Source organism: Orbicella faveolata, unplaced genomic scaffold (assembly GCF_042242905.1).
Source record: "Orbicella faveolata isolate gen_17 unplaced genomic scaffold, um_ofav_v1 contig_34, whole genome shotgun sequence".
Taxonomy (NCBI): Eukaryota; Metazoa; Cnidaria; class Anthozoa; order Scleractinia; family Merulinidae; genus Orbicella; species Orbicella faveolata.
Genome location: NW_028301563.1, coordinates 22,782,593 through 23,070,950, shown reverse-complemented (window position 1 = coordinate 23,070,950; position 288,358 = coordinate 22,782,593). Strand labels below are relative to the sequence as shown.

The window sequence follows — 288,358 nt, the reverse complement described above, 5'->3', positions numbered from 1 at the left end:
TACCAAGCAAAGACAAGCCAAAAGAGTCATACCAGGCCAGCTTACCTTGTATGAACACCAACAAGCAAAGTCTACATTCCAATCATGAAGGTGAAGTTCAACATTTCCTACGGCATGAGCTAGATCCCAACCAACGACACAGCCCTTAATTACAAGGCAATACAGAAACAAAAAACAACAACAAAAACATGACCTTAAAACTAACCAATAACACAGCATCGAAAACAGCAAGGCGATACAGTAGTACATCTTTTTGAATTTAAATTGGTAATAACAAGGACATGAACAGATTGTTGCTAGATTTGATTTCAGAAAAAGGCTGCATGTGATAATTAGATCTTATTAACACTGGCTCATTGGATAGCACAATTCAGGAGTTTTCATTGCCTCAGCCATCATGGTATGTAAGCAATTATAATCCAAATATTTTCGCTTGCGCGTGATTGGTCTAAACGCGTCACTGCACGTGTTGCGAAAAATATTTGAAGGATAATAAACACAGTAGCCTCTATTTGGCGCGAAAATATGCTCGCATATTTGTCCTCGGACATTATCTGTTCCTCAAAGCTCACAGTTTTCTTGGAGCTACACGCTCAGAAAACAGTTTACTTCTCGGAACATATAATGTCCGTGGTCAAATATCTGCAAATTTTCGCGTCAATGGAGACTATTGTTTATTTACATCATGCTCTGCAAATATGACAAGCGTACGCACAATTTTACGGGCTTTTCTTAATATTATTTGAGTTTCTATATTTAATTATAATTATGATTTTTATTTTTTTGTTTGTGGTGTGGGGGGAGGGGAGCGTCTTTAAAAAAAAAATAATAATAATAAAAAAAGCAATTATTCCACTTGGATACGAAATGGTAATAGCCATCTCGGCGCTACGCACTTCGTTGGCAATCTTGCTTCTCAAACTCATTAATAATTCATCGCGTTAGAACAAATAAAATTACAACCTGTCTTAATTAGCGTAGAGTTTGATGATTTTACTTGCCCGTTTATTCCTTAGTTTTTGTTTCGATTAAGAAGATATATCAAACACTCGAGACAGTGTTTCATCGGCTATCCAAACACCTCGAATTTCGTCAAAAATACTCCGCTGCGCATCGTATTTTCAACTCTCTTCTCGGCGTGTGGATATCCTGATGAAACACTGTCTCTTGCGTTTGATATATTAAATCTCGCATCCAACGCATGCTCGTGGAATAATTCTGATACATGTTGTATTTATGCAGTCTTCAACCTGCTGAGCCATCAAACACGTTTGTACCAAAAACATAGCATACAAGCTTGTTAGCAAGGAGTTTGATAGAAATAAATGGTTAATGCTTACCTTTTTCTGTGCAAAAGCAGTAATCCTTTTCATGTCAAAAAACTGTCCAGTGTAGTACTGGACACCTGAAAAATAAGATCAATATGGCACAGATATGCATTGTACCTGGACAAAGTTCACGACGTCCCCACTTTTGATTGTCTACAACAAACTGAGTGGTAATCAAAACTATTTGTTCTGGCATCATAAGCTAAGGACGTCCAACGTTCTGTTCAAAATGGAAATATTGACATTTGTCATTGCCGGTGTTTCACGTTGTCCAGAGAACCGAGATGTGTTTGTTCAAACCTGGCCAACCCCCTCCCCCTGCCCCCCGCCCCCGTGAGGAGGTGTAGTCCCAGAAAAATTGGGTCGGGGTGTGCGGTCCACTTCCCAAAATCCTCACCCTATTTATGACCAAAATCTACGATTTTCCTTACCCTATTTACGACCTGATCAACCATTCGATACCCTGTTTATGACCTGACCCTTAAATCAATACCCTGTTTTCGCAAACCCCCCTTATAATTAGTTCCCTAATTTAGACCAATGTTATATTGCCGTAAACATAACTTGTGAAAGGCTTTTATTGATGATCTTATCCATGATGATGAAAAAGTAGCTTCTTCCAAAAAAACAAAACAAAAAACTACCCAATTTAGGAATAGAGTGCAAAAACCATACCCTATTCATGACCAAAAAAGGCTGAAAAAACCATACCCTTTGGAGCCGCAATACGAACAAGGTATAAGTAGGTGTTTACACACGCTAAATGTTTTTCCAGTAAAATCTAATACTTCCGTAAAACGCTCAAGTCTAAACACGGCATTAGATGTCTTAGATGTGTACTTGAATAACCTAACAATAACTTAACTGACTGGTGGGTTTATTGCGTAGCTACCGTTGCGTGATGTTACAATGTTAAAAGTTACGTCCAAAGTCTACATTATTCTATGTTCTACGTACAATGTAATCAATCCAAGCAAAGCGACCAGACCAACGCGTAAATCAAGAGTTCAAGACCGAAGAAAAAGCTATGATATCACCATTTGGGGTTCCGAATGTTATCTGCCTCTGCGTTTATCAGTGTTTTCTTTTGATTAGTTGTGGAGTAACATCGTGTTTGCAGCATGTAACACAGACATTGTTTAAGACAGTCTAGCTCTAGTTTCCCCTTCGCCGAGTGCCACGCTCAATGTTGGAGAAACCAATTCGAAATCAATCATGTAATAGAAAGTTGCAATCAGACCCTTGCAGTTTTGACGTGATTTCAAACACAGGCGGCCTAATACACCGTAGCCTGCGAACGGGCTGCCGGCTAGGACGGAAAAAAATTCGGCGAGCGCGAAACAGAAGAATTCGGACGCTAAATACACCGCCAAAGCACAAGCTTAAAACTCCCCCCCCCCCCCGGGGGGGAGAGGAGGAAATTCCCATTCAAGAAGGACAGGGGTGCTGGTGCAGGGGTGCTGGTGCAGGGGTGCTGATCGTACCTTTTAGGGCTTCAAAAAGCGCTTATGGTACCTCTTAGGGTGTTCAGCCTCAAAACGTCCACACCCGGGGTCCACAGCGGGAGCTTCAGCAGTACCTTTTTATATAGGAGTCCCCTCCGGGCTTTCAGCCGTATTAGCGCCCCCAGCGGGGGGGGGGAGGTGATAATCTACAAAGTTTTATACGGGCAGGCTCTGCCCCCAGGTCCACCCCCTTACCCTTTTCTATACCATTTTGACGGAACAGGTAGCCCTTTCATATACCCCATTTCTCATGCTTTCATAACCCGCCCGTATTTTCGCCAAAAAGGAAATCTTCTGGTCATTTTCATGTAGTGCTTAATAAACTAAATGACACAGCCATAAAGTGCATCTGTTCGAAAATTATAATTAAAGGCCCTTTTAAATAGCTAAATAACAGATGGCATGTCATGCATCCAGGAGGGATAAGAATTTAAATATTCCTGGTCACTTGATACTAAACAAAGGAAGATAAGCTCTGACAAGAAGGAATACTCGATCAAGTGTACTAAAGGCAGCCATCAATACCCTCAATTGATCCTCGATCAACACGCGATTGACACTTGATCAACCTCTCAATCAGCAATTGATTGATACTCGTTCAGCACCCGATCGACATCTCAGTCAACAGTGGAAAGTCGACTAATTTTGCACACATGCCATCAAGACGGTTAGTGTAGATTGATACATGTGAGTCAGTTGGGACTTGGCCAACTCTCAATCCACTGTCGATCAAGTGTGGATTGAGTGTCGGTCTAGTGTCAACCAAGTGCTGATTGAGATGTCAATTCAGTGTTGATCGAGATGTCGATCAAGATGTCGATCAAGATATCGATTGAGTGTCAATCAAGGGTATCGATTGACACTAGACCACGGACGCCTTTAGTACACATGATCCAGAGTACTTTGGCCTGATGGAGACTTACTGTTAAATATATTAAACCTTTCCTATTATTACCCTATCAAGAAGGCTTTCTCGAATGTGACACGCTAGTCCTTGAATTGCCATCATTAGAGAAGGACAGGTTTAGGTTAATGAGTTAATATTCATAAACTTATTTTAACGAAGATGAGTGTGCAGACTGATGTGTGGCATACAATCAATCGCTAAATATCACCTTGTCCCTTTTAGCAAAGAAGCATAAATTTAGACTTACCACTAAACATAACAAGTGCTATTGAGTCTCCCTGATCCTCGATAATGGAGAGAATGTCTTCTGTTCTTAGTAATTCCTCACCCTGAGTAACAGGCAAAGTAGCAATTAAAAGTTTAATAAGCTCATGCATAAAAATTGTGATTTTCTTTTCTTTTTACTTCTTCTATGAGTGAATACAATATTTTATTTTTATTCTTTTTGCTGAATGTCACAAGCAACAGAGTAAAAAGCTGTGGAAAAGAACTCAAGACAAGACAATCGACAATTTCTCACCCATGGGGAAAATTATGCACAAGGCTGTCCATGACCATCATTCAGCTTGTGTTAGTTTTTTCCCAACCAACAAATAATAGTTAATGGTTGGGCATGAATTAATTTCACAATAATTGGTCAGATGTGTTATCATAATATTATTAAAACTATGACTAACTTTAAATGTTTCATTGCTCACTGAAACCAAATATTTTAAGTGTATTAGAACTACAACAATGCCACTCACTGCCTGATTTCAAGCCGAAAAGGACTAGGTACGAGTCTGTAAATTATGGGATTAGCAACTATTGACCCACATAGTCAGAAAGAGCACACCAAGATTCACAAAATCTCCACGTTTAGTGTTAAACAGGCTAGTTTTGACTGAGATAGAGCCATTTAAAAATGCCAAAATTACACAGAAGTATTTGGTAATCCAAACACAGCGTCCGGATGGCCATACATTTTTTTGTAAATTTTGATCTTTTCAAATGGTTGTATCTTGCTTATTATTCAGCCTATTTGCAACAAACTTGGGGATTTTGTAAAGCTTGGTGTGCACTTTATAACTATGTGGATCAATAGCTGCTAATTCCATAATTTGTAGACTCGTACCTAGTCCTTTTCGGCTTGAAATCAGGCAATGGCCCAAACTACACAGTACTCTATCAAGTGACCTAATAACCAGCCAAGCAAAATGAGGGAGTTCATAACTGTGTATGATCATTGAAGCATTTGTCAGCTTAAGCTCTGTAACAGTGATTCAATCTGTTTGCTAAAAATGAGGTAATACCAGGTTCATGTACAGCTGACGGACAGGCTGCAATATTTTTATTGCAACTATCCTAAAGGGTGTAGCTAGGAGGGTCAGGGTTTTTTTTTAAAGCAAACAACCTACAACAGGTGGCAAAAACGGTGGAGGTCGACATGAGAATCTGGTGAGTACCCTCACTTTGACAGAGTGTGACCCCCCCCCCCCCCTTTGAAAAAATCCTGGCTATGCCCCTAACACTAGGTGCATGGTATAACAGAAAACTAAACAGGCTATGATGTACAGTACTCCTGAAAAGAACTTTAAATCCATTTGTACAAGGGTGAAAATATATATTTATTTAATGCACAAAAATTGGAAAGAGGAGTCTCAAGGGCATAGCTAGGGGGGCTCCTGGGGGGTCCTAGGGGGTCCGTGACCCCCCTTTTGTAAGCCTTTTTTTAAGCAAACAACCTCCAACAGGTGGCCAAAACAACATGACAATCTGGTGAGTACCCTCACTTTGACACAGTGTAACCCCCCTTTGAAAAATCCTGGCTATGCCCCTGACCCTAGGCACATGGTATAATAGAAATCTAAACAGGCTATAATGTACAGTACTCAGGCTTTTAGCCATAGGGGCATCCAGGCATCCTGTGGAAGGCCACTTACTAAGAAAAAAAATTTTTTTTTCATGCATTGCCCCATAAATTGTTCAATTGAGCAGGCCCTATAGCACTTTTTGGAGGGCCACTTTTCGAATGCGGCCCCATACCCCACTGGGGGCAATAAGGATTGATGATGATAACTTTTCAAATCCTGGCTAAATGCCTGACAGTACTCCTGAAAACAACTTTAAAACCATTTGTACAAGGGTGAAATTATATATACACAAAAACTGGGAAAGTGCAGGAGCTTGGACTAAAAAGAAAATGAGATCACGGCAAAAGAAAATTATAATTATATATATTAAGCTTTAGTAAAACTAGACTGTCTTCAATAGACACATCATTTTCAACTTGGAAAATATTTGTTATTTTCCAAGTTGTAGTGGTGGAACAATTTCACTCTATCATTCCTTCACTCCCTCACTCCCTCACTCCCTCACTCCCTCACTCCCTCACTCCCTCACTCCCTCACTCCCTCACTCCCTCACTCCCTCACTCCCTCACTCCCTCACTCCCTCACTCCCTCACTCCCTCACTCCCTCACTCCCTCACTCCTTCACTCCTTCACTCCTTCACTCCTTCACTCCTTCACTCCTTCACTCCTTCACTCCTTCACTCCTTCACTCCTTCACTCCTTCACTCCTTCACTACTTCACTACTTCACTTTCCATTAGACATTTGGAAACCTGGCGGGGACTCCCATATGAAAAGGCAAGGGATGCTGCTCGGAAAATTTGAATTTAACTCTAAGGGAGACTAATGTGGACATTGCTTGAGCTTTATTAGACCCCATAAAGATACCACTTAAAACAGAAGAGGTTCGATCACTAGCCACTGTTCAAGGAAGGATCCTGCATGCACTTATAGACCCGACTTGCGAACTCAAGAGATCAGCGGAAATCAAGCCTGAAAACAGATATAAATTAGAGCGTTTCTTTTATTATTATCTCCTCGAGTGCACCCTGAAGGATACTTTAACAGCTAAAAATGGTGACATTTCGTCATCAACACCCTAAGTGAGACCAGAATCCTTGATTTGTACCCAAGATGACGGAGTCCCCCCCCCCCCCCCCCCCGGGTTTCAAACATCAGCTATCTAAGGCCGTTTTACAGTCACTTGCAGCGTGACAAGTTAGTTATTTTCGAGACTCGGGTAGAAGGTATAGCGATTTTTTCATTGTAAGGAAAATACTCATGGTTCTTGCTTAAAGTAGTGATTCAATTCAGGGAAAGTCTTCATGGATTTTCCTTCACAAACTTATGCGATATTGTGAGTTCGAAAGCAATCGATATAAACGAATGATTAAAGGCCACACAAATTGATCTTACCATTTTTGACAACAGCACAAGGAGGACATGTACAGATACATGTAACTTAAAACCTGACCTAAGTGGCCCCTGAAGACCTGTTTAAGGGGCCAGTTTTGAAAGGGGTCATAAATTGAAAGCTACAGAAGGAAAAAATGCATCAGGGTACCAAGGAAAATAAAGCAGTTTATTACTAGGATCTATGATAACATTTAATAGCAAGACTTGTGCTTTTTGAAGTGTTTCTTCTCAATAAAGTTTCTTTTGATTCCGAAGATGGCATTTGTTGTTTTGTTCATGCCTGGCTGTTCCGATATGAGGGATCTGTGCATTACAAGAGAACAATTCATAGGCATACATGACGTAGTCAATGATCAAGGGTTTGCAATGCATTATAGGGTGACTTCAAACACGGTCAGCGATTTGGAAGCTTTCTGGTGTGAAAGACTCAATACAGCAAAGCAAAAGGATGGATTGACTTCTCTCCTTATGTTGAATGTTTTAGCAGCAAAGATCTTTCAATACGGTTTTCTAGAAGGACATACTGTGTGACAAAATACCGTTATTGATTGTCAACACAGAAAAGTAGTCGCCATTATGGTGACTAAACCAGAATTTTTGGTCGCCAAGGATGAAATGCTAGTTGCATTGGCGACCATACTGGTAGCAATTTCAAGCCTGGGATCATGCTTTTAAAATACTATGCCTGTGTGAAGCCTGCAGCCTTGTAAAAGGGGGTCTGCTAAATCTGCGAGCCAGCGAGCCATGCGAGCCATGGTGTGAGCCATGCGAGTCATGCGAGTGATGCAAGTCATGCGACTCATGCAACTCATGCGACTCATGCGAGCCATTTATGCGAGTATTTTTTTTTCTTCAACTGGTCTGGGAGGTCGTTGACTTTTCGCCAAGAAACATAGATCTCGCGCCTGACTATCACTAAACTATCACTATAAACCGCTTGCCCGCCATCTTGAAAGCGGAGATGACCCTGGGGATGAGTATAAACGGTACAACCTCGCTCCTAGGGTACTCTCTCTTTCCGGGCCTGGGAAATTAATTTTAAATAAAAATTTAGTTACAAAAGTGCCTACAATTGAAATATTCCCAAAAGAAAATCCTAATCTCGCTTCGGTTACCAGAACTATTGCTGGTGCGGCAAATATGAAAAATGCTCTAAACATCTGCACATCGTGCCAAGTCTTGCGTCATAGTAATGGCTACCCTGAGTGTGATGAATTTTTTTCTTTGTTTCATATTTTTGTTGTCTGGAGAAAATTTTGTGTATTCAAATCGCCCAGGATCCGCAAAAAATAAAAACGATGCGTCAAAAATTTATTAAGGTTCAGGACTAAAGTAAAGAAATTTTCTGAGAGAAACGTAAGGCTCCACCACCCCACCGCTACTCGAATGGGTAAGTGAATGGTATCCATTGGCACCTGTCTTTCATTGATATCCACGTTGAAAATCATTCAAGAAAAAAGAGAACAGTACTTCAGGGCAACTCCGTGTATTGGCGTCAAGAATGGTGAGTGAATCGCGTAATTTTAACAGGTTCGCTCTTTAGTGAATCAGAGTTACCAAAACTTTGTCAGTTGGCTGACTGCTACATGTGGTTGTCCCTTCCCTTAGAATTTAATATTGCAATAATTTAATATTGCGATCTTATTCATCTTGTTCCGTTGCTCTTGTTCTTGTTGTCATGTGAATGTAAATGTAACAAATAAAAAATCTTAACATTTTTACTAGGGCTCGCATGACTCGCATGACTCGCATGGCTCGCCCTTTGGCTCGCATGGCTCGCTGGCTCGCAGGTTTATAAAACTCTGTAAAAGGAAAGGGCCAAATTAGCCCGTTTTTCATTTTTCTGGGGGCCAATGATCTCTGATTGCAATGCAGGATTCCCACAATGGCGCAGTCTGGCAGAAACACTGTTAGATATATACATGAAGTTTAGAAATGTTCTGCAGATATACATATTGTAGCAGTAAACAAAGAAAAAACAAAGAAATATAGAAGTGGTTTCACACAATTGTAGATTCTAAAGTGTTCAATACAAATACATGTACATTAAAGCAGAGTGAAATACAAATTAAGATAGAACAATACATGTATATTGTTAGTAACTTCATGTAAATGATTAAATTATTTTGATTATAATAACTGTTGCTTCGTGTATTACATGTACATGTGGGTCAATTGGGTACAATTAATGCTTTTTTACCGATTCCCTTTAAGTTCAATTAAAATGATATCTTCTCTGTAACATTAACCCATTGACTCCTGAATGATTTGCACGCGACCCACCCCTAAATTCCCGGGTGATTTTTGGACATTTCAGAGCAAGCATGAGCACTAAAAATAAACCATATGCACAGTAACCACACAAACAAGATTAGGCTTAAAGACTTCATTTATTTTAAGTTGAATAAATGAAGAGCCAAAATATTAAAAAATATCAACAAAAAGATGTCAACTTGATGTTTAAAACTGATAAGAAAACAAGAAATTACATTAATAAAGTGTATTATCGTTTGTCAATCTACATCTCAAGTGACTACATCGTGAGACAAACAATAATACACTTTATTATTGCATCTACCACAATGAATAACAACCTTTTCCTCGACAAGAAATTACATTATTTCTTTAACACGTGACAAAATGCCCAACAGAAGCTGAGAAAATTGAATATGCGAAAATGAGTTATTGTTGACTTCGGAGAACAAATTGAAACCAAATGCAACAGAATTTCCATTCTTGTACTATAACGGCTAACATCTGAGAAAACAACGGAAATTAAACGCGAAAGGCACATGCAAAAACCAATTTGAAAGCAAGAAATCAAATAATTTCTTTGCTGCACGACGAAATATTACAGCGCTGCAAAAGAAAGAGTCAAAAGACGTCAAAAACAAGTTAATTATTTTGAGATCAATCATATTTCAGCTGTGATGGTTTATATGAAATAATTCATATATGAACTGCGGTTGTAGATGAAAGTGAAGAATGATCATCGCAGTTAATTTTCCAATTTAAGCAATTGGAAAGACAAAGCCTGAAAAAATCAGGGCTTCAAGGGGATTCGAACCTGTGACCTCCGCGATACGGATGCGATGCTCTACCAACTGAGCTATGAAGCCACACGTTGGGAGCGAGGTCAATAAATTGAGTTCATATCTTCCCGTAAGGAGAAGTTTCGTATTTCAACTGTGCTAAATTAGAAGCCACTTAATTCTTTACTCGACAGTTCTGTAATAGCCGAATAAGACTCGAAAAATTATATTTGAACGAAGCGTTCAAGCGTTCCTTTTTTGGGATGCAAATGGAATGCAAGACTTGTTTCATATCAAGCTATGCACTAAGAGCTGCTAAATAAGCTATAGTTTAGGGGTATACCTAATATAGTAGAAGATTGATACATTTTTGAAGTTTTTCGTATTCCTATTTTAAAGCAATTTCTCTCAAAATGTCTACCACCTAAATAGCTGCTGAAGTCAATTCTTAAATAAGCTGATTAGTGACTTTCAAATGGCATATTGTACACAGGCAGAGTGTCTTTATTTGCTGAGTTGGGAAAAACTGCGGTACGCCTTAGGGGGTAAAGGGTTAAGTCCAGGAAGCTGCTTTAAGTCCATGAGCTGTGTTCAAAACTCACTTGAAAGTGCACCGATCATCATATTTTCGCAGTGGTTGAAGGAAGGAAAATTCTTCACCAGAAAGGTTTGAGGACTCTGTACTCCTTGATCTTCCGTTCTGAGGCCACCTGAACATTAATTTGTATTTTTCTTTTCTTAATCTAAATCCCAAAGTAGTAATTTCTCCTTGTTAGGAAATGGGTAAAAACAAGACCACAGGACTTTAAGAAGAAAAACCGTCTTTCTAAGACCCCTTAAGTCTTTTAAAAATGTGCTCAGCAAGTCAATTCTGATTGTTTTTTTTGTCCTCAAGAACAATAGAACAATAAGAGAACCAAAAAGTCTTCAGGGAGGGTAGGAAAGGCTATTGTCCCCACGTGCTTTATTTCGGGTGATTATGGACAGCACAGGAAATTGGAGAGGTTTTTTGTATGGGCGGTTACGGGCAGCACGGGAGTCAATCGGAAACAAATTGTATATGATGAGCTCAATTCAAATTTGATATAATTTCTGTTGTGTATATTAGGTACATATATGTGCATGACATGTTTTGGACCACAATGTACATAGTCAGCAATGTTTTGTGACTTTGTTGAAGATTAATCTCAATAAAAGTCATGTACACAAATACTTAAGTCATGTACCTCTCTAGGAGTTGCTTCAATGATTGCCTCAGCTGGATTGTATCCATGGAAATGAATCTGTGACTGCACTGCATACTGTCCAGATTAAATGAATAAATCACAGTACTTAAATATTAAGTAACAGTAAAATTCCAGTTGAACTGTTCGCAGAGGTGATGGACAAAACACTGACCCCTAGTCCATGGACTACTCTAATGGACTACCCAAATGGACTACCCTAAAATGGACTACCCCTAAAAAATACTTTTTCAGATGACAGGTATGTTAAGAAGCTGCGATTATCTACTTACACTGCCTGGAGGATGCTTTTTTTTTCGTTCTGCATCGCCTTCAACTGCCATTTTGAATAACTATACTGAATAAAACAACCGCTGTACACAAAAAGCATAGACTCAAATCAAATCAAACATTCTGTGGACAACTCAATCTTGCTCCCATGTGATTCAGTAGCTCAGTCTTTCTCGAACAGACGAAATGATCTTCAGGATGTTACTCCTTATTTGTTTTGCTTGTTTTGTGCCGAACATTATGGCACAGAAGCAGCTAGTCTTCTTGTTTTTTCCTGAGTGTATCAAAATGAAATAGAAATGGGAATAAGGATAAAGCTATGAGACAGCAAGAAATTCCAACGACTACGCTACAAAAATTCAGAGTGGAGTGGAAGCAGTAGTATTCTTGGCTGGCCTGGACTATAATTATGTGGAAATTTTTGTGGTTTTGAGAGACTCAGTATAATTTATGGTAGTCTATCGAAGCTTTGTTACTGCAGTATAGACCAATTTTGAAACAGTACACTTGGACAAATCATCCGTGCAGTGTAAGTATATAATCACAGCTTCTTAAGTTACATACCACTCATCTGAAATAGTATTTTTTTAGGGGTAGTCCATTTTAGGGTAGTCCATTAGGGTAGTCCATGGACTAGGGGTCAGTGTTTTGTCCATCACCGTTCGCAGAAGAGTTAACTGATCACTCAGAAACTAATTATGATTTCATTTTTTTAATTGTGAATTCTTAATCAGTGAGATAAAATTTCTGGAGCACCTTGAAACAAAAAAGAAAGAAATTACAAGAAGTTCTTGGCATTGATTTTACACAAATAATGATGTTGAATAAACAACATTTATTTCACAACTTTCAGTACTTACATGGTCAGATGGAAATGCTTTGGCTTCTACTAGAATTTTGTGTCTCTGAGAAGTTGGCCTGTAGAATGGCACCATCATAAGATGGAGATTTACCGTAAGGGAATTCATGATTGCAACTTCTATATCCTTGGCACCTAAAAATACATACAGTGTTGTAGTGCAGGAAATCAAGACTACATGTACATTGTATCTCACAGCAGGTAACTGACTTATTTCTCAGTGCCCAATAATATGATACAGTGTTGTTGTACTAACGTATATATATAGTTATGAATGTGACATCTTGCATGGTAAAAATGGAGTTGCTTGCAACCAGAATATCAAAAACAATATTAAGAAGTAAAAACGTTCTCTGGTTGAAAATATTAAAAACATGAGCTTAAAAACAGTGAGATTAAAAACACATACGGTGTTAATGATTATTAGTTGCAGGTACATGTATAGTTGCCCACAAGCCAGCCGAGCAAAGACACTCAGCTGGCGAGGCGGCAGAGAATAGTGCCGCGCGAAGAATGCTGTATGCAGAAAAATTCTTGATCAAGTTCTGAAAGTGTAAGTGTAAGTGTAAGGTGTAAGGTTGTCCTTGGTTTTAGCCAATTGCAAGGACGAAACTATTCGAGCCAATGAAAAGACGTGTTAGATTTTAGTTTTTAGCCAATCAGGAGGCAGTACATCTAGACACTTTTGGGTGGTTTGTGTTTGATGGGGAAACGTCTGTCGTAGTAGAAGGTGAGTGTTTTCTTTACTGTTGTCTTTATTGAACTGTGAACAATTTCATAGTCTCAGAATATACAGTGGTAGAGAGACCAATAGAACTAGCGTGTTATACAGTGGTTGAGAGACCAATGGAACCAGTGTGCTCGCTACTGACTTGAACCAGTGTGTTCATCAATTGATAGAACCAGCAGCAGGTCTTTTTTGCAGGGTGCAGGGTGCAGGGTGCAGGGTGCAGGGTGCAGGTTGCAGGTTGAAATTTAATCATAACTGGAAAACTGCTGGCACTTAAAAGAAACGTACAGGTGGTAGACTTACCGTGACTGTTACATGACACATTTACAATCACTCAGAAAGGTGGCTTTCGCCCAAGTGCCAAACCCACCGAAGCGATGGGAGGAGAGTATATTCCTATGATTTTAAGCCTGCAATGAGTTATTGTTTCTGAAGAAACATCTGAAATATCATCTGAAATATCTGCTGAATTTGGTTTCTTCCCTGTGAGTACCAAAATGAAAGCACACTGAGCTTGTGCTAGTATATTCCGATGCTTAAAATCTTATATTATTTCATTTCTTTATTTATTTGCTTCATTTGTTATCATGGCAATCTTCTGTTGTTAAGGGAAGTGTAGCTTACAGTTCTTGTTGGTGCTACACCTAGAGATTTCAAACTCATGCTCTGTTGAAGAGACTCGAGGAGCCCTTTGAGTATTGAAAGATCGAGCGAGGTTCGACAAGAAAATTAAATAAAAATACATGTGAAGAAGAGCCGAGTGAGAAGAAAAATACAGGACAGAATATAAAGACTTACAACATGTTTCCTGACCGTAGCGATGACGGTGAAGCTACAATGGTGGACAAAATTCCTTGGGACATTTGCATCATTGCATGAATTATCTGTGTTTTTAAAACGGAGTTTGAAAAAGCACTGTTATCCTTTTCAAAATTCGTTTCAGCCCCTCCCCCCCCCCCCCCCACCCCATACAATGTTGAAACTCTTGAGAAATGTCCAACATTGTATGGGGAGGGGGGGAGGGGCTGAGCAAGTGTAGTTGAATTCATGCGTGACTGTTTGTTTGGCACGTGTGAAAAAGTGCCACAAATGCAAATTTGTCCCAAGACTTTTGTCCATGATTGTCTGAATTTGAGTTAGAAAATAAAATGTCACTTTTCAGTGTTTTTCTACAGTTTAGATGGTTTTTTCCTCGGCTTTGTTAATAGATCGTATTACAGTAACTATTTTTGAACTATTTTGGGGTTTGTTAACGGTTTTTTTTTTGGAAGGCTGGAAAAGCAACATTCGTAAACACATGGTGTACATCCAAACTCGTTCTGTTTACTCGCGCGTGCAGTATTTGAAAGGATAAACATGCTTAACGGTAAAGGGAATAAAGGGCAGTTAAGATCATGGTGTTTTCGAGAAAAATCTCAAGGAAAACACAAGATTTTCACTCCGGGAAATCACGCGGATATGTCACATCTCAAAGTCCTCTGTAGCGCAAATATGTCATTTATCCACGACGCAGACCTCGCTTAGGACCAACAGCTCATCCAGAAAAGTAGGTCGGCCGAGAAAAATAACCGAGAGAGATGGCCGTGCCCTTTGTCGTGCATTAGAAAGATTACGTGCGAGAGGCGCAAACATTACCATGAAAAATGTAGTGAAAGAAAGCGGGTCCTCTTTGCAAATGGCACATCGCCGAACGTTTTCTCGCTTTCTCAACGAAAGAGGATACAGCTATTTTGTAGCCAGAAGGAAAGGAATCGTTTCTGGAAAAGACCGAAAGCTACGCCTGAAATACGCTCGAAAAATGAAACGTGAACTAGCGAGAAATTCAGAGTTCTTCAAAGATGAAGTTGCGTTCTATTTAGATGGTGTCTCTTTCGTACATAAACAAAATCCCCTTCAGGCGGCAACTGGCACGAAAAGCAGAGTATGGAGGAAAAAAGGGGAGGGCCTAAAATTTACAGCGAAAGGCAGCAAAGACTTGGCTGGTGGACGTCGGTTACATTTAATAGTAGCTATCGCTTACGGTAAAGGTGTGATTCTTAAAGAGGCCTACGAAAAAATGAATGAACGGCTTTTTGCACAGTTTATTCGGGAATATTTCAACATCGCGTTTGCACGATCTGGGCCAAAAAGAAACGGGCAATGACTTTTCATCATGAACAATGATCCCAGTCAACGGAGCAAGGTCACAGAGAGGGCCCTTGAGGACATTGAGGCGGTGTTGCACGAGATACCTGCCCGTTCACCGGATATCAACATCATTGAATCTATTTTCCATCTCTTAAGGATGGACCTCGAGGACGAAGCAATTTGTGAAAACATTACATCAGAGACATTTGAACAATTTCGTGACCACGTCTTCAGGTCTCTAGAGAGACTTCCTGTAGATCTTATTGATCGCACTATTGAAAGCATGAACAATAGGATTGATGCCATAATTTATTCCAAAGGTTACCGAACCAAGTATTAGAAAATTGTGTCCAGGTATTGGAAGTCATTTCCTGTTCTTTATTCATGAAATCATGTTGCGTGACGCTTGTGACGCATAGTGCACTTGCTGTATTAGCATAACCTACGGTTCTCAGTGACAGTTCTCAGCTTAAAACTTTAAAATCTGTCTATGTAGTTGCTAAACCTCACATTAAAGACACGTTGAAGACAAATGTATTTGCCGTTCGATCTTTCTACACTATTACTGCGGGAAAAATCTTAACTTGAAGCTCTACAAGCACAGTTCTCACTTTGCATTCCTTAAGTAGTGTTTTATAGTTAACTCTTCCACCTTGAATCAACTGACAAATGTCGTATTCACTATCAGCGTGTCTTTCGCGGACCAATTTTGAAGAAATACGATACATTTCACATTGACAGAGGTATTTTAGTTACTAGTTATACTTTCTTAACATTGACAAAACAGTCTCTTTTTGTCACCGAGAACTGATGGGTGAAGCCAGAGAAATGTTGACGTCACTGGGTGTCACTGTTTACATTTGTCAAGATGAAACGAGCAAAGCAGTGTCCGCATGGAGAAAACTGACATTGTTGTTCCTGAGAGATTTTTTTCGAGAAATGAAAAAAATGCCGACGGACATCCATCATTTCTGTATTTGTTCAATCTACTGATCCCCCGCGAATTAACACCATAGGAGTGTCAGCCGTTGCGAAGAAAGGTGTGTCCACTGTAAACTCTAAATCTCTCTGACAAAACGTTTTAGGGGCTGGGAGGTGAACTACGTCTCCTTCAAGCACCTGCAAAAGATCGGCCCAGGCAATAAGTTTTGGGTCCCACCTAAAGTCATTTAAGAAAATTACTTTGTCTTGCTCTGCCCCTATCCAGGCGAAAGAGCCCGTGGCTGGATTCGAAAATGTGTTGAAAATAACTTTCAGTGGCAAGAGAATAAAGCTCTTGCCACAGTTTGAGCTTCCATGGACGTAAATATTGCGGAATTTTCCTCGTCCCTTGGAGAGAGCCTCGTACACGGCTCCGCAAAAAACCGATGGCATAATTTCTTGGTTTGCCAGACCCTGGAGAGCTGCCTCAAACCATTGTCCTGCACACCCCATAACACATTCGCCATCTTTGGCTTCTTCTAAGAGTTGCACTCTTGTTTTCTTAGAACGTACCATTAGCAATTGAGCAGTAGAAAATTCTTTCACTAAAGCTAGGGCTTCGTCCACAGCTTTATGGCCATGATTAGCAATGAACTGCACCAAACACAGCTTCCCTTCTCGTTCTTGAGCCGTCGCGAGGCAAACCAACTGAAGCCTGCTCGTGATCGATTTTGTTTCGATGATTTTAGAGACGTCGTAGACAGTCAATCGTTCTTCGTCTCGTTTCATCTTTATCCCAGCAGAAACTTATTTCCCCTTTCGCTTTTTTCCTGCCATAGCTGCCTGTGTTTTAGGTACTGTGGTCAAGTCAGGGTACACCGGAGAGTGTAGTGCCTCAGTATCTTCTTTGGTGACGTACTTATATGCGCTATAGTAACTGTTATGGTGATCACTGAAATGGACTTGAATGCCGAATTTTTCGTTCAAGTACTTCTTGACCTGCAGCCACCGACCTCTCTTTTCTAATTTCACAGCCATGTGGAAATGATAATAGTTAAGATCGTCACCACTTTCAGAGTGTAAATTAGCATGAGCCTCTATGCATACTACCCAGTGCAGTATATTAATGCCATAGAACTTCCACGCTTCTATGACGGCTTGACTAAAGCTCTCTCTCATTGGAAACTTTGATGTGTTAGCTCAACTGTACGTTATCATGTACACCATTCGCTGAGTTTGCAAATCAAGCGATGCCATAATCACTGAGATTACATACACTGTACTAGGCCTTTTATTTCTTCCGAAATCAACTCCTTTACCGGTGGAACCAGAAACATTCCAAAAAAAATTCCGAAAAGCCGCAAAACAGTTCTTAGAAATGTCATTTCAATCTGCCATGTTGATATAGTCGTGTTCCAATAACATCTAGGCCTGTAAAACACCCCAGTTGTGAATTTTCCCTCGAGATGCGCACATACGTGAAATTCAGACAATGGTGGACAAAATTCCTTGGGACATTTGCATCATTGCATGAATTATCTGTGTTTTTAAAACGGAGTTTGAAAAAGCACTGTTATCCTTTTCAAAATTCGTTTCAGCCCCTCCCCCCCCCCCCCCCCCACCCCATACAATGTTGAAACTCTTGAGAAATGTCCAACATTGTATGGGGAGGCAGGGGAGGGGCTGAGCAAGTGTAGTTGAATTCACATGTGACTGTTTGTTTGGCGTGTGTGAAAAAGCACCACAAGTCCAAATTTGTCCCAAGACTTTTGTCCATGATTGTAGGTACACTGTAGAGTATAGATTCCGCAACAATATTAACTTGAAGCTATAGAAAACGTTGAAAAGATTGGCGTGCTAGGAAATGGTAATGTTTAAATAGTCCTAATTTGCATACATAAATGGCAAGCTAAAATAAAAATTCACACGTGGGGTCCTATAGGAAGACCCGAGCTAAATCTGGAATCGATGGAAACATCTGTGGAGCATCCATTCAGATGGCTTTGAAGAGATTTCACTGGTCTCAGCGTGTCAATCGATAAGTACTTATAGCGGATCGATCGTGTTTTCACTATGTGAGTGAGGCGAACTACTTTATGTAAGAACCCCTGACGAGTATATAGGTTATTAATTATTTTTAGTGCCAGGGGTTTTCCGGTTATAATTAAATTTCAACCTGCAACCTGCACCTGCCATAGAACCAGCGCATTCATTAATATCGAACTAGCGTGTTCCCTCTCACTTTGTCCTTATCAAGCTGAAAGTTCAATCGGCCAGCATGCCTTTACAAAACTCTTCATCTAATTCCAATATTGAGGGAAACTGTTGGAACTAGAGCAAATCCAGTGTTTGAGACACGAAATCGAACCAGCGTGTTCACCACAGAATTACACGAGCATGTTCATCAATCGAACCAGTGTGTTCCTTCTCTGTGTATGTTTACCCATATTGAACTGAGAGTTCAATCGGGCAGCATTTCTTTAAGAACTGTTGATTTATAACAAATATTGAAGAAATCAAGGGACAATATTGAGGAAAACTGTTGGAATTACAGCAAATGTAGTATTCAAGAGGATAATTCAAATATTGAGGAAAACTGTTGGAACTAGAGCAAATCCAGTGTTTGAGACACAAAATCGAACCAGCGTGTTCGCCACAATTAAACGAGCACGTTCATCAATCGAACCAGTGTGTTCCTTCTCTGTATTAAAAAACCCCTTATTATACCACAAATTAATCTCTCGTTGCACTCTATCGATAGGTATACCTAGTTATAGAGAAAATATTTTATGACAAATAACAATCATTACTTGAGCAACAATAACTATAACCCTATTGATGCAGTTCCAACAATTGATAAGCAAACAAAAATTCTAATTACCGACTAGTTTTGCACTTTCTGATATGACAGTGTCTTCTATTTTCCACCAAGGTAAACTGCCATGAAAATGGCCATGAACACCCCTAAAAAAAAACATGCATAATTATATACTCATATGCAGATTGTACATAAAAACTGTAGGCATATGCATGCCAGCTCATCTGGAAAATTATGGGGGTGGTCAACCATGTCTTAGATAGGAGGGGGTCATTAATTTCAGTAGTAAATCTCACATCAAACTGTTACACAACTCAGTAAGTTCACCCTAATTCCCTCCCACCCTTACATGGTGCAGCAGATTTATTGTTTCCAGTCATACCTCGTATGGTCCTGTTTCTTGTGGACCGGTTCAATAAATAAAACGTTCTCTCTCCTAAACTTTGAATGCTACATGATTTGTTCATGTACAACCACAGTTCAAATATGAATTATATCATAATTATATACTTCACATCATTTCACTCCTCACAGGACGATATGAACTCAATTAATTGACCTCGCTCCCAATGTGTGGCTTCATAGCTCAGTTGGTAGAGCATCGCACCAGTATTCGCAGAGGACACAGGTTCGAATCTCATTGAAGCCCTGATTTTTTCAGGCCTCTTCTTTCTAATTTCTTAAATTGGAAAATTTACTGCAATGATCATTCTTCACTTTCAACTACTAGTCGTATTAGTTAACCATGCCTGTGACCATGTGTTGTAGGAAAACATAAAGTTTAGATTAGCTCTCAAAAGTTTTGTACATTCAACAGACATGAGAGTTTGTCCGAGAGAATTACCAAGATGAATGTTTGAAAAATATCCTTTACATTCACCAAAATTGTTCTGTAAAGATGGCTAAATATTGGTCTTTGTATGTGATCATCATGTACAGGGACAATGGGAGTCTCCCAGATACAAACCAAATCTCTTGGTCTCCCATACGGGTCACCAATTCTTCCTGCATCAGAGGAAAGCACTTATTTTAGCTGACTTTTGGCCTTTTTCAAAGGAAAATGTTGGAATATTTGATGCATTTTTGTGGCTGAATCACTGGAGCGGAAAAACTTAGCGACCTCCTGGATTTCAATTTTTTTAATTTTAGATTGGCATCTCTGCATGAAGCCCTAGACTTCCCAGAGTTGGCATTCCGTAATGGAACACACACAAGAAAAGAGAACTTGACCAATTTTCAGTCATCTTAAAACATTCTCTGAATTACATATTCTATATAATTATACCAGTATGTACATTTTAATACTATTATACATTGTACATACATACATTTGCTGCCATTTATCCAGTTCCTGGTTGACCAAGATGCCTGCCTGTTTAGGTTGCAGGCCAAGAGAATTGCCACAAAAGTATATGCAGTCCACTTCACTATCAACTAAAGAAGTGTCAACTACAGAAAGAAAAGCAGAATATATTTTATAAGCCTTTTGGAAACCTTTCATATATATACTATGAAAATTTAATATCATATAATTTCACAGTTTTCATTGCTGCTAGCACTGACAGCTTGAGACATTTAGCAACAAAGGTATAACTTACAAAAACTTGAAACTTTTCTTTTACAATCATATCCTGCCTTGCTAATATCCAGCTACATGTATTATGGACTGAATTCACCATTATAGACAGAAGCTAATTAAATCCACTGCTGAACTACAAAGAAATGTGTGGAAACAATTCCCGCTAATACAGACTACCGCTATTACAGAATTGCTATGTATATCCTCCATTGTCAAAGTTGAGACCTAACCATAATCAAACTAGTTACACTACTTAGAGTACTCCACTCAGTGTTTTGCTCAGAGCCTCATGGTTAGTGTGCTTGACTCTAGATTGAGCAGACCCAGTTCAAGCCCTGGCTGGGGACACTGTGCTGTGTTCTTGGGAAAGACACTAAATTCTCAAAGTGCCTCTCTCCACCGACCCATGTGTATACACTGCACATGAGTACCAGCAAATGTGATGCTAGGGATAACCCTGCAATGGACTATTTTAGCACTTAGTCCAGGGGCACCCAAAGGATCGTTTTGGTAAATTATCTGTTCGGAAGTCCTTTAATCCCCTCTGATTTTCTTAAGGTTACAGTATACCTTCGGGTCGGCAATTTTCTTCAAATTTGGATTTTTGGGTCAAAATAGTGGTCGAAGAATAATCTCTAATTTCTGAAAAAAAATTTTGAAAAAGGCTAAATATTGGTGGAGAAATGGCGGTTTTACGTTTTCACCAGAAGTAAAAGTTTACCTCTTGATTGACAGCCCTATGGCACGTGTGCAATCAATCGAGACGATTTTCGCGGGAATTACCTATATCGATGTCACGAATTGACTACTCAGTTGATCAGCATTGTTGTTCTGACTACCCAGCATTTTTGGTATTAGGCGTGTCTCTATTAAGTTAGTTTAATGACTACAGGAATTGCCTGGAATCTATTACCGCACGAAGCCAGTCATAAATAAACGAATCTCGGCATAGCAAGTTTCGGACTTCTAGTAACTAGCTAAAACTGTGTTATAAATAATGAACGAGATCGCTATATATCATCAAGGTACTCGCAAATTCCGGTCCCTTATGTAAACACTAATTGATTTCTGTTACATTTCAATTTCTTAAACTTAACTCGTTTCGGAATGAATCAATTTTAACTTACCTAAGGGGAGATCTTTCATTTTAGGATAATGAAATTCTTCACGGAGATTCTTCAGTTCATCTCGCTCGTCCAACAGTCGAGCGAATCCAGCATCTGTTACGTCCACTTCATTAGACTCTGCAAACTTCAGGAGGGTTTGAAAGGGTTCAAATTTTAACTGTTCCCTGCATTTTTTCTTAAGTTCGTCAACAGATGTCATTTCCAGGTGTTAAAATTTCAGCATGAGGCCGCAGATCAAGAGGAAGCAACTTTCTTTCATTTGCACAGTTCAGACCGTTTAGCACTGGGTACTACACAGGTGTGACATGTAACGCAAGGGAACTGAGCCCTCACGCCCTTAGCTTCCAGGGTCCTCTCTCTTTCTCCTTCAACAGACTCAACAAATCAAGAGCTGCTCGGTTACAAAACTTTCATGGGCTGCTGGAAGCGGGTTTCTTCTCTTTGGGTCAGACCAGAGTTTATCCTTGAAACCTCCCCCCCCCGGGGGGGGGGACAGGACTTTCACATAAAATAGACGGGAGTGCTCGTCAAGTCGTCGTACATTAAGGGGTTAAAAAAAAGTTTTGGTACCCAAGGCTTCTAAGGGTGCTCAGCCCAGTAAGGCTTTCGCGGTACCTTTTAATTTAGGGCCCGTATTGAGCCGAAAATATTCCGCGGGGTGGGTAGATCAAGAACGCCTTCAAAAAGGTGTGTTAAGTGTATGAAAGTAAAACGAAAGTCAATTGTGAAAATTTCATCACTTACTGTTTAACATATGTGAAATAATTATTCTGGAGAGTGAGAGCTGAAAGTGCTCGTTCAAGGGAGATATCTTTTTTTCATTTTCCTTGACTTATCATTTCCTGATTCCCATATATTTCCGAGGGATCGGGGCATTTGATTGCGTAGAATGACCCTAAAGTGGGTGGGGGGTTTGCACACCATCTTAATCTTTGGACCAGGGGATACAAGGAATATGCCAACTAAAAGTTGAAGATGCCTTTTGCCCGGGGGAGGGAGTCCGAGAGGGGGGAGCTGTTGAACTTTCAAATTGACTGATACATAACATTATACGAAGGGTTGGGAAATTGGGAAACTGAGACGTGAAGAGATAGTTTTTCTGTTTCCAAATGATCTGTGTACCTCCTGTTAACAACAAGTTGCACACAGGGATTTCAGGCCACATGTACACTTAATCTTTTGAAAGCACAAGCCCCTTTGCCTTGTGTTTGATTGTTTTAAATAACTGAAAATCCCATCCTGGTACCATTCAAATAAATTTACTTTCTGTTTTTTTTAATCTTTATTTTGACTTTTCTTAGAAAATAATACATACATATAGATTAAAGAGAGATAGTGCAATTTAATTTGCATAAGTATGCTCACAACAATTGCAGCTTAACTAATTATAATTAAAAACTAAATGCATTAGTAGCACATGTAATAAACATGAAATACATGTGCAAAATATTCACTAATTATGACAATACACAGCACACTAAATGACATCATATGGCAGTCCACATTCTCTCTAAAGCACAGTTATAAAATTATTTGCTATTATTTCAAACAAAATGGATGGCAGTAAAATATTCCAAAGCTGCCTAATTCTTTCCAGCTATGTATTTTAACCAAAACTGTTTCGTACTTAAAATTGTCTTTAAACAAACAAAACTTCGTTATTCAGCAAAGTGAATGTCAAATTATTTTGCTTCCCATTTTTCAACTACAACACCTTGCCATTATTCTCTTACATTATTTTTTCGTCTGTTCCTTTTTCCCTTTTTTTCGTTTTTGATTTCAAAACATTTTCTTTATTAATGACCACATAGAGATCACATAATTCACTGTTTGCTCTCACAGAGAGTAACCTTAACTTATACCTTGTGCTCTGACATTGCTCAACACACTGTTCTCACTCAGTTCAGGATGTCGTATTTATGTTACATGCACTTGCAGATTTACTATTAGCTATTACCAAGTCAAGAGTGGAAACAATGTGTCAAGTAATGCCAGAACTGGTATACACATTAGGGGGTTTACAAACATCTGCCGCTTTCTACCCAAGCAGGGGAAATTGACAAGATGTGGACATTTCAACAACACTAGCCACATGGAAAAAGCAAAAACACTGCTTCATCACATTCTTGATTCAGCTTCGAGAGAAATAAGCTAAATCACTTGGTATCCAACCAATGAAATAAGACCTATGCTTATCTGGAATACTAACTTAACTAAACCCTGAGTGCAATGCTATGTGACTAGTTCAGTTCTACTCACTGCACATGTGTAGCATAAACAAGACAAAAAGGTAAACTTATTTCAGGGCATAATATTACTTAAATTACTTAAAACGTGCCACAGAACCATAGAAACAAGTACCGAACCTACAATGTACAGAAAAGAGAGACACTCAGTTAGGATGGCACCAAACAAATACAAAACTTCCAAACTATATAATGTGGTGCCAAAAGGGAAAGAAATGCTGATTTGACTAACTCAATGGCTTGAATTCATTCACCCTTTTATACAAGTCATTGTTCAAGTACTGTAATGTATAGGGAAAGTATTAGAAGTACACAAGTTTCAATTATACAGTTCAGAACTCCAAGAGTTTAGTGTTTACCATGTCCATTTCCCATATCACATAAAATATTAGCTAATATGGTGACAGTAGCAGTGGGGTTATCACTAATTGCCTTTCGCATGGCTACTTCAGGTACAGACTCCCCAAATATGCCAATCAGTCTCTCCAGTTTCACATTCATGGCTTCTTGATCTCTTTCAGGATGATAGAACCTGCACTTCAACCCATAGGTGCACTTCTTTAGATACGGACAAATCCTTGGGTGAGTTGCTGAACCCTTCCGAAGAAAGTTATCAAGACTTGGCCCATGTTTGCCAAGTGGATCGTCAGGAACCATAAACTTGTCCCCAACAAAAGAGTACATGAGAAGTCTCTGTTCAATTGTCTCTCTCCACTTTGGATTCTCGTTAACTAAGTCTCTGTAGTTATCATTTGACAAAACGATACCATCTGTTTCCGCTGCTAGTTTTATGATAAATCGATCATCATAACAGACAATTCTTCTTCCATTCACTTTCCTTGAAGGAGTGAAAACTAAGATACCATCACGTTCCAAGTTGTACAGAATGTCCTGATCTGTAATTGGTTTGTCTGGACGGGATGCTTCCTTGCGCCAAGATGGCACAAACACAGTGATTTCTTTGTGCCCTTTTGCTCTGAACCAATCCACAGACAGTTGTATGCCTTTACAAGAGTAAACATCTTGCCGTCCATGGCTGTAAAGAAGGAAAAATTATTTTTGTAAGGAAACAAAATGAAAGTAAATCATGTTTTATGGAAAACTATGTGTTTTATGCAAGTTTATTAATAACCAAACTTAACAACAATCTCCACTATTTCTAGAAGCATCTGGTCGGGGGTGTTGCCAGTTAAGCATGCAAAATGGACAAAGAATGTTTTAACTATAAATAACAGCAGCATGCTGTTTGGTTAAGAACAGCAACAAAGACTGTGTGATGTTCATTGAAAACAGGAACACCTTTGTCCTAAATGATGTTTGAGCAAGATACAACTTTTTAATCTTAATTTTATAATCTCTTCACAACAAAGACAAATTTAAACCCTATTATAAATCAGACCCAACTAAATTTACACAGAAAAAAATTATAATGATAATTTCAAGACCATGAATGGGAGGTTCGAAAGCAATATGTTGAAGGATGTTGCTCAATTGATAAAGGAACTTACTCAACCACAGGAATTCTAATGACTTGCTTGACCCTGTTTTAGCTTTCACTCTACTGCACATGCTCAGAAGTATTCAAATAAACTTCCTGTTCAGATATCGCATTTCATCAAAACAAAACTATCTCATTTCAATAGATCAATTTTTTTTTCTCCTCATCCAAAATACAAAGTTTTTTGCAGAGAAATTTTGCCCCATTTTGCAGTCAGCCATACCCCTGAAAATTAAGTTAACGAGTTATGTTCCTGTATCGTTAAGACGTGAACACAACAGAAGTTACATGTAGCTTACCTCATTGCAACATTGCTTCCATCAATCACTACAGGCCTCAAGTTTGAGGATGAATTCCCTGCAACCTTTTTGGCACCAAGAATTTGTTGGTACATGAGTTTTTCTTCTTCATCTAGCCTATCACTAGCACTCATGCCACTGCTGCCAGCTTCTCTGTGGCCATCATACATTGTTGATGCTGGGTTGCTGTAAGGTTGCAGTTGCATAAGGGGCTGAACAGAAGAAGAGCCCCTTGCAATGATATCGCTAGGGCGCTCAAGAACTCTTTTAGTACCTCTGGGAACTGCTATTCCTCGTTCCAAAACATCACTAGGTAATTCGTAACTCGGTCTCGGCAACACAGCTGAAGCACCTCTTGCGATAGCGTCTCTATCCCAGTTGGGTTGAACACCATGAAGGGAAGCTCTGATCACCTTGTCTGTAGGGTTTTCATAGCCAGCCCTCAACATGTGTGCTGGGGGTGTGTTTGGGGCTCCCCTTGCAACAACTTCTCTTCTTGGAGGATACTGTGCTACTGCTGCTGGAGCAGGCTTTGGTTGAGGAGACGAAGCGGATATCTGATACGGCAACGATGCTGTTGTTTTGAGAAGTTCATTCAACAGTGTATTTTGAGTAACGTTTGTTCCTAGCTTTTGAACAGCTTGATCAATCACTTGATTAGAATAGCCTAGTTTTATGGCAAATTCTCTTAACTGCGGCTCAATACTCGGCGGATGAGGCAGAGTGGTGTTCGGCGGTGATCTTATTTTATCCTCAATCAAAGACTGTGCCAAAGTGACGGCCTCTGCGCTGCCTTGTAACGTGCAGTTGTTCCGTGAAGGAAACTTAACCACAGCACTGGTCGTTCTTTCAAGGTCGTCTCGTAACTTAAAAAGCACATTGTAAAACTGTTCACTGAACGGAACAGAAATGTCTAACTCTGGATTACAAAGCGACTTGATGTATTCCTGAAAAAAAGGGAGATAGAACTTCACTACAACGGAACACTTAAGACATGCTGAAAACCAATAATAAGTTTAAGCTTCTTGCATGTAGTTTTACCGAATGCAAAGACAAATTCGTTTTTCGCAATGAAAAGTTATTAGACTTTGTATTTTTATTGTTGAGCAATAAAAGCTTTGAATCATGATACTCTGTCGGGAACAATCAACTCGTGTCTATATTGCTGAAAGATATAGCAATTCACTGCTGAACGCCGAAGTATTTCCAGCACAGTATACCTTCATAAGCTCCAAGACCAATAAGTTTGAGTTTTATAACGAGAAGAAAGAACTGTGTTCAAAAAGCCAGTATCGCTTCGATCAGCAACACGGAAGTTTTTAAGGCCTTGCGACATGCTCTTTGAATTTCATGAGGATACATATGGAAATTTTAACTTTAAGCGCCATTAAACAATAGAACCTAAAGCTTAAATTTCTACAAACCTTCGCTTTGGCCACTGCCTCTTTCTCGCCTTTTAAAGCCAGCCACTGAATTCCACTTTTAACAGCACTCTCCTCTGGCGAGCTGAAGTGGACAAGCACATGAAATAACAGTCGTATTCGTTCGAACGCGCTGGCCACCAGCGTTCGCCGTCCATGCTCAACGGTCAGTTCCTCCACAATATCATTGTCCGCCATTTTTGTTTTGAGATCAACTTGGCAGTAAATAATCCTAACAGTGAAGACTTTTCTCCTTCTATTAACACCAGTGGAACGCCATATGCGAAGCACTCAATTCTGCGAAGAGGAAGTTAAGGGCGGTTTTGATCAGTGATATAAATACTGGTAAAACATCCTTTCTTGTGTTCTGGTCTCGTCCACTGAAATTCGACCATTCAGCTTACGTCATCCCTATTGACGTTTTCTTAAGACTTCCCTTGGGGAGGAGACAAATAATAGTTTTGCAATACCAAAAATTTCTCCGAAAGCGGCCTGAAAAATCCATTTCAAGGCAAAACATACCAAAGATACATTTTCAAAAAGCTTTCATAACTAGAGGTACCTTCGAAATCTACTGAAATAACAGCTTTACTGGTTGTAAAACAGCTGCCCGTTTTTACACACTCTCCCCTCCCTATAGGTTCAATTTAAACGATTTTCCAAGCGTCACCTCAGACGCACGCAATACATCATTCAGGGTAAATAGACTTCCTAGAAACTGCTGCAAAACATAAACCGAGCAAATTAAGTAATACATGAAATCTTTTGGTTTCAGTGCCTTGAGATCACGATAGCTTATTAAAATACGTTATGACAAGAAATGATTTGTTTCAACGAACTTACGAGGCTGTCACTCCAGTCACTGCGATGCAGCTGTTTTAAAGTTCTTATATTCCAAGCACGTATTTCTCTCTTCTCGGCCTTAGACGGTAAACTAGGGGTAACTATAAAGCACTGAGAAATTTCACAATGACGAATCGCCTTTACTGTAGACGAAAGTATTGATGTGCGCGTAAGCACATAATTCTGTTCCGCATCAGGAACGAACCCCTTGGTATGTTACGAACGCTGAAAAGGGGTCGACTCGCGACCGAAGTGCAGAATTCTGCGTCAGTTAAAAGATTCCTACTACAGCAAGTTATTTCTATCGATCTTAAAGACACGGCTAAGAAAAGAAGATTCCTTCTTTCGAGAAATGCTTCAGTTTTCTTCGGCCCGGAAAATGTATATGGAAAGTGGAGGCCAAAGAATAATTATAATAAGCATCATTTTACTCAGACAACTTCCGCTTATAAAATGAAACTGCCCACTACTTCGGTTTTAATAACTGACTATGCCTGTCCTTATAGGGAATACCGAATTCCTCAGTTTTCTTTTCGCCTCAATACGTTGAAATGACCACCAACACTGAATGTCATACTTGTTGCGTATTTCACGATCGAAATCAGCCCAGGGCAGCCGGAGTAATCGTAGTTTTTCCGCATTATTTTATAATAATTTCATATCGTCTAACTAGTACAATATTGCAAGATTTTTAACAGCCGACGACTGAAACTAAAGATCGGTGCGGAAAAGTCAAATCTTCAACAACTGCATCCTTTGGAAATAAGTCTTATTAATTGAAACGCAACAGATACGCATTTACACTGTCTCCTTACCGTTGCTTACGAGGAATCAAAAACCTACGAACCGACGCAGACGTAAATGTCTTCGAGGTTACTAGTCGAACCAAATCGAACGTTCGATTAATCGAAATTAATTGATGAACAGTTCGATTAGTAACGTCGAGAAATATTAATGTCGATGTGCCAAAGCTTGACTTAGTATTATAAAATGTTGCGAGCACTTTCCACAAACTTAAGAACAAACAAACAAAATATTATACAGTATGTCCTCTTTTCAAGGCGCTATGAGGCGCTTCAAGGCACATGGCACAATCCGTCTTTATGCTAAGAAATACGCCTTGGTCGATACAACTTCACGCTGAAACGGTGACTGAAGGACTTATAAGGCCATACAAAAAATAAAACTTACTAGTTTGTTTATGTTCTTCCCCTTGTGCGTCCTGCGCATCTAACTAAACAGCCGAACAAAGTATTCCTCGACAAGAACGCGGACAACACAGGAACAACATTCTTATCATGCATGTATCAGCGGACGTGTCATATTGATATGTGATTGGTCACCTGGCCGTGACGCATGGTCACTGTTTAATCCAGTCATGTTCAGCAAGCAGTGGCCAACACTCCGGCACTGTCGGGGCCTCTCTCGACGTTTCGACTCTTTTTGTTTGTTTGCTTTTTTTTTTTTTGTTTGGGTGATGATGATGATCAACATTTGATTTGATCAAGATAGCTATAAATGTTGCCTTATACTACAACGCTAACATGGCGTGCTTTACCCTATTGGCAAAATCCATCTACATGTAGTTGCTTTCACCTGAATGGCAAAGTGCACGAAACGAGGAATCCATTTTTCTTTCTTTCTTTTTTCGGAGACCGCTTTTTTTTTTAAGACCGCAACTCTCCTCAGAGTGAAGTATTTATCAGCTGTCAGGCAATACACTGTAAGTCATTTCCCTGGTGCTTTATTAGTTTGTAAGTTAACAGGCACCACCGTCCGCAGAGGGAGGGACTTGGGTGTGGAGTGGAGGCGGGGGCCTTGCGAACCCCCTTTTTCACTACTAAATAACGCAACAAAGGAACTACGTGAATCTTCTTCAGGAGTGAAATATTTTCTTTGGCAGGAAAAATTCAGTTCCGATATTGATCGACGGATTATTGGGTGCAAGCATTAACACTGACTTTTTCTTCGGGCTAAATTTAGAATCGTACAGAGGCTGCACTGTTTTCCCACACAGACTTTTTTTTTTTTTTTTCAGAATCCTATGATTATAGAGAACAAAAATATCAGCCGTTAGTTGCAATCTGTTTATTTATGTCCTGGAGAAGACGTGAAGCGATGTCAATTCTAAAGCATTCTCAATTTGACTTTTATAAAAACCTGGCTCATTGGCAAGCCAATCATTTGTCAAAGGGAAAGCGCACACCATGGAAAATTGAAATCGAGAATGGAGAACAATTATATCATATGGAAAGACTTGACCATTGCAGGCAAATTTATGCTGACTCAAGTGACTCGATAGCTGATGCTTTTGACTAATTAAATTTCTTTTATGACTCGTATACCGTTTATTAAGAGTAAGGTTGAATAAAGTATGTTCTATTCATGGCCTGGTACAAGCCTAAGACCAGCTGAAAATAGAAGCGGATAGCTAGATCACCCCGACTTACCTGTTGAGTGGGAGGGTGGGTCGCCAACCTCTTCGATTTCGCGGCCTCGCCGGTAGAGTGATGGGGTGGAACACGTGTAAATTATTTTATACTGCAATTGACATAAGCCCCAGGGTGTTAATTACCATAATAATGCCAAACCAACGATGACTTGAATTACTTTAAACGGCCCAAATTAATCAATAGAACAATGGTTCTACGTACATGTTTATTATGTACCTTTGTATGTTTTCTTAGAAGTCCTCTGCATATTGAAACAACAACGTGAAAATACCGTGTTATACTTATTTTCAGTGGAGAAAGAGAACATTTTCTCTTTAGAATTGTTGAACGCCTTGATAACATACTGAGCTACACAAATTATTATACCGACAGACATATACTGAATCGAATTCTGAAGTAAAATAGAACTCGTCGTCCTCTACGTCACCGTTGTTAGTGTGTAGGTTTCCCCATTATAAACAGTTTTATAATTCAACTTTCATACACTGTACGAATTCCGATTTTTTGATTGGCTGATTTGTACCACGTGATACTTTGTACTACGTTGCGACGAGACAACCACCTTGACGTCATTATCGTAGTGCAATAGCCGTGGTGTAAACTTAACACACTACTGTCATTACACCATGGTTTCGGCTGACTCAAATATAGTGGTTTCAATCCATTGTTTCTTTGTAAAGTGTATTCAATTTGAATAATAAAAATGTCAACGCACTCATTACTCGTGAATTATAGCTGGTCTTCACATGACGTCACCAAAATTCGAACTACAAAACTATTGATCTTCCTGAGATTTTACTTTAATGATGTATAAGAGCAGCTAAAAACTAATATTCACACAAATTTTCGCTCCGAATGGGTTCTTGGTTTTGTGATACACTACGCTTGAATTTCTAAGCTTTTGCGTGACGCGGCATTTACATGACGGCCTAGAGAGCTGTCATGATGGTTAAAAAAGTGACTTATTTCGGGGAACTTGGCTATCTGAACAGTTCATGTCTTAGAAAAAGTATTATTTTAGTGTTCTAGAGTTCCTCGAGGGATAAATTCACGCTTTTGTAGCAAAACTCAGTGACAAATGTTTCTGTTGATTTCCGGCCGCCATGTTGGTTCCCATACGGATGGGCACCAGCATGGCGTCTCCATACAAATCTCTATAAATTTGGGTAAAAAATGTCTCTACGTATCTCGCATAAGAAAAATTGCTGTGACCAGAATTTTGGCGAGAGTCTTTGCATATTTACCTTCTTTCATTTGCCAGATTCTGGACTTAATCTATTGACCGGTTTCCATTTTTATTTTGATCTATTTTGAATTGCGTGACACTGAAAACCAGCAATACTCGTTCACTAACAATGAACACGAAATTTTCAACACCGAGCGAGGCTTTGCCTCGTGCGGTTTTGAAATTTCTCGTTCATTATTAGTGAACTCGTGCAGGTAAATCCAGCTCGCTGAGTGCGTTAACCTGTAAATAGTACACATCCTCTTTAATTCGACTATTTCTGAAATGTTATTTAAAGGAAACTTCTGACTCAGGTTCGGCTAACATCTGAAGTACCTTCGGAACTTGGCTGAATTTCTGAGTGTTTGTACGTCCCGTAGAAAACCAGACAGTAAGTCCATGGCAGTTGATCACCGGACAAGGGTGCACATAAAGACCATATTCGCACGTACGTATCTCTCGGAAATCTAAATATATATATACTAGTTAGCAATGCTTTCGAGTGGTATACCACGATATACCAAGAGAAAACATTGCATAACTATTTTATGCCATGCCATAGAAAATACAGTGGCCATGGTCAACACAATCACTGCGACATACATGCAGCGCACGTTGGGAAGGTTGAGTGCAATACCATCCAGTACATAAGGGCTTTCCTATATTCTGATTGGCTGATTTTCTAGGGCACGATATAAATATATTTATATATTTATTGACGAAAAGCGTCTTTAATCAGTGAGCTGCTTTGATCTAGTTTCTTTCATTATGTTGCTGCGAATTTTCCCGTCTGAAGACGTTTCACCCTTTGCTACTAGCCAGCCTCCTTATTAAACCTGCTGTCAATCATCCCAAAGGTTGACGTATAAACAACTTAAGTCATTCTGATTACTCAACCTTTTCTTATGTTTTCGTTGTCCCGTGAAAAAGTGGGACATGACCCTCAGGGCCTTTAAAAATAACATTTATATGAGGGGAAGTGACTTCGGTGTTCGATTAACTTTCCTCTCGGTACGTGCGCGGAAAATGACGCGTTACGCCTCTGCAGTTCACTCGATCATGACAATTCAAAAGAGGGTACTTATGTTATTTACTTTACTCAGTTTGAAAAAATAGAAACAATTTGACATTTAAGGCTGCAGCTATGATGTCCATCTAGTCACGTTCACGATTCCACTGCAAAAAAATTAAAGCAGGCTATGAAAATACTGTAAACCAAATAACAGAAACAGCGACTCCTGTCAAATTATATTCTAAAAAGTGGTGACGTAGTCTACTTCCTTCCCTGCTGAAGGCATCATCATTGCCAAATCCTTAATTTGTACAAATTTTCAGTTTTCCTTTCTTTGGGACGCAAATTTCACTGTTTCTACCTCTTGTTGCGAGGAATCATCACGCACGTGCCTTTGATAGTATATTCAATCAGCAAACAGTCCTACTAAGTTTGTCCTGTGAAGGTTTTTTTGTCGTTGGAGTACGTGATGTGCCCAAAGTACATGTTTAGAACGCGTGGCTAAGAGCTACTTGTCCTGTCACCTCCCCCGCGTACACAACCTGAAGTGCGCCTTCCGGCCAGTTAACCTTCAGGCTTTTGATCTCAGTGCTGGTACCTGTTTCTAGATCTTACTGCCAGAAATTCACTGATGTTAGAAAACTAAGACATTCAACTCATCAGTTGCCTTGGTTTAAATGATAAAACGGCTGGAGCTGATCAATGATGGGCATTGTGAACCTCTATTACTCTTTTTTTCTTCTTCACCTTAACACCTCTGCATTTGGTCAAAATTAGTTTTCGCTTTCTTCAAATTTTCTTTATTTTTCAAAATTAGATCGTATCTACCAGTCACGGCAACCGACCTTTTCAAATGAAAATGGCAGTTAAACTCTACATATGGCTATTTTTGGATTATATTTACTCTCCTTACAATACGGCACAGCATTTACTTTACTTACAACAGGATATAATAATTACTCCTGCTTCCGAATCCCACGCGTCACTCAGCTTCGTGTGTGTCCCGGCAGAATAAAACCTTCAGTCTGAAAATTATCCTTGGAGAAGTTTGGGCATCAGTCACTTAGCTCTCTTAGCTCGCCCAAATTAGAGTCTGTATGTGATTGCCGCCTTTTTGACACACCAAAGCTTGCACATGCGCCGACCCGTGATGGGTCGGTGGTAATGCTTATTTTCTGTATACTACTTACAATTCATATTTAATTACCCAAGTCAACCTTACTACCATTATAAGTTATTTAATCTACATAGCATTATTCTCTTTGTGATCCTCGATTTATGTTGCCAAAGTTTTATTTCTTTTAGATTCAACTTCAAGGCTTTCAACCCTCAAGGAATCCTAATCAAACAGAAAATATAAGAGTAATTTAATCAGCAAAGTTATTAAACAAGGCATCTTCGGCGAAGGGTCTCTGGAGCAGCACATATGTATTTTTTCTCGGGTGGAAAGACCGCATTTTGAAAAGAAAACGCAAGTCAGCTTATCTGCTTGCTTATTCCCTATCCCACATGGCGAAGAAAAGCAACGGAATACTAAAGCTGTTTGTAAAGGAATATGTGTATTAATAATCCATCCACAGGTAGAGGAATCCAGTTAATTGGAATGATGTATATCTATTAAAGTGCAAAGATGGAATAATTAAGCAAAGCCGATACAACGTAGAACTTAACTTGATTTGATAAAATATTTTGGATGGCCTCTACCATTACCAGCCATTTTCAGGTATAGAGGAAAATTACAAAATATTTCATGCACGCTACAGCTATTCTTTAAAACATGTGTGTGGGTGTGAAATATTTGTAATTTTTCCCCATACCCAAATATGGCTGGTAGTAGCAGTCTGGATATGTAGGTAAAGCAAAACACTCAGCTATGAGTATTTTGACCAGTTATTATAGATCGTTTTCACTGTCACGCAATAAAAAAATAAATCGAAAACCATCCAGTGGAAAAAGCTATGAAATTATGATGTTATAGAAGATAACTAAATAAGCCACCTCTCCAAGTTTTAGGCCTGTGCGTTTCCCCAAACTTCAGATTTTCGTCGAAATGTTTCGCCGATATTTACAGAGCCCAGTATGAAAACGCCATGTTGGTGTACCTCCGTGGTACACCAATATGGCGGCCGGAAAATGGTGTTAACATCTGGAACTTACTTTGGCTATCTAGGCGACTGATTACCAGTACTAATCAAACAAGCATTTACATAAGCACTTTTCCTAATGCTTTAACTTCTAAAATGGCTCAAAATCGTGGGATAAGTATATATTTTTCGACAAACTCGATCATAGCCTTGTGTCACGCACCTCCATAACCCTGAAATTCAAAATGCTCTGGATTCCAAACAAAGCACGCTATTGAGCTGTAAAATTGTAAACAAATATAAATATACCGCCTCTTGTGCCTGATGCGGACGAAAACTTTGGTGGCTTTTTCGTTTTGGATTTTAGAAAGTGATGACGTCACGTGAAAACGATCTATTGGAGATGTGTGACACTGGGCATGCTCTGGGTACTCTGGTGGGTCTAGACGTGTAGCGGCTCGACTTCCCCAACAGGAAAATATAATGGTAATGTCCCCTTTGCAACTGTGGACCTGGCAAAGGGCATGTTGCACTTGGAAGATTCGGCTAGTCCGCAAACGTAACCAAACTCTGGCCTTTAGTATCCAACTGGTGCTAGAGAAAGCCGAAACTTACTAGCATATGCATGTTTATATTTTCCGTATTCTTCACAGAAAGAATAAGCTTCGCTGCCTGGAAAAATTAGCTCTCGAACTGCACTCTTTCGAAATTTACAATATTCTTACATTATTACTGCTGCCATTGATTTTGACCAAGCGGTCATATCCTTAGCCTGGGCTTCGTTTGGTAGTGGCCAGCCGAAATATTGTTCAAGTTAAATTATACATTGTGTCCGCTTTGTTTACATTACACATTGTGTCGGCTTTCTCACTATCTATTCAGTGATAGATAGTGAATAGCGTAGTAGTATGCCCTTGTTAACAAAATGACGACCGCTTCTTAAGCCTGGTTTTCACTAGCGACTCAAGCACAAGCGCAAGCACAACAATTCTTATTTCACCGCGTAATTATATAGCAGTCAGATAATCCAGTATTGTAAGCACAGCTATTATCTTTTAATTTCTGAAAACTGTCCAATTTGGGATTTAATTTGGACAGTTTTCAATAAGGACTTTGAGTAAAACGCAGAAACTGTCCAATTTGGGAAAAATAGGACAGTAAGCTATTAATCTTCCGAAGATTATCGAAGGTCACACAAAACCTTCCGAAGATTTCCAAAGATCACCCGAACACTCCCGAAGATTTCCGAAGATCCCCGAACACTTCCGAAGATTTCTGAAGATCACCTGAACAATTCCAAAGACTTCCGAAGATCACCCGAACACTTTCGAAGATCTCCCAATATCGCCCGAACATCTCCGAAAATTTCCAAAGATCACTTGAGTACTTCCGAAGATCACCCGGACACTTCCGAAGATTTCCGAAGATCACCCGAACACTTTCCAGGATTTCCGAAGACTTGTGACAATCTCCGGCGATCTCCGAAGATCACCGAATATTTTCGAAGCTTTCCCAAGTTTCGGAAGATCGAGGGCCCAGTCTTTTTCTTCAGAGACAGTTACTGTAGTTTTCCTTGCAAAGCTGTATTACCTCACGAGCTATATAATTCCTCTGACAGCCAAATTGGACTTGGCCTGCGGCTTCGTCCAATTTTGGCTGTCCTGGGAATTTTTTTCAAAAAGTCCAATTATTTCCAAATTGGACAGCATGTAGTCCTATTACATATACAAAACGGCCTTGACGTAGGCATAAGCACAAGCGCAAGCTCAAGGACAACTATCAAAATGTTTCCTTTTTCTTATGCTTGGGCTTATGCTTGCGTTTGCGCTGCAACAAGTAAAAGCGAAATATCACTCAGGCATAACACGAGCACAAGGATATTTACCACACGTGGTTATATTTGGATCATGAAAATACTGAATCCATATTAACTCGCGCCCAAACAGTTCGGAATGTTCGGATGATTTTGCTTGTGCTTGTGTTTGCGTCGAATATCGTTTTCACTTGGGTCATCCCTATTGCTTGCGCTTGTGCTTGCGCTTGTGCTTGCGCTTGTGCTTGCGCTTGAGCTTGCATCGCTAGTGAAAACCAGGGGCCCGTTTCTCGAAGGTCCCGAAAAGTTTTCGCACCCGGAAATTCGTAGCAAAATCTGCAGCCTATGATTACAGAGCTGTTTTATTCACATACAAGAAGTTTCATGCTTATACACCTTTCTGTTTTTATATATGTACAGATTAACTAAAAATGCTTTGCTGGCCTGAAAGTTTCCGGGGCCTTCGAGAAACAGGCCTCAGGCTTTAGTGTTTTCGCTCTCGATTTCTATGCGTGATATCACGCGATAGAAATCTCGAGCTCATAATCTCATTGTTTAATCGTTTAATGCAAAAATCGATTGGATTTAAAAGTTATATTTTCTTTTCATTTATTTGTTCACTTTATTTCTATTTTATTACTTCTCGGCTTCATTTCTTACTTCTCTGTTGTGCAGCTCCAGCTCAAGTGACGTCACAAGCTCGGCGAATGAAGGCCGCTCTGAGGGGTCTGGACGCCAGCATAACATCATGATCTCGTATCTGTCATGATAACACCAAAAATCCTGATCGTGAAAGTGACTGATCTGAGCAAAGAACTACTTAACAAAGTTTCAGAATAACTTTACACATGTAGTCTTGCAGTTGCTATGGTCAGATATTAAGATTGTCAGTTCGGTAGGTTCAGTGGCTTTTTTTTATTGGTTGAAAGCTGAACAAAGTGGTCGAATCACTGTCGGTTTCCCCTAGAAAGTAAAGAAGGAAGGACTCGAAAGTAAACGTATGGTATTACATACTGAAGCTTGACACACACTCAAAGAAGAAACAAAAGAAACGAGGATCGAAAAAATCGCTGTAAATTATAACTCTATTCGCTTGAAGTTAATAGTCCACTAGTACACCTGCAATGTAATTCAAGCCTAGTAAAAATATAAGTCATACATATGTTTATTGGAAAGGGGAAGAATGTTTTCTGTAGCTTTTCATCAATAAATTGGAAAGATAAATCTTGTGGTGAGCGTAGACACTGAAAATATTATCAGTCAATCATTCAAGCAAGCAAGCAAGCAAGTAAGCAAAAAAATCATTAATCAGTCGTTTATATTAATCCACGAAGCTCCTAGGAGCTGGAGAGATCCTAAAAGAACAGAACATCAATAAACAATCAAATACTAAGAAATTAAAACTAATATAAGAACGCAAAGTTAAATGAACGCAATTACTATACATAGGCCATTAAATACAACATGCTACTATAATGTGTCTGAATAAAACGTTATTAGATTCCCCGATCGTAATCAGTAGGCATACATTTAGAAGTTATTAATTGAAAAATATATATATATATCTTATTTACATTTCATCTGGGCATCTTTCCGGTTTTGTTAATCTTTTTCCTGACTTAATAAATTCCACAACCTCCATTCCTCCAAGACCGGAATACGGCATTTTACCTTAACAAGAACCAAACAGTAAAGTAATCAATAATAACTCGAATGTAAATATTAACTCAGGTACATTTTAATACATATTTTGCAATATTATTGAAAAATGAAACTTCGCGATCGTTTTCCATCTTAAATGAAACTAAAGAAGACACCATACGTAAGCAATAAGGTAAAGAAAGCCTCACCAAAATTTCGTTTATTTTAATTCAGTTTAATAACTTTAATTCTTTTGACACTAATTACTCAGTCTGAGAAGAGTTTACCTCCGGATTCTATCTCCCATAGTAGCACACCAAAGGACCACCTACAAAAGAAAGGTAACGCGCTTGTAAACTGAACAAGCCCCGTCTTACATCCATTGGCATTCATCCTGTAACAATTTTAGAAAACAGCCTTTTTGTGGCAAGAGAACTTTGGGTCTTTGAGGTCCTGAAATCCAAAAGAGATACTCGCACAACACGAGCTTATATTACCCTGCAGTATAGTATCTTTCGAAACGAATATAAATATTTATTATATGGCTAGCTCCGTGAGCGGGCAAGATTAATCAAATCCTGCGCTGTAATTGGCTACCCGAGCGGGCAAGATGGAGCTATCTTGCCCGCCCGGGACTACCCGCCATATCCCGAAAGAAAAATGTCCCCGAAAGCCATATAATAAATCCTTTATTGACCAAGCATATCCAGCCATCTTGACCGAAGAAGCTTGGTCATGTTTGTGCGCGGAGCTCAAGAGTGGCAAGGAAGCCGGATAAAGGGTCGCCAAATAAGATGGTAGCTTCGTTAATTTCTCTCACTGAAAGAAAGGTCCAAAAATACTAGAGTATAACATTGAAAACTGTTTAAGGTGGAAGGCGAAGTTGGCTCAGGTGAACAGCTGCATGGCAAGGGTGAACGGAGTTTCGTTGTCAACTCGTTACTTTCCGTTCACCTTCAAACACGTTGACAAAATATTTTGTTGACTTTCTCGTACTTTCCGCTTACATTTGTGATACTATACAAAACGAGTTTTGTTTTCTTCGATGTAAAGTTAAAGGTTACAAATTAAGTGGAAACTGTCCAGCTGACCCCTTGCTTTTGCACACGTAAGGTAGAGTATAATCAATAAAAACGTGCGAAAATTTATCAGTGGGTTATAACGAGAAATAACTGACTGGTCCTCTTTATTCAAAGTTTAGCTCAAAATCTGTCAAAACGTTGACTTTATTGACGACGTCGTGCTTCGGAACAATTTGTGTCTACTACGTAGCTGCTGTTCTTTCATCAATAATTAATGATGGGAATATTTTGCTTATCTGTGCTTGTGGAGCGCTCTCAAACAACATGCTCAACTTACACATCTGTCTTAGTGTTGTAAGTATAATCCTCCAGTGATTCAAGGGCCATCCAACGAACTGGTAACATTCCCTTGTTTGGAAATGAGATCAGAGAATTAAAAAACTTAACAGAATAAACTGAATTGACGCAGGCTATGGAGACTAGAATAAGTTAGACCTCACTCGGTGTTCATTTGCAATGACGTGAACAAATTATAACATCCTCCCATATAGTTGCGGTTGAGGATGCTATGTTTTTTTACTCCCAAAATTTTAGCGTTCCTGAAGGTGTTCGTGATAACAGTTTAAGTGACGAGTGAAGACAACTCTTAAAAAAAAAAAAGAAAGAAAATTACGATTGATTTGAACACTTTTGGCCATTATAAGTGAAATGTTTTATCAGTTCATCGAGCATGAATAGCCAATTTATATTAACTAAATCAAGTCAACAAACCTCGGTAAAACATTTGGAAACTGACAATTCATCAAAAAACCATTGATCAAAGGTCCAGCCTTGAGAAAGATATCACTTACTCTTACTTTCAATTAAATAAATCTTTGCGTGGATCATTTTTATACGCACCGATTTTAAAATATAGTTCAAGTAACTAAAACGACTTTTGTTTGTTGTTTCACAGCACTGTGTCAAAACTAATTTTCCGCTCTCTAGCACTTCACTTCATAAGATCGATTTTATCTGATCAAAGATAGAAAACATTGTTACAGTCAAACTTTAGATAACGCCGGATCACCTCCCATGAACAAACACATTTTTATAGAACCAGTTATGTGCAAAAAGTACATTTCTAATTGTCTGCAAGTGGACAAACACCTTTGTCCAGGTCCCGAGGGTGTCCGCGAAGGAGAAGTTTGACTGAAATCATAAAAATACATTTCCATACCCCAGATGTATTTTCGTATTCACCACTCTCATACACATCACGTGACAAGCCGAAATCAGAAACCATGGCAACATTATTCTTGCCAAGAAGCACATTTCTTGCTGCAAGATCACGATGAACACACTGCAAAGTAACAATAGAAAACAAGTAAACTTGACCTTCTCAGAATCCAATATTCAATCACACTCTAACGAACCCATGATTCTTAAACGATTTTTTTTTTTTGTTTTTAATGGGTTATAGCAGTGCCATGGTGGTATTTTGCATTAAGAATAAGTCCATGGCTTGCTTCCATTATTGCAGCATTGACTGAAGACGAGGGATTGGATTAACCCATCAAAGACCAAGTGCTGAAAATTGCTGGAAACTGTTATGAGCCACCTTAACTGCCATAAATTAGCACTCCGCTAGAGTACTCCTCCACCATCTCCTCCTATCAATTTTAATCTTAGTGTTTTAACTTTTGAATAACATATATTTACCTTTTTATTAAACAGGTGCAACATTCCACTGGCTACATCTCTTGCGATCCTGGTTTTGTCCATATCTGAGAGACACACCTGTTTTTCTTCAACGTTAATGTATGGATTTCCTCTGCTTTTCTTCAGTTGATGCAACAAGCAACCATTCTCAGCCAAGCGAACGACCACCAACATTGAGTCTAGATAAGATCAAAATATTGACATGTTTAGAGGTCACCATTAATACAACCAACATGCAGTAACATTAGTTATACAAAGCCCTCACGTGCTTTGCGGCTGCCTCAGCAATGAAAGCTGACATGCCAAAGGGTTGGCCTCTGCCGTTCAGGAAAAAGCCCTCATTTCGACAACTTTTCACCCAAATCAAGCTAGAAAGTTGCTGTGTTAGAACAATCATCGGCCACGTTAAGTTAATAAATGGAAGAAAAAGAATGCAAAAATTGTAAGACTAAGTTTGGGAATACGGTTTACTACTACTGCTACTGCTTTTTCCACTCAGGGACCGGTCATTATTCATCGTCTGGGGGAAGGAGGGTGGAGGATTTGGAGGCTTGGGGGAGTCATTTGATTTTTAGCATAACAGAATGGGCCGGCCAGGGGATCAGTCATAACTGAGAGCTCAAAAGGGGGGATCAGATGGCCGAATTACCGCTAAATGTCACATGCCCATACCGACTTGGTGGACAGTTGTTTGGCACTCTAACGACGTAACTTTGCAGTGTCCAAGCACTTGGGATGGTTAGATTGCTGTTGGGGCGGATCTGGGGGGTTAGGCGGGGGTTTCGGTCGAGCTCCCAGAATTAAAAGAAAAATGAGACATTCTAACACGCTGACTTGGCCTCAGAATGCCGGAAATCCTCTTTCGGAGGACCTCAAATTTAAAAGTCTTTCAGGGTACAATGCATCCGGACCCCCTACAGGGAGGGCTATCCGTATCTCAAACCCCCGTCTCTAAAATTCTGTATCCGCCCCAGTGATGGCATGTCAACTGACATCAGATACCGGGATCCAGACTAGCAAAAGACACGGTTGAACAGACTGCACCATGGCAGCTTCATTATACTGTAAGTACATCATAGAAACATTTTTTGCATGTGGACGTTAAAAGAACTAAATATACACGTCGAAAGATGAATATGTGTGCGAAGACGTTGGGGGATCACGAAATTTATTAATAGCTATGAGGGGGGATCACTTCATTGAAATAACATTGAAAGGGGGGATAAGCTAAATGTTACTGTCTTTAGCCGAACATCCTCCGACCCACCCAAATAAAGACCGATTCCTTATGACATCCAAGAGTTAAGTTGACCTTTATCATTTCAAGTAATCCTGGACGAAGCTAGGTAAATACTTTTTTTTAAGTTTCCTTATTTTCAGATCTATCCATGAGCTAGTGAACCGAGATCAGTATCTGTATCGGACGGGGTTAACGCGGAAACAACGAGAAGTCATTCGAGGCTTGGTTTAATGATTACGCAAGCCATATGCCCATATTCTTGTGATGAATTGAAATCGATCTCGGGGCAATAGCTTGACGAGCACGCAATGTTACATCACGAAAGCTATAAACAAGCGGGAAATGTTCATTCGTTCCCAGGGCCTGCTGCCTTGTCGGGAACAGTATTTCTTTCGGCTGACGTTTAACAATAAAACATTTAATCATTCTAAACTGTGCAGAGCTGACTTGACTATACGTACCACTCCTTGTACAAGCACCGAAAAGATTTATGACGTTAGGGTGGTCACCAACTGTCACCATGATTTGAAGCTCGTTTAGTAAGTCCCGCCTCTCCAGTTCTGTAGCATTCGCTGAAGTAAAAAAATGTTCAGTTTAAATTATTCAATCGTGTTTTGCAACATTAGGAAACTGTAAAGCAGGCTGTAAAACGTTCCTCTACCTGTTTCTACATGTGCAACCTTAGAGAAAGAAAAGAAAAAAGAAGAACTACGTGGTAAAGGATTTCTATTTCAATGGGCAATTCCTAATTGACCGTCTTCTATTCCTCTCTTAGTTCCTCTGTTTTTTCGTGTCTCATTTCTTCTGCTGTATCGTGATCAAATAGCGCGGCCTCATACAAAATGATAACAGCCGACCCCGCCTTGTATAAGGTGCTCGAAAGAATAATTTATGACCAATTTTACAATGATAACGATCTCTCAGCCAACTGTCAGGCTTTAGATCACTTCATAGCACACTAAAACGTCCTTGCTTGAAGCTTCCGTGAACAGTTGGTCTGTCAATATTGACAACGGTCTTATAAATGATGTTATATTCATAGATTTAAAAAAGGCTTTCGACACCACTGACTATGAGATTCTTTTACGAAAGCTAGCAAGCTATGGCATTGAACAAAGGGCCCTAAAAAGGTTTGACCCCTATCTAAGCGGTCTAAGCGATCGTAGACAAAAGTGTCTAGTTAATGGTGAGCTGTTTGGTGCGCGTGCTCTTACCTCTGGTGTCCCACAGGGAAGCCTTATTGGTTCCCTACTTTTCCTGTTTTACATTAACGATTTGCCGCCTGCCTGAGTAAAGCCTCAAGGCCACGAATGTACGCCGACGATACAAGTATCAGCATCGCCGCCAGTAGCTTACCAGAGCTTGAATCAGCACTAAACACTGAACTAGCTAACCTCCATGGGTGGCTTAATGTAAGCATTCGCTTATGTCACCAAATTGATAGAGTGCTCCACACCAAATCCTTAGGAGTCTACGTCGATCAAAATCTTTCGTGGTCCAAACATGTAAATCTAGACTGCCAAGATTACCTCCTCTGGTATAGGTGCACTTAAAAGGTTGAGGCCACTCATTTGCGAAGATACAGCTATATTGCTATATAGAGCTATTAACGGACCATATTTTGATTATTGCTGTCCTGTGTGGGGCGGTCTCAACAACGAGTTAGCCGACAAATTACAAAAACTACAAAATCGTGTTATTAGGGTTATCACCAAGTCTGATTACTATTCTAGCGCTACCGCCCTCCGCGGCAAGCTGGGATGGAATAATCTCTATATCTGAAGGAAAAAGAAAAAAATTGAAATTGATGTTTAAAACTTTGACTGATCAGTCTCCGGAGTACTTGAAAGGCCTATTTAAACCCTTAGGAACGGACTATGGACTCAACAATAGTGAAGACAAATTGGCTCTGCCTAAGCCCCGTACCGATTTTTTGAAACCTAGTTTCTGCTACAGTGGGGTAAATTTGTGGAATAGCCTTCCATCTAACGTCAGAGCCACTAGATTTTTAATTAACTTTAGATATAAGATAAATCGCCAACTGTCCTTCCCGTACTCCCACAAGGTAAACACGTAAATCATATTATTTACTTATTTATTTATTTATTTATTTATTTATTTATTTATATGTTTATTTTTAATATATCTCAATCTTGCAACTGATTTTTTGCTGTGTCTCATACCCACACAACTGTGTCAACCACCTCCCCCCCTTCCGACGGCCATTACATCTTGGAACAAATTTCAAATTTGGCCATTTACTTTGCTTGTGACAGCTCAAAATAATTTTGAAGTAATTATTGTAGCTTTGAAGAACAGGGACTTGGTGTCCCCAGTTCTGTCAAGAGGTAAACCTTCATTTATGTGACTGACATATAGACAGCTCAGAATCTTTACCTTTTAGCTTTTTCACTGCACATTCCCTCAATTTTCCATCCATCCGTACCAAACCTTTGTAAGCTTCCCCAAAAGCACCTTCCCCTAACTTCTCCTGAAGAGTAATATCTGATCTACGAATCTCAACCCAATCTCCCCGCATCCAAAGCTCCATCTAGAAATGAGAGGGGAATACCGTTTCTTTTCTTGACATATAATTTTTGTGAAAACGATTTGAACTGAAACGAAAAAAAAGCAACTGAGGAAACAGTCCTATTTTACAGTTACCGTGAAAGAAATATCAAGTGGCACACATTCGATTGTGACAGTTACTGAAGATAAGTATGTCGTGTACTGACCTCATCTTTTTCAGGACCCGATTTACAGGCTGGTCTGAACTTGAGGCAAACAACCACGATGAACAAAGCAGCTAATGTCAGAGGTAACACTATGATCAGGATTAAATTCCTGAAGAATCTGTCTGTGAATACGAACAGTAAATAAACGGTTACAATATTGTCGGTAATAAAATTGTTAATGTATGCATGAATGGTAAACCCTATCATTCAAAGGGCTCAAGTGTCAGTCATCTAGTTTGGGCAATACTGATACGTTTTCTTGGTCTTTTTATTGTTTGTTTGTTTGTTTACTTGTTTGTGTTGTTGTTGATGCTGTTGCTCACATGGTACTGTTTGGAAAGTTTTGGCTTCTTTTGATTTTTTCTTTTATTTTTGTGGCTGCTTTTGAGGGGGTGAAGCAAGCGTTTAATCACGCTCTTAATTGTCACAAAGGAATGGTAACTAGAAGTTGAACCTACTCTTCCTGAGTACAAAGGCAATCAAAGCTATAGGTGTAACTGGTTGCTTACAAGAGCGGTCGCAAGCGGAGCATCTAGTATAATACGTGAATATATCACTGTTTATTATCCAGTTAGATGATTTGACAGCGATAACACTTACCTGGCAGTGTTCCTTCGGTTAGCAAAACACCATCTGACCGTCCATATCTGTTGTTGCTTGATAATCGAATGGTGTACTCTGTGGAAGGTTCTAGATCCTTTAAAGTCATTCTTGTCTGATCGTATGGCAGTGTCTTCACTACTGTGAAGTTCTCGGAGACTGATGCTTTTCTTTCTATGGTATAGTTGTGTATCTGGTACACAAGCGCTTTACTACAAATGTACTACAACGTGAAGTAGCTCGTAACGATTCCATCTCTTTCTTTCGATGTATCGATGCTACTCCTAATACAGTCAAAATTAAAATGATGAGAACAAAACATTTCCAACAATTGATTAACAGTGGCACATGACGTTATATATTACCAAAACAACAATATTAACTGTCCCAACACCCTTATTCGGTGACTGGATATTTGCATCATAGATTACTGATAAGTGTGTCAAGAAATGTTATTGGATTATTGGAATCAGTAAACTATTATCTGAAAGAAGTCTAAAGGTTTTGTAGTTAAGTTGGTTGGTGGATGGTAAGACGGTGTTGGGGGGGACCATCACGCTATTGTACCATCTATTAGAACATACCTGAACCGCAAAATTTCCACGTCGTATATTCTTACAATTGAAGATTTATTGAAATGTTGCTTTATCTAAAAAGAAAGAAAAAATTCTTTGAGCAGTCTTGAGTTTGTAACAGAGTACGGCTTTCGAAGCTGTGAGTGCGGACTCAAGATTATGTGAAATATAAATGTTCGCCCTTGAAATTTGTACTCTACATGACGCCGCGAGGAACTCTGGACCAGCTTGAAAGTTCATAAATTTAACAGGTATGCACATGCATGTACATTGCGCAATATTTCAAACAAGAGGTTTCGAAAGTAATACGCATGTTTACAATTAAATGAAAGATAGTACCGAAGCCTTGATGTTTTCTTCCATTGCCACGAAGTTGCTGCTTCTACGGTTCAAAAGGTCACTGCTGAATTCTGCATCGATCATCAACTACAGATTTACATCAATACTTACTTCACCTGGAAATGAAACCAAAATTTAAAAGAATAAGAAAACAGGACACAATAATTTCACGAGAATGTGGAACAAATAGACTTAATGACAGCATGGCACTTACGAATGCTCCATATAGTTTAATTCATGGAGAGTGAACGTATATAAGGTTCAAAAATATAGTATGAAATCTACATAGATCAGAGCGATTATCTCCAGCTTACCATGTGACAAAGTTTTTATGACCCGAATCATGCTAGTTGGCCCATGTCCAATTTCGTTAAATCCATTTATTTCAATCTCATATTTCGTCTGTGCAACAAGATTGAGAACAACAATCTCTGTCACATTGCTTGTAGTATTTGCTTCTTCATACAGCAGAGAGCCAAGGCGTCTGTACCTCACTCGATAGCCCAGCAGTTGTTCTTTGTGGCGGGATGGATGCAAGCCATTCCAGGAAATGTGAATTGCAGTTGAATTGAGAGGATAACTCCTTAGGAATAGGCAACTCTTCAGGAACTAGTAACACAAAAGTAAAAGTTATTTTACTTGCCTGATGATTCCTATCGTCGGTCATTGAAGGTCTGAAGACAGTCATTAGGTGTCAGTACTGGGCAATACCCTTGGTCTGGGTTTTTGTCGACCAAATCGAGTGAACAAAACATCGATATCGTAGTCATTTATTCAAGGGCGTTAAAACGTTTAAAACTATTGAAATTATCATTATCACTGGATTGAGTCCAATATACCTCTTGGAGGACATTTAGGCACATTGCAATATTCCCATCGAACTTTAGGGTCAGTGGTATAACACCAAGGGCCATCCGGGGCACTGCTATCTGGATTACGACGCATGTTGAAGTCATAATGATTCTGTCTATCTGTGACATCTTGAGGAATACGCCAATGACGATGAGGACATTGTGAGTTCCACGCCTGACAGGTGCGACCAGATCGGGTGATGTTTACATTGCCACGGTACCCAACACCAATGCCATAGAAACAATCTGCAATGAATTGTACTTATGCGATCAGCTATAGAACTAAATTAATCGTGTGAATCTGGGAGCATCTGAATGGTGAAAAGCTTTTTGCTTCGCCAAACAGAAAAGTCAAAAGTTTCAGTTCTGATTCTCATCCTTTTTTTGAAAAACAGGATCAAGTTGGTTTCATCCAGATTTAACAGTTTGGAGGTTTCACCTACTCAGCTTAAAATGACTCGTAAAACTGTAACAAAATGCTACGGAGCTACCAGATCTCGTCTCTCGCTGATAAGGAGTAAATTACTATTGCTGTGAATATTGCATGCATTTTGTAGCTTTTGTATTTCTTATCAATGAATGTAATGTAGCTATTTACGGATTTGAATTGCATCCGTATGCTATATTGAGAAGAGTGTTCTTGGTGTCAACCTTACCACAGTGTGTGTGTGTGTGTTTTACTTTAAAAACTTGTAAGGTTTGATTCGTTTTTCAAAACTGAGGTAAAAGGTAGCTTGTGTGTAACGGATTGCGCACTATTGATATCAAACTTAATCAAGTTTACGAAAGATCGACAAGGTGAAATTCATCTAAAATGTAATATTTACAGGTTTTATTACTGCCAAATTAAAAGTCTAATTATTGAGGACAGACCTGTGCTTCTTGTATCATCACCTGTGGAAAATCGGGGAAAACAAGGTTATTTCTTCATTGCTGTGGAGCAATCTCTATTTGATATATCGAGTCACAGAAACACCAGTGGAAGTTTATAGCTTTTTCGAGTACACGAATTGTTTGAAGAATCTGATTTCCTCGTGTAGCGGATTCTGATGTGTTCAGGTTGCAGAGTAATTTAATTCAGTAATTGATTATTTCCTAGAGAAACTTAGAATTAGTTGGTTGTGAGAACCTTAATCAATCTGTACTGAATTTGGGCACAAATCCCAAAGCACAACATAAAAGCTTGTTGTCGGTATGCATAGCATTTATTTAGCTCTCAAGGAGTATCGAGGATGCTTCAAGGCAAACTTCTGGTGTGCTATGCTGCTTTTGTTTTACTTCAAATCGATTCATTCAGTAGTACTGAAATGGGTGATTCGTTATTTCGAAATAACGAAAATGAATCGTCTATGGCTTACACCGATATTTTTGTATCGTTTCTATAAAGCTTATATCCCTGAATTAAGGCTTCGACTTGCCAGCGGTGTTGACTGCGTTGAGACAAACCCAGCCCCCAGTTGTGACTGACTTTAATGTCAGTTAAACTATTTTTGCTCCTAACTCACAGGAAAGCACTGCGTAGCAAACTCTCTAATTTACATTGCTTATCAACACCATAGACTGATTTCCAGTGCTGCTGCTATGGCTAAGTTCTTACAAATAAGGGATTCTTTATACAGCTTGCCGTCAAAGTGCACTCGGCAAACTTTTTTGCTTCTGTGAAAATTGCCATATAGAAAGTGTCTGAAATTAACATTAGCTTGCACTTCAGTGAAAGTTTGGCAGGGAATGTCAAAGCTCATTTGATATAAAAGAATTGCTAATAAACTATAATGATTATAATTCATGCCCTCTTTTATTCTGCTTGTAGGACACTGAAATGGTTACAACTTATTGGCCTAGCCTACTTCACATTTTCAGCATAACAGACTTGTCAGTGCAAACAAGTATAATTTGGCAAGATAAGGTTTAACAAGACAGAAATCATTCCATATTTATACCATCTGAGCTGTCATCTGAGCAAGCTTCTTAACTTGTTCTTTAAAGACTCACTGTCTTTAAATAAATTCGTTTAGTAGTTGGTTTGATATTTATATATGCATAGTTCATGTTTCAAATAAAATGACGAAGGATCACTACAAAACTTATTACTGTTAAAAACGTAATATGCATATATTACATGTACGCACTGCGTACCTATTTTTGCTTATGCTTATGTAAACCTAGATATACTCACCCGATATTGGATAGTATTGATAACATTCAGGAGCATCTCCGCCATTAGCAACGTCATATAAGCTGCAGTTGATCATGTTTTGCCCAGCTGCTGACAAGGATCCAGGGGTCTCTGCTGCCTTTCTGATTAAAATCATTTCTTTCTCACACAACTCTTGATCCAGATACTCGCATGTTCTGCGACAAATTTTACGGGCACGAGGCTTGTCCATTGAAATATCGCACGGCGGGAAATGATAACGGCAATACAAATCTCTCATAAGCGGTCTGCACTCATCCGTTACTTCAAAGACATCTAAATAACCTCGAAATCTGGAGGTATCCATTTCACTTATCCTCAATGTATCACTATCACCAAACACGTACAAACTAGTAATTATATCCTCGCACAAACCTCCTTTAATGTTGTAGGTGTAATATATGCAGGAAGAATTCTTTGCAGAAGCGTTAACGGGAGGTATTGCCTGCACGCAGCTGAAATAAGAAAAATAAAACATCAGCAGTAAATAGTTAAGACATGACTCAATGTCAGTGGTCAACAATTCAAATATGGCTTAAGTTGAGACCTTTTTCTTAGAACATTGAAATGTGTCATACATTTGTCCGCGTTCACGCAACCCACCTTGAATGAGTGTCCGTTTGTGTAAAGTTATTCCCCGGTGAAAAATCAGAGACAGGAAAAAATTAGCTCGCTCTGGAAATGAATCATTGTGAAATTCGTGCCAGTTTTAAAGCAACATTATCCTGGGAATTGTGTTTCTGCAAGCGGGAACTGCTGTGTCGCTTAACAGTATAACTTAATAAAAGCTTGCTTAAGCCTAAGGCCTTTTGGACCTTAGCAGAGAAGAGAGGCCATAAGCTGGCCAGCATTTCTCTGCTTCCTGTAGCACAGGGATGCTATTGCATGGCATTCTGCCAAAGGTTCTCCGGCCAGCACCTTTCTAAGTTGTGTGGTTGATTAAACCGTTTGGTATTTCTTAGATGCTCAGTAAATATTCCAAAAACAAAACCATCTACCACAATGAGCCAAGTTAATGCACAAGACAAGAAGAATGCCAAGAACTTGAACTGCTCCCATGTGTCAATGGTTCGTCACACAAGCGAGTCAATCTGGCGAAAAAGAACACAAGACACCGATACTGCGATGCATAGTAAGGAAAATACTTTCAAGAAACTTTCTGCAAGAGGCTTATGAACGTCACTAAAACATTTTGTTTAATATACCTTGAAATAGACAACAACAACAACAACAACAACAACAACAACAACATCTTTATTTTCTCGATACAGATTTGGCCTTGATGAAGCTGTGCTAAATTTCAATTTGCTTCCTGTTTGCATTAAGTGCCAAAATGTCCACACGAATGGACACACACGAAAGCATATCAATAATCAGATGGAAGAAATTTGCCCAGAGTCGACAGAAATCAGTTTTGCCATATAATGTTGTAAAGCGGTTCAAATGTACTTATAAACTGGACCATCGTGACACAATAAGTCTATTTTACTGTCCATGTCGCATTTTTGACTTTATCTAACCCTTCGTTCAGTGATGTAAGTTCCATTCGTTCCCTTTTCTATTCAGTAATTTCGAAAGACTGTCAGCAACCACAAGGTCAATTAGAAGGAAAAACAATTAGCATACACCGCCTTTTATCGCGATGCTTTATCGCACACATATTGCTAAAAATTCTGCGCAAAGACAAAAATTTGGAAGCGCGCCAGAATTTGGTGATGGTTTTAAAATTCACTTCACTAATTAAATTATTTTCAGAAAACTACGGGCTTGCATTTAGTTTCCGTTAGTTTAAGATAATTTTGTTCCCGAATTGTAAAATTTCGGATTTTGGGTCCTTATCTGTATATTATGTTATTGTACTAGACTAGGTGCAAATGCTATGCTGAAAGATTCCTTTGGAGGTTTTATAATCTACTCATTCGTCTGACCCCAGCTTAGGAAGATTTTCATTGCAATCCTGATTGAGATTTGCTGTAGAAAAGACGATATAAAGAACACTTCTGTCAAGCAAAACTTAGAAACCAATGCATGCATCTACTCGACAAAAAGACGTACTTTAAAGAAATGAATTTGTACATTATTTCTTATATTTTATCCGTTTAAAACTGTGGAGACTAAAGGACTGGCGAGTTCAGTAACGTAAACACCGAAACAACTAATTACCTTTTCAGTTGAATCCTGTTTATCCCACAACGCTTTAGTTGTCAATGCAAGGTCCGTTGATCTACGAAATTTGGTGTGCTGTCAGCCAGGTTTCAGTAGGAGAGATGAAAACAAGTTGAGGTAGTCGCGCACATCGCACAAACAAATACTGTCTATAGTTATGTCAAGCGTGACGTCGACCTTTACAAATTGGGCCTGTGCGCAGAGGCGGAAATCAAGAAGTCAAAGAATTTGAATTGTTTTGGTCATTAAGAGAAATTTCGTCGATTCTGGTGAGAAGTGAAAAGAGTAGGGCCCTAAAATTTTTGCAAATAGCCACTGCATTTGGGTCTCATGCAAAATTGAGAAGTTCTTAGTTTCACAAAGTCGGGAATTTTATGAACGCTTGTGCATTGGAGGGAAGCCAACCATATAAACCTCTTTATTTCCAAGCTTTTTGTCGCTTGTAAAATTGCAAGGCTATAGTTTTGCAAAGTCGGAGATTTTATGAACGCTGGCATAATCGCGGGGGAAGGGGGAGTTGATTTGTGCAGCCAACAACACAAACGTCTCTAAATTTCATAGCTTTTGTCGCATGCAAAGTCGAAAAGTTGTAGTTTCGCAAAGTGGGGAATTTTATGAACGCTTGTATAATAGGTGGAAGCTTATTTGTACACCCAAGTGTACAAACATCTGGTGATGGTGATGGTGATGGTGATGGCCATGGCGATGGCCATGGCGATGGCGATGGCGATGGCGATGATGATAATGATGATGATGATGATGATGATGAGGATGAGGATGAGGAAGAGGACTATTGAGTATCATATAGAGCATATTTAATATATAGCTACATATAACTTCGGCCAAGGTAAGCTGTGGAGGGAGAGAGGCAGAAGACGGATTTTGCCACTAGGAATGAGGCTGTTGCCGCTGCGAGGGACAGAGCAGATTGGAGGAGACAAGTCAATGGCCTTATTCTCTCAGAGGAGAGCCAGGACTAATGATGATGATGACATGTAACTTCCCTAGATAACGTATCACTGATTCCATATTGAATTCCAAAATGCACAGGAATCACTGAAGAATGACAGGTACAAATTGTAAACTGACGTTCACAGGTTTATTGCTGCCTTATAGAAAAGTGGAGGGTCGTTCACGCTCTACCCCAAACACCCTCAAGGCCAGTAGCTTTTTCAAATATATAGAAAAATAATGTAAGAAAGTGCGCGCTAATTATTATATTACAAACTGGCCCGAGATGAAGAAGAATAGACCTCTTAAGCTTGGTTGGTTTGTTGCCCCATTTCAGACCATGAGAATTCTTGCTTTCAAATTTTCAATTAGTCGCATGTGTATGAATGAATAATTTTTTGGATGGATAAAAGAGCAGTTCTCTGGAGAATATCAAGTGGTCTGCAATGGAAAACCGCCCAAGCTAAAAAAAGTCTATCCTGACTGGTCACCTGAGTGGTCCGAATTTGGCAACACAGACGGCTAAGATGGACCTCTGACAAGTTAGTTTTAAAGTTTGCCAAAAAAAAAAAAAAAGAAGACAGTTTGTTGTGGAGTAGAAAAATTTCTTTCCCTTCATATTTGGAAGACAATTTGGGTTTATCTTTCACGAAAGCGACCTGAAAAACTTAGATAAATATTTAGCTTTTGCACGCGCATTTAATCCTTTATTTATACATTAATTCATTATGATTTTCCAGTGATTTAATTATCGGAAGGTAGACTGGAAAGATCATAGAGGGTGCACAACTACTACTTCCACCCAAGACAGTATTCATCAAGACATTTTATTGATCTTTTTGTTTGCCTCTCATACTAAGGGTTATATTAATATTATAATATAATATTAATATAACCCTTAATTAATATATATAATATTAATCTCTTGTTTCGTGAAAAATTTAACATTTTGCACATTTCTCCGCTTAGCAACCTCGCCTATCTTGTTAACGCCGTGAGTTCGCCCAGCCCAGTCCACCACTATGAAATTTGCGGTTGCTCTACCTCGAGATGACCTTTCATCAAAGCACTTCTTTGTTGCCTAAAAGAGAAACATAAGGCTAGTTAAGGCGGCTAATAGCGTCAGTTCTGTGGTCATGACAATCTTGCGACTCATGATTTACTCTAGATCCAGAGCTTATCAGGTCTCTTTAGCTGGGGGAACCAAGACACCACAAATGAAATATTCTTCCCATGATGCACCTAAGCCCCACTGGCTGCAGACTCGATCGATGTGTAAAGCGAAGAACCTTGAAATGCTTATAATATTTCTTATGCTAGAGTTTGAAGCGGAAAAGAAATTTCGTCAAATTTTCAACAAAAGGCTTTTCGACAACGAGGTGCACACCATTTGAAAAAATTAAGCTGTTCACGTAATTAATAATATGCCCAAACCCGCAGCGAGCAAGGTGATCTAAATCTGACGTTTTGATTGGTTGCCAAATGGGCAAGATAAGCCTTCGTGTCCGCTCAGAATTACCCTCTGATCCGCAAGAAATAGTGTTCTTTATGGCATCATAATAAATCCTTAACTGCAGTAAAGCTTATCATTCTAAGGTTGACTTTCGACTGCTTATAAAGCTGAGAAAATTTGTCAATCTCCCTAACTACAGCCAATTAGGCTAACGGAGTACCGTAATAGGCTTACTAGCAGGTTGCAACTCCAGGTTACTTATAGAGAATCCCCATTAGGCCTTAAAGTCATTCCACTGAAATAGAACCTGCACTGAGATTTTTGTCAAACTTTGCCTATTGATTGTTTATATTATAGGAACTTAAATTTTGAAATAAAAATGAGGGGTCCCCATGTTCGTTTTGGAGCAACAGCACCTTGTTTATACCCATATAAATCCTTATAATAGCACCATGACTGTAGTCACGATTGCTTGCTAAACTCACGTTTCCGGCGATTGCTTTTTGTTCTACACTGAGAATTGGTCCATATTTATTTTACACAGAGAAATTTATTACTCAAATCAAAACAGCAGAAAAAAATGATAGGTCACCATACTCGGTTGCGAGAAAATGACGATTTACCTCTATGGCAAGGTCCAACTGTAAAGAAAAAGCCGCCATTTTTTACTGCGCGCGCGCTAATCACACGTGAAATTATGCGCAGTAGGGATGCGCAATGCAATACTGGGGAATAACCTTAAGTGTCCTTAATTAGCACAAGTATAGCTAGATAGCAAGAGACTATGATGTCTTGTGGATAGTAAGCAGAACATAACTGACCTCATCAATATACTCATTGCACCAGTCCGCAAGATGTTTCACGCACAGCCTCCAAGTTAAAAACAAGTCCATTTCCATGAAATCAAAGTAATACGAGTCAGCACATCGCTTCTGGATAGCATCTACTAATTTGCTACACCCAGCAGACTCAATCAGGTTCATTGGTGTCCACGACAACGAAATTTCATAATTTGTGTAGTAAACCCAGCGATACTTGTAGTAGTTGTCACCAATAAGACGGTGGTCCATGAACAGAAATATTCGTTGATTAGTAGTAATCGCTTCACCTAATGTCGGCCACTTCCAGGATTGTCTGCGATAGTCATTTAGAGAGAGCTGTTTCAAACTTGTTTTCTCTTTTGTTGGCTCCCATAAGTTCTTCATCTGCGAAGATAGGCATAATTTTCAGGTGCGATATAGGAGATAAGCTAATTGACTTTGACAAAAAGGAGGGCATGATATTGTCTCTCTAGAACCGGCTCTCAATGGTCAGTTTGTATGCGATACTCTTTTCTTGGTAAAAAGAAAAGCTAAAAGTTAATTTGAAATTGTGTTTCTTTTTGGACGTTTACTGAAAGTGTCAATTATTCACTTCAAAGCAACATTGGTCAAAAAGGCAGAAAAAAATGATAGGTCACCATACTCGGTTGCGAGAAAATGACGATTTACCTCTATGGCAAGGTCCAACTGTAAAGAAAAAGCCGCCATTTTTTACTGCGCGCGCGCTAATCACACGTGAAATTATGCGCAGTAGGGATACGCAATGCAATACTGGGGAATAACCTTAAGTGTTCTTAATTAGCACAAGTATAGCTAGATAGCAAGAGACTATGATGTCTTGTGGATAGTAAGCAGAACATAACTGACCTCATCAATATACTCATTGCATAAGCTAATTGACTTTGACAAAAAGGAGGGCATGATATTGTCTCTCTAGAACCGGCTCTCAATGGTCAGTTTGTATGCGATACTCTTTTCTTGGTAAAAAGAAAAGCTAAAAGTTAATTTGAAATTGTGTTTCTTTTTGGACGTTTACTGAAAGTGTCAATTATTCACTTCAAAGCAACATTGGTCAAAACGAGTGTGACGAGTGATACAAAAGCAATAGGTTATCTCTGGCTTATTGAGCGTGTATAATTGCTGAGCTTGGGTTGATTTTCGAAAGGTTTTGGCTCGTCTGGTAGCCGTACACATAAAGGTGTATGAAATCGATTGATACAAGCTAAAAGGATAAAACGAGCCACAATCGACTAATTTTTCCAGTCTTTACCTGTTTAAGAATTTCGTTTCCGATCTTTTGGGCTTTCGACTTCACCGTGTCTCTACCAAACTTGATAATGACAACTTCAGTAGGATTTCTTCGCATCCATTCATCTATCTGGTGCAGCATTTTTCTAATCGGTCCACCGTAAGCTCCGCTGTGGCATGTCCAAGGACCATGCTCCCATCTTCCTGAGTCCACAAAACACGTGTCAATATCAAAGTACCGGATGCCATTATCAAGCTGTTTGGTGATACTTTGTCCCTGGCTTCTATACCAGCAGCTTCCCGCCGGAAAACTTAGTCCGATCTTTGTGTGATAGTAAAGGATCCCGTCAAAGCCTGCACCAGAATTGTGCGTTCCTGCAAAGGTAGCTTGGTTGATTCTTAAATCACAGAACTCAGCCATTCCGTTGCATATCAAACCCTGAGTTGGGCTTATAAAAATTGCAAATGCAATTACCAAGGAAAGTTGGATCACTCTAGCGCAGTCCATCGCTTTGGTACAACACGGTATAAATGATACTGAAGTCCGGAGTATATTTCCCTAAGACAGCGGACTATCAATCCTTCTGCTAACAATTCGTTTGCAAAGCTGTTATTCGAATTATTGTTTAACATTAGCCTAGAAAATCAACATGGAAAAGCTGGAATAATATTGCGTTAGTTTAAATGCAACAATATAGAATTGTTTATGACATGTACTCATCAATTGATCATAAAGAAAAAAAGAAAATAAAAAATTTATCACAACTTTGAGCTGAACATTACCTCTATTTTATTGAGAAAAAGGTTTAACAATATGGATGGAATACTTGAGAGGCTCATGTTGATATTCATGAGAAATAATTGAAAGCAATCAGGGCAAAATATCTCATCAAAGAAAAAGCTTTTAAGTCTTAAGGCGTTCACCATTTTTATAAAATATCCTTTATTTAATCGTATTTGTAAATACACAATGTTCTCTGTTATTCACTAATTTATTTACTCATTGAAGCCAGAACTTGACCCGACCATCGACCCAAAAGATACCGGAAAATTAGTGTATGATCCTAACGCATGCAATAAATTGCAAATTTCCTCTCGTTTCTCCTTTAATTTTCATTTCTTGTATATTTCCCTGGGGTTTCTTTTCTGCATCCAAGCAACACCTTGCGTTTCTTCCATTTATTATTTTATTCTTGGACATTTGTTCTTTTCAACAGAGTAACAAAAACATAAATATAAATTTCTTTGAGATCAACATCGGATTGACACCAATGTTTACGCAGATGAACTGGGACACAATTGTTACTGCAGTAATAGAATAAAATAAAGGCTTTTGAAGAATAGTAGGTTTCGTTGAAAAGTTGAAATCATGGCTGGAAATGCAGGTGTAATGTATGTGTCAATATTAACACTCGTCCAATGAATAGTAACACCTTCTAAGTCCCTTAGTTTCAAAGTTGTCCAGTTTCTTAATGCGTCATGTTCTTCATTTCATTTCAGCCATTTGCCACAAGGGCTGTATAAAATGATCTATCATGACTTATTTTTTGTCGTTACTGGAAGTAACCGTAATTTCATCGGTTCCGGATCTCGCGAAGCGAGGCCGCCAATACCGCAAGATTTGCTCAGGTTCTTTTGATCGATCTTCACCTTTAAAACGCGAGTTTTAATGAAAAATAACTACTTTAATTTTTAAAATTCGTTCCTTTTAATTTGATGTCTCTACTGAAGTGAAAAAATTGCGAATTTCCATAGGCGTACGGGCCGGGGGGGGGGGGGTCAAATGATATAAGGATAAAGTCACATATCGTTTAAATGTGTATCGTGGAAATCCACAATATGAATATTATTTTAGGGCTCTCCACAAGCTATGTTGCCCGCAATTTCTCAGAAAGTTGCTCAAAAGTTGCTCAAAAAAGGTCAAAGGTAGCTTTTTGTAACGAAAGTTGCTCAAAAGTTGCTCCAAAAAAACAAACAAACAAAAAATTTTGTTGCTCTTTTCCTTTATTTGGTCTGCTGCAAAAATATGCAAATTGTACGACAAAAGTAAGATATCTAAGCTTTTATTGTGCAATTTTGCGGCGTAACCAGCGTTGCTAAATAACTTTGTCCTTAATTTAAGACTACGCATCAATATTAATCTTGCAAAAATTCTTCACCTGAGACACTCGAGTCAGACGAGTGTGAATCTTCGTCCGTTGACCTAGCAGCCCGGCAGCATGCATCTTGCACCCATCATCTGCCCCAGAGGGGAGGGGAGATCTGGCTCCTTTTTCACAGGAAATTTATAATTGCATACAAAAACACGGTGAAATAAGGAAACAATTAAGGCCAACTTAAGAACTTAAAGCTGCTCCGATTTCTCAGAATTGATAGAAAACTAGAAATTGGACAGAAAATGCAAAAACATAGACATAATATATGATTGATCATTGCAGTTATACACACAACTTAAGCAGTTGAGAAATTAAAGCCTAAAAAAAAAATTCAGGCCTGAACGGGATTCGAACTCATGACCTCTGCGATACCGGTGCAGTGCTCTACCAACTGAGCTATCAAGCCATCATCAAGTAGATGATGACGAATGCAAATGAATATATGAAAGATCATAAAGTGTAAAATTTGATTTCCGTAAAACAGTGCAGTGAGTAGAGCGAAGAATGTAATGTGGGAGGAAAAACACAAATAAACTACAAGTTCGTCCCAACGAACTTGTAGTTTATTTGTGTTTTTCCTCCCATATTATATGAAAGATCATATATTTGAAAAAGTTGCTCGAAACAAAAGTTGTTCAAAACGAAAAAGAGTTGCTCGAAATACGAAAAGTTGCCAAAAAAGCTAAAAAAAATGTCGAACATCTTGTGGAAAGCCCTATATATATTATTTCCATCAACAAAACAATTGCAAAAGAATCAAAGCAAACAAAGACCAAGACTTTTGTTTTTGTGGTAGCTCTGAAAAGAGCCGTTTTAAAATTTTCTGAAAATTTTTGCACGAGGAAGAACTAACTGTTTCTTTTATAAGCTTTTGATTTTACTAATGACTACGATCAAGAGATTATCAAGGTAAGAGAGTGAATCCCCCATATAGGTCCTCTAACTAAGGTAATCCCTCTTAAGTTATTTTTAGAAATGGTACCCAGTTCTTCCGAGGATGCTAGCTAGCGCGATGCGTGGACAGCCGAATCAATTTTCTCGAAACTACGTGAGACGAAATGGCGAAACGTCATTTTATACGTTTTAATTTCGTTTCAGAGCAGAGCACTCTCAGCCCTCTTTTTGTTCGGTCGGGCTTTCCTAAAAGTGAACTGCTAACTATGAAAATCTTGAGTTGAATATACCATTTGGATCCATGAATTATACGCGATATGAACAGTCCACCTCAGGGGGGTGTGAATTTTTTAATAATTATTATTTTTATTTTGTATTTTATTTATATTTATTATTATTATCGTTATTATTATTTTAGTTCTATTTTGTTTTAATTTTTGTTTTTTTATTTTATTTTTTTTTTACACTCCACAATCCACACTCCGCACTCCTCGTTTTCGGAACAGCCAAAAGTGAACTGCTAACTATGAAAATCGTGAGTTGAATATACCATTTGGATCCATGAATTATACGCGATGTGAACAGTCCACCTCAGAGGGGTGTGAATTTTTTAATAATTATTATTTTTATTTCTTAAATTTCTATTTTGTATTTTATTTATATTTATTATTATTATTATTATTATTATTATTATTATTATTATTATTATTTTAGTTCTATTTTGTTTTAATTTTTGTTTTTTTATTATTATTATTATTATTTTACACTCCGCACTCCTCGTTTTCGGAACAGCCAAAAGTGAACTGCTAACTATGAAAATCGTGAGTTGAATATACCATTTGGACTTAATGAGATATACGCGATATGAACAGTCCACCTCAGGAGGTGTGAATTTTTTAATAATTATTATCTTTATTTCTTAAATTTCTATTTCTAGTTTATTTATGTACTTGATTATTCTTTTAATTCACTTTTATATTTTTTATTTCTATTTTTTTTGAAATTTCTTTTGAAATTTTTTTTTTAGACTCAGCACTCTGCACTCTGCACTCCGCACTCCGCACTCCGCACTCCGCACTCCGCACTCCGCACTCCGCACTCCGCACTCCGCACTCCGCACTCCGCACTCCGCACTCCGCACTCCGCACTCCGCACTCCGCACTCCGCACTCCGCACTCCGCACTCCGCACTCCGCACTCCGCACTCCGCACTCCGCACTCCGCACTCCGCACTCCGCACTCCGCACTCCGCACTCCGCACTCCGCACTCCGCACTCCGCACTCCGCACTCCGCACTCCGCACTCCGCACTCCGCACTCCGCGTTTTTGGAACAGCGTTTCATCTTTGGCGACACGACGGGACTAGCGAAAGTTTCCCGTGTCCGCTGCCGTTCCCGTCCTGGGGCCCGTTTCTCGAAAGCCCCGGAAACTTTTCGGGCCCGTAAAGCCATAGCAAAATCTCGAACCTGACGATTACAGAGCTGGACAAACTTCTCTTCATATTCAGAATAGCACGCTGAACAAAACTGTTCTGAATCGACGTTTTACAACAAAAAATTAAAACAAGCAAGGCGATGCAAATAATTTTTTGATTGTCTTAAACCTTATTAAATTCCACACATGGAAAATTATTTTCATGTAGACCACGCAAGGAAGGCTTGCGTTACAGCGTATCTAAATTTGCGGACTGAATCACAAAAGTACGGAAAATTGCGCGATTTCTAAGATAACAATTGGTAAGGTTTACATCGACATCGTAGTGTTAGACCTGTGCTGTTGTGCGAAGAACATCGTTGCGCGTTTGTGGATATTTTCATGAATTCGACGAGATGGCATGAGGAAGGAGCGATAATCCATTTAAACAGCACTATAGTCCTGTGATACATCAGCGGTTCAGAGAATTAAAGATTCACGTTGTGATGCTATTACTGAAGGGCCACAAAGCAAACCAAACGAAGTTATTTCAAGCTGTTATGCAAGAAAATCCGAGAAAATGGCAAGCTTCTGGTGGATGGGCCCAGAAACTGGTCCTTAAACTTTCCTAAAAGCACAAATAGCACTGCCTGATGTTCTTGGCTAACAACGCCTTAACACAGCTGTATTTTGTGCAATTGTGGCTTGTACGAAGCGCGATAAAAGACAGCCATCTTCAAAACAGGCGCAAGACCGATCTAGTGGCAAGAACAGTTTCAAGACTACAGAGTTCTAAGATCATATTGCATTTCACTGGGCAAATAAGTTGTAAGTCTTTCTCATGCTTTCTTGTCAAAATCGTGGCAAAAAAAATCCACCAACACGTGAAGAGTTTCTTTGCAAAACAACACTCCAAATATGACTCATTTTTCTCAGAAGTCACGTAATTTTGAATACTTTTGTGACTCAGTTACCAAATTTGGACAAGGTGTAACGCAAGCCTTCTTTGCGTGGTCCATATAAAAATAAGTTTCCATGTGTGGAATTTAGTAAAGTTTAAGACAATCACAAAATTATTTGTGTCACTATGTTTATTTTAATTTTTTGCTGTAAAACGTCGATCCAGAACAGTTTTGTCCAGCGTACTATTCTGAATACGAAGAGAGGTTCCCTTCAAACAAGAAATTTCAGGCGTATACACTTCTCCGTTTTTAGTTACAGATGGACTAAAAATGGCTTTACGGGCCCGAAAAGTTTCCAGGGTTTTCGAGAAACGGGCACCTGGCCTTCCCATCCTCGCATCGAGCATATGTGTCATGCATTTTACATTTCAAAACAAACATTTTGCAATAAAACTAAAACTCCGCAAGTCTTTTCTGTACCATTGTGGTTTTTCACTCTCCAGTAACCACATGTCCTCTCAGAGGGCTTTTGTTGGTAAAGTGATGAAATGTCGGTGTCCTTTACGTTGATAATTTTCAGTTTTAAATGGAAATGTAACTCTTACTGCTAAATAATAATGCTACAATTGAAAGTTATCCTGGGATGTGATAAAATTCCTGACTTTGCGAAACTAAAACTTTCCAAGTTTACATGCAACTCACAAATACAGTGTGCAAATTATTTTACTTCCTAATTTCCGCCTCTGCGCACCGGCCCAGTTTGTAAAGGTCAACGTCACGCTTGACATAACTATAGACATTTGTTTGTGCTATGTATGCGATTACTTCAACTTCTTTTCATCTCTCCCACCGAAACCTGGCTGCGAGAACAGCGAATTTTGTTTCATTAGTAACGGACCTTACATTTACAGCCAGAGCGTTGTGGGATAAACACCATTCAACTGAAAAGGTAATCAATGGAGTTTTTCTCGATGTTTCGGTGTTCACGTTACTGAACTCACCAGTCTATCTAGTTTAAAATGGATGCATACGATGATGTCGAGTAGATGCATGCGATGATCTCTCACTTTCATCAGGAAGAATTGCTCTTTATACTGTCTTTTTTACAACAAATCTTAATTAGGATTTCAATGAAAATCATCCAAAGCTAGGGTCAGACGAATGCGTAGTTTGTAAAAGATTTTCAAAGGAATCTTTCGGCAAAGCATTTGCATTTAGTCTAGGGTAATAACATAATATTAAGATAGGGACCCAAGATATGTCAAACAATGCTCTGAAACTGAACAATTCGGGAACAGAATCATCTTACACTTTCATACCTCTGATGGAAACTAAACACAAGCCCATAGTCTTCTTTAAGTCATCTAATTAATGACACGAATTTTAAACCCTCTATCAAGTCATAGTTAACTATGATCAAGTTCTGGCGCAGTTCCAAATCGTTGTGTTTGCTCAGCATAGTAGCATTATGCACGAATAACACGCTGATATTAAAGCGCTGCGCTATTGGGCAATGTGCGAAAATTCTTTTTTTCCCCTAATTCAATTTCAATTTGCCAACAGTCTTTCGTTATAAGCCTCTTGTAGAAATTTTCTTGAATATCTTTTCCCTACTATATATGGTGGTAATGCTCTTTGTTCCTTTTCGCCAGATTGACTCGCTTGTGTGACAAACATTGACACATGGAAGCAGTTCAAGTTCTTGGCATTCTTCTTGTCTTGTGCATTAATTTGGCTCATTGTGGTAGGTGATTTTGTTTTTGGAATATCTATTACGTATCTGTAAAACACAACATGCATTTCTATGGCTTCATTAAACAATATTAGACAATATATAGTTAGTAGGTTTTAAATAATATTGGGTGTCCCAATTAGTAGAAGCGTGCTTCCCCATGGGCTAAATATTTTGACACAGTAAAAAAGTTTATGTATGGGTGTATGTATGTATTATGTATGTATATATGTACACACAACTTAGAAAAAGGCTATCCGGAGAACCGGCGGTATAAATAACATCCCTGTGCTACAGGAAGCAGAGCAGTGCTGGCCAACTTCTGACCACTCTTCTCCGAAAAGGTAAAAAAGGCCTTAAGTAATGTTTTTAACTTTTTCGTTATACTGTTGGCACACAGCAGTCCTGCTTACAGAAACAAAATGCCCAGAATAATGTTTGTATAAACTGTCACGAATTTTACGATGATTCATTTCCAGATCAAAACTAACTCTCTCTGATTTATCGCCAGGGAATAACTTAACACAACTGGACACTAATTCAAGGTGAGTTACGTGAACGCGAACAAACGTATTACACAGTTAATTGTTCTAAGAAAAACTTAACTTTAGCCAAGTTTGAATTCGTTAGTACTAGCAACGGGATTAATACACCAGTTAATGTCTACTATTTGTTGTTGATGTCTGTTTTGTTCGTTTTTCAGCTGCGTGCAAGCACTACCTCCAGTAAACGCCTCTGCAAGGAATGCTTCCTGCATATATTACAGCTACAATAAAGGAAGTTTCTACAAGGATATAATTACTAGTTTATACGTGTTTGGGGATAGTGGTACTTTGAGTTACGGTGAATATTGGACCTCCACATTTGAAAGTTACTTAAGCATCCTTGAAATAACGGATGAGTGCAAACCACTTATGAGAGATTTGTATTGTCGTTATCATTACCCGCTGTGCGATATTTCAACGGACAAGCCTCGTGCTCGTAAGATTTGTCGCAGAACATACGATTATATGGATAAAGAGTCGTGTAAGAAAGAAATGATTTTAATCAGAGATGCAGCAAAGACCGCCCCAGTTTTCGACCAAGACATAATCAACGGTAGCTTTTATGACGTTGCTAATGGTGGAGATGCTCCTGAATGCTACCAATACTATCCAATATCAGGTGCTTATATCTAGGTTAAGCTAAGGGCATAGACATAGCAACATAGCAAGTGGAGTAAGATGTTGATAATTAGCACCTTTTGTTACGAAGGTTACCAAACAAAAGACGCTACCCAACAGCACTTTACTTAACTTTACTTTGCGGCTCTTTGGCGCGATTGTAGAGTTTTCATTAATTCACAGCTTTGAATAGCGTAAACGTTATTGTCAAGTTCTAAATCCTGCTATATTTCTCAGACTGTGTCCTCTGTGAAATAACGTGACGTGAATTGATTTAAATCCTCGTATTTACAGACTGTGAGCCACGACAGCGAATTTTCCATTTTCCCACATTTGAATGAAGCTACTTCTACATGTACTTCTTCAACCGATAGATACACTGAATACATCTAGTTAATTGAAGAGTCTATTTTAGTGTGCCTTCTGAGCTTAAGCCACCTTCACTATTTCAGAAAATAAAGTTTGGTTTGAAAGAATTAGCCGAATGCACGGGGAAATAAATGGATTCTTCATCATAAACGAATAGAAAACCCTCAACTGTGCTCTGTTCTGTTGTAAAGCACTTAGGAAGTGGTAGGGCACTCAAGAAGTAGGCAGAAACACTCGACTTCGTCTTGTGTTTCCCCCTACACTTCTTTCGTGCTATACCGCTTCCTGCGTGCTTTGCAACAGAACAGAGCACAGTCGAGGCTTCTTCATTTGTTAAATATTAAACACGGATTTTTTTCTATTTTTCAATAATTTATTTGCTTAACAGTGATAAAGGAATAACCTTGTTTTCCCCGATTTTCCACAGGTGATGATACAAGAAGCACAGGTCTGTCCTTTAAGTTTTAATTGGTATAATTTTACATTGGCATTAATAAAACCCGTAAATATTACACTTGAGATGAACTTCACTGACGTCATCGACCTTTCGTGAACACGCTCAAGTTTGAAATCATGTTCATATATTATGAGTTTCATAACACACAATTTGTCTCTTATCTCAGTTTTGAAAAACGAATGAAACATCAATTTTCAAGCAAAGAAACATTAATATGTTGTGGTAAGGTTCATACCAAGAAGTCCCTTCCTAAGATGGCCGTTTTTTCTTTTCATACAATTCAAATTGCGTGTAATAAATACGTTAAGTAACTACATAAAAACTCCTCATTTATAAGAAATACAAAATTCATGTTATATTCACCGCCGTATATTTTCCTCCTTCTTGACGATATGGTCGGTAGCTTTTTGTAACAGTTTAAAAACTGTTTAATCTCGATGGTGCCATTGTGATCCAGTTCTAAACTGAAGAAAGAGAAAACCTTTGACTTTTCTGTTTTGCAAAGTAAAAAGCTTTTCACCATTCAGAACTTAAATTCCCAGATTCACACGATTAATTTGGCTCTATAACTAATTGCACAAGTACAATTTATTGTAGATTGTTTCTATGGCATTGGTGTTGGGTACCGTGGCAATGTAAACATCACCCGATCTGGTTGCACCTGTCAGGCGTGGAACTCACAATGTCCTCATCGTCATTGGCGTATTCCTCAAGATGTCACAAATAAACATAATGACTTCAACATGCGTCGTAATCCAGATAGCAGTGCCCCAGATGGACCTTGGTGTTATACCACTGACCCTAAAGTTCGATGGGAATATTGCAACGTAACTAAATGTCCTCCAAGAGGTATATTGAACTCGATCCAGTGAGGTGGAGGAAAAAAGAAAAACAATTAGTCTGCGAGAATATTTTAATGTCCAAACAATTACTATTATGTATTTTTCCATGTATTTACGAATTCCTCACCAACTTCTTATGTCTTACATATACAGCCAATGAGGCATGAACCGGAACAAAAGCTACAGAGCAAGCATACTAATGCGAAAATTGTTGATGTTACTGGCAACCTTGTAATGTATTTTAATCCTCATTTAAAGCCAAGTTTCCTCAAAAAATGATTGTAAGATTGCGGGAACAAGGAAAATCAGTATAAGTATCACGAACTTGCCGAGGACGAAAAGAAGTAAAGCGAAGTGTAACGACACACAAAAGGTTTGAATCATCAAATGTTCTAGTACAATGTCTCTGTTGTTTCAAAGCCTTTGAATTGGATGACTAAGATGTTTTGTTCTCCAAATTATTGCGACAAAAGACACTTAATCCATCCAAACTTATACAACGCGGAGTTTTTTTTATTACCTTTTTTAATTCCGTAACGTTTAGTATCAACACGTTTTATCCCTTTTTATCACGTTTAACATTCTCTTGTTTAGATTAATAACCTATATAAACGTCGTTCGTTTTTATTATCGTTTATTTTCATCGTCAAATGCCTATCGAAGAAACGCCTTTCAGTGTGCAAGACAAGACACTGTCCAAAGGTATTTCCAAGTATTGACACCTGCCGACTGTGTTTAGACCTTAATTTACGATAAAAACGTGTTGGCAACTAAAAAAAAAGCACTTTTGGATACTTTTGTCTCAACAGTTCCTGAAGAGGCCCCTACGTTCATAACAGGTTATCCTCTTAATTCCACTGCAATTCACATTTCCTGGAATGGCTTGCCTCCATCCCGCCACAAAGAACAACTGCTGGGCTATCGAGTGAGATACAGACGCCTTGGCTCTCCGCTGTATGAAGAAGCAAATACTGCAAGCAACATGACAGAGATTGTTGTTCTCAATCTTGTTGCACAGACGAAATACGAGATTGAAATAAACGGATTTAACGAAATTGGACATGGGCCAACGAGCAAGATCGTTGTCATAAAAACTTTGTCATATGGTAAGTCGGAAATGATCGCTCTCTCTCTCTCTCCACTGTAGATTATCTGTGATTATGTTAAGTCTGAAACTTCCTATCTTCACGAGCCTTGCCGAGCCATTTTTTACAATACCATGACGTGTTCAAGTTCACCGGTTGATAATTTCGTGTAATAAATGTTTTTTGTTTCTTTATTATTAATTTTTGTCTCATTTTTTAGGTGAAGGAAGTATTGATGTAAATCTGCAGTTGGTAATCGATGCAGATTTCAGTAGTGATCTTTTGGATCGTAGCAGCAGCAACTTCGTGGCGATGGAAAAAAACATCAAGACTTCGGTACGATAAACTCCATTCCTAAGGAGTGGCTCATATGTGCATTAGTTTAAGGGAAGACCTGTTTAAACGAAATGTTGCGTAATGTACATAATGCGTATTAAGGTTGAATTCCCGTTCAGTAGCATCAAACTTCTCTAAGGTCCTTCAAATGTGCATGTTATTGACGAGTGCTTTAGATCTCTACACAGCCGTACATTTTTAGTAACTATATACAAACCGCTATTTCTACTGTTACAAACTCGTAACTGCTCAACGTTTTTCCCCTTTCCTTGTAGATAAAGCACCATTTTAATAAATCCACAGTCGTAAAGATATATGACGTGGAAATTCTGCGGTTCAGGTATGTTGACCATATCACTTTCATTGAATGACCAGCAGCGACAACACCATCTGACCATCTGCCACCCCACTTGCCTCCAAAAATCTCCCACAAGGAGTTTTTAATCAATCTTTCTGGGACACTTCGATCATAACTCGATAATGCAGATATTGAGTGAAGCGTCTACGAATGTCGTTACAGTTTACACGATGGAACAGTAAGACGTCATGTCATGAATAAGTTATCCTTTTTTCACCAAGTTACTTCAGTCCATCAAAGGACAGTAGTTAGGGAAATGCGTGCTTTTTCGTTTTAGTCATGGAAGCGTGAAAGCAGACGTCAGGGTCGTCGCCACCATGAATACAAACACGACCAAAAAAGGTGAAGCCATTGAGCAGTTAATCGATGGACTGGATTCTTCAATAGGGAAAAGACTTGATGTTACTGCCATCGTAGTTCTTGGTGAGCAAACGCAACTCAGCAGTGATGTCCTTCAAATGTTTTCTGCAGCAAGATACGTTTTCAGATACTGGTAGGCTACAAACAATACAGTAGAGTGGCATCCAAGGAGAGTATACTATACTGGATCCACTCATGTAACAGAAGACATAGTCAAGTGTATGTTTACCTTACTCTTTAAATGAAATATGACTTTTTTGGCCATAGTTTGGCGTTTCTGGAAATGAAACGTCTTCTACACTGTAATTACTTTGTTACCTGCAATAAACTAGAATAGCATTTAAAGAGAGTTAAAATATTACGTGGCCAGCACGTAAGCTTTACCTAAATCTTTGAAAGAAAGAAAATTTCTTTGGCCAAATTACATTGTTACACACCTGGCAGTAGAATGTACTCTCTGTACTAACTGCACACAATTTCAGTGACACTCTATTGACTTCATGCTTTGTTTGCTTATTTAAACATCAAGAAAAACCGCCGCCTCCTAAAGGCTTGACAGTGACCAATGTACAGACTCGGTACATCGTGCTTGCCTGGGATCAACCAAAGCATGGCAGCTTTTACCAGATACACAATTATACTATAGAAAGAAAAACATCAGCCTCCGAGAACTTCGCAATAGTGAAGACGCTGCCGTACGATCAGACAAGAATGACTTTAAAGGCTCTAGAACCTTCCACAGAGTACACCATTCGATTACCAAGCAACAACAGATATGGACGGTCAGATGGTATTTTGCTAACCAAAGGAACACTGCCAGGTAAGTGTTATCGCTGGTGTTAAATCGTCTAAGAAACATTAAAATGATTGAGAAAAGGTACTATTATTGTCTAGGCGCGGTGGCTGACACTTGAACTCTCTCAATGACAGGGCTCACCATTCACGTATACGGCCACATTTATCATTCAAAGCTAGGAATAGTCAAGTATTACCAACAAGACTGTGACGTAACCCTTTATTCAATTTTCCTGTTTACAGACAGATTCATCAGGAATTTAATCCTGATCATCGTGTTACCTCTGACATTAGCTGCTTTGTTTATCGTGGTTGTTTGCCTCAAGTTCAAACCAACCTGTAAAACGATTCCTGAGCAAGATGAGGTCAGTAGACGTGACATACTTATCTTCGGCAACTTGTCAATCAAATGTGTGCATCTTGATATTTATTAATGCAACTGCAAAGAAAACGCACTATTTCCTAAGTTGCTTGTTTCTTTTCCATTTAGTTTAAACTGTTGAAAATTAAAGAAACTTAAATGTCAATTAAAGAAACCTTATTTTTATAGACGGAGCTTTGGATGCGCGGAGATTGGGTTGAGATTCGTAGATCAGATATTACTCTTCAAGAGAAGTTAGGGGAAGGCGCTTTTGGAGAAGCTTACAAAGGTTTGGTACGGATGGATGGAAAATTGCGGGAATGTGCAGTGAAAAAGCTAAAAGGTAATAATTCTAAACTGTTTATATGTCGGCCACGTAAATATACCGGTCTTACTTCACAGAAATGAGGACTCCTCAAAGCAACTTTATTTAGGGGCCTCAGAATAAATACTTCAAGGTTATTTTAAGCTCTCTGCAAAGAGGAAAATACGATGCTAGGCGAAAATTTTGCTATATTAAATATATCCCAAGATGTTTATTGGGTTTTGTTTTGACACAGATGTTTGAGTAATATATAGCAGTCTTCACGGCGGGGTCATTTTACACGAGGCCACGCCATTTGATCACGAAACACCAGAAGAACTGAGGCAAGGAAAGAAATAAATATCAGAGGAATAACAAATGGACAGTTGGAAATTGCTCCTTGAAAAAGAAATCGTGATTCTTTTCATGTAGGTTTTCCTTTGTCTTTTCCTTCTCTAAGATCGCACATGTAGAAGTAGGTAGAAGGACTTTTTTACAGCTTGCTTTATAGTTTGCTGATGTTGCAAATTCAACTACGCGATTAAATCATTTAAACAATCTATTTTCGACCTCAGCGAATGCTACAGAACTGGAGAGGCGGGACTTAGTGAACGAGCTTCAAATCATGGTGACAGTTGGTGAACACCCTAACGTCATAAGTCTTATCGGAGCTTGTACAAGGAGTGGTAAATATTGTATAGTGATAATTCTGATTATTCTGCACAGTTCAGAATGATAACATGTTTTGTTGTTGAATGTCAGGAAGAGATACTGATCACATGTCTAAATCTCGGTTCACTCAGTCAAAGATCTGAAAATAGCGAAACTTAAAAAGTGATTCTCTAGGTTTGTCCAGGATTATACTTGAAAGTAATAAGGTAACGCAACTTGGATGGATGTCACAAGTGGGAGTAGTAGTAGCAGTAGCATCAGCAGTAGTAGTAAACTGTATTACTGACCCTTAGTCTTAAATTACAATTTTTGCATTCATTTTCTTCAATTTCATTTTCGATAAGCCTGATTTGGATGGAAAGTTTTTGAAATATCTTAGTACAGCAATAAATATTTAATGTTGAACTCGTGTAAGGATTGTGTGAGTAGGAGGGGCAGGGGGGGAGCTTTATCTTGAACAGCCCAGAGGTCAACCCTTTCGCATGTCGGCTCTCAGTATAACTGAGGCAGTCCTAAACCACGTGAGGGCTTTGTATGACTATTGTTACCGTGGTTTTGATGGCGGTATCTCTGTACATGTCAATGTTTTGATCATAACTAGAATCAATGTTGGTGGTCGTTCGCTTGGCTGAGAATGGTTGCTTGTTGCATTAGCTGAGGGAAAACAGAGAAAATCCATATATTGACGTTGAAGAAAAACAGGTGAATTTCTCTCACATCGACAAAACAAGGATCGCAAGAGATGTAGCCAGTGGAATGTTACACCTGTCTAGCAAGAAGGTATATATATGTTGTTCAAATGTCAAAACACACAAAAAAATTAATAGGAGGAGATGGTGGAGGAGTATTCTGGTGGAGTGCTAATTTATGTAAGTAAAGGTGGCTCACAACAGTTTCTAGCATTTTTAAACTCTTCGTCTGTGGGTTAATGCAATAATGGCGCCAAAAAAAAAACAATCATTCATCGGTAAACTTTATGGTCTTATTTGACGCAAAAGTTAACCATAGCAACAGTACATCCCGTTAAAAACAATACAATTTTAACTTAAAGGGCTTGTAACTCAAAAACGACGCCGGTGAGCTTCTCTGTTTATGTTGAATTGTGATTCATATTGGAATACAGCTTTTTACCAAGTTGAAGAAAATTGTTGGAGCGGATTCAGAGCCACTTTAAATTTTCGGTGGTTCTGAATCCGCTCCACATATTTATTAAACATAGAAAAACGTTGATGACATGCTGATTACATTTAGATGATAAAAACTGTACGCTCCTTAATACGAACTCTGCATTCAAAACCTTTTACTTTCCTAGTTCGTCGTAAGAGTGTGATTAAATAGATTCTAAGACGTTTTAGTCTGATAGTTTACTATTGTTACTTTCCAGTGTGTTCATCGTGATCTTGCGGCAAGGAATGTGCTTCTTGGCAAGAATAATGTCGCCATGGTTTCTGATTTCGGCTTGTCACGTGATGTGTATGAAAGTGGTGAATACGAGAATACATCCGGGGTATGGAAATTTACTTTTATGATTACAGTCAAACTTCTCGTTCGCGGAAAACCTTTGGATCAGAACAAAGGAAGTCGTTTAGGACGGCTGTCCGCTTATTAAGAAGATGGAAAACGTACTTACTTACTTACGTATCCGTCGTTGGCGGAAATTCGACTTCACCATTTTCTTTTTCTAGCTAACTTTAATTACATAAAATCGGTCATATGAAGTGACTCAGTGCTATTAAATAGAATACAAAAATCGTCCAGTTTAAGTCAAATGAAATAAAAATCCCTGAATTGAGAAAACAAAATGGTCAAGGCAATGATATCTTTACTTGAAAGTTACTCCAATAAGATCACGTGATGATGTCTTATTCAACTTTGGGGAAGTCTGCACTTTTGATCAGCGGCTTCTGTTTGGGAGCGTCATTGTCCAAACTTTTCAACCAGGTCTGTTCAATTATTAAGTTACTATAACATAACATAATATAATGTAACCTTCAGGAACGCTAAAGGTTTGAGAATTTGAAAAATTGGAACTTCAACTACAACTGTATGCAGCATTGTCTATATTTGTTCACGTCGTTGCAAATATCAGTACACAGCCTGCATTCATTCAGCTTGTTCTCTAGTTTAGATTCTCCGATCTTTTTTTTATTTTCAAACAAGGGAATGTTACCAGTTCGTTGGATGGCTCTTGAATCACTGGAGGATTATACTTACAACACTAAGACAGATGTGTAAGTTGAGCACTGCTTGAGCTCAGTGATGTATGATATGCCCTTATTGATGACAGAACAGCAGCCCAACCTATTGCAAACAGAAATTCCTAAGCATCACGTTATTACATACAACTTTTCCACAGATTTTGAGCTGAAACCTGAGTAACGAAGGCTTAACTAAAGCTCACTTCAATCAGATATCTTGGAGAGCCAGAATCAAGCGCCAATTTTCTTAAATAAAGAAAAGTATACAAAAAGGCAAACCAACTTTTTTTCCATTTTTTTTTTTTTTTGTGAAAGAACCTGTTCGCTACAATTGTCACGCATTGGTGTTGAATTGTTTTTTCCCAAAGTACCTTACGAATAAGTAAAATTAACTGCCGCTGGCAAATCCAGTTAGTTTTTACTTGTACATTTGTGAAGGTGGGCTACAGCACAACGTACTCAGTGCCATTCACCACCTTGCGGGACCTGGTGTGGATATGGGGACTATTTGTGACTGCTTAAGTATGTTGATTGGGTGAGGAGTTGAGTCTTCTAAAAATTTTAAACCCACTGAAAAATTCTGTATCTTGTTGTTTACAAGCACATTAACTTTTTTTTTGTAGGTGGTCTTTTGGTGTGCTACTATGGGAAATAGAATCTGAAGGTAAACATGTTCTAAGTAATTAGTGTCAAAAGAGTTATTGCTGTTATAGTCATTGCGAGTTATAAGCGAAATTTCCTGAGGATGTATTTATCTCTGCTGCTTCTATTTTGCCCGAAAGTTTAAATGAGCTGGTCTCATTAAGGAGCTATGAAGCGATCATATCACGAATTTACGTTGAATAATGTGCCAGTGATAAAGGGCAATTGTATAGTTGTATCTTAGATCAGCTGAGTTGTTAGGCTTGTTGCTAACTACGTTACTGTTTGTTTCTTGTTAAGGTAAAATGCCGTACTCTGGTCTTGGAGGAATGGAGATTGTGGAATTTATTAAGTCTGGAAAGAGATTAACAAAACCGGAACGATGCCCAGATGAAATGTAAATAAGCTGTTTTTTTTTTTAATAAATAGCTTCTACATGTATGCATAGATTATGACTAGGAAATCTAACAGCCTGGTTTATTCAGACACGCTGCTGTAGAATTTTGCATTTAATGGCCTTTGTAGTTGTTGGATTGATTTGACTCTTTAAAGGCTACAAAACTCACCTCAGCACTTAACAGGTGGAATTGGGGCGATGCGACAAATTAAAAATGTTATTCCTTCGACTAAGCCCACTCAATATTGAAATGCGCTTGATCATTTGTTAAATTTCGTTTATGTCCTTTAGCAAGTTATTTAAAGGAACTTTCCATTCCCTGAGCGCTTTGTGTACGAATATCGACTTATTGACTGATTGATTGGTTGATTGATTGATTGACTGACTGACTGACTGACTGACTGACTGACTGACTGATTGATTGATTCATTTATTGCTGGATTGATTGATGGTATATTTACTAGGCTTGTATTACATTGAAAGCCGCTAACAATTTCAAGTTGATAATGTTGAGTTTCACTAACTATATTACTATTTATTATATGGAGAAGAGTGTTTTACTGGGAACTAAACCACTCGTAGATTCCATACGCCACTTCATCCGGGACCCGAGTGGCGTATTTTCCGTATGTCACCTTTGTGAGTTTCGTATCGTTCAATGAAGTCCCGCCTTTTGCTTTTATTGAATTGGTTTCTCCATATAATAAAAAGAACATTACACGTTGGCTCGAAGATATGAATTTTATGTTCTCGTGGCAAGAACAATATCTCACTCGTTCGCTTCGCTCACTCGTGAGATATTGTTCTTGCCACGAGAACATAAAATTCATATCTTGTCGCCACCGTGTAATATCCTCTATATATGTACCTATATTTCGTTCTGAAATTTTCCTAACTTAGTTGTTCATTCCGATCAATTGCTTGAACGAATTGAATTTATCTGCTATCATGACAGTTACGATATCATGATGTTATGCTGGCGTCCAGAACCCTCAGAGCGGCCTTCATTCGCCGAGCTTGTGACATCAATTGAGCTGGAGCTGCACAACAAAGAAGTAAGAAATGAACAGTCTTTTAAACTTAAGCAGAGAAGAAATAAAATAGAAATAAAATAAGCCAATTAATATAAAAAGAATATATATCTTCACTCGATTGGTGGGTTATTGTACTGTGATTCTTGAATTTAATCTTCTCAAACTCATTAATAATTCATCAAGTTAAAACAAAGAAGATCACAACCGTGAAGGAGGTTTGGATGCCCGGTCTTAATTAGCATAGATTTTGAGATTTTACTTCTCCGTTAACTCCTTAGTTTTTGTTCCGATTGTGAAGATTTATCAATCACTTGAGACATCGTTTCATCGGCTATCCAAACACCGCAAATTTCGTCAAAAATACTCTGCTGTCCGTCGTATTTTCAACTCTCTTCTCGGTCTTTGGATATCCTGATAAAACACTTTCTCTCGTGTTTGATATATTACATCATCGCGTCATCTTTGTTACTTTCAGGGAGTAAAGAACGCTATATAAAGTTGGTAAGACTGAGTTCTTATTACGAAATAAGAGAAGGAAATTGGTCAAAACAGTTCTTAAAACACGAGACGTAATTCTTCATTCCAGTTTAAATTTATGTTGCTGCCACTGACGTGGGTGGGTTGTTCATGTCTATAACGTGCTGTCAGTGGTCGGCAGGAAAGCTAGTCAGATACTGGAAAGTTAAAATTATCATAAAATATTATAAAATTTTATTCTTCACTAAGCATTTTGAAAAGTCATCAGTTGATACTTTAAAGTGTTTGTAGCTCATGACGCACTGCTATGTTAGTCTACGGTAACAGTATCCCAGTGCAATGGCCGAGTTTTCAATTTAAATGTAAAGAAACGCTCGTTTCAATACCTTCCTATTGAAAATGACATTAAGTTTGCTATTGTACGTTCCTGTTATGGATGGTCGGTTTTGTTTTTAACATGGTGCAACATTGACTGATGACATTTCACAACACTTGTATCACGTTCACACCAACATGTTAAACATATTTAAAGGTGGTTTACCTTAACAAGGTTAAAAATTAGTTGCTTATGCCATACACACTCCACAACCTTACAAGGTAAAAACGTCTTTGATTGAGATATGTTCGCAAGTTGGTTTGAAATTTGTCTTTTCGAAATGACTGCAAAGCGTAATCGACAAATTGGGAAACCCTTAACCTGATTTAGTTGAATTAGCTTAGTTGATGTGAATGGGGCATTGGTTTTACTATTTTCGGAGAGGGGGTGGGGGTTTTCTCACTTCTTTCGGAGGGTTCGCTACTTTCGCGATTTATTAGCTGCCACAATTTTTTCACGTTACTCTCAGGGGTTCGTTACTTTCGGAAGTTTACGATAGCTGATTTTCATTACCCTTTTATTTTGTGTTTTATCAGGATTCCTTGAAGTTTAAAAGAAATGAAGTTGAATCTCAAGGCAATGTCAATTTGGCAACAGAATTCGATGGCCAGAAAGAGGAGAATACTGCTATGTAGATTAAATAACTAATAATGGTAGTAAAGTTGACACACTCGAAACACTTAACATATATTTGGACATCTTTTCAATTACTATAGAATGAAGGCTGTTCATATAATTTAGCATTTCAGAGCAAAACGATAAATACTCTTGTTAATATAACTATACCAAAAGCGTATCATTTTAAGGTTGGCTTGCTACTGCTAATGAGGTTCAGAAAATTTCAAAATTTCAATCTTGCTAACTACATGCCACTTTTCAGACAAACCGTAGAGCCAATTAGGCTAACGGAGTACCGTAATCAACTCACTAGCAGGTTGCAACTCCAGGTTACTAACCGGGCAACCCTCATAAGACAAATATAACTGGATTGTGAGCAAAAATGGGTGACCTCATTAATATACTCATTGCACCATTCCGAAAGATGTTTGACGCACAGCCCCCAAATTAAAAACAAGTCTACTTCCATGAAGTCACTAATTTACTACACCCAGCAGACTCAATCAAGTAATCGACAACGAAATTTCATATTTGTATAGTAAACCCTGCGTTACTTGTAGTAGTTGTCAGCAAAGAGACGGTTGTCCAAGAAAATATATATTCGTTGATTGATAGTGATCGCTACACCTAATGTCGGCCACTTCCAGTCCTTTAGAGAGAGCTGTTTTTAACTTCTTTTCTCTTTTTGACTTTAATAAACGGGAGGCCACTATTGTCTCTCTAGAACCGGCTCTCAATGATCACTTTGTATGTAATACTCGTTGCTTCATAGAAAGAAAAAAAAGGCAAAGTTTGTATATGAGCCAAGTGGTCCATAGGGCCGGAGCTTATCCCGGTTTCTGTAGCATGAAGCGACTCTGCCTCGCCCCGGATGGGATGCTAGTCCATCTCAGGGTTACCCCCTGCACTATAGGTCGTCGGTACCCATTTATACACCTGGGTGGAGAGACGGACAGTGAGAGTAAAGTGGCTGGCCTAAGAACACAACACAATGTCCCCGGTCAGGGCCGCTCGATCCGGAGTCGAGAGCACTAACCATGAGGTCACCGTGCTTCTTTTTGGACGTCTACTGAGAGTGTCAATTATTCATTTAAAAGCAACATTGATCAAAATGAGTGTGGCCCCCTTACAAAACCAGTAGGTTATCTGTTGGTTGTTACTCGAAAACCAGTTGCTCAGCTTGGATTGATTTTAGTAGTGGGTTAGGGTTAGACTCGGTGAATATTCACCAATATTCAATTCGTCTTTGGCGAATAATTGTTAATAGCGAACTTAAGCAGCGACGTTTCTGAGACGCGGACGGCAACCGAAAGAGGAATGGAGCTAATTCTGGTGCGTTTTTGAAGCCATGGGATCAACTGGAAAGTCGTCGTGTTTGTATTTTAAACCAAACTGTGCTGACCAAAAAGCCGCCTCGCGGATCTCTTACGCTTCTTTCGTGTTCTCCAAACTTCCCGCGTGCATAACTCGATATAGGCACGCTAAGCATGAACCAATTCTTAAATATACGCACGGCCGTGCGTATATAACAAGACGTGTGCATTTTCAATTTAGCTTCAAAATTTCAGTCGAGTTTAGTACAATTTCCTTTTGTTTAAGTTTCAGCAAGGGGAAGATTGTTCTGAACAATCCAAATTCTACTTCGAGCCTTTTACTTTTGCCGAGCTAACATGTTTACTTAAGGTGGCTCAAAAAATTCTTTTTTTTTTTTTTTTTTTTTTGAGACTTAGGTGCTAGGTGCGAACTAGGTGCGATTTTTCAGGTTTGGAACTGTACTGTTTTGAATGGCGGTGCTATTTTTTTAAGGTAACTCTCTACTGTGCCTTTCATTGTGTTTAAGTCATAAATTAAGGTTGCACTGTCCTGTTACATAGCAACAAACTTGACCCACTTTTTTTAGCATCAATTGCATCTATCTTAAAAACTAAGCCGGTGACCCCATATTGTTTTATAAAAATCTTTTTATTACACACAAAATATTGGTATTCTCGCGAAATACTATAATTGCCGGCGAGTTATCGCCGTTCGAAGAGTTGTACACATGCCAAACCTTAACTCGGATGTATGTCAACAGAACATGCCGCCAGCCAATAAAATCATGACACTCCTACGGTCACAGAGAGCGAAATGATTTTCGCGGGAATTCCAAGGCAGTAATAGTATAACAGTCACGTTCTCCTTATTGAACTTCAGCGTGCTTTTATAGAGATGTCTTCACCTCCAGTGCGAAATAGGAAAAAACCAAGAGAAATAAGCGTGGTAAGAGTACAGGTATGGGTATGCACAATCCCTTGCCGCTGTTGGTCAAAGTTTTCTTCTTGTCTTCGAGAAATTCCGCTTTTGTCTTCTTCTTAGGTCCGGTTTCGATTTTTTTACGCTGTCCAAGGACTTTTCTCTTCCTTTTTCTAGCACGTTTCATGACCTGAATTAAGAGTGACAGTTAGGATGGAAGAACGAATTAATTCGAGAATACAACTGCGAAACAGCGTGTAAACAAAAAAAAAATGCTATTGAGGCCCTTGTAACGAGTACTACCGGAGGAAGCCGTTTCGCGCAGAAAGTCGACGCGCTATGAGGACTATGATACGCAACTGTTTTACTAACTTTTATTTTAAAAAAATCGTTTTTTCCTTAAGGGCCCATTAACCGATCTTTTCGAGCCGTTGCTAGGGAAAAGTTATTCTCATATAACTTCGTCATTTTTAGTCACTTCAGAGTTATTTCATGTGTTTTAACTTTTTCATGATCAGCAACACTAGTGATGACGTCATCAGGCCACGCCCATGGTCATGTGACTAATACTGAAAAAACGCAAAGACTCCCAGGCAAATTACTTTATCGGAATTTTTTTCATTGATTTAATATTTTAATTTAAATCCTCATTACGCTATGCATCGATTGTGTTTCATTTCTAAAAGGTCAGATTTTGAGAGAATTTCAAAATATTAAAAAGTTCGTAATTTTCTGGAAAAAGCATGATTTTGAAAAAGGAATGCATAGCTATGTTTCCAACGTTGGTTTTAATCGAAATCCGTCAAAAAAGGCTGGATTTAAGGAAAAACCCCGTTTCCTTTAGTATTTAAAGAAACCGGAAGTGCGCCCGATATATATTGGAAGTTACCCTATCAGTGCGTGCGCAATTTACCCTTCCAGCTCACTTCGGTAAGATCAAACAAAGCCACACAGAGTTAGTTTTTCTCTTTCTATTGCTCTTGTTTTTCTGTCTTTCTCTTTTTTTGTCTTTGCTTGTACTTTTTTTACTTTGCAATTTGTGAAACACAAAGAAAAACATCTAAAATGTGAGCGAATTTGGAAGTTATTGAGTTATTTTTACGTAAGTAACCGGAAGTGAAATTTCACTTCCTTAGCAACGCGCGCGAGCGCGCGCATAAATCGGTTAATGGGCCCTTAATAACTCGCGCGCGTTTTAAGATTTTACTTTCATTTTCTGAAAAATGTCAGATTTTATAGTGAGCTTTTTGTTTTGCTTAAAAAGAAAAATTCGACAAAAGTGGAACTCTCAAGGTATTGTGTAACCTTAACTGAATTTTTTTTTAAACTGAAGAAACCTTACGGGCGTTTGAATAATCAGATGCTTCGCACTGAGACATATATTTCCTTCTTTAATACAAAAAAAAACAAAGTGATCATTTAGCAAATAGTCTATGACTGAAATAAAGTAGTATTAAACTGTAGAAAGCTTTCATTTTCCAACAGGGTAAAATTAACACACACAATCGTCACAAATAAAAAAATGCGAAACTGCGGAAGTGTCCAATGTCCGTGAGCAGTGAGTGCAACCTTGTAAGACAGTGCCTCACTCAGGTAACAGGAAAGAGTCTATTGTCCTTCTTAACCAGTATCCGTATTTAGCTGGCTGATGTTAGCGGAAATGTATGAGCTATTCTTCGGCACGAACAAAACGGCCTGTAATAAGCGGGTGTTAGTACAAGCGGATGTCAGTTGACCGGAAATATACAGTAGTGAAATGAACAATCTAGCTGGTTCGCGAAAGGAGAAATGTGGTTCTAAAAACGCTGGAAAATCTATAGATCTCTGTACGCTTGGGTGCACAAATAAGCTTCCGCCTAATATACAAGCGTTCATAAAATTCCCGGCTTTGCGAAACTATATATATCTTCGCGATTTTACATGCTGAGAAATTTATAGACGTTCATGCCTGGGTGCACAAACCAACTTCCCCCAACTGTCACTTCCCCCGTCTATGCGAAATTAACTTCAGCTTCGAAATTTTACCTGCAACAAAGAGCCGCTGGGTAAAGTTGAAGAGGTTTGTACGTATGGGCGCACAAATCAGCTTCCCTCAGCTCAATATATAGAGGATATTACACGGTGGCGAGAAGATAAAACTTGTCCGAAGGTCACACGAACGTTGCCGAAAATTTCCGAAAATTTCCGAAGATTGCCGAAGATTTCCGCAGATTGCCGAAGACTTTCGAGGAAGACCCGAGGATGTTTCAATGATACACCAACGAATTTAAGTATAATTTAAGAGACAAACTTGATATCAGTGAAATCATCGATATCTTCACTAGTGAGGATATGGAAAATACGCCACTCGAGTCCCGGATGTGGTTTCGTATGAATTTTACGAGTGGTATATTTTCCAGTAAAACACTCGTGTCTATACATGTATAACAAGTAATGGTAACAGGACTGAGTGGAGTCCAATTCTGTCTGTTATCATAAGAGTGATAACAAAATTGGACGACTGCGCAGCGGGAGTCCGATTTGTTTATCACGAGTATGATTACAGACCGAATTGGACGACACGTAGTCTTAATATATAGATTTAGGCCAGCCAAAAAGCGTAGCCCCTGGGCCGGATTGTTCAGAGCCCGATTAGGCAAACCCAGGAAAAGGTAGAATTTTGATTTCATGTAACTTTGCAGGGAGGTTTTCTGTATATTGTTTGGCCTTCTGTTTTGAGTTTTAATAATCACCATATACATAAAACAAAGCAGCAAAAAAACATTTGTATGGAACAGAAAGTTATAATTCGGTTAACTTTTAATCCTGGCTTAACGTCAACCGGCTTCCGAACAATCCCACCCTGTTTTCAACAAGTTAAGCTGGCATGAGCCCGCGATCCAATCGAAAAACCAGTACTTGGTCAGCGGTCAACTTCAAAAAACACGTGACCTCGATGAGCTGTAAACTTGAGCCCGCGATATGGTCTCGTGATACTGGTCAGCGGATACCTTGTTTTGACAGGTGTCAATTGATCATAACATGGTTGTCCAATATCAAAAAAGTACACGGCAAATCATGGCTGCATGTCTCTGTCCACCTATTCTTGGGTTTCACCCACGTGACCAATAGCTTAGCAACGGTTACTATCCGCCATCTTGGTGTCCCTCAAGCGTAAACAAACCGTATCCAAAGAAGAGTTCATGTGAGAAAGAAGGGATGGTTTTATGCGTTGTTGTTGGCTGTTCGAGCAAAGTTGGAAAGGATAAAGGCTTAGGGTTTTTTCTTATACCTAAGATTATTACAAATCACGGGGAAGAACAGGAGGAACTCACTACTAGGAGGAGAAACGAGTGGATTTCTGCGGTGAGTCGCGGCGACTCTACAAACCTGAGAGTGCTAGAGAGTGAACGAGTTTGTAGCAAACACTTCGCTCTGAAACTACTGGAACAGAGCGACTTTGGTCGATAAATTGGTAAGGAAAAGGATCGATTAAACCTAAAGCTACTGCTTTAATTTTGCACTGGATGAGTTTGACATAAAACTGACCCATTTCCTCTTTCGAAGGCGCCGATGAGCGCTGCATGTGCTGAGGCGCTGATGCGCCGGCCGACGCAGTCCCAGAACTAGAAGCTGCTGTATGGTTCGAGGCTTGCGGCTGTTGTAGATCCCCAATTTTCTGGTCGAGCTTTTCTTTGAGCTTGTTAGCCGATGAAAAATCGATGTCCTTAGCCCTCGCATACGGCACTTCATTGACATATGTCGGCAAAATCCACGAGCATTTTACCAGTGTGCAAGCGAGCTTGCCATGAATTCGTGTAGCTGCCTCTAAATAAAATAAAACACTCGCGATATGTGAGCATGACTCAGCCAGTCCAGCTTTGCGTCGGGCTGACAAAATAATCCCATCGTTTTCGGAAATGACCCAAATGTTCAATAAACGATCATTCATACGCTGTGAATGCCGCGCCGAACACTTGCTCTCACGACATACTTGTCGGCGATTACTTTGCCTACAACTGAGATTACAAATCCCGACACCATTTGATTAAACGCCTCCAGACTCTTGAACGCCTTGAACTGCTTGTTGGTGTAAAAGCTGGTCTCAAGAACGAGGTAACTCAGCAAGTCTGAGACTTCTACAGGAGGCAAGCATTCTGGACTGAACTGCTCGGCTGGTATGCTTGCGGGGTCAACCCTGATGACCGAGATCTTTTGCGAATATCTTTCCTTTACTCGACTCCCTCAGCTTTTGGCATAGTCTGAGAGTACTGGGATACCTGAAGATGAATGCCCGGCACTTTTAGCGCTTTTTTCGAAATAATAGAGCGATAATAGAGAAGCTTCACTGTACGTAGAAATGGCCTACATGGCCAATATGAGTATGGGGCTCCGCTTGGTTCGGGCCGCCGAAGCTCCGCTATTACCAATTAATCATAAAAATTACAATTCCGAGAAAAGAAGAATGGCCAAGTTATGAAATAAGGGGAAAATTTGTATTAAAATACCTACAAAGGAGATGTAAACATTCTAAGGCCACCGCGCCTCCTACCGGCGATTAGGCGCCGAAAACACAAAAGCAAGCGCGTGCACGCACGCACGTAACTACAACTTTGAATGTGATTGGTTGATTTAAACTACGACTTTGAATGTGATTGGCTTATTGAACTGTCCGATAACAGACTGTCCAATAGCAAACTGTCCGATAACAACTTGGCAAATGAATTAGTGGAAACTAGGAGTTTTTTCGAACCAATCCTAATCGAGGAAATTGTAATTTTTATGATTAAGGATGTTACTAAAACTTGGAACGAGTGTACAGCGGTAACCCGCCTGAGATTTCAAAATGGGGGACAAGGACAATTTGGGGAAATGTGAGGAAGTGAAATGTGAGTTTCTAACGGCTATGCCCCCAGATGACCAGTAAGTTCTTGTAAGAGCAGAGTCCGATTAGTACTGGATAAACAAAGCATGAAATGGCGCCTTGGGAGAAAATCGAATCGGTATTATAACATGCTACCCCAATCGGTCAGTACAAAATGCAGACTTCAGACAGCAGACCGGGTACAAAATGCAGACGAGGTACAAAATGCAGACTACAGACTGCAGACGTTCCCCGTTCCCCTATACCAGCGTTCATAAAACTCCCGACTATGTGAAACTAAAACTTTCCACGTTTACATGTGACTCAGAAATACAGTGGCAATTAAAGTACTCTTTTCCATAGTATCATCGAAAGTTCTCATAATGATCAATATTAAATATTGAAATTACGTTACTTCTTGATTTCCGCCTCTGCGCACAGGCCCAAGTTGTAAAGGTCGACGTCACGCTTGACTTAACTATAGACAGTATTTGTTTGTGCGGTGTGCGCGACTACTTCAGTTTGTTTTCATCTCTCCCACTGAAACCTGGCTGACAGCACAGCGAATTTCGTCCAGCAACGGGCCTTACATTTACAACCAGAATATTGTGGGATAAACAGCATTCAACTGAAAAGGTAATCAAAGCAGTTGTTTCGATGCTCACGTTACTCAACTCGCCAGTCTTTTAGTATGTCAAGTTCAAACGGATGGAATGTAAGTATTAATTCAAAAATTTATTTCCTTAAAGTGCGTCTTTTTGTCGAGTAGATGCATACAATTATCCGGCACTTTCACGTGGAAGAATTGCTCTTTATATTGTCTTTACTACAGCAAATCATAATAAGGATTTCAATGAAAATCTTCTAAAGCTGGGGTCAGAGTTTTTAAGAGATTTTCAAAGGAATCTTCCGGCAAAGCATTTGCATTTAGTCTAGGGTAAAAACATAATATTAAGATAGGGACCCAAGATATGTCAAACAATGCTCTGAAACTGAACAATTCGGGAACAGAATCATCTTACACTTTCATACCTCTGATGGGAATTAAACACAAGCCAGTTGTCTTCTGAAAATCATTTAATTAATGACAGGAATTTTAAACCCGCTAACAAGTTCTGGCGCACTCCCAAATTTTTGTATTTGTTAAGCATTATTAGCGTTATGCGTGGGTAGCTTGATGATGCTAAAAGGCCGCGATATTGGGCAATGTACAAGAAAATGTTTTTTCCTTCTAGTTTACTTTGTGCTAGCCGACAGTCTTTCGAAATTAAGAGAAAAGGGAACGAATAGATCTTACATCGGCTTTGCAAAGGTTAAAGTAAATGAATTCCGTGGTAATAGATTTCCAACGGTAGCAATTAAATAATGAAAGAATGAGAGATGCGAATACAGCCAAAACACTACTGGAAAAATGACCTGAAAAAATTTCAGGCTCTGAACGGGATACCTGAGCCGAGTATTACGTCCACTGAACATATAGGGCCGAACCTACACACGACCGCTCTCATGTGGCTTTGATAGCTCAGTTGGTGAGCATTGCACCGGTAACGCAAAGGTCGTGGGTTCGAATCCCGTTCGGAGCCTGAAATTTTTTCAGCTCATTTTTCCAGTAGTGTTATGGCTGCATTCGCATCTCTCATTCTTTCATTATTTAATTGCTACTGTTGGACATCTATTACAATGAAAGTCAATAAAGTAAACACGGATATTAATATTAAAAGAGATTTGTTGTGCCACGATGGCCGAGTTTATTATTGTCATTGTTGTTTGTAAGTTAAATTAGCCACCATTTTAGACTGGAACCGCTCTACAACGTTTATAGCGAAATGGATTTCTGTCTACTGTGGACACACTTACTTGCTCTAGGCCTTTCCACAAATATCCAGATATGTTTTGGGATACTTAGAATTTTTCCGAGATATTTGGAAAATATTAAGATATTTAGAACATTTAGGGAGATTTAGAAATATTCATAGCTACAGTATTTAAGGTTTCAACGTGACAAGACAAAGGGAGCCAGTAATTAGGAACTAATATGTCAACACATTTATCGGCAGTACAAGGAAGTGGTGTCTGTCGCAGTCACGCGCGTCAGAGCTCAATGGTAACGCTGATAGCCTAAGTTTAGGCATTACAAGTAGAGTGTATTTTGATAACAATGAATAAATAAAAGCGTCATTCTAACCCCAACTTTCCAGAGTAGTACTGCGATTAATAACGAATCATATTAGTGCTCGAAAAGCTCACTACAAACATGCCATTGAAAAAAAAGAATACCGAACGAAACACTGAGTTTCAGTACAAATTCCTGAAGACAGCTTCGAATTTCACATTAAGCGAGATGTTTAATACAAAACAATCTGTCGTATTTCACAGGAGTTGATCAATAAAACTATCGAGTCTGTGAATAGTCGTATCACTGCCACAATACGAAGTAATGACGGAAGACTGAAGTCAATAAAACTACCGTTCTCTATAGGCACTTGCACCATGTTAAAACGATGCTTACACGTTTAAGTGACGGTTTACGACATATTTCCTACGATTTAGGTTGGTTTTTGGACGGTTTAAAACGGTTTTTGACGATTTAAGCGATCAATAAAATAGAAACTAAGCTAAGAATATTATTTTACTGCCCTGCTACAAAACCGTGCTAAACCGTAAAAAATCGTCAACAAAAACTTGTAAATCGTTGAATTTGATTTCAACGTAGATAAAAATCGTGCAAGACTCTTTCTTATAAAGAAAACTATTCTACAGAAAGAAAATACTTCGATAGGAAAATATCCAATAACTGCCTGAAAAGTTAAGGCTTTCAGAAAAATAATGGAACGAAAGCGTGAGGGCTTACGTGGCGCACTAGAGTAGCGCGTAAATCGCGAGTCAAGGTGGAGTGTGAGAACTGTCCCACGTTCGAGACCGTTCTCCTCGTCTGCTGTTTTTCTTTCTTTCTTTCTTTTTTTTTTCTTTCTGCGGGTAAGTTGAAATCTATTATTTTTTTGTCGTAAAATCTGCTGGCAAACAGTGCCAATGCACTACTATCAGTTCACTCTGTCTCCCTCACATCAATGAACCCTCCCTCCACGTGCACCATTGCCATCCACATATTGCCACCACGTCAGAGGTGCAAAAAAAAAAAAAAAAAAATCAACTTGTGAAAGTATCGATAAGGTACTTTTAAAAGGATCGCAATTCAAAATTAAATTCTGAAAAACTAAGAAAGCGAGCTTAATCAGAGATGTGCAACGTTTAATATTTTTATTTCCCGCGCGCGCAGTACCAACAATAAAAATATATTCGGCTTGGCTAAAGAAATAACTTTGCTTTTGGCCAACGCTTCAACACGCACTTATGCATATTCAATTTTCATATTAATAAAGTACATGACACACCAAAAATAAACCATGTCGTGATTTTATTTCAATTCTGCTTCAATCGCTCACAGAGATCATCAGATTATATTTCGGCTAACGTTCTTTTCCCTTGGTTATCGAACGTGCGACAACAGATCAGATGTGATCTGCATAGCAAAGATAGCTTCTTGTAACGCCAGTGTGGTCCTCAGACAATCTTGGACAGAATAAAATGGAACAATTATCCCCCATCCCCCCCAAAGCAATGATGAAGGCGCGAAGGAGCAAAAGCGCGCCATTTTGGCATCATTGAAATGGGGGGAGGGGTGGTCCAGATGTTCCATTTATTTTGTCCAAGATTGTAGCTTTTTTTGCCTGGCCCTGTGTTTTTCTCACTACATATTACCTTGAAACAAGACTCAGTTTTATTCCAGAAACAATCCAGTTTAGCGATTTTCCACTTGAAAAAGAGCTGAAGGAGCAAATGTCAAAAATGGAGGATGCTATAAACATCGAAGAGCACGAATCTTCTTCCTCAACGCCCCCCACTGCAAGGAATTTTAAAAATTTCGGCCTAAGTAATTCAAAATCGGTGCATTTTTACGACAAAAATAAGAGTTATTTAAGGGGTTTTTGGAGATATTTAGAAAGTTTTGGATGATATTTAGGAAAGTTTTTGAGAATTTCTTGAAAGATATTTAAGCGATTTTGCGTAATATTTGTGGAAAGGTCCACCTTGTTCTCATTACATGATATACTTGCGTGTGTGTTCACCCGGGTGGAAAGTTTGGCACAGACGCGTCAATGCAAACAAAAAGCAAATCGGGATTTAGAAAAGCTTCACCAAGGCCAAATCTGTATTTAGAAAATAAAGAAGTTGATGTTATTATCTATTTTAACGTGTATTAAACAAAATGTTTGTAATAATGTCCATAAGCCTCCTGTAGAAATTTTCTTGAATATCGTTTTAAAAATGACTTCATCATAAGTAATGCTCTTTGTTTCTTTCCGCCAGATTGACTCGCCTGTGTGAGGACCTCTTGACACATTGAAGCAGGTCAAGTTCTTGGCTTTCTTCTTGTCTTGTGCATTAACTTGGCTCATTGCGGTAGGTGACTTTGTTTTTGGAATATTTAGTGAGCATCTAAGAAATACAACACGCATTTGTATAGTTTAATGAACCACACAACTTGGAAAAATGCCGGCAGGAAAACCTGCGGTAGAATGCCATGAATAACATCCCTGTGTTAGCGGAGAGCTGCCAGCCTGCTTATGGCCACTGCTTTCCAAAAAGGTCCAAAGGGCCTTACGTAATGTTTTCAACTTTTACGTTATCCTCTTAGGACACAATAGTGTCCAGATCCTGCTTACAGAAACAAAAGGCCCTGAATAATGTTAGACTTTCAAACTGGCACGAATTTAAAGATGATTCATTTCCACAGCGAACTAATTTTTTCCCGCCTCTGATTTATCACCAGGAAATAACTTTACACAACTGGATGCTAACTCAAGGTGGGTTGTGTGAACGTGTACAAATGTATGGCACATTTAAATGTTCTAAGTAAAAGGTTCTTAACTTTGGTCATTTTTGAAATGTTTACCACTTACAAAGGGTGGCACAAGAGTCGCGTCTTTTCTATTTACTCTTGATGTTTCAGTTTGTTCTTGTTTCAGCTGCGTGCAAGCAATACCCTCAGTAAACGCTTCTGCAAAGAATGCTTCCTGCATATATTACACCTACAACATTAAAGGAGGTTTCTGCGAGGATATAGTTACTAGTTTGTACGTGTTTGGTGATAGTGGTACCTTGAGGTACGGTGAATTCGAGACCAACACATTTCGAAGTTACTTTGATATCTTTGAAATAGCCAATGAGTGCAGACCACTAATGAGAGATTTGTATTGCCGTTATCATTTCCCGCCGTGCGATACTTCACTAGACAAGCCTCGTGCCCGTAAGATTTGTCGCAGAACATGCGAGTATCTGGATCAAGAGCTTTGTAAGAAAGAAATGATTTTAATTAGAGAGGCAGCAAAGAAGGCCCCAGTTTTCGACCGAGATATGATCAACTGCAGCTTATATGACGATGCTAATGGTGGAGATGCTCCTGAATGCTATCAATACTTTCCAATATCAGGTGAGTAGATCTATGTTAAGCATTATGACCGGTTTTCACAAATGCATAGGCATATAGCAACATACGCTGGCATAGAAAGATTTTGAGTTTGAGTCGACTCAAATAATTAACATGGAGTTTCGCATACATGATTCAGACGTCGAAAGTGTAAAGTTCAACAATGGGTTATTTCTTCACGTGCGTAATGAATCTTTCTACGTTTCTCAGAGTTCCACTGTAAAATAACGGGACGTGAACTGACCAAATTCCCCGTATTTAGCAGGTCATGATCGCCCACAGACAATTGGAGTTCAACACTCTCCTTCAGTTAGACATTTTTCATGGAGTTTATTTTTAAACCGATAGATGCACTGACTGCATCTAGATAATTGAAAGAACGTAGAATTGATTCTGAGGTCCTATTTATATGATCTCGTGTAACAGAAACAGCCCTTCCCTTGAGGCAAATTGATCAAGCGTTTATATGAAAAAACGTTGCCCCTGCTAGCCAAGTCAAAGTTGGCCATGCTTGATTATTTAAACTGAGCCCTTATTGGATATTCAAGTGGTTAACTTGAGCGTTTCCAAGTCCAATTTTCACATTTTAAGTAACTTACAAGCCAATAGGCGCTTTCCGTTCGACCAAAACTTCACGAACTTTCCATTCAGTCGACAATGACGACTAATAAATATGACACGAAATTCAAAATTTCCTGAAAATGATAGCACCCACAATAGAAGCTTTTCATGCTTCTCAATTGAAATTGGTCCTGTCCGCCGTCAAGCTCTAGTCGGGTTCTTGTCTTGAGCAAGCCCTTCAGGTTACCTTTTCACTTCTTAGAATAACAACGGCGGATTTGAGATCAGCAACCTTTTTGTGAAACAGACTTTCCCTTATAGAGACAAAAAAGGCTCGTCTTTAATCCCCTTCCACAAACACCGAGAAGAGAGACTTACACATTATGCTGATATTATTTTAAGCATCATAGTAAGGCAAGAGAGTCGAGTATTATGCCAGACAGTAACAGTGACAAAAACTTGCTTACAGGTGGGGTCTGGGCCTTGGACGGACCAATCTATCACTTCCTGGTGGTCTCAACATAAAAAAGACCTTCCAAACTGGGCTTCAGCGTGAGGGAGCTAATTCAACCCTCTTCCGCTTCATCAGAGCAAGTTTTTATCCCTAGAATACTCATTTCGTAATAAGCAAGCCAGAGTATTGGAGGATTACCGTGAGGTGTCACTTATACTTCAATATAACAAGTGTTAAGAGTAAATATTACCTTTTTATGAGGGAATAATGGAGCATAATAGTATCACCTTTCGAACATGTGAGTGAGATTTCTTGAGCATCAAAATTCATCATTATAGTGAAAAATTTGAGCATGTCGTGTGGCATCAAATTTTTATAGGTTCAGTAAAGTTTTGCGATTTTTACGGTTTTTCCACTTTACTCCACTGGCGAAATTATACATACAAACAGCACAAGTAGAATGTTGTTGCCGCCATTTATTAAAACGTCTCTTCCGTTCAGAAGCAAAAAGCTGAAATGAGAAACACAACTTTCAGAAATAAAAGAAGTTAACAAGAAAGAATCGTCTAAGGTACGTCATTGAGAAGAGCATCTACAATTCCACACAAGAGTACAATGTAACTATGATAGTGACACTGATTACTGAATTTCTGTGTCTCACTTCTCGGTTTAATTTTTAAAATGCGAAAATGTTGTCATTTCAACCTATGTTTCAACTAAATGCGAAAATCGCAAAAATTAGTACCCAGCAAGAAAAACAAGTCTTCTACAATCGCAAAAACTAGCTCCCGCAAAATACAAAATATCAGCGATTCGCTGCAAAAATAAACTCCCGCAAGAATTTATAGCCACACGGTAATGTGTTAAACCGTAAGTCTGTAACTTGAGCACATCAGAACCCGCCACGGAAAGAAATCAGATTCTTCGACAAAAATTCGCAGTGTTATATTGGGAGAACTCGAAAAAGCTGTGGAAACACTCGCCTGCGGCTTGTGTTCCCACGATATTTTTCTCTATTCCGAAACGTCCACTAGTGTTTCTATCTAAAATGCGATAGGTTAAAGACGGATTTTGTTTTTCTATTTGTTAAAGGGGCCTAGTCAGCCACACCTTTGTTTAGGTTTACATGCCACAGTTTTGGTTAGTTAAGTACAGTAGAGCGATAAGATATTTCGCTACACCATGCAATATCAATAATTTCGATGGCATCAAAAGTGGCGGAGGCTGACCACGGTCCTTTAATAACTGAATTGCTTCCTTCACAGCAATGAAATATTAACCTTGTTTTCCCCGATTTTCCACAGGTGATGATACAAAAAGCACAGATCTGTCCTTAAGTTTTAATTGTTATATAATTTTTAATTTGAAAGTAATAAAACCCGTAAATATAACATTTGAAATGGACTTCACCTAATCGTGCGTGCGTTAGTTTGAATCGAAATCTCTAGTACGCACTATCTCCATTAAATACAATTTGCTAACTACCTCAATTTTGAAAAAGGAATGCAAAGAACTCTATTCTCAAGACGGAATACTTTTCATACAATTCAAATAGCATGCAATGAATCCTAGCTACATTAGACTAGAACTTCTTAGGCTAGAACTTCTCATTCGATCAATCAATTATAGATCATTGACAATCAATCCATCATTTATTATCAATTAGTAACACAAATAAAAATACACGAATATTCAACGCAATATTCTCCTTATTGACGAAAGTAAATCTGTTCGTTCCGTGTCCCATCCATGGGCAGATCAGAGCTTAAGTTTCTAGATTCATGGTTTGTCGATTAATTTGATTCTATAGCTAATCGCACTAGTACAATTTATTGTAGATTGTTTCTATGGCATTGGTGTTGGGTACCGTGGCAATGTAAACATCACCCGATCTGGTCGTACCTGTCAGGCGTGGAACTCACAATGTCCTCATCGTCATTGGCGTATTCCTCAAGATGTCACAGATAGACATAATGACTTCAACATGTGTCGTAATCCAGATAGCAGTGCCCCAGATGGACCTTGGTGTTATACCACTGACCCTAAAGTTCGATGGGAATATTGCAACGTGTCGAAATGTCCTCCAAGAGGTATATTGACTTCGCTCCTGTCCAGTGATGAATACATTATGATGAGTAAGAACACGAGAGTAACGATGAGTCTACGAGAATATCATAATGAATTTTTTTATAATGGAAGCTATTTTTCATGTGTTGATACCTGTCTCGGCCTGTCGACTGTCGTTAGACCTTAAATAGCATTTGGTAATTTATTAATAAATAAAACTTATGGATACGCTTGTCTCACCAGTTCCTGAAGAGGCCCCTACATTCCTAAGAGGTTATCCTCTCAATTCAACTGCAATCCACATTTCCTGGAATGGCTTGCCTCCATCCCGCCACAAAGAACAACTGCTGGGCTATCGAGTGAGATACAGACGCCTTGGCTCTCCGCTGTATGAAGAAGCAAATACTGCAAGCAACATGACAGAGATTGTTGTTCTCAATCTTGTTGCACAGACGAAGTATGAGATTGAAATAAACGGATTTAACGAAATTGGACATGGGCGAACGAGCAAGATCCTGGTCATAAAAACTTTGTCATATGGTAAGTCGGAAATGATAGCTCTGTTTCACATACATGCAGAGTATCATATTATGTTTTTAAGCCTAACACCTCCTCTCCTCAAGAATTCAATCCCGCCGAGCTCTTTTTTCAGTACTATAACGTCTTCAAGTTCGCCTGTTGATGTTTTCGTACGTGTAATTGCTCTGTCTGTTTCTTTGTTTCATTTCCAGGTGAAATAAGTATTGATGTAAGTCTGCAGTTGGTGATGGATGCAGATTTCAGCAGTGATCTTTTGAACCGAACCAGCAGCAAGTTTGTGACAATGGAAGAGAACATCAAGACTTCGGTACGATAAGCTCGATTCCTAATAAGGAAAGGCTTGTTCGCACGTTTACATGTACATTATTTTTAGAAAAGACCTGTATAAACTGTTGTGCAATGTACATACCGTTTAGTAAGGTTAAATTCCCGTTCATTAACATCAACAACAACACAAGCTATATTACCCGAAAAACTATTGGTTACAACAAAAGATAATTAAAACAGAAAGTAGGAAACTGCTTCAAGGTCCTTGAAATGTGAATAATATCTAAATTTCATATTATAATTTTGAGTCCTCGTCGTACTTGCTTTAGCCCCATGCACAGCCGTTCTTTTTTTTATTTAAAGTAGCAGACTGCTAGATGCACTGAAACTCAAACAGTTTCCTCTTTCTTTGCAGATAAAGCACCACCTCAATAAATCCTCAGTTGTGAAGTTATATGACGTCGAAATTCTGCGGTTCAGGTATGTTCCATTAAATCACCATCAGCGCGGTAGAGTAACACGACACCGTCTCACCATCCGCCAGCCAACTTACTACCACAACCTCTAAACTCTCCAAATAATGATTCTAATCAATCTTTTTGTGTCATTTTTTATCATAAATCCATAATGCAAATATTGGGTGAAGCGTTTACGAATGTCGTTACAGTTTATGCGATAGAACAGTAGGGTGTATTATGCATACGTTCATCACTTGTTTACCAAGTAACTTCAATCTATCAAAGGACAGTGGTTGCAAACCACTATGCCGAGCTACTTCATGTGGCAGTAGCAAGGAAATGGCGTGTTATTTCGTTTTAGTAATGGAAGCGTGAAAGCAGACGTCAGAGTCCTCGCGATTATGAATACAAACACGACCAGCATAGATGAAGCTATTGACCAGTTAATCGACGGACTGGATTCCTCATTGGGGAAAGGACTTAATGTGACTACCTTAATAGTTCTCGGTAAGCAAAAATAATTCAGCAGTGATGCCCTTGAAATGTTTTTTGTAGCAAGACACGTTGCACCCCTAGTACCAAAAAATACTGAGTGACGAAATACTGGTAGATTAACAGGAATAAATTAGAATCACATCTAAGATGAGTAACTATACACTGGAGCCACTCGTGAATCACAAGCTGTCGTCAAGTAGCCAGTATGTTTGCCTTACTCTTTAAATGAAATATGACTTTTGCCATAGTTTGGCGTTTCTGTAAGTGAAAAAGTCTTCTCCATACTAATCTTCCACAATTTCATTGATATTATATTTACTTTATTCTGTGTTTGCTTATTTAAACATTAAGAAAAACCTCCGCCTCCTAAAGACTTGACAGTGATAAATGTACAGACTCGGTACATCGTGTTTGCCTGGGATCAACCAAAACACGGCAGCTTTTACCAGATACACAATTATACCATAGAAAGAAAAACATCAGCCTCCGAGAACTTCACAATAGTGAAGACACAGCCATACGATCAGACAAGAATGACTTTCAAGGATCTAGAACCTTCCACAGAGTACACCATTCGATTATCAAGCAACAACAGATATGGACGGTCGGATGGTATTTTGCTAACCGAAGGAACACTGCCAGGTAGGTGTTATCGCTGTGAAATCGTCTAGTATTACGATAGAAATTTTCCTACAAGACCGGCCTTGTAGGCGACCATCTCTACATATAGCTATGATTACCCTTGCGGTCAGAAGAAGAAGATTCAACTTTTAGTTACCATTCTTGCTCTATGCTACAATCAAGAGCGTGATTGAATGATTGCTTCACCCTCTGAAAAGTAGCCACAAAAAATCAAGGAATGAACCAAAAGTAGCCAAAATTTCGCAGGCAATTTAATGCGAAGAACAGCATCAGCACAATACAAACAAATAAATAAACAGTAAAATGGCCAAGGAAATGTGCTATTATTGTCCAGGCGCGGTGGCTGACACTTGAACTCTTTCAATGACAGGGCTTACCATTAAGGAAGTAAGTAAGTGACTTTATTTAACCAGGGTAGCCCATTCAGTAACGAGGCTGGTATCCATAGGGGCCCTGGGGCTCACGTATACAGTCACATTTACCATTCAAAGCTCAGAATAGTCAAGTATTACCAACAAGACTGTGACGGAACCCTTTATTCAATTTTTCTGTTCGCAGACAGATTCATCAGGAATTTAATCCTGATCATCGTGTTACCTCTGACATTAGCTGCGTTGTTTATCGTGGTTGTTTGCCTCAAGTTCAGACCAACCTGTAAATCGAGTTCTGAGCAAGCTGAGGTCAGTAAACATGGCATACTTATCTTCAGCAAATGTCACAATTAAATATGTACCTCTTGATATTTATTTGTGTTCGCTTAGTTGCTTGTTTATTTTCCATTCAGGTCAAATCGTCACAAAAATTAAATGTCAAGAAAACAAACCTTTTTTTTCTAGATGGAGCTTTGGATGCGCGGAGATTGGGTTGAGATTCGTAGATCAGATATTACACTTAAAGAGAAGTTAGGGGAAGGTGCATTTGGCGAAGCTTACAAAGGTTTGGTACGGATGGATGGAAAATTGAGGGAATGTGCAGTGAAAAAGCTAAAAGGTAAAGATTCTGAACTGTCTATATGTTAGTCACGTAAATGTGCTGGTTACCTCTTGGCAGAACTAAGGACATTAAGTCCCTGTTCTTAAAAACTACTTTACCTAGCGACCTGAGAATAATTACTTCAAAGTTATTTTAAGCTCTCGCAAGCAAAGTAAATGGGGTTTCTTGGCGAAATTTGTCCCAAGATGTAAATAGGGGTGGGGGGCGGGGCGGTTGACACAGGTGTTTGATTATAATACGGTTTGAATGCACAGAAGTCTTCACGGCGTGGTCGGCCGTAATCCTTTTTCACGAGGCCGCGCTATTTGATCACGATACAGCAGAAGAAATGAGACACGAAAAAACAGAGAAAATAAGAGAGGACTAACAGACGGACAATTAAGAATTGCCCCTTGAAGTAGAAATTCTTTACCACGTAGTTCTTCTTTTTTCTTTTCCTTCTCTAAGATTGCACATGTACACACGGTTTACAGCTCGCTTTATTCGACCCTGCAATTAAATAATTTAAACTGAACATTTTTTTTTTACTTCAGCGAATGCTACAGAACTGGAGAGGCGGGACTTACTGAACGAACTTCAAATCATGGTGACAGTTGGTGACCACCCTAACGTCATAAGTCTTATTGGAGCTTGTACAAAGAGTGGTTTGTATAATCAAGTCAGCTCTGCTTGTTAAACGTCAGGAAGAGATACTAATCACACGTCTAGATCTCGGTCCACCTGCTCATGAATAGATCTGAATATACGAAATAACTTAAAAATTATTTTTCGAGCTTCGTCCAGGATTACTTGAAATGATTAACGTAAACTTAGCTTTTGGATGCCATAAGTGCAAGTAGCGGTAGCAGTGGTACATGTAGTAGTAAACTGTACTCCCGAACTTAGTCTTACAATTTTTGCATTTGTTTTCTTCCACTTATTAACTTAACGTGACCAATAAGACAGTCTAACACAGCATCTTTCTGACTTGATTTGGCTGGAAAGTTGTTGTAATATCTTGGTACTTTAGTATACATTGATCATGAATATTGAACTTGGACCATTGCGTACTTGAGTAAGGATTGTGTGGGAGCTTTATCTTGAGCAGCAGAGGTCAACCCTTTCACATGTCGGCTCTCATTATAACTGAGGCAGCCCTAAACCACCTGAGGGTTTTATATAACTACTGTTACTGCATGCTGTTTGTTTTAATGGCGATCTCTAAACATGTTAATGTTTTGATCACAACTAGGGTCAATATTGGTAGTCGTTCGCTTAGCTGAGAATGGTTGCTTGCTGAATCAACTGAAGAAAAACAGAGAAAATCCATACATTAACGTTGAAGAAAAACATGTGAATTTCTCACACACCGACAAAACCAGGATCGCAAGAGATGTAGCCAGTGGAATGGTGCACCTGTCTAGCAAAAAGGTAAATATTTGTTATTCAAAAGTTAAAACACAAAATAAAATTAATAGGAAGAAATGTTGGAGGAGTACCCATGCGGAGTGTAAGTGTAGGTGGCTCATTAGTTATAACAGTTTCCAGTATTTTTCAGCACTTTGCCCTCGTCCTCGTTTTCAGTCGATGCTGCAGTAATAGTACCAAAAAAAGTTCCCAATCATTCAGTGGTAAACAATTTGTGTTGATGACGCAAAAGGGAACCATTACAGTAACAGAAGAAAACTTTAAAAGCAAAACAATTTTAGCTTTATGGGCTTACGATTCAAAACCGACTCTGGCGAGCCTCATTCTTTATGACTGATTTGTGATTCAAATTAGAATGCAATTTTTTGCAAGCTTAGTAAATTTGTGGGAGCGGATTCAGAGCCACCTTAAAGTTTTGGTGTTTCTGAATCCGCGCCAAAAAAAGATAAAAGTTCATGACATGTTGATTAGATTTCGATGACAAAAGCTGTACGCCTCTGAATTCTAACAAACTCCGCATCCAAAACCTTTTACTTTCCTAGTTCGTCGTAATAGAGTGATTAGATTAATTCTAAGACATTTTAGTCTGATAGTTTTCTGTTGTTACTTTGCAGTGTGTTCATCGTGATCTTGCAGCAAGGAATGTGCTTCTTGGCAAGAATAATGTTGCCATGGTTTCTGATTTCGGCTTGTCACGTGATGTGTACGAAAGTGGTGAATACGAGAATACATCCGGGGTATGGAAATATGCTTTTATGATTACAGCCAAACTTTTCGTTCGCGGACATTCTCGGGACCAGAATAAAAGTGTTCATTTTGAAAGGTTGTTTGCTTATAGGAGGTGGCAAACTTACTTAAGTTTCCATAGTTGGCGGAGATACGACTGCACCATTTTCTTTTTTCTAGCTAACTTTGATTCGATAAAATCGATCACATGACAGTGTTATTAAACAAGATAACAAAAATCGTTCAGATCAAATCGCTGAATTTAAAAAAAATGGTCGAGGCAAAGATATCTTTACTTGAAAGTTACTCCAATAAGATTACGTGATGACGTCTAGATTTTTCCCATCTTTGGGGAAGGCTGCACTTTTGATCAGCGGTTTTTGTTGGGAGCGTCATTTTCCAAACCTTTCCAAAGGTCTGTTAAATTATTAAGTTAAAATAACATGGTAATTCGTGCTCGACGAGCTAAAACATTTCATTTATAGCGGCCAAAAGTCTTTCGAATCTATTGTGATTTCTTTTATAAAAAGGTTGCTGTCACTTTTCACTAAAACTGCTGTCACTAAAACCTTCAGGAACGCTAAAGGTTTGAGAGCAAGAAAAATAGCAACTTCAACTACAACTGTATGCAAGGGTGCCTATATTTGTTCACCTCGTTGCAAATTCTAGCCTCAAAATACAACCTGCATTAATTCAGCTTATTCTGTTGAGTTGTTTTAATGCTCTGATCTTTTTTTTCAAACAAGGGAATGTTACCAGTTCGTTGGATGGCTCTTGAGTCACTGGAGGATTACACTTACAACACTACGACAGATGTGTAAGTTGAGCACTGCACGCGCTCAGTGGAGCATGATAGGCCCTTAAGTAATATATCAAATACGTGAGACGGTGTTTCATCGGGATATCCCAACACCGAGAAGAGAGTTGAAAATACAACGCGCAGAGAAGTATTTTTGACGAAGTTCGAGGTGTTTGGATAGCCGATGAAACACTGTCTCAAGTGATTGATATATCTTCTCAATCAAAACAAAATATAAGGGGTTAACGGAGAAGTAAAATCGCCAAAGTCATTGCTAATTAAGACCGGGTATCCAAACCTCCTTCACGGTTATGATTTTCTTTGTTTTAACTTGATGAATTATTAATGAGTTTGAGAATGATGAAGGCAAAGCAGCCCAGCCTATTGCAAACATAAATTCCTAAGCATTAGGAACACCTTTTATAGATAACTTTTATAGATAACTTTTACAGACAACTTTTTCACAGATTTTGAGCTAAAACCTGAGTAACGAACGCCTGACAGAGCCCACTTCAATCAGAGATCCTGGTGAGCCAGAATTAAGAGCCCAATTTGCTTAACAAAAAAGCAAAAAGACAAACCAAAGTTTTCCCATTGTATATAAACGAGCCTGTTGCATTGGCTACTTTTGTCACGCATTGGTGTTGAATTGTTTCTTTCCAAGGTAACTTACGAATAAGTAAAATCAACTACCGCTAGCAAATCCATTTAGTTTTCTCTAGTTACATTTGTGAAGGTGGCCTATTGTACATTATAGCATAGCCTTAACAAAGCGCGCTTTCTGATTGGCTAATGCCCGATTCATTTGCCCGTTGGTTGCACACTGACGTCAGTTTGTTTATTTGTATTTTATCTCGGCAATTTTTTCATCGAATTTACCCCTTTTTAAAACATAATTCCTATTTTTTTTCCTAAAATATGAAAAAATCTAATAATTCTCCCGGAGATGAGGAAGATAATTTCTGTGAGCTACCAAATTTCCAGCTCAAGTTTGTTGCCGGCCCTCCACGTAAGAAATTTGCTGAATTAAGCGAGCAGGAGTTGAATCAGCTGGTTGAACAGATACTCGAAGAAGACCAAGAAAACAGCAAACTGGTCTGTATCAACCTTTCGAGGTTAGTAATGCATAGCGGGAATTTCAGAGAGAATTTTTCAACACTCGAGCGCTACTGACCGCAAATGAGAAATGCGATATGGCGGCGGGTGGGTTGGCGGGCCACGACTTCTCAGTACGGTGACATTTGTACATTCGCCGTTCTCTTTTCGGTCTCTTGACCTTCCTTTGCTTCACACGTGTTTATGAAGAGCACTTTATGGTGAGTTATTCGGGCCCGGCCGTTTGATTAGAACTGTTTGCAAGTAAAGCATGTTGCTTCTTATCACGGATATCATATAATATAAAAGAAAACTCGGACGAAGATAAATATGTCAAACTTTGATATTTTTATCGTCATCCGATTTTTCATCAGCGACTGCCTTAGCTTTACTTCGAGAAAGAGCGCCGTGATTTTCCAGTCGATTCCCGTCGATCTCCTGAGTAGGTGTTCTGTAGCAAGCTTCGCCGAAGGAGTATCTCTAGTCGGCGATCTAGCGTTAGTTCTTTCTACAATCCCGAAGAAGTATTTCTCAACACATTTGCTGGCAACTGAAGACCGCAAGCCGGCGGTCATGTTACGGGCCCCCGTAGGCGATCTATGAGTGGACGGAAGGACTTTTTGTTAAGTTTGCCCACGGGCGTTCTTTCGCTTTCTCTCGCCGCACTTCTCCCCTATCATTTTTTCGCTCGGCGTTTTTCGCGCTGCGCCCCAACTAACTGAACGCCTGGAAGAGGCTAAATCTTCTGCAGTATGATTAAGCTAGAGTAATTTAATACCTTTTGTCAATGGTTGAACCGGGGCTACCGAGTAATTCCTTGCTACTTTTTCCCCTCGCACCCGAAATTATTTTCCTATATAGGTTGTTTTCTAAAATTGTAACCCCACTGAAAAATACTGTATGTTGTGATAAGTTAATAAAGATGGTGAATTTTTAAGCTCGGTAATGAAATGTTGATTAATTCACCTTCACATTTCATTACCGAGCTTAAAAATTCACCATCTTTATTAACTTACCACTACTCACGATGAATTCGATAGCGTTGATCCTAGCAGTATGCAGGACACCTATCATTTATGAACTCAGTTAAATGACCTTGCTCTCCATGAGTTCTCGTAGCTCAGTGGATAGAGCGCGCGCCCGGTGTTCGGGAGGTCATGGGTTCGATTCCTGTCGGGGACTCAGAATTTTTCTTTGTCCCACGCTCGTGCCATGTTGATTAATTCACCTTCACAATACTGTATGTTGTTGTTTATAAAGGCGTTTCCTTTCTTTTGCAGGTGGTCTTTTGGTGTGCTACTGTGGGAAATAGAATCTGAAGGTAAACATGTTCTAAGTAATTATTGTCAAAAGAGTTAATGTTATTATAATCATTGCTATTTATAAACCAAATTTCGTGATAATATCTTTATCTTTTTGGCTCTATTTTGCTCGGAAGTTTGAATAAGCTCGTTCCAATCGGGAGATAAGAAGCAAATATCACGAATTTACGTTGAATAACGCGCCAGTGATAAAGTGCAATTGTACATTTATATCTTAGATACTAGAAAAATATGTAGGGTAAAGAGACCCTCAACTGATTTGTTGCTGACTACGTTACTGTTTGTTTCTTGTTAAGGTAAAATGCCGTATTCCGGTCTTGGAGGGATGGAGGTTGTGGAATTTATTAAGTCAGAAAAACGATTATCAAAACCGGAACGATGCCCAGATGAAATGTAAATAAGATGTTTTTTTGAATAAATAGCTTCTACATGTATGCATAGATTACGACCAGGAAATCTAACAATCCGGTTTATTCAGACACGCTATAGTAGCATGTTGCATTTAATGGCCCTTGTAGTTATTGGATTGATTTGACTCTTTAACGTCTACAACACTCACCTCAACACTTAACAGGTGGAATTGGGGCGAGGCTGCGGACCTATAAGGGCCTGTGTCTCCCCTCTAGTTTGCAGACTAATATTTCTACTGGGCTTAAATTACATAGAAAGCGGCTATCAAATTCCAATTAACAAGGTTGATTTAAATACTTAAATGTCTGTTGTCACTGACTAAAGAAGGGTTGAAAGAAGGTTACAGTATTTCAACCGAAACGTCCAAATCAAGCCTTTTTTAGTCAGTGACAACAAACATTTTGGTATTTTTATCATGGCTGGCTACAACTGCAGTATTTTTAAAAGGCTGATTAACACTAACAATAAATGTGACTATATTTCACTCTGAAATGTTCTTAACTAAGTTCTTCATTCCGTTCAATTGCTTGAACGAATTGAATTTTTGCTGCTATCATGACAGTTACGACATCATGATGTCATGCTGGCGTCCAGACCCCTCAGAGCGGCCTTCATTCGCCGAGCTTGTGACGTCACTGGAGCTTCAGCTGCACAGCAAAGAAGTAAGAAATGAACAGTCTTTTAAACTTGTGCCGAGAAATGATAAAATAGACATAAAGTGAACATATTAATGTAAAGAGAATATATTTATCTTCACTCGATTGGTGGGTTATCACGTTGTAATTCTTGCATTTACCTATATGCAGTACAGTTTTATCGAGTGGCCATCTCGACATCTTTATCAGCCTAGCTGATTTTCATTGTATTACTCTTTTATTTTGTGTTTCATTAGGATTCCTTGGAGGTTAAAAGCAATGAAGTTGAATCTGAAGGAAATATCAATTTGGTAATAGAATTCGATGACCAGAAAGAGGAGAATACTGCTATGTAGATGAGATAACTAATAATGACGGTAAAATTGACACACACGACAGTGAACACAACGTTTTTGGTAACCTTTTTTGGTGACTATAGAGTAAAGGATCTTCACATAATGTAGCATTTCAGCCCAAAACGCTCATTATAAAACGTAGCTAAAGAATGGGCTTCTGAGCTATGGCGCATGCGTAAGGGCGTAGGGCGGGTGGTCTTTTGACGCCATAATTATCTACAGGGTGACTTCATCTCTCCTTCTGGAAGATGACATCATCGGGTGGAAGAGCGTTTGCATAGGGATGTTATGATGTTGATGACAACATTTTCACCGTAGTGTATAGTAAATTCTCCCTTCGGAAAATGACATAGTCGTGGAGAGAAGCTAAAACAGAGAGGACGACTTAGAATAGTTCATCATAAAATGGACCCGTGTCCAGTTTGGCCTATTACTGAGTAGAAAAGGTAGAAACACATTTTAATTAGCAGGGTAATTTCATAACAGAATAAAATATACTTTGCATTTTTCTGCTTGGGAAATACTAATTTTTTAGTCGAAATGGAACTTGTCGGGGTTTGGACCCTAAAGTTGAATTTAGACTTTGAGTAGTCGCTAAGCAAAATAGATATCAATTAATTAGACAATTTGACTAATCAATGTTACGGTTTTAGGATCTCTGTGTCCTCTTATGCCTAAGCCATTGTATAATCCGCTGTTCTCTAAATAGTCTGTACGATTTTCCATGATTTTCTTAACCAAATAATAAATTATTTGCCCAAACTAAAGTTTGTACTTAATGGAAAGAACTATCCTTCTTTAGTTAAAATCTGTTACCTTATGGAATTTCAATGTTCGTGAAAATGACAATGACAATTAATTACCATTATGTGCAAATAACACGTTCATGATAAGGGCGATGTAAGCAAGGTTCGTTTTTCCTCATTATTTTCCGTGTGGCTGCTGATTATCTTTTGAAATCAATGGAAAGGGATCGAATACTGTTGATCACGCTATGGGTTTTGCAAGGGCTAGATAAGTGTCATGGACAGTGAAAGAGACTTGTTGTGTCACGATGACCGAGTTTATAAGCTTAATCATTTAATGAGAACAACCCAAATTCCGGCTAAATCAGTGCAGCTTTGAAATTGAGTGAGCAAGTGGAATTCAGTGCAATTTCAAGGTCACCATGGTAAACGTTACCACTCGCTCTCCTCGACAATGGTCACAGTTAATTGTCACAGCTATTGACAAAAACGAATAAAATTCGTCTCATTTGTCGTATTTCCTTTGAGCCTTACTTCGTGTACTGTAAATTATTTTGTAAAAGGTTCTCCGAGGGTCATTTGAATTCCCCTTTACCGAGAGGTGATTAAATGCTGTAGATAAACAGGAACTAAGAAAAGAGAGGAGAGGAACTGAATGAGACTTCAAGAAAACGATCCGAAATATTGAGCGGGCATTGACCAAAGACGAGCAAATATTTTAACAGAAGCCGTAATGGGCTTGGTTTGGATCAACAGCTAAATATCGTTAGAGTCATTCATGATCATTGATAGCTAAGCATAAAGGGACAAAGAGCTCAATTCAACATGTTGTACAATGACTCGGAGGGAATTTCGGTAAACCGCAAACCACTCCTTCCAGCTTTGTATTTCTGACTTTAACCTTGAGTATGCGATGTTACTGCCCGCTAGCTTCAGACTCATAAATTTGCTGTTCTTGATGTACAGAATTGATTGTTGTACTAAATATCATTTTTCCTAAAGCATTCAGGGTTGCCGATCGAGACAGCAAACCTTCAACATGTTCCCTTTTTCGCGATTGATCGATCTGCCTTTTTTTGTGTGTGTCCATTCCTGTGGAAAGTCGGCACAGCCAATGCAACTACAAAGCAATTCAAGTCTAGAATACCTTCAAAAAAGCTACATTCATTTTAATGAATGAGCTTTGAACAAAGTTTGGAATAATATTCATAAGCGTCTTGCAGAAATTACAGTTGACATCTTTTCTTTACATCGTAGTTATGCTAAATAAGCAGCTTCATTCTCTTGTTGTCCTTTGGCAGATAGACTAGCTTGTAATGCACCCTTGACACATGGAAGCAGTTCATGGCATTCTTCAGCCATAAAGTTATAAGAAGCATTCCAAAAAGTAAAACAAACTAGGAGTATGCAAGAATGCTCATGATGAATAAAGATAAACAAGTGTCACAGCAATTATTATAGTGTAATTTCAATTTTTCTATCCTTTTACGAATTTCTGCATGATCAACTTCCTACTTATTAAGAATGTCGCCAGATTAGTCTTTTTAGTCAACAGAAGCTGCAGTGCAAGCGTACTGCGAAAGTTACCAATATCCCTCCCGTCTTTGTGACTATTCTTCAGATTGCACTTCTCAGTGAAAGTCAAGATGGAACAACTGAAATATGGTTAACATGTTTGTGCTACTAATTAAACTAGGAAATCGGTATAAGAATCATTCCTTGGGGAAGGGAGGGAACGTGTAAAGTGGAGTTTAAATCCACGTCAGCAGTTTCAATATAAAATATTTTGGCACATTATCACTAAATTTGGTCGACAAAATACGCACACACACTTTTTGCGCGTGTTTATGGCCAGAGACGGAGCTTCGTCAATAAATGATGATTATATGGAAAATCTTGCGGGAAACAGGGAGTAATCCCGAGAGGAAAAGTTAGCTCCATCTTGCCCGCTCGAGTAACCAATCACAGCACAAGATTCGCGGTTCGGTTCATCTTGCCCGGAGGTTACCTGCAATAAGCTACAATGGCATTTTAAAAAGATAATAACAATATTATGTGGCTAGCATGTAAACTTTACTTCAATTTTGAAAGAAAGATAACCTCGATCTGGGACAAATTAAAGCGTGACGTACCTAGAAGTAGAACGTACTCTCTATACTTACCGTACACTATTTCAGTGACACTCTATTGACTTCATGCGTTGTTTGCCTTTTCATAATTAAACATCAAGAAAAACCTCCGCCTCCTAAAGACTTGACAGTGACAAATATACAAACTCGGTACATCGTGTTAGCCTGGGATAAACCGCTACCCATATGTAAATGTTTTTTTTTTTTTTTTTTTTTTGTTCACATCAAATGTAAAAACGCTGGGTACGACCTGCAGGGGATTGAAATGGATCTACTTTACGCTATTTACCCGTGGTCTCTGCAAACTCTTTTAAAAAAGTTAACCGTTTAGAAAGCAAGAAGTACAGAAGATTGACGAGTTAGTAATCATCAATTTTGAGTGGAACTGTTTTCTTTCGTGCATTTTATAATGTAATATATGTACATGTAGTTAATGAGCCTTCATATATGAGTTTTAATAGCTTAGTGTTTAATCACTTTTTAGTGTTCGTACTTTTCCTTCACAATGTATTTTAACTTGGTTTCTAGCTCCTTCATGTACGGTCTACGTCTATAAATAAACTGTTAAATGATTCATTGAATGATTAATCGATCGATCATGTGATCGAACAGTTGATTAGTTGATTATATTGTCAGTGTCTACTTTAACCAAACGATCAATCTTTCCTACAAATCAGTCCTCAGCGACAGAAAATGTTGCTACGATGACAGTTCCGAGATCACAATGTCATGCTGGATTCCAGACCCCTCCGAGCGGCCTGCCTTCGCCAAACTTGTGACGTCACTTGAGGCCGAGCTGCACAACGAAAAAGTAAGAAACAAACGGTCTGTTATGTCTAAGGAAATAATAAAACAGAGATAAAAAACGAGCATATATTTAAAGCTTTTCTCTCTCGTAGCTAGGTTATTGAGCTGTGATTGATACTTGCAACTAAACTTTTAACAAAATTATCTTGTGATCAATGCATCATTTTCAAAAGCTGTAATGCGACAGTTATTTAATTGAATTTTTCCGAAGTGAAAGAACGCTTGATTGCAGTAATACTTGGGGAGGCCGAAAACAAACTCAATAATTTATATTGAAAATAACACCACTTTAAGCGATCGATATTTTACTTAAAAGTGAGGCATACAAATTTTCTTTTCTGTCCTTTCAGTTGTCTTATTCTCTTGTAAACTATTAGTTTTCCATTCATAGGTATAACATGCACTCCGAAGTACCCTTGTTGAAACAGATGCCGTTTATTAGCCTAGTTGATTTTAATTGATGGAACGCATTTATCATCAAACGTCTTTATGTTTTCTGTTTTATTAGGATTCTTTGAAGGATAAAAACCCTGATATTGAATCTGAGAGAGAAGTACAAATCGATGACAACAAAGTTCAAAATACAGCCATGTAGATTAACCACATAGGTTTCAATTGAGCATGGAAAGCAATCAGGCCATTACTTCGGTTTTCGTTTCAGTTTTACTACGGTTTGAGAGTGGCTGAGTAGTCTAATTGGTAAGAAACTGGTTTAAGGTTTTGGTTTTACGACACTCAACTGAAAACCGCTCTTTACTGGTGATAAAGTTGGTTTGGGTATTAAAGGGAAAATGAAGAGAAGTTGAAAGTAACATGCAATCAGTCAAAGAATGGGTATTTTGAGTGACCAGTTTAGTGATCTGTCTCTGTACGTGCAGCAGCTTTTGGCGTGCTCCATAAAATTGAATATTTTACTAAGCCCTGAGTAAAGGGGTTATCACAGACTTTAATTTGTGAAAGGAGAATGACTGAGCCGAAGGTTTTATTCTGCCGGGACACACACGCGAGTTATGTACTCGCGTCCGATTAGTTTCATTAACATAAGAATTGCGAGATGCATGGGCGTCGATAGCCGGAGTACAGAACGAATTCTTGTAGGATATGTCACCTGCACCGTAACGTCTTCGTGTCTGAACGTGTCTTTCCTATAAGCTGGTGGCTTATGGGAAATTTTCCATAAGCCATCAGCTTTCTCCATGATTGAAATAGATATTAAATCGACCTAGTTACCGTAACGATTCGATCCTCCCCATCCCCCCCCCCCCTTCCTTTCCTCCAACAAACGTCCGTCCAAGCTATTCCGATAACAACTCTTTGAAATACACTCTCGTCTTTCAATGTCAGTGCCCGGAGTTTAGTTTAATTTTGTGCTGGGAAATCGAACACAAGCTTATATTTCCCCCATTCGGTCCTATTTACATTATTACATATCTTAACACTATAATAAGAAAAACGGTGGGAGGGCTGGCCGCCTGAAATAGCTAGAGATAACGTAGCCGGCACGTAATCGAATTGGTTTGGTAATTTACTGATTTTCGTTGATCAGCTGATCGACACACACGAGTTTAATTCCCCGCTCGAAGCTAAGATGTCTGTCCGCACAAGTGTACTCCTCGTGAATAGGCCTAGGCTTTCTTCGCTGTTTTCTACAAGGAACTCTTTCCTATTCAATAGTCACGTTGAGCTACGTTGTCTTCCAAAATGTTTTCATGGGAAGTCTTTATTATGAACGTGATTCAAGTGCGATATTGCCTTTCCTAACTTTTGATCGCGTAGAAGGTGACAATGATCACCTACAAAACGGTAATATCAGTTCAAGAAAATGTTAACAAACCTTGCAGGTACACCTTTGCTATTTATCTTTCGTTCTTTGCTTTTCCACATGAACTCTGCAATCAACGCCAGTAATGCGACTATAACCCCAACACCCAGTACAGCGTACACTCCCAGCATGCTCATCAGATCAATACGCTTTGGATACAACACTGAAAAGTTAACAAAAGATCTGGTTAGGTTTCCTGACAATATCTTTCGAACAAACGTTTCAATACAAATTTCTGAATAGAGGAGAGGTAAAATGGTAATTGAAAATGTAGGTATGACACCACAATACTGTATTACAAGGCCTCGAAACTTTCTATGCCTTACGAACGACTAAGTATCCACGACCTGATCAACAGTTAAAGATTCGAGAGAATGCATAAACAAGAAACTAAATGTATTTTGACTTAAAACACTGAATATTATTGTGGTGTATTTGATTACCATAGGCAACGACTCATTCCTATAAAACTGTTTTCTTACTTGTCGCTTGCTCCTGGGGACACCCAGTTTTGGTTTTCCACCATTTCCTCTCCACGTTTTCAAGAAATCTATTCTCGTGTAGACGTAAAATAGCTAGTGTGAAGTCAGTGGTGTGTGGATCATTGTCTTGTAAAGCGAGTGCAAGTCCTTTAGCTGTGGTTAAACCTGAAACTGCAATATAGTAATAGAAAGTCGTCATATACATGAGTTTGGATAGCGGTTCTGAGCTCGAGCCTATCAGGCCGGCGTTTATCTCCAGTTTTTGTGGCATAAAGAAACTGGGAGTATTTCTACTCCCCCGTGGATGAGATTCTGGTCCATCTCAGGGCTACCACGGTACCTTGGTAGGTGGAGGCCATGTAACCGTAAAGTTGCCCAAGAACAAATCATAATGACCTGGCCAGAGCCCGATCCCGCGCCGCCAGCACCCGCTCCACCCAGAGTCCAGTACACTAACTATTGGGCCACGTGTCCTCCCTAAGTGTGGCTATGATGAGGCCGCTGCAGTCTTATATATCAGAGGAGCTAGATACCGATTTAATTTCTTGGCATGTGGAACCTCCAATCGGGAAATCAACAAAAAACAATTCAGTAAAAAATTGGAAAGTATGAATCTGTGAAAGGAACCAAACACAGGTTAAACTGGATATTCTCACTGACATACGTCTCATACGACAAAAAAGACCATGGATTCAGTATTTACCTACGGTGAGATCGCAGGGTGGCTGATTGGCCACATGTCTGAGAATTGGCCCGTCATCAATAAACACAAACTCATCTCTCTCTCGCACCCAACGACTGCCTTCAGATGTACTTTGAACTATGGTGTTTTCCGCTTCTATCCTTTGCCAAATCTTCCTGTGAGTTTCATATTGACTTGTCTTGAAAGCTTCATGGACACTTGACGAGTCGTACATTCCGACTTGATAAGAGGACTCGACAATATCCTCAAGGTTATTGATGGGACTCACGGTGTTCTTTACAGAGAAAAAAGCGGCCAGATTTGCAGTGTATGTTGAAACCCAGATTAGAATGCAGAACCAGTAGCAACCAGCGAGGATTCGACCTAAAATATATTAAGCTAATTAGAAAGGTATTAACAGAGCTGTTGGTTTGCTTCTAAGCAGCTGGTAACTGGTGGTTACATGTACATGTTATTCCAAGTTAAGTGCGTTATTTTGGTGTTACAAAAACTGTATGCTGTGCTTTTTGTGCGGTAACTTCAAAATACCACGACCCAAAAGTCGTCGGTGTAAAAAGATTCTTCCGTTTCCTTCCATATTTATAGTCAATCAAGGACTTAAAATCCCGCCTTGTTGTGCTGGGATTGATAGAGCGGATCACTCACGACCGAGTCAAGGACATTTATACCAATATAACACTATGTTTACCCACCACGGAATGTGTTCATACCTGGCAAATTTCTAGGCGTATTATTGGTTCCTTGTTGCAGTAGAGAAGCCAATGCAAACCACACGCCGTTGAAAAAACTAAATTCCTCCGATGTTGCTTTGTCGGTATCATCTTTGTATCGATAGGGGCTGAAGTAGTTTATCGTGAACAAGGTAATAGAAATGACCATTAAGCTGGTTAGAATAGCAAACCAAACGTAAGTTTCAAATGGAGTCAAAAACTGGAGATAATCAATTTTCGCTGTTGAAGATGTCTTCTTTAGTAACATCTCTTCAGTGTAGTACATGTAAGGGACGCTGAAGTCCACCACTTTATCTCGACGTTCAGTTATGGTGAGAGCCGCAACAGCGATGTCAGCACGCTTTTAATAAAAGTGAAAGTAAAACGTAAGTAAGTAAAGCATGCTCGGCTGTTTGATACGTAATTGAACTGCGCGTGGCGATAACGTAGGTGTCCTATAACTCAAATTGGACACCAGCGCGCCATTCGCACGTTCATTATGTCCACTTTAATTATATGTTGTTTCTTGAAGTTTTGTCTGCCTATGCAAATGTTTTTGATGGACGGTCCCATTCAGTAAATTAAGCTAAAGAAAGGTCCCTGCAGACTTACTTATCTCGGACTTTGTTTTTTTCCGGACAATTGATTTGACCTCGTCAGGAAATCCAGTGAGAAAAAGAATCACGTACGCACATGCAGTTTCAAATTGGGATCGGGCTGCTCACGCGGACAAATTTTAATTTACTAGCCCCTGAATTGTACTACTCGTGGTACAATAACTATTACAAATCTACTATGGCATGATAGTGTCCTATTTTAAAAACGGGAAATTGTAATCGATCACCTGTATTGTATTGGTACTGAGTGATGATACTGACGGATTTAATCATTACATACAAAGGTGTAGCCATATCGCTTGGCACTATCGAAGCAATGCTCGACCGAACTATCATAAACCGAGAGAAACACTTGTAAAATAAAAGTAGCTGTGAGGATATTTCAATAAATATGGGCGATCATCTAGAATGCTCCTAGGAAATTTTGTTTCTCATGTTCAATCAGAACGTTTGAAATGATGAAAAAAATGTGACCAAAGTTCGGAAAACCTTGACAGACAACATTATTAGCCGGTCAGCGGGCACCCAGGTTATAGTACTGAGAGAACTTGTTTGCAAACCTTGTTTACTAACTCGCCAATCATTCCATTCCAGGTTCCATTCTCCTTTTCAGCGCCGTACAACCCGTCCGGGGAGTGATAGATCTCATACGTAAACTTGAGATTTCTTGCCAGTTCATTCAGCAGATCGATACAGTATCCTTCATACCAAGCTGCACCGTCTTGCTCTTCCTTTTTTCTGATTACAAATGGTGCCGTCTGTTTTAGTGTCGTGAAAAAGAAGACAATAAGATTCTTCTGATACACACTTGCTTTTTTTGAATAAGCATAATAGCAACATGTGTTTTTTTTAATTAACGAAACCGATCGCTTTCGTATGACCTGCTGAAAACTAGGCCCTCTGTGCCTTTACATTAGAAATAGCTTCATGTTAGATCCAACTAGTTGAGGGACAAAAATTAAAGCCTAAATATGAATTAAACTTGTAAATAAGGATGAGTGCAAGGGTCTTACAGAGTCAACACATGTGTAGCTAACCATAATACCTCGGTAACGACAGCTCTGAGCTTTCGTCCCTCCAGGCTTCCTCCAATAAGTGTCTTGTCACTGTTACTTAGGATATTCCCAAACAGGACGGCACGTTTACTGGAACTCCATATACCCATCTACGTATACATGTATAAAAGCACAGTCCATGTCATAGTCTAGTCCATGAGCATATTGAAATCCATCAATAAGACCATTCTCAAGCGAGGATGAAAGCAATATCAGCTCAGAAAACCTCCGACAGAAACACTCTATTGTTCGTAAGAACAAGGAAAACTATTTTCTTAATTGTCAATGATTTGTCCTCAGTAAAGAGATTAAATTAATAAGCATTTGATCTCTGGTTCACGATTCAGCCGTCCGTTGTCTGTATCATAGAGGGTCCGTATAAAGAGGATTTTGTTCATACAAGGAAAGAATATCTTGGCATTTTGCCGAGTTGAAGTGAATTGTTTGTAACAGAGAGGTGTTTGTACGCAGAGGTTCGACTAATTCAAAATCATCTAGGTCACGCGCACATTATATTCTGGACTGATAAATGTAATCTATGGTAGCATAATTTTTGAAAAACTACCTCATGAACATAAGAATTTAAGAAATCATTACTTACTTTTTGAAAGGAATTGTTTCGGAGATTCAAAATATCCAGTTCAATTCCTTTTCGCTTGCCATACTCGTTAAAGTGAATAGGCCCTGTTGAACCATTAAGCTTGGCCTGTGAACAAATCAATGTTTTCATGTAATGCAATTTTTATGGCTGTTGTGAATGCAAATGAGCCCTCTGATTATATTTTGCACAATTTATCTTTAGTATTATTAATTGCTCGCATGTATGTGAACCTCTTATTGAGGTAGATTAAAACACTTAGGGTTTTTTAAACACTTGTATAAGAGTAGTTATAGATTTCTGTTCTGGCCAGTCTTTTTTCGTATTTAATTTTTCTGGAAATTCTGCTTTGGAATGGTAGTTATACATTGCCCGAAATTCTCCAAGGAATTCAACAATTAATCCCCTCCCTCTGGTCCCCTTCCAGTTATGTGCTTTCTCGTCTCGGACTTCGCGTTCCATGGACTCGTTCAGTCACTCGGATTTCTGCCCTCCCCCTCCTCCCCACTGCCCCCAATAAAGAGTTCCAAACAAGAGGCTGCCTGTGTGGTTACTGTCTTCAACCTTCTGGGACATGACAGTGCGTCATTATGAGACATTTGTGTTAATGATGCTTGCGACTTCCAACAACTTACCTGAAAGCAATAATACACTCAGGCCCAGACCATAGAAAAAAAGAATATCATGGTTATTTTTTCAACTGGTTTTATGCAAGCAGGGTTTACAAAATGCTTTTTTTGCTCCAAATGAGCAACAGAATTTGATTTGTTCTTTACTCCTCGAGGCCTGGGAATCGTGCCAAGTGAAGTAAAAAAGTTGATGAGTACAAAACCGAAGATAGGAGAGTGGAGGGTAAAAAGAGTCACATTCGCTACACTTTTTACATCCACTATTTATACTCTCGTTCTGGGGAACGAAAAAACGTGTACACCCAGGTGACATTTTATTCACACTGTTTTCATAAATAAAGAGATACAGTGTATAAATTCCATTGATGCAACTCAATAACACTTACACTGTAAGAGGTGTATTTACAGACCAAGGCCCTGAGTATTGAGTATCAATAGTACTTACCTTTCTCATACAGATTAACATTTTGACACCAGTATCCAATGTGGTCCTGTTCATTGATAAACAGGGTTCCATATTGACTGCATGGTTGATAACTTGGACCGAATCGTAGGCTAGTGGTAGGAGATCCTAAGGAAATTATCAACATGTTTGCTATCTGATCTATGGGCTGCTTTATATTTGACTAACACACTTCTGTTTGTTCGGTTATTTTTTTGTCATTTCTTCGTATCCACCCATAACTCGAACTCCCGATAACTCGGACTTGAAATCCCCTGACGGTTCGAGTTACCGGGAGTCAAACGTACTGTCACTGCACTGCAGTAGTATCTCTGTGTTGCTACAGTTTCATCGGGATCCGGAGGGGGAAGTTTATTCAAACCCCAAGCCATTTAAAAATAACTCCTTTAATAATATAAAATGATTCCAAACCCGGAACCCGGACGTGAGATGACAGAATTGTATGAACTCGCGCAGCTGTGATACCGCTCGGCGATCTCTGAGATTCCATGGGCTGTGAGCAAAAATAGTACAGTCTCCGTGCGATTTTCGCTGAAAAGTAAAGGTCAGTTTCTACGTACTTCATTGATTAAAAAAAACACAGTGAAGAATTCTGCTACTTGAGTTTTTAAGATTGGAGACTGGATAAGTTATCAAGACAACCCTGGTGTTATAAGCGATCAGTTATTCGAAGCTAAAGCTTCAATTAGCAATTTAATTGCTAATTTGATATTTAATAGGAAGGATCTGATATACACACAGTGAAATGTCGATTTGTTGAGTCCTCGATTTCTCGAAATTACGATGACTCAAACCAAATATATTTCATGTACCCTTGATCTTTAGTCTCACTCGGATGTAGACTGCTCACAGCCTCTCTTTTTCTCAGCTGGCGTCCATTTCTCGCGATTCCTCCGCATGCTCAACGATCGAAACAAAAAAAAAGAAAATAGAGGGCTGTGAACAGTCTAACTCGGATGTTCGAAAAATCCAGCGTCCACTGTGCTCATTAGTTGCAAGTTACACAATTCTAATACAATTTTTTTCATTCTTATTTCTTTTTAAATTCCAAAACGATAGTACAAGATGTATATCAATGGATAGAAGCCGCCTACCTTGTTGACATTCTTGGAATGGTTTACTGCCTTTTCTAGCCCAATGGAAGCTGAGCCCCGGATATATAGAATCGTGAGAGCTAAAACGATATTTTTCCGGTGGCATTTTATGTCTAATGGTACCTGCGACGAAAGAGTGGTAAAAATCTGAACCAAAACCATCAAAACAAAAACAAAATAAACGAGGCTTGTGTATCTATGGACCTCTTTACCTATGTTAGACAAAGGTAATGTCTGCATACGAGCCAACTGGCCCACCAGGCCGGCTCTTATCCCGGTCTCTGTAGCATAAAGCGGCAAGGGGTATTTCCACTCCCCCTGGATGGGATGCTAGTCCATAGCAGAGTTACCCCCAGCATTAAGTCTGCCGGTACCCATTTGTACACCTGGGTGGAGAGAGGCACTGTGAGAGTAAAGTGTCTTGCCCAAGAACACAAAGCAGAGTCCCCGGCCGGGGCCCGAACGCGGACCGCTCGATCCGGAGACAAGCGCACTAACCGTGAGGCCACCGCGCCTCCCACCTATGCTACGAAATATCAAAAAATCACCTCTATAGTTGAATTTATCATGCCGAATTTAGTAAATCCGCGAAGTTTCATGAGAACCCATTGCAAGCTCAAAAATACGGGACCCCAAATTTACAATTTAAAAATTGACAACTTAGGGGTGCCATATTTTTAGGATTTTGCAACGGATTCTAATGTAACTTCACATATTTAGAACGATAAATCGAGTAGTGCGGTTGATTTTTTGTTTGAATGAAAAAGCTGAAAAGCGTGACATCTGTAAAAAGGCCATTGACTTTGAGCGAATATTCGACGCTTGTAATTAAGTAAACTTGCTGCTAATATTGCTATGAGATCTCCTATTTTTTACACTTAGAACACATGGTCAGTGTCAGTATGATCTGGTCCTTGTGAATGAATAAAATTTAATGAGAAGTTTGTCATGTGATCATACCTGGGACTGGATTATCCATTTATAGACACGTTTGTGATGGCAGGATTTCTATTGTAAATGAAGGTTTAAAAAAAGTTAACAGAATAACTTGCTTGATCATATTGTCGCTTACTCTTCTTGTAGATTCGGATGAAAACGCAGAGATGTCGAAAGAGTAAATGCTAAACAACATGACATTACCTGTTGCAGCATAAGTTCAATGTTTTCTGTTTTTGTGTAAAGCAGAATAACTTCAGCTTCAATCTCATCTATTTCCTCCATTGTTTTCTTTGCTAGCAATACTGGATCGTCATTCGTGTCCAGCTCACTAAGCGGAACTAAGTTCAAGGTGTGCTTTGACGTTTGGGTTATGACCTTGAAATATACAACTTCATGCCAATTGCTCTCTAAAAGAAATCAAACACAAAACAGATGTTTAGGGTGTTTTTCATTGTCCTGCATCTGTATTCGAGTCCAGTCTAGAATATTCCGTAATACGCACTCTAAACAAGCAGAACTGAATGTCCGTATCATAGATGTAGAAATATATGAATTTTGGTTTCTCTGGAAGCAAGTAAACTGTTCATAATACAGGGCTACCCATTTCGTAAAGGTGCAATTTATATGAATTCTCCTTTTATCTGTGAACAAGTGAACTGTTCGTAATGTAGAGGTATTTCCATATCAAAGAGGTGTAAATTACACGAATTTTAGCTTCCCTTGTTGCAAGTGAGCTGTTCGTAATACAGAGATGTGGTATTATGGAGGTGTCCTCGTACGGCAGGGCTCGACTTTATGAGAAATATCCTTTATTCGATACACAAAGAAAGGTGGAAGATAGTACTCAAGTTCGCAGTGAACGCACACTGATAAAGTGCGAAATAACGCTCATAATCAGGGAATCAGCCTCAAATATCCTTAAGAGACTATAAAGAGTGAATTCCAAGTAAGAAACGTCTAAGTAATAACTGTTTTTTTTTTTACCATCAAATACAACTGCTATGTTTGTCCATTCAAACGTGTTGAGTATGTCAAGTGTAGCATGTGCGAAGTCTCTGAAGTCCGGTGACATGTGGATCGCTTTTTCACATTGGTCAGAGGGTCTATTGTCTCCATGGAAACGGATAAGAGGTATACCAGCTACAGAAGAAAGTGCGCATGCGGACGATTTCGTGTCGCTTCCCTCGATTAGTGCAACGACGTTATTATCACGGATGGCGGAGGCTGCAATAACAATTATTTGAAAGTTATTGGTTTATAAAAAATATAACGATAAGTCTAATAAATTAATATAATTACATTACATATGTTTGTTTCCACCATCCATCTGTAATCAAACAGCGAAGCCATAAGAAAAAGGAGCCCGAATTGAATTACCAGTAAAACGTGATTTCGGCACGAAAACAACCTAAGTTGAGTACATACATACATCCATCCATACATCCATAAATGACTTCATTTCATCTCAAATTCAGAGAGTATTGTATTTGGTTCCCTACCTTGTTTAAAGAGGTTCGAATTTTCCGATATGTTGAATCTTTTGAAAATTAATGAAACATTGCTCGAAGAAGAAGTATCGTTAGCAGAAAGTATTATAACATCATGTTCTGCCGAATTTCCATTTATAAGGCCTATAATATAAGAGATGGGATAAGAAGAAAATTTCAGCAGAAAAGCACAAAATGAAAAATAAGGAGAATCAGTGATTTGCAGTCGGCGACTTACCACAAGTAAATGCTGTCTTAGTCGTATATACCTTCTGCGCAAATAATACAGTAATTATGAACGCAATGTTCATGGTACTTCTTTGAGAGACGAACTCTGAAAGGAAAAATACATATATTCTAGACAGCTACAAGTACAGTAGATCAATCTATTTTGAGTTGAATTACACATCTAAATAATAATTATTGTAACAATATTATCATGTACTATGACAGCGATATAATAAGCATACAAACTTTACATTTAACAATTGTATTGCAAATTCAACTGGTAACAAATTGCTTGACTTGTCGGAATTTAACGACAACGGGCGCATTTTAGTGGGAGCGTTTTTTATAATTTTGAATTTCATATTTTGTTTAAAATTTGTAATTCTTACCACTAACTTTTACATTTTAAAATCTTTTCAGCCATTGTTTTCATTTAACTGTTGAGATAGCTTACACCACAAGCACTGTACTGCACAAACACTACACTGTTTGTCTGAGGGGTGACCCTCTTGTAAAGATTACCTTTAGGTTAGTAGATGTCGAAGTCTCTTCTGTAACAATGATAATAAAAATAGCACTAATCTTTACTGCCTCAGACTTAGATTAATTACAGGAGACGTATTATACGAAAAGTAATTGTTGATTGGAACGTATAGGCTAAAGGAGCCGAAAGGTTTTTTTAGTTAGTCCCTAATAACTATTTTCTGAGCAGATAAATTTGAAAATTATAATAAAATCTTTCATACCCAAGAAGACGAAAATGATGGCAGTATTTAGGACTACATGTGCGATCTAATCCTTCTCGTACAATGTTTTAATTCGTCAACGTAATCAGTTATTTATCTTAACATCAACCAGATAAAAATATAGCATGTTGTTTTGAATTATTGTATACGTACATGTACCACTTGCACTCCCAAGAATACATATGAATGTCATATCATTTTGTAATATGAAGTCTAGGCTCGGATAACCGAGTGCAAGTCTGCACATGTACGTACGGTGGACCTATTATTGCCAGGAACAGGATAATTACCATGCGGGCACTTCTGCTTTTTTCGAGACTTGCAAAGTTTTTTTTTTCATTAGTCCGCAGTGCAAACCAAAATTAATTGTTATTACCAGCTTGAAAGCTACGAAAAAATTAATTTCACTTGCGAATGTTGCTTACTGTTGTGGTTGGCATACCTGATTAGGTATAGCAGGATTTTGAGAAAGTGATAAAGGAAGACTGCACAGTAAAACAATGGTGACTCCCTTGGAGATCCAATTACTTTATGATCGTGTTTCAGTTCACCTTGGGCGACAAACGTGTGAATAAATCTTCCATGTCGAGAGCCTATTAAATTTTTTTGACGTTGAAAGGTATCCTGCATCGATTCATCCATTGAGATCAGAACTTAATTATAAATTATTTGAAGTTGCTTTTTTTCAGTTTTGACTGAGGATAGAAAAAAAGAAGTATATGTTGTTGTTTACAATAGGTAAAGTATTAAATGCAAATGAAAATTCTGGCATTTTTTCCTTTACTAGTTATATCAATTTTACGAAAACCCCATGATGCCATTAGCTCTTGCGTAATTATATCGATTTTGTTGACACATTCTTTTTTTGAGTAGAACGTATTTCGTAGAGCGCTCAACTCAATCGATTGAGGAGCATCAACTATAACTTCAGAGAAGTTCTGTGAAGTTATAAATGTTGTTGACACCATATTTCCTATTTACTTTGGTTAAACTGACATACTCCACAATGTTTGGCTGAAACAGATTTCTTCTTTGGCTCAACCTCTCGATATTTGAGCATATTTATTAGGAATTTTCTAAGCATTATTTATTGTACGTATGAATGCTTACTTAAAAATACATATATTATAATATTTACTGCTCAAGTAACTCGTTGTTATCAGAGTTTATATTTTTTTCTGTAGAGTTTAACCGTTATGTACGGTAGTTAAATTCTCTAAGAAGCCTGTAGTTTCATTTCAAGCATTAAATCACATATAGTAATACATGAAAAATAATCACGTGTAGAATCAATGGAGGGAATTATACACCGTATAACACGAAAAAGAGCCTTAAAGGAGGAACTGGACCGTACTTACTTGTTTCGTTTTCAATTCTGATCTCAGTTTCAAAACATTTGATACAACCGATATCGTATCGATGGTCTGACCATCAAGTCCTAGCTGTCATTGAATGACAATTTCGCATCTTTTCAAAAGAGATTACCCCCAGCTACTAGCCATCATTTCAAATCCAAGGTAAAATTAATATTTAGTATATACCACACAAGTGAATAGCGCTTTTCGCGCGCTCTGATTGGTTAACTCGGAGGTGATTAGCAAGTACTATTCACCTCCGAGCAGTCGGCGCGAGAGATTTTAAAATTTCCGACCGCTTCTCACACATAAAATAACGTTTTGGTCCGCTAATTATTCAGCTTGTGTGGTATATACTAAAACAATTATTCACCACTTGGGTGAATAATTGTTAATTACAATGATGCCATGATTTGTCACATACTCTGTAGAGTGAAGAGCCTGGAGAGTCTTTGCATGTGGTCTCTTGACTGGGGAGTTGGTGTACTCGTCCCGGTCAGCACTCATCCAGTTTTAAGGCGCGTCACGTGATATATTCTCGCCGAATAGAAAACTGCATTTTAGTTGAAGCTTTAACCGCGATGCTAATGAATGATATATAAAGAAACAGAAAACGACAAGTGACAAGTCTTCCTTCTGTTTTATTGACTACTTCAATGTTTCACTTTCGGTGTATTTTACATTTCAGTTTATAAGTTTTTAGTTAAGAATAATTGCTTACAGTACAGCTAACCAGTAGAACGGTTAGTGATATTTTGACAAGCAATAAGTTGCCTTTTATTTACAATCTGCTCTAAAGTTGATGTTCTCTTTTTATTATTGGCAAGTAGCACTGTCTGGGCCAAATTTGTCTCCACTCTTTGCATTACAACAATACATTCTTATTTCCATTTAAACAAAAATGTTTTCACATAAATGTGCATGAATGCATTTACTATGAATGATACTTATTATTGGCTGCGAGGATACAACAATTTACGACGAGATCTTTATCAATGAGTTGATCAATTGTGACTCATCTTTTCACATCTATGGAATGCGATAACGGGTTCAATTTTCGAGTTTCGGTATCGTGTTTCATGTAAATACATTCATTTTATCGATTACATGCCAAGCCTGAAACAACTTGGTGCTTACAAGATCGAGTTTTCAGTATATGCTTTCAGCGAGAATGATTCCAGATATCGGCGTTTGTGTTTGAACCTGACGCAACCCTTTCTAACAGTTTGACATCGATCAATAAGTGAACTTATCTCCCCAGGGCGACCTGTATCATCGAGACGTAAAGAAAATTGTGGTAAAGCACTTTGTCATCTAACGAGAACCAAATCCTCCGCGACTTGATTTAGAGTTTATTGAATGGAAACACTCTGTGACCTTGTTTAACCGTTTTGTTTGTCTGTTCTTTTTCCTAAGCTTTTAATACATGAAACTTTTGATATTAATTAATGACCAAAGAAAAAGGATATAATTAAATGACGAAGAGAAAACTTTCCAAAGTGACTATCGAATAGCCACCCCAGAGCTATTATCAATATTTAAGCGTTAAGGATCTTCCAAAGTAGTGAGCTAGAAAAAGGTTCCATGATCGCTGTAACAAAACAAAAACAAAACTTGTAACTTCTGCAATCATACTTCAACTGTCTTAAACATTATTATTGATAAACGCCTAATCTAAACAAATGATCTCAGCTGAGTTGAGTTGAGCTTCTCAGCTCAGTTTACAAATAGCTAAGCTACTGGGCTTAAACTTCGCCAAAGCCCTACGATTTTACTTCTCTGCAATTGCTTAAATCAAAAATGGAACTGCGACGATCATTTTGTCACTGTTTGTGACGGATGGACTTGAAGAGGACCAGGCTTTGGCCTACAGACAAAAAAAGTATCAATATGCGTTACATACAATGACAGGTATCGTTGGATCCGTTAATTGTATCAATCTGCAGAAACAGTGATGAAAATAAAAGTGAAATCGAGATGAATCCCACCTTGGTAGATCAGAGAACTGGGCAAGGATAACCACCCCAGAGCTATTACCAATATTTAGGCTTAAACGATCTTCCGAAGGTTCCATGTTCGCTGTAAGCGAAACAAAACTTGTAGCTTCTACAACCATACTTCAACTTTCTTAAACATTACTAGTTTCAATGAAGTTACTTATAGTGGCTCATAACGGTTTCCAGTGTTTATCAGCACTTCTTCTTTGATCAATTAACGCTATTTCTCGTTTTTAGACCACGCTAAGATTGTATCAAACAAATGCTCACTCATTACACTCATTAGAAAACATGTTATGGTCTTTTTCTTCCCCCAAAAAGAATACCATAGCAACAGCATAACCCGTTAAATACACTACCCGAAAGACATTTCTAACGTTTTACCTTCCTTAATGTTAAACAACTGTGGTAGAGGGTCTGGATAGGAGGTGTAAATGTCAGTTGTCAGTTAAAGTTTGGACCATTTGTCAGTTGTCAGTTAAGTGGCCGTAAATAATTAACTAAGGGCCTTAAATGGCTTAAACGTCTCCTAGTTGACACCTATTAAAGACAATACAGTCGAACCTCTCCACAACGGCTCGTCCTTGAGGACAGGCCGTTGCAGGCTGTTGTAGAGAAGTGGCCGTTATGGGGAGGTAGAGGTGTAAAATGACACCCTTTTTATTGGGGATGCAATTTTTTCTAAAGAGAAATGCTGATTTTAATCGATAAAATAGAAACCAAACAGAAACAGAAGGAGACCAAAGAAGGGCGGTGCGGATCAAGATTCGAGACTTTAACAATTGAAATAATGGGTTTTGTAAACATAGTTCGTCAGACATTGATAGTCTTGATCAATCCCAATTAAATACCAAACCCTAAATGATTTTGTCCTTTACCCACCCTCTTTCCCCTTTGCGTTTGCGCTAATTTAATCTCCCGCGGTTTTTTGTTTCGCTCTTTCGCTCAACCAACCTGCGAGAAAGTACAGTTGACCTACACTTCTCTCTATATATATATAGATTTAGCCAAGCCTAAAAGCGGAGTTACTGGGCCGGTTTGTTCAAAGCTCGATTAAGCTAACCCAGGATATACGATATACATTTTGGCCTTCTGTTTTCTGTTTGAATAATCTCAAACTACACAAAACATGAACAGTGGCAAACAATTCATACGAGAACAATTTGTACTTCGGTTAACTTTTAATCCTGGTTTAACAACCCGGCCCTGATTACAAGTTAACCTGGCTTGAGCCCGCGATCCGATCGAAAAACCAACAAATGGTCAGTTGTTAACTTAAATAAACACACATGATCTCGATGAGTTTTAAACTTGAGTCCGCGATATGGCCACGTGATACTGGTCAGCGGATACCCATTTTTGACCATAACATGGATGTCCAAGACCAAAGAAGTACGCTGTAAACCAAGGCTGCATGACTCGGTATTAGCTGGACGACGTCGTCGTTGTTCGTCGTCGTCATCGTCATCGTCGGGCGCACGCGCCCGAGATCCATGCCGCTAGCTATGTTGACCATGAAAAGAGAGTTACATGGTTGTCTATTTCTGTCCATGCATGTGGTTTTGTTCTTATAGTTATGTTCCGCTTTTCGGGCCGCCGGAGCTCCGCTATTTACATCTATTTTGATTCGTTTTGGTTGATCTGTGAAAGTAAACGAGTTGTGAACAAACAGACTATGAAAATGTAGTTGAGGGACATGTAACAGGTAGTATGAGGGTCAAATTGTAAATGATTAAAGACTGATGGTTTCGGTCTAAAAACTATCTAAACAAGATGAATATTAAACAACAAAGGTTAAAGTACCAATATCTCTACCGAAAAAGTTATTTTCAATGAATTTCAAACGAATGACAATGGCTAAAGCCTTTTTTCAGTTGTCAGTAAATCTGACTACAAATGTCAGTTGTCAGTCAAATTTTCGAGTTTTTGTCAGTTGTCAGTTATTTATTTATTTATTTTTTATTTATTTATTTATTTATTTATTTATTTATTTGTCAGTTGTCAGTTAATCCCATCCAGACCCTCAAGGAAAAGTTCTTAGTTTTATTTATCTAAATTTAAAAAATCAAAATGAAAGCATTTTATATTTTACTGGAAGGAAGTCTGAAAAGAGGGTTTTCCATGAGAATAATGGGGTGCACAACCCGTGAGGTGCTCATGTATGGCGTGCTAATCATAGTGCTGTCATCCTTTTTACCTAGTGACCAACCTTCTGGCTTTGATCAGCAACTTGTGCTTCTCTCTTCTTTTCCACAAGATCTCAGCAATCAACGTCAGAAACGCAACAACTATTCCAATACCCAGGACAACATACACTCCCAGCATGCTCATCAAGCCAATACGCTTTCGAGACAATGCTGTTCAAAAAGAAAGAGAAAAGGTCTACTCGTATTGAACCACCTTCTCTACATGGATGTGATAAGAGGTCTATGGAATGGACAATTTTCCGTATATTGTAACCCAGAACTTGGTTTAGGAAACCCAAATTTTTCTTGTTTCATATGGAGATGAATAATCTGTGGAAGCTTTAAAATCTTCTTAATTTTAATGATATTTTCCCAAGGACTCTGACAACCTCACTTGATGAAAAACGTGAAGCGATTTCTTCATAAGGATTTTGTATAATTATGCTCTGTTGGCTCTCTCAACTTGGCATTGATCTTATAGATACATTCATTACAGCCTTTGTACGACTAAGTTTGTCTTTATTTCATATCTATAAACTTTCTTTTAGGAAAACACACCTTGGACCGTCTACTCCTAGCAGGTTACCCCCCAGTTAACTATCACGCAGCCTGAGTTAACTATCACGCAGCCTGAGTTAACTATCACGCAGCTTGAGTTAATTATCACGCAGCCTGAGTTAACTATCACGCAGCCTGAGTTAACTATCACGCAGCTTGAGTTAACTATCACGCAGCCTGAGTTAACTATCACGCAGCCTGAGTTAACTATCACGCAGCCTGAATTAACTATCACGCAGCCTGAGTTAACTATCACGCAGCTTGAGTTAACTATCACGCAGCCTGAGTTAACTATCACGCAGCCTGAGTTAACTATCACGCAGCCTGAGTTAACTATCACGCAGCCTGAGTTAACTATCACGCAGCTTGAGTTAACTATCACGCAGCCTGAGTTAACTATCACGCAGCCTGAGTTAACTATCACGCAGCCTGAGTTAACTATCACGCAGCTTGAGTTAACTATCACGCAGCCTGAGTTAACTATCACGCAGCCTGAGTTAACTATCACGCAGCCTGAGTTAACTATCACGCAGCCTGAGTTAACTATCACGCAGCTTGAGTTAACTATCACGCAGCCTGAGTTAACTATCACGCAGCCTGAGTTAACTATCACGCAGCCTGAGTTAACTATCACGCAGCCCGAGTTAACTATCACGCAGCCCGAGTTAACTATCACGCAGCCTGAGTTAACTATCACGCAGCCTGAGTTAACTATCACGCAGCTTGAGTTAACTATCACGCAGCCCGAGTTAACTATCACGCAGCCCGAGTTAACTATCACGCAGCCTGAGTTAACTATCACGCAGCCTGAGTTAACTATCACGCAGCTTGAGTTAACTATCACGCAGCCTGAGTTAACTATCACGCAGCCCGAGTTAACTATCACGCAGCCCGAGTTAACTATCACGCAGCCTGAGTTAACTATCACGCAGCCCGAGTTAACTATCACTCAGCCTGAGTTAACTATCACGCAGCCCGAATTAACTATCACGCAGCCTGAGTTTACTATCACGCAGCCTGAGTTAACTATCACGCAGCCTGAGTTAACTATCACGCAGCCCGAGTTAACTATCACGCAGCCTGAGTTAACTATCACGCAGCCTGAGTTAACTATCACGCAGCCCGAGTTAACTATCACGCAGCCTGAGTTAACTATCACGCAGCCCGAGTTAACTATCACGCAGCCTGAGTTAACTATCACGCAGCCCGAGTTAACTATCACGCAGCCTGAGTTAACTATCACGCAGCCCGAGTTAACTATCACGCAGCCCGAGTTAACTATCACGCAGCCCGAGTTAACTATCACACAGCCTGAGTTAACTATCACGCAGCCTGAGTTAACCATCACGCAGCCTGAGTTAACTATCACGCAGCCTGAGTTAACTATCACGCATAAAAATCGGGAGCCAATAATCTAATTGTTTTATCAGAATTCGAATTGAAATTTACTTTAAATAACGGTTTCCAATTACCTCTCGACGTATTATTAAACTTTGAGCAATCGGAAGATCGGTCCGGGATTGAATTGTCATTTCAGATTGTGCTCGCGCGCGTCATTTTTTCAATAATTTCGAGTTTTCTAAAGCCAAGAAACCGCAAATGTCCTACTTTCAGTCTTGTCGTGAATGTAATAATCCAAAACGTTCATTCGAAACTTTGTAAAAGCGATAAAACCTCGCCGTTTCGAAGACGACCTCCAACCATTGCACGCTGATGGCTTTTATAATCCATCAAATATTTTCGCTTACGCGCGATTGGGTTAATCGCGTCACGTGACGTCACAGCCAAAACTGAGGAATATCCGAGTGATATTCCCCAGTGTTCAATATATATTTATATAACCCAAGTTATTCTCGCAGTTTGATTGGTTCTCGCCTATGATCTATTAGAGGACAGATGCACGATTGACGTCATCATTTCAAAGTTTTTCCCTCTGTGTTTTAAAATGGCAGAAAGTTTTGAGAATTTAGATAATAGTTTACATGACTGGGCAAAAGATAAGGTACAAGAAAGTCTTGTCCAGGCATTGAACAGGTACCAGAAGCATAGTCTAGCAGGAAGAAGAAAGGTAAAGCCGTTTCTGTTTAAGAAAATGACTCAGAAAAAATACTCGAGCAGTCTCAGTCGGCAGTCGAGCGAGACTAAACCAAACACAAAATTAGTCTTGGTAAGCCGAGAACCATTTTGTCTCGAATTTAACAAACCCAATAGACAAAATGTTTATGAGATTAATTTATTTAAAAAATTGAACTTTTCTCAGTCTCAAAATAATTGTTGACATAGTGATTGTCTGGGATGAAACATCAAACCACTTCTTAAAATCAGTTAAAATAAACACATAACCTTACTTTCCGATGCGAATGTTCCAGTCCGTTTCAGGGCACAGCAGCGAGCAAAGTATAGCTCACTACAGCTCACGGCCAAGTGTATCACAGCTAAAACGTGTCTCCGACACTATTTCAAACTGATTTGAGAATCACCAGCCACAAAGGACAAAAATTTCCACGATCACTAACGCTCCTTTCATTCAAAACTCGAATCGAATGGCCTCCAGGTTGACAGCAGCCGCAAGTTTTCCGAGCGTAGTTTTTCAACTCCTGCAATATTCGAGGCAGCATCCAAGCTTTTCGGCTCACAGGACTGCTCTGATGACAAAAACTGACTTGAATTATCCAGCATTTTCTTTAATATTTGTAGATTTCGCAGTTCAATTCTGCTTTCGCTGTAAGTTTTCATTCCACGAAAAGCGACGCTGGAGTCAAGTTTGACAGTGGCGTGATTTTCCCGGACCAATCACAATTCTTTGCTACGCATAGCAACCAATGAGATTGCTTCAATTTCTATAGACAATAGATTACGTCAAATGGCTTTTGTCGTGTTCGCCAAAGTGGGCAAAGGCCGGCTTCCGAGTTATGTTGAAAGATTTTGAAATAAAAAAAAGCTTTATCTGTAGTAGTTTGTTTCGTTATTATATAAAACAAATAGATTCCATGTTGCCGTGCGTCTGTTCAGTAATAGATCACAGAAGACGTCTAAATGTGGTAAGAACATCAGTGACACACTCGGCTATCGCCTCGTGTGCCACTTTTTTGTTCTTACCACATTTTGACGTCATCTTTGATCTATTACTGAACAGACGCACGGCAACATGGAATCTATTTGTTAGATAGATAGATAGATAGATAGATAGATAGATAGATAGATAGATATTATTAGATGTTATGGTGTGTAGTATCACTGTATATTTTTACGAGCTGTGCCGTATTTTGACCAGCCCGTAAGGCGAGTCAAAATACAAACAACGAGTAAAAATATAAAGTTATTTGGACGGTATTCGCTGCAGTTGGATAATAATTGAAGGATAATAAACACAATAGCCTCCATTTGGGGCGAAAATATGCTCAGATATTGGCCCTCGGACATTATCTGTTCCTCAAAGCTCACAGTTTTCCTCGAGCTACACTCTCGGAAAACTATTCGCTTCTCGGAACAGATAATACCCGCGGACAAATATCCGAGCATATTTCCGCGCCGAGTGAAGACTATTGCTTATATGTGCTATGATCACTCAGCCAATCAGGTTGCAGCATTTGCATCAGTGTTCAAGTGGAATTCTACTAATTAACAATTAGATTCAATGTCATTAAAGATTTGCACATTATTCATCGTGCTGTGAGATAGGATAGATGATTTGTCACTCGTACGCACGAAGGGTCAAGAAAGCTATCCGTATAAGACTTCATCCAAATAACATCAACAGAGGGGTGTCTGGGAAACCCGAATAGCGAATAGCGAATAGTCGCGAATAGCGAATAGCGAATAGTCCCGAATAGTGCAAATAGTCTCAAATAGTGCGAATAGTGGCGAACAGTCGCGAAAAGTGGCGAATAGTGACGAATAGTCGTCAATAGTCACCGCTTTAGATCTAATATCCTGCATTAATTAATTATCCAAATAAGCAACAGAATTTCAGTGAATTTATTACCTTTTCTTCTCCGGACTCAGGCTAGTAGGCTGTCCATCGCCGACATTACGAAAACAGAAAACACAAGGATAACCTAATGAAGAGGTATTTACGCTTTTGCAGCGGTTAAAACAGAATGAATTACGTTTAGAAACACCTTTTGTCCTGATAAGCGTCTGCGCTTTTTAGCCGGAAAATCCCATCCTAAGTTGCTACGAGGTTGACTGCGAGATACTGGGTACCCTATTTGTCACTATTTGCCAATATTTGCCACTATTCGCCACTATTCGAGACTGTTCGCCACTATTCGCACTATTCGTACTATTCGCCATTCGCTATTCGGGGCTATTCGCTGTTCGCTATTCGCGACTATTCGCTATTCGGGTTTTCCAGACACCCTCAACGGAAATAGTGTAATCGAAATTCCTGAAGCATGGATACCTACAATCAGAAAGCACAACAGCCGGTCAGTTAGAATGCGGAACTATTAGGGAACAGCGTTACAAAGTCGGAATAATAATGAGGATCGAAATGCAACAATAGCAGCGAACCGAGGTACTACAAATAGCGACACGTAAAAATTGACCTCATCGCCTGATGAAGCCTAGCAGTCGAAACGTCGCGATCCACATCTCAAAGTAACTCCATCGTGAGACAAACGAGTGAAAAATTCATCTATCCTAACAATTAGATTATTCGCGCAAAGAAATCAAGAGCGAATAATTTACTTGTTTTAGTATAAATCTACTGGTCGTTCAAAACCTTATCTAAATCCTCTTCGCAGACAACTCGAAAACTCAAAGAAACGGCCGTCATTTTATTCACAACCGCACAATGTTACGCTACTCACTCTCTATAACAGAATAAATAGTGAGTAGCGTAGCCAATGAGAGGACGGCATCCCGCGATAGGGGGATCTTTGAATATTTCGCTAAGCAATCATAATCCTGTTTTTAGGAGGACATTTCACCAGAGTAGAGCCGTTAGAGGTCATAGGTCTGCGTGGTTTCCGCTGTTATCCGCGTGTAATTTGTAGAGTTCGACATCTCTGTTTTTTGCCACGTGCTAGTTTTTATTGGCTCATTTGTATTGCAGGATATGTTTTAAGCTCTCTAAATATTAGCTCTGGAGGGACAAAGTTTGAAACATTCCGTGAACATGTTGGTTACTTGCATTTTTTATTATTACGCCGGGCCCGGCTGTTTGATTAACTGTTGCAAGTTATGCTGCTTCTTATCACGGGTGTCATATTTATCTTTGTCCGGCTTCGCCAGAGATAGCTGTAGCTTTCCTTGTTGAAAGTTACGAGTCTGTCTTAGAGAGACGTGCTTATGCTTCTTGCATCAATTTCATCGAACTTTTTGTCCTTCCAGTTTGTACGTTCTGGAACTGCAAATGTAGATGTTCACGCGCAAGTCTGTGGACTGTTTTGAGTGTTGCTTATGATATTGTGTGGTTTTGAACAGGCAAAAGCTCTGAATTTAGGAGTTCTTCCTATGATTGTTCATCCAGCACCACGTTGTGGTTGTCATTGCTTTTATTTGCTTTTATTTGCTTTTAAAGCGGCTATTACACGCGGATAGGAGTTGTGTAGCCTGTCACCCCATTGTTATCACTGTGGTTTCTTGACTTTAAAAACTTGAAATTATTGAAAAGACGGGTGCGCGCGCGTAAACAACAACAAATTTATCAAGGACAATTCAATGCGTGCGATTTTGTTAAAGCGTAAAGTTTAATAATGCGTGGAAAGAAAATTAGAAATCGTTATTTGCGTTTATTTCAGTTAGAATTCTGCTGAGACAATTAGACTATTGTGAGGAGAGAAAATTAGATAATTAAGTACGTTTTACATATTTGCTTTCGCTGTCAGAAAATATAGAAATCCAATATATTATATTAGTTTTAGCTCGTTTTGCATTTCCGAGTTTCAGGTTACTGTTCCAATTCATTAACCGTAACAGACACCTAGTTTGTTGTAGGATCATAACTGTAATAAGCGTTGAACTGTAATTGCTACCTGCGATAGACTTTTGTTAAACTGTTATCTACCTGTATTGTTTTGAAAGTTATTAATCTTGTGAACGTTGAATTCCGTTATAGCCAATCGAGCTTTGTGAAATGTATTAGATAATATTTAGTTAAGACCTTTTAATAGCTTTACGTAGTCTTTTAGAATTGTGCTTCCGGCTTAAATTGTCATGCCTTGTAAAATATTTTTTGGTTACATTCCAGCTGCATTCCGGTTACATTCTGGTTGCATTCCGGTTATGTTCCGGTTGCATTTTGGTTGTGTTCTTGGATTAAAACGATATCGTTGGACCTAAGTTCTGAGTGCTGTTGACGTCTCTGAAGATAATTCCCTGTAACAGATCCGGCACTGATCCCCGCAGCGAGAGAGTTCCCTAGGTTTTTACAGAAGTGCTTTCCCAGGCCAAAAACTTATTATCACACTATTCGCTCTCAATTTCTTTGAGGTGATAGTTCATGAGGCCGAAGGCCTCATCAACTATCACCTCATAGCAATCTCGAGCTCATAATCTAATTGTTAAACAGATAGTGAGTAGCGAGAGATTGTAAGAGCAATACGTTACACTCCAATAACATATTTAAGAGTGCCTGCCTGTAAAAATCAGACAAATTCTGAATTCGCGGCACGGGTCGAAAATTCGATTTCGCTCACATTCTTATGGTAGATAGGCTAGGGCATGACAAAAACTACTGGATAGTTTCTTTTTTGGCAAAATACCCTTTTATTTCAAAGAAATATGCAAATTACCAAATCCCGTTAAAATCGTCATTTGACGCACCATTTTATTAAACAAGTTTGAGAGCCTCGCATGCAAAACCACATCATTCTTCCGCCTTTAAAACACTCAAATATTATTGTGCAGTGTTTAAATGTGTACTGGGTTGATTTTTGGGAATGTTGCGTTGTCTTTTTGGGTGCAAAATAATTACATTTCGAAGACATGTATTTCATTCACTTAAAAGTACTTCGTGAATATTTTCACCATGTGCGAAACCTTCAAATGGATTAAGCTTCTGGTGGTTGAATCGCAGAATGATGGTCTAGAGATTCCTGTAAAAGTTTCTTTGGGCAAATGATAGTGAGCGACGCGAGAGCTTTTCAAAGTACGTCAAAAATGCAAATATTTGACCATCCCGTCGTCAAATTTCAATTTACGGATTAGAGGTATATTTTAGTATGCGTCACATGACTTGACCTATGTTAAGTTGAAATAGACACAGAGCTGATAATTTCGAAATGCTCGAAGCTTCTTTGCTGTAGAAGGCAGGTCCAAACGTCGATTTGACGTGTTTCTAGCCGATCTCTCACCATTCGTCGCACATAAAGCAGAAGTTTGCTTTTGTTTACACAACGTTAACGTCCGATGTACATCGCCTACCGTCAACCTATTATTGGTCGAATACCATGAATCTGTGACCATCTTTCGGCGCATATGATCACCACTGCATCTAAGTCAAAAACGGCTGAGCCATTTGTAGATTGTTGCTTGCTTTGCACTGTGCCAAAATACTACGTTTGATCGATTGCTGATCATTGCTGATAAGCGTATCGGCGCAGCACAATCTTAGAGCCGTTATTTGTTAGTCACGCAAGCTGTCACAACATATGCTGCACATTTTGATCTATTTTGTATAGAGCACTCTCAGGATAAGTGAGACAATTTATTCGTTGTTTATCTGTTCATATAATTTATATAATAATATATGTATATTTATATAATCGTATTCTATAGTGTACATGGCCTCAGTCCAAATCACGTTTGTTGTACGTTCTGATGATTCAGACAACAGCTGATAAAGCTAGTGCCTGTACTCACTACTATTTTAAAAAAATCGCCATAAACAAGTTGTAGATCAGTGAAGCAAGAACTAGCTGAAATAAAAATAGGAAATCACAACGTGTCTAATTCGTGAGAAAAGCAGACTAAATTTAATAAGGAATTACGTGAGTAAACAAACCCTGACCATGCCATTTTATTTGGCGTGTTTTATTTGTTTGCTTAGCCGGCGAGGCATTGGTCTCTTTGTAACAGAAAATAGAGGACTTTTGTCTATACAGTCCAAAAATATTGTCCATAAAATACTGTAAATAAAACCCCTATTGACCAGTTACCTCTATCAAGCGTTCGCGGCCACCATTTGGTCGTTCCGATAAGGGTCTCTCTATTGTTTTTACCCCTATTAAGCGGCCACCCAAAATTTAAAAACTTTCTTTTGGAAAGGGTGATGGCAGATAAGAGTCTGGAATTGAAGGTGACGAGTGATAATTCAAACACACGTCTATCATGATTTTCTTGAATTGATTCCATGTTCACCAAGAAAATGATAACCCTTAGTGAAAAATATCCAGGGTACACCAACCTCTATTAAGCGGCCAACCACCCATTTTCCCGAGGGTAGCCCACTGTATTAAATGTTGTATATGTAAACCAAAAATAATTGCACAGCGCGAAAGAACCTAGGTACGAGTTTAGCGTTACAGTATTACGCAGGGCATGTAGGTTGCTGTGGTCGAGTAAAAGATGACAACAGGGGCAATAGTGGACTATTCAGTCCAAACGGAAGACATTTTTATTTAGAAAAGCGTTTGAATAGCTCTTGATGTTTTCTATACATTTTTACTAGATCCCTTGTTTTTAATATTTTAATTTTTAGCTCGTTACCTTAGCCTAATGTACATAATTATTGCAAATAATTAGTTTTAAATTAATCACACTATTCATAGCATATCGTTTAATTTATATTACTCATATGGTTTTTTAGGCGCATTTTATCATATTCACATGTTAATTTGCGCCTTAGAAATATTAAATATTATTTTTTTATTATATTATTAATTTAGTCTCTTCCTACTCAACAAGACTGTGTGCTCCCAGTGGTTCCAAGCCTTACGGAGCCTTACGTATTAGGATAGAAATTGTCCTACCCCTACACCCTAAAATGGGATGACAGCATCGCGTGACGAAGAAACAAGAAACCGCTGCAAGCAAGGATTCAAGCAGCAATAGATCAAACCATGATGATCAGACGTAATATTTTGGTGTAGTGCAAAGCAAGCAACTTTTTACAAATGACTTAGCCGTTTTTGACTTAGATGCAGTGGTGATCGTATGGTGAGAGAAACACGTCGAATCGGCTTTTTTGAACCTGCCTTTTACAGCAAATAAGGTAAGAACATTTCGAAATTATCAGCTCTGTGTCTATTTCAACTTAATATAGGTCATGTCATGTGGCGCATACTAAAATATACGTCTAACCCGTAAATTGAAATTTGACGACGGGATGGTCAAATATTTGCATTTTTGACGTACTTTGAAAAGCTCTCGCGTCGCTCACAATCATTTGCCCAAAGAAACTTTTACAGGCATCTGTAGACCATCCTTCTGTGATTCAACCACCAGAAGCTTAATCCATTTGAAGGTTTCGCACATGGTGAAAATTAATTATATTCACGAAGTACTTTTAAGTGAGTGAAATACATGTCTTCGAAATTTAATTATTTTGCACCCAAAAAGACAACGCAACATTCCCGAAAATCAACCTAGTACATATTTAAATATTGCACAAAAACATTTGAGTGTTTTAAAGACGGAAGAATGATGTGGTTTTGCATGCGAGGCTCTCAAACTTGTTTAATAAAATGGTGCGTCAAATGACGATTTTAACGGGATTTGGTAATTTACATATTTCCTTGAAATAAAAGGATATCTTGCCAAAAAAACTATCCAGTAGTTTTTGTCGTGCCCTAGCCTATCTACCATAAAAATATGCGAGAAATCGAATTTTCGACCCTTGCCGAGTTATTTTCCATATTTATGGACAGGGACTCTTAAACTCTAATAGCTAATAAAGATGGTTCCTTACTTGTTTCCTTTTCTTGAAAACACTCATCAGCAGTTTCCCACCATTTCCGTTTCAAGTTGTCAAGGACATAATTCTCGTACAAATGTAAAATGGCCAGCGTGAAGTCATCAGTGTGTGGATCATTTGCTTGTAAAGCGAGTGCAAGTCCTTTTGACGTCGACAGACCTGGAACTATTTAAACAGAGATAAGCGATGAATGCTTGAAATATATTCCACTCACGCATTAAATCACAGTGTTCTACGAGCAAACTCGTGAACTTCGCAGTGAATAATGATTAGTGCTTCTGACAGTAAACTTTCACAACGATCTTTTCTGCCCACAGCAGAAAGGTTATTTAATAACTGTTAACCAACGCAGCAAAACCATGTTAGCTAAAGTTGACAGGTATAAGCCAACTTTTTCGTGACTTCAATTGAACTTTTCGCAGCATTCGAGATTAAAACTGTCACCGACCAAAAAAAGAATCAAAATTTTAACACAATCAATCTGGGTTAGCTGAACTAATTATTACAAGCTGGCATAAACATTTTCCCTAATCAACAAATTAACCAGAAATTTCAACAACCAGCTAATTTTAGTTCAATTTTAGCACTCGCAGTTGCGCAGTTGTCAAACCATTTATGCGCCTGCAAAAAGGCGGAATTGCGAAAACAGTTCATTGATGCTCGACCCTTAATTTGCATAATCTGAACCACCACCATAACCCGTAACTTCTTTACGCATTTCACGAGTTAAAAGTTATTGTTTTTGTTGAGTGTGAGTCGCAGCAATTTATTCTATTATTTACCTACTGTCAGATCACAAGGAGGCTGGTTGGCGGTATATCTGAGAGTGGGCCCATCATTGATAAATACAAACTCCTGCCCGTGTCGCACCCATTGAATTCCTTCATGTACACTTTCAACTACTGTGCCTCCTGTTTGAATTCTATGCCAGATCTTTTTGTATGTTTCATATTGACTCGTCTTGAATGTCTCGTACGTACTTGCTGACTCCAATACTCCTACTTGATAAGATGATTTCACGATGTCTTCGAGGTTGTTGATGGGAAGAGCTGCGTTTTTTACAGTGAAAAAAGCGGCGAGATTGGCCGTGTAGGTTGATACCGATATAAGAATAGAGAACCAGTAACATCCAGTGAGAATACGGCCTTAAATTTAAGAACCAGAGAATCAAAACCTAAACGAAACAATCTATTTAAAATTCTGGGACACTGTTTTAATGAAAACTAAAGCCAATTTGCCTCTACCTGACAAGCTTCTTGGTGAATTGTCCGCTCCTTGTTGCAGCATACAAGCTAAAGCAAACCACACACTGTTGAAGAAACTGAATTCCTGCGATGTTCCCCGGCCATTGTCATCTTTGTACCCATAAGGACTGAAGTAGTTTAGAACAAACAGAGCAATAGAGATGATAAATAGAGTCCCAAGAGTGGCAAACCAGACGTTGTTGTCAAAGGGATTCATAAACTGTAGTAAATCAACTGTGTCGCTTGAAGAGGTTTTCTTCAGCAACATCTCTTCAGTGTAGTACATGTAAGGAACACTGAAGTCCACCACTTTTTCGCGACGTTCAGTTATAGTGAGATCCGCCACAATCATATCAGCATGCTTTGGGAGAAAAAGAGAGAGTGTGAGAACAAGATGAACAATCTTGTCAATAACCAATGAGTGGCCATTTACTGGCCGTCCAAATCACGATTCGTGGTTTAGCAAAAAAAAAGTCTCAAATTATCTAATGTTCTTTTTAAGATGCACGGTCAGATCTCGCCTTGCGGACACGCTGCTATTACAGACGCATTGCCATTGCGGACAGAAGCTACATCCCTAGCAGAAATCACAAAGAAATGCATGGAAATCACTCCCACCATTCAGTGCAGATTCCCTATTACGAAATTGCAGACACATCATGTGGTCCCTGACTAAAATTTTTATTTTTCTACTGGCCTCAGGTAAGGGAATCCGGAATCCGGAAACCAACATATTTTTGCTTTTGGAATCCCGAATTCAGCGGGTGGAATCTGGAATACACTTCTCTTATATAATCCAAAATCTATTTTCAGAGTATCACAAAACCGAAAAAATTACTTGGTATCTTGGAACTGTCGTATACGTGAGCAGACCCATCCAGATGATCGGTTGCCACCGCCGCTGTCAAGCGGGTCTTTGATCCCCTTGATAGATAGCTTGCGTTGCAGGCGTAAAACTGAAGATAAGGAAGGGCGGGATAGAAGGAGGGGGCGTGGGAGGGAGAGAGGAGGAACACCTGCCATAAGAAACTTTTTTTCTTCATTTCTGCGTTCGCTGGCGAACGCAAAATTCTCATTAGCTACTCCCTCTTCTACTCTCGTTACAAGATCTTAGACATCTTAGACATGTTGAATGAAATAATTGTGCTGCCGTCTTGGAATGTTTACTAGTTTGCACACTATTTTGACCCATACAGTATGATTATGTGTCAAAGTAAACATGTACTGCAAATCAAAGAAACGGGAAGATCGCGCTACTACAGACACTAAATGGCGGTTCCGAGGGTGTCCGCTATAACGAGAAATGTGACTTCCCACACGAGCAGCGGCCAAAAATTTCAAAAATCAGTAAAAAAAAAAAAGACATCTCTATTCATAAGGAGGTTCACTTATCAAAAGCAACAAACACTCCAACAACAAACAAAGCAGACAATATGTTTAGGAACCTCGTTTAACAGCTCTCCAATCATTCCATTCCAGGTTCCATTTTCTGTTTCAGAGCCGTACTTCCCATCAGGGCTGACGTAGATCTCGTATGTGAACTTAAGGTATGTTGCTAGTTCATTCAGCAGGTCAATACAATATCCTTTGTATGAAATGATGCCACCTTCAAGCTTCGTACTCATCATGAAAGGTGCATTCTGTTAAAAGAAAGCGACTTGACCATTACATAGTTCATATTAAGGACTAGTTTTCTCTAGAAGGCCTGTTTGGGAGAATCCCGACCGAGGTCGTGAGTTCAGACCGAGCCCGGTTTGGATTCGAGATTAGGAAATGGCTGGAAATCGGCCAAAATTGGTGAGAACACTATGTGGATGCACTTAGACAACTTCAAAGGATTGATTACCTCTGCAACGACAACTCTAAACTTTCTTCCCTCCAGCCTTTTGGAATCCAGTGGACTGTCCATGTTCCGCGAGATATTATCAAATAGAATGACACCTTTGGTTGAATTCCACGTCCCTACCTAATTTCGAGGCAAACAAAAACCTATCAAAATCCTTCTCTCATATCAATTAGGAAGAATTCTCGTACATGAAGGCAATTGTTTGGATAGGATTGTTCTTTCAACATGACTAGTTCGTCGACTGCTTCAGGGGAAGAAGAAGCCCAAATTGAAACTCGACAATTTGAGGCGGCAACGGAATATGCTTGTTCTCTAATGGGTCACTTACGTTTTTAAAGGAATTGTTCCGGAGATTTAAAATTTCCAGTTCAATATCTCTTCTCGTGCCGTACTTGTCGAAATGGATGGGGCCTGTTAAGCCGTCCATGTTAACCTGTTACAGAGAAGTATTTACCAATGAAAACCGGAAAATAAGAATCGTATAGGATTGCTGAAAAGAAAGCACCCGCTGGCCAGTATCATACCTAGTAATTAACAAAAGTATGGAGGCTATTTATCAATTGAATAATACAGCAATAATAATTGCGGATTATTAATTTATTCGAAGTATTCATTCTTTGAAACAATAAAACTAGCTGCGATCGAAGTTAGCCACGTAGAAACTCAGGCTTGTTACTGGATAGTTTGTAGTTTCCAAACTATCAAAATCTATCTGATGACTATCCTGGTAACCGAATTAACATTTTCGGAGAATAATTCGTAGTGCATAACGCTTACCTTCTTCAGACATGTTAACATAGCTTCTTTATCATTTGAGCTAATAGAAGTTCCATTGATCGATAAACACGGCTCTGTGTTGATTGCCTGGTTGATAACTTGCACTGCATCGTGGGCAAGTGTCGCCATGTCCTAGGCAGATAATTTAAAACGTATTAAAATGGTTCTTGATTAAATTACTTATAAGATGTAAAGTAGAGCCCAACTAGGGTTTGCGATGATGGTCTTTTTGTTTTGCTGGAAAGAAAGCCTCGTGTAATCTTTAAGGTTTGCCTGACTCTCACCTGACCCCGAGTGTTTAAAGTTAAGATAACATTCTCCCGAGAAAATTAAGTAATAATAAAAACAACTGCAGTATTCACTAAAGAGTGTTTTATAATTATTCAGTAGAACAAAAACTGACATCGAATAGTTGCCGTTGATGTATGTTTTAAAACATTGGTGCAAGGCTTCAGTTTGTTTTGTATTTTGCCATCAGGAAAGTTCGCAACGTGTTATTTAACACATGCGAAATCTCGCCAAGATTCGGGACCCAATGGCGAAATTTAATCGCCTTCCCGCCACAATATCATGTTAGCGAACTTTCGATTTCATTTAAGAAATCGAAATATCACCGATATTACGTTTGAAACGCCGATATTGCGATAAGAAGCCGATATTTCAGACAAATGTCAATGTCATCCGAGTCGAAACTTCGACGAGGTATCGGGGACATTTCGGGCTCACAACACACGACATTTGGCGAACTCTGCTTGCGTTCAGTTAATTTTGCACAACACGGTAGTATTATCTATTCTCTAAATAATCGGATCTGATTATTGCATATAGTAACAAAAGTGCCTCATCGGTGTTGTTATTTGATTTTACCAGTCCATCGGGAGCTGAACCGTGACTGTATGGAAGCTTCACAGATAAAACAATACTGTCTCTGTGACAGCTTAAGTTCATTGGCATCTGCAGAGGGAAAAAGTCGAACACATGACATAGCAATAATTTCTTATCAATTTTTAGTTAAGCGTAGTTTCTCCTACTCAAGATTTACTAATGCATGGTGAAGAAGAAACGATATTTTGGAATATCTTCTTCCACATCGTTTTGAAAGATACCAATAGCAGTGAGAAAAATAATAAAATAAAGAAATTTTATAAAGTGAAAACAGTTACAAAGTCGATTTCAATAATCAAAGCCTGATCATGAGTAGTAGTGTCAGAATCAAACCTCTCTATGAAGTATCCATTTATACACATTTCTCATATTCTTATAGTCATCTCTTTGTTGACAAGGCTTCTGCAAACGATGAATGACAAACAAATTTTATTACTATTAAACTGTTTGTCTCATTCAAACACAAAAAAGATGCCAAACGAAATGAGAGGCAAGACACTGTGATTTTTTTGCCATAAAAACAGTACTTTAGTCGGGATTTGTGTCGTTTAGTCCGAAGTTTACTCCCGGTGCACGTTGCTGTTTCATAGAGACGTGTCAGGCATTAAGTTCAACTCTTTTAAAACAAATAAGGTTATTTCCCTTTGGACCAGTATGGCACACATGCTTACCTGCTGTAACATAAGCTCGACGCTTTCTTTGTCGGTATAAAGGAGAATGACTTGAGCTTTTAACTTCCTGATTTCCTCCATTGCTCTCAATACTGAAGCTGTTGGATCTTCATTTTCATTCGGCTTACAAAACTGAATTAAATCCACAGCAAGCTTTGATCTTTGAGATATAGCGTGAAAGTATGCAGCTTCGTACAAACTTTCCTCTGAAAGAAACACGTAAAGACATATTGGTTGCAGGCACATCAAAGCGTTATCTATAGTTTTTCTCGGCTCAGTAAAAGTCAAATAAAGTCAGACTTGTCAGTAGTTAGTGGTTGTAGTCGAATTTGCTGTCACACCAATGTCAAACTTAAAAGTACTGTGCATGTAGTTCATGACAGCCCTAATTTGGTGATTTGGTGACCAGAGAAGGCTATGTCCGGTTGTCACCCTGGTTTCGTATCTCTATTCAGAAAACCGTCCGTCTTAACTGTAGTTAGAGTGAATAGTGGAGAAGTCACACTAACAAAATAACTAACTTAAGCTGTGTCTGTCCTAAATTTAGTTTAGTTTAGCCTTGATATCACCATACCCAGTACGAAACCCGGATGTTACAAAGTTACCCCTATAAATGCATTAATGGAAGTAACATAGAATGTTAAGAAATCCCTTAAAACTGATCAACCCATCGTTATAAATTTGTAGATCTATGTAAATGCTAGTTACCGTTAAGTAAGGATTTTAGCGACTCATAGTGAAGGTAAAAGCAAGTATTTACCATCAAAAACAAGCGCAATATTTTTCAATTCAAATGTGTTCAGTATGTCAAGAATAGCCTGGGCGTAGTCTTTGTATCCCGCTGACATCTGAATCGCTTTTTCACATTGATCGAGAGACCTTCTCTCGCCATGGAGACGGATAAGAGGAATGCCAGTCACTGTTGAGAGTGCGCATGCGGACGTCTTCGTGTTGCTTCCTTCGATGAGCACAAGGATGTTTCGATCAAGAAACAGAGAAGCTGAAATGAATGTGATTAATAAACTTGTGAGCTAGTCTGTGATCGATAATGCAACGCAATACTAAGTTAAACTAAACGATATTGAGAACTTAAGTCGCAAGGAAATTGTTCTGATCTGTACTGTCTAACAAGTCTTCTTCGAGAAGAAATCTGAAAGATTTGATAAAGAATCTGAACGGTAACGGGCGCGTGGATTAAATCGGTCTTGACGTGCTTTTTGTTCTTTTTCCATTATATAGTTACATCTACAGACTACCATCACTCGTGTTTTAACCTCAAGCCTGTGAGAGCAAAGTTCTGAAAAGTATCTCACCTTGATGAAATAGTTTTGTACTTTCTGATGTGTTGTACTTGCTAAAGATTATCGAAACATTGTTCGAACTAGCAGTTTTGTTGATGACGGTATTGATAAGCGCTTCGTATTCCGATGAATATCCATCGATAAGACCTGTGTGATCAGAAATAAACTAACATTTTATTTTGAAAAATCGATGATTAAAGCTACATTTTTTTTGGTCATAGATTGATATTGATCGCCCTGTAAGTCAAGTGATTATGGTAAACCTCGATATGACCCATGCAACAACAAACTGTCTAGTTAAGTCGTAATAATGACTCACTGACTTACCAAAACTGAATATTCTGTTTGACGCGTACGTCTTGGATAGGAATGAAATGAATATCAGAGCAATGTAAAAGCGTCCTCTTTCCATTGTAGACCTGTTGGGGCGAAAGAAACAAAATAACAAACTTCGAATTCATCTTAAAATCAGCGGTTTACAACTACATGGACTACTGAGACTACTTAGATCTATTGTGTAAAATCGATGCAAGTAATTTCAGAAAAAAACAGCTTATGTCTTTCTTTACTTTCATTCGAACTGAAAAGTATACTATGATTACTTTAAAGCTTGCTAATTTTATATTTCTATTTAAGCTACTGACAATGAAGCGTGAAGAATTACGGGAGGAACAGAGAAAATTTCCACTCCATTTTATTTTCGTGACAACTAATTTCTTTTTTTACACTTTAGAAGATAATAATGTTTGTGTTTTCCTGTTCAAAAATGTAACTGTAGGAAAAAACGTCTGTAGGAGAAAACGTCTTGGCAAATAATGACCTATTTGCTGGCTATTTTACTATTGCATAGTCTTCATTCTGATGGCCAGAAATGGCAGCAAATAAAATATATTTAAATCTTTAACATGTTAAACGATCTTCTGGCTTAGCTTTTACAAATCCAGACAGATATATTTCTATTTATTTTTAATCTCACTATCTTCTATTTTTGAAAGGACCCAAATTAATATCAGCTTGTCTCAGTAATTTTAATTCTTAAAAGATCCCTAAACAGGAATGACCGATTCTCAAACAAAACAGCTTTTGCGTGATGGTGACTCTATTTCATCGTTTTTGATCTTTTTTTTATCACAGATCTCCCAATACTATAGTGTAAAATAACTGAAATAGACCGACGTGGAAATTTTGAAATATCCTGAATCAAAATCAGCAATAAATTTGAAACGATTAGAAAACGTTAAATAACATCAATTGAAATTTCTTACGAAAACCGCCAAAGAAGAATATTCAAGTGCAGTGGAAGGTGTCACTTATTCCGCTCATCCATGGTTTGTATTATAACTACAAGGTGCACCTTGAGAGTACGGAAGCCATCTTTGTCTTTGTGAAAGGTAAATTTGTTACTTGTGCTTTCACAATAGCCTCTGATGCATCCAGCTTGCTTGTCCTTTTTTACGCCAATCAACTAAGAACAATTATTTTTTACTTCTCGTGATACGCAATAAATTTCAACCTACTTGAGCTGATGTATGGCGACTGCACTGTACACATACTTAGCTCTACCCTTGGCGTGGAGTCGGGAAATATTATTTCAATCTTCTGTTAGGTTTGCAGCTCAAATTTAAATTTAAGTTTTCGAATGTTTACGACAAAACCTGATAGAGGCGCAAATGAGAACTGCGTCCCGGATGCCGGAGATTGGGCACCTATAGCGAACCCTTCAAAATGTTTTGTTCTTTCATATAACCATTTTAACTCCCTCAGTGTCGGTTGCTTTTTAACAACTAACAGGTTTTATTTATTCGGTTCTTTTTTTCGAATTTCTCTGGAAACCTGGTGAGCTTGAATATTTTACCTCACAAAAACACTAAAATGTTATTTTCCTAGCTTGAGCGTCACAAAGATCATCTGGTCTCCTACACGACAATTTATGATGCTTTCCTACCAAAGTGCTCAAAAACAGAATACGTAAAACGAGCAAAATTTTCATACCTTTCGTTTGTGATTACAGTAGAATGTTTAAGTGAAAACCCACCTTCCTCAAGGCATACGACACTTTGGTATTTTAATTTGCAGACAACTTGACATTCTGAAAATTAACGGCTACATTGAGCTAAACGGGAGAAATAAGCAAAAATTGATCGAATTATAAAAAAATTTTCCTCCTCGTTTTTTGCCATTTTGGAATCCGAAGTCGCGTGGTTGTGCAAGCGTCAGTAACACTATTGTCATCACAAAGTCACTTCCATTACTGAACAGACGCAAAATAACACGGAATTCCAATTAAGTTTGTTTTCATTCATGACGATCTCTTTTCACAAGTACAGGAAAGTACCTGCACGACATCATAAATGAAGAATGGTTACTTGTTAACATTGACGAATAACGCAAGAACTTTAACGTGTGGGATCTGCCGAGCTTTTTAAACTGATATGTCATAGTTCAGAGCGAAATAAAATACTCTGTAAAAAATGTATCAAATTTCGAAATATAAATAATTCCAAAACGACTCATATTACGGCTCTAAACTTACCAGAGGTCTGACATAACGTTGTAAAAATCTCTTGCATTTTCCGCAACTTAAAAACCTTTGGTCATGCACCTTCCAAATCAACGATCAGTTTGTATCTATACAGTTGAGGTGTGAAGAGTTTCATGCGTGAGTTACATAATCATATACCGGAATAAATTTTTTTTAGTAACATGATAATGATATCAAGATGACATCAAAACGTCGTTTTTTATCGTAAATATTTACATGAAGATTATTGTTTAAATATTATATCATACTCCTGGAAGGGAGGTGGGATTCAACTTATTGTATTTGATTGAAAGAATTCATACTTGTTTAGAATAGGATAAATTTGACAGCTGAAAATATAAGTGCTCATGTGCAGCTGGTCACAGAGCTCATTCAGTAGTTTACAACTTTTTCGGTTTCGAACTCCAACGATCCGTTGTACATGTTCATTTATGATATAGATATTGATAAAATACCGGGCTTTTTCTTGTTCCTCAAATATAATTTCTTTATCGCGCAGAGAAAAGATACTAACTTTATCAATCAGTATACTGATGTTGCCATGGTTGTATAATTTTTCTTTCAACATGATGAAAGTTGAATTTGACTTTTTTCACGCGGAAAATAAGATCTTCTTTAGAAGCATACGTACGTTATGTTTGCGTTTCGTTAAAATAATTGTCACATGGTTGCCATGTAAAAGCCTGTTATATGCCAGCTCTCTGTTAAGAAGTGGATGTGATTGGCCTGTGGACAGACACAGTTTCTGAAATTGATTATTTTAGCTCTAACTCAGCAAATGTCTTGTATTAGGCAATAGTTGTTAAAAAAACTCGAAAAAGCTGTGGAAATGCTCGCCTGTTGGTTCGTGTTCCCACAGCATTTCTCGTTCTCCCAAACTTCCACTCGTGTTTCTATTTTAATGTAGATATCTTAGTCTTCTCAGTTTTGTATTTTGCATTAGTCTGCGTCCCGTTATTAGTATGAGTTTCCTCCAGGCTACATGGTTTGACACTTAAATAAAGTTTTATTATTATATCATTATTAATTGTTTTAGCATAAATCTATTAATCGTTCAAAACTCTATCTAAATCCTCCTCACAGATACTTCGAAAAAACAAAGACTCGACCGTCATTTCGTGATAGAACGCCAGTAGATTTATACTAAAACTCGATAGAAACACAGTGAACATGTTCTCTATTTCTTTTAAAAAATTCCGCGACGAAAAAAAGAAAACAATCTGTTTACTTTGATCATCAAAATGTAAATTTTCTTTGCTCGCGCCATTATAACGTCAACAGCTCGTGCTAGTTCTATGTTTCTATCGAGTTTTAGTATAAATCTACCAGCGTTCTATCACAGATGTCGTTCTCTGATTGGCTACGCTACTCACTATCTATTCTGTGATAGATAGTGAGTAGCGTAGCAGTGTGCCCTTGTTAACAAACTGGCGGCCGTTTCTGTGCCTTTTCGAAGTATCTGGTAAAGGATTAAGACAAAGTTTTGATCGACTAGTAGGTTTACACCAAAACGATTAAATTATTCACTCTCGATTTTTATGCATGATAGTTGACTCGGGCTGCGCCCTTATCAACTATCACGCGATAGAAATCTCGAGCTAATAATCTAATTATTAAATAGAAACACGATTTTGAACCAATAAGCGCGTGTATTTTTTGGGGTCTTTTTTCTAATAGACTACAAGTATATATCTTCACTGAGGATGACTACGTTATGTTCAGTGACCTGGAATTATGAATTAATGCTTTACGATAGCATAGTCCATTTTTGCGTTTATGGTAAACTCTCTTTACGTTTATGGTCAAATAGGGTCATTAAATTTATAGCTGGGTTTTATACAATTTATGTTTGGTCACTTTTTTCTGGTTAAACCGACTTTTTAGATTTCTGGCATGTATTACATTTATAGCAGTTTGAGGGTGAATAATTGCAAGCATCTGTAGATTGTAGATATATTCCAATAAAGGGGTTAATACGAGAATTTCATTTGATTTGATATTTGCATTTGGTTATTGTTTGTATGTGGAATGCAACAAGTACAAAAGCGATTTCACCGACAATTTCTCATGAGATGGACTTCGTTTAGTGGTGTTTTTTGTTTACCTAGCGATGTGAACTCTATCTGTAAATAATTTTTTTTTTAGGTCTTTGTGATTAACTTCAACCCTTATTTATTCTCGTCATTTGTTCATATATTTCAATAATTTTAAAACTGTCTTTGACTATTACGTAACTATGCATGCAATCCGCGCAAAGTTATTGGTTGAGTGTTTTCATTTGTTTTGTTTTTTTTTTCGCTTGTTTCGTTGCACATATCTCAGCGTTTTGCTACATATTTTAGCATGTAAATTTTACTCCTGGGGTCAAACTTGAAATTGGTCGTTGAACGGATAATAGCGTCGTCTACTTTCAGCCCTATTTTATAATAACATCAGTTTCAAAGAACTTATTGAACTACACAAAATAGTCTAAAGTAAAGCGATAAACTCGGAGGATTTAAGATATATCCACGAAACATTAAATTAATAAACAATCACCACATAACAAGCTGCACCTAGTCCTGAATACAATGAAACAATGCAGTAGCCGAGACTTTGGGTAATTAGTTCGTTTTCATGCCAAGCGTCAAACATTCTTTAATTCAAATCAAAGAGAGCTCTAAGATATGTTACGTAAACATCAGTAAATAAGTTGTGGTCAGCACACCCAGTCCGAATACTGCTATGAGTTATTCAGTTTATTTATAAAATATGCGGCAATACAATGAAATGCAAATTTAACCTTCGCACACAAAGCATGTATATGTTTACAACGGTTATCAAATATTTTCTTACTCTTATCAATGTCAGATGTTTAGTTTTCACTGAGTGTTCACAATATTCAGATTCGATCGGCAATATTTGTCAATTAATGTTGGCGAGTTCACCTTTACAAATATTTATACCTTTACTTTGTATATGTGTCCTTTACATCATTAGGAATTCAAATATAAGACGAATAGGAAATTTCCCTCTATAAAGACTGTTTGAAAACAGCACAAAATTGATAACCATTTCGTCGAAGGTAATTTGTGAAATGCGTAAGATTCCAATATGATGAACGTTAGAGTATGTTCTCACACTGACTTGAAAGCTGTAGATGTGACGTAATTTACATCACCAACCCATACACTCACCTTTCAGTTCATTTGTAAAAAAGAGTCCTGCCTCAAGTCTGATCGTATAGGAGAAGCTACAAGGTTGTAGTATGGGCTATCATAGGGTACTCTAGGTAATATAACTTTACCCGTTGTCAACTCTTAGTTCTCATGGAATATGTTAGTTATTTTTTGAAAAACAATACCCCATGCTGCTGTTTAACCACTGCATTAATTCAATAGTAAAGACTTTACGAGAGTCACAGACCTCAAAGGGGAGTTTGCAAATCATTTTTCTCAATGTAGATTATATGACAATACGCTTGTACCCTAGTTGATAACGAAATTTGACTGCCATTAAACTAAGTTCACACACCAATGTCTGGTCGATGGGAGGTTTACAACCTTTAGCATGTAAATTTGAGGATCTCCTTCTATGTAACTTGGTAAAAATACCATTTGGTACTATAAACAAAACTGTCTGGAATATTTCAATATTGAAAATTAAATAAATTTCCCGCGTTTTCGCACAAAATTTTCTAGCGCCTAGGGTACTCCAACGAGAACACAGGAGACGATTCCACAGGAGACAATCTGAAATGATATCGATAGTGAGAACACAAAAATGTCCTAAATCAGTCACCATTACATTGCAAAAAGACTTTCAGAATATATTTTGTATGTTATCGTAAGTGACTTGCCAGGGCTTCGCCGTATTCTTATGGATATAACAACATCTTACTGAAAAAATCTAAAACTCTGCTAAAAAGTAATGCGCTATTACAAAAAATACTTGTTTTTCATTAGCTAATTCAAGTGAAATTATAGTCGTATCTGTTAAATCACATCCTAAACTACAACCTACCTATAATATATTATGTTATTGAAAAATATGCGTATTGAAGGTAGATCGACCGGTACCTCCAATACTACAATGCATTTCCTTTAGAATTGGCCAAGTGATTAAGTATCAGTAGGTGGTTTTCTTTTCTCAAACGACCCACATGCAACTTATCTTATGGTAACGAGGTCCTGGCAGCTGTCAGCTGCACTGTAAAATATTACTTGCACGAAAGGTGTTTAAACTACACACTCACGGAATATCCTTCATATTTCACGCCGTTCTCAGGCTTGTAAGTGTGAGTAAAATTTAATTAACTGTAATTTGATATGTACTTAGGTTTACTTTCTGGGATCTGTGCAGAAAATCTGTTGATGTTATTTTTAAACTCGTTACTGGAACTCTTTGTTAGATTAATCTTCATATTCCCTATCTACGATACTAAGAGACAACCTAATTCTAAAAAGCACCCGTGAACTCCGTAATTGCCAATGACGATTACTGAGAGCACAAAGGCATGCTTGGAAAACCTTACTGACTAAGGCTAGGTGTCCTTTCAACATCTACACGTTCCGTGGTTGGAAAGAGCTACTTTTACACAAAGGCCCAGCTTCTAAAAATAAACAAATAAAATATGCCAATTCCTAAAGAGTGAATAAGTTATCAAAATTATAAAGAAAAAAACTGCCTCTAGAATAGCTAAGCTAAAGAACCTTGATGAATTCATTACTTTATTAGTGATTTAATTGTATAAGCGCGCCTTTTTTGGAACAGAGTCCGGGCAAAATTGAAATACAGGAAATTCAAGGACACCCAACTGCCATTATTTCCTAGATATTATTAGATTTTCGCTCCTGCACAGTTTCGAAGAAAAAAATATTGTTAAATATTAACCTTTTGAAAGGCTTGCTTACCACTTTTATTCTCTTAACTGTTGTAGGCTGTCGTTGAATGTTAATAATGGATAGTCAACATAAAATAAGGGAAGCTGCAAAATTGTGAAAACTCCCCATTTCCATTCTCCTTTTGCATGCGGGTCATTTCAGGTTTAACACGACTGTGAATACAATCAGTCAAACCTGGTGGAGACGAAATGGAATCCAGAGATATCTCACGTGATAAGTTGTGAAAGGAAAGCCTTTTTACTGCTATTTCCACCGATATTAGGGAGGTTAATAATATTTTATTAATCAATTTTAGCATGACTCAAAGAACACTGAACTGTAGTTGGTCGCTATACTGGCCATCAAGCATAATCACTTTGAAAACCAAGAGTAATTAAATTTCGTTTCTTTAGACAAACAATGATTCAAGGAACTTTTCTTTCTTTTCCTATTATTTCTTATGCCAAATCATTCTAATTCCATCCCTTTCGTGCTTATATTAGCCCTGAAATATTTATAGCCTATAAAACAACGCCACCGTGTACTATTTACCTAAATTTGAAACAACAGGTCCTAACCTGGCTAAACCATTGTGCTAATTGTAATGTAAGTGTGCGGGAACAGGTGGCAAGTATAGATTTAAGGGGTGCCACTTGGTGTACTTGGAAATGGGGAAATTTTACTAACATACAAAATCAAATCAACACGGTCCAGGGTCTAAACTCTCCCTTTAGTACTTTATTAAACCGCGCGGAAGTAAAGTACTATGATGCAGAACAATTCAAAGAACGTCCTCACAGCATCGTTTGGCATACATAGCTCAACAACGTCCCAACAATGATGGATAAATGTTTCGGCAAATGCTCATTTTCACAAAACGTCCATGAAGCGTCTTGTAGTATGGTAGGCCGTAAGTTAAAACAAATAATGGGGATTATTAAACGGTTGTGTTCTTAAACGCTTATTTTTTGCAACGTTTTCTTATTCAGTTACTACCTGCGTGCCTGCGGAACGACCGACCTTCTTAGTCTTTCTGTCTGTAAAACAACTACAACAACAACTATCTGTCTGACAGTCTTCCTACATCTCAGTCTGTCTGCCTGATCGACCATTCATTTATTTCATTGTCTGTTCAATTTCTTTTAGAAGATAACATGGTACGAAGACCCGTGTGTACCGCGTTGATAACTATTATCTCACTCGTGCACAAGGTTTTCTCAAATAACGGGATATTTACTTGCGGTAGGTAACTGATTGATGTATTGGTTTCATGTTTCTATTTCCTTTATTATAATGATATTGTGCGATGATGTGTGACTGACTTGCCTTGTTTCAAAAGCAGAGCAGGAATGGCACAATGGTAAGAGCGCTCGCCTACCCCTGCCTGGGTTTGATTCTAGCCCAGTGTTGTCAAATGTGGGTTGAGTTTGTTGTTGGTTCATGCCTTACTCCGAGGGTTTTTCTCCGGGTTCTCAGGTTTTCCTTCATCCACAAAAACCAACACTCCAAATTCCAACTCGACCAGGATAGAGGGCCCACATGAAAACCAGCTATGGCTGATGTGGCTTCCTTTCTAAATATTGTAATTTATTCATTTCTTTCATGCATTTATTTATTTATTTATTTACTTATTTATTTGTTTATTTATTTTACTTCATACAGGTGTTGTTAATGAATACCCAGCAGAGTTTGATGCCATCAATTTCTTGGTCAATAATACACACAGTTTGAACAGTGTTTCAATAGTTTTGAAAAACTTCAACGTGTCAGACAAGAGAAACTTATATAAACAAGGTAACATATCTCATAATGCACAGACGTTTGTCTGCTTTCCACACATTAAAACGTTACGTTAATATCAACAACATCAGATAACGCCTCGGTGGGTTATTTGCTATCAAGAGATTTTTGTAATCGTAGTTAGTGTAGCGTCATACATGCACATTACAAAAGCAGAAAAGCAGGCATGGTATGGCTGCAGTTGTTATTCATTAATGGTTTAAACTTTGATACGGTTACCACGACAATTTAATATATTCTTTTAAGGTGTCTCCAAAAATTATCTTTCTTGCCATGTGCAATCGGCGTTTTAATTAGTTAATCTTTAAAACTTTTTGCCATTTTATATTTTAGGGAATGTACGGAGCCCAAATTGTCATATATAGTTCTTTTTCTGCCCCAAAATTCTTGTAATACCTTAAGAAAACGGCAAGTAAATGATAGCTGTTAATAGGTCAATTAGGAAATGTCGCTAATTTGCTGCATATTTTGCAACACAATGTTTTGCTATGCTGTAAGGAATATTTTTAGCTTTGCTCTAATCTGCATTTCAGCTTCATTGCTTCTTGATGAAAACGTCGTTGTTCTTATTGAGGGGAGCAACAAGAGGACGTGCGCATGCGCGCTCTCTGAAGTGACCGGCATTCCTCTTCTCCGTCTCCATGGAGACAGCAGGCCCTCTGACCAATGCGGTAGAGCGATTCAGATGTCAGCGGGATACAAAGACTACGCCCATGCTACACTTGCCATACTGAACACATTTCACTGGGAAAGCGTAGCACTTGTATATGATGGTAAACGTACTCAGCTTATATATTTTTTTTTCATTTAGTAATTTTCCCTTTAGTTCTTTTTAAACAACAGCTATGTAACATGTACGTAACATACACCTCTTCATCTTCATTGCTATTTGTGAGCGATACCAGGGAGGATTAAGACAGACCAGAATTTACAGGTCAGGTTTTACAGGTCGAGATTGACAATTGTTTTCACGGCTCTATTATTTTAATACCTTTAAAGAAGCAATTTCTTTAGTGTGGAATTTCTGAATGCTGATTGTGGTTTGCAGGCATGAACGCCAAAATTGACTAAGACATTTTCAAAACATTTTGAATAACATTTCTTTTAGAGTCTCGTTTGTACGAAGCTGGTTATTTTCACGCCATAACACAGAGATCAAGTCTGACGGTGAATTTGGTGCAGCTTTCTGAACAAGGCAATGAAAGTCCGACTTCTTCAATATTGAGAGCAATGGAAGAAATTGAAAACTTTGAGGCCGAAGTAATTTTACTTTACACAGGCACGGAAACTATTCACTTAATGCTACAAAAGGTACATCTAATGGCATTATCATGTTCTTCGTAATTTTGTGTCAGTGATTCCTTAATATATTTGTAATACACTTGTTCCTGTTGGTTTTCTGTTTGGTATTAGAGTACTAGGTATCTTATCCACGTGCCTATTCATTGAAAAATATTGTCGAGTAAAGAACATAAACTAATATATAGATTGGGGAGGAAACATAAAATACTGATCATTTACTCCAAACACTAACCCTTAAAGAAACTCACAAATGATTATTTCAATTAAGCAGAACTGATGAACATCACCATAAACACAATACGCAAATCACTACGTGCGAGTGCAAAATAGCAAATCCTGCTCGCCGTTAAAGCATAAATTCTCAACGAAAGATGACCAAATGAAAGAAATGTTTAAGAAACTTCGTGAAGATTGCTTATATACCACTTTAAAGTGGTACTATGACGAAAATCGCATCTTTCCTATCGCATTTATTTTAAAACATAAACAAGTAGCCTGTGTGAGAAGAAAAATGCTGTTTACTATATTCAAATATCTCTTTTCGTTCCAGAGATATTCAAGTTTATAATATATGCAACTTAGCCCAGTGATGACGTCATACACTCAACCAAATTTTGATCAAATATGATAAAAAAAGATATCTCAGCCAATTTGCATCAGAAATGTTTGATTCTTTGCAGTAAGATTCTACTAAATGTGCTCCACAATATGAGCTTAACAGTTTGGTTACCATGGCAACATACTGGGTTCCAGACCTCCCCAATGTTAAAGGCATTTCTGGCCACCTTTGGCATTCCATTTTGATATTTGCTAATGGTGCCTCATATGCTTGATCCAGCAAGCATATAAATATGTTGGCTCAAGTTTGTGGCCTCATTTAATGTTTTGCGAGCTGAAAATCACTAACATATTGAAATCAAGTGGGTGGGGACTGGAAAAGAGTGAGTTGCCATGGCAACAGAATTTTATATAACCGTAGGTGTGTTTCCTGTAGAACTATTAGCCTACCAAGTTTCAATGGTCTGCGCTGCAAATTACCCAAGATATCTCTATTTATATACTTGATATAAAATTGGGTTGAGTGTATGACATCATCAGTCATCTCATTTGCATATTTTACACATTTTTCAAACTTAAATATCTCCGGAACTGATGCAGATATTTGCAAACGGCAAACGGTAAACGGCGTTTTTATTCTTTCATGGAATTCTATGTGATACACCTAAAAAATCGAGGGGGGAAAATTTGATCATAGTACCACTTTAAAATAACGCCAAGAAATGCATTCAGAAGCACAAAAACGTCCACAATTTTTGACACTTGCATTCAGCGCGTTCCAATTGATTATTTGAACTTTGCGCAATTTCCTCTTAGATGCCCTTTAAACACTTTTTGGTGTTTTTTCTTTCCATGTTAAGACCAAAAGAAGTAATTGATAGTGTTTTGAACGAAAACAAGAACTTGAAAGCTTGTAAATTTCCATTTGTCGCGTAGCACGTACGCACGGACTGACGGATGTGGCGGATGTGACGGATGTGACGGATGTGGCGCCTTCGGGGCTCAGGATCTCCGCTAGTCAAATTATGATCGAATAGTTTTCTGGGAAGCAAGAAAGCTTATTATTACTGAACACGGCAAAAGTTATGATCTCAAAACTAAGAAATACCGAGCGACCGCTTTTGAGAACTGTACAGCCGCATGATTATCGAAACCAAGTAAGGAGTAATTTTCGAATGTTAATAGATCAGAATAAAATTGGGCCAAACAAGTTTTGACTGTAAGCTGTCGACAAATTTCCGACAAGAACTTTTTCACGTATGACAGCTTTTAAAGTGAAAAGCAACTCATAGGTGATTATTCGGTTATTCCCCTTCAAGTTGTCACCTCTTCAGGTTTAAAATTCCCTTAAAATCTTTTCTTGCAAACCAAGGCATTATGGTTCTCTGTCAGATGTTTTCCAATAGCAGATGAACTATGCTATTCGATGCGTTGATCTAAATGATGCTAGTGTAGCCGATATATGCTCTTAGTTACCTTTATATGATACCTTTTTAAATGTAGCAGTCTGGACAATTTGCTCCTGGTTTCAAACGTCATCGCTTCAGATGTCGATACATTATTGATTATATCTGCCATAGTGCTTTTAAAAGTTGTCTATGCGAGGGAAAGTAATCATATTGTTACGTTTTTGCAGAAACAGTGTCAACATAGGACTGGCTACAAATGGATAATTCAGGGAAAGGTTAGAACATCAGTTGACTAAAATTACGATTTTGCATAAGGAGAATGATAATTAATTGCTATTGATTTTTTTTCTTATTTTATTTTACACTAGATTAAAGTAAAACAACTTCATCCTCAGAGTATTAGAATGGCTCAATTAACCTTATTGCTCTTCAGACGGTGCTTTTCTTTCCTACGACCGAATAGTGACATGTCAAACCAAATTGTTACGAGACACGCCTTACATGAGGGTCTAAGGTTTGCCGGGGCTGCTTCTACTTCCACGAAAAGTTCTAAACTGTTAAAGTCAGCGCGGGGACATTCCCCTGTTAATGTGATAGTCATAAAAACGGAAAGCCGGACCTTATTAGCTGTACGCCTAAAACATAGCCAATCATTGGTATTCTAACATCCTAAAAAGTCTCAAAAGTCTAAGTTGTAAGCAAGTTATAAGTAGTTATAGAGTGAATGTGTACATCAACATGAAAATCAGTTCAATTTGATCTCAAATGTTTTATTTATAACAATCTTTTTTAATTCATCTTTTTCTACTTCAGGTACCATTTAACTTGAGCTGCAACTGGAACAACATTGTTTTAGCTTTCAAGCTTCCAGACATCCACAGCTCGGTTCCTGTTGCAATCCAAAATAAATCTAACGATAGCAGCAAAGTACGTTTATTACATCTGTTGAAGTGGTTGTAAAGTTAGTAAACTTGACTGTACAGTTAGTAAACTTCAGACAGTGACTAAAATTTAGCACGTATATTCTGCGTTAGGTTGACGAGATAAGTGGTTGAGGGGCGCATTAGGAGAGGACCATTAAAGGGCATGAGAGCAGTGGGAAAAGACGTCGGTTCCTTCCAGGGGAACAATCTCAATAAAATAAAGGCAGTTTTATATCTTGAGGTCTTTTCTGATTCTGTATACGAGGGTATGAAACAAAAGTTGCACTGAACTAAATTAATGCACACTATTACATCCTTAGGAGCTCATTTCAATTGTGTACGACGCATTGCAAGTTATCAATCACGCTATGAAGATGGAACCATGTTCATCAATGAATGGGTCTGCTATTACTTCGAAAGATACGAATGCAATGTTTACCTGCATGAGGAAGGTAAGTAGGCTGTTTGAAGGCATGGATTTGATACTGCTAAACCTTTACCATATTTGTACCCTAAGCAGACACTGAAATCAGTTTTAATAAGCAAAACTAGCTCAGATACTTATGTCTTATTAATGAGAACAATTCTGAAAGAACAATTTGAGGAATCACTGCAGAAAGCTTTCGTAAAATCTCAGTGTAGTTAATTAAGACAATTACAACTGTACTTTACTTTAACTGTACTTTAATTTAGTACTGAGCCACCAGTACTAAATGTTGACCGGCGCCTTGAGATAAAGCCGTCTTCTTCTTCTTCTTCTCTTTTTCTTAAAGTAAAGTAATACTTTATTTAAACAGGGTAGCCCGTTCAGCTCAAAGGCTGGTATCCATAGGGGCCCTGTATAAATAACATCAGGTTAAAAAAACAAATTTATGTACACAAATTAAAACTTTATAACTATACGTTAAAAAATAAAACTACGTTAAAAATCTAATTACAATACTAAAATACTAAAAGAAGCCACTAAGAACTATTACGATAATGAAAACCCTTTTGCACAGCGGCAGAAACTCTGTATGTCTTCGGCTTTCGTTATGTCGGTGGACAGCTCATTAACAATTTTCGCTCCGCTAAAATGAAACGTGTTTTTCCCAAAATTTGATTTCACCCTCTTCTGCTTCTGCTTCTGCTTCTGCTTCTGCTTCTGCTTCTGCTTCTGCTTCTGCTTCTGCTTCTACTTCTGCTTCTGCTTCTGCTTCTGCTTCTGCTTCTGCTTCTGCTTCTTCTTCTTCATCTTCATCTCCTTCTTCATCTTCATCTTCTTCTTCTTCATCTTCATCTCCTTCTTCTTCTTCTTCTTCCTCTTCTTCCTCTTCATCACCTTCTTCTTCATCTTTTTCTCCTTCTTCTTCTTCTTCTTCTGCTGCTGCTTATCTAATTACGTGCAGCAAGTTCTTCATGCTTATTTATTGAGTGACACGCACAAATCGGCATACAGCATACTGTTCTAAGGATTTCAGCTCGCTAACTTTCTTTTTTAGTTTCCTACGTTGTGGGTTTTTTTTTTTTTTTTTTGTCTAACGATCGTTTCCTTGCTAAAATAGGTTAATCTAGATAGCCCAACAGGCCCTATTCACTTCAACAAGCATGGAAAGCGAAAAGGAATTGAACTGGAGATTTTGAACCTTCGAAACAACTCCCTCGTAAAGGTATACGACAATGTACAGACAAGTCGTTTGTTTGAGGTTTAACTAATTTACTTTTGACGGATATTGTAGATTACTTCCCATTAAAGGTTAATTAAAGCTTTGCTGTGAACCCTGAAAGCACATTTTTTGGTTTGAACTAAAAGGTGATTGATGTTTGATTTTGGTAACTTTGGTTTAACTGGGTCTGGGTAGTTTCTTCTGTAGAGCTGTAGCAGTATATGTAGACAATACGTAATTATTTGATGTTAAACTCTGCTATCTCAAATTCATGCTTTAAGATCTTTTAATTAGGTTTATTCATTCCTCTGCTATTTACATCGTATTTTAGGTAGGTACATGGAATTCAACTAAAGGTGCCGTACTGTTTGAAAGTGTCTTACGCAACATGGACAATCCACTTTCCAAAGGAAGTCTCGAAGGAAGAAAGCTTAGGGCTGTTGTCGCAATGGTAAGATCTATAGTAGCATTTTGTTTTGTTATTGTTGTTTTACTTGATAAAACCTTCCACTAGTGTTCTAAAGGTTTGGTGAAAGCTCTATCTTGTTATTGTTTAAAGTCAATTGACTCAAAATAACAATTAGATCATGAACTCGAGATTCCTGTTGAGTCACACAACTGTAGTTGACGAGGGCGCAGCCCGAGTCCACTATCACGCATAGAAATTGTGAGAGAATAAGCTAATTGTTTTAGTATACTGCTATAGTCCTTCAAATCTTTATCTAAGTCCTCTTCAAGAACACTTCGAAAACGCAAAGAAGCAGCCGAAATTTTGTCAAAAATCGCACACTGCCAGGCTACTCACCGTCTACAGCAGAATACACAGAGAGTAGATGCTTGATGCTAACAATAATTAACAATCGATGTCTTCTTTATACAACACTTTCAAACAGGACGCACCATTCGTGATGGAGAAAAGGCACAAAGACGGCAGCATTACATATACCGGATATTGTATCCGTCTGCTGAATGAGCTAGCAAGAAATCTCAAGTTTACATATGAGATCTACCCCTCCCCGGACGGGTTGTACGGTGCTGAAACTGAAAACGGAACCTGGAATGGACTGATTGGCGAGTTAATGAACAAGGTAACTTGAACATTTACCGTTCTTCCTGCACTATACTCCACACAACAGCTTTTTGTGGTAAAAGTTGAACTATTCAGACAGAAAATTTCCCATTAATATTAGGTTTTGAGAAGTGTCAAAATACAAACGCTTCCTAATGCTTCTTTGTTCATCCGTGCCAGCTGTGAACCCACTGTTGTTTTTCATACAATGAAGGGGAAAATAACGAAATGAAAAATAAGGACAACTCGATCCCAATAACTGGAAAAATCCCTTACTCTATATTCGCGTAGATGGCACGACTAGCCATCTAGTAGCCGCATATTATCAAATTAGGATTCAATGGACTGCTAATCTTGCAAATCTTGGGGGCGGATCGGACTGTATGGGAGGAGACAATACTCTTAGTCGGTTACCATGGTAGCAATTTGAGGGAGCGTCAGAAGTTCGAAATTCATCGGATCTGTTAATGTTTGGGTTAAGGATGTAAATGGTCCTGAACTTATCCTGTCGAATTAATTTTTGTGATATAGCACAGTTAAAACAGCAAGTTCATGTAACACCATTTTGGTTTTCTGTAAGAAAGAAAACTTCAATCTACAATTCTAAAGACTGATCATAAGTTAATGAGAAAACTATTTGTTAGTCATGTGATAAAAATACATGTTTTGTCTCTTTTGTAAAGCGTGCCGACATCGCAGTTGCTGCGATTACAGTAACAGAACGTCGCGAGAAAGTGGTGGACTTTACTGTGCCGTACATGTACTACACAAGAGAGATACTTATCAAGAAAACAACTTCCGCTGGGACGGTTAATTTATTCCAGTTTATGCTTCCGTTTCACCACTATGTTTGGATCTGCACACTAGGCAGTCTGGTGATCATTGCCATAGCTGTGTTTGTAATAAACTATTACAGTCCTTATGGATACAAAGATGAAAATGGCAAAGGGACATCGGAAGAGTTTAGCTTTTTCAACAGTGTCTGGTTCTCATTGGCTTGTATGTTGCAACAGGGAGGTGATAACACACCAAGAAGTTTGTCAGGTAGAGGCAAATGGATTTCATTTGTTTTAACACTTTATTTTATTCACGCCTTATTGAGAAAGCAGGGTGACCGGGGCGAACCGTTGCTTGCTGAACAAGGGGGCTGAGGGGCAGAAATTCTATTCTTCGAACCTCACTAATTTACAGAGTCCAGTATGGAACCGCCATATTGGTGTACCTCCATGGTCCAACAATACCTCAACTTTTTTTGCTTTTTTTAGTATAGCGGCCGGAAAAAGGCGTAAATAAATGGTAATAACTTTCATTATCTGGGCCACTGGTTATCTGCACTTCACATACAAAAGGTTACATAGACACTTTTCTCGCTACTTTAATTTCTCAAATGGATTAAATATCACGGTATATTTTTTTGGATCGAGAAACCTGATCATAACTTGAGTTGAAAATATATAAACATAAATAGCTTTGGCACCCCTTCTGCCTGATGAGGGTTCAAACTTTGGTAACTCTTTAGTCTTGGGCTTTATAACTGTATGATTTCATGCTAGGACGATGTATTTTGCTCGCATTATCGTTGTTGTTGTTATTGGTTTTTCTATATAAGATCCGTCATACCAGATAAACGCTAACTTTTATTAACGAAAAATGTAGCATAGCTCGTCTGATTTTCTTCTCCTTTGTCCGGGTTTCTTTAGGTCGTATTCTCGCTGGATGCTACTGGTTCTGTACACTTATCTGGGTGTCAACTTACACTGCGAACCTGGCCGCTTTTTTCACCGTAACAAACACTGATCTTCCCATCAACAATCTTGAAGATATTGTGAAGTCCTCTTATCACGTAGCAGTCGTGGACTCGTCAAGCACGTACGAGGCACTCAAGACAAGTCAATACGAGCCACATGAAAAGATATGGAATAGAATCACAGAGGAAAACACCACAATTCAAGACACACCTGCAGGTATTCAACTGGTGCGAGATAGAGACGAGTTTGCTTTCATTGGAGACGGGCCAATTCTCAAACTTGCCGCCATTAAGCCACCTTGCGACCTAACAACAGGTAAAATTCACACACATTCACTCACAAAACTACCATGAGTATCACAACTTGTGCGACTCTATTAAACAATTAGATTATTCGCTCTCGATTTCTATCGCGTGATAGTTTACTAGGGCCCAGCCCGAGTCAACTATCACGCATAGAAATCGAGAGCGACTAATCTAATTGTTTTAGTATAAATCTACTAGCCGTTCAAAACGTTATCTCAATCCTCTTCACAGACACTTCGAAAACGCCAAGAAGCGGCCGTCATTTTGTTAATAAGGACACACTGCTACGCTACTCACTATCTATCACAGAATAGATAGTGAGTAGCGTAGCCAATCAGAGAACGTCCTTCGTGATAGAACTCTAGTGGATTTATACTAATGTGTATTAGTATAAATCTACCAACGTTCTATCACGAACGCCGTTCTCTTATTGCATTGGCTACGCTACTCACTATTTATTCTGTGATAGATAGTGAGTAGCGTAGTAGTGTGTCCTTATTAACAAAATGACGGCCGCTTCTTGGCGTTAACAACAACAACAACAACATCTTCTTTATTACCCTTTTTCGAAATGTCTATGAAGAGGATTTACATAACGTTTCGAACGACTAGTAGATTTATACTAAAACAATTAGATTATTCGTTAAATCTCGAGCTCATAATCTAATTGCTTAATATATCAGTGCTCGATTTTCCAGACCAACTGTTGAATATTTAACTTTTGTCATTATTAATATCGTGTTTCTTTGGTAGGCCTTGCGAGCAACGCACGAAACGATTAAAAATATTCCAAGATATTGTATCGTTATTTTGCTGAATCTAGTCGTGAAAACTCCTGCGCGCTTTTCAATGACATGGTGCTATATCTGATGGGTGGTCCTTTTAAAAGCATTTTTGAATACACGTATTATTTGTGCATACGTGAAAATAAAACGAAAAGACGATTCAGGTGCTAGCGCCAAAGATTCTACAAGTGCTGCAACTCACATGTAGATGTTGTGTGATTAAGCGACTTTTTTTGATTTTGTAACATTTCTCAGTTCCAGGTTTAAGTACGGCCCTTGCGTATTCGTTTGCTTTACAAGCAAACGACACAGCCCTTAAGGACTTCACATTGGCCATTCTACGCCTCAGTGAGAATGATTTCCTTGATCAGCTGAAAAGAGAATGGTGGGAATTAACAAATGAGTGTCCTCAAGAACAAGGAACAAGTGAGAAAACGTTTCTATAACTGCAGTTATTTATATTCGTGTTTTCTTATCATCGGGCAATAAATTTGCCTGTTGAGTGATTTACTTCTTAATAATACAAGAACAAAACTCTTTGCCCTACATGAGGGAGGAAAGAACTAGATTAATCAAAACAAAACCACAGATGTGTTGAGAACTTAAATATGATTTCATCGTCAGAGTGAGTTTTGTAAATCTTTTAAGTTTTGAAGCATTTTTCGTCTCCAAATCCCAAGAAAGTAACTCGAAACTATTAAAAGATCTGCATAATTTCAGCTCCGTAAATTCACATTTGATACACTCCATCTTATGACTGTTCGTTTAGCAACATTGTCATCGTCATCATCATTGTTATCATCATCATCATCACCATGCTCAATGGCGTATCATAAATGCTGCCTAAAATATTATTATTATCGTCCTCACGTAATGTTTGCTTAGAGTCCTTAGGGCCGAGACCAAACCATGGTCCTGGGGCACTAGGGGATAGCCAGTTTTTAGCTTGATAGCACCCTCCTCAAAATGTGTGCTGTACCTAGCAAGGTTATCTTTTGTAGTTCACTGATGCTTAATTGGCCGGGAATTCTTCCAAGATAAGTTTCTAGTCCCTTTTTGATAGCTCCAAGTGCTCCAATGATAACTGGTATCGTTTCCGTTCTCATGCCCCACATTCGGCTTGTTTCGATTTCCAAGTCCTTATATTTGGATAGTTTTTCACTGACTTTCACGGATTATTATTATTATTATTATTATTATTATTATTATTATTATCATCATCCTCACGTAATGTTTGCTTAGAGTCCTTAGGGCCGAGACCAGACCATGGTCCTGGGGCACTAGGGGATAGCCAGTTTTTAGCTTGATAGCACCCTCCTCAGAATGTGTGCTGTACCTAACAAGGTCATCTTTTGTAGTTCACTGATGCTTATTTGGTCGGGAATTCTTCCAAGATAAGTTTCTAGTCCCTTTTTGATAGCTCCAAGTGCTCCAATGATAACTGGTATTGTTTCCGTTCTCATGCCCCACATTCGGCTTGTTTATTATTATTATTGATATTAAATTATTATTATTATTAGTAGTAGTAGTAGTAGTAGTAGTAGTAGTAGTATTGTTATTATAGAGAGAGCCAACGAATTATTTTGTTTATTATTATTATTGTAAAGTTTTAGAGTAATTTTCCATTGTTTTTTTTTATTATTATTGTTATTAATATTATTAATATTATTATTATTGCTATTAGTATTACTATTGTCTGCTTAGATGGAAAGTGGTGTATTAAAATCACTTGATGATGTTGCAACACATAAGTGAAGTAACTCTTTGCTACTTGTTTTTATCAAATTGATAAGCTGAGAAGCACCACTCTTTGGCATGGCCGAGTAATACATTAAACAAAAAAACCGGACATTTTGCCGAGAGAGCCAACGAATTCGTCTATTTAGATATTTTGATAGACAGGTTCCTCTCAAAATGCTGAGAAGTAAACTTTATTTCTCCTTTTCAGCCTTGTCCCGAAAGCGTATCGATGTGAGAGTAATGCTGGGAGTGTATGTTGTGATGGGTGTTGGAATAATTCTTGCATTCATGACACTGATCGCAGAGATCTTGTGGATCAACAAAAGGTTTGAGCTGCTGGATTAGATTTTTACTTCAAAGTTTGGTAATATTCTTTCCTTGGGGATCAATGATATTTAAATAAGCTATTATTTTTAAATTCCTTGAACTAACCTTGTTACCATCGTGACAAAGATGCACATAGGCACATCAAGGCTCTTCACCATCCTGTTTTGTTTTCAGGTTTTTCTTGTTTACTGAGATCATATACCCTCCTTTCCCAATAAAACAACGTAATGTAATAACGTGGAGTTGTCTTATAGTAACATCAAATACTATTTTCTGACAAATAAAAAATGTATAAAAATATCAGGGAAGTTGATCTTGCAAATATTCCTCCTCATACAATTTTATTTGCATCGATAGGCCAAAGAGTGCAACGGTGCAAGTGCAGCCAAGGATCGAACTCTCCGATTGATCGGTTATAACAAGTCAATAACTGGTATATGACCTATCTGAGGGATACATGTATGTGCACTATTCTGGAGACATACCGTATCACACTCCTCCCTCTGAAAGATCGATATTTCAGCATTTCTCATGTTAAATCACAGGTCAACAACCGATGGTCAGCACTCTACCAAGCATAGACATAAGGAAATAAGGGAATCCATTCCATTTTGGCTCTGAGTAATGACTTTTTCAGTCAGTGAGACTTCTCGCTGTATACTGTTTGAATGGTCAGTTGGTGGGATATTTTTTTCCTTATTTTTTTTTTTTGAGAAAAAAAGATTTTGTGCAATTCGATATTTATTCAAGTCAATATTTAATCGCTTAATATATTTTAACACCATTGAAGGGTATACGAAATAAAAAGGAAATAAAACTCGTAATATTCTTAATATTGAACTAAACCAGGTGGCCATGCTTTTTCTAACCAAATTTAAGGAACGCCAGAAAGCTTGTCGCCAGTTTTTCAGTTTTACCGTTCATTTGTTTGCAAAACTCAGTCAAAGTTAGAGGTAGGCTCAGCCACTGTAACCATAACAAACATTTCAAGCGTTCTAAAGAATTAATAATGGGAATCATGATGATGTGATACTCACGGGAAGATTGGGAACTAAAACACCTGTTGTAAACACAAAATGGCCGTGGCATTTATCAATCCTTCCTTGGATCCCAGGATCACCGTTTACTGTTCATACATGTATGTGTGTCGAGAGTTGTCCAAAAGAGTGCTTCTACAAACCTTTCAAGAGGACTCTACATGATTAAACCGGCTTCGAGGAAAACAATGGTCAGCAATACAAAGAACATCGAAGTATGTTACGGTCACGCTCGACACAGATGAGGAAAGTATAAATGTACAAACCTACCGCTACCTAGGTTTCAAGGATCACTACAAAGGACCAAAACTTTAATCTTGAAGTCAGGTAAGAGATTTACGTGAATTTATCGGAGCACTTTACGAAGGCGACTATGTTAGTTACTCACTGGAAAATTTTCAAAATTTCCTGAAGTTTAAGCGGTCGTTAGTTTTGAAAACCTAGTAGGCAGACAAATTTTATTATTGCTTTAAATTAAGGGCCATTTATACTTTCTATTCATGTAGTTCAGCAGTTTCAAACAGGTGCCACATTTTTAAAACGTGCCTTCAAAGTAGAGCTATTTTCGTGTTCGGTTCAAACTCGATTTAACGGGCAGAAAATCTTCTTTTAACCGTTGAAGGAACAACATTGAATTATAATTGCAACATGGCTAAACAAACCGCTATGATATATCTATAGTTGTAAGAAAGAATTGGGGCTTTTGAGCGAATATTAATTTTTTTAGAGCGCCGGCAATATGTGCTATTTTTCCAGTTTCGGCAGGCATGCAACTTGTGTCGAGCGGACCGAACTTCAATCAATCCTAGAAAAGTTCAATTAGAATTTTTAATCAAATCAAACTCAATTTAGCGATTGATTAGGGAAGGGCTTCGAAATCCCAGCTTATGAGAAAAATCGAATTTTCGAAGTAAAATCAGTGGTCGGTTTTTACAGAGACAGCCTCTTAAGTCACTTGTAACATAAAAGCAGGAGTAGAATTGTGAAAACTCCATCTAAACTGTATACAAATATATGATGTGATTTCAAATCAAATGAAAACCTGTAACAAAAACCAAAGGTCTGGAAAAATGGCGGTTAAATCTTGAAACCAAGCACATCATAAACATTTGAATCTGAAATTCAATTTCCTGTACTCGCAGTCGCATTTTGGCAGGAGTCCATTAAAATCTACACAGAACTAATTATTAAAAGTGCTTGTTAGAAATAACTGAAAGGCTTAAGTTATCTCATTAGTTCATAATAAATTTCGCACTAGAGTATTTATTTTTAACATGACGCGTAGGGCATGTACTAAAACCCGAAACAACGAAATGAAACCACCGAAACGAAACGACCGAAACGAGTAAAATAATAAGTAAATAAATGAAAAAGTTAAAAAAAAAAAAGAAAAAAACCAGCCTTGATCTCTGGCACGTTACTATGGTAGCCTGATCTCGTACCCAGATCCACATGTGTGACATCGTTACATCTCAAACCTGAAAGATGGATGATCGCAAGGGTGTCGACGACGATCACGAAGACATCGAGAAAAAGGTGAGTATTTTTCACATTTTGAATGGCATTCTAGCTAAAACAAGAAACGTAATTTCAAAGAAAGGTTTCCTGGTCGTATCGTGGATTCTTAGGCGGTGGCGAATCGACAACGCCGAGCCCAGGATGTACGGAAACGCAATCTCAAGAGTATCCGTGAAGAGCTGAGCGCCTAATAAGAAATTACTTTGAGAACTGCAGGAGTCACGAAGGCCTGACGTTAATATGATTAAAGCATGTCAAGTCGCCCTCGTTTTTCTTTAGAGATATATATTAAAAAGTCCTGGTTCGCACGAAGAATGCTGCAAAGTCATCCTCGAAAAGGCCGTTCGATTCGCCACCGTCTAAGAATCCACGATACGACCAGAAAACCTTTCTTTGAAATTAGATTTCTTGTTTTAGCTAGAATACCATTCAGAATGTGAAAATACCCACCTTTTTCTCGATGTCTTCCTGCTCGACACGCTTGCGCTCATCCACCTTTCAGGTTTGTAATATCACGATGTCACACATGTGGGTAAAGAGCAGGATCTGGGTACGAGATCCGGCTGCCATAGTAAAGTGCTAGAGATCAAGGCTTCTTTTAAACTTTTTTATTTATTTACTTACTATTTTACTCGTTTCGGTCGTTTCGCTTGTTTCGGTGGTTTCGTTTCGGTGGTTTCGGTGGTTTCGGTGGTTTCGGTGGTTTCGTTTCGTTGTTTCGTGTTTAAGTACATGCCGACGCCTAGAGCATCCTGAGGAAACCATGGCGCTTTAACTTTTAAAAAAAGTCTGCATACGAGCCAAATGGCCCACCTGGCCGGAGTTTATCCCGGTTTCTGTAGCATGAAGCGACTAGCAGTATTTCTACTCCCCCCTGGACGGGATGCTAGTCCATCGCAGGGTTAACCCCCATTTATACACCTTAGTAGAGAGGCGCTTTGCGAGTAAAGTGTCTTGCCCAACAACACAACACATGCCCGTACAATGACCCGGGCCAGGGTCCGAACGCAGACCGCTCAATCCGGAGACGAGCACACTAACATCGAGGCCACTGCGCCTCCCGCGACTTTAATAACGCTAATATTAATGAGCTACACTGACGGTTGTTTGATCATCAGTTTTAAATTAGCTTGAACTTTTAATATTTTGTCTCGGTTTATTCTGTTGTTCGCTTTTCAATAGAAAAGATGATTTAAAAACACTTGAGATTTTGTTTTTATCACATTTCCAAACATTTTCAAATTTTGCGAAATGCCCTGTTGTCTTTATTTGGAAATGTGATGCATGTTTATAAAGTACGTTTTTAGCACATTTTTCCAAGAGTATAAGGACAATTTTTTAGCCTGGAGAAAGTTGTTTAACAGGTCTAGTAAATGCTAAGAGTGTGGTGGATAAACTACCCAATAGATCAATTTTGATGTGATTCGTCGATCATTACAAATCGATCGTTGATCCAGCTTTTGGTTAAAGGTCCAATTCTTAATTAAAATCAGTCTCAAGTTGTATGTTTGTGGACCAATGTGAAAGCACGATCTTTGAAGGTTTTTAACCCTATTTAGACAGAGAAAGGGGGCAAAATTACCCGTGCTGACTTCAACAGTGTACAGCCGGCTTTTCATGTAAGTTAAAGCGGCCAAACTTTCCATGGTCAGACAAGACTCCTCTCCTCCTTGCGCGAAACACAGAAAGGAACAATTCCAAGCGCCATTTTAAGATTCCATTATGAATAAGGCCTTTGCAACCAAAAGTCACATGGTACAAAATTAACTTAACTTTTCTTTGATTTGGATGTCCCAATGTGTGGTTTGCTCTCCGTGAACAAGGCAGATTTTGTATCGGGTAAACAGGAGATTACCGCTAAATAGGGATTTAGCATGAGGCTTAGTAGAAACATCAATTTATTTTTAATAATTACAAACATGCTTTAAGGAAACACGGAATCACGTGAAGACAGTCATAAACATGTGTTTCAAAGTTTTTATCAGTGGTCACTTTCAATTCGGATTCTTATCTGTCATAGCCATTTCCGAAACAAATCTAAACTAAGTGTATTAAATTTTGAGTGGCGGCTTAACAGGGGTAAGGACAATAGAAAACCTTCATCGGGACGACCAAAAGGTGGCCGCGGCCGCTTAATAGAGGTAGCCGGTTAATAGGGTTTCATTCTAAGTAATTTGCCGACCACAATTTGGAGACTGTGATAACTGGCCGCTTATAGAGGTTCGATTGCAAGCCATATATTCAAGCCCTGACTAACATTTATACCTAAACGTACCTTTTTGTTATCGTATGTCTTTTTACTGTGTTTTTACTGTACTATCCATGGCGAGACCAAACGAGTTTTGGCTTCCGCAAATAATTGATCTGCGTGCCACTGATTAGCAGTCACGATACTGATTTTGCTCAACCTCGTCCAATAATTGTTAATTAATTTTCTTGTTGGTTCTACTTGCCGAAAGTGTTTGACAGAACTGAATGTATGAAGGGCGGATGAAAAGTCTATTACCTGAAAGCAGGCCGACGCAGGTATTTAAGCAACTTAGGCAGTTAATTGCGAAAAGAAAGCTTAGAGAAATTCAGACTTAAATGTCATTCAAAGCCAATGCTGAACTTACAATCTAACTGCGCGCTCCCAGTTTGTAGAAGCAGAATTAAGGCTTTATTCGATACCGTCCGACGGATGCTGAACATTGGATTAAGTAAATAATCAAATATTCCTTTGCTTATGGGCGATGGTTTAAATGACTTGAAAGTTGACGTTATTTAAACTTTTTCGGTCAAACTCACCTTTCAATTCTGTAGCCTTCTGTACTTTCCTTTTTCGTCTTTTGTATCCTATAAATCACCTAAAATAGACATCATATTGTAGACGACTTTGCAGTAAAATTCAAACAGCTAAAAAAACATACGGTATAAGTATATCAAAACAGCGCAATTATGTACCACCACTGATCAGCAAAAACTGCTATCTGATTTTGGTATACTTTTCCTTTCTAATATGGCCGATGGCAGAATAATGTTCTTACCATGAGGTCGTTCTTTTTTAATACGAAACTGTGCACATTTTATTACCTGAAAGCTGCAGTTATCCTGTGATGGGTGACCGGCGATCAGTCAGTGTTACAAGGGCAGAAGATAGCTTGCAGCAGAGCAGATGTCGTCTTGAATAAACTATCAAGTTGGCAGTTTTAATATCAACGTGGCCACTTAATGTCTTTATCCGATGCAATTGTTGACTTATTATAAGACTACAAATTGCTGGCTCTTACGAACAAGGCAATTCGAGGAAATTGGAAGGTTGGGTACACATTCAATGTAAATTAACAATTATTGTACGATGTTCATCAAAATTTGTGTAAGCAGTTGTTTACAAGTCAGGAGGTGGGCAAGAAAATGGAAGAAAAAAAATGCATCGGTTGATAACAAGATTTGTTTGTGGACTCCACAAATTGACAAGTAATAATATCAGTGATTTCCAGAGATCACCAGCAATCGATCTTAAACGTTTATTTTACTCAATGACAAATATTGATAATTGAAGAGTATTAAAAATTTTTGTTAACTGGCAAATTTTTCTCACGCCGTGGAATGATATATTTAAAACTGATTATTGCCGAATTATGTTAGATTTCCGTTTATTGAAGTCTAAATTAAAGAACACAATTTAAATTAGACGGTTTATTAATCAATTATTCGGGAAAAATAAAACAGGAGCGATCCGATGTTTCATTGCTTGAATATCAGTTCATTTACGAAATCGGGAGAATACATCAAAGGCTGTATTGTTTGTCACAATCGCTTTATTAATAATTGTTTGCGTTAAAAATAGTCATTTCTTTCACCGCCTCTCCCTTACACTGTAAGTTCTCTTTTTCCAAAAGTAGAGCTATCAGTTTTTTTAGCGACATGTATATCATAGTAGACTGCTTCGAGAAAGCTAAACGTCCTCGCCTGGTTTTATAAAATGTAGGTATTCTATGGAAATTCATTGTTTCTTTGCTTGTTTATTTGTATGTTTGGTTAGTTGGTTTGAGGTCCAAGATTTTATTCTCACTCATTTTTTGCATCTCGAATTGGTTCTAATAGGTTAAGTCAATTCCCTAGAAACAAATTTCAATTCTTACCATACAATTTAATTGCGGCTCTCGTAACAAGGTGAGAAGATTTCCAATGTTTTCCAATGTAGCTGTGTGAAATTAATTATGAACTTCTCTGAACAGGCAGCCCAACAATGCTACTCACTCACTCATGCCCCTTACGTCTAGGTGGCATGTAGGGCAGTAACATGCTCCCTCCACATCTGTCGGTCCCTTGCCATAAGCTTGATGCCTCCCCATGCTAACTCTCATTTAAATGCTTATTCACCAACTTTTCAAAGATTTTCTTTTTTGTGGTAAACTGATGCTGTTTACACGTGGCGCATTATTGCTGTTTTGGTTGAGATTTTAAAATGCTATGTCAAAAAGTGGACACAAAAATAGTTATTAAACAATGTGTGCTTGATTACATAACTTATTCGACACAAAGATTCTAATATGAGCTATTTATGAATAAACACGCAATACATTACCGCCCATATTTGTTATTTATGTGGTCATTGGCGTGGGCACAAAGCGATGCTTCCTTTCGTTCTGGTCTCACTTTTCTCTCCTATATCGCGTGCAACCCACCGTGTGACTCCCAGTAGCTATAGCACATGACGAAAATGAAAAAATGCAAAGTTTGAACTGCGGGGAGAAATAAAGAATGTAGATAATCCTCGCACTTTGATGTTATGAGTAATTGGAAATTACGTAAACCTGTACGACATTCCAAGCTGTGGCTTCCGTGATACCGGTCCAATGCTCTACCAACTGAGCTATCAAGCCACACAAAAACACTTTAGCAGTTTTCCTCACTAATTGGGAACGCCCATTGTGTGACTTGATTGCTTGATCATGTGAGCGTTGCAGCGGTATCGCGCCTCATGTCATGAGTTCCGATCCCGTTTCTACCCTGTTATTCATTCCAGTTGTTCAAATTGCGAAATTAACCGAAGCATAGAATGTAAAATATATGAAGATTTTGATCTGAAGGAGGGTTAATTTTCTCCGTTTTAAGCCGTTAATACTAAACAACTTATCACGGTAACGGACGGCAATTCCGATATGTTTTGGTATTGTTAAACAACTAATAATATCCTCGGTCACTTTTTGGAAAAAAAAATCGGCACACGCTTTCAGGTAATCTGCAATATGAAGCCAGATATTGCTTATAAACAGACTTAGTTATGGAATTAGAGAAAGGAAGTCTCAAGCTTGCACTACATTCAAAGTCTAGCCTGTACGAGATCTCGGGTTTGGGTCGAGGAGATGACGGACATCTCTCGCTAGCTCAAATCAGAATCATTGGATGGGTATTTGCTATAGCTCAGAATTGGTCCAAATTTTTAACTGTAAACCGAGAAATGACGCGCTTTCAACTGATCGTTGAGATGAGATGTGCAACATTTACTGATATCTAAAAACCGTCCGGAATCCTAACGGATACCTGAGGAACCGTGCCAAAAAACTAACTGATAACTGATCATCTAACAAAACAATCAAACTCAGTCCCCGGATCTGGCTCCGGCAACAAGCTCTCCGTCATAGTCCATTATCTAAGGCAGAGCTCAGATAATATCCTGCTGTTTGTTATCCAAACCAACAACAGTCCGTCGATAGCCCGTTAGAAGGCTTAGTTGCAACTGGCACGTTAGAGGAAATAAACTTCTTCTAGGGGAAGTATAAATCCTGTTAAAAAACGAGAATTCGCGCATGAAGCTTTGTCGAGCCCAATAAAGCAAACATTTCTAATATGTTAGTTTCACTTTCGGAAATTACCCTCAAAATGACGGCTTTTTGTCTACCAATATTGCATTGTATATTGAAGGGTTAAATAGAATCTAACGGCTAATTTCTAATTATTCGAATAACAATACCTTGGATCCTTTCAGTATATGTTATTTATTGTTTGTGGGGTGATTGTGGAATACCTAGCCTCAAAGAGTCAATGAGTCTGTTAGGGTACGAACATTTATAGCGGAGCTCCGGCGGCGAGAAGGGCCACCAAGCGGAGCCCCATTCTCATATAGGAAAGAAAAGGAAACCCAGGTTTACAGCTCATCGAGGTCGCGCGTTTTTTGAAAGTTGACCGCTGACCAAGTGCTGGTTTTCGTTTGGAGCGCGGGCTCATCTCCCGTTAACTTGTTGAAAACAGGACAGGATTGTTCGGAAGCCGGTTAACGCTAGCCCAGGATTAAAACTTAACCGAATTATAACTTTTTCTTCTATGCAAATGTTTTTTTGCTGCTTTGTTTTGTGTATATAGTGATTATTAAAACTCAAAACAGAAGGTCAAACAATATGCAGAAAACCTCAACGCAAAGTCACAAAACTCAAATCAAAATTCTACCTTTTCCTGGGTAAGCTTAATTCGGTTCTGAACAACCCGGCCCAGGAGCTACGCTTTTAGGCTGGCCTAAATCTATATATTATGTTGCATATTAAGTGTAGCTATCTGTGTGATAAAGCCGTGAGTAAAGTCCATGAGGGAATATAAGGAAATTACAGGCTGTGCAGAACTACGCATGTCGAATCGTTAGTGGCGCGGGAAAGTACGATCATGTAACTCCCCACTTAAAAAGTTTGTCTTGGTTACCCGTTAAGGACCAACTATACTACCGCCAAGCTACCATGGCTTTTAAGTGCATTTCCGGACACGCCCCCAAATATCTGACGTCACAATTCATTACCCGCGAGCAAGTTACCAAGCGTACAACTAGGAGTGGCCAAAAGCTTGATATACCTTTTTTTAAAACAGCCTCAGGACAAAGAACATTTTATTACAGAACTATTGGACTTTGGAACAATTTAGACCCCTTTTTAAAATCAAGCCGTTCAGTTCAAGTTTTTAAACGTATCTTAAAGAATAAGCTTTTAGACAATTTTGTAAATACTCCCTAAACTTCATTTATTTTTAGTACTTTTCGCGACTACAAAGTTTAGATAATGTTGTAAATGTTTTTTAAATTTGACTAATTTTGATTGTGTAGTTATTAGTAACTTAGTAATTTAAGTAATTGTTCCTGAAAAGCCCCATTGGGGAGGTAACAATAAAGTATGTATGTATGTAAGCGAAAAGGTATCATTTCCCAAGGAATAATACGATGTGTTTTCCCGGATTGTACAATCCGATCAAATTTCTCTTTATGAATATCTTAGCACAGGGAGCAAGCAATCTTATTGAGTAGGAAGAGGGTAAATAAGGGAATGAAGAGAATGAATAGTCTACCTATGTCTCCTGTTGTCATCTCTTACGCGACCGTACATGGAAAACCGCTACCTACAAGTCCTGCGTAGCATTGTAGCGCTGAACTTGTACCTAGGTCTTTTCGGGCTGTGCAAAAAAAATTTTTTCTGCAATTTTTTTTTGCACAGTGCTAAAAAGCCTAGGTTTAGCGCTACAGTGTTACGCACGGTATGCAGGTAGCAGTTTCGCGTAAGAGATGACAACAGGAGACATTCCTTTATTTACTCTCTTCTTACTCAACAAGATTGCATGCTCCCTGTGGTTTTAGACTAATATATTTGCACGTTTTATTTCCGCTGACGACACATCTAACGAGAGCACTCACGTTCCAGTTTTCTGAATGAAATGGCGACTTCGGCGAGACTTTTTTCCATCTCTGAAGAAACCAGAAACAAAACTGAATACAGTTTGAGTAACAAATCAAGACTTGGAGCTGTTCAGGGCTTCAACTAGAAGAATAGCAAGTACAAGAACTGAATGCGTGTTTACAGAAGTTTTTTACCCTGTTTGTGAGAAATAAGGTACTTGTTGTGAGCCATCGTCTCCACTTGCCGCAGGCATCAAAAGATATCTTAAGAAGACAAACCACGGATATTCTACCTCACGGTCAGTTGGAAATATTTTACATGTGATTTTGCTGTACGTGGTGCTGCTGCAGTGTTTATTCTGACACTTATGACAAAGATGTGTAAAATTATATATACTAGAAAGCGAAGGGAGCACGTTCCGGTGATATTTGAACTTCCTTTCTTTTAATCTTCTTCCCTTCTCTCCGTTCGTTCTGTCGTTTTTTTCTTCCAATTTAGACTTCAGCCCTTTCGCAAATTTGACTTTGGGCCTGAATTAAAATGTTAAACCAAGAATACTTAAATGGAAATTGTGTAGTGTTCAGATAAATAGAAAATGCGGAGTAGTTTTCATTGTATTTCCACACGCGCGATAACCAAGTGTGTGGTAAACACATGTGGCGATCTACTACTGAGTTTGTTTCTCAGTTCCTGGGCGGATTTTAAAGGCACGAAGCTTTACCCTGTGGAAATGTAAAAAAACAAAAACAAAAATGTGAGGGCATGAAGACGCAAACTTATCAGTTCCACGTAAGTCATTGTATACTCAGAGCGACAATTCCAAATTAGCAATATATATATATATAGATGATAATTCAAATTAGCAACAGCAATGATAGGAATTTTCAAGAATATATGATGCCAGTTCTAAGGTCTAGATAACATCCACTGTGGTTGTGCAGCAAGAAGTCGCACAAGTCCCTTCCTAAATCTTCCTAAATCATATAGCAAGCTCCGAATAGCGCAAGATACCATAGAGGGGTAAAACGGTTACAAACCTTTGCTTTCGAACTTTGTCAAACAAGATTTGTCTCGCCCTTCTTTTCCAGAAGATCTCTGCAATCAGCGTCACGAAAGCAATGAGCATCCCCACAACCAGCACTATGTACACTCCCAACATGCTCATTATTCCGATACGCTTTCGAGACAGCGCTGAAAAAAACAAGTAAGAAGCAGACAGTTGGAAAACTCTCTCCTTCCATCTCTACTGCAAATTGTGGGATAAATGAGGGCAATTCTTCCGAGAACTGAAGTAGATTTGGAGGGCAATTACTTAAAACTGAACAGAGGTGTAACAGAACAGAGGTGAGTGTAAGTTGGTGACAGACCATTACAAAAGTGTTGGGCGAGCAAAAACAATCATTCCAATTGAAAGGGGAAGAGAAAAAAAAAACAGCGGAAGTTAAAGAATACTTTACGAAAAGTGGACCCTCGGCTGAAATCAGAAGTCCATTTAGTTAAACAAATACTTAGTATATGTTGCTCTCTTCTACCTGAATATAGCGCTGAATCTAATTTTCTTAACGACTCAATTCATCTTTCATATCTAAGAAATGCTCATGCTTCAGGCTACCCTTTTGGTAAAGAAGGCTACACAGTATCCTGTGAGACGTTAAGGACCTAAATATTTTAACTCTCTGGATGATGATAGCATGAATTCATGATCACTCTCTTGCCTATTTTGAAAAAAAAAACATCTATATATATGTAGCAACTAACTTATTTTAGAAAATCCTATAATTTTTGTCTCCAGAAGTCTAACTTTAGCAACAGTTTTAAAGTCTCCACTAACGTTAAATCATTACTATTAAAAACTGGATCACTGGATATCTAAACGCGTCACGTGACTGAATATTCCCGAGCTAAAACTGGGGAATACCCCACTGACATCCCACTCAAAATAGCACGTATTGGGAAAAATATTTGAAGGATAATAAACACCATAGCCTCCATTTGGACATTATCTGTTCCTGAAAGCTCACTGTTCGCTTCTCGGAACAGATAATCTCCGCGGACAAACATCGGAGCATATTTCCGCGCCAAATGGAGGCTTTGGCTTATTTATACCATCCTCAACAAATATGGTAAGAGTACGCGTAATCTTTGGGGGGAGTTTTAAGTGTTATGTTATTTTAGTTTTCTATAATTTGAAGGCGTTTTTAATAAAACAGTTATTCCACTCGCGCTTGTTGGATATGAGATTGTAATAGCCAATGAGGCGCGTAGCGCCGAGTTGGCTATCTACCATCTCATATCCAAAGCGCGCTCGTGGACTAATTGTTCATTATCAATTTTGGTTATGACGTCACCAAGGCAGCATTGCGCGATGTGTTTTTTAGCTTTGAGCTTTTAACATTCCTATTCAAGCCAATAAAATCTTAAATATGGCTGACGTGGCTCCGCGGGAATCGATAATGTCACTGGTTACTGGAAAGTCCGAACAGAGAAGAGTTCTGAGAAGGGCAAGTATTTCTGTTCAACCGGTAATGGGAGATTATAGTTGCAGTGGAAACGTAGGGACTGTTGAGAGCACAACACAAGGTAAAAGGAATACTGTTTGGAGTTCACAACTTGGTAACAACGCAGAAAAACATGCTGGACGACAAAGTGATGAGAGTAATGAAGAAAAACTGAATCTAAAGCGTCGGAACAACTCATTGGAAGAGAGTCTTATTGACGGGGAAGGATCGCTAAAGAAAATGAAAATCACTGCTGAACTGTAAGATGGAAGAGTCACAGCTTGATTACGTACAAGATGGGTATTTGTTGAAAGATATCTTTATTTTTTCAGGTCTGTTCATAGCTAGCAATCCATCTATAGTGATCATTTTATCGCAGAAGAAATACCTTGTGCTGAAACATACAAACCATACCGCGTGACCTTTCCCACCCTCCTTGATGCCGCATGTAAGGAATCGAGGGCAGTTCAATTACTGGATCAGTCCACTCGGCCCGATCAGAAACTCACACGTGGACTTATCGGTATAATCGTGACTAACGGGATTATACTATTCGTGCATTTCATATCTTCTAAGTTCCTATCTTTTGGTTAAAAAAGGAACCGAAACTTCAATCTTACGCGGAAACGATATTACACGTTTAAGTAGCTCATCCTTTCTCAAGTAAACTAGAGGATATAATACATACTGAAATAATATAACAACTTACTTGTTTCTTCTTCTTCGGGACATTTATTTGCATCTTGCCACCATTTTCGTTCCAAGCTGGAGAGGAAGTTGTTCTCATGAAGCCTTAAAATGGCTAATTTGAATTCGTTAGTGTGCGGATCATTTGTTTGGAAAGCGAATGAGAGTCCTTTAGCTGTGCTCAAGCCTGGCACTAAAATAAAATATTTAAGAAATGAGTGCGAGTTAGAAAGACAAGTGAAGTTAACAGCATTGTCAAATAAAGGTGGTTGAGTTTTCACATAATCATTGTTTTATTCATTAGTATTTTGTTTGTTTGTTTGTATGTGTTGTTGTTGTCCAATGGGACTTAATGAGGTTTCCATTTGCAAATAGCTTACACCAATTAGTTTTTTTTCCTGCTAACGTTAGTCTAGAGCAGACAAAATCTTAAATTTCAAGAATCTGAATGAGATGGATTTTTATAGAGTTGATTTTCTGAAGAGAACGTCAAGGGTTCTTTTAAAACACTGTTTTCTTGCGTGACACAACGTGTAATCCCGAGTGGGTTGCTCAGGTAGCCAATCACAATCTTGCCTGCTTGCGGAGCTAGCCTTATATTAAAACGATTGAGTTAATAATTAGAAGGCGAGCTCGAGATTTCTATCAAAGCCAACAGAAACCTAGAGCGAGCTGGGCAGTCTAATTGTTTTTACCTAGCATGACGCACTGACCGACCTAATTAAAAAAAAAAACTTTTGTGACAGAAACCTGAAAAGTTGATGACATATCCATAGATAGACCAGCTGACGGTGCTGGCCTTTTGTAGCAAATCAGATTGCGCGTTTACCTGACAGTCGGTCAGTGAGTTGTGTTAAGCAACCAAGCTTTGAACAGTAAGGCACCATCCATCGCTTTAAGCAATAAAATGGTACAAACTTGCTGATTTGTACTTTTAGTGCTAAAGACGTCAAGTTGAGAAAATGCGTTCCTCGAATTAACCTCCATTCTTTCATTATTTATTTCAAAACGCTGGTGTGCTAGGAACATTTTGTGTACAAGCAAAGGTAGTAGGTTATAATTTTAGCCGGATGTTTTGACTTAAACTGCAGTAAAATCACCGTGATAGTGTCTCTGTAATTCTACTATCTCACAACTTCTGGACCGGATATATAATCGCTGTTTGCATTATTTACCTACTGAGACATCACAAGGTGGCTGGTTAGCCAACAGTCTGAGAAATGGCCCATCCGCGATAAACACGTGCTCCTCTTTTTCTCGTACCCACTTCACACCTTCCTCAACATTTTTAGCGAGGGTGTTCCCCGACTCAATTCTGTGCCAGATCTTTTTGTATGTCTCGTACTGACTTGTCTCAAAGAACTCGGACGTGCTTGAGGAATCAAGTACTGCTACTTTGTAAGAAGACTTCACAATGTCGTCAAGATTATGAATGGGATGTTCGGCGTTCTTCACCGTGAAAAAAGCAGCTAGATTGGCAGTGTAAGTTGAAACCCAGATAAGAATACAGAACCAGTAACATCCAGCAAGAATACGACCTGAGGGAAATTAATGTACCTTAAAGTATGTTACGTGCTGTTTCAAACATAACTGTTTATTGTTTCATTAGAAGTTTCAAACGCCCGAGAATATAATAGTACAAGACCACTTCAGCCTGTTTGAGTAGGGACACTGATGGTTCTGGAGGTAATGGTCTCCAAGTCTGCTTGATTTATGGCAACCAAATTTTCACAGGTTGACGCATCACTTAATTCAAATGTATTGCCAAAATGAGATGAACATCCACTATATGCAATACATTACCCCTATAATTTCACATTTTTCTATGTGAATTTAAATTAATAGAAAATATAAAAGCCATCGTACCCTCTAAGTTGTTCGTCTGGATAAGCAGGACTATTAAATCATGCAGGTAAGTAAGGTTTCCAGTGATCGAAATACCCCTGCAAGCCTCATCACATTCTCCTCTTAGTTTCTGTACGTATATTTATGACGTTCTCGTGACCAATATCAAGAAAGGGGAACCGTTTCAATAACTGAGACGGGACTTGCAAGTCTCATGGAACCCGTGAACAAAATTTGGTTTCATTCGTGTCTGCTGATAAAGTTTACGTAAAAAGAAAAAGAATCTAGTTACTTCCGCAAGTCCGCATGGGAACTTACTGCCTCTCTTGGTTGTGAAAAGAAAAGGTTTTCTGCCTCTTCAACAGGTAAAGGCTTACCATCACTCTACTTTTTTAATTTCAGTGTGAATCAGGAAATAAACAGTTAGAAAAAATGAAATTCATTTGCCTCTACCTGACAAACTTCTTGGTGTGTTATCACCTCCCTGTTGCAACATACAAGCCAATGAGAACCAAACACTGTTGAAAAAGCTAAACTCCTCCGATGTTCCTTTGCCATTTTCATCTTTGTATCCATAAGGACTGAAATAGTTTATTACAAACACAGCAATAGAGATTACAACCAAGGTTGCCAGAGTAGCGAACCAGACTTGAGGGTCGAACGGATTCATGAACTGCAACAAATCAATATTTTCTTTGGCAGATGCTTTTTTCAGTAACATATCTTCCGTGTAGAACATGTAAGGCACGCTGAAGTCCACAACCTTCTCTCGACTTTCAGTGAGAGTGAGTGCCGCAGCTATGATGTCAGCACGCTTTGTAAAGAAAAATAGGGGATCATGCTGTTACTCACTTCTACCAGTACCCTTAAATCCTCGAATTAGCGCCCGGGTCGCTTATTCGAGGGGGAGGGAGAGGAGGGGACACTTGTTTGATTTTTCCCAAATCGTCGTCTGACATGATCATTTTTTATTACATCATCTGCGCATAAATCGCAACATAAGCTGTTTATCGACATAAAAAGCTGGTCCTAAAGTTTAAATCCCGGCACCGTTAGTACTTGTAATTTTTTCAAAATAGCGTGTTCACAAACTGAAACAATATACAAAATCAAATGTTACACAACGAAAACTATACATCCTTTGTTGTCTCATTACTCGTCCATAAAATGGGGGTAGGGGAGTGGGGCATTTATGTGAGGGAGGGCGCCTATTTTAAATTTTGGCTGATAGGAGGGGTGTTTATTTGAAGGGGGCGCTTATACGACGGGGGCGCTAATTCGAGGATTTACGGTATTTGTCTCAAGTTTATCAATTATTCTAATGATTTTCTGTGAACAAAAACCAGAGAACATTGCACGAAAAAATATTTGTTATTCAATAAGATTCAGAATTATCCACCACAAGAAAGATCAGTTTTTCATCTTTTGCCCAAATCTGTAATCTTGGTTGCTTAAAATTAGCAGTGTCCTGGGTGACTGAAAACTGCCTCCACATCAAATCAAAGCAATGACCTAGGACGTGGTAGTTTTCGGTGGCAGAATCAGAAATTTCTCAATTTATCCCCGTCGTCACAATATTCTTATGGCCTTTTGTACTCTGCTCTGTACAAAAGTATAAAAATGTCCTGAAAATTGTTTGAAGCGAAGGAGAGTTTCTGTTCACATTGTAAACACTTAGAAACTAATACTGGGTTGGGCTGCTTTAGAAAATTTATGGGCCTATTGTTATGGCCCCATAAGTGCCCATTGGACTTTGAATGATTAACTACACTCTTAAGACAGGTTCAGCCTTGGTGTAAGTTATACCAGTAAGCACGCTTGTGAAGCAACCCACCAAAGCCATCTTGGTGAAGTCTGGTTCATCAATGATTAAATTCAGCAATAAATTAAACCAGGACTAGGTTGGATATAGGCTTCGATTGTTTGGGAAAAAGTACTCTTGAGTGATAAGACCAGTCGTGTTACCTCGGTTACAGTGATATAATAAATCATACCTCATTCACAATTTCTCCAATCATTCCATTCCAGGTTCCATTTTCCGTTTGAGCACCGTACATCCCGTCAGGGCTGACGTAGATCTCATATGTAAACTTAAGATTTCTTGCCAGTTCATTCAGCAGATCGATACAATATCCTTCATATGAATAGCTGCCATCTTCGTTCTCCTCCTTCATAACGAAAGGTGCATCCTATTTGGGATCAAGAGAAGAAAACAATCTAGATTACCCAGTGTTTGATAAGAAAAGTAAGCCTTTTAGAAACAAGATTTAAAAAATCTTGGCAACGACTGACGGCTTTTTTGTCTAACGTATGTGATATTCACACTATCTCCCTGGTAAAGTCACTCTAGAGGAAAACCTTAAATTTACCTGCTTTACTCCTCAAGAGAAAACGTGAGTTTAACTACCTCATGATCATCATGGCGAAGATTACTACTTCGAACGACAACAACGAAACAAGTAACATTGCTAATACCAGAACAAATTACACAGCATACCGCAAGATTTCCACTTGTAGCTTGATTCTCCTTGGCCTTGTCGTTAGCTTGTTTGTTTGGTTAGTAGGTTAGTTGATTTGCTTTTTTTTCACAGTTTGATTTGCCTGCCTTTGGCAGCAAAACTGTAGCACATTTTTCATTTGAAGGAGTTAATTTCGACAAAAGTAGACAGTTTTCTTCCAGTGCGACTTGGGTTCTACAGTCGATTAAATTTCACCGTTGTTTACCGGCAAAGGATGATATTTTATGTTACATAGTAAACAATTCATCAAATTGAGTAAGTTCAACGTCTAACTTTATATTTCTAGTGGTTCCTACCAAAGCTACAACAGCCCTAAGCTTTCTTCCCTCGAGACTTCCTTTGGAGAGTGGATTGTCCATGTTGCGTAAGACACTTCCAAACAGTACGGCACCTTTAGTTGAATTCCATGTACCTATCTAAAGATTAGATATCAAGTTTTATCGTGAATAAGGGTTGATTGGAATGTTATTGCTGGGAACAGAAATGTTCAGTTGGTTGTTATAATTTACAGGCATCGCAAAGCGCCTTATTACAGGAAAACCGACGTGTGGAAGCGAATTCATTTGTGCAGAAGTGTCTTGCAGAAAATCGTGCTTCCTCGGGAATATCGTTCGCAACTACGAACTGGAGAGGACCACTTTTGCACTGATACTGGACCCATATCATTCTAGATGGTGGATCAGGAGAAAAAATAAGAAACTGAGTTCACGTGACCTTACATATTCTGGTGGAAAGTAACATGGACCAATAGCAAGACAGTAAACATGACATTACCATGTCGGTAATTTAAATGACCCCTTGAATCTAGACTGGCCACGAGTTTATCAAGAATAGAATTTGATGGGACGGTTATACAAAGTGATCTTTTTTCCTTAAAACCCTAAGCCACGGAGCTATGTTAGAATTTGAAAACATTGAAACTGGCCTATTGCCCCACACCCTACCGGCATTAGCCTCATTTCCCTAGCCTCAATCGACAGCGAGGAAGTCAAGGCAGTATTATGATTCTTTTTAGTGCTCACACACCGATAATAAATATTTCCACTTTTACATGAGCGCTGCTACTCTCACGCACTGTGTATCATATTTTAATACCTGCAACCAATTATGCCACCTACTTTCTTGAACGAATTGTTTCGAAGATTCAGAATTTCCAGATCAGTTTTTTTTCGCTGCCCATACTCATTGAAGTTGACAGGTCCTGTTAAACCATCCAGGCTAATCTGTTCAATATAAATTAAAAGGTAAAGGGTTGAAATAGCTGCCAACTGGAAAACAACATTCTTAACAATTTTCTCAAATTGAACCAATCACAGTGCGCTTTGTACACAGGTTATTGTGTAAAACGCATTACGCAGACGTGCTACCTTTTTCAAGCAGGTCAACATTGCTTCTGTATCTTCTGAACTGATGAGAGATCCGTTAATCGACAGGCAAGGATCTGTATTTACCGCCTGGTTAATAACTTGGACTGAATCGTAAGCAAATGCAAGCAGTTCCTAAGGAAACAATGCAAATTTTGATGCAATGTAATCCATGGGATCAGAGATGATAGATTTTCTTAAGGGGCGTCTCTAGGACGATATTTATATAATATGGCAGCAAATCAAGTACACGATACTGATTGTAAACATATATTAAATTTACCTTGGTAGTTTTGTTATGATTACGTTCTAGTTCATCAGAAGCCGAGTTCTGAACATACGTAAGCTTCAATGATACTACCACATTCTGGTAACAGCTTAACTTCAAGGGTACCTGGAAAGTTCAAATTCAAACACTAGATTAAAATAAGTGTTATTACATCCCGGCATACAGATTATTTCGGCGCCATTGATGTTCCCTTGACTAGGTTGGGCTCTAACACATATTTAGCAAAAGATTACCGGGGTATATTCCACGAACTTGATTGGCAAGGGCTAAAATTGGCTATTCGCTAATCGAACACCCTTCTCGTATCGTTTTTCATTCATATTAAGAGTATATTGAGTATTTATAACGCAACTAATCTAAAAGTCTTCACTTTAATTTTTTATTACAACCATTTTGAAATCACTGGCGATCCTTGCAATCTGATTGGCTCTCAGCAGTGTGATTTATTCTCGAAGCGCACCATTTCTGTGCTCTTAATCGCATCTTTTTCCAAGCCAACGAGAATGGAACACTAAAAAACCAACCAATCAAACTTCAGGAAAGCCAGAGCAATTTATTCACGAATCACACTATTCTGTGCCCTGAATGGCATTTTATTCTGCCTTGCATACAAAATGAAATGTAATTGAGCGTTTCCGGTTCTGCTCTTTTTCACAAACCATATACTGCATCAATAAAGTATTGGTACTGACCAAGGCGATTACAAATGGATGTAATAGAGTGGCAATTGAGCTTCATGTCGTGCAATTTTGGTCTGCGTATGATTTCAGACCAAACTGCACTCCACTCAGTTCAGTTACTATTGTAACTCGTCCATCCGCAATAACACAAGAATCAACAGCTTCATAATCAATAAAGCTCTTCCTCCAGGCTCCTTACAACCACGTAAATTTAAGTGACTTAAACAAGGTTTACATCTTCTGAGCTCTGGTGTATTTGACCAATCAGACTGCAACCAACATTTTAAATTGTTGTGTAAAAATGACAGCTCAATTTCAAACCTCTTCCTGAATAATCCACTTATACGTGTCTCTGTGTTGACAAGGTTTCTGTGGCAAAATGAACAGAAAAGTGAAGAGAACTGTAATTATTTTGCACATTGACTGTTCCAAAACGTTCTGCAGAACATAACGGAATTTTCTTGGAACACCTGTCGTCACCAAGTAAACACGTCTAATTTCTTAAAATGTTTAACCAATCATGTAATGCTACTAAAATAGTTTCTTCAATCAAAAAGCATTTAAGGACGTTCGCGCTAATTGTTTCTGCGCATCCTTACTGCGCACGCAAATTCACATGCCACGTCAAACATGCGCGCGCGCGCTAAGTAATAAAATGAACGATGATAGGGCAGATGAACATTACCATAGCTTTGCCTGGATTTAACGATCTTGGGCGTTCGGTGACTCCTATTTTTCTTTTGATGGATCACTTTCTCTACTGATTTTCTGCGTTTAGCGAAAAAATGAAGAAAATCCATCGAGTAGGAGTTTGAATTTTTTGTAAAATGCATCATCGAATTCTGTTCTTTTTAGCTCTTCGTTTATCTGTACGACAGTTTCAAATGCCTCTTGATAAGATTTGGAATTATTTACGCAACAGACCCACTTCTACTAAATACGTGTAACATCATTTGCCTCCATTGACTCACCTTCGGTATTTTGAACTATAAACCTCTGTAGACCATGCTGAATTGTATGCGCCAATTTTTCAAAATCAGGTTAGTTTTCCACACGCTTTATCTCTGAAACGAGGTTGGTGACCACCAGTTTTTTTTATTTTTTTTAATTTTTTGTGTGTGTTTCTGACACAAGTACAGTAACTCATTATCTGACTGCAGTAAAAATTTAAAAAAATATCTATCGACTGGAAAATTTTCGCGCGAACCTCCTTAAAGGCAGTGTGAGCAGCTAGCGTTCAACGTCTGCTTACGTCGAGTGACTGACTGCCTAGTAAATTTGTTGTGTGCTGAGCTGGAAAACTGAGATTCTGTGGGACACTGTTAGAAGTCAAGAATCTGCATGTTGATGGTGCCGATGATCCTAAATTCTGACTGAAAATTCCTAAGAAACTCTTCACTAACTTTTAGTAATCGATTGCTTATGTAATGATAAGCTTGAATAGGACAGACTGGATTACAATCGTCAAAAAGAGAACGGAAATAACAATTAATGAGATATAGATAAGAACTACCTGTTGTAACATAAGCTCAATTTTTTGTTTTTCAATGTAAAGTAGAATAATGTCAACTTCAAAGTCTTTTATTTGTTCCAATGCCCTCAGTACTGGTACAGAGGAATCTTCATCTTCATCCTGTTCAGAAAGCTGAACAAAATTTACCGTCATCCCTGAACTCCGGGAGATGGCAAAAAAATTCCCAGCTTCGTGCCACCGACTTGCTGAAAAAGCAAAACAAACAAATAAAAACAACAGCAATATCTTCATTTAACTTTAAGAGGTTTGCAGTAAAAATATTGCCAAGGAAACCATACCGTCGTACACAAGTGCAATGTTTTTCCATCCAAATGTGTTCAGTATGGCACGCGTAGCAAGGGCGTATTCTTTGTATCCCGCTGACATCTGAATCGCTTTCTCACATTGATCAAAGGACCTACTGTCTCCATGGAAACGGATGAGAGGAATGCCGGTCACTGAAGAGAGTGTGCATGCAGACATTTTCGTGTTGCTTCCCTCAATGAGCACAATGGTGTTATGATCAAGTAAAGCTGAAGCTGAAATAATGACTTTTTTTCAAGATTAGTATTCATTAATTCTCGGCAACAATGCATCAATTCTACAGACATAAGATTTACACCATTTGGATGCAAACACAGCGCGACCTCGTTTCTCTGATTGGACAGGACTGAAAGATGTACATTTTACCCTTTAGGAGCTTGGGCGAGCTCGTAAGGCAACTATCATGCTGAGAGGACCTATAATTTGATAGTTTAGTGAATATTATGATTTTATTGTTTTGCCTCGAGGTCGCGAAGACACAAGTCAAGTGGCATATAACTGAGGCGCCGTCAACTGGTCTATTTATAGGCCTAGAGAGAGCTCAATTCACTCATTATTGAAAGTTAGTATACTGGTAAATGTGTCCAAAGATATACTCGAGTGGATAGAATAACAAAACTGACCACTATAAAGCCAGTATTATTGATATTTAAGAGATCTGTTGCTATTAAGATGATTAATGTTTAATTATTTCTTTTATATATCTCACCTGTATCAAATAAGTTCGTGTTATCCGCCGATGTGTTGAACTCTTTTAACACAAGTGAAACATTGCTCAAACTTGTCCTGCTGCTGACGACAGCGTTTATGACGTCATACTCATCTGAATGTCCATTAACAAAGCCTACATAGAACCGAACAACAATTATCCAGTTGAAAGCTGCATGCTTCATTATTGTCTTTTGTGAAATAAATGACATTTACTTGGAATAATCACACTGAAGAGTAGTTGGCGAAATTATCTCGAGGGGAAATTACTTTTAACAGCGGTCAGGGGGAGAGGAAGGGAGCATATGGTGTAAAGTTAAACAAATTGACTTCAATGTCAAATCGAATCTTACTGACAGAGCTGTTAAAGTTCGTATCGGTTAGCCTAAGCCTAAGCTAAACCAGTCTTGTTCCAGTTCTATATTGGTAATCCCCTGAAGCCGCTGTTTGAAAGAATATTGTCCTATCAAATGGCGACGCCCCAAAGGCCCCTTAAACAAAGGCTCCTGATTAATGATTCAAGCAGAAAACTGTCAGGATCATTAGGTTCATGCCACGTAGTATACAAACTTACCGCAAGCAAATGATCTGTTTGTTGTAAAAACCTTCTGCACGAATGAGATAATAATTAGAAACCCAATGTAGATTATTCGTTCCATTTCATGACCTTAAAATTGAAAGTAAATGAACATATATGAATGGAATGAATGAACATACATTGCAGAGAGGATATCACATAATGTGTTATCAACACACCAAACAAACTCTAATAAAATAGAATTTTTCAACACTTTTAAGAACGATTATACACCTTCCTCTTATTTAGGCCTAACAAGCAAACTAAGCGAAAGAAAAGAACTAGTGAAATTTAGGATAGGCAATCTCAAACTAAGGATTGAAACGTGTCGATATGATCAAATTCCAAGGGTTAACAGAATTTGTAAATCTAATCAAATTGAAGATGAATCTCACTTTATCATATATTGTAGTAAATATTCTACTCTAAGAGATGAATTTTATGGAAAATAGAAAATATCGTTAAGAATTTCAAAGCAATTATCTCTATTACAAGCCACCGGCGAACTGATGACCTCTACAAATCATTATGTTAATCTTCAATTAGCAATTTCATTTCATCTTGCTTTCATCGATCTACGCTATATTCTTCTTTAAAATCCAACCGATTGATTGATTAATTGATTGATTGCTCTATCATAACCTTATTGTACGTTCACAATTATCATTACTGTTTTAGTTTTAGTTGACGAAAGCTTTTGCAGCACTGTATGTATTTATGGTCATGCAAATATAGCTAGTTGTTGTTGTTAAATATTTTACCGTATGGTCAGCTGTATGGATAGATAACAATAGGTAGAGAACAAATTCCGGAAGCATGAAAAGGCTATTTCTGAATTACCTTTAGCCTCTTTCTCAAAGCGAGCCTTGGTACCCATCCTTTCATATGAAAATGAGATTTCATTCACATGCAAATTAATTCATTTTATATGAATGATTGTGTACCAGGCCTCGCTTTGTTGGAGAGGCTCAGGTCAACTCGGAAATGGGCTATTGAGTTCAAGACTTCGCCAATGAAATACGACTGGTAAAGGACCGTGCAATTTTCAGGAGTTTTTGTTCGAATGAAAGAAATGAAAACAAAGTTTATAGAAACCATGACTTTTATTTTAAGCTTTAACCAAGCAGCAAAACTTTCTCTACTATTAATGATAATTTAGGTAAAGAAAATGAACTCAGTCTCATCGGAAAGGATTCAACAAATTAGTCATTTTTTCATAACACGCCAGAATATGAGCACTGAAGAAGTGTGTGTCTTAACTCTTAATTGTATAAGCAAACTTAGGGAGTGTAGCTGAGGATCAGATTATGCAAATTAGGGATGAGTCGATCAGCTGTTTTCTCGCTCCTCCACTGTTTTTCGGGCACATTTATCGTTTCATATCTCTAGGACAAAGTGTTACCTTACTGCAAGTGTTGGGCTAAAAATGTAACTGCTAGTTGAAATAATTCAAATGAAATGGTCGTTAAAACATCTAGTTAATTTGCTGTTCAGAGAGAGTGTTAATGGCAGCTTGTAACTGTTTTTTTGTTTGTTTGTTTGTTTGTTTGTTTGCTTGTTTCCAAATGACTCAGATTAATTGTGTGTCAAAATTCTTGCCGGAGAGTGATCACTTGTTTGTCAGGGAAAGTGTCTGAATCTCAATTGTTCGAGCGTGATATTTTTAGAAAAGAATAATTTCATATTACGCCAAAGTATCAACGATCATTCACTGCGAAATTCCCGAGTCTGCTCGTTGAGCACTTTGATTCAAGCGTACTATTCCACCTGGTTGGAGTGTACCTTCCTTACATACATGCAAGTAGACCGGGGTGGGGAGGTCCGACTATTGTTATTCACAAATGCGTGTGTTGGTTAATAGAGAGACCGAAAATGTTTAAAACTTCGTCGCCTCTCAAGTAAAAGCATAGTAATATTTTTCCGTTGAACGATTTTTAACTCAATATCAAGAAAATAATTATAACACACTTCATGCAAAGGTGTTAAAATTAGTTTAAATCACTGTATTTCGAAGTAAAATTGTGTTTTACATTATACATCCAGTGGCCGTAGGGTAAGCTCAAACAGGCAAAAAAGTGAAGCAGTGATTTCGATATGATAACTACGATGGCTGTGATCACTGCTACTATTAATTATTAGTATATTCTCAGCTCCGACTATTGCATTTCTAGCTCTCTGATTGGCTCAAAAACTCCGACTATGAGCCATTAGTCGGAGTTTTACCTTATATGGAAAACAGTGCGCCAAGTTTAAAAATTTTCCGCTCTGTAAAATTGTTGAAATAAAAATCGGCGGCAAAAACCCGATTAAGAATATACTAAAACAATTATTCCATTCGACCTTGTTGGATATGAAGTGATCATAACCAACTCGCGCTACGCGCTCGTTGGTTATTTATCACTTCATATCCAACGCGGTTTCATGGAATAATTGTTAATTATTACAACAAAATTACGACTGACTACCGTCGAGATAGAACTTTAAGTTTATCCCAACAATCGTTGTTGTAACCATGGTTACGAGTCGCTATGATCGCTGGAGAATGGTTTCCATATAATTGCAACGATCGTGTCGATACCAGCGATCGTTGCAACCTTATGTGGAAACCAACCTTTACTAAGAAGGTGTTTTAACTACTTTTTGTTAGACAAATGGCATAATTTATGCCCTAAGACACGAGGATCGCTGCCTGTTAGATGAAACTGTTGAACCCTTACAGCATGAATGAATTTGCGTACTCCAAAACCTTATTCATTCCTTTGTTCAGTCTTAAGTTGAAAAGCATTATTTTTCCAAAAAAGGGTCCCACATGGATGAGCCGTAAGTATTTCACAGCGTGAAAACAAAAAATCTATAAAGCTGGCAATTTGCAAAAGATGTTAAAAACCTAACAAAGTGCATGCTGTTTGTTAAGAATTTAAAAGTTGTAGGTTAACTTTTTTATTTTTAGTTGGTACGGTTTTCTGTGTCAAAATGGAAAAAAAACCAAGATAGCGACCTTGGTGAAACGAAATCTCAACAAAGACACCCCAAGAAGTAGCTTATTCATTCTATTTTTAACTGGCAAGTTATTATCACTTACAATTAATATCTGAGACACTTAATTAAAACAAGAGAAAATAAATTTATTTGCATCCATGACTAACTTGGCGAGTCACAAGTGCAGTGAAAGGTAATTTGTACATTAAAAAAGGAAGACAAAACCACAATCGAGAGATTAGACCGTACCTTAAGTTGTACAATATTTGTACCTATTGTAGTAATTGGCAAAACAAGGGAAATCTCTTAGCTAGCTATGCACATGATAATAAAGTTCTCCGTGGGCCCCCGTCTAGCAAGTTGGAACCTGTCTACGTTTTTTCCTAGCTTTTTTGTCTAGCTTCTTTTTTTCCTTTCCAAACAATCAAGAACAATTTCATCACTGAATAAGAAAAAACGTCACAAGGGTAGCTTGACAGGCTGTGTAAAAGTTATTGAAGAAAAAAATCACAACAATAGTAGTAATATATAAAAAAAAACTACTTTCCGTTTTAAGGTTTGTGGCGTGTGGCAGACGATATATAAGCTAATTTTTACCACTAGTTTAACACTATGCGTTCACCTGACAGTCAAATTGGTTATTTCTGCGGAAGCGTTGCCTAGCTATTACTTAAGTTTATTCAAGTATACCTAATTAAATAAACCACAGGATTATCGACATATTTCACACCAAAAAGTGTAACTACCGATGAGCTTAACTAATTTATAATGAAAACTTACCTGTCAGTTAACTGTTTTTCGCCTCAATTGTCGAAATATGAAACAAGAAAATGATCGATTCTCTTCCGAAAACACTGTATGTCGTTAAAGCATTTGAAGTTGGGGTAGCACCTGCCAACTCTTTTGTGCGCAGACTGCAGAAAATTAATCAATCGTAGGCAGAAAATTAATCAATCGTAGGAAAGTAGCAACATGCGTATTTACATATCAATAAACAACTACGAAGGCTTTTGTTTATACCTCGCGCGACAAAGCTCTGAGTAAGGTTGTCCTCAATCTCACCCCACTCGAAATACCTGTCCCTAATATTGAAATTTGTATTTATTTTTTTATTTCCTGACTACCCACGCAAGATTTGAAAATATCACATATTCCGCTTAAAAAGATTTAAAAGCATGAAATTGGCGCATTGTTCGTTCAATAATCAGCAAATTTTAAACCTAATCAAAGATAAGAAATGGCCAAACATTTTGTAAATTCAACAACTATCGTTAAGGATGTCATCAATATTGATACTTGGGATGGGAGCCACTAGCAGCTTAATTCACGGTGTTCTTTTCTCTTTTTGGATATTCTGCATACATATTTTAGATGTTTTTAATCCATTTTTATTACCAATTTTCTTACTACTTTCGTTTATATGCTTTAATCCAACATGTCCAAATCCAAATAAACATACTGCATCAATCCTTTTCTTCTTAAATTTCAAAAAGGTAGCAGGATGTTTTACGATCATTGTAGTGTAAATTAAATCTCGAGCACACTCCTTTAATTTATATTGAGGTTTTGAAATAAGGCATCAGGATGAGGCGAGATAGGCAATGTTTTAACTTAAAATTGATAATAGGCTCTTTCATTTTACGAAAAGGTAGTTTAATAGCTCTGTTATCGCTCAAAACCCGCTAGAGATTCAAACTACAAAGCATAATTATACGCATTCATTCGTTGTTTCTATTGCTGCACGTGCACCCCTCAGAGAACTGATGGGCGCTGAGCCAAAGAACGCCGCAAAAGAAAAGGAATATACAGGTGCACAAAGTTATAATATTCATCAATATTCGAACTCGAACACATAACATGACAGTGAGCTTTATCAGGAGAAAAATGTTTCGTAGCTCGTTATTTAAATCACTTGGACAACTCGCTGGGTCAGTTTCTGTCTTGCAAATAGTAAACCATCAGCCACCTTAACGGCTTTGATAAACAGGTCCAAACAGGCACGGGTCTGCAAGTAACACTGCTGGATGATTCCTTTACTCAAGTTTCAGCAGATTATAGTGGGATTCCTACCCTTGATTTTACTTTAGGGGTGTTTCCTTCAAAAAGCCGTTTTGTGATCAGTAATGGATGAAATCCATAATCTTAATCCGAGCTCCCATTGTACCGGAATTGACAGATTTTAAATAAAGATCGATTCTTTTTTCGATCTGTAAAAAGAAAATCAGTACCTATATATGTATACATATATAAAAGAAGTTTACACGGGCTACCTGAGCCAACGGAGATCTCTGACCACCAGAGCGATTCCGGAGAGATTCTTATTCCAAACCACGACATGTAGTGATGATAACAAAAGTTTAAAAAGGCCAATGGAGGGCGGACAACTTCTGGAGGGAACGTTTAAAAGGTGAAAAATTTAGTGAAAACGTTTCGGTCATACGGCCTTTATCCGTCACATGAGCAGCAATGGAACAAATTAAAGTTCCATTACATCTTTACAAGTTTCGCTTGTTTACAACCGTGACAAAATAAATTCTGAAGAGAGAAAAGCTTCCAAAAGTGTTAAGTAATTAAATAATAGATAAAAATTAGAGTTAAAAAGTATTAACAACAGTCCTAATTAACAGGTAATTGCAAACATGAATATGAAATCACGAGCTAACACTAAAATTGTAATTGTGTACTTGTAACAAGCTCCTGGAACAGAGCCTTTGAGCTAAACCTTTTTCCCTTGACAATGCGTCTCAGTTTAAAAAGATCCAAATTTGAAGCCCTTGAATAGTAAAATAAAAAAAATGTATTGTAAAATATATTGAGGTTTACTGACAAAATCACCTATGACAACTGAAGGATAAGCAGGATGATTTTTAAAAAATCATGTAGAAAATCCTTGCCAAGGCAAAGTGTTGAACGGCCACACGGCAAACTTAAGTTGACAAACTTGTGTTGGCAAAGTCAAATTGGTGTGTGTGAACGAAACAAAAACAATCGACAAACACTTTGACAAACTGCTGGCAACAAACAGAACTTGTCTCTATTCTCGCCAACGTTTTCACCAAATTTTCGTGTTGGTAAACTCATGTTTGACGTGTAAACGATTGGCAAACGTGTGTTATAACATAACTAAAGCAAAGCGCGCGCTCTGATTGGTTACTTTAGCGTCTACTATTTGCCCATGGGTGTACGCTGCTGACGTGTGTGCTAATGTTTACAAAGCAAATCTTTTGACAGACATTGTTTCCAAAGTAATGGCCGACGTTCTTTTTCCAGAAATGCGAAACTGTCTTCACAGCTGTGTGAAGATGAAACTTTATCGAGTTACTGGTGTGCAGTCGGTTGTCATGAATGAATTTTCGCGCGCTTGTTTTCTCTTGTCATATAAGACTGCACGAACATTTTTTTGTGATGTAGCTCAATAAAAGGACTTCTGTTGTTCCCATGTCTCAATGTTATGTTACCAATTAACAAATGGTAAACGCCATAGCGTGCACTATTGAGTTATGGATGCACTTGGGAGGTTTGCTAAGCACTCAAGAAGCTAGAGTCGCACTCGGCTATCGCCTCGTGCGATTCTTACGCTTCTTTCGTGCTTAGCAACCTCCCGCGTGCATCCATAACTCAATAGTACACGCTATGGCCTTTACCATTTGTTAATTGGTAACTGTCAACCAATCAAAACACGCGTTCCTTTCACGTGATTTGCGTTATCGAAGAGGTTCACAATTGTCCAGCTGTGTGGGACGTTTCTTAAAGCTCGTGGAAGCAAGTTTGATCCATGCGCCAAACATTTTTGAATGCGCGGAATTGCGCGAAGCTCTTCAGTGGACGAGCGTGTTGTGCGCGCCACGGGAGAGATTTCTGCTGATATACGTTATTTCGTCAAAACCTTTCTATTTCTCCACCGCCTTCTGTTTCTTCTCCGGCGATTAATATCAAATAAGACCAAGACGAGCGACAAATCTACGTGAATACTACCGCACTAAGTCGACCGTTGTGAAGTGACGCGAGTTTGACGTGTGAAGGCACGAGTTTGCCAACTTTTTGAAGTTTGCAAACGCGCGTTTGACAACTTTAGTTTGCCGTGTGAAGGCCGCTTCATGTAAATTATGCACTACGGAGACAACGTCATAATAACTAAACCACACTTGACAACCTTGAGCAAGCGAAATAAACTGTTGTCATCATATGCACTGGCGCATGTTTAATCGTCCTGCTAACTCCTTTCTCTGTTGAACTTCAGAAATAAGTAACTAATGTCAACAGGCCTTGTCTTCTGACTGGCATGAAACTGACTTCTCCACCGCCGACCTGATGACCACCGTCATCAAGGACACTCGGAATGGCACAAATGAAGCTTTCACTGGTCACTGCGAACCAAACTAATATTCAGCTGCTCTCTGGAGGTTAGGCATTTCCTGCTGGTATACAATGCTCGCTCTTACCAACTAACAGGGTTAATATGCATTAGAACGTAACGCCAATTCTTCAGCCGTTAAGTTATCTTTTAGGCTTTCGGAACAAAGAAAATAAAAGCGCTGTCATGTCCGTTTTAAGTGGTATCTTTTAGGGTTCACATAAGCCTCTAGTCACACCCAGATTAGTCTCCTTTAGGAGTTTAAATAGAATTTCCCGACGAGCATGTCCCATCTTTTCACATGGGAGTGCTCCCAGAACCAAAGGACCAATAGGACGGAATGGCTCTTCCAAGATTTCATGTTTCATCGGAACCTTCACGGCTGTCAGTTCTCGTAACATAAACTTTCCAGGTGCACTTCTCGTGGACAGCTTTTTCTTGACATCTCAGAACGGGTGAAAAACGATTTTCACCTGGCTGAATTAAATGAAGGAAAACAAATGCATGAATCCAAAACGGAATGAAGGTTAATACAAATCTTACTGATAACACCCGGTTGTGAAATCCTGGGCAAAGTTTACGCCTAGGCTGGCCTTCAGCAATTTGTCCAGTTTTCCAAATAGTTTGCTCGCGGTACTCATCTATACTCTTAAGGGTGGAGAGAGGCATTGGAGTTAAGTGTCATTTGCTTAAAAGCATTCCCCTCTCCCGGGCTAGAATGGCAGATTTGTTCCGGGGATTTTCCGCTAGATAGTGGCACCCAGAATTGAACCATGAATTTACGAGCGAGTCGCCGAAACATAAAAACGGGGACTATAATGAGAAATCAGGGGCTCCTGGAGAAATCTAACCTTTAACATCTCGTTTCCCTAACTGGTCTGGAAATTTTCAATGGAAGATTTCTCACAAGAGTCGTCAGGCAGCTTTCAATAAATGTTTCATAACAATGGAAGCGAATGGGATAAAGTAACTTATACCTTACACATTCGCCACTCTGTCCCCCTCCATTTAAGAATCCTACCTAGCCACTTCGGTGCTTAACCCCCCCTTTAGAACCCCTTCTATCCCCCGTCTTAAACTAGGCTACTATGAAGGCATTCTCTTGGCTCGTCATGCATCACTCTGCAACGAATGTCTGTCTGCTGAAACAAGCGCTGAATTCCTTTCCTTTTGTTCGTAAAGATCAGCTGGACATCATCTGGAAATCGCGTGGAAATTATTAAAGGACCAATCAGCGCCAGGTTATCGTGTGATGAAGGCCAATCATAATTAAAAGTAAGTAAGTAAGTAACCTTTATTAATGTGGTCTAATACACTTAGCTCATTACAGTATGTTAAGTATCGCTATTTTCCAGGTATTGCCAGAAACAAAGAGAGTAAACAAATAAATTGAACAGGCTCCCTCGGGGTGACTACATAAACACTGCCCCGAACTGTTATATGCCACGTCGAAATCAACGGGAACGCTTGATAAATAACCAGTTTTGCAAACCCAGTGGAACGATTTACGAACATATCATCTTATTCTCTGCGAAATACACTATAGCGTCCTGCTGAAGATATGAAATGACTATGAAAGGTCAAGCCAGTATTTTGGTTTTTTGCGATACTGATACGATTAAGTTCCAAAGTGTTGACTTCCCGCAGCTTTCGGAATTTGGTAGCACGTAATTATTGGTCTACGTAAATAGCTATTTGTTTCAGTAGACGTTCGTATCTTCGTAGGAAGCTACCCTTACTCGTCATAATCCTTTCGCGTTGCGGTGCGTGAATTGAGCGTGAAGCTCGTGTACCACTCGGGTACCTGTTGTTTTAAAGATAAAATGCCAGCAGGCGTTGTTTATTTCTCAAATCCCGTAGTGCAACCGAAGACGTAGAAATTTCCGTGCATTTGCACTGCACACTATGAATAGAAAGAAAGAAGAAAAAGAAAATTTTGGTCGACTAGTGGCTACTGATCGTCCGATGTCGACAGTTACAAATGTACTTACATTGACAGGTGGAATCCTCATTTGTCATGCTCAACAAATCTTCACCACTTTTGTCCTTTTTGAAGCGCGAACTTGTCAAGATCAGAATTTCCATCACTGCTGATTTTATGAGTTACTATGTTTTGTTTTAATACAGTCGAACCTCCCGTAAGCGACTACCCAAAATGTCAAACCTAGGTGGTCGCTTTCGCGGGCTTAGACCATATTGAGACTTACCTCATGTTTTAAATGTTTTACTCATGTGAAAAGTCAATTTCGAGAAAAAAATCCGGTTGAGAAGTTTCCATCTCTTGTACAACCCAAGAATAAGACTATTTTACAACACCTCATTATCCAATTTTCGCTCTATTATCTTTCAAGTGGTCGCTTACGGAAGGTTAAAAACAAAACAAAATTTCAAACTTTTAACTCTAAAAGTGGTCGCGGTCGCTTACGAGAGGTGGTCGCTTACAAGAGGTTTCAAATATAGTGATTTGACTTAGAAACCTTTAGTAGTTTGGCAAACTGGTCGCTGGGGAGAGGTGGTCGCTTACGAGAGGTGGTCGCAACCGGAGGTGCGACTGAAATTCGGAATATGAACCGCATACAGGTTGTAATGGAGGTGAGCAGGAGCCCATGAGCTTCTGGAGTGGGTGGTGCATTCACTCCCTTGATTCTTAACCACGTTGTCACGCCCTACCCCAGTTTTCATCGCAGCGGCAAACTAAAATGTATAAACGGTAACAAAAGCTACTCTTTTCTTTCCACAGACCCCCTATTTTGTCTTGTGATCGCAAGCAAACGATCAACCGCGAGGGATATGAACAAGCCAAAACGCAACGGGGTGGGCTAGGGGAAAGACAAAAGTATTATTATTGTTCTGCCTACTCACTCCAACTCGCTCTCCGCTCTCGCGCCTTCGAAGAAAAATTGACTCGAAGAAAAACAGACGCTTCTGTGGATAGACTATACACGCTCCATAATCTTGACTTTCGAACCTAATCCTGTACGTCTTTTGCGATTCCTTGGCTCAGTTTAATTGGCTCTTAGTCACGGTTAACTGATTATTTCGTTGATAATTACATTACCTACGTTATATGCCTGAAAGATAAAAAGATAATTGCGTGAAACGCCACTTAAGTAGAAACATTAGAAACCTGTTCAGTTAGAAAAATAATCCTACTACAGACTACTACTATTTTATTTCCGAAGTCGAGCGAACCCCTGAAAGATTGCCATCTCTTTCAATGGCTAATAACACGGGGTCAAATAAACATGATCAAGTCAATCTAATCAATCTATGTTAACTGTGAGTGGAGAGCAGAAATTAATAGCCGTGCGGACTGTTCGTACCGACACCACCACTTTAATTTAAGGATTCGAGATTTTTCAGATTAACATGCACAGAACCGCTGAATTCCGCCCGGCAGACCAAAATTCGATCTCCGACAAAGGGTTCTGGTTATTCCGGAATTTCTCGTAGTTTGTTGTGTTATGAAAGATGCCTGATGCGACACGGCACTCAGTTCGACTGTGATCATCAACAACTTTCAGCCGCGCCAAGATCAGCTTTTAAGTTTTAGCTGTTCTCGTGGTAACATTTTGATGCTTGCTCAATAATTGTTTTAGCCAGATATCTGTGAATAAATTACTCAGCCAAAGAGCTTGATTGATAGCTATCTCTTTTCATTGTTTTGTTGATCCCTTGGGTAAATAACATGAGCCAATCTTTAGGGGTGATGCAAGTGAAGTGTGATTGTCCTTTCATTTTGCAGTTGTTGATTAAACAATGAATACCTTGGTTGATTATTACTCATCTATCACGGGACTCAAACGCCTTCGTACCTCATTTGATAGGCGGCAGCTCGTTTTAGTTGTTTTATTCGTCCATCTTCCTGGCGTCTGAAGCAAACGCCAGCATGTCTCTTAATAAGCTCAAAGAAAAACTGACCCAGTTTAAAGAAGACATAGAAAAGGCCGAAGAGAGGGAGGCTGACGCAAAATCCCAGCTAAAAGAAGCCGAAGAGCAAGAAGAAAAATACACAACAGAGGCCGAAGGAATTAAGCGAAGGAAAAGACTACTCCTGGCCGATTTGGACAAGGTTAACAAGCGCTTGGATGAGCAGGAAGAGAAACTAAAGCAGGTCACTCAAAAAGGAGAAAAAGAAGAGTTGTGCCGCAAAGAGTTAGAGGAAAATGAAGAAGAAGGGGATGAGAAAATCTTGGAACTGGAATCTCTTATCACTGAAGCTGCAAAGGAAGGAGAAGAAAAGCACCACACGTTGATTGAAGCTAAGCGACGCCTTGTTGTGATAGAGCGCGATCTGAAGTCTGCGGAAGAGCGAGAAGAAAAAAGTCTTCGTGCAGTCGAGATGTTAGAAGCGTCGTTAGAAAGAATATCGGAAAAAACTAAGGATCTCGAGCAAGCGGACGAAGACGCATCTGAACGAGAACAAGTCACTGAAGAGAAGATACAGTTCCTGGAAGAACAACTGAAAATGGCCAACGTCAGACTCGACGATGCTGAGAGGCAGCACGCCAAATGGGAGAGGTTATCCGACTCTATCACGGAAGAAATCAATAATTGGAGAGCCAAGATACGAGAAGTAGAAGATGAAATGGAAGAAATTACGAATATTGCGGACGACATTTGAAGAACAGGATTACATGAAATTTGCATACGCAAGAACATCCGTTGCAGCGAATTAACTGGTACTTGATCGAGAGCCAAGAATAATTCAGTGTTCAATCTTGTCAGGAGAACTTTTATGTGATCAATCAAACGGTGTTAATACAAACTGTTTCTCGTGGTAAATGAGAGATGTTATTTTTCTATTATGCGTAGGAATTTTCTAAGCAGCATTTATGCAAATGTATGTGTTTTTGAAGATAAATGTAAACTTTCGTCTATTTACTCTTTGAGGTGATGATTTTCAAATCTTTCACGAACGGAAATATGCGCTGGGTTTTTTTTAATTATTATTTCGCAGCCCTGCTGGGTTAGTTTACTCTGGTTTATGTTATACGCACGTTCAAATAGTCTGTATTTTTAAAAGGAGGATTTGTCCACATTGTTTTAGCTGAAATAATCTTGATACCGCTCAATACTGGAGTTAAAACTTTTCTATTAAATGTCAAAATTTATCAACAGGGTGCTTTTTATTCCTCAATGGTTTATGATGACCGTGATGTCACTGGCCAGCCCATGATATTAGGAAATCCGAAACCTCACCTCACAGCTTTGAATGTGGGCTCAATTTCCCGAACAGCGGCTAGCCAATGGTCTGTCTTTGTAGCCGTGGTCTTTCTAGCTAGCCTACGTGTAGCCGTACCCACCTCCTGAGGCGCAGGCTAGGTAGGTACGGCCACACGTAGGCTATTTCTAGCCTGCATCGCCTACATGCAATGCAGGCGTATTTTGGCGAGCAAGCGTATTTTGACCAATCGAGCGCCATCTTGGATTCAAACTCGGGAGGGGCTTGCTGAGAGACGAAAAGGTGTCTAAGGGAGTGACTCCGAACACGCGAAAAAAAACGTACATTGCAGGCTAGTGTAGACTGACCCAGGCAGACGGACAATTCGCGAGATGAAATTTTAAAAAACAATTGTATAGATCTGGAGGTTGCATTATTTCGTCTACGTATCCAGGAACCCATGCCGAAAAGCTTCCCGTAGCTGTTTTTTTGTTTGTTTGTTGTTCGTCTCGTTAGCTAGCTAGCTATAGCTGTGTTATAGAAAAAGGAAAGAATTTACCATACTTTTCACTGGATAAAAGAAAGATCAGTTACATGTAAAACATGACGTAAGTTTATTGTTTTATTATTATTATTATTTTTTTTTTTTTTTTTTTTTTTTTCCATCAACACACCATGCTGCCATGCCACAGGTAGCCGAAGCTCATGTACCGATAGCGTGACCGTGACCTTTGTCTTTGGACGTTATTGCGTTACAAGGGTTTGATTTATAGAGCTTTATTTGGGACCAGACCGTTTTATTTATAAAGATATAAATTGGAATGTTTTGTGATTAAACTAAATGACTTCCTTGCTGTTTGGATCGCATCTCATTCTCCCAACGATTCCACTGCAAAAAGAAGTGTCAGTGGTCAGCGGTAGCCTGAAAAATTTATGCCTATTTTCGCTGGTGCGCAGACTGATTTGACGCAACTTGTGAAAATAATTGCGCGAAGTTTGTACATTATTATTATTATTATTATCAACCGTGAGAGACAAGATGTTCGCATTGAGAATAGCAGGACGATGTTCTCAAGCTACTCTTCGAAATTTCTCGACTTTTTCGATTCAAAATTCGTCAAAAACGATGGCGCGATTTCCAAGGGAGAACTGCCACAGATTTTATCAAACTGAAACTAAGGCATGGAGATCTTGGGAAGGAACTACAAAAGCTCCTGGTATTACTGGTAAGATAAGCTTATTACTTCTCTGCATGTGTTGCTTTCCTTTAGAAACTTTGCACCTGTTGCTACGTATATATGTGCATGTAGGGTAACCAACAACGAAAAATATCTTTGATCAATCAGTACATGACGTAAAGTTAATGTCAAGAATGTGTTTATGAATAATGAAAATAAGGTGAATAGACCTTGCTATCCAGGCTAGCAGTACATGAGAATTACTTTTTTAGTATAATATATGGCAGAACTTGTGCACCTATCATGTTAAGCTGCTGGGGGCGGGGGGGGGGGGGGGATGCCAGGCATAGGCATAACAAGTCTACCCGTGGTTGGGTAGACTTTTGATCATTCGCCCGGATATCGGAACTTTTGACTTCAACTGTTAGTAGACTGACTTGGATATCCACCATTTTGGATGACCGAGAATGACTGGAAACAAACTGTTCCAGATTGCTGGCTGTGCATGAGATGCTCAGAAGTTTGATGTTGAACTGAACATTGTTGCAGATAATTATTCTGTAAACAAGGCCTTTGTTGCAGATCTTAGTTTTTCGTTAGTTAAAGGTTAACTCCATTGCTAAACATCATTGATTTGTATTTTGAAAGTTGTGTATGCAAACAAATTTCCAAATCCTACATAACATAAGACTGTTTTTACTTTAAGCTCAAATGAATTGAAATTATATTAAACAGACGTTGCATTTTAAAGTTGTTGTTTTGTAGCCTTATATTTACAACTTTTTGATGTGTAATTCTTTTTTGACAGACCTATGCCTTTTTCTAGATAGAGGTGGAGAATTTGCATTCTTTTGAACAACACTAATATCCCTGAGATGGGGAATTTGCACTCTTTTGACCAAGTTTAATTTCCCTGGGGTTGGGCATTTGAACTGAAAAGATGATCGGAGTTCAAATCCCCACCTTTGCCCCCCCTCCCCCCCCCCCCCCCCCCCAAGCGGCTTAACAATGATAGGTGCATTATACTTGTACACTGTACATGTCAATTCAGCCACTTAATCTTTGTCTGAGATTTACCGGTTATCCCCATGCATTTCCAGCAACCCAAATAGTGTTTTTACAAGTTCATCAACATTTGTATTAGAACCCTAGTTGGTGGTCACTAATTTTCTCTGTATTACACTAATGAAAGGACTAAATGTTGTAATGGACTTAACGTGTACAGTGACAGAACACTTTCACAAAAGACCAGCCCCTGATAAAAAATATCAATTTTACAGATACCAAGAAATCATATCAGTATATATCACAGGGCTCAAAATAATTTTCAGACTGTGACCGGTCATGTTGAGCGGCCCAAGTAATTTTAGCTCAGTTACGTCTCATTTCTGACCAGTCAAGATATTTTTAAAAATTTAAGTAATATTGGCCTATTTAAACCCACAAATATAATTTGTTTGTTCCAGTTGTTGATAGACTGTTTAAAAATTGGCTTAATACAAAGAAAAGCTTAAAACTTAACCAAAGATAGCCTTGGCAGGGCTCAGCAGCTCAATGAAGCGACATGGTACCAGTGGAATTCTTGTCACCTGCGAAAGAAAAAGCATTGAACGGATGCGTATTTGATGAAACTTCAAATTTTTCGATCGGTATATTTAATTCCATGAGCTGCTGTTTTGATGTTCTACAATTTAAAGTATTTATGATGTCCATCAAAATGTGTATCAGCAGATTCTAATTTGGGCTTCAGAAGTAACTTGGTTAACAAATATAGCCGAAGAAGAAGTTTGTGTTTCCTCAATTCTCACCCGTGCAAACGCACAACAAATCATCATGTTAGTACAAATACAGCTACAGTTACACAACAAGTGTTGGGAAGTTTCTTAATGATGTGACTAAACTAAAAGTTCTAAAGTGTAAGCCATAAAAATTCTAAACTCTGTTGTAGTCATATTTTAGAGAGAGTTTTTGTTCATGAAGAACTAATGACCATTATTCAGTAGATTTTACCATGATAGTGGGTAGATTTTGGTCACATGCTAAGCAACGAGTTGAGAGTGTCTCAAATTTCATTTGCGAACAAAATACATAAATTTACAGATACAGATGTTGATTTGTTGCTACATATTGTTTTTGTCCATTTTGTAACAGTAACTTTTGTTGATTGGTTCTAAATTAGACACTGGGTTCATGCTCAATGTTTCATTTAAAGCTTGATGGAATCGAAGCAGACTGCAATATGTGTGTTTTGATGTCCCAGAGTCCCATAGTGTCTAAGTTGGACACAACTTGACAATCGAGCGAAAAGTCTTGTTTTGGCATCTTGTTTATTGGTTTTTGTACAGTGAAAGTGAAAGAAACAACAAATATCTTTACATCTGTAGAACAATACCTTTGAAATATACACCAACAAAGAGAGGTGCTCTGTGACAAATCTAAAGCATCACGAGAACTGAGCTGAATCTGATCAGATTCCTTTTGCCATACAGAAAACCTCTGTTGTTCCAAAGGCTGAATAGTTTTGAATTCTGAATTGAAAACCTCTGCCATTCTAACAGATAAGAATGTTTTTTGAACGAACAGCAGCAGTTGTTCAAACGGCTGTCGTGAATATTTTTTCTGAACAGATAACTCCAGTTAAGTTCAAATTGCATTCCTATCGATCTTGAACGCATGACTAACAGCAAGCGAACAATTTTTAGCCGTTCGAACAAATACCCAGTGATGTATGTTTTCATGCGAGAGGTCATAATAAAAAAGAGATTAGAAATCTAAGATTTACAGTTGAGGATTTAATTGTTTATTTAAGAATGAACAATGTTACCATCTCATCATGACCGGCGAGTGAAGTTTTTGGCCGGTCAAGTCACCATTCTGGCTGGACATAGTCCGTTGACCGGCCGTTATTTTGAGCCCTGTAACAATACAGTGATTTAACAGTGGTCATCTAACAAGTTGTGGAATAGCAGGGCCTCACAGGTAGAGCTTTCCCCTCCAGATCAAGTGGTCCAGGTTCAAGCCCTGGCCAGGACATTGTGTTGTGTTCTTTGGCAATACAATACTATCACAGTGTCCACCCAGGTGTATAAATGGGTGTCGGTGAATTTAATGCTGGGGGGTAACCCTGCAATGGACTAGCATCCCATCCAGGTAGAGTGGAAATACTCCTAGTTGCTCATGCTACTGAAACTGGAGGAAAGCACCAGCCTGATGGGCGACTTGGTTGGTATGCAGACTTTACCTACCTACCATGTACCAAGTTTGTGTGAAGTTTTTCTAAAAACTTGTCTGAAGTTTTTTAATATTACATCTAGCTGAAACAACTGGACGTGCTGTGGTGGGCGGAGCTGCCCTGTTTGGAGTGGGAGCCTTATGTTATTATGGTTTAGGGCTGTCCAATGAAGTGGGTGCAATTGACCGTGCTATGGTTTGGCCTCAAGTGGTGCGTGACCGAGTGAGGTCAACTTATTCATATTTTGCTGGCAGTCTAGCATTGACAGCTGGGACAGCGTATGCTATTAGCCAAAGCAGAGCTGTCTATACATTGATGAGAGCAAGTCCTTGGCTTGTAAGTTCCATCATCGTGAATTTTTCATTAAATTATGAAGTTGGGCTCTTCATGTTTGGTATTGCAATACACATCACCACTTTTAACCTGATATTTTTCAGTCAGATTGATATTTCAGCTGTAAACTCAGGCATTGCAAAGTTTATTGGTTAAAAGCATCTTTTACATGTTGAAATCTTTTTCAGGCTCCCTCTAGGAAAGCAATTTATAGTGGTAATTGAACTGAGTGGAGTGCAATTTGGTGTGAAATCATATGCGTGATTTCAAAATCGAACAAGCCTGCAGCACGAGCTCGATTTGAAATCACAAGTATGATTTCAGACCAAAATTGCACAATAGGAAGTTCAATTGCCTCTTTATTAGATCCATTTTGAAATTGCACAATTTTATTCCCTTAAATTTTAGATTTTGGTGTATTGTTCCAGTGGCTAGTTTGTTAAAAATAGTGGAACCGGAAACGCCTTTACATCTCATTTAGGATACAAAATGATGTTGTGACGAAGACTCATTCAAGCATAACAAAGACAAGCAGTTCTGAACTCAGAACAAAAACAGTTTACTTCATGCTTAAGAGTTCAATTTTCATCACCTTGATCAATGATGCAAGGCCTTTCTTTCTTCTGTGGTTCAGGCTGAGGCTTCTAGTTGTCTTGGGAGAAGGCATTTGAAGGTGCAGCTAGTGTAATTAATTTTGTCAGTTGTTGTGAAATAAAAAACCACAAACAACAAAGCTTTGGCAATAATAGGTGCAAAATTTGCCACACAATGGCTTTTTGTCTTTCATTTTCCTAAAATTTTATTGGTTACTTTAAACTAACCTTGAAATCTGATTGGTTGTTTTGTTCTACTGTCCCATGTTCATTTAGAGCTCATTTAGAGCAAAAAATAGGGCGATTTGTGAATACATGTAAATCACACCACTGAGAACCAATCAGATTGAAAGGATAACCAGTGATTTCAAAATGGATTTAATAGATTGCTTAAACTGGCTTCCCACTAAAACAATCATTTCATTATGGTTACCATGTACCTTCAGGGGTGTCTCCAATCCAGTGCATTAGCATCTTGTGATAACATCACAGATACCCTAAACCCTACATCAAATTCAAGCTTTTAGATCTGGTTATTCAAAAATTTCATCAAGTTTTCCAGAAAATAAATTCTCTGCGAAGTCTAAACTGGAAGTTATAAATCATCTTTTTAAAGTTCCTGATAGCCTGCGTAGCTTGGCAGTTAAAGCAATTTTTTAAGCTATTCGAGTGCAAGCACACAAAGCGTTGAAGCCGTGAGGAACCACCTGCCTGGATTACCTGCATTTTTACTGCTGCCCCCTATTACATATTTTGACAACCCGATGACAGGTTTTGTGTATCATATTAACACAGCTAATCAGAACATAGATTGTAATAAGAAACCTCCAGCCAACGTGGCAGGGAAAAGTCACTGTGATACTGTAGAGTCTATCAAAACAAAACTATTCAATGTGGTGTTTGTTTGATGGCAGTGAAGGAAAATACGCTGAAAGAGCCTGTCAAGGAAGGAATCGAGAGAAGCGTAAACGATAATTATTGTAGACTTTGTTGTTGTCCGCTCAAGATCAAATTCGGAGAATGTATAATGCAAAACCTTTTCAAGGTCTCTAAGGGTGAAGGATTTCAAAATGGCACTTTGTCAGAAATCTAAAATTGGTCTAGAAATAGAAAGATCAGACACATCATCTGATCATATGTGCCATGCCTGTGCACGTAAAATAAGAAATGCTTTTGAACTTCATAATTTCATCTACTTGAGCTTACGGAAAGAGAAGCAAGCAGCGATCAAAGTTTCTGATGATTCAAGCAGATGTAAACGTTTATTGCCAATGACCGTTTCATTGCCAGATTGAAGTCGTCAAGCAAGAAAAGGACATAAAACATCAGACAACAATTCCATTGATGTGAAGTTCACCCGTTCGATAATATTTTTGAAATGTGGTCGTTGATGATGCTCTTAAACAGCGAAATAATAATGATACTGGTTCTCGTAAGCACCGCAATTCTGCTTGTCTTTGTTATGCTTGAATGAGTCTTCGTCACAACATCATTTTGTATCCTAAATGAGATGTAAAGGCGTTTCCGGTTCCACTATTTTTAACAAACTAGTAAAAATCATGCTTTTGCCAGAGCCTGTTGGGTAAACAGCCATCACATCTTTCTCTCAAGGAAAATTATTTACAACTGTTTCTTGCTCGGGTTTGGCGGTTAACAATTTCGCGATATTCCCAAAGAATATATCAGGCACGATAATGCTTTCGACAACCCTTTCCAAGTTATTTTCTGTTCCCATGTGAAAGATCTGCATTGTAATTAGTGTTGTTCCTTGGACCTGTCCCTTGGGAGATTTTCATTGACATGTTAGCCTCCTGATCCAATGGCAATGGCCCTTATGCCAGCTTACTGGACTAACAAATAAATGGCACGCAATGCATGCAGAAGCGATGATGTTTAAAAATTGTTCCTAGAAGATTGGAACATAAGCAGACAAACTAATTCTTAGGTGTTTACATTTAGAGTAGTCCATTGGTGGTTCATTCAAGTAGTTCATGTACCAGGTCCATCTAGTTAGTCATGTGCTAGGGGGTCAGCAAAATGTACCAACCCAAAAGAAAGATTAAATAACTAAAATAAAAAGCACTCCGCTGAATAGTTCCTCTCTCTGAAATCAACACCTTATTATCTGTAAAGATATTTGGCAAAGCTAATTACCTCACCGGAAATTAATTTGTTGTTTTAACCATATACTTGTCCAAGAGAAAATCGTTTTCTCTTGACTTGTCATATCGCTTGTGCGACCCGCTTGTCTATCTAAAATTGTATGTATCGAAGATATGTTATTATGAGTTTGCCCACAAGCGCAAATAATTATTTATCCAACACTGTATAAACCAAAATCCACCCCAAAATCTCCGTTTAAAAGCTGAAATTAAAAGCACTCCGCTGATCCTACAAACAGCAAAGGCAAGCCGCAAAGTACAAGTTTCTCTCTCTGAAATCGACACCTTATTACCTTTACAGACATTTGGCAACGCAAATTACCTCACTGAAAATTAATTAATTTTGTTGTTAACTGTATACTTGTCATCAATGAACATTCGTATTGTCTTTACCATGACAAAACGATTATCGACTGTTTAATCACAACCACTCTTTCGTTGACAGAAAATATAAAACAGCACATTTCTAAAACTTCATAAAAAACTGAAAACTGCAAATGAATCGTACCCTGACTTCATTATCACTACTGTAAACTGTATATTTCAGTGCTCATACAATGCTCTCACAGTGCTCATTCAATTCAGACAATGCTCATTCAATTCACTTTAAGACTGGCTAAAATGCAACTGCACTACCAATTCATATATTTTATGCAGACCCTTCAGCTATCACGTGTGTGACTTGCTTGAGTATCTAAATTTGTATCTATGGACGATATGTTCTTATTACGAGTTTGCCAGTCAGCACAAATTTATCTGACACTGAAAAAACCAAAATCAACCCCCAAATCTTCGTTTAAGAGCTGAGATTAAAAGCACTCCGTTGATCCTACAAACAGCAAAGGAAAGCCGCAAAGGAAACCCGCAAAGGAAAGTTACTCTCTCTGAAATCGACACCTTATTATCTTTAAAAATATTTGGCAACACTAATTACCTCACTGGAAATTAATTTGTCGTTTTAACTGTATACTTGTCATATCTATTAAAAGCAGTCTGCTGATCCTACAAACAGCAAAGGAAAGCCGCAAAGCCTTCACCTATCGCCTGTGCGACTTACTTGTCTATCTAAACTTGTATGAATGGAGGATACAGTATGTTCTTATTATGAGTTTGCCCATGAACGCAAATTTATCCGATACTGTATACACCAAAATCCACCCCTAAATCTTCTTTTAAAAGTTACAATTAAAAGCACTCTGCTGAACCTACAAACAGCAAAGGAAAGCAGCAAAGGAACTCCCAGAGTGCATTTCACCCCCACAGGGGGATAAATTGTGCGCGACATGAGCGCATGGACATGAGCGCAACGAAACTACATGTATGCGAAATCACTATCCAAAGGAATGCATGGATGCCAGCATAAAGCGATGACATCACACAACACATCATCGCTTAAAAATGCCAGTAATCCGTGCAAGCAGTCATTCAGTTGTCTCTCTCCCAGGCTCCTTGCGGCTTTGTTGCTCATTAACGTGGCTTTGGCGCTTGTTATCGCGGCTTTGCAGCTTTTTAGTGTGCTCAAATTGCTTAAAAATTGCCAGGCTATGCAGGCTAAGTTCCTGACCAACTCATTAGGAATTTTTTTCATGTTTTCTTTTTGGAATTTTAATTTTTAAAATCATGTTTAGGTTTTCCTTAGTTTGTTCATTTGCATTCAAAAGTTACAGAACATTTTCAAGATTGCAGTTAAAAGTTACAGCCTGAGTGACCACACAGAAATGCACATCTCATAAATTACTTTTGTTGGAGATGGGTTAATCTTTCAACTGACCAAATTTGACTGAAGTCAGTTACAGATGTACCTGCGATTTTAATGTTGACGGTTACCATACAAAGTTGCATCTCAACCAGGGTAGGGGACAGAAAGGGTTTTCTACAGTACATGTATATAGTTGCTACATTGTAAATGCTATGGAAACCATTATTTTTACTGGTGCAAGGGAAACTTTGGTCTAATGCTGTTTGGTAACTCTACAGGTTGTTGGTGGAGGAATGATTGCTACAATAGGGAGTTCTATACTCTGCATGAGTCTGCCGTATGAGGCAGGACTGAATGGAAAACACCTCGCTTGGGCTGGTAAGTGAAAATAGCAATTTCTTTTTTTTTCAAATGGGTAAGATAGTCACAACAGCTGAAGTGGAATGACCAATACTTTTATTAACTTAACCCAATTAGAATTAGTTTTGAAACTTCAAGTGAATAATACAATCATTCAACTGTACTACATTTGAACATTGAATATTGGTAAGATTGATGACAACTATCACAAGAGAGATGTAATAAATCTGCAGGCAAAGCAGAAATCTGAGGGATTTGATAAAAAAAAAGTTTTGGTTTCTTTCCACGACTGGGATTTGACATGTGACAACAGTCTTTTCTGAACACGCCTACTGTGAGACAAACTTAAATGCTGCTGTCAAGCATGCAAATTACTCAGTCAATATATCAAACACAAAAGACTGTGTATGACCACATTTCCAAACATCAAGAAGAGAGTCAAAAATATGACACGTACATGTATTTTTGTTGAATTTCAAGGTGTTTGGTAATGTGGTCAAACACAGTCTTTGTTGTTTGACATGTCTTCTTGATCAAAACAAAAACTAAGGAGAAACAGAGAAATAAAAATCATAAAAATCTTTGCTAATTAAGCTCATATATCCAAATAACGTTACGGTCATGATTTCTTTGTCTAAACTTGATGAATTATTAATGCAGGGATCCATATTTGCAGTTGTCCGGACATCCACAAAGACTAAAAAATCATAGGGAGGAGCAAAACAATGCAAAAACTCATCCACTGGACAAATTTAGTGTGACTCTACCAGAAAAAAAAACATATCTTAAATTTTCTAATGAGTTTCCTGCATTCTGACCACTTATCATCCATTTGGAACTTTTAGAAAACAGAGAAAGATTTATAGTTGTCTTTTGCAATAAAATCATCATTTTAGTCAGCTGTCTGGGATATATGGGTTATTGACCAAGCGTGAGGTCAAGATGTTCTTTTTTTGCGGGTTTATGGACCAAGACGGAGTCGAGGTCCATAAACTCGCAAAAAAAGGAGGCCAAAATCCAGCCATATTGACCGAACAAGCTTGGTCAATAAAGGGCAAAAAGCCAAATACAAGCAGGAAGAGTGAAAGCATTCCTTTCTGCCTTCATGACAGTCAAAGGGGCCTTCATTTTCATTTGTACCTGGATTTTCTGTGCCCTTCAACAGTCACGCTACAGTCAAGATGTACTGGGATCTCAACTGGTCATGTGAAAATAATAAAAACGTAACCTTTCCATTTACATGCTGTTCTGTTGCCATTCTTCCCTATTGAACAGGCAAGTAAAGTTTTACCGGGGCAAGTATGTCATCTGGCATACTTGCCTGGCTGATGACTTGGAAAAAAAACCAATATGGATCCCTGTTAATGGGTTTGAGAAAGTCTTTTCCAACATTTATTTTGTCTGATTTGGACAACCAAAGCAGTAACAGCACCAAAACTGCTCTCAAGTCACTCAAATTTCTACTTCGTTCTTTTGCTTTCTTGTCACACCTCTCACGTGGATTATGGAGAGAGAGAATTCAATGTAAATGCTGTTAAATGCAATTTAACAAAGTTAACAACAAAAAGTAGCTGGTACTTCCAGTCAGCGGTATTCACATGGTATTGCATGCTTAGTGCTCTTTGCCATTGTGCTAGTGTGTTCCAGCATGGCATTCCCTGGAATGGTCATTTTAGTCTATTCATCAACATCTTTCTGCCCCCCTTCCCTCCCTATCTCTAGTGTTAACTCAGTGTGACAGGTGCCTGGAAGACTGCTTGGGGGCTCATGGCTGGGTTGCAGGGATTGCCAGCCATGGGAGCATTATACTGTCTAGGGGCTGGCTGGTCACACTGGAGGCCCGTGGATATCCCATGCACGCATCTTCCGTACAGCACGATGCACTTGTTATTTGATAATTACTTTTAAGTGGAAGCGCTAGCTGAGTCATTGAGTTATCTATAGTTAAAGTTCTAAGCCTTCAACTAAAAAATGTAAAGTAAGTAAACATAAGTAAAGGTGTCATATAGTTAATGATCACACCAATTAATGCGGCAAACCATTGAAACATACAGTTTTCTTAAGCAGGCAAGGTTGATTCTGCTAAAGTTAATTTAATTAATATATTTAAAGATCTTCTGAAACTTAAATCAATTGATGAAATATTTTGATAGTAATACAGATGTTATGATGTGCATTATACTTTTACAATGTAATACATCCAAGAGAAGTTTATTCTGTGAACCCAAAGTACATGTATGTTTAGATCAAATATAGCAAGGCAGCAATCCTGTGTGATCCTGCAGTATTGTAATGTAACACTAGAGATCCTGAAGAATTTTGGTTAACAAGAGATTCAAAAATGTACTTAACAGCTATCTGAATAAGAAAGAGTTGTGACAACAAGTAATTCAAACCACAAGACAAGAAAAAAGAACATTGAAAATGGGTTACATGTATGTCTTACAAGAACAGTTTCTGAGTGAATTTAATTCACTTAGAATCTACCAAACTATATGGCTCTCATGCCATAAAAACAGAAAGTATACCTTGCCCAATACACAGAAAATATTACAATGTAAACCAGCCATGAAGCATTCTGACTGTTGGAAGATAGTCTATTCTTGGCCCTCTCAGCTATCTTGGTTGTGTAGCTAGTGTACAAATATACATGTATCTTCATGTACTCTAAGCGAGTATTGTATGTTCACTTTACAGGTCACAGCGCTCTTATTGGGACCCTTATTGCACCTCTGATGTTACTTGGAGGTCCATTAGTCCTGAGGGCTGCTGCTGTAACAGGTGGTGTCGTTGGGGCCTTATCACTGACTGCTGCCTGTGCACCTGATGGCAAATTTCTGACCTGGGGTGGTCCCTTGGCTATTGGACTTGGTGGTGTTTGCATGGCATGCTTGGGTAGGCTAATAATAACAGAGATAACAGTATCCATTGCCAAATGTTAGCACTGAGAGCTGCTGCATCAAGAGTACTGCATTTTATACAGTGTACATGACTTGTCTTGCTGACTGAAGTGGAATGTGTATCAAGGGACAAGTGCTTTTTATTTATTTATTACAATTTAATGGCAATTAAAATCTAAGTCTGGAGGCATACACAAACAAGCAAAGCCATAAGGATAATCTGTAAAAGAGTGGAACACTCCATGCGAGACAGATCACCATGTAGCTAATCTAAATAAGTAATCATGTAATAACGATCAAGAAAAATAAAATTAAATCAAATATTCATTCCTCACCTAAAAACCTCTTCATTCGCGACTTAAAAACTGCGCAACTAGGAGATAACCTAATATCTAAGGGTATCGAATTCCACATCTCAACAATTCTATTAAAATAAGTGTTTTTAAAAGTAGTCGTTCTAGCAAAATTTGTCTTCAAGGAGTAGTCATCAACATGTCTAACCCTATGCGCATCATCTTGAGAATAAACGTTCAGAAACGGAGATACATCCACATTCAAGTATCCATTTAAAGCCTTATACAAAAATGTGACATCAAAAAGATAGCGCCTCTTTTCAAGCGAAAGCAGATTAAGACATTTCAGGCCCTCGTCATAGGTAAAATTCCGTTTTCCGAGAATAAATTTTGTTCCCGTCCGCTGTATGCGCTCAAGCTTGTCAATGTTTCTTGCGGTGTGTGGCGACCACACAACTGATCCATATTCCACTTGCGATCTCACCAATATGCAATACAGCACCTTCAAGGTTTCGATGTCCTTCCAACCTCTACAAGTTCTTCTAAGCAGGCCTAAAATTCTATTAGCTTTATTTGTAATGGCATCTACATGAGAGTTCCAAGAAAGATGATGGTGATGCTGTTTATTTAGTAGAGATGATCAATTAAGTGCAATTCTTCCAACCCATGCATCTCTCCTCCATGTTTGATTAAAGTACAGAATTTACCTTCTTTACAGCTCCATAGTATTACTATATCATGATTGCAAATTCACTCAATGAACAAGAAATGTCAGAAGAGAGCGGAACTTAAAAAGTGGGGCTACCAATTCAAATTTGAATATAGGTAACTTAAAGGTCAAATGAACCAAAATTTAGACATCTTTTCTTCAGCCATTTTATAGCGACAAAATGGTAAAAAAAGAGAAACATTTAAAGAAAATTACGAGGAAATTGTTCTTTCTGAGCCGTGAAAAGGAGTAAGTACGAAGACAGCCGATGGCTTCACGAAAACGTTTCCAAAATGACCGCGCACTTTAACGGAAGGAATGGAACTGAGACTGCTTTGTGACGTCATTGTTGTCTTGAACATTGCTGCATTTTTGTGTCAGTGAGTCGTTCGTGGGGAAGGTTTTGGACCTAAATACAAAGCCTATTGTACTTGGAAAATGGCCGAGGAATTCGCCCGCTGTTCGGCGGGCATTATTCACTTGTTTTTCGTCGTTTTTTGTCCAATTGCCGGTTTGCAACGTCCCATAGTGAAGTCAAAAATCTTGAGTGCAAGTTGACGGAGCTTGAAAGAGGATCCCAACAAACTCCTTACCATAAGATTTTGTTCGAAGCTGTCTTCGGTAAAATGTTCTACACAAACGCGCGAATGTTTGGAGGGCGTAAAGCATTCTCTTTTCATTTTCATAAGCCATTCTCTTTTAAGGTTTAGGTTCTGGGTGAACTTGAAAATGCTAACTGATTGTCTTTAGATTTTGAGTGGTTTTCCTCTGAAGTTCACTGTAAACTTGAAATTAAAACAGTTTCAAATTTCCCGCAATTCTTGAGCTCGCGAACAGTGACGTCACAAGTTTTCCGACAATTATCCGACAATTTTCCCGACCGCTCTACGATTACGAAGGATAAAAAACAGTGGTTTTAGCATTCCAGTATCTTCGCAATGCTTTTTCCAATTCGTTTGAAACTTCTGAATATGTTTATTTTTGACCTAATGAACACATTGGACTCAAATGAAATAAATGTACAATCATTTTCTTGTTTTGTTGGTGAGCTGTGTAGAACTGAGCAAGGTTTTGGCAGTAAACAGGGTAACAGTCTGTTGTGTTTGATTTCCAGGTAGCCTATTCCTCCCTGCCACCTCAGTGGTGGGTGCAGGCCTGCAGTCCATTGCTACATATGGCGGGTTGGTAATCTTTGGAGGTTTTATGTTGTATGACACACAGAAGATCATCAGGAGTGCTGAGACATACCCTGTGCATGCTGACAGACCTTATGACCCTATCAATGCGTAAGTAGACACCTTTTCATTCCAGTGCCAGTCTAGACACTCACTTATTGACGGTCGGTGTCCCCGGGGGGGACACCCGCATGAAAAGGATGGGGTTCCTCGTCGTACCTTTTAGGGGCAGTTTTGATACCTATTAGGGTGTTCATCCTCAAAAGATCCACAGCAGGAGCTTTTGCGGTAAATATGACAGTAGATAATGTGTTGTTTTACAATTGGCATGTCTTCAGTGGTAGATCCAGACCTTGAGCTGAGGGTAGTAGGGGGGGGGGGGCGTTTTTTTGTTTTTTGTTTGTTTGTTTGTTTGTTTGTTTCTTTTTTGCTTTCCCTGCCGGCTTTTCTTCCTTCTGCGATTTTTTTTTTTACCCAAAAAGACCCCTCCCCAAAATCCGTCACTGGTCTTAGGGGTAAAAAAATGTAAGCCACGCCCACAAAACAGGATCTCGGTGCCTCTTAAGGGTTCTGTTCAAAATTTCCGACGAATCCCCCCATCCTTTTTATATGGGAGTCCCCCTCCCCTCCCCCCCCCTCCCCCCGGGATGATACACGCTGGGTACGTCAAGATGTTTTATTTCATCTTTTGAGCTCAAAATTCATGGGTCTGCGAACGTAGAAAAAGTATATTTATCAAACAAACAACATCTTTAAGAATCGCAACTAGCAGAAGGCTCCAGATTTCGCGCGGGCAATTTGTTTTGGAGGTTTATGTACGGAGTTGCTCGTTGGACTAAGCGAAAGATAGACTACTCGTAGTCTCCACGATTTCTTAGCTTAAAACCCGGTGCGGTCCATCCAGTGTCAATCAAAGTGTACTAGCGCATTTCCGCAGCAGTCTGGTTGTTTTAGAACAGTTTTCACTCGAGTGTCGAAAGTAATTTGCTTTGATTTGCATTGCCCTGCTGTGGTTCAGTTTCATCCAATCAGGAATAATATTAAAACCGATCGTGACTGGCTCTTCTCGCGCTTCGTGTCAGCCTCATGTTTTTCCTTCGAGTTTCGATTGGTTGACTGGATTGCCTGTGTAATTTTGGTTGTTCAAAGTGGTTACTGTGGTTTCGGTTTTACGATACTCAACTGAAAACCGCTTTAGTTCAGATTAAAGCAAAGTTTGGTACTGAAAACCAGAAATCAAGACCAAGAGAAAGTTGAAAAAAATTGTGTTTTTCTGCAGGTCGATTGGAATATACATGGACACGATCAACATCTTCATCAGAATTTTGACCATCATGGCGTCCTCCAACACGCGCCGAAGGAAGTAGCCTAGACCAGCTGAGAAACTGATATTGACTGGCAAAAGAGAAGATAAACTGTATAACATTTGTATTACAGTCTGTGATAAGGGAATTAGCCGTCACATTTTTCAGAGTACATAACTTAGCTTTCATTTCTCGGAAGGCTGCTTATTGCTATGTCTTTGCTTTGCTAGTAAGGATGGCGCTGCCAAAGTGCATTTTGTTGTTGGAAGCAATGTGATGTGATTAATAAAATTCATTTATTTGATGTCATGTCTTACATGTAGCTTACATGTAGCTTACATGTAGCTTCCTTGGATGTACCAGTGGCCAGATTAAAAATGTAAGAGGCCTCGTATTATTAATCAGCAAGACTGTATATCTCAAGTGGACTGTGGATTGATTCACTCTCAGATGAGCCGTGAACATAGTGCAGTTAACCTAGTAAACTGCCTCTAATAAAAACAATTACAACCGTCTTATGCTGCTGCTTAGCTCTGTTTTTTAAGTTATGATAAGAAGAACTGTGTACAATAACTCTTTGTCACATTTGTGCGAATAAAAATAAAAGAGAATTTGAACTCATGGGTCGCTTATGACATACAAACGAGGCAAAATTCGGTGTTGACCCTTTCGACTCATTTTTATACCTTTTTAAATACAAAAGAATACCTAATGGAGACAAAAGGAGAGAAGTAACATTATTTAGCTTGTTGATCATCTCGACCCTCCGATATATTATTACTTTAATTCGTCAAACGCTGTTTAAGATAAACTAAAGGTGTTGCTACCCGGCAAACAGACCCAACAATTCCAATTCTTTTTGCGTGGTTATTTTTCTCTCAGTGAACGTAACATTATAACAAAAAAAAAAGGCTTTGGCAACGCTGATAGAGAGTTTGGCTGATGTTTTTTAGGGGTCGGGTAAGCAGCTCTTGTAAGGTCTCATGAATGGCTTGATATACTTAGAGAGGACAATACGGTGAACAACAATAAACAATGTTCTTAGCAAAAACAGTAACAGCTGCTAACAAGCACACGAATCTCGAGCTCTCAAGAGCTGCTACACTTCGGGGTTTTTTTTACGCCTTTTAATCGCTGTCAAAGTCCAAATAGTCAAAATAGATAACAGCAAAACAATAGAGCTAACCCCGACGTGATTCGAACACGCAGCCTTCTGATCTGGAGTCAGACGCGCTACCATTGCACCACGGAGTCAAGTCTCTTTTGGTGACATACTATTTTAAATGTAAATTGTAGGAGTATTTCAATCTGATTTATGGTAGGGATGGTGCGATTGATCATAAAATGAATGTAAGTCTAATGCGGCAAAAGTGAAACAAGTGTCTGAGAAAAGAAAGTAAAGATTTTTTTAGGCAAAAGTGATGCCATCGCCCCTGGAAAGTGCTTGTATGAGTAAGTCATTAGGTTCGTCTATTGGAGATGTTTCAAAAGGGTTTTCCCTTACAAGGAATTCCTCTGGAGCAAGTGAGGGCCTGGAGGGTACTCTATAGAATGCACAATATGGGGAGACTCCGCTCAAAAAGCGTGCCGTTTTCAATCTTGTGACAAATGAAAACGTAAGGATATAGGTAAAGAAAAAGGTAGCGAATAAGTGGCAGTTGTCCCTACCCTTTTCCTTACCTATATCCTTACGTTTTCGCTTTTTGAGCGGAGTCTCCCCATATAGTGCATTATATGGAGTACCCTCCAGGCCCTCATTTGCTCCAGAGAAATTCCTTGCCAAGCTTCTATGGCCCATCGTTCCAGGTGCCGTATAGACCACTGGCTGCTCACTCAGACTAATACGGAAGCTAAATAAATTCCCCACCCGGTTCCGACCTCTAAGAACATTAAACATCCGGTGGAAAGACAACAGGTTTCAACACAGCGGCATTTTTCATTTCTTTTAAGAACTTGGTTATTTTCCCCCCTTTCAGGACTCTTTCAGGGCTGCTTTTAAGTTTTTGTCAATGCAAATGCTTACCAAAATAATAGGGAAAAAAAGCTGACCCCGACGTGACTCGAACACGCAGCCTTCTGATCTGGAGTCAGATGCGCTACCATTGCGCCACGGAGTCGACATATAACAGAAACGGGGTGATTCAGGGAGTTTGAGACTCTCGCATTTTCTATCTATTTTGTACAAATATCGCACTTATTTGGATCAATTTGATTTTTTTTCTTTTTTTTTTTTGAGACGTTTTTCAAGGTGACCTCACAACAGGCTAATTTGCCTTGGGAGACTCTGAAATTTTGCTATAAATGTTGGACGCTGCCAAAACACAGTTTTTTATTCCAACAAGCTGAATGTTTTACACGCAAGATATTCAACTTTCTTCGATATTTTAAAGGTTTAGCAGTTATATTCTGTCCAACTTTGACGAAGTCGCGAATTTTTTAAAATACCTCCAGCCAAACCGCGCAATGTGCGCAACGGGACATTCCTATAGTTAAAAGCTATTTTCTCAAATGTCTAGGATCGAGTCTATGGCAACTCAAAAGTGCTAACATCAATGTAATATCCTCTAGAATAAAATCTGTGGGTACTCTTCACTGTGCGCCGTACAGAGCTCTACGAATTTGCCAAATATTCGCCATTATGAGAGTAAACAAGTTCTCAAAAATAACAGGTTTTACATGTGAGCAACATACGAACTCTCATATCTACCCCTGATGATTTACTTTTCAAGCTACACTGCTTTAATCACGTTAATCCAATTACACATTAAATCTTTCCCCCTGTTCACTCGTCCTTATATTATCCCTATTCCAGTGACGTTCTAACGTTCTCTTTACGAAATATTAGGGTCAAGGAGAGCCTAATACCCTAATACACTGATACCCTTATACCCTAATACCCTAATACCCTAATACCCCAATAACCTGATACCCTAATACCCTAACACCCTAATACCCTAATACCCTGATACCCTAATACCCTGGTACCCTAATACCATGATACCATATTACCCTAATACCCTAACACCCTAATACCCTAATACCCCGATACCCTAATACCCTGGTACCCTAATACCATGATACTATAATACCCTAATACCCTAACACCCTAATACCCTAATACCCTGATACCCTAACACCCTAATACCCCAATACCCAATACCCCAACCCTGCTACATCTCACGCAGCTTGAATTTGAATTAAGGTGATTCCTTAGTATTGCATTGCGCATCTCTACTGCGCACGATTTTCGCGTCATTAGCGCGGGCAGATGAGCGCGTGCACGTACAAAACGTAACAGATTTCCCTCAAACTAAGCTCGATAGCGAAATAAATGCTCCTTTTCTCTTAAACGAGCGCGGTGACCCCCACTTTTTATTTCATAATTTCATCGAGATCAATATCCTCAATAACTGAGAAAAAAATTAGCAGAAATCTATGGCTACTTTTTTGGCAAATGAAATAAATACTACGGAGGGAGACATAACGGGCCCAACAGCGCATGTCATAAATATGTTTCCTTAATGAACAAAAAAATGCAGCGCATTTGAGGACATTTTTTTCTGTAATGTAGATGAATAAACAATCAAAGAAAGTCAAACTCTGTGTGATATAACACGCTGCATTGAAAAATAATCGAGCTTATTTGTTGCGCACGGAGATTACCAAAAGTCACCTAAATAACCATATTTGTCAGCATTGTGGCGTGAAAACAAGCACGGTGACCCCCTCTTTTCACTACGTTTTTAATATCTCCTTGTCCTGTAACAACAGCATACCAAGTTTCATCGGAAATCTATGGCGGGTTCTTTTACTAGGGAACCACCTTAAACAATCAGTATTAAGCAGGCGGGAAACCTCTACTGTCGTAGATTCAAGGTATGATAACAGGAAGAGCATCGAAGTAGTGCAACTTTTTTTTTTACCGGAGACGGCATCAAATGTTCACAATTCCAAAATTTACAATAACTCGAGTATCGCCAGGTAGGATGATAGTTGTGTTATCCTGAGCAAAATATGTAGTTCCTCGTTAAGTTAAAACTAGAATTCTCAAGTTAACCATTATATAAGGCTAAATTAATCTTTTCGTCTGGCCTAAAACCTGTTGCCTTTTCAGCATAAGAGAACGCAAGCTCCCTGAGTAACTTATTCCATCTGGTTCCGACCTCTAAACACATTGAGCATACAGTGGGGAAATACAGAAGCTTTCAACACAACAGCATTTTCAATCTATTTTGACGAGTAGTTTATTTTTACGCCTTTCAGTTCTGCTTTTACGTTTATCTCAGTGCAAACGGTTACCACAATAATAGCAAAAAATGAAAGCTGACCCCGACGTGACTCGAACACGCAGCCTTCTGATCTGGAGTCAGACGCGCTACCATTGCGCCACGGAGTCAAGTCTGTTTTGGATATATACGATTTTAAATTTAAATTGTAGGAGTGTTTCAATCTGATTTATGGTAGGGATGGTGCGATAGATCATAAAATGAATGTAAGTCTAATCCGGCAAAAGTGAAACAAGTGTCTGAGAAAAGAAAGTAAAGATTTTTTTAGGCAAAAGTGATGCCATCGCCCCTGGAAAGTGCTTGTATGAGTAAGTCATTAGGTTCGTCTGTTGAAGATGTTTCAAAAATGTTTTCCCTTGCAAGGAATTCCCCTGGAGCAAGTGAGGGCCTGGAGGGTACTCTATAGAATGCACAATATGGGGAGACTCCGCTCAAAAAGCGTGCCGTTTTCAATCTTGTGACAAATGAAAACGTAAGGATAACGTTTTTGTCACTCCAAATGCTTACCAAAATAATAGGAGAAAAAAGCTGACCCCGACGTGACTCGAACACGCAGCCTTCTGATCTGGAGTCAGATGCGCTACCATTGCGCCGCGGAGTCGACATATGACAGTAACGGGTGATTTAGGGCGTTTGAGACTCTCACAGTTTTTATTTATTTTGAACAAATATCGTATTTGTTTGGATCAATTTGATTTTTTTTTCTTTTTTTGCGGTGACCTCACAACAGGCTAATTTGCCTTGGGAGACTCTGAAATCTAGCTATAAATGTTGGACGCTGCTAAAACACATTGTTTTATTCCAAGAAGCTGAATGTTTTACGCGCAATAGATTCAACTTTCTTCGATATTTTAAAGGCTTAGCAGTTATATTCTGTCCAACTTTGACAAAGTCGTGAATTTTTTAAAATACCTTCAGCCAAACCCCGCAATGTGCGCAGCTGGACATTCCTATAGTTAAATGCTATTTTCTCAAATGTAGGACCTGATCTAGGATCGAGTCTATGGCAACTCAAAAGTCCTACCATCAATGTAAATAAAATCTGTGGGTATTCTTCACTGTGCGGCGTACAGAGCTCCACGAATTTCCCAAATATTTGCCATTATGAGAGTAAACAGGTTCTCAAAAATAACAGGTTTTACATGTGAGCAACATACGAACTCTCATATAAACCCCTGAAGATTTACTTTTCATGCTACACCGCTTTAATCACGTTAATTCAGTTACACATTAAATCTTTCCCACTGTTCACTAGTCCTTATATTGTCCCTATTCAACAGACGTTCTAACGTTCTCTTTACGAAATATTAGGGTCAAGGAGAGCCTAATACCCTAATACCCTAATACTCTTATACCCTAATACCCTGATACCCTAATAACCCAATAACCTGGGGGACTGCATTGACCTAATTCAATGCAGTCAAAATGCGTACGTAAAGGGCAGGTCAATTTTCGACGCTATTGACGATATTTTGGAATACACCAAACATACGAAAAAATCAGGCATTCTTTTTGCTATTGACTTTGAAAAAGCGTTTGACTCTTTGGGTCATACTTATCTTTTAAAAGTTCTCAATGCATTCAACTTTTGGGTCATCTTTTATTCAATGGATCCGTACTTTGTATTCAAATATATCAAGTTGTATTATTACCAATGGTTTTACATCAGATTATTTTACAGTTGGTCGAGGTGTGCGGCAAGGAGACCCACTCTCACCTCTTCTTTTCATATTAGGATTAGAAATTCTGGCATGCAGTATTCAAAAACATGACAAGATTCAGGGTATTCAGATTGGCAATTCCGAGATTAAAGTGACACTTTTTGCAGATGATTTGACCCGTTTTCTCTGTAACAGATCCTCGTGTGATTGTTTACGAGAGTGCCTTAGTAAACTCTCGGAATGTTCTGGTGTCAAAGTAAATGAGGAGAAGACTGAATTTTTTAGTATAGGCACAAGGAATCCAGAGTTTGAGACGTTCCCTCATGAATTTAAAACTTCTATTAAAATTCTTGGTGTGCATTTTGATTATAAAAATGTAAGGAAAAAGAAAGCCAACTTCGATTATGTCCTGAAATCCATCAAAAAGGTCTTGAATATGTTGAAGTGGAGGGGCCTGACGCTCATTGGTAGAATTCAAATAGTGAAATCATTCGCCATACCCAAAATTATGTCCAAGGCATCTTTAATTCCAGTGTCCAGTGAACTCATTAAAGAAGTTAATAAAGAACTTTATTCGTTTATCTGGAAGGGCAAGGACAGGGTCAAACGTTCAGTTTTAATAAATGATATTGAAGATGGCGGTTTAAAAATGCTGGATCTTGAATCTATGACCTCTGCTCAAACAGTCATGTGTGTAAAGAAATACGTTGAAAATTATGAAAGTCCCTGGAAGTATGTTTTGGATTTTTATCTCAAGAAAGTGGGTGAGAAATGTTTGTTTCAATGCAATTTTGATAATCGGACATTATCCATTACTCTTCCTGTCTTCCACAGAGAGTGTTTGCAAGCCTGGTCTTCTATAACAAATTACGACTCGTCATCGTATGAAGGGTTAATGAATCAAATTATCTGGAACAAGAAGTATATTTTAAGCGGGGGTAAATCCATTTTTTAGTCGGTTATCTATAATCTAGGAATTCTTAAGGTTGGCGATCTGGTTTCTAAGGAGGGCGTTTTTCTCAAAAGTGACAAAATTCTGAATTCCTCTTTTTCCACTTGTTACTCCTTTGCCCTAATGGGTGTTTTTGATGCTATCTCAAAGGAATGGCGTTCTATAATTAAAACAAACCCATATTGTGCTCCCTCTCCTATGGATCAAACTTGTTTTGAATTAATAATTGCGGGTTAAACGATCGACCTCGCTAATGTTACATCTAAGTTGGTCTACAAGGAATTTCGCTCTTTGAAGCAAACTCCTGCTACTGCGAAAGCTAAAATTTTGAGTAAATACCCTGATCTTACCATTGACTGGAAAAAGTTGTATTCTTTAGCTTTTGAAATTACGTTAGACACCAAACTAAGAGAATTCCAATATAAAATTTTAAACCTGATTATTTTCACTAATAAAAAACTTCACCAGTTCAAAATGGCAGAATCCCCTTTATGTGCCTTTTGCAATGCAGAGGAGGAATCCCTGGAGCATTTATTGTATTTTTGTGAGTCATCGAGTTTCTTTTGGAAAGAACTGTTATCTTGGATTGCAGTGGATGCCAATATTGTACTTAATGCATCACTGTTAGATATTCTTTTTGGGAAATTTGACCTTGAGAAAGATTTTCGTTTAGTGAATCATATTCTTTTGCTTGCTAAATATTTTATTTATAAGTGCAAGCTTTCTTAAGTTATCCCATCACTTTTAGTCTTCAAAGCTAAGTTAAAAGCAACCTATGAATTAGAACTTATATATTAGAATTTTACTAAATCATTACAAAAAGTGGGATAACTTTCTGGCTTGGCTGTCTTGATGCCTTACATATTTATGTACACGTAACTTTTTTTTCTTTGTTTTTGAGCCGTTTTTATTTGTACTTCAGTCATAGTAGTCACTCCGATACACAACAACAACACCAAAAATCAAGTTTTGTATCTTGAATGTTGTTATCTTGACCCTAGGTACCTAATTTTTACTTTAACGCAGTGCAGTAAATGAATGTTTAATATGTAGCTTTTTATTTTTTTTCTTGTATTGTATTTTCTTGTATTTTCTCTGTATTGTAATTATGTCTTTTTAATGGCAAAAACCAAATAAAAATATATAAAAAAAAAATTAAAGAATAACCTGATACCCTAATACCCTAACACTCTAACACCCTAATACCCTGATACCCTAATACCCTGGGGGTAGCGTCAGTTAGAGACTCTGAAAATTTTTCATTTAAAGGAAAGTGGAGCGCACTGAAAAGTGAAGCAAATTTCTGAGTAAAAGGTAAAAGAAAGTATTCAGCAGCTTGTTTTTGGATGAGGTCGTAGAGTGATACACCTCTTGATTCGTACGTTCCCTGACTTCTCCAATCCTGTGAGTGCTTTAGAAGGAAAGGACCTATTTAGTCGACGGGAGAGGAAGCTCTTTTCGAATTTAATATTCTAGTAGGGGTTTTATGCGAATGAGCGCTTATTCCTGAGGAAACAAAGAAATGCAGCGACAAAGAAAATCTGTTGGTAAAAAAAGTCGATAATTTTTTAAAAAATTTTATACAACAAAAATTTTATACAACAAAATCTAACACTTTTTTTAACTTTATTTGAATCCTGGGTTTGCGTCAACCGGCTTTCCAACAACCCGGCCCATTTTTCTTGTTAATCAATTGACTCCTGTTTCTAATAATCAAAATTATTGACGGAAAGGTTAGAAAAATTCACACAGTTGGAATAAATTTGTGGTTTAATTTCAGAGCTTTATTTCTAATTAAAGAAAATGTATCGCTAATTAAGACCTCCCCTGCCAGTGTCTGCCATATGCCACTGATTGAGCTTACAGAGAACACAAAACTGACGAGACTCATAACTGGACTATCTTAGCACTTGTTTATTTATAAGAATTGATCGTCATTCTGATGGAGATTTCCGTACAGACTTGACCATCCTGGAGTAACTACTGAAACTCCCCTCCCTCTCACCGCTATCTTGATGCTGGTATGAATACAAAATTACATGGTAAGGAAAGGTAAGGCAAGGCTTGAATAACAAGACAACTACTTTTGCTTTGAGAACTTACCAGTTTAAAGACCGACTGAGATATTGTTCTTACCACGGGAAAACATAAAATCTGTATCTTCGAGCTAACTTACTGCTATATTTTTTATATATATGGGATGACCCAATTACCGTTTTATTTGTAGTTTGCCTGTAATTAACGAACGAAATGCTTTGCTTATTTTCAACGCTGCATTTCCTAAAGTCATTTCAAAATGTTTCAGCAGAAAACAGAACTTCACTGCACACAAGTGACAGGCACAGGCTACAGAAACTGTTCACACCTTAGCTGAGTTGTTTCGTCGATGTTTCGTGCTACTCGAACAACACCTTTTCAAATAGGTTATGTTTCACTCAACACAAAAAAAAAACACCCAATGAAAAATCTATTACCCGTTTCGACTTACCTAAGGAAGCTACTTGCCTATAGACTTAAAATGCAAGAGGCAAAGTTGTAATGTGGCGATGGAAGTAGAATGAACAGTGTATCCTATTAATAGTGTGCTAATGACCGAAAGTCAAGTGAAATGCTGCACTGCATCTCTTGTGCTTCCTTTCACCTCAGTTGTAAATATCTTCAAATAGATTTTTTACAATAACTGTCTAATTTCTCGCGTGCTGATTGGCTCATTTTTATCATGAATAAGAGTACAGACGGATAAAATGTTAATTTATGCAAACTTTCAAGTTCAACTTTCAGCTGTCAAACCGTCAACTTTTTCACCAATGAGATTTTATGGGCTTTTTTAAGTAGCCACTCAAAAAGCGAGAAAAGCTATTGACAATTATTGCATCATTTTGAATAAAATTCACTTATCTTTGTTTTCGGCAAGTTTACGGCGTCTTTCCCCCCATTTATTCCCGGCATTTGACCATTTTGGGGTCTCGTTATGGTAAAAAACAAACTGACGTCAGTTTTTTCTGCGTCTGTCCTCTTCTTGGTGATAAATTTCGTCGTAACATTGTCAAAGTTTACTACGGAACCACTCGCCTGCGGCTCGTTTTTACACAGCCACTTCGACAATGTTATGACGCAATTTATCAACAATAAGAGGACAGACGCATAAAAAACTGACGTCAATTTCTTAAATAACTTGGATCAGAAAGCCTGCGTTTTCTTCATATTATCGATTGTCTTTTACTAGTGATACAACATACCACACGGCGTGTAACATGTCGTTTTAGTGTTATTAGCATGGTGTTCCCGCGTTATTCTGATCTTTTTCGTTTTTCTCTTCATTCTTTGTTTGAACAGTTGAAGGTTGGACACGAACGACCGTCGAACTCTTCTCTCTGGTAAAAAAAATAAAACAAAAGTATTCTCTAATGAGCTGTATGCCTATGGGGGGTAGATATGAGAGTTCGTATGTTGCTCACATGCAAAACCTGTTATTTTTGAGAACTTGTTTACTCTCATAAGGACCGCTGGTATGTCATTGGTATCCATATAATAAAGCCGTTTATGAACTTGTCTTACTTTTCTTGTTACAGTTATGTAGAGGAGTAACGAGTATAAGTATGTCTTCTGAAATATGTCCTTAGAGTCCAGTTTCCGTGATAGTACCCCGGGGGGGGGGTACGCCTAGAAAAATTGGGTGGGGGTGTGCGGCCCGCTTCCCAAAACCCTTACCCTGTTTATGACCAAAATCTGCGATATTCCCTACCCTATTTATGACCTGACCAAAAATTCGAAACCCTATTTATGACCTGACCCTTAAATCAAAACCTGTTTCATACCTGCGTTATAATTAGTTCCTTAGTTCAGACCAATGTTAAATTGCCGTAAACATAATTTGAAAGGGTTTTTGTTGATTTTCTTTTCGATAATGATGAAAAAGTGGCTTCTTCTTAAAACATACCCATATCAAGGCTAGAGTGCAAAAACCATACCCCATTTATGACCAAAATGGCCAAAGTCAGCTAAAATCGATACCCTATTTATGACCATAACGGTTGAAAAACCATACCCTTTGGGGCCGCACATACCTATATAGCCATATAAGGGAGTACCCCCGGGGATAGTACAAAATACATACAACGCTGTTTGTATTACAAGTGCTGTACTTGAAGAGTTGTTTGTCTTGTTGTTTGTCTTTGTTTGTCTCCATACATTTTTTTTGGCTGATCAAATCTCATGTAGATCTTACGTTGGCAGCGTTTATCGTATGCGGTCCCTTGCAGTTTCTGGTTTCTCTACTTGAACATTTTTCGCGTTAACTTACGGTTGACCTGGCCAATTCTAAGTTCCTTCCAAATGTCACGACTACAATAAGCTGCTCACGTCTTAAAGAAAGTCATTCCAAAAACCAGGTCATGATTGGCAACGGTTATATCATGAACAGTTATTTATTAGGATCAGTGACCCAACTATGACAAGTCGGGTACGCTTATAATGAATCATGACTGGTCATAATGTGTTTGAACACATTTTGAGGCAGTGGTTGCATTTAAAACAGCGTTGACAACCGGTGACAATGTGTCTGTTGTAAGGAATTCAACACCGAAGGTACGACTTATGCAAGTCTTGTCAGTCAGTTGTTGTCTTGATCGAGCGAGAATGGATATCAGAATTGACGCCATGCAGTTACTACTAAACCTGAACTAAGCCTGTTGGTGTTGACAATTACTCACCTCATAAACGAATACTTCGTTCTTAAGGCAGCCATGACATTAGTTCCATGTTTTCTCCACCACATCTCGACCAGTACAAGAATAACAGAGAAACATCCTCCGGCTGCAAGGACTAAGTACACACCCAGCATGTTCTCCAACTGAATCCTCTTGCTGTCGCCCACAGCTGTGTAGATTCAAAAACAAATACCAATTTTACTTCTAAAAAAAGGTTCGCGGTAGCAAAACCCAGGCATATTGTGCCAATGTTTGTCCACGCCCCTCCTTCCTATCTCGTTTTTGTAATTGTTTGCTTCCTTCTAATTCCGTAGGTCGATATGTTTGCCACGTTATTGCTTTTTTGGTGTGAGGTACTCAATGAACTAAATCAGGTTTAACACTAGAGCCAATGGGAACAGTGCATTTTGCTTCTCCACTTCTCCAAGATCTTCAATATTTTCTCACCGAGTAAGAAAGGAATATTGGGTAAAGAGGGAAAATAAAATGAAACTTCCTGTCTCTGTAGAGTCAGTTGAAAAATATAATTCTGGATTCAGCACTTCATTAACTTGGCATTATTACGAGATTGACAAAAGGTTCGGACATATTTGTTGCGGTTTGATGAAGAGCGAGTTAAAATTTTGCTGCTCGGAAAGCTACTGTACAATGATTTTAAGGCAAGTCACGTGATACGTTTTCGTCAAATCAATAAACGGCATTTAAGTTGCATGCGGGATATATCTTTTGTTATTTACCCTGCATCTCGATCACAAGGTTTGGATTTATTGCCATCGCTAGTGAATAGATATTTTATAAATGACCAAAGTGAACCAACAGATTGTTTTCTTGTAATATACTTAAACCAATATAGACCTGTTATGTCAAAAACACAAGCAAGATAAACTCGATTGATTTTCCCGCGACAAATGGCGGATAGGTTAAGAGTATTTGAAAAGTCCCAGCCTTTCAATAACATTTTGATTTCTCTGATTCATAAAATAAATACAGAACAAATGTAGAATATGTCTTTAAATCTATCTACGAAAAAAATGAAAACTGACCCCGACGTGACTCGAACACGCAGCCTTCTGATCTGGAGTCAGACGCGCTACCATTGCGCCACGGAGTCAACTGATAAGTAAAAAATTCTTTGTTCTTTTCTTTTTTCTGTATTCTTGGACATAACCCTGGGTCCACCAAATATTTTTGTACCTTTTAAGCAGTGTTAAAGGGTTAACCCACTGAAACTAATGGACTGGTAGCTTTTACGGCTAACGGTTAATTAATTGAGGGGGCTTACTACGGTAGCGCGCTACCATTGCCTGCCAAACGTCAGTATTAATCGTGCCTGCAAAAATGACGCAAGTAACCCTAAGAAGAAACGAAAACCACTTCAGCACTTGAAAGGCGTTAAATCACTTCGGTATACGTAGCAATAGTTTCAAACTCCGTTCAAACATGTGTTTAAGCGTAGGGCCAAAAAAATATGACAAAAATGGTCGATAAACAACCGATAAAAGAGCTCTATTCTGCTCTTGCTTTCTCGCAAGCGACACATGGCGTCACATGAGCGCGCGCTTAAATAAAGAGCATGCGTAATTAAATTCTCGTCCAAGGTTGTAAAAGCTAGTCTTTGATTGAGGATTGCTCGAAAACCTACCGTACAACCCATGCTGAAATTTTCACATGTTATTTGTAGGGGTATATCGCGTTTAGTGCCAAACTTTTAAAAAAATCTGTAAGACCGATTTTGAGCTATTTTTGATCTCACATTTTCTTAGCTTGCGGAAAATCTGTCTTACAGAATTTTATTTTACTTTGCATGAATGTTAAATCAGAACCAACTCCTTATTCCTGAGATTTTGAGGTTGGGTCATATGGGTAGACTTTGAGAAAAACGTGATTTAACCTGCTATTGCTCAGTCTCTCCTAGGTACTAGGTCGTTCCGTTTGGCCATTTCTGAACGTTTAATTGTTCAAGTTTCACATAGAATGGTAAAAGACTTAAGCAAACAGTAAATAGAGAAAGGAAAAACATCTTGGAACATTTTTCAAAAGAGTTAGAAGTTGGCTGTTATAATCCATCAAAACTGTAGTAAGCCACCTTAATTTATTTTTCGTTACGGTGAACCGGAATCTTAAAAATTAATAACCATTGTTTTAGCGAGTTCACAAATAATTTTCATTGTTTAAAAAATTAAAAAAATAAACTCTGGGTTAAACCCATTGAGACCCTCTTAAAGGAGTGCAAGAAATCGACAGATTAATTAATGGCGCATAAACCAGACTGACACAGACCTGCTCCACTCTTTTCCTTGGGACACTGACTCTTGTATTCCCACCATTTTCTCCACAAGCTGTCCAGGACACTTGTTTCCTGCAGTTTCAATATAGCCATAGAGATATTTCTGATGTAGGGAGAGTGTTTGGGCATAGCGATACCATAACTACCAGCTCCTAGAATACCATTCACTGCATGGAGATAAACAACAAAACAATCATACATTTAATTTACAAAAACTGATATGAAAACTCGGTTGACGCTTTCCAATCCTTATTTTTCTGTAATAAAATTGCTTATTATCCAAATGCAGCGAATACCGTCCAAATAACAGTACAAATATACAGCGATATTGTACTGTTATTTGTACAGTAGAAAACCTGTTTGCCAAACAGGTCGGCGCGTGCACGCAAAACTGTCACACTCTCCCTCTTTCATTGATAAATTTATTGACTACAGCAGTTGGATAATAAATCTCTTATTAGATGTTTTGGTGTGTAGTATCGCTTAATATTTTTACTCGTTGTTTGTGTTTTGACTCGCCCTACGGACTCGTCAAAATACGGCGCAACTCGTAAAAATATACAGCGAAACTACAAACCAAAGCATCTATCCATGCCGAGGCGGAGAGTGAATATCTTTGCTCTGAACTCAAATTTGAATAAAGCATTTTTTCTGGAAAAAAATCATTTGAACCTTAGTGTGACCATTTAGTCGCGTTAAGGAAGCAAAACATATTTTTGCTCTTGCCAAATACACTCAAACACTTACTTAATCGACGGCCAGTTGAAGAAAACTGGACTGCACGAAGATTCTATTATATATATTTCGACTAAGCGTGTGAAAAAAATAAATCAAACCCCAAAAAAGAAATATTGACCCCGACGTGACTCGAACACGCAGCCTTCTGATCTGGAGTCAGACGCGCTACCATTGCGCCACGGAGTCAACGTTATTTGTTGTGTTGGTTGTCATACCTTAATCATGCCATCATGGTTTGTGTGCGTTTTGCATTTTTGGGTTAAAATGTTTGAATTCGGGTAAAAAGTGTTTTCTTACCAGTTCTTAAATCGCACGGTTTTTGCATAATGACGTATTCGGTTGATGGTTTCTCTGCCATAAACACAGCATTTTCAACTTTCCTTGTGATCTCATATCCCTCGCCGGTAGAGTTCACGAATGTGCTGGCGGCGTTCATACGTTCCCAGAGTTTTCTGTATGTGTGATACTCGGCCACTCGAAAGAACTCGTGAATAGCACTATCGCGCATGACATAAAATGGATAATCGCCTTCCACGACGTCTTCCAATGTGTTGATTTGTCTTTCGCTGTTGCGTACAGTGAAGAAAGCAGCTAAATTGGCGGTGTAGGTTGAGATCCAAATCAGTATACAAAACCAAAAGCAACCAGCGAGGACACGACCTGCAAATAAGGTTTAAGAATTTTCACCTCAAATCCTGCTAAGTCAACATGCAGAAGAACAAGCGCGAGAGTTGTGTCATGATGTCGCTGAACTTTACACTGTGTTCACCAGAGCTTCCAGGTTGCTAAGCTTCCAAAGTCTATCTACAACTTGACGAACCACTAAAGCGTTTACCGATTGTCGTCAAGCCGAAACTCTTTAGCGTGGCAAGTCATGCAGGTTTAAGAGTTCTCTTTCTGACTTTACACAGTAGTATCACGAAACTTTGAAAAGCAACCATTTACTTACATATGAAGTCTCTGAATTACAATATTTTGTTCCTTAACTTTTTCTTCAAAATATTACAGCAGTAAATTTACTTTGAAAGTCTTGTTAAATATCTGTTATCTTTTTGTTTAATCTCTCTGCTGCGTTTTAAAGAAAGGAAATAACCGACCTGACAGTGATTTGGGCGTGTGATCTGCGCCTTGTTGTAACATGGAAGCGAGGCAAAACCATAAGCTATTGAAGAAGTCAAACTCTTCCCCAGTCTCTCCGTAATGCATATGGCTCGATCGGTGACCATAAGGGCTGAATAAATTTACCAGGTACATTAAGACTGTCACAAAAAGAAGACAGGCAAGTGTTACAAGCCAGACTGTTGTGGAGTAAGGTAGCATGAAGGTTGTTAGATCGTGGTCATTAGTGTCCAATTTCTTGCTGATTAAACTCATCGTAAACTGCATGAAAGGTTTGCTGAACTCAAGCACCTGCAGTCGCTCAGAGTTGATGGTCAGCGGAGAGGTAGACAAGTCTGCGTGCTACGTGAGAAAAAACAAAATAACATTAATTGTAATTTTGACAAAAGGACACTTGGAAAACTTTATAAAATGAGCGATCAGGAATTTTCAAATCAGCCACCCTTTCTTACACGTTTTACATGACAAAAATAACACGGAAATTTTTCTCAATGACCGAACTGCTTTGATCATATTTCAGTCATTCTTCAGTCACTCGGAAACATGCATAATGACCTTAGGTATTTACTGTTTTAAAAAACGTTTTTTTGAGAATTATTTCACGCCAGTATGGGTCGAATGAATTAAACGCGAGAACGATATTTGAGAGACGAGAGTTCACCTCTTCACTTTCTTTTGCTCTCATACACTCAAAGTTACTGTTTTGAATTCAGTACAAATTCAAATCTGCATCTGAAACACTTTTCTTTTAATTTTTATTTGAATATAACATCTGAAATATTGTTTAAAAGGCGACAAGAGTTTTTGTTCCCTTGAAAGACAGATCTACGACAGTCAAATCTCCGTTCGCTTAAGAGAATAATACTTTTAATAGAAAATTAGTGTGTTGTTGCTTGTCTACGTTTAATGTTTTCTCACTGTATTGGATTCTCACATTACTTGTGACCTCTCCAACTATGCCCGTATAGCCTGTTTCTTCGTTCCAACCTCCATATAAACCGTCAGGGCTTAGATAAACCTCATATCTGAAGGAGAGCATCTCTGCGATTTTATCGATAAGATCAATACTAAAGCCTTCCAACTTGCCATCTTTGTTTTCCATTACAAAAGGAGCATCCTATCAAAAAAAGTAAAGAGCGCTGTTATGATATAACTACATAAAAAAGAAATCATAGCATAATTGTCAGTAATAGGAAACTAAAAACGAAAGCTTGTACAAAATTCTTACACAAAAATCTGACACTTGGTACGTTGTCACTGAGCACGATATTAAGACCTAAGTTTTTTAAGTGTCAACGTTCGACTACAAAATAGATCTTGTAAAAAGAGCGATACCTAAGTTTATGACAGATTTTGTTACCAAAGATGTCAATTGTAAGCTCGTCCAGAAAACATGAATTAGTTTATAACACAGTATAACCTGAAGTGACAGTCAGTAGTAAAGTGATTTTACTGAGCCCGTGATATAGATATGAAGAAACACAATCTCGATTACTCTTTAAATCACTCAGCCATTGCCCAAATTCAAATCGACACCGCCGCGCAAGTTTCAGAAAAACTTCAAATCGCCAACAAAAGAAATACAGGAAACCCAATTCGCTATGTTCACTGATGAAGATGCTTATAATTTATAATCATATATAAAAAGGACCCTGCGCGCACTCTGATTCGAGAAATGTAGAAAACACTCACCAGCGGCTCGTGTTTTCTACATTTCCCTCGTGTTCTCAAATGCCCGTCGTGTTTTATCACAGTGTAATGCACGGCTTAGGCTTCTTTATTTGTTAAGGTGGCTGAACACAGCTTTCGCGCGCGCTCATGTTAATGCATTCAGCGCGCGCACAAGGATTGCAAAATTAATTAAAAAACAAACATGGCGTCAATACAGCGATCATGTTATTTGCTTAATGCCCGCGCTATTTGTACTATTTTTCTTCATAATTGAACACAGTGTACTGATGGTTTTAGTCTTTTATTACAAAGGTATGTTAAAAAAGGTAACGATTCAAAGAACCCAGCAACTCTCAGCTTTTTCAGTGTTACCAGAAAAAAACCCAGTTAAATGCAGCGCATGCGTAGTAAATCGAAAAATTGCGATTGAACGCGGAATAGCTTTCTCGGTTTAGAATTTCACGAAATTTGGCACGAAAATATTTAAGAAAATAAGTAACTGGAGTATTGACAAAAATTTGAACTTTAACAGAGGAAATTCTAGATATTCCAGTGAACCTGCAACAAGGGATAATTAAAGATCTCTTTGTTAAATTATTATGAAAGTAGTGTTAACTTGTGAGCATCGTTACAAGCTAGGTGCATGCAAATTATACAGTAAATCTTTTTACTAAATTTTCTGCAAATAAACAAAACCGATTTTAAAGGCCTGTTCTAATTTATTCATGTTGCCATGGCAACGGCACATACGTCAGTTTAACTATCATAAAACCAACGCTTGTGTTGTTAACTTGCTTGCTGCCATTTTTGGCGACCAAAGGATTAAGGGTTTAACAGAAAAACGCGAATGAAGCACAGGTATCAAAAACTGTGTTCAGCCAAGTGCAAAATGCAAAATACAAAACCAAAGCAATGAAAATTACTTTCGACGCTTAAGTAAAAAATGTTCTATTAACCTGTAATGTCGATCATCGGACAAATTTCTCACCTTTACCACAACTACCTTGAGCCGCCTACTAAGTTTGTCCAGCGGTACTAGCCCAGTGGCCTGTTTGTTTTGATGTGGTATACTGGAGAGTTGAAGCTCGCTCTGCGAAGAACTCCACTTACCGATCTGGTAAAGTTCAAGAAGCAGATTATTTTACATATAATCCCACATTGTGAATAAATGCATCAACAAATCGACATAAAAGCAGACTTTCTTGTGAAGTCAGAAGCCTGAACTAACCGTCACAAACTTGTCATCTCGTAGATTCTTGACAGCAAGATTACTGTTCACCCTGCCTCCTGAATCATTAAACTTTATGAGATCTGTTGTTCCTGTTAATTCCACCTGAAATAATCAAACAGGTTTGCAAGCTTGAAACGTTGAATACTATCTTTGTCTTGGAAAAAGCTCTTCCTGGACTGCGTTTCATTTTCTAAGCTTACCTTTTTCAAGTGTTCTAAGATAGCATCACCGTTCTGTGATATCTGTGAACCGTCAGTTGAGTAATTCTTCCATTTACCAGAAGAAATTACTGCGTGCAGCGCATGCGCCACCGTCCAGACAGCATCGTAAATGAGACGAGAGGAATCCTTTGTGGAGGAAAATAGAACTAATGTTATAAATTTTATGCATGGAAGAAAGGGATTCAGTGACGATAATCAACTGAAATTATAGCAAACTGCTCAGCTCTGGGGCTCATAAATATAATAGGCGCGATCTTAGCTGACACCGCAGTTTACAGGTTACGTTCAGAAAGTCAGCAGATAAAAAAGAAAACAAATAGAAATAAAACAACATTTCGCTCTAACTAGAAGGAACATGTAGACTAAGTTTGAAGGTCAACAGTTTGAAATCTGCTTAAAACGATGCCCTAAGAGGTTGGAGTATTTGCGGACCTTGAAATGACAATACGTTTTTTTTTCAATAAAATATCCTAGGTAATATCCTTCATACCACTTTAAAATTTGCAACTGTTATTAAACGACCACTCAATAATTTCCGACAAAACAAAGATTCATCCCCCTCATTTAGAGATTTGTTAACATGCTACTCTTTTCTGCTGACGTAAAACGTTCGATGGAGAGTCGAGAACATTGAAGAACAAACCTCGATGTGTTGTGAAGGTAATTCCGTCATCAAGCGCTTCGTCATGTTACTTTTAGAATTAAGCGGCTGGAATCCCATGACTACTTGTGAAGATTGTACCTTCATACCAGGGGACAAAACCTAAATTGAATCAAGAATTATTGTTGAAAATGTTGAACCGGAGGTGTACGTTTTCTTATCGACATGTTGATAGCCAACGCTATGTCACTTACAGGGTCAGCAAGGAGCCAGTTATGAGGTTTTTCGATCTTCAATGAGCAGGAACAGTGCACCTAATTAAATACAACAAGATTGATGCGATCAGATGTGGCCGAACAGATTACTACGTTCACTATATTAGCCTGCCATTAAGCTTTGTGGATATATAATTACGTCAGTTGATCAGAATTCAGGCAAAATACGTCTTAATGAACAAATACGTTACATTAAATTGTTCAATTTGCCAAGTGCCTATGAAGTAAAAAATAATTGCTGCTTATTTGAAAAGTTTTTCAAAGTAAAGAAGAATGGCGTTTTCCTTTTTGGAATATCTTTTTTCGTTTTAGATTATTCACGTTTTTGTATTAGGCAAATGAAGAAAGTGATGACGTCATAAATAGTTCCAATTAAACAGTAAAGTACTGAATCAAGAATATCTCCATGAATATTGGAGCAGTGTTCCTCAAATTGGCACCAGAAATGTACATCTCAAAAGAAACAGAATGACACCTACTATGTTGTTGCCATGGCAACACTCTTAGCTCCAGTCTCTTTCTGTGAAAAACCAAATATCCCCATTCGTAACCTTTTGAAGTGGGACCGAGGGTCTTGCTCGGAACACACGTGGTTCCCATATTGTCCTAACTCTCCCCATTAGACTGTTCGGAGTGGATGATCTGGCAATTTTAGTCTTAATTAAAACAGGACCAGAAGCATAACTGTTGTCATGGCAACGGCACGACGGGTCTCGTTTTGTTTCTTTTGTGGTGTACATTTCTGGTGCCAAGTTTAAAGAACACTGCTTTAATATTTCTAGAGATATTCTTGATTGAGTGTTGTATTGTCTTAGTGGAACCACCTATGACGTCATCACTTTTCTCGTTTGCATAATACAAAAACATAAATATCTCTACATTTAATATATATAAATAAATATCTCTAAAACGAAAAATGATGTTCCAAAAAGGAAAACGCTATTCTTCTTTACTTTGAAAAGCCTTTCAAATAAACAAAAATTATTTTTTACTTCATTGGCACAGACAGCATTGGATTGTAGACAGCGTGCAATGGAACAGGAAGCGTTCACATTCATTCTTATTATGGTTATAATATTGAAACGACCAGTAAGCCGATGGCAATTTGCCGAATCTCTTGCAGGGGTGGTTCACTTAAAATAAATGACCTTATTACAGGTAATTAGTTATAGCAGCTGTAACTTTTATTGGTAATATAAAGTACAGTTCAAAGCAAAGACAATGAAGTGTTATTGTATTACTTTGCAACATGCCGCCAAACCTGATTGATGATCTCCTCCACCCAGTGATATTCCAGTAACAGTACAAATGCTTCGATTGGTGCGTTGTTGAATACTGTCAGTTTTCGTTTAGTATCTTCGCACAGTTTTCCATTGCTTTCGTGGTGATCCAGCTCAAGAGAAATTTTGGAAACTTTGGATTTTGGCGGGAGCCGAGACATGAAATCATGAGCTAAATGTCGCCATCTAACTAATGAAACAACAGGACAGAAAGAAGGAACTGTAATTTAGTCTGTACTTACGGCATGAATTCATTTTTTATTTGGCTTTCATCTATTTATCTATTGATGATTTCTGGCAAATTTCAGATCCATAGCTCTAATATTCAAGCCACACTAATGATTTATTTCATTACAGATCATTTATGGAAGCGCTATAATTACAGACATTTTATAGGCACATTTCACATAATTACTAATATATTGATCCAAACCAAACACAAATTTGTAGTAGCAATATATGCCATACTGAAATACTATCCACCTTGTAACAGGTCGAAAGGTCTGATATTCGAGCAATAAAAAAATAAATAATTACACAAACATAAGACGGAAAAAACAGACGATCAAACCCGACCTTTCGGAGTAGTCACGGCTCCATTAAGGTCCGGTAATCCGGGCAACATTTTTCTTCAACTTGTCTCGCAACACTGTTGCATTGCAAGTTGAAACACTCTGTTGCGCGTATTACCACTTTTGTGACCAACTTGTCTCGCAGCAAAATACAGTGTTGTAGGTTGAGGCAACATGTTGCGCAAAGTAGACTCGAGTTCTACTTTCTGCAACAAATTTTAGTTTTGCTGCTCGTATTACCACTGAAGCTGCAACTTGTCTCGCAACAAATTTGAATTCGACGCTTGTGATTGTCTGTCGCAAAGCGCGGCAACGCGGCCAAAAAAATAACATGGCCGACGGTAAAGACGAGCCTGAATTCGAAGTAGACCAGTAACTCTCGGAAAGTAATACACTTGCCCAATACAAAGGGTGATGTAGCAGCTCTCGTAAGGTCTCACATGAATGGCTGGCTACCCTTTCAGGAACAACAGAAACAAACAACAGAAACAAACAACAGAAACAAACAACAGAAACAATGCCTCAAGCCCTAAAACAATAACAGCTGCTAACAACGAAGAGAATTATAAACTTACGAGACCTGCTACACTACTGTGTACAAAGACCTTGAGGGCTATCATAGTCTTTGGGGTACCTCGTTTGTCCGTTCAAAACAAGCGGCAAAACAGAGAAAATGCTTGGAAGAACTGTTGCAGAAATATACCTTTGAGCCTAGCGATCTTTTACAACAACAAACTTTACTGTTTGTTCTGAAACGACACTGAGCTTCATTTTGAGAGAACTTCGCTGGCACAGAAAATTAAGAAGAAAATGACGGCCAGAAGTGGAAGTGGAAGTTCGTCGAAACGCTAAAGTATATGAAAGGCGCCATCTTTATTTACACACAATTGACCAATGAAACGTGTAGAATTCGCAGACTTGCAACACTGTATTTTGCTGCGAGACAAGTTGGTCACAAACGTGGTATTACGCGCAACAGAGTGTTTCAACTTGCAATGCAACAATGTTGCGAGACAAGTTGTAGAAAAATGTTGCCCGTATTACCGGACCTTTGTCAAGAAAAAATATATCAGATCATGCAAATTACAGCATTTAAACCGATTTTGGCGCGAAGAATTAACATAATGCTGTAATTTGCATGATCTGATATGTTTTTTTCTTGATAATGGAGTAATGACTACTCCGAAACGTTGGATTTTGTCGTTTGTTTTTACCGTTTTATGTTTAAAGAAATCTCTTTTAATACGAATTACACAAACAAGATATAAAATATTTAATTCGTATAGCTCCAATGTTAGACCATTTCTTCTGATATTTGGTGTAAAGTATTGAAGTTAATACTGTCCATTTGTTTTGGATTGAATTTGTTATAGCCGAGAAATTGGCAATTATGTGAACGTGCCCATACATGCTCTGTAATTTAATGAACACTTTTTTCTAGCCTGAGTATTAATGCTATGGATCTGAAATTTAAAAGACATCATCTCTGCATCATTGAATTTAAACCTTTATTTTTGTTATTGGATTGATTGATTTATAATGAGTAATTAACAATTTTGTAAAGTGTCTCTATGCGTAATTGATAAAGTCTAAATTACGCCATGTTTTCGTGCCACGCTACCATAGTTCAGTTGTTAGGACGCGGGAGTGTAGTATTGGTTAACCGTCCTGGGGTCGCTGGTTCAAATCTGGAGCAAAGAGTTTTTTTTCCTTTTTCTTTTTTTCTCTTACTTTTGCCGAGGATGAACATCAGTTGGGTATATCTTTTCTCAAAACTCTGCCGTAGTTTTCTTGCAATTCCTTAGCGCGAGGTCACCATGCCTGAAATAATCGTTTTAGCCTGTGTTGCTGGTGGGATTCATGAGCGGGTGATTTTTGGTGGCGGAGCTGCCATTTTATTCTCTCGTGGGCGAACGGGGTGAAGCCCCCGAGGGAATTCGCGGGCGGCGAAGCCGCGAGTGAAATTCCCAATTCGACTCGAATCATCACCAATCCTCTCGCGGCTTCGCCACTCGTGTTCACGGCTTCACCGCCAAAACAAGAGCACTTGCGCGCGAAATCCTGCCAGCTACGCAGGCTATAATCGCTTCGAAATTTATATTTCACAAGAGTACATCTGAGAACTAAAGTGGATTGGTACTGATTACACCATCAGATGGTGCATTGCAGCATTAAACAAGTGAATTCATTCAAGGAAATCTCTCTCGTTTAAATTTGTGTTTGTCTAGCACGGTATCCTAATTGCTGACAAGTTACCTCTCCAAACGAGAAATCTAAATTACACCAACTGGCTATTTTACAGTTTAAAAAAATGTAACCGAGCCTCTGCATGGAAGCGAGGTTTGGATTGACTTTGTGATGATAGGGACAAGAAAGTAGTTAGCACGAGAACAGGATAATTTACATTTGAAAAGTAGCAAGGTTTGTATCATAAAAAGTCAACTCTACCCTCACTTCTGTTCAAAGACTGATCACTAATCAAGGAATTATAATTAAAATGGGCTATTCTGACATTTCTTATTATCAAGGGCACTTTCATGAAACATCTTGAACCAGACACTACGTTTACTAAACCCCTTACCAGTTGCGGTAAATGCAAACTTAACTCACCATCATATAAAACAAGAAGATTTTTCCATTGATAATGAGTAATGATTCCCCTTATTGCCTCTGTTACGTCATGTGAACTTGGTGCCATTTGTATATGGTATTTAGACTGTTTTGCAATGTTGAAAGAACTGGATCCTATATGCGTGGTTACCAAGGGAATTCTTAGCATAGAACTTAAAGCCTGGTGGGTAACCATACCCGGTGAATCCACGAGAAGGGAAATAACATTGGATTTCAAGAGTTTCATTGCTGTAACGAGACGGAAAGTTTACAGTAAGGGCTGCATTACAGTAATCATGAAGCAAAATTGAACTGCTGGCGGTAATAAAATATTCCCTTTCCCGAGAGATAAGATAGTTAAAAACAAACTGCACCAGACGAAATCACTGTTCAGTTGCTTTCAACTAAAAAGCCACAGACTAAGGTCTAAGTTTTTAACCAAATATTTCATATTTAAGACAACAGGCTTTACTCTGACTAAAAATGGTTTAATAAGTTTTTAACGTTGTATACTCTAATATACAATCACTTCTTTCTCGAGCTAAGGAACCTGGGTGGTTCCTACTTACACTTACAAATTCAGGATTTGTTAGCTTATTTTCGTTTTCTAAGTAGCTAGTATTTCTTACCGTACTCAAACGCGTTCTCGTGAATCAGCTGGTCGTCAAAAGCCTTCAATGTCGTGTTTGGTAACAAGCGTGAGTCTGAGTTTATGTGCTTGATTGCAAGTTCGAATGCATCCCTAGCTTGGCTGTTACTTTCATTTGATGATAGTGCTATAATAAATTAAACGGTAGGTTGTATTCTAATTTTCAGCATAATATAAACTCAAAATCTTAGCGATCGGCTGGACTAAATAGGAGTTAGTCAAACTAAGGTCCAGGCATTTAACATTGTATTTTCTATTATTCACATGGGATCTTTGTGCTTCGTTTTTAAAATGATCGGATACTTCGTGTTCATCACAGCGTAAATTTGTTATGAAGGTAAAACGAAGTCAGTGGGAAAAATTTTAGAATTAAACACTTGTAAGATTAAACGATAAAGCGTTTTCCTGCGCGCGGTTTCTGTTTAATGAGTGCCTTCTCTCTAAATTCCATTTGAGCATCTTCAGTAACTATTGCCAACAATGCATTCACTATAAACACCTTTGTAACTTTAAGAGTTGTTAACTGATGAGAAAAAAACACTTTTGTTTTTTTATATCACTCATGTCCTGGATGCCAGCGCTTGTTAAACACGAATTACTGAAGGAACAGGAATTTCCTCGACAAATAAATTACCAATATATTATTAAACTGTGAAACACATGCAGAGCTAAACAGGTGAAATTCGAGGCCCCAACAAAATAACGTCGTTTTACCACATTTTGTAAGAATTTTTCACAACAACACATAACCAAGTAACTGTTAAAGATGGCGAATTCTATCGAGATAAAAATAACACGTGCAAGTAAAAAGACAGTAAATTAAAAAAAAAAGAAGAAGGCAGCAAATTTCCAAAACGTTTTTGCGTACACTGTGAAAGCTGTCTCGTTAAATGTCTACAATAAGGGTATCTCTTACATAATTTAGTAAGGCGGTTATATCGTTCTTTGCATAGAAGTAAGTAACTATAAAGTTGATGTGACTTCCAGTGAAAAACTGTCATTTAAATTAGAAATAAAAGGCCCTACAAAGGCCATATATCAGTCCCAAAATCTATATTTTAAAAGGGGCCAGTGAAGTAGAATACCTTTGGCATGATTTCACAAAAACACAAAATAATCAAAGGTTTTAAAATGTGTAAGCAAATATACGAACAGCTTACCAATGTAAACAGTTGATGGTACAGAAGACGCAACACCACCATCAACCCATAATGTAATAATCATAAAAGTCAACCAGACTCTCATTGGAATGGCAGCCATGAACTTCGTTCCTGTATAATTAAATGAATTATTTCAGTGATTGAATTTATGTTCGATTTCCCCAGCGCTTTTACGGACTCTTTCAAAGGTTTGCAGACAATTTCAAATACTTGCAACGACGTTTTTCTTTATGGTGATTCCAAGTTGTGAAGTCTGCCACTCATATCGAGGGTGAAAACTACAGGTTCTTCGCAGTGTACCAATTAGCTCAAGCTGGGAGGTTTAAGTGGTGTGGTTTTCCAACTGTTTCAAGTAGACAAAGTGAAAATTGGAGCAATTAAAAGTGGCTATCACTGGTAACCATAGCAATAAACGTGGCTACCACTCTTATCAAGCACAAAGTAATTAAAAGTTTGTCACGGAACATGCTGCTAACCAGTTGGAGATATCGACGGCCCAGGCAAGCTAGCCAGACATTGCCCCAGATGACAGTGATATATACGAACTCAAATTGTAATTACATTTGGACTAGGAATTTTTTAAGGGAGAACCCAAAACAAACATAACGATTTATTGTTTTCACATAAAAATGTTAACGATATTGTGTCTAAGAACGGTAGGTATTACATTCAATGAACAAGTAATAAAAATGGTAAAAAGCCGCATGAATTAGAGTTGTTTACAGGAGCTCAGTGTGCAACTTTGACACATTATAAAAACCACACTAGTACAGTAATGCCCAGGCCCCGTGGAACGCAATCTCTTGTAGTGACCTCATTTCTGCTCATATTCATTTCACCAACTAAAACTGCACTAACTTCCAATATACTTGAGCGGAGCCGCAAGTTGTAACGAACAATTCTGGTTGAAAACTGCACACAAATGGTACATTAGAAACTGCATAAAATCGAAATCAGTACTCGGGAAAATTTCCGCCAGAAATGTAATTGTTGTTGTTTTTTGAAGTTTAATTATTGACTTCTTAGAGGTCGTTATGCTGAACGAAATCTTTTTTGTTCTTCTTATATTGAACATTCACAACTCACTTGATGCACATGGCAAGAGGTATTGTTTATTTTGGTTAAGCACTTCAAACACGAGATTTAACATAAACAAATGGCTTATTTACAAGCTATGAGGTATCGAGTGAGGTAAATAAAGAAATATTGGCATTCAAATTTCACACAACAAATTTTGTAAGCTTCAGAAGGTAAGAGAGCTCAAGAGGAAATCTAGCTCTACTTTTAAAGCGCAGCCTAGCGTATTTGTAGCCTTTATTTTTCTCAATATTACCACGACATCTTTGAATTTCTTGTCAAAATAACATTTCAGTTATGCTTTATCTTCAACAGCAATTACAGTGAAGACCGCAAAAACAAAAATAGCACTTAAAACTGGCGTTTCTAGAAAGCACACATGTAGCGTTTATCTACAAAAATAGCTCCTCTAGAGGTAATTGAAACATTTCTTCGTATCAAGCCCTTATTGACGTCTAAGATTGTCGTGACGTCGGACCGACTTTCTGAAAGAATTTTAAGTTTTGTTTCTTGTTTGTATTATTCAGTACAGTTACTCCTTCTCGATGCAAGCTGTTTATAACTTTATTTGACATTCTGAAGGATAAGAAATGCAATAATTTTAAAGCAAATGAAATAACGAGGTTAATAAGTTTTGGTGAATCTCAACAACACTATAAATATGAGTTTGGACCTCGCCAATAAATGCGAACGACATTAATTGCGGCTGCACTGCCGACCAAATATCTCAGCACAAAACTTCTCCTACATCTTGAATAAATTATTGTCGCAGTTGTCTTTGACTGTTATATGGAAAGCGTCTAAAATGCCAGGTACAAAAGATGATCACGTGTAATCAAACATGAAAAGTAAAGGTCTACTCATTTATCTTAAACGTGTACTCTATTTTTATCGAGTAACTTAAACCTTTCCCATAAAGTACATACTTAAACGTGCGATATGTGGAAAATACCTAATTCTAACAAAAAAACGTAATAATGTATTGATGTATACTTACGTTAAAACAATTCTTGTTTCATTTGGATCGTTATCTAGGCCAATTTTCTGTCAAGAATGTGTCGGAAAGCAGTTTTTTTTGCCGTGTTATCTCTGGTTTCCACCAAACCCATTAAAAGGTAGAATATTCTCATGAAAAACCGATGCCTGCTGAGGCAATGCATTGACGTTTGAAACCACAATTGGACGAAACAGTTTGCCAAATGCTTTTATGCATTTTGAACACTCTTCTGTCATACAACTGTGTCTATTATACTTAGCATGTTTAATTGTGCTAGATGTAAAGTTCAAGGTTGATGAAATTACCATCACTGTAAAGAACTTTCCTCAGGAATGTCACTGATAAATGTTAAAAGAATCTTTTCAATTTGTAAAATCTCTTAAATATCAAACATCCGGATTAAGAAACCGTTCAAGTAGTCAACGGCTAGAACATCCTTAGATTTAACTCAAAGACTACTGTAAGTATAGTACCTGTATGAATCTATTTCGTAAGTAAACGATTGAGTTCTATTATTAATAACACCCGCGGACTAGCCTTACCTGAATACAACATGTAATTTACGTATATTCTTGGCTGAAATCCGTGACACGACAACAAAGCTATGTGCACTAACTTGGTGAAATAAATAATTAAAAGTGACTGGAGCATTGCATACCCTCCTGATGAGAAAATTCTAAAGTTGTTATAGTTTACCTTTATTGTGAAAACGATAAACATTTCCTATTGCCGGTATTATTATTCTCACACGAATCAACAATTCTGATGACTATTTCCGCCTTGACCGAGGTAGAACGCCATTTTTCAAATTGAAAAACGCGCTCAATACTACCTAACATGACTCACGAGTTGCCAAATACGTGTTTCCAAGACACATGAAGTCACACTATATCTTATACCAAAATCATGCCAAGCTTTGTATGAAGATAAACAAAGGGAACAATATTGGACAAGGTACGTGTCTGATATCAGGACAAACGACCTTTTAGTGTCTCAAGTGATTAGGGCATGATTCCACAAAGGGACCCCGCCAAAACGTCGTGTCACAAATCTGCTTTTTCGATGACATTTGACGTTGGGTATTCTTCTTATTTCGAGCAACACAGTAGACCACTCATGAGGGTTAGAGCTTAAAAGGACAAGGAGGGACCGGTGTTTCTGGGTTATAACTTTCCTTTACATGTGGCGAGTCCTGATCTCAAGTGCTAAAGCAGCTCAGTCACGGCATTTTGAGTTATTTTGGCCACGTACAAAATTACCTTCAAATTGACGAAAACTTGAAAATATTAGTTCACTGAGATAGAAAAACACCACAATGATATTAATAAACCATATATAAAGGAACGAGGATGGTTAAGAATGGAGAGGATTGACAAGGAACCTGCACTTCCCCCAAGATGTTTATCATCCAAGCAGTGACACAGTTAAAATTTGTAACAATCAATTTCTTCAACTGATTCAAGGGTCCACTTAAATCCAGCGAATAACTCAAGAGAAGTTTTTTCGAAAGAAATAACTTCTCGAAAATAACGACGGATCGATCTGCCATCAACCCGGCGAAACTGTAGTTTAATTTCACATAAGGGCAAAGTACCAAGAAAGACCAAGAAAGTACGTTTCAACTGCAATAATAGCGTTTTATTACGGTCGTATTTTATTTACAAATTGTAGCTCTGTCAAACATTATTGAAACCTCTGCTATTTTCCAGTGGAAATGTTCTAAGGTGTGTGGTCTGTCTTTGTTGAAAAGTTTTTTATGAAGAGCAGCTCACCCGCAGTTGAGAGGCCCAGGGCGGGGGCTGCGACGAGTACCCAAGATCTTCAGCAACCTCCTGAGAAAATAATATGAAAAGACAAGTAAAAGCAGGCAAGACTAAAGAAATGATTCGTCTGGTTTATTTCACACCCAAACGGACTTATTATGGCAAAAGTTGAAACTGTGTGCCGCCTACTTCTCCATAAAATGGAGGAGGTTTAGTTTGTAAAGAAATGCGTATAAAAGGTCCCTCCTTCTTGTAGCCTTCCCCTGTTTTGACGCCACCTCCCCCCTCCTTCCCACGCGCCCTCCTCCTATTTTCTCACAACTAAAACATTGGACGAAAGACTCATTGTTACCGGTGTTTTCATACCGTACCAATCCAGGCGCAAATTTACACACATACATGTATTTGCAACTTTTGTGGAAAATGTTACAGGTAAGTAGCGATTTTACAATACCGGGCCACTTATTAACATATCTCTCGATGCTTCTAAGAACAGCATATAGAAACAAAAGGAACCATTCAAATTCAATGAGATGCAAACGAGTGGCCTGGTATTCTACAATCTAGCCGGGGTATACTGATAACCTGATAACCTGGTATACGGGGGGGCCCCCTGGTATACTGATTCCGCCCCCCCCCACCCCCCCACCCCGTCTCTATTGAGTACCCCCGTCAAACATACACTCTGATTGTTTCGTAACGTTATTAGCGTTTGATATGATGGCCAGAGGTGATAACCTTGGCTGTGGCTTTATAATAGTCGTGGGCAAACCTATCTATGATATTATTTCTTACTTATTGGTATGCGTCTAGACATACTTGTTTAGTAAATGGTAGTTTCAGGATTTCAAGTAACTGCCGAACCTGGGACAATGTGAAAATAAGAAAGTAAACATACCGCACTCAACAAAGGGATACACAACAAAGGGATACACAACAAAGGGATACACAACAAAGGGATACACAACTGGATTTGAGAAAAAAACTACTTTCATTCAAGGCCCAAAATACCTAAACTGGCACATGGAGCTTGGACTAAAACAAAACTAATATCTTTTCTTTACCTTTGCTTTTAACGCATTTATTTGGTAGTATACGTCTGCTGCCGAGACTAAAGAGGAAGCGCAAACAAACGACCACGACAATAAACTTAACAAAAACCGGGTGCTAAACAATAAGTTCCATGCGCATGCAGTAAAATGGCACTTCACATGTGTTGTTTCTCTGGGTTCCTTTCTTAACCCTCGACAATAGAAAATCTCTTATAACCAAAGGCAGTGAATTCTTGTGGTCCACTGCCTCTTCAAACACACATGCACACAAACTAATTTAAGTTAAGTTTACAGCTTTACACTACTGTACCAAAGTTGACCCAATACAACTTAAACAAGAACGTGAACAGCAAGCACACCAACTGAGATCGCGACTAAGTGAGCAAAAGAAATTTCTAACCTCTGAAAAATCGTTCCTTTCTGCCTTTTGTATCGCTGATTGAGCCATCCAGTTACGTAATACATAACGAGGATTCACTTCTGAAATGACAAAGAGCTAACAATTAGTAGGACTGTCTCTTTACATATAGAGACAACATAACATAATGTTAACAGAATATTGGGGAGTAGCCCGTGATGGACTAACATCCCATCCAGAGGGGAGTACCAACATTGCTAATCACTTCACCAGTAGCCTGTGATGGACTAACATCCCATCCAGGGGGGAGTACCAACATTTCTAATCACTTCACCAGTAGCCTGTGATGGACTAACATCCCATCCAGGGGGGAGTACCAACATTGCTAATCACTTCACCAGTAGCCTGTGATGGACTAACATCCCATCCAGGGGGGAGTACCAACATTTCTAATCACTTCACCAGTAGCCTGTGATGGACTAACATCCCATCCAGGGGGGAGTACCAACATTGCTAATCACTTCACCAGTAGCCTGTGATGGACTAACATCCCATCCAGGGGGGAGTACCAACATTGCTAATCACTTCACCAGTAGCCTGTGATGGACTAACATCCCATCCAGGGGGGAGTACCAACATTTCTAATCACTTCACCAGTAGCCTGTGATGGACTAACATCCCATCCAGGGGGGAGTACCAACATTGCTAATCACTTCACCAGTAGCCTGTGATGGACTAACATCCCATCCAGGGGGGAGTACCAACATTTCTAATCACTTCACCAGTAGCCTGTGATGGACTAACATCTCATCCAGGGGGGAGTACCAACATTGCTAATCACTTCACCAGTAGCCTGTGATGGACTAACATCCCATCCAGGGGGGAGTACCAACATAGCTAATCACTTCACCAGTAGCCTGTGATGGACTAACATCCCATCCAGGGGGGAGTACCAACATTGCTAATCACTTCACCAGTAGCCTGTGATGGACTAACATCCCATCCAGGGGGGAGTACCAACATTGCTAATCACTTCACCAGTAGCCTGTGATGGACTAACATCCCATCCAGGGGGGAGTACCAACATTGCTAATCACTTCACCAGTAGCCTGTGATGGACTAACATCCCATCCAGGGGGGAGTACCAACATTTCTAATCACTTCACCAGTAGCCTGTGATGGACTAACATCCCATCCAGGGGGGAGTACCAACATTGCTAATCACTTCACCAGTAGCCTGTGATGGACTAACATCCCATCCAGGGGGGAGTACCAACATTGCTAATCACTTCACCAGTAGCCTGTGATGGACTAACATCCCATCCAGGGGGGAGTACCAACATTTCTAATCACTTCACCAGTAGCCTGTGATGGACTAACATCCCATCCAGGGGGGAGTACCAACATTGCTAATCACTTCACCAGTAGCCTGTGATGGACTAACATCCCATCCAGGGGGGAGTGCCAACATTGCTAATCACTTCACCCAACGAACGAGGAATTTCCATCCTGCTTCTTCAATCAGGCTTTTTGTACATCACCTTGCATTCGTTGTTTTCTTGCCTGGTCCGTATCACCATCACCATTCCTAACAAACAACAAACAATGAAATAATTAGCTTTACAATCCAAACAAAAGAGCTTTAGGCTTTTAAAACTGATGGCGTCACTGTGACAACCGAGTAACGCAATCTTCAGACATTACCTTGCGCGCTGAATGACACGATGGCACTTTGGGGAGAGGGTCAACAGAACTATTTTCTCAGTCTAAGATTGTGTCAGGAGTGGGGAGGCAGTGAGATGATTGGATAGCATCGTGTTTGTCTATTGCAAATACCAAGAAAGGGGACAGAATTAGTTTCGCTGATTAGCACAGGTGTTTGGTTTCTACGTTCCTTGTTCGACTGGGGTTGGGGCGTGAAAAATAGAACAATACCGATTCATACCGGGTCCAAGAGTAATGCAGAGCGAGGCAAAAAAATAATATAAATTGCTTGATTCTGTTTTCCTTTATTCACATCACAAACGCTTTACGTAAGTGTGAAAATAACATTTCAAGAAACAAAATGAAATTAACCACAACTCATTTCACTTACCAGTGAATTCTGTCAGCGTATTGTGCTACCCAGTCTCCCCAGTTTTCGTGAGTCTGTAATTTCTTTAGCGCCCACGATCCATTAGACAAGCGGTGTGCGACTATATCATGTAAGGAGATTTCACTTAGCTCGCGGAATGACATAGTAAAATCTGAACGAGTAACTGACATGATCTGGAAAAAAGAAGGAATGCCTTCATAATCGTTCATGTGAGAAAAGAAATTTAAACGGTAATACAACACAAAAAAAGTTAAAAACTAACTTTATCGGAATTATTGTTCATCAATGCGTTAATAGTATATCTGAAGGAGAAATCAGTTCAGTTAAACTCTGACTAAATGTTGGCTACCGAAAACTAATCAACAGTTGGTCATGCAAATTACATAGGGAACTGATTCACATTATTTTCCTACAGTTCTTTTATATGTATTTTTAATACTACAGCATTCGCTGATGAATATATGGACGACACTTGTCAATTTGTCGGAAAACGCCAATTTAAGAAAATGCTTTTACGGGCAGATTTTCAGATAGAAAGGTAGAGATGCACCTATAAGAAAGGACTCCTACTCAAAGTTGTGACTTTTAAGGAAATTTGAATTCTTCACAATGTAAAAAACGATTCCATATTTTCTTGGAGTACAATCACCTTCTCCATTTCTCACTTCATCACTCAGCATTTCATTTTCATTAATTTGAATTTAGAACGAAGTGATATCGCATTTTACAAGCTTGATGTAAAGTACTATGATAGCATTGTCACTAAAAAAAACATCTAGTTAGCCCTTACCCAAAGTAGAGAGTTAATAAGCATTTCATCGTCTTTCTGTTTATTCAGTAAACCAAGCTTGTTACAAAAAATATCGAACAACCTGAAACCACCAAGCACGTGTTTATTGCCACATGATAGATACAGCGTATACGCTGATAATTACATCATTACAATACAGCACTAGGCTCAGTAGGGGCCTGGATAATTGCTGATAAAAATTAATGATTCCACAATTTGTTAAGTAGTAAACATTGGGCGCTTTGTATTTGATGAATCTTCTGGTTTTAATTGCCGGAAATTTCCAGTAACAAATGGAACAGCATTTTCAAGAAATTCCGGAAAAGAGAAAAACCTCGCGAGGTATGCCCAAAGCTTCGAAGTGATTTCTTACTGGAAATTTCCCCTCCATTTGATTTTCTTTCCTGAATTTTCGATTGAATGGTTCGCTTTTCGGAAATTCTCGACAATTTCCGGTTTTTCTGGACACTTTCCCAGAAAATAATTTCCGTACCATATTTTGTTCCCGTTTCGAAATTTACGGAATTTTTGATGAATGGAAAGCGCCCATTGTCTTAATTTTGTAACGGACAAATGGAACGTGCATAATTATAAAACAATCAGAGGACGTACTTTGTTGTAAGATTAGGGAACTTAAGACAACCACGATGACGACGGCAACGAGAACGTCACTGAACAAAAGGTTTAATGAGCAAAACAGTAGCTGTGCACGTGCGTTATAAATCTTGGTACATTTCTTTGCCGTCTTCTGCAAAACAACAACGTGAAATGACCAAGTTGTGCGTCGTCTACGGAACGTGGACGACGACGGCTAATTTTTCGCCGTCGTTGCATATTTAGCTTAAGCACGTTTCTAGAGCCATTGCCGTACCGAACAGACCTAGACAATCGCGAACTTTGCTTGTAAAATATAAATTCATTTTTTACTAGGCGTCGTCCTCGGCATCGTAGTCTTTGATTAAGCTCCCTATCACCGATCAAACACGACTCGTAACTGGACGATATAGCCCATAGATTGACTCACTTGTAAGCCATGCATTTGTGTTCTCTCCCGCGCTTTATCAATTACAGGAACAAATTTAGCACAACTTATGTACACTTGGAAAATAAACAATTTTCCTGATAGCTCTAGTCTTGATGTGTTTTTCTCAGGAATACCTCGTTAGCCAATCTGAGAGATTGCAAGCTACCAATAGTCTCATGCTACAGGTTCAAAACTCAGACATGTTTCCTGACGGGTGACAATTGACAATTGGCTAGTGAAAATAATAAGGAACACTTGTTTGGTGGTTTATTACAAGCTTGTTCCTTGTGGTTTACTCTTTTCTCCAAATACAACATAACTCACCTTCCATTAAACACATCCACGTAATTTAACAGGATTTTCTCTCCTCTGCAACAAAACAGTACACGTCTGATCAACAATGTTAACCAAACAAGCAGTCTTCTTTGAATATGTTCAATCAGCTTACTCGCTATAATCCTCGAGTAATGGCCTCAAGGCTTGCAGCAATTTTTCCAAGTTAAAAAAGCCAACATTAGGCTGATTTTTGTAACTGTATCTCCCTTCCTCATCAGATGTGTTTGACACATAGTCTAAAAGTAAAATGATTAAAAAGATGTCAGTCAGTATAGACATAAACAAGGCAGCGTGTTCGTTACTGCTAATTATTTGTGATAGCTGATTAATTGCTTTGTGTTTTGCAACACATTTTCATTGACTGTTGAGTTGAGATGTTTAACTAACAGCTGTAAGCCTTTAACTCTCCTCACTAGGGGTCAGTAGAGGTCTGGCTGCAAAACAAACACAATGGCTTGTACGGGAGTCGCTGGATTGATCCACTTGAGCGAGTGTGGAGTGGGCTCATGTCATGTTTCCTGTATCCTATATACTGTGATGAGGATAACATGTAAAGTCTACACACAAGCCAAGTGGCCCATCAGGCCGGAGCTTATCCCGGTTTCTGTAGCATGAAGTGACTAGGAGTGTTTCTAGTCCCCCCTGGATGGGATGCTGTAACCCCCACCATTAAGTTTGCCAGTACCCATTTATACACCTGGGTGAAGAGAGAGACTGTGAGAGTAAAGTGTCTTACCCAAGAACACAATGCGATGTCCCCGGCCAGGGCTCAAACGCGGACCGCTCAATCCAGAGACGGGTGCACTAACCATGAGGCCACCGCGCCTCCCTGAGGATTACATGTATAGAATAACTTATATTGTAACCGGCAAACTGTGTTACCTGGATCATAGTCGTCCATGAATCCAAAAGGGCCATAGTCTATTGTGATCAACAAGAGGCTGAAATTATCTGTGTTACAAACACCTAGAAGTAATAACATAATATTATATTTAAGCTGTAAACGAAATAGCAGCAATAGAATGTTCAAGGTATGGAACAATAACAGTTGACACTTCACCATGAGTAAATCCAACAGACTGCCACTTGGAGATCAACTCCGAGGTCATTAAGACCACTCTAGAGAAAAACGCCTGAGGAAATAAAGCCAATAACGTATTTAACAATTTCTTTTATACAGACTGAGGTGTAGTCAAGAACTATTGTTCATTTCCCAGTTAATCAGAGGCTCTGTCCACTGACTTGATATCCTACAATATCAAGTCACTGACCTGATATGTTCACGATAAATAACTAATCACGCTGTTACGTTTTTGGCACCTTTGGCAGCATACGATCAAAGTAAACTTTATGTAATAATGGAAGATAGTTTTCTTATAGAAAAAAGACTGAGATAGACCTCCAATTAGATTTAAGAAGGCAGTCATCGTCAGACAGTGACGGATCAAGGTTGAATATTGCTGCTCTCGCATGAATAGAATCCAAGCAGGATAATAGGGATGGCGAGCAGTTTCCCCAAATTTGTCTTATTATAACACCGTAGGACAAATTTTTCAAAATTTGCTCAAATCTCGTTTAAACTCTCCAGGATGAGAAAAAATGACACCATTGAATGTTCAAGAGTCTTTATTCGATAAACTACCCATACATTGAACGAATTTAATGTCAACTCCTGATCTCTATACAAACTCTTAAGCTAATATTTTAGCCGCAGTTCTCCATACAAGCTCTTTTATTACGCTCAGGTGACCTGTGGGTATTGCGGTTTGTTTGCTGCTTACGTAAGACACGAACTCACACTGCGCAAGCACAAGTTTTTCCTGCGCTCGCGTGAGAGCTCGCGCAATTCCGCGATTGCTATGACAACCAACACAAAAGCGAGGCATTTGTCACGGATAAGCCGTAAACCATTTATACGAGCACTTCGTGTCTTATATAGTCCACGCTCCTATAAATGGTCCAGTTCGCATGTTATGTAAGCCGCGGCCTGTGCAATTCACAGCTTATTTTTCCTGTATAAATAACCCTATAGTTTATGCACTTGGCATTTTTATAATGAACTCTTGAGAACAGTGAGCAGCTCTCGTTTGTAATGTGCCTCTCCCTGCACTGTTGTTGCATTCTTAGTAAAAATACCTCAGTTCATTGTTTACTTACTTTACAATTATCATAGCTGTTTAGTAAATCACAGATCAAACTGCAATTCTTACCAGGTACTTCTTCGCATTTTTTGCTAAACCCTGAAAATACCGCTCAATGACAAAATCCACCACTTTTCTTTGGAAAATAAAACAATCATTCAAAATTAAACAATAAAAAGTGGAAAACATGTAAATTGTAATTGGTCAACAACCTAAAAGGCTTAGTTTATATTTGTTATTTGTGTTAGTAAATGGTTCAAGGTTAAAACATTCATAATAATATTTGTCAATGTCTTGTTTGTATATATGCACACCTTACCTGATGGTTTGACAGAAAACAATTAGTGGTGGTCACTGCCCAGTATTGCATTGCGCATCCCTACTGTGCATAATTTCACGCATGATTAGCATGCACGCATTAAAAAATGGCGGCTTTTTCTTTATGGCTGAACCTCACCATAGAGGTAAATCGTCATTTTCTCACAAACGAGTATGGTGACCTATCATTTTTTTTCTGTTGCTTTGAATTGAGTAATAAATTTCTCTGTGTAAAATAAATATGGACCAATTCTCAGTGTAGGACAAAAAACAATCGTCGGAAACATGAATTTAGCAAGCAATAATTATTGTGACTGCAATCATGGTGCTATTATAAGGATTTATTGGGTATAAACAAGGTACTGTTGCTCCTAAACAAACATGGGGACCCCTCATTTTTATTTCAAAATGTAAGTTCCTATAATATAAACAATCAATAGGCAAAGTTTCATAAAAATCTCAGTACAGGTTCTATTTCAGTGCAATGACCTTAAGTAATATTATTATTATGCAATTTGTCTGTGAGTATTATCCTAAATGCAAGGATCTGCCCAGTTTCTTCTGTCAAACCACTGTCTAACTTTTTCTCCCTTATCAACAAACCAGTCAGTCTACGGTGTACGTGTGAGAACGACATGACATATGATGCAGCATGCTGCTGAAACTACCAGTGCTACCCTTTTACAAAAGTGATAGAGTTATAGAAAAAATAATCAATAATAATTATTATTAATTCAATGTAATGGTCATATGCATATTAAGAGGAGTCCATGCACATGAATAACACGTATCTATCTGTAGCCACATATATCTATCTACATTTGAGGATTTCCCTTATAGTTCAAGAAGTGTTAAAACAGAAATTCTACAAAAGTCACTGCCAAGTTAAAGAACTGTAGAATAACACCTATCACTGATGAACAGGGACGTGCATGTAGCAGTGCTGGTTTACAAAAAAATAACTAAATAAATAAATAAATAAATAACAACATGCCAAACCTTAGAAGGCTTTGTTCTCCATCACGTGCTAAGATTTCAAGAGAGCCAATCCTAAACCATGATTTTGCTAATCGTAGAACAACTGCAGCTGGAATAAATGAGTATTAACATGATGATTATTAATATGTAGATTTTGCCAAGCCTAAAAGCCTAGCCTGCATGGCAGGCGTCCGAAGGGGAGGGGAAGGAGAAAGACAAATGCGTGAAGTGCGTGGGGGTAGGGGATGCCTGCAAGGACGCTATTGTTTTCTTCATTCTGCCCCCTAATTAACTATGCAAAACCCACTCAACTGTGGAATGTCCGGGTGTCAAAATTATCCAATCAGAATCACACCACTTCTTTCGTGGTTAAGGCTGTAGGTGCCAACAGGTTCTCATATTTCTTGTTTTTATTTTTTGCACGAGAAAATGAAATAATTTTAAGACCTTCGGAGGTTGGAAAAAGCGAGAAGAAGGCAGCCCAAAAAAGAAAACAATTGTAACAATGTTTGTAGAGTTTGCGAGGTGAATCTTAAAGTAACATATGGCAACTGAGTGGCAAAAGCTTGTGTAAATATCTATAAAAACCATTGGATAAATATATATAAAAACCGTCAGGTTTTTGAGTCTTTCCCTCCCCTTCTACAGCCTGCCATGCAGGCTATAAAAGCAGAGTTCCTGGACCAGGTTGTTCAAAACCCGACGGTTTTAATATATATTTGCACAAGCTTTTGCCACACAGTTGCCAACACAAGAAGCTGAAAAATGAGACTCTTGCCAATTAGCCTGTGGGTAAAATGGCTAAAAGATCCTTTTTGCAAATAATAATAATAATGTCTTTTTTTGCTCTGCTTTTAGCACAAATTTCAGTGATACCATTTTCTTCCAAAGATCAAAGCATTTCTTCTAGATATAGTTCGAAACAATCCCTTGATTTATCCGCCTTGTTGAATGCCTTGAATATGAATATGACAAGACCCCAATGCTCTTGAATGACAGGTTGCTGGCCAATCAGAATGACAGATTGAGCAATTCATTAAATCTGACCAATCAGGATTTTTACATTTGTCTGATGGACAAAAAAAAAACAAAGAAACCAATAGCGTTCTTGCAGGCCATCCCTCCTCGAAGCAAGCTTGATCCTCCCCCACTCATTTTGAGCCTTTCCCTCCCCTTCTACAACCTGCCATGCAGGCTATAAAAACAGAGTTCCTGGGCCAGGTTGTTCAAAGCCCAATTAAACTAACCCAGGAAAAGTGAGAATTTGGATTTGAGTTTTGTAACTTTGCAGTGAGGTTTTCTGTTTACACTGTTTGGTCTTCTGTTTGAGTTTGAATAATCTCAAACTACACAAAACAAAAACAGTGAAAAACATTATTTTGTATACAAGAAAAATTTTAACTTTTAATCCTGGGATAGTGTTAACTAGGTTCCGAACAACCCAGCCGTGATTACAACAAGTTAACCTAACATGAGCCCACAATCCAATCAAAAACCAGCACTTGGTCAGCAGGCAACTTCAATGTGACAACCAAAATTTTTAGATCAATGGGTTACCAAATTTTCTAGGGTATGGGGCTCTGCTAACACACCTTTGGTATGCAGGAGCTCTGCTATAACTACATTGCACTATACAACAACCAGTGCCATTGTATGAATGTACCTTTTTCTTGCATAGGGTGTCCATCATAGAATTGGTCTCTCCAGACACGATCGTTACTTACAACCAGACTAGCTGCTCTACTTGTCGGTATGCCTAAATGAAACATGGCTTCACTGGCTAGGAATTCTCGCACAGAGGACCTCAAGACTGCTCGGCCATCCCCATGTCTGTGTACAGACAGTATTAATTAAAAACACAATTCAATTCAGCCATATAGTTATGCCTTAAAGTTATTACTAAAAGTGTTGTTTTTTAATAAAGTACTAATACATTATTGGGAGACATTTTAATATTTTATAACTTGAGGAAGTAAATATACAGCTGTTACTTTTATTTATAATCACTAGAAGCCAGTTCCAAATGATGTTCCCCTTATGGATTTTTACTGGGCTATAATTACTAAACACCTTTCAGACTCACTCTCTTCTCATGAAATACATGTAAGTGTTACATCTATAATTAATGGTATATCACACAAAAATGCTCTATTAATACATGAATGTTGTACAGAATTTTGTAAATGTACTACATGCATGTGCCAATACTATAATAGGGAAATTATAGGCACAGTCATTTTGGGAGACAGACATGGACTGGAAGTTGACTTTTCTTTTCTTTGGTGCATTTTATGAACTTTTCATTAAAAACATTAAGGTTTTCAAGTCATCGGTTGGCAGAGGGTTAAAACATGCCAAAAGATGCCAAGAATACAAACTTCTTGTTGACATCTGTGGTTTAAAAACTCCTGTCCTTAAACTCTCTATCTCCAATTGAATAATTTATTATTAAAACTTTTATTATATTTATGGTGCTGTTACCGTGAATAAGGAGTTTTGCCAGATCCCTTCAACTGCAATTCCCATCTGTCTCCTTTCCTGTAAATGGAGAGTTCACGGATTTGTTTTTTCCCATCACAGCTCATTTGTCATTTTGATGTTTTGCAGACAAACTTCAGAACTTCAGCTTAGAGCATATATATTCAAGTTCACAGTCAAACATTTGGGTATCTAGGTAGCATTCCCCCCCCCCCCCCCCCCCACCTACATGTAATGAGAGTGTTGCCATGAACTATGCGTCTCCTACTGTAATCTGACATATTTACATGCATATACCTTACAAGATGTTCAAGAAAATCAAAAATCAATTACCAGTAGTTTATAAGGTAGATTTTCTATAAAATATTAAGAAAAGACTGTCCTGCAAACTGTCCTGTGCTATAAAAAAATACATAATTTGTGGTTTTGTTTCCCCTTGGGTTGACAATTTTTCAACCAGTTTGACTTTTTTACATTGATATTTTTTTTTAATTTTCATTATCAGAATCGGAAACAAAGGGAAACAAAAATCAAATTGGGTTCAAAAACTTGAAACTAAAAATAAATACAAGGCGAGAGTGCAACGTGAGAGAGATGCAATCCTATGAACATGTAAGTATAAAATAATATGCTATAGACAATATTAATATAAAATTAAATTGTATCATCATATAATTAATTCTGCATTACATCAGTGTACCTGTTGATATACTCGCCCAGCATTACTGCCCGTCCATCTCCCAGCTGACCAGCCCAGTCACCAAACTGAGTATGAAAAAAAAGCAAATATCCTGAACTTCATTTTCCTGTAGTGTGATGTGGTGACCTAATCTGGTCATGGTTCAAGCAAACTATGAGTACGTGTACATGTGGGGTAACGTACAAAGACAAACAAAAATCACCTTGCAGAAAAGAAATGCAACACAACTTGGAGATAGCAGAGGAAAAAGAGGGATTACATTCAAAGCCTGGATGTTTAAATTACTGCGTTTACCATACCCAAATTCATCATTCGCCAATCAGAAGCTGTGTCTACTGCCCTGATATCCTGCAATAACGAGTCCCTGACCTGATATGGTTATGACATCATGCCCACTTGGCCGAATTTGGGTATGGTTAATGCCTAATCGTACCTTTTCATCTCTTAAATTGAGCCGTGGTTACCAGATTTCTCAAATTTTGGTATGCTTTAGAGGCATACCAGGCTGTGTCTCCCCAAAATACAAACCATGTCTCAACCAAACTCACCTAATATGCTGCTGAAGCATACAAAGTACATTCAATTAGTTATAAGAATTTCTCTGACAATGCAGAATTCTGGTTGGTTCTGACTGTCAATTTATGCAGCCCACTGTAAATGCTACAGAAAACATCAAACCAGGACTCAATCAGGACTGGTTGGCTATGTTCCTTCTTTATTGGTTGACATGTTCATGCTATATTTCTACCAACTGGTTATGGCAAAACCTGAATTTGAGCTACCACAAAGTTTGTAGCCCCACAACTGTCATCTTAAAAGAAGATATTACCTGTAGCATATCCAATAAATCAATAGCTGCTATTACAATTATCAGCGGTTTGACATACAAATGAGCTTTGTATTGACCTGTTCACCTCGTTTGTAAGAATTTTCAACAACAGAGTATTTGAGTGCACTCTCAACTGTAATATCAGCTATTGCACTACTCTGTTTGAACCTTACCTGATGTCCACCGTACCTATGTGATAATAATACCGCATTTGGCAATATTTTATTTCCAGCAACAAATTCTACGAACGTTAGTGATTCTAAAACAGAAGCTGTCTTCAAATCCAGAATATCTGTTATAACTTCACTAGACATTGCCACCAAGTGAGGTTTATGCTTAAGTGGAACAGGACGAACGCTTGAAAACACCACACCAGGTACTTGTCGAACATAGTTTCTTGTTTCTTTATCAACAGGAAAGACCTGTAACAGCAGGCTTTTGTCCGTGAAACTCCAGTCATTGAATTCCAATAAGTCCGTGCTTCGGCAAACCCTTTGGGCTAGCTCTAAAAAGCTTTCTATGGTACAAACAGAATTATCTTGTAGAGAGACGCAGTAGTGTTGCCAGTTCTTTCCAGCAACAAATGTTAAGGCGAAGGAGTGTGGCCAAGACAGAATAAAAATTGTCACAAATCGAAACAAGCACAATTCGTCCGCCATATTTGATTTCCTTAGTAGCCAGGCCTTGTTGTATTGTAGGGGAAGCCGCTGTACCACTTTAGTGACATTGCTGACCATAAAATAAATTAATGTATTAAAATGAATAAAATTAAGGGGGCTCGATCCGATTTTTGAGTAAGAATACTGTTCAACTTTGAGCGACTAGCTACACTTAAGAACACTACCGCAGTCAATGCAACAGAAAATCAGATGTTACAGGTGAACTAGAGAAAAGAGAAGTAAGAAGTTATAAGATCTGAGTTACTATGGCAATGCACTGACGTCATGCCTCATTTTATCTGAATACTGAATAACTGAATAATTCATCCTTAAGGTGAAACTTTGGAAATACGACTTTGGGATTTACGACCTGACAGTGTCTTGATGGAATTTTTTTTTAAGTCTCTATGAGAGGAATTTTAGGGATTTAGCGTGTTTTCATGTAATTATTTTAGCGCCATGAACTGTAATAAGCAAAAACGTAAACAGGAGATTTTCGAGACAAATACGAGTGAAGTAAACAACATAAGTAAAAGACTCAAATAAATGTGGCATGAATCTTATAACATAATTACATGTATCTTGACAGAAATCGCTCCGTTTAATTTTCAGAAACACTGGTTTGAATATCAACTGACTGGGGTGTATCAAAGGTGACACGAGATGAAAGTAAGGTAGCAGTATATGGGTAAGAAACATTGATTCTACTCTTAGAAGTTGAAACAACTGTCTACAATCTACAGGGAACTTGATAATATCTTCTTGTGCTTCCTTTGCTTTCTAAACGAATGACTAAGAAGTGTATGATTTAAACATTGTATCCAGCAGCAGGAAAAGTGATAATCATCCATAGGAAAGTTGCTTCACTCCTTCGGGATTTTACGCGGATCTAATATTTACCGCAGATATCTTAAGAGAGAGATTGAGTTCTTGATCTAGTTATCATCTCAAGCAGGTTTTACTGTAAGGGACGTTGTCTGGTATATTTGCATGTTCAGTAAGTGTTATTGAATTTTGATTTGTTTTGATTCCTTTATCAGTACATGTAACGGAATCTGTATTACAAACGTGTTTAAAACCATCGTACGCTGCACAGGTATGCCACTATATTTTAGGAGCGTTGAAACAACAGTACAACTTTTGATAATTGATCTCAAGTTTATTGTTTGTTTATTTGTTTTTACTATTACAATTTTATCGTCAATTCAACAGCTTACAAATTACATCACATTGAAAAAGTAGGCTAAACAAAGTAATGCTTGGCTTTCAAGTGGTCATCATTAGATTTCCTTACTATAAAAGCCAAAAAAAGTAAGGAAAGAAAACGACAAGAAGAGCAAAGCACAAGGAAAAAACAAAGATTACTAAAAGCGAATCGAGCAATGCTTACTGTAACTTATTGTTGCCACTTTGGATTTTTGTTGTTACGAAGCCCGACAAATGAAAGTAAAGTTTTATCATCTTGTACATTCATCTCCTGCTGCGCCTTATGCTCTGCTATCACTAGAAAGGCTGATTCTCGGTAAACTAAGTTAACAAATACAACATTAATCTGCTAAAATATTTCACAACCCAACCGGTATGGCTCCGTTTTTTTTCCAATCATTTATCAAAATTGAGCCTATTTTTGTCGCCAATACATTTCGCGGCTTCCCAACCCCCTAACTATTTTGGCTAAGTAAGTATACAAGAAATCAGTTCATTCATATTCAGCCACTGTTGTTTGCCATAATCAATCGAAGCTTGGGTACAGTATTTTTGTAAACAACATAATGATGGTAAAATTGCCTCAACATTTCTGGTTGAAAAGTAACAGTAAAATTGTAAACATTTTCTTATTATATACCAAGAAAATACTTTACTTTTTACGTCAAAACGCTTATGGGCTCCTTGAAGTTAGGCACCTTCTCTCTTTCCCCTTGACAGCGTTTTTCTCGGTTGAGAGAAAACGAAGACAAAAATACTAGGAGGAGATTGGTTTCGACAAAAGGAATTTTTCCTAAACAACAACAACAACAACAACAACAACAAGACCAAGGGAATGAAAGAGACAAATAAATAAAGTCAAGACACAGGGAGACAGACCAAACTATATGAGCAGTGGAATTCGAAGGAATTAAATGTTCAAAATGTTAGTTACTTCATGCTATTTTCGAGTTGTTCAGAGAGGAGATAACTTAATTTATTTAGAAAATTGGTAAACATTAAGATTTTTCAAATAAGAAGGAATATTATGCCAAAAGAGGGAAGCCATATAGAATATAGTTTGTATCCCTGTGTTTGTTCTGACTCGTGATTTGCAGAGGTTTTGGCTCGCGGCGTATCTAATATTATAAGTATGAATGCTACAAGTTTGTTTTTTGAGTTGGTTTCCACCTTGAAACAGTTTGAAATATGAATAACAAAACTGAGGAACAAAATAAGCGCAGTCAGATCCTTCTGCGTTTATCCGGGAAAGACAAGGCATTTATTGTTCCTCACTTGACGCTCTTTATCGCTTTTCTGTTAATCTGAAAAAAAGCCACAAAATGTGTAAATTAGAGACAGCTTATTATTCTATACAGGCAAAGAAAACGTCAACCTACTTTCATACTGTATATCAGTAGGTACAACTTTTCAAAACTGAAGATTGTCCTGAAACTTCCGCCTCGAATAGTTGTATACTTTACCTTGTTTCTTCAAATTCCAGTTTTTTGACATTTAAAACTCTTTCCCTGACATAATGCTTGCAGATGAGCGGCAAAATCACGCAAATCGCCGCCGAAAGAAAGTGAATAACCTCGAAAATTTCTCATTACAGAATGTTAAGCTTGTAGTGAAACTCTACTATCAAGGAAACCAGTTGGCACCAGATCGTAATTGCTAAATTGTGTTTCCTTTGGGTCTGTCATCCTTAAAACAATCACAACAAGAAAAAAACTTGCACAACATGATCTCAATAATTTGTGAAAAAAGGCATGCTCTGATACAAACAAAAAACTGCCTAGCGAATTGAAGTAAACTTACGAGAATAAATGAGCAATAATAAGTGCTATATAAACTCAAAAACTTAAATGGGGGTTTCGACTTCATCACTGTCTTCTGCAGAAGAAGGTAGTAATACCAAAACACTGGTCAAGTGTTTGAACTTACCTACATCTAACGCGTAGCGCTATATTCCTTTCTGGAACATATCAAACCACGTGGGAGACAAACCAGACCAATATATTGTTCTAACCACTGGACAAATCATACAGCTCACTCAAAACAGTCTACATAATTATACAATGTACACGTAGTGTAGCCTGTGCCCCAATTCGTACGCTCTGATGTCATCAATCATATTTTTCAATCCGCATACTATGCAATCAATCATACTTCTTTAATACACTAAAGTATGTAGTATAATCACTTTCAATTAAACATACCTTATTCTGTTTTTTAGAGTACTGTATTCTTGACCAGGCCGATTTACAAGATGATATCAGCTGAAAATAAAAAAATTCAATTGTATATCTCTTCAGACTGTCTTCTCCAAGCATGAGAGGAATAAACACCAGCCTGGGTGTGACAAGAGCCACAATGCCCATAGACCTTGTTACAATACAATACCAATTTTGTTAGCACTCCCCATGGGGGCAGTGAAAATCTACTCTGTTCAATCTTTTAAATATCGTCTGATCCGCTATTTTCCTGCCTTATTGGCTAATTATCTGATGAAATTCAGCCTAATTTTGCAGGATCAGTGTTAAATATGTAAGGACTATTTTAAGACAACAAGGGGGTACATGGTTTATTCACTGAGTGTGTACCCTGAGGTAAATCACACACCCATGAGATGCCCAAAAAAACACAACAACTTTCGAGATTGACATTTACCCCACTAGGAAGCCCGTCACAAGCCAGAAAACCACAGCAAAATTAGAGCATTTGGAACTGTAATGCATTTGGTGAGTGTCAAACTGAGAATAATGCAAGCTTTCTAGAGCACAAATCATTTTTTGCATGTATCCAATCATGCACATGTAAATAATCTCATTAATTTCATACTCGTTTTATCAATTGTAAATAGTTTCATTAATTTTAATATATTTATAGTGTGCCCATTTAGTGGTTATTTACTGCTATTTTAGTTTGACACTTAAATAAAGGTATTCATTCATTTGTTCATGTATGAGGGTGAAAGCAGTTAAACTTGAAGCTCCTATTTCTATGCTTCATTTAGTTTCTTGTTCTTATTCAATTTAAATCATAAGTACTTTACTCCAGTCCAAGTTGATCCACACTGGTGCACTACCTACCTGCAATTAATTTTATTTACCTACCTTCTCATCCATTCCAAAACCATTGGATTTTGCTAGAACATACTGTTCCCTGAAATACAAAATTATTGACTAGGCTGAACATCATTCAAACTTCATTCCCCCAAAAGAGGGGACTGTCTGGCTTTTTACCTCTGCCCCTCTCACCTCTTGCTTACCTGCCCTCTGGAATTTTTGATCCCCATGAGGAATATAAAGATTTTCTTATCACACAAATGCTTATTAGAATACTGATATCTATTCAAACTTAACCCTGCTATTTCAACTGCTGTTTTTCTTGTGGGTTTGAATTAACAGGGTACAACTGTACCATTATTTCATAAGCAAAGAGCATAATACAGGTCAGCCCTTTGATTAATCTAAGCAATAAAAATATGAATTTTGTAACCAAAACTTAATTTACAATGGAAATAGTGAAACCTAAGGGGGGAGAACACCTTTTAAGCAAACAATAACCAGAGTCTTATTGGATTCTACATGTACTTGACACAGGTTAATTCCTGTAAAGGCAGAGTCCACAGGACTACAGACACAGCCTAACTATAAGGACCACAGCTGATCCTACTATTTGCATTCACAAACCTTATTATTCTGGAGGCTAGTTTAAGTTGACCTCGTTGTATGAGACTCAGTGCCACAAATACTCTGCATTGGGCAGCAAGAACAGGATTTCTTAACCTCAAGGCCACAATTAACTGATGCTGAGAAATCTGACAAGCTTTTTCAGACTGCAACAAATAAGAAAAACGACTCAGATTGAAGTTAGTTGCCATTATTGTTAAACACAGACATATTTAAGCCATAGAACTCTTTTTCTGTGTTTACATAGCCTCATCTAAACATGACGAGGCTTGGGAGAATTCGAGACAGCTGTAAACGTAAACCTGAGATGTGGTCAAGGGTTTGGATAACTTTCAAGAATTCTCCCAGCCCCCCAGGTGTTTAGATGAGGCCATGTAAACATGGAAAGAGTGTTCTATTGCTTTTATAAAATAATTCTTAAAAATATGCGTGAAGCTAAAACATCACAACCGTGTTTACATACTCTCATCTAAACACACCTATCGACCAATGAGAGCATGCGTAGTAGCTCATCAGTTATCACCAAGATATTTAGAATCTGAACAAATTAGCTAGACAGGAAATCCAAACCAAACTGACAGACAAGATGGAAAGCACTTCAATTATACCAGAAAAGACTTCATCAAACCACCAGCCTGTGCACATCACCTGACCTGATCCCATACTTTATCTCCACATGCATCTAAGTCATTTACCTCAGCTGTTATCAGCCTGCAAGCCTGCTCTCCCCCTCCACCCCACTACTCCAACAGAGTTTGCTCGCAGGCTAAGCTTTTATTTGCCTGTTATGATTTGTTATCACACATTTTTATTCTAAACAACAGTTGCTCAACAAACAAGAAATTATTCCAACATGACAGCTTCAAATATATGGCAAACATTAACCTAAGTGTACAAACTAGTCTCGGAAAACAGCAACTAGCAAACCTCAAACTAAAATTTTCGGTTCAAGATCATCAACATATGTCTTCAGTAAACAGGTGAAGTCTGAATTTGAGCCTCCTGGCCTGGCATCAGCATGGTGCTTGTCTCTGATTTCCTAGCAATAAGTGACTAGGAGTGCTTCTACTGCCACTGGATAGGATGCTAGTCCATCACAGGGTTACACCCAGCATGAATTCACTGTCACATTAAGATGTTTACTCTTTGAAAACTCAAGAAAATTTTGGGTGAATATTACTTCTTATTATTTCTAAGAAGAATGCTTGCTTGCAGATGGACGAAAACTACTCACATAACTATAAAGATGATCTCCCATTGCTGAGTATGCACCTCCTAATGTTGATAACCATGCCATAACATCCTGAAGCTGCATGTACTCAGTAAGGTCAACAAGGAGTCGCTTACACCTGCATGTTTAAACAGGACAGAATCAATTATAACTGACTACTCCAGCAAGCTTTTATTGTTATATCATAATTTCTTTTCAACTGCATATTTTGTAATGATTATACAACTGCAAGGAACTCATTTTTTTTTTTTTATTTTCTCTATCTCATACCATACAGTTCAAATGAATAAAATGATTCAAGAAAAGGTTATAAACTAGTAAGTACATGTACATGTATCAACATCATTGTACTGACTAGAGACAAAAAACAAAAAACTGGTAAAATCCATTTTGACATAACAAGGCCAAAAAAGTACAAAATCACTCAGTCAGGCCTAGGTGGGTGAGAATAATAAACCCCAGGTACTAACTATTAAATTGCTCAAGGAGTGGGAGGGGTGCTTGTGGGAGAGCGGGCACTGTGCAATAAAGCACTTAAATGTTATGTCATTGCTTGTCTATACGACTAATTAGCCTTGATATATAAGATGTCCACTTGTTTGTTTTATCTAATGTAACTACATGACTGTGATAGAGCCAAAATATTGTAACAACAGTACTGTTCTGCATTGTAACAAACCAAAATTTGGTTTTCAAGGATGTTAACAATCCTTGAAATTGGTCTTGTTCACATCATGTTCAAAACTAGGTCCGCAATGCGAACTTGTGTGGGATTTCTGTCAAATAAAAGTTGATGCGCTATGGATAAATCAGAGAAATTGAAGCTTTACAGTGAATATTTATACATTTTGTCGTGTTGTAGTGATGAACGTCAAGTAAAGCTACCGCAGAGTCCTGGTTATAAGATCCCAAGCTGCAGACAAAAAAACGGTTACAGGAGAAACATGTTCGGACTTTAGTTTCTAGGAAATTCGCTCCCTTAGGGTTCAGTTACATGGAACTCTTTATCATGGTAAATGACCCTTTTACCACGGGAAACTGCATTTAGTGAGTATGACCAATATTTCCAGAGGTAAATTTTCTGTGGTTAATACCCATGGATACATAAAAAATATCACATACAGCACCTTTGACAGTTAATGTGGTAAGTTGCATTGGTGTTTTGATGTCCAAGGTATTACGAGCAAATCACGTTTCTCCGTTTGTCATTAATATGTAACCAAAAAGGGAAAATGGTTTTCCCCCATGTGCCATTTTTGTTACCTTGGCTAAATCCCCTGCAACCGTTGTTTCACAACGTATACTAAATCCCAGCAAAAACAAAAAAACAAAAACGAAAGTCAGCAGACATATATATATCCCCAAGTTATTGGGGAGGGGGAGAGGGGGGGGAGTTTCATTGAAAGAGTCACTGAAGTAAACATATTTTGCAGGTTAGACTTGTTTTTCACAGCAGGGGCGAAAATAAATGACATCATCGAAAAGCAAGTGCACACGAGATGGTTCACTTTTTGGTTGTAATTCTGGACTGTGCAATAAACAATAACATGGCCTGTTTCGTCGGGATGCCAGATGATGTGCTACATAACTGGGACAATTAATGTTCCCGAACACAACTTTTGAATCATGTTGGCTTGGGGATGAAAAGTTCAGTCTGTATCCAGTCGAAATTGTTCGGAAAAGTACTCTAAAGCCATAAGAGTAAGCCTGAACCAAGGAACGGTAATAGAAATGTTGTCTACTTTTATTTATCAGTGGAAATATTAGAATTGGTCGCTGGTTACACGGAGTTTGTTTACGATAAATCAGCTCCGGTTGCAAATGTCAGCTAATATACGTTCTTCCAGCTGAGAAAACTGTATGTAAATTATACTTTTAGAAATTAGCTTTTGTGGTTAAACATGACCAGTAAATGTGAAAATGTTTCGCGTGAAGTTTGAAGGCAAACGCAAATATTTAGTTCTTTTAAACTTGTGAGTCTACGGAAACAGCACCGTCACGCAATGCATCAAGAAATCATGGTTTATCAGTCGAGAGGACCTCAACTTGCTAACCATAAATACACAGGAAAATACTGGGCTTTGTCATTATGCTATATCTGTCCGTAAAACTGCAGTTGTTGATAAAAAATGCTGATTTTAGCAACAGACGGGAGTTGAAAGTAATGAAATCAATCAAGTGTAAATTTTCTTCCGTTTACTAGAATTCCTTTTCCGCAGAAATTGTCCGGATTTTCAGCTGATCGAAGGAATTTCAATGTGACATAATTTAAATATGTAATTGCAGAAAGTTCTGTCCGAGAACTGGAACTTTGTATGATTGTTGTATGATTGATTGATTGATCCTTATTCATCCGAGAATTTCGCGCATATACAGAAAGCGAATGTTTACTCACCTTATAATAAATGGTACGTCAAAAATAATGCAGTGGCTATTCGTACGGCACCTGTACAGCGACTTGTATTTGCTATTCGTATGGAAGTCAGAAGATTTCATTGAATTTCTCTGTAATTGCTGATTCTTCCTTATCCAAATTATTATATTTACCTTAAGAAGAATTAAGCAATTCCAGTGAGTGCCGTTTCTTTGAGCCAGATTAATTTGCATACTCTCTGCATACTCAGCAAATGACGCACTCGCGAGACTTCAAATTTTTACTGAGCTAGTTAATACACATGTCACGCTACCTCTGGTTCACAGATTTACCAGCTACGAAGTACACTGTAGGTTGAAAAAGTGCACAAAGAATTTCTTATAGCTTTTAAAAACGTACAATACATTGACTTGGATCGGGTGGTAAGTGACAGCTTGGACCTTCTATGAATTTGGACTCTTGTTGGTAGTCCCGTACGAATTATTTGCATTTTTGCTATTCATACGGGAATTTTTCCTGCTTCCATAGCAGACGCAGTTTCAGTCAGCATTAGATAGTTCTTTTCATATTTAGTCCGGCTACTTGCGGTTAGTTTACCGAAGGATGGATGCTTCAAACGTTTTCGCCTTCCAAATCAGGTGAGGAAAACATGCACACTGAATCTTGTAACGCAAACTGTTCCACCAAAATACAACTGGACAGGTATTGTCTGAGGAAAGTGTTCAACTATGACATTCAAAAACAGGTTGGCGATTCTTAAATTTAATGGTAACTTTAAGTTATACTCGAGGAATCCTGTATGAATAGCAGATACCAGTCGCTGTACGGTCCCTTCTTATCGCGTGACATGTGCGTGAGTATTAACATTGTAGCTCGGAAAAAATTTGAAGTGTTGCGAGTGGGTCGTTCGCCAAGTATGCAGAGAGTACCCAAATTAATCTGGCTCAAAGAAACAGCACTCATTGGAATCGCTTATTTTTCCTAAAGGTGAATATATCAATTTGGATAAGGAAGAATCAGCAATTACAGAGAAATTCAATGAAATCTTCTGACTCCCGTACCAATAGCAAATACAAGTCGCCGTATGGGTGCCGTATAAAGACCCACTGCGCAAAAATAAATACGGCAGCGAGTGTCTAAAAACACTAAGACCTAAGGCCTAAGACTCCCTCCAAATCTCAAGAACAAGTCAAAACTCACCAAAAAACAACACCCAGTTAGAGTAATCACACTAATGGCCGCTGCACAAAAACACTCAACATTTTGCTGGTGGAACCCAGTCTACACACCAAGTAGAAACCACGTGACAAATGCTTTGCTCTCATGAACAAATAAATCAATAAATAAATTTCGCTGGCATTGACAAAGTGTGGGAAATCCCACACAAAAATGTCAGAGGGTGCTGGATTTGAGAGGTATTAACCTATCATGAATTTCTAGTCCACACTCCAATAGGTCCACTACAAGCCAAAAACTTTATTTCTGAACAATTCAGAGATATGAACTGAAAATTTGGATTTTGGTCAAGAACTCTTCACAACTTGGAAAAGCTGAAAACATGTCTTTGGGGCAAATCGGAACCAAGAATTCAAAATAGATGCTTTTTACCATATACCTGCCAGATTCAAATCAGTACACAGTTTCCTCCAATAAAAGTCCAGCCAACTTTAAAATGCAAATTTCCCTCCAATAAATATAAGCTCCTCCTCAGAATAAGCCCTTCAAAAAGGTATTGTAAGGTAAAGTCTGCATACAGGAAAAGTGGCCCACCAGGCCAGAGCTTATCCCAGTTTCTGTAGCATGAAGCGACTAGGAGTATTTCTACTACCCCCTGGATCGGATGCTAGTCCATCACAGGGTTACCCCCAGCATTAAATTTACCAGCACCCATTTATAAATCTGGGTGGAGAGAGGCACTGTGAGAGTAAAGTGTCTTGCCCAAGAACACAACACAATGTCCCCAGCTAGGGCTCGAACACAGACCACTCAATCCCAAGACGAGCACATTAACCATGAGGCCACTGTGCTGCCCTATGAAAAATATAAGCCCCAGGGGTTTATAGTACATTAATATACATGTATAATAACTTACCATCTTAGATCAGGCTCCATACACAAACATGTTAAAGCCTGAATGTTAATAAATGCATAGATCTTCCAAACTGCAGAACGATTGTTTTTTTGCCTTGGCTTTTCTTGTATGTGAACTGAACATGCTTTGCCAAGATCAACTACATAATCTGAAGCACAAGACAACTGTTTTGCTGCAAAAAAGAAACACAGACTATCAGGAGATTGCTAAACAATGTATAGTGTATTCCCATTGATAGAAATTTACTCTCCAGGTTGCATTTTCTTTTCTTTTGGACCAGTTTAGATACCAGTCTTCAGACCAGCCTACAGAAAAGGCTATAGACCAGTCTACAGACCAGTCTACACACCAGTCTACAAACCAGTCTATAGACCAGTCTACAGACCAGTCTACGGAGCAGTCTACAGACCAGTCTACAGACCAGTCTACTGACCAGTCTAAAGACCAGTCTATAGACCAGTCTATAGACCAGTCTACAGACCAGTCTACAGACCAGTCTACAGACCAGTCTAAAGACCAGTCTAAAGACCAGTCTACAGACCAGTCTACAGACCAGTCTATAGACCAGTCTACAGACCAGTCTATAAACCAGACTACACCAATCTATAGCTTGCATGGCAGGCATTCAAAGGGGAGGGGGAAACTACAAGGGCAAAGTACAATTGGAGGGAGATTGAACTCAGGCAGCACAAGATCAGTATGTGAGCAAACAGTGTAAGAGTTCAACCCTACTTAATTATACAGAGTGAAATTAATAATTAGGCATGACCTTCATTTATAAAGAGATAATATGGAAAATGCCTTTAAATTCACCTAAGTTGTCTTCTTGTCAACATTTCTGGTTTAAAATACAGGCTAATAAATTAGGTATCAAATACTTCTATTGAAAACGAAGTCTTGATCATGTTTTTTTTTTCTCACTATTATTTTGTTTGACTGTTTGGGTTTTTTTTACTTAACAAAGAGATTGGGAATTAAGTTAAAAAGGAAAATTTTGCTTGTCAGGCTCTTTATCTGGAATGCTGTTTCTTTTACTTTTACCAAAAATTATCATTCGATAAATAGATCTTTTTCAAGAGATGTATCAAAGCTGCTTATTAATTTTATGGTTTGTATAAAACTTTGACATGTTAGTAAATGTCGTATTTCTCCTCACCTTTCCTCCACTGAAGAAAGAGCCACACAGTTAGATGAATACAAAAACAACAAGACTTGTTGATTTGCCGCCAAAGTAAATTTCCAAAGATGGCGTCAACATTGAATTTCACTTGCACTTCAGGTTGAAGATGAAGTTTCCCTCCATGCTCTTCCACGATCGATGCACATTTCACAGTGTTTCGTAAGCGTTGTTCAAAAGTTGTGTCTGGACTGTAATATTTTGCGATAATTGCGGCTTTTCTCGGCTTGGAAGACAAGCAAATTCTTCGCATTTGTCCTCAATGTGCTGTTCACTGATTCGTCGTATGTTAGGTTCCAGTATTTCCGAGCGAGCGAACCTGAGTGAATTTATCAGAATTCAGCAAGTGAGAAAACGAATCACATTTCCTGATTCTACAGATTCTACATGTCAGTAAACTAGTAATCTTCAAATTTAGAAGCTTCATTTCGTCAAAATAACATTTTTGAAAATTTTAGAAAATGGCAATCAAAGCATAAACAAATTGGTATTTAAAATATTCCATCTTTGTTCAGAGTTGTCAGGATGGCCGAGCGGTCTAAGGCGCCAGACTCAAGGATCAATTCCTTCCCATGATTCATGGGAGCGGGCGTTCTGGTCTCCGAATGGAGGCGTGGGTTCGAATCCCACTTCTGACACAAATTTTTTCTTTTCTTCCTCAGAGCTCACAATTTTTTTATTTCCTTTTTTTAATTAAGATGTTTGCTACCTTTTGGCATTTTTTCCCTTTTAATAAAGACGCTTGGAATTTCTTGGTTTTTGGTATTTTTCCTGTGTTTAATTAAGAGTTATTATTCTATGAGCCATGCTCTCTGAAATATGGTAAACGTACGCGTGATTTTTGGGGCGTTTTTATCTTTTATTTTAGTCTAGTTTGCTATATTTTTGGGGCGTTTTTAATAAAACAGTTATCCCACTCGCGCTTGGAGATGATTTTAGCAAACCCAGCGCTACAGGAGGCAGAGGAGAGAGAGCCTGGGAACGCAAGGCGCTCCCCAAACGCTCGTTGCGCGAAAATATGCTCGGATATTTGTTCGCGGACATTATCTGTTCCGAGAAGTGAACAGTTTTGCGAGAGCGTAGCTCAAGGGAAAACTGTGAGCTTTGAGGAACAGATCATGTCCACGAACAAATAGGAACATATATTTGCGCCAAATGAAGGCTAATGTGTTTGTCATTCTTTAAATATTTTTCGCAACACGCACGGTTTCCAAATTTGCCGGATATCCTCGGGTCATCCTCGGATGTTCCCCAGTTTTAGCTGGGGAATATTCAGTCACGTGACGCGTTTAGACTAATCTCGTGTAAGCGAAAATACTAAATGGATCAGTACATGGAATATCCCACTTGTGATTTGTTATTTTTGGGTATACACACGAGCCTTTATTGCTTAGTGGAAGCAATAAAGTTCATAAAGCCACGTCACATATTATCGAGTGTCAGGCGTTACAAATAAATTAACTCTACAAATGATCATGTGCATTTCAGTCTCTTTTTTTCTATCTTTAAAATGTCTGGGCTCGATTACAATCAATAGAGGTACCCTGTATCACTTACAGTAAATAAAGAGAACAGTTTGGGCAACCTCATCAACTATCGTCTGCCTAATGCGTATCGCCTTTACTAGAAAATCTCGCAAACTCAGACCCCTAATTTCAATTTCCGCACAATTACGTACATGGACAACTGCGACGAACACTGCACTGTGGTCAAAGAAGTTATGCGACCGTTGGGACTGACTGTAAGACAATATAATCGAATGCACAGGATAAGGCTTGTACTCAATCCAATCTTTCCCATGGCCTTTTCCTTTGCTTTGGGTGGTACCTTCTTGGGGGCGGGGCCCCGCCCACAAGTAAGGGAAAAGGTCAATGCATGGGAACGAGGTTGGTACTCAATGTTGTACTGGCACTTCGATCTACGAGTCCCTATTGACGACTATGCATAACGGCTTTCTGGTGCTGTTATCGTCTGTATCACGGTCAGGGATTAGAAGCCTTTTGCACGCGTGTGTTCAAGATAAATCAGTATACCTGGAGAACATCGCATGGTTGGTCAAGGGTTCGGTTGCTTTAGTCATCAGGGCCGGTGAGGGCCGCACCATGCTCTCTGCGACGAGCAAATACCACAACAACACCGAACAAAGGCGGTCCATTTACCCGGAGGAAAAAACCCATGAAAAAAAACCCGGTCCTGAATATTGCAAATATGACACTGCGTTCGTGTCTATTTTTTAATTAATCATTATGTTTTTTTTTTTACACAAGTCTTTTTCTTCCTTTTATAGCACCTTTAAACATATAACAGAGGATTGACGTAAGATTGAAAAGGAAATTGGTCCTGGGATAGTTATTTTAGCACCAAGTGCTCCATTTGGAATCTTCAAACATCCACTTCCCAGACTCCTCGCCCTCCATGATTGATCTGGTGGAGTCTGAGTCCGAGGTGTCTATTTCATAACTGTGGAAAGTGCATAGCGGGTCCTGAAATCTCACTTGATTCTCTGAACTGCTTGTTGAGTTGCTCCTTGGAGTACTTTCTGAGAGGACACAAATAAATTTAGTCGCAAAAGCGTTATATTTTGTTCTATAGTCTGCAGAATCTACTTTTACGTCAATGGTGACATGACTTTAACGTCTTGCAAAATAGGAAGTTTGGTCAAATATTCTTCAAACAGACACATATGGGATGCAGATATGTTACGTTATCGCTTGCAAATAACTAAATATAAGCAGTCTCATATGGGCACCACTGTACAGGATCTAATAGTCTCTTAAAAATTACAATAGACCACTCAAACACGTAATGCCGGGGCTTCACGGCGATTGTCTGACACGAACAAACTATGTGAAAGGAAGGGCCTGAAGGTGTGAAATAGATCTGCCTATTTTTCCACTGGAAAATTGGGGTCTGCGCCACTGGAAATGGAAATCAAGAACATGGGAATGGCACTGCATAGGCTGAAATGGGACTCCCCATCCCTCAGCACCACGACCCTCCACCCCACCCCCCACCCCTTCCCCAAACCTTCCTTTCAGGACAACAAAAAGACAAGCACGCACTAATGACGGTATTTCATTTCCAAATGAATTGTGCTGTATTCCCTTGGTAGTAAGGGGACTGGAGGGTCTCATTTCTTCCCAGTAAAAACCTTATAAATTAATGAAGAATTACAAAATAAAACGTAGAATTGAAACAACTTAGAACAGCTTCACTGCAGTTTTCGTTATTAAGATCCAAATTGAAAAAAATCGTTTTCTCCAACATCCTTATTTCGGATCAAAAGCGTAAAAATCTTTGTTTTCATTTAAAGTAAAACAGCACGAAAGCTACATCCCATACACCGTTTGCTTATGAAAACGGAATACCATCCTCTCCCTCCCACGCTTGCGGCTGTCTCGTTCCCCCTCCTCCCCTCCCCCCCCCCCCCTCCAAAAAAAAGTAACAGCAACAAAAACAAGATGCAACGTACCAGGAGAACTACCGGAAGATATTCGAATGGCTTCAATAGAGACGTAAGAACTTGGAATAAATCCTTCAAGGCCGTCGTCTCTCATCACCCACCACCAGTCCTCGTCATCTCTGTTGAGGACGGTCACAACTTCTCCACGCTGCACATCCACGTCATTTTCGTCCGCAGCGTGAAAATCAAATAAAACCATCACAACTTCATTTTCAAACTTTCGGAAGTGAGTCACTTGAACTTTTTGCCGACGTCTAAAAGTCTCTGGTGCTTTTCGATCCCAATGAATAAGATCGGATACCATGGAGGTGGTTCGGTTGTCGTCGGGTAAGTCTTCGAGCGACGAAGACATTTTTGGTGTCCTCGATTTTTGACCGTGATTTCTGAACAGCGCCTCTTCGCTCCGACTTCTTTGAACAGAGGATGTAGTAACATTGCTGCGTGGCAAATGTACTACTCTTGTAGAAATACAAGAAGCCCGTGACTGATGAGACGAAGCCTTTTGAAAGTCGTGAGCGTGAACCTTCGTAGGCCATTTGACGCTACTCGTAATCTCAGTGCGAGGAAAGCTTGCGACGAAATCATTTTTACGTAACACAGTACAATAATTAAACGGAATGAATCCTCTTTTTCCTTTGTTATTCACTGCATAAACCTTACTGTTTTCTCTGTAGAGTAGCAGCACTATTTCCCCCTTTTCCGCTTGTAAGTCTGACCGTTCAACAGCATTGTATTTCCACAAAACCCTCGCCTTAATATTTGCAGGATGTGTCGGTGATGCAGCAGCAAGTCTTGACGCTAGTTCAGTTTTTGCTATGTCTGGAAGTGAGAAAGAGTTGTTGTTTAAGCTCGGGTGATAAACTTGACTTATTCCACTATCGCTGTCGTCATCTTGGTCAATATCCATCTTTATTTCACCACCTCCGGGTAGCAATGGTTTTAACGTTTGAAGTTTCCTTTTCGTAGCCCTTTTTGACGTATAAACTGTGGAAGAAATTACATAAATTAGTTGTCATATAAAACACGTGTACATCTTTAAACAACGAAGGCTCGTCTTCGTAAATCAAGTTACTTTTTTTTCAAGACCAGTCGTGTTCCAGGCACTCTGCGATAAGTGCATGTCAGTTGACTGGATCCAAAATAACTCCATCCGTGGGGGAGAAGAAATGGCAACTTTTTGGAGAATTTTTTCTTTTCGCCTTGCAACGCAGACCATGGCTAGTAAAGTGAGTGCCCAAGACAAGGTAAGGCCTTCATATCTATGGCTGGATACCCGTGCACATACAAGGGGACAGTGAAGTGTACTCTGTTTGCATCAATGCAATGATGGCAGAATTAGGAAAATGTAACATAAGTATGAGACGAATTAGATGTCCACATAGAGCGGTTTTCATCTGAATGTCGAAAAGTAATTCGTTTTGCATCAACTGCGCTACACGATCGATGGCCCGTTCCAAACGCCGCTCCATTCATGCGCCGAACCTAACTGATGAGTTAAGTAAGGCAAAGGAGCGGCGTTTGAATCAGTTTGGTTCGGCAGGTTAAGTTTGGTGCAGCAAACAACATTGAATTCGACAGGGTCTGTCGCACTATGCGACGTTGGAGCGGCAGTTAATTCATACGACGTTCTCATCATGTGTCGAACCTAATGCATAAATTACTGTAATTTATTTTTCATATAACGGGACTCGTGATTGGCTCAAAATTGAGTGGCGTGACCAGTCATGCCTGAAGCTCAAAGTCGTCGCTAAATATAAAGACAACAAAATACCAGTATGCCTTCGAGTTATGAGAAACGGGACTGTGTAAGCGAGTTTCTTTGGCGCAAATTCATTTTTTGCTTTTTCTTCGTGATAATAGCCCAGCTTATTAGATTTCCCTTTAACAAGTCGATTTAACCGGGAGAAAACCTCTCTAAATACAAACACTGAACCTTGTTTGAATTTGCTTCCCTAAATATTGCTATAACAGCATGATAACAGCGAAATGTTAGTCATAGCTTTTCTATTTAGACAGAGTCCGTGAATTTAGAACGCATATTTTCTCGTCGAAAATTGTTATCAGCGGCTTCCGAATTAAGTTCGACGCGAGTACGCCGTCTGAACCAGCCGTCGCTCCAAAGTCGCTCTAAAGTCGAACGTAATCAAGTTTGGTTCGGCACATAAGTGGAGCAGCGTTTGGACCGCGCCTTAAAAAACGCGCGCGCCGCTTTTTCATCCAATCAGAAGCAAAACCAAAAGCAATCGTGACTTACTCGCACATGTTTTCCCGCGCTTTGCGTCAGCTACATGTAATTACCTCGAGCTTTGATTGGTTCACTGGATTGTCTTTGTCCTTTGTGATTGGCCACAAAGATTGCTTTGGTTTTGGTTTCACGAGAACCAATTGAAAACTGCTCTAAACACGAAAAATGTCTGTATTTACCTCTGATTTATTTTCCTATTTGGCTAGACATACAATGCGTGTGAGACGTATTATGATTATACTAGGTATCGCCGGAAAATTTGGCCAATAAAGACGATATCTTATGTAAAACTAAACCTATTGCTGCACCATTAGTTCTTATCTATTAGAGCGCGTCCGTATTCTTTACAAGCCTAATTGTAAAAGTACTATAAGCTACTATAGGACACGAGAGAAAAGAACCAAAGGTGACAAACTCAAAAAGTAATTTACCTGATGTCGTAGATTGCGATAGTTGTAAGTCTCAGTGACACGTACTGTATGTGATCCCATAGTGTGAGTGCAGTACGTCATGATTCGTTGATTGCTGTGGTACAAGTACGTGATTATTTGTTGATTGTTGTGAATAAAGGAAAAGGAAATCAAAGAATTCCATTTCTTTTACAATCAATTTTGTCAATGGTGTCTGCACAAAAGGTAGCTTTATGTTATTGTTTCTTTGGTAGGATACCGTGCAGTGAATATAAGCAGAAGAAAACGAAGTGTTAGATAAGTTGAGCAGAGAGCTTTATCGCAATCCAGCAAATTTAAATAAGAATGATTTGTCTGTAGTGTGACGTATTTTCTAAGCCCATATTTGCACGTACATCATTATAACGATTTAGAGAATTTAATTCTAGAATCATTTTACGTTGAAAATGTTCGTATTGATCTGAAGAAAATAGTTATCTCCACAGAAATTACGCATATTTTTGAAAAGATGAATTAAATATGGATGAGAATTTGATATCGCGAAATTAATGATTCTGAACGAAAAACTCTTTAATTATAAGGTCTATTTATATTAAATTAAAAAAAAAAGAACCTGCCTTCTTCTTAATTAATGTTAATTCGCGCAGAAAAACATATATATATTACGCGAATTATAAAACTGCGATATCTAGAGTTGAGAACAGTTTGCGTGTTGAAAATTGAAATCGATAGAAATAATGGATCTGCAATAATTTAAATAACTCTGAGAAAACTAAGAAAAAAATGCGAAAAAATTGAACAAATTATCTTAATATGGTTACAACATTCCTTACTGAGGCCTGAAATGCTATGTTGTTTTTTGGTCCCTTTGGGAAAATATTAAAGCTGCATGTATGCATAAAAGTTGCAGGTTATCAAGCTCGATCGACGTAAGTCTAATGTCAGTTATTACATTTTCGTGCAAGTTTAGCGTATGATCTAAAGCCACATAAAATAAGAGATCTAACGAACGCATCGAAAGAAACCTTGAGAATCATACCCGTATTTTTCTACAACCGTCAATTAGTCCCGGCCAACATCTACCGCAGGATATCATTAGTATGTTAAAAGTTCAACCGGGGAGTTAAAAGGTCTTAAAACTGAATGGTATCGAATCTACAAATGATCCTTGAGCGACAGAATTTTTCTCACCCTCATCTAGTTCATCATCATGCCATTCCATGTTTGAAGTTGATGTCGCCTCGTATTTTCAAAGGAAACCTGTCTGAAGGCGGTCGCTTTGCGCGTCGTGGATTATTCAAAATACACTTTGGCGTTGGAGGAGGGAAACTCATTAGCACACAATTAAACGTCTCTCGCGCTTCGCAGCTTTTGTGGTTGCCATGGAAACTACGGATGTTTGACACCTAGAGAAAAGAATCCCTTGCTTTTCATTGGCTCATTTCCCAAAACACTGTTGACTTGAAAGGTGTTTGCTGAGTGTCGTGGGCTTTTCAAAAGTAATTTCGCACTCACACTCAAAAGTTTATTTTGAAATTATTTAAAATGCAATCGATACCAAGCGCTAAAAGCTTTACACATTATACGTATACGTGTCAGTTGAACAGTTTAAATGAATTTATTAACGAAATTACGGAATCTTCCTTTTAGTAAAGGAAACTGAAGCAGGTGACTTGCTGGACAGCACGCTTCACCCGGAATTAAAAAACAGCTTAGTGAAATCTTTTGTACTTCACAATCCTCTATCATGATCAAAGAAGACTATTGCTTTTACCAAAACAACAACAATAGGTCACAAAAACCATTGTTGTTTTTGTATTTTAACATGCAAATAATCTGCCATGCTTAGGGTATCTTTTACGTTTTCAAATGAATACGATACGACGTAAGTCTATTCACATTCAACCTTTTTTCATTAGCACTCCGGCAATCGGCAATCGTTTGCAGATCGCCTACGCCCGACTCACATAAAATTAAGATGGTCGAATTTGGTTTATTGGTGGACAAAAGGTGTACACGTATTGTCGAAGTTGTCTTAAAGAGACCTTGGGTCAAGCTAAGCGTGCATATTTCACATGCTACATTTAGAAGGTCACATTATTTGATAGAAAGAGAACCGAACAACTCTACGCCACATTTTTTCCCTTTTTGTAAGTCCATCACTCACAAATTCTCATCAGGGTTGCTGTAAAGATCGTACTAGGGGAGTTCAGACATACAGCCGATATCCTAGGCATATTCGTTTCAGTTACATGGTATTTTTAAAAAGTACTTTGCGATACCGCACAAAAATGCAAATGTAAAGTATACAATTGACAGGCCTTGCGTGTCATAAACAGTAATCTTCCACAAGATACCGTTTCTCGAGATAAAACTTCTTGCCCTGAATCAATGCCGATTACTATACTAATAATCGAGAAAATACGACGACTTGATTTTCCACCAGGTGCCCATCATGGTTCCTCACTCAGGCGTAGAGAGGGGAAACGGGAAACTTTTTCCCCCTCCGTCCTGACAGAAGACCACCATGCCTAGTCGGTCTGACAACTTCAAATTCTTCAAGAATTTCGTGTTTGCCGGGAATGTTTTGAAAAGCAATAATAGGTGAATGCTAAAGAAATGAACTGATCACGCTGAAGGATGAATTAAAGGAACTTCATTATCAACAACATTTCTGCTGTGTTATTGATTTCGATTTGATTTTTTCCATTTCCGTTTTTTAAAAAAACATTCAATGATGTTGTCCAAACAAGGGCCAACAGGTGGCATGAGCTTCCGGCGGCAAAAATAATCAGGATTAACTTTAAATAAACACCATAATGTTTAGGATTTAATTCACACGTAATCGTTTCAAGCCATTCAAATTGAGGTGACGGTGAGAAAATATAAAAAGCGGTATCTTTTAAGGATAAAACGAAGAAGAAAACATCGTTAAAACACATTAATGGATTTGCTTCTCACAAAGGAGTCTGAACTGAGCTTGAATTAAACAACTATCTTATCGATAGTTGAACTAAGTGTTAATCTCTGTTAATTGTATCCATTAACACATACCGCGCCGCGCCACTATCAGCATTATTAGCCAATAATCTGCAGATCGAGGCGGGGTCATTATAGTCCAGTTGGGCATTATAACAATTCGGTAAGTTAGCAATGGAGAGTTACCAACTCATGAGCACTCTGCGAGCGAAAGTGCAAGCCTTCAGGGGAAACCAACCAACCTGGAAACAAGTTACTAAAATATTTAAAGCTCGATAAAGAACTCTGCGAAGCTTTCAGCTTCCAAAAAGCCGCGTCGTCTTTTCCAAGCCGTGGCAGCAGTTGTATAAGTTAAACTGGAATCGCGTTTTAAGACTCCGTCAACAACAAATTCAATTCCATCATGAAAATCACTAGTCCTCTAGTATCTGGGCGATTTGCAATGTGGGTTTCCCTTTTCTATCACTGAAAATTGGAGTAATTCTACCTTCTTCAGTTATCGCCATTTGTTGGCCTGTCAGTATGCCGCTTTTTAAAGAAGGAAACGTGTGAATTCATATGTTAAGGCTACTGATGACTATGTTGATTAGTAAGGGCGATTAAAGAGGGTGGAGGCCGTTTTTGTTTAGTGTTATCATCTCATCTGAAGAATGAAAGACATGAAAGCAATAAAAAGGAAAAAAAACTCGTGAACTTTGTTTGAGAAGGGAAGCACGTTACAGTTCTACGAAGCTGTGGCCGATTAAAGTGGAATTTAGCAATGTTGCTTTCCTTCGAGGGAGGAAAACCGGCAACCCGGTAAAAAAACAGCTGGGTCAAGGACGAACACCGGCGATCCCGGTTGGGGATCCCGGGCGGCAACATTGGGGAGAGGCGAGGCATCTAACCACTGCGCCATGATTCACATGTTTCATAATTTCTCCCATCAATGAGTAGAATAACAGCTTAAACTTGCCACCTAAAGAAACTGATCGAAATCTGAAATATGGCAATCCAAGGTAATGGAGACACTAAATCATCAATAATCCAATAAATGGGCAGTGATATTCATTGCAGCCGTGGCGCCATTACAGATAAGCCTGACTACACGACAACCTATTTAGGCGGAAACATCAATGTTTTAGTTGAGATTAACAGAGGAAAGCTTAACGAATTATTTTATCAAGTGAGCAATTTGCACGGAACTGAGTGCCCACTTCACAGCTCAGGCTTTTCGTCGATCACTTTAGTGCACCGCACCCTGAGGAACGTCAAGACCTAGTTTTTGTTTGCTAAGACAGAACAATGAACGATTTAACAAAAACAAAAGCGAGAGAAAAACGATATCTTACAAAAACCAAGCTCACTAAAAGTGTAGCTAAAGGCCAGATTAATTAAAAACTTGTTGCATGTCAACAATTCTACACAAGAAACCAAAAAGGTAAAGAAAAGTGTCCACTCTGAGCTGTCAAGGTGGGGCAGAGAAAGGCGGTCCGACCTTACCCGTCCTGTATTAAGATGCCAAAGCTGATCAGTCTTAAGATCAACTACAAAACTATACCTCAAACTTGGTCACTTTTATTACCAAACTAGACTTTGCCCTCCAAGCAGCATTAAAATGCAAAAGATGTAAATATTATTCATGGCATTTAAAGCTGCCGACGATTCAACAAAATCCTATAAATTGCAATGAATCAAATCTGATTTTCTCGACTGCACCACCAAAAATGAATATTCGAGGGTACGAAGGATGAATTTCTTAATGAGACAAATGAGCTGTTCTTTAGAAAACGTAAGAAAAATTCGCCTCAGGATATTCTAGCCAAAGATCAGTCAACTTTGAGAGCTCTTAAATACTCTCACCACTGAGAGTGTTATTTCACGACAAGAGAAACAAGTAATTGAATGTTAAACATTCTGCTGAGCGTTCTTGTTATAATTAAGTTTACCAGTCTAGTGAATATCCCGAAATCTACTCCACAAAGTTTTATACGGGAAAGCTCTACCCAGACTTGGGTAAAAACGCTCACCGTTTTTCATAACAACTTTGACAGAGAAGGTAATCCTTTTGAATATATCCTTGATAGAAAATGGCCCCCTTTCAACGCATCATGAACAGTATGGCACACTTCATCGCTTATTTCCAATCTTTCATTTAATTTCCCTTAAAATACTTAGATGACTCAGCCATCGGGACCTTTTTAATATCTAAATGGCAGCTCTCTTCTATGCAACTCATGCAATCCAAATCCCTTTCAAAAGGAGCCCCTCCCCCGAATAGTTCATTACATGGAGAAACCCCCCATAAGTTTCAATGTCCGAAATGTTCTTTTTTTATTAGTTCTGTTAACACAAATAGACCCAAGCAACGCACGTCGTCATTGTTAAAGTTATCTGTTTAAATTTCGCCTGTCCCTCTCCCTGAAACACACAGTTACGTTTTAACCTATTCGGCTCAGCGTCTGTGTCCCCCGTTTATCAGCTCAATCTGACTTTACATGTCTGCAATTAGTTGTAGACACATCTTTTCTAATTCAAATATATTTCGTCACTTTAATTTAACAGAGTTTTATTTGACTCCCGGTTTTACCCATATAGAAATGAACGACAGTGAAATGGAAGGTGAAGCTAATGGCAGCTTTGTTCAATCACTGATTAGCTGTAAGATTTTCCTGGTAAGCCCAAGACACATTTTAGGAATTTCTCAAGCTAAAAATAATCCCTATATATTTCAAAAATATCCATTGGAAACAGGAAAACGTCAACACAAATTAGCAGCCGCCATTATAGCCGGTATTGAATCATACACAATTTGTTTTAAATGTAACATGTTAGTTTTTCTTTTGTCTTGTTTGAATTGTGAGCGAAGATTTCGCGTGTAGTCTAGCCGCTATCCGCTTTGATACATTTAAAAGATCTTCCCATCGAGACGACACCTTGACACAACACAGCAAGAAATCGGATGAAATCCTTATCTTTTAATAAAAGAATTTATCTCGCAGGGCAAACATCTTTACCATACGTCTGTATGCAACGGAAACGAAATTATGCAAGAATCCTAAAACTCGTAGAAAAAGTAAACAATCTTTTGAGTTGAGATTGAACAAGTTTACAAGACTTTCTAATATTGAGTCAACTGGTTTGTATTAGACATACTTGCAATATTTTCATCAAGCGCGATGAAGACGGCTATACAACAGCACGAAGTACAAGCAATTAGTTCAAAGAATTAGTCAGTTAAGTCTTGTAATCATGGAAAATTTCTGATCTAATCGTTGGGCAAGGAATGAATATTTAACTCTTTCTTCCTGTTCTGGATAAATGAGAATAAAAGCGTGTTGATTAGAAAAAGGAAGGATTGTACACGTCAGTGAAGTTGATATTCAGCGAAAAAAAAGGAAACAACGCCTGCACTTTTTGAGGCCACTTCAGACAAAAAAGCAACTTAATATCATAAACGTTTTTCTTTATCTGTATTTTCAAGAGTTGCAAACAAACTGTTTTGTTTTGGTTACCGGTTTCCCAATACAATGAATGCGACTTAATCCTGCCAAGTGTATAGGCGATATTAGACGTTGAGCTGACTAGCTTGTATTTGTGCCTCAAAGAGAAATCTAGCACTCAACATAAACTGAATGCATCGCCGATTGATTGTGAAGGTATTAGAGAACTTTCCTATGAACTCTAAAACGAGTCTGAACAAAGAAACTCTGCGTCTTGTACATTAACGTTGAACTTGCTTTGTTTGCTTATCAAAGCTGTGTACGATATAAGATTTACGAAATTTTTGTGGAATAATACTTATAATTACCCTCCCCCCGGCGACGAATTGAAAAAAAACTCATTTAATTGTGCATTTGACGTATCCAGTCTACGATCTTCGAAAAACAAAGAGAAACAGTATTCGATTCGCGGTAGGTAATAAATTCCATTTAAAACGTAATTACTCTCTAACGATTTTACAACCCCCTGCAGTATCTATGTGACTGCGGTCATGTTTTTATGTAATACACCATCCACATCAATAACGACAAAAGATTACGGACATAAAATACTGACCAGAGAACACTGAGCTTCATACCTTTAAATTGGCCCGCGCTTGTAGGCTTCCTTCCAATTACAGACGGACAAAAGAAAGCCATTATCCCAGGTACCCTCAGTGTACAATTCTGACTGCCGATTGGAACTAGAGACGGTTATAACTGACCTAACACGTGTGAAGCTTTGGCAAAGAACTTTCCAACATAACAGGGTTAACCAACTCTAGAAGAAAGAGGAATTATCGAAAAACGTCTCAATCGTTGGAAAATTATTTGTAGTCAGTCGATCTATACGTGCTTTTCGCCAAGATTGGAGTCCGCGACAAATGCACATGTTAAAATCCCATTAGCAACACTGCTCATTCTTTGTGAAGGCACGCTATCTCACTGCAAATTTAACAGGAAACTTTGAAATCATTCCTATTCGTTTGTGAGCTTTATTTTAAGTAACAGCGAATAAACTGAAACAGGAAATTACTGACCTGGACCGTAGTTCTTCTCGCAAAACGAACTCACTAAAGCTAACGATATCGTCGACAAGCAGCCATATAATTTGCATTAAATGACTTAAGAATTTACCAACAGCACTAAATACTTCAGCCTAAAACCCTTGCACAAATACGGCTCGGATTACCGAGGAATCTTTGTGATATGTCTCTGGTTTCCGGTGGAAATGTCACCGCGTCGATCGAGAGAAAGAGGCGAGATTTTCTTTAAGAACTGACAGGTGACAACCAGTGACGACAATGGAACGATCCAGACAATACCTGTCAGTATACAATTACTGCGAGTTGATAAGTAATTTTATTACCTGTCGATCGAGTTTATAAGTGACCTGATTACCTGTCATTCTTCAAAGGCAATAATCCCTAGATATTCTTTGCTCAGGGCTCTGGAGCTGTTTGACGCACTTTAACTCCTTTTTCTTACAGACTTGAAAAAAGCAGCAACGTTATTTTTCCAGTCTTATTGATTACTTTGCAAGTGAATAAGTTCAGCTCAAAAGCTCACTGTATGAAGCCTGTGGCTTGAATTATTTGTTTTTATACTCGTTGGCGCCGAAAGTGACTTGATAAACAATAATATGAGAGTACTACTACTCTACTCTTTCAGTCATTACCTTTAAAAGTATCTACAGTCAAAGAGAGTCCAATAGACAATACTGGTTCTCTAAGCACTATATTAGATTATGAGTTAGAGATTCCCATTTTAAAAACAATATTAGACAAAAAGGACAAAAAGCTAATAAAGTGCAGACGAGTATTGGTCACGGATGTGGACGGGTAGACACTATAAGAGGAAACAGTCTGAAACACTAGAATTTTAAGAATTTTTAACCGATGAAAACCGGCGAATGGAAATCGGTATAATAGACAAAACGGGGGTCCGGAAGCTGAATACAATCGAACCTCTCCAAAACGACCACCCTAGGGACACAGAAAAGTGACCGCTGCAGAGAGTTTGTAGAGGTAGCCGTTATGGGGAGGTAGGGGTGTAATATGACACCTGCTTTTATACTTATTGCAGCATGTAAATACGTAACACATTCAAAATAGATCAACAAAAACTCTCGGCTCCCAGAAAACAATGGGATGTGCGACTAGTCTCTCTTTCCCATTCCCGGCGTTCCCGGCGTGCTTCTGTTATTCCCTCTTCCCCAGCCTCCGAACTACCAGCCTGCACGGTCAAGGTAATACGAAAGAGGAATCTCTGGAGGAGAGAGCAACAAAACCGGCAGAGACCAAAGACGCGTGGCACAGATCAAGTTTTGTGACCTTTTACAATACAAAATGGGGTTTTGTTGACACAATTCTGCAGTCGTTGATTAACTGGCTTTTGTCGAGACTAGGGCCCCCTCCATCGAGGGGTTAGTTTTGGCACTTGGGACGCGCTTTAGCGGCCGTTGCCGTTGTGGAGTGGTGGCAGCTATAGAGAGGTTAAAATAAGTTTTTCAGTTTTTTTATTGTTGCACACTATTTACGGAAAAACAACTTAACATAAGATGGTTTACATTAAGAGTGCACCGTCCGCCGGGACTGAAAAAAATAGGCCGCTGTAAAGGTGGCCGTTAAGGTTCGACTGCATACTTTAATGTTGTCATCCCTGAATGTACAAGCTAAGTTTTCTTCTTTAAGTTGCATGAGCAGGAAAGTCCTTAGTTTCCGGTTTTATTGCCAAACATTGGTTCTTATCACACGATTAGGAAGGAGCAGAAATGAAATTGACATCTATAACAATACCGCCAGTCGTTGAAAAAGTTAATATTTTGAATCTACTCCTTTTGGCTGAGTGTTTTCGAAAGCTGCTCTTGTCAACGCTGAAATGCAATGATCAAGTTTCATTGTATTCCGTGCTGCTTCGCTGGCTTTAGATTGTACATTTCTTACCAAAAAGGAATTCGACAAGGCCAAAATCGTACTTTGCCCTGCATTTGCCGGTAACGGTGGTTAAAAATTAAATCTAAGCCATTGTTGTCAGTTTACTGAATCTTACTCTATCGAATGGACCTCGGGCAATTGTTAAACTGGAACCGAGATTTACCATATTTTGCACCTGACTGAGAAAATGGCTTGAGCCGCTCGGTTCCTTCTTGTCCATCAGTATGCTGGCCAAGTGAGTGAGTTCAGTGATTGCTATGAAACAATTATTGGATGAGGTTTTTGTGATATCCAGAATTTCTCGGTAAGGGTTATCAGCCTCAGTCGGCTTCGGATGAAGCGATCACTAGCTACTGTTCAAGAAAGGATCCCGCGCGCACTTGTAGATCCGACTCGCGTACTCGAGAGATCAGCGGAAATCAAGCCTGAAAACAGAAATTAAATGAGAGCGTTTCTTTTATTATTATTTCCTCGAGTGCACCCTAAAGGATACTTTGACAGCTAAAAATGGTGACGTTTCGTCATCAACACCCTAAATGAGACCAGAATCCTTCATTTGTACCCGAGACGAGCATCCCCGACCTTTTCATATAGGAGTCCCCCCCTTCCCCCCTCCCCCCTCCCCCCGCCGCCGCCCACGGGTTTCGAGCGTCAGCCGTGTAAGGTCGTTTTACAGTCGCTTGCAGCGTGTCAAGTTAGTTATTTTCGAGAGGTAGAAGATATAACGATTTTTTCATTGAAAGGAAAATACTTACGGTTCTTCCTTAGCGATTCAATTCAGGAAAAGTCTTCGTGGTTTTTCCTTCACAAACCTACGTGATATTGTGAGTTCGAAAGCAATCGAAATAAATGAATGATTAAAGGCTCCAGACGATTTTTTTAACACAAGAAACGGAATGACAAACGCTACCTTTCGGTAAATGGTTTCTTGACAGAAAAAGAAAAAACAATGAAGAAGAAAAGGAAAAATAAAGAGTAGACACCACTGGGATTCGAACTCCCAGTATTAATCTTTTGTTTACGTACCGCAGGCTCAAGTGTTTCGCTCAGTCTATACCTCACTTTTGACCAAACAAAATGATCTTACCGTTTTTGACTACAACACATGGAAGACATGTACAGATACGTGTAATGCAAAACGTGTAGGCAGGCCTGAGTAACAAACAGCTTCTTAACGTTGAACTTTTTCATTTTGCAAACAACCCTGAATGGAAAAAGGCTTTATGGGCTCGTTCGAAAGCTAGACTGACCTCACATCACAAGTAGTTCCTTAATGAGCAATGCCTCATAACACCCTTTCATAATTTATTTTCCAAGTTCAGTGGCTCACAGCCACTTTAATTGTTATGGTGTTTAAAATCAATATATGTCTCAATTGGATTAACTTTTTCCTTCACTTGCCTACTACTCACGTTTTGCCAAATCCTCTGTATAAGATAGAAAACCCCGCTAGTTTTGGAACTAAATTCTTCTTGCTTTTGAATTGTACAGTGTGGATGTGGGATGGGATCACCACCTAGATGTGGCTGAGTTTAAGATGAAGCTGTTGGCCCTGAAGAACCCAGGGTCAACAAGATTGACAAAAGTATTGCATTATCAGGTTTAAGGACCAAAGAGTGAAGGAGGAGTTCGTATTGATTTTGTGCTCTGTAAGATGGATTGGATGATGAAGAAGAGATAAAGCCTGGAATGAAGTAAGAGTGGAGCAAATTCAAGGACATGTTCTCATCCACCCTTCAGGAGCCCTTGGGAAGGAAAAACCGAAATGGAGGCTTGGAGACTGAGAGCACACGAAAGCTTGTCGAGGAGAAGCACGATCTGAAATCAAAATTGGGGGGCGCAAAAAAAGCCGGAGAAAGCAAAAGCTGGACAAGCATATGCGAGAAGAATCGTGAAGTGAAAAGAAACTGCGGGAGAAACTGAGAGGACAAGAATCGACGAAACTGCAAGAGAAGCAAAGGAAGCAGCAGACCGCAGACCAAAAGGATATGAAGGGCGTTCATGATACCACAAGGCTGCTAAACGGGTGGGAGACTAAGGAGGTAACGCTTCCAGGAAGACCTGAACAGACCGGCACCAGACTACTCACCGGATCCGACTGAAGGGCCACAACTAGCCATCCGAACGGGACAAATCACCTTGCTGAGGTCAAATGAACTGTCACAAGATGGTTTGCTCTCATCATTTAGAGAATAAAAAACTGGGAAAAACAGATTTAGGTTACGACAAATAAATGTCATAATTTTCTAGAAACCTCCAGTTATTATTAAATGTCTTCCATGCACCTTATATAAAGATAAGATAATGGTTATTGATTGTTAACTTTAAAAGGAATTATATCGAAAACAATGTTTTCAATGTTTTTGTTGCTACTTGAATGAGGCATAGTCAGCGCTCATTTGTGAACACTCAAGTGTTTTACTTGCATATAGTCACTTTTTGACGATCTTCGATCTTCTTGAAAAGCGTATATGAAGTTTCATGATCGCATACGTGATCTTCAGTTACTGATAATGGACTTATATATATTGCTGTCTTCATTAGGGAAGATTGTTTCTTCCTTTACATTTATAGTTAGAGGCGTTATTTTAGATGGCCCTTCAATTACCACAAAACGCCTGACTCGAAGAACCCAAGGAAATGAACTTCTGATGTATCCTCTAGATTTCTCCATTAATGTTACGCTCAGGACTTTCATGTCAAATTGTCCTTAGTGTCTTGTTTACAGTTTGATAGAACAGTTGAAACTTTAGTCACGATTTTAAACATGTCCTTTTTTTTTCGAGCTGGCCTGTGTTACTGACGCCGGAGTACCTCCGCTTGCAGAGCTATTCCCCACATAAAGTGTCTTTCACAGAGCTTTCAAATCCCTGAAAAGTGGAAAGGCGGCAGAGTGTATCAACATATAAAATTTAAAAATCGGGATGGATGGGTTTCGGTGAAGATCCTCCAGGCTCCCTCAGTCCTAAACAAGATCTGGAATGAAGAGGACAACCCTGAGAACTTGAAGCTGGGCGTTGTTGTCAATTTTACTAAGAAGGGAGAATTGGCGCCTATTTGTAACAACTGGCGAGGCATTACGCTCCTGACGACTGTCAGAAAGATGCTTGGCAAGAGCATTCTACAGAGGATGAAGGATGGTCTCGGAGACAGACGACTCTGGAATGAACAAGCGCCAGATTTCGTAAGGAGATAAGACAGCTACACCGGGTATCCGTCTTCGTGGTACAGACCCCGGTGCAGACGATCTGGTATATGTGGTTTTTGTATCATACTTTGTAAAGGTCCCTGAGGAAATTGTTAAGATGTAATATATCAAACAAGAGAGGCAGTGGTTCATCGGGATATCCAAACACCGAGAAGAGAGTTGAAAATACGACGCACAGCGAAGTATTTTTGACGAAATTCGAGGTCTTTGGATAGCCGATGAAACACTGTCTCGAGTGTTTGATATATCTTCTCAATCGGAACAAAAACTGAGGAGTAAATTAAAGGGAAAAGTAAAATCGTCAAAATCTATGCTAATTAAGACCGAGTATCCACACCTCCTTCACGGTTGTGGTTTTCTTTGTTTTAATTTGATGAGTTTGAGAAGATTTGGGTCATTTACGAGGGATTTCTAGCAAGAGTTGTTCATGAAGGTGATATGACAGAACCATTCTATATGAACACTGATGTCCGCCAGGGATGCCGCCTGCTTACCTCTTCTCTTCTCTCTAAAACTAGACTATGTATCTCGACACGTCTTTGGAGAGAACAAAATTGGAATGATACAATGGAGCAGAATTTGGAGGACTTTGACTATGCCGATGAAGATCACCAACAAAACCACGCAGATGCATGCGACAGAAGTTCCAAGTACTGCAGGAGCAGGCTTCAAACATGATTGGGTACAAGTTGAGACACAGTGATGCAGGTTCGGTTTCAAGCGAACACTGGTCACATTTTGCTGCCCATCACGACCACAGCAGGTCATAAGGAAGATGTCGAAGTCAGCTGCAGGGAAGCAACACTCAAGGCCTTCAAAAACGTAGACTACGGTATATCTTGGGAGTTCGGTGGCCAGGAAAGATCTCAAATAGCGCGCTAAGTACATGTAGGGTAGAATTGAAGTTACCGAAATTGGATCCGAGAAAACCTCCAGTTCAGTGGAATCTTCACGGGACCAGAAGGAGGGGTAGATGGAAAATAGTGTACCAGTGCGCTAAAGCTAAACAATGACTTCTAAACAACCGAAATACGATGATTATTCCCTTGAGTAGCGAAATACAAAGGACTGAACCAAAATTGTTTCAAAACAAGTCCTTGTGCGAAACCTCCTCAAATGAAAATGAGTTTCATTTGAATGAAATGAGCATGGAGGCGAAACTACAATTCACGAGTGCTTTTGTACAAAGACTCATTTTGACACAGAGGCAAAAGGAGAGACAGAAATGGACAATAAATTGAACTCCACAGTCTGATTACTAATACTAATAAATTTTATTGAAGCATTGATTTCACAACAACCAAGTTATGAAAATGGATTACATATAATAGGTACCTTTAGTGAACTTAATTATTACTGAACGATGAAAACTTTACAGTAAAAATAAAGAGTGAATAGTGTGAATGTAACTTGTTATTTTCCTTCTGTTTTAGTAGCCGACAAAAACTTGTGTCTTGCTTGAACATCTTTGCCTCTGGTTTGTAGCATTTGAGAATACAGTAAGTGCATCAGACTATCATAGTGCTGTTATCTGGCATCAAAAACCACCACTAGATAAGAAGATATTGTTAAGGAAAGAAATGAATGTAAAGTACTCCTCTTACTTTAAAAGGCAGTTTTTCATTTGTCACTTTTAGCCCCCTCCATAGTTCTTTGAGTTTGGCAAACTAGCAAATACCTATCAACACAACAGGAAACAGCACAAAAAGAAAAAAAAATTAATAAAATGGCCAATTGTCCAGTAGATTCACAAACCTGCCAATTTACTAAAGTTGAGAAGCTTCTATCAGTTGTATTGTCAGTATTTGTCTAATATTAAAAAATCATTGAAGGGTTTGGCAA

The 288,358-nt window shown here is 38.5% G+C and overlaps 15 protein-coding genes, 7 non-coding genes and 3 pseudogenes across 30 annotated transcripts in view; 6 read left to right on the top strand and 19 right to left on the bottom strand.

Annotated features, from left to right (window-relative positions):
* Nucleotides 1-21,993, bottom strand: part of LOC110057160 (kynureninase-like) — a 27,399-nt gene extending 5,406 nt beyond the window's left edge. The window contains exons 1-8 of the mRNA XM_089272428.1: nt 21,695-21,993; nt 20,317-20,437; nt 19,052-19,134; nt 12,394-12,527; nt 11,246-11,320; nt 3,988-4,069; nt 1,341-1,405; nt 46-144 (exon numbers count right to left, since the gene is read on the bottom strand). Coding sequence (XP_089128554.1) covers nt 46-144; nt 1,341-1,405; nt 3,988-4,069; nt 11,246-11,320; nt 12,394-12,527; nt 19,052-19,134; nt 20,317-20,437; nt 21,695-21,893 — 858 coding nt within the window. The 5' untranslated portion in view covers nt 21,894-21,993. The remainder of the gene's footprint in view (nt 1-45; nt 145-1,340; nt 1,406-3,987; nt 4,070-11,245; nt 11,321-12,393; nt 12,528-19,051; nt 19,135-20,316; nt 20,438-21,694) is intronic.
* Nucleotides 21,994-22,952: 959 nt separating this feature from the next.
* Nucleotides 22,953-37,348, bottom strand: LOC110057121 (NEDD4-binding protein 1-like). Of its 4 annotated transcripts, none has more exons than XM_089272427.1 (4): nt 37,249-37,348; nt 27,162-27,455; nt 25,738-26,684; nt 22,953-24,976 (listed from the first exon to the last, which is right to left on the bottom strand). In XM_089272427.1, the coding sequence occupies exons 2-4, from the start codon at nt 27,354-27,356 to the stop codon at nt 24,289-24,291; spliced, it is 1,830 nt and encodes a 609-aa protein (XP_089128553.1). In that variant the 5' UTR covers nt 27,357-27,455; nt 37,249-37,348; the 3' UTR covers nt 22,953-24,288. The 4 variants fall into 4 exon arrangements, with proteins under 4 accessions (XP_089128553.1, XP_089128552.1, XP_020619350.2 ...); XM_089272426.1 differs by lacking the exon at nt 37,249-37,348 and adding an exon at nt 30,452-30,542; XM_020763691.2 differs by lacking the exon at nt 37,249-37,348 and adding an exon at nt 29,193-30,411.
* Nucleotides 32,753-51,827, bottom strand: LOC110057120 (uncharacterized; annotated as a pseudogene). Its single transcript, XR_016201724.1, has 20 exons — nt 51,650-51,827; nt 50,486-50,577; nt 50,090-50,124; nt 49,469-49,941; nt 48,166-48,186; nt 47,281-47,538; nt 46,756-47,050; nt 46,442-46,557; nt 46,085-46,176; nt 45,528-45,934; nt 44,928-45,049; nt 44,590-44,743; nt 42,654-42,764; nt 40,953-41,131; nt 40,471-40,593; nt 39,589-39,659; nt 38,517-38,557; nt 38,163-38,259; nt 37,249-37,348; nt 32,753-34,030 (listed from the first exon to the last, which is right to left on the bottom strand). The product of XR_016201724.1 is annotated as an uncharacterized LOC110057120 (transcript).
* A 1,674-nt stretch (nt 51,828-53,501) lies between these two features.
* LOC110057126 (uncharacterized) lies at nt 53,502-56,874 on the bottom strand. The gene is made up of 3 exons (XM_020763702.2): nt 56,148-56,874; nt 54,878-55,261; nt 53,502-53,684 (listed from the first exon to the last, which is right to left on the bottom strand). Exons 1-3 carry the CDS (start codon nt 56,631-56,633, stop codon nt 53,502-53,504), a joined length of 1,053 nt encoding a protein of 350 aa, XP_020619361.2. The 5' UTR covers nt 56,634-56,874.
* A 5,401-nt stretch (nt 56,875-62,275) lies between these two features.
* On the top strand, nt 62,276-76,791 carry LOC110057123 (uncharacterized; annotated as a pseudogene). The gene is made up of 21 exons (XR_016201723.1): nt 62,276-62,438; nt 63,142-63,233; nt 63,733-63,766; nt 63,925-64,385; nt 65,181-65,201; nt 65,808-66,059; nt 66,862-67,158; nt 67,358-67,473; nt 67,749-67,813; nt 68,109-68,254; nt 68,721-69,011; nt 69,230-69,351; nt 69,537-69,690; nt 70,227-70,337; nt 70,925-71,103; nt 71,708-71,830; nt 72,484-72,554; nt 73,145-73,185; nt 73,464-73,560; nt 74,516-74,615; nt 75,984-76,791. The product of XR_016201723.1 is annotated as an uncharacterized LOC110057123 (transcript).
* A 4,766-nt stretch (nt 76,792-81,557) lies between these two features.
* Nucleotides 81,558-86,246, bottom strand: LOC149105329 (uncharacterized; annotated as a pseudogene).
* Nucleotides 86,247-87,537: 1,291 nt separating this feature from the next.
* Nucleotides 87,538-103,119, top strand: LOC110057128 (uncharacterized; the record flags this gene model as incomplete). Its single annotated transcript, XM_089272345.1, has 20 exons — nt 87,538-87,601; nt 87,972-88,005; nt 88,168-88,631; nt 90,948-90,970; nt 91,484-91,733; nt 91,954-92,250; nt 92,442-92,557; nt 92,933-92,997; nt 93,337-93,482; nt 93,822-94,112; nt 94,671-94,792; nt 94,949-95,102; nt 95,639-95,749; nt 96,337-96,515; nt 97,127-97,249; nt 97,985-98,055; nt 100,413-100,453; nt 100,751-100,847; nt 101,428-101,527; nt 101,758-103,119. Coding segments are annotated over 20 exons (2,847 nt in total), but the record flags the coding sequence as incomplete, so codon positions are not given.
* A 2,062-nt stretch (nt 103,120-105,181) lies between these two features.
* Nucleotides 105,182-115,893, bottom strand: LOC110057161 (glutamate receptor 4-like; the record flags this gene model as incomplete). Its single annotated transcript, XM_089272344.1, has 12 exons — nt 105,182-105,527; nt 107,373-107,523; nt 107,843-108,013; nt 108,546-108,908; nt 109,256-109,616; nt 110,433-110,630; nt 110,918-111,037; nt 111,529-111,633; nt 112,600-112,725; nt 113,712-113,834; nt 114,852-115,057; nt 115,518-115,893. Coding segments are annotated over 12 exons (2,397 nt in total), but the record flags the coding sequence as incomplete, so codon positions are not given.
* Nucleotides 115,894-119,087: 3,194 nt separating this feature from the next.
* Nucleotides 119,088-142,431, bottom strand: LOC110057129 (glutamate receptor ionotropic, kainate 2-like). The gene is made up of 16 exons (XM_020763704.2): nt 142,327-142,431; nt 140,121-140,212; nt 139,806-139,940; nt 139,253-139,492; nt 138,493-138,698; nt 138,155-138,223; nt 137,804-137,890; nt 136,937-137,068; nt 136,488-136,592; nt 136,160-136,279; nt 135,759-135,953; nt 134,314-134,674; nt 133,852-134,214; nt 133,064-133,234; nt 122,673-122,820; nt 119,088-120,333 (listed from the first exon to the last, which is right to left on the bottom strand). Exons 1-16 carry the CDS (start codon nt 142,338-142,340, stop codon nt 120,282-120,284), a joined length of 2,490 nt encoding a protein of 829 aa, XP_020619363.2. The 5' UTR covers nt 142,341-142,431; the 3' UTR covers nt 119,088-120,281.
* A 5,920-nt stretch (nt 142,432-148,351) lies between these two features.
* On the top strand, nt 148,352-161,654 carry LOC110057136 (glutamate receptor 4-like). The gene is made up of 15 exons (XM_020763715.2): nt 148,352-148,439; nt 148,860-148,991; nt 149,531-149,770; nt 150,106-150,308; nt 152,494-152,541; nt 153,080-153,193; nt 153,510-153,641; nt 154,734-154,838; nt 155,167-155,286; nt 155,729-155,923; nt 156,588-156,948; nt 157,605-157,967; nt 158,998-159,168; nt 160,691-160,808; nt 161,167-161,654. The coding sequence occupies exons 1-15, from the start codon at nt 148,352-148,354 to the stop codon at nt 161,216-161,218; spliced, it is 2,442 nt and encodes an 813-aa protein (XP_020619374.2). The 3' UTR covers nt 161,219-161,654.
* A 9,275-nt stretch (nt 161,655-170,929) lies between these two features.
* On the bottom strand, nt 170,930-187,883 carry LOC110057162 (glutamate receptor 2-like). Its single transcript, XM_089271403.1, has 16 exons — nt 187,765-187,883; nt 184,003-184,095; nt 183,430-183,564; nt 182,696-182,935; nt 182,397-182,602; nt 181,205-181,252; nt 180,198-180,308; nt 179,918-180,049; nt 179,669-179,773; nt 178,847-178,966; nt 178,026-178,220; nt 176,485-176,845; nt 175,362-175,724; nt 174,209-174,379; nt 172,039-172,192; nt 170,930-171,723 (listed from the first exon to the last, which is right to left on the bottom strand). Exons 2-16 carry the CDS (start codon nt 184,085-184,087, stop codon nt 171,669-171,671), a joined length of 2,481 nt encoding a protein of 826 aa, XP_089127529.1. The 5' UTR covers nt 184,088-184,095; nt 187,765-187,883; the 3' UTR covers nt 170,930-171,668.
* Nucleotides 187,884-195,100: 7,217 nt separating this feature from the next.
* On the top strand, nt 195,101-196,458 carry LOC110057132 (tropomyosin-2-like). The gene has a single exon (XM_020763710.2). It carries the CDS (start codon nt 195,228-195,230, stop codon nt 195,960-195,962), a length of 735 nt encoding a protein of 244 aa, XP_020619369.1. The 5' UTR covers nt 195,101-195,227; the 3' UTR covers nt 195,963-196,458.
* Nucleotides 196,459-197,456: 998 nt separating this feature from the next.
* Nucleotides 197,457-213,061, top strand: LOC110057133 (growth hormone-inducible transmembrane protein-like). Its single transcript, XM_089270630.1, has 6 exons — nt 197,457-197,728; nt 200,995-201,248; nt 205,978-206,077; nt 208,757-208,954; nt 211,076-211,247; nt 212,416-213,061. The coding sequence occupies exons 1-6, from the start codon at nt 197,542-197,544 to the stop codon at nt 212,501-212,503; spliced, it is 999 nt and encodes a 332-aa protein (XP_089126756.1). The 5' UTR covers nt 197,457-197,541; the 3' UTR covers nt 212,504-213,061.
* Nucleotides 213,062-213,622: 561 nt separating this feature from the next.
* On the bottom strand, nt 213,623-213,694 carry Trnaw-cca (transfer RNA tryptophan (anticodon CCA)). Its single transcript has one exon. It is a non-coding gene; the product is annotated as a tRNA-Trp (tRNA).
* Nucleotides 213,695-214,485: 791 nt separating this feature from the next.
* On the bottom strand, nt 214,486-214,557 carry Trnaw-cca (transfer RNA tryptophan (anticodon CCA)). The gene has a single exon. It is a non-coding gene; the product is annotated as a tRNA-Trp (tRNA).
* Nucleotides 214,558-216,764: 2,207 nt separating this feature from the next.
* On the bottom strand, nt 216,765-216,836 carry Trnaw-cca (transfer RNA tryptophan (anticodon CCA)). Its single transcript has one exon. It is a non-coding gene; the product is annotated as a tRNA-Trp (tRNA).
* A 419-nt stretch (nt 216,837-217,255) lies between these two features.
* Nucleotides 217,256-217,327, bottom strand: Trnaw-cca (transfer RNA tryptophan (anticodon CCA)). Its single transcript has one exon. It is a non-coding gene; the product is annotated as a tRNA-Trp (tRNA).
* Nucleotides 217,328-221,091: 3,764 nt separating this feature from the next.
* LOC110057135 (glutamate receptor 4-like) lies at nt 221,092-238,567 on the bottom strand. The gene is made up of 15 exons (XM_089271881.1): nt 238,463-238,567; nt 237,283-237,429; nt 236,654-236,902; nt 233,453-233,661; nt 232,171-232,230; nt 231,959-232,078; nt 231,295-231,441; nt 231,092-231,196; nt 230,852-230,977; nt 229,127-229,309; nt 228,171-228,534; nt 227,371-227,733; nt 226,329-226,502; nt 224,052-224,217; nt 221,092-222,713 (listed from the first exon to the last, which is right to left on the bottom strand). The coding sequence occupies exons 1-15, from the start codon at nt 238,560-238,562 to the stop codon at nt 222,611-222,613; spliced, it is 2,616 nt and encodes an 871-aa protein (XP_089128007.1). The 5' UTR covers nt 238,563-238,567; the 3' UTR covers nt 221,092-222,610.
* On the bottom strand, nt 225,088-225,159 carry Trnaw-cca (transfer RNA tryptophan (anticodon CCA)). The gene has a single exon. It is a non-coding gene; the product is annotated as a tRNA-Trp (tRNA).
* On the bottom strand, nt 227,188-227,259 carry Trnaw-cca (transfer RNA tryptophan (anticodon CCA)). Its single transcript has one exon. It is a non-coding gene; the product is annotated as a tRNA-Trp (tRNA).
* Nucleotides 238,568-242,148: 3,581 nt separating the features above from the next.
* On the bottom strand, nt 242,149-256,135 carry LOC110057130 (uncharacterized). Of its 2 annotated transcripts, XM_020763705.2 has the most exons (16): nt 255,572-256,135; nt 254,570-254,634; nt 253,873-253,929; nt 253,055-253,221; nt 251,413-251,500; nt 250,165-250,231; nt 249,015-249,087; nt 248,837-248,920; nt 248,067-248,190; nt 247,943-247,987; nt 246,595-246,676; nt 245,805-245,977; nt 245,251-245,297; nt 243,752-243,831; nt 243,119-243,163; nt 242,149-242,368 (listed from the first exon to the last, which is right to left on the bottom strand). In XM_020763705.2, exons 1-16 carry the CDS (start codon nt 256,133-256,135, stop codon nt 242,291-242,293), a joined length of 1,839 nt encoding a protein of 612 aa, XP_020619364.2. In that variant the 3' UTR covers nt 242,149-242,290. The 2 variants fall into 2 exon arrangements, with proteins under 2 accessions (XP_020619364.2, XP_020619366.2); XM_020763707.2 differs by lacking the exon at nt 253,873-253,929 and having other exon boundaries at nt 255,572-256,073.
* Nucleotides 256,136-257,195: 1,060 nt separating this feature from the next.
* LOC110057131 (uncharacterized) lies at nt 257,196-268,181 on the bottom strand. The gene is made up of 7 exons (XM_020763709.2): nt 267,794-268,181; nt 266,638-266,809; nt 262,175-262,289; nt 260,941-261,086; nt 260,362-260,410; nt 259,465-259,524; nt 257,196-258,567 (listed from the first exon to the last, which is right to left on the bottom strand). The coding sequence occupies exons 1-7, from the start codon at nt 268,065-268,067 to the stop codon at nt 258,535-258,537; spliced, it is 849 nt and encodes a 282-aa protein (XP_020619368.2). The 5' UTR covers nt 268,068-268,181; the 3' UTR covers nt 257,196-258,534.
* A 152-nt stretch (nt 268,182-268,333) lies between these two features.
* Nucleotides 268,334-268,452, top strand: Trnal-caa (transfer RNA leucine (anticodon CAA)). The gene is made up of 2 exons: nt 268,334-268,371; nt 268,407-268,452. It is a non-coding gene; the product is annotated as a tRNA-Leu (tRNA).
* Nucleotides 268,453-270,012: 1,560 nt separating this feature from the next.
* On the bottom strand, nt 270,013-281,630 carry LOC110057178 (sex muscle abnormal protein 5-like). 3 transcript variants are annotated; one of them, XM_020763762.2, is made up of 4 exons: nt 281,413-281,630; nt 280,972-281,153; nt 271,287-272,261; nt 270,013-270,353 (listed from the first exon to the last, which is right to left on the bottom strand). In XM_020763762.2, the coding sequence occupies exons 2-4, from the start codon at nt 281,030-281,032 to the stop codon at nt 270,169-270,171; spliced, it is 1,221 nt and encodes a 406-aa protein (XP_020619421.2). In that variant the 5' UTR covers nt 281,033-281,153; nt 281,413-281,630; the 3' UTR covers nt 270,013-270,168. The 3 variants fall into 3 exon arrangements, with proteins under 3 accessions (XP_020619421.2, XP_089127708.1, XP_020619422.2); XM_089271582.1 differs by lacking the exons at nt 280,972-281,153; nt 281,413-281,630 and adding exons at nt 273,954-274,047; nt 275,124-275,213; XM_020763763.2 differs by lacking the exons at nt 280,972-281,153; nt 281,413-281,630 and adding an exon at nt 275,124-275,230.
* Nucleotides 281,631-287,766: 6,136 nt separating this feature from the next.
* The window catches only part of LOC149105324 (DNA-directed RNA polymerases I, II, and III subunit RPABC4-like), a 2,821-nt gene continuing 2,229 nt past the window's right edge, over nt 287,767-288,358 (bottom strand). Inside the window, exon 3 of the mRNA XM_089271813.1 lies at nt 287,767-288,066. Coding sequence (XP_089127939.1) covers nt 288,044-288,066 — 23 coding nt within the window. The 3' untranslated portion in view covers nt 287,767-288,043. The remainder of the gene's footprint in view (nt 288,067-288,358) is intronic.

Coding starts and splice junctions, on each gene's coding strand:
- LOC110057162 (XM_089271403.1), bottom strand. CDS start 184,087: ATGGAACGAATAATCTACATTGGGTTTCTAATTATTATCTCATTCGTG. Junction 182,936..183,429: donor CACGAACTTATTTGATACAG/GTGAGATATATA, acceptor TCATTATTTCAG/CTTCAGCTTTACTTGATCAT. Junction 178,967..179,668: donor GAAACAATTCGTTCAAGAAA/GTAGGTGGCATA, acceptor TCTAATCTTTAG/ATAGGTACATGGAATTCAAC.
- LOC110057133 (XM_089270630.1), top strand. CDS start 197,542: ATGTTCGCATTGAGAATAGCAGGACGATGTTCTCAAGCTACTCTTCGA. Junction 208,955..211,075: donor TGTTTGCATGGCATGCTTGG/GTAGGCTAATAA, acceptor TTTGATTTCCAG/GTAGCCTATTCCTCCCTGCC. Junction 211,248..212,415: donor CCTTATGACCCTATCAATGC/GTAAGTAGACAC, acceptor GTTTTTCTGCAG/GTCGATTGGAATATACATGG.
- LOC110057135 (XM_089271881.1), bottom strand. CDS start 238,562: ATGGCTGCCATTCCAATGAGAGTCTGGTTGACTTTTATGATTATTACA. Junction 227,734..228,170: donor CACGCCCAAATCACTGTCAG/GTCGGTTATTTC, acceptor CCTTATTTGCAG/GTCGTGTCCTCGCTGGTTGC. Junction 222,714..224,051: donor ACGAAGTATTCGTTTATGAG/GTGAGTAATTGT, acceptor TTTTTTTACCAG/AGAGAAGAGTTCGACGGTCG.
- LOC110057178 (XM_020763762.2), bottom strand. CDS start 281,032: ATGGCTTTCTTTTGTCCGTCTGTAATTGGAAGGAAGCCTACAAGCGCG. Junction 272,262..280,971: donor AAGCGCGGGCCAATTTAAAG/GTATGAAGCTCA, acceptor TTTCTTCCACAG/TTTATACGTCAAAAAGGGCT. Junction 270,354..271,286: donor ATCTTCCGGTAGTTCTCCTG/GTACGTTGCATC, acceptor GTGTCCTCTCAG/AAAGTACTCCAAGGAGCAAC.
- LOC110057130 (XM_020763705.2), bottom strand. CDS start 256,135: ATGGTCAGCAATGTCACTAAAGTGGTACAGCGGCTTCCCCTACAATAC. Junction 254,635..255,571: donor ATAGGTACGGTGGACATCAG/GTAAGGTTCAAA, acceptor TTTCATACTCAG/TTTGGTGACTGGGCTGGTCA. Junction 248,921..249,014: donor GTCTGTTGGATTTACTCATG/GTGAAGTGTCAA, acceptor TATTACTTCTAG/GTGTTTGTAACACAGATAAT.
- LOC110057126 (XM_020763702.2), bottom strand. CDS start 56,633: ATGGACTGCGCTAGAGTGATCCAACTTTCCTTGGTAATTGCATTTGCA. Junction 55,262..56,147: donor GAAACGAAATTCTTAAACAG/GTAAAGACTGGA, acceptor CTATCTTCGCAG/ATGAAGAACTTATGGGAGCC. Junction 53,685..54,877: donor GCAATGAGTATATTGATGAG/GTCAGTTATGTT, acceptor TTTCTCTTTTAG/GCAACAAAGAAGTGCTTTGA.
- LOC110057136 (XM_020763715.2), top strand. CDS start 148,352: ATGGTACGAAGACCCGTGTGTACCGCGTTGATAACTATTATCTCACTC. Junction 153,642..154,733: donor TGTTTACCTGCATGAGGAAG/GTAAGTAGGCTG, acceptor TTGCTAAAATAG/GTTAATCTAGATAGCCCAAC. Junction 157,968..158,997: donor ACCTTGCGACCTAACAACAG/GTAAAATTCACA, acceptor AACATTTCTCAG/TTCCAGGTTTAAGTACGGCC.
- LOC110057121 (XM_089272427.1), bottom strand. CDS start 27,356: ATGGCGGACAATGATATTGTGGAGGAACTGACCGTTGAGCATGGACGG. Junction 26,685..27,161: donor AGGCAGTGGCCAAAGCGAAG/GTTTGTAGAAAT, acceptor CCTTTTTTTCAG/GAATACATCAAGTCGCTTTG. Junction 24,977..25,737: donor GGAAGCAATGTTGCAATGAG/GTAAGCTACATG, acceptor CCTTCTTTACAG/CCATGGACGGCAAGATGTTT.
- LOC110057129 (XM_020763704.2), bottom strand. Junction 134,215..134,313: donor TTCACCAAGAAGCTTGTCAG/GTAGAGGCAAAT, acceptor CTTAAATTTAAG/GCCGTATTCTCACTGGATGT. Junction 133,235..133,851: donor TCCTTGTGATCTGACAGTAG/GTAAATAATAGA, acceptor CTGTTTAAATAG/TTCCAGGTCTGTCGACGTCA.
- LOC110057131 (XM_020763709.2), bottom strand. CDS start 268,067: ATGCGAAGAATTTGCTTGTCTTCCAAGCCGAGAAAAGCCGCAATTATC. Junction 261,087..262,174: donor GAGATCATCTTTATAGTTAT/GTGAGTAGTTTT, acceptor TATTTGTTGCAG/TCTGAAAAAGCTTGTCAGAT. Junction 259,525..260,361: donor GTTTTGGAATGGATGAGAAG/GTAGGTAAATAA, acceptor TTTTATTTTCAG/CTGATATCATCTTGTAAATC.
- LOC110057132 (XM_020763710.2), top strand. CDS start 195,228: ATGTCTCTTAATAAGCTCAAAGAAAAACTGACCCAGTTTAAAGAAGAC.